The following is a 273,648-nucleotide window of genomic DNA, read 5'->3' as shown; positions in this document are numbered from 1 at the left end:
GCTTGTAATGTTGAAAATTTGTGCAAAATTTATGAGGAAATCGCGTAATATTACCCAAAGTCCACTGTAAATACTTGGGTATGTACATTGTGGGTTACATATACATAAGAAGACTTTTTGCATGTTTTTCCTGACGCTGCAAATATTCCGAGCACAACTGGTCAACGCCAGTAAATAGTGAACGACGCACAGTGGCCGTGTGGGCGCAATTCACGAATACACGATATCGAAGGGTGTCGCATGCCGTCAGCGATGCCAACTCAGCTATTTTCTAGCTAAGTTTGGCCATTTTCAGAGGTTGCTAGCCGGAAATTGCAGGCATTACAGGTACGTGATATTCTAGATATTTTTAAGCGAGTTGTATGCCAAAAAAAAAATATTTTTTACCCAATACATTGAATCTTGGAGGAATCTTAACAGAGAATTGTGTTTTTTAATGATAATTACAACTAACTATAAACAATTTACAGTTAAGCTAACCAGCTAATTCAAAGGAAACTAGACAAACAGAGACAGCTCTTTGCCATTTTGAACATAGAGAAAACAACTAATTTACTAATTGAATTTAGCTACAACAACATTAGATTTAGATATTTTTTGTAGTGCCGATTGGCAGCACTAATTCGAAGCCGAATGTCGGGCCGGAAAATTGTTAAATTGGCATTCATAAAAAAGCATATGAATGTACATATGTACAAATGTGTGTAACATCTCGGCGCATATTCGCGTTTAAGAACACATACATACATACATACATACATATGTTGAAAAATGCATATATATTGTTGTATGTATATACATGTGTACACACATAAATGTGCATACTATATGCAAAAATGTATAATTTCTGTCAAACAAAAATATTTAATGTCATGTATTTACGTACGCATTCGCATCTTTAAATATACAATGTATGTTTGTGCACACAAACATAATACATTGATTATTTTCAAAATATATTTACATCTATGCAAGCACACACATACCCAACAATACTTTAATATATATATTTATATTAATTCGACCACTACGAATTGTACGAGTGCCCTGAAGCAAACCACGACTGTGCAATACTCTGTTCACATTGTAATTACCGAGTGTCAGTAAAAAAGTGTCCTTCTTGATTAGTTCAACTGAATCTGTAATTGGCGGAAATATTCTGTTGTGATTGGCAGTCGAGGGGTAGTTTCGATTAGTACGTGTCGAATTGCCAAATTTTATGACAATTAAGAGTGTTGTGCATTCCAATAACAGCCGTAAAAAAGCGATTGTCGAAACAATAATGCTTTAAGCCATGTGCAGGATGCGAGACTTGAAATTTGGAAGGTATATCATTGCAGTGCATTTAATGATCAAGATTAGTAATTCGATCCGATTGCATTCAGTGTAAGTTCTTTACAGCTAGAGTTGCACAGCATCTTAGAGTTCCCAGAACCTTTTTTGGATTCATCTCCCTGTTACAGATAAACCATCTTCTTTGAAGCTGTAGCCGTGTGCTTTGGTAAACACACACTGACTTGTATGACATATCGTATCTTGTGCTTTGTGCAATGAAGATCTTTCAAAGACTTATAACAGAAGTTCGGCGCTGGCTGCAGGGTATTTGTTAGTCAGGCACTGCTGACCAGAGCACTCTCACTTGATTTTGGTTTCATGTTTGCGCACTCACACATGAAAATTATAAAAGGAAATGACACACGCCAGCTGCAAAAAAAAAGAAGATAAATAAATTAATAAATAAAAAACATCGCTTTCTTCAGCTTTAGAATCTTCATCAAGACTTATTTTAAATTATTTTAGACTTGAAATTTGTTTATGGCTTCGTTTTTAAAACTTGAATAAATTAAATGTTTTAAATGTTGCCATTTATTATGCCTTTCTAGAGAATATTACAATTTTGTCACGAAATGTGTGACAGCCGAGTTGATATGTCCGTCTCTGGTCTCTCATTAAGTTCTTATGTTCCTATGTATCTTACATATTCTCAAGATATTATCAAAATACTTTCGATATATGAGATAGCTGTCATTGGAACGATCGGTCAAAAATTAATTTCTTTCCTTCTCGCTGTGATATTTAAGTAGATATGTGTACAGATAGTTTTCACAATGTCTCAAATATTTCCCTGTCTAAGAGATATGACACTTACTTGAACGGCTGTCAAAATGGAATCCTTTAAGGACTTTAACTGGATAGAAAATACTTCTAGTCAAATGCCTCGCTCAAAAAGCCATTAGAGTGCAACATTTGGCGACACTCTTAAGTGAAAAGTGTTTTTATCGTTTTAAGTACGGGAAATGACTTGCAAAATAGTTAACAAAATGCAATTAAAATACTGCAATTATAATTATAATTGGGCGCAACAAAACGGAACATAGCAATCAGAAGGCAGTCAAAAAGTCCAGCGAGCCACCACGCTGGCGATGATTGTGACTGTCGGAAAGGTTACGAAAAAAAAAAAAAAACACCGTAGGCCAAGTTAATCTGAAAAGCGTTAATTGCTGCCAAGCTTGAATGAGCAACAGACAACAATACAATTATTCCAAGCGGTGCAACTGTAGCTTAGAGCGGCTAGAGGAAGCGAAGTTCTTAAAGCGCCAACAAATTATTTTCCAACAATTGTGCTCTAGTCCGGAGTGTCCGACTTGCAGATACTCTAAAATCTAAGATGTTACTGTTCAAAATGAAAGTTGCTGCGGTTTTAGAATCTGCTAGTCGGTCGATTTTGTTTCTTTAACATCAATAGGTGTGTCGATCTATGTCCTATGTCTGTCTTTCTGTGCAGGGAAAGAGACTTGCACTTTTAAATGTGGGTCCTGACGCAGAGAATATACCTAATCGAGGCAGAAATGTCTCCTAGATAAATAACTATACATTAGAAGCCTGATGACAACCTCGTCGGCTGGATCAAGCATATATTCAATTTATAGGGGGGAAGATGCATTCTTCAGCCTGCTAAGTCCACATGCAAAAAACTTGTGTAATCATTTAAATGGGTTCAGGGATTAAAAATACAGAATTTAGGTTTTTTTCCATTATTGTACCAGTTTGATTACTGATAAGCTAATATAATTGTCGAATTGCGTGGGTTGAAACTGTCAAGTTTCAATTCAAAAGATATATATTTGGGTATCAAAGCAGCCAACTTAAAGCTGATGTAACGCTGTGAATGAAATATTTTGCAGTTGATACGGTTGGACCCTATTGCAATTTTCTTACTAGTATTCTATCGCTTTCGTCTGGTTTGCACTCCCTCCGATACCAGCACAACACAGAGAGCCGTATTTCATAATCCTCTTGGGAGCTCAGATTGTTTTTGCTCGGCCACGAAAAGACCGCCGACATTCTAATCGCTAAGCAGTGCACACAGCGTGCAGCCGGTTTCTTCGCTTGCCTTTTTGCATACTGTTGGGATTGATTTTATACCCTGTACTTATTGAGAACGGGTAAGGAAGAGTATAATGTTACTTAGTATGTACCGCTCGCAAATAAACAATCCTTTAAGGTGTAATTTTGTTCAATCTGTAAACGATAAGTCACAACATCGTAAGTCACTATTAGAGTAAAAGTAATTTGAACATATCTTTTAAAAATAAATACAAAATATAAAAAATTATAAATAAATAATATTACTTTTACATACCATTACATTACAAATTGAAAATTTTCATCCTATGATTTTTGACCCCAAATTTATAAAGAAACAAAGTAAAAAATGTTATATTTGAATCGGAATCACTTTAAGCGTATATGTACTGTTTTCGACGAGACGGCAATGCTTAGCAGGGTATCTTCTACTCGGCTCACGAACTTCGCATCGTTGTTCCTTTTCTGTCTGCTTCCCATTTGTGGGTTTCTTTAATTCTTTTTCCAATTGGCTTGTTGATAACACATGGCGACAATTGGAAAGTGATGTGCCAACATTCGGCTCAGTAGGAATGAAAATTGTCAACTGGAGCAAACATTTAACAAAGCCATAAGTTTACTTTTTGCCTATTTCATTCATGTTTAAAATATTTTTGGTATAGTTTAAACATTAGAAGCTGCTTTTCTTGTTATACCCTGATCCCATTAAAAATATGGTAAAAAGGGTATAATGTATTTGTGGAAATGTATGTAACAGGCAGAAGGAAGCATTTCCGATCCCATAAAGTATATATATTCTTGATTAGCATCAATAGCCTAGTCAACCATGAGCCTATAAGAGCTAGAGACTTGAAATTTCAGCTGTAGGTCCTTCAAGATCGAGTTTGCTTCCATAGATAGATAGAATAGAAATATTTATGTTAAAAAAAGATTTGATAATAAGCAAGCTTTGCGAAATTCGAAAATTTGTAAATTTTAAAAATAAGGAGACATAAATTCATTTCTATTCCTTTGTGGAAGTTGTTCACGTCGCAAAACAAAAAAAAATTAGAAATAATCAAAATACGAGCAGGTGATTAAAAAAAAGGGAATCGCGACTTTTTATAATTATTTTTTACGGTAAGCATTTAGAGCACCTGCCTATAATTTCTTCAAGTGCATTCAATACGTAGATATTTCATGTTGAAGCGAACTGAAGATAAATCGAGTGAAAAACGGGCAGTTGTCGCCGTGCCGAAGCGCCTGGCTTTCGAAAGGGCAAAAGTGGACGCCACTTCACGTATTTCGTTGATAAATCGTGATTATAGATTCATGAAGACCATGGACCGATGATGGACCGTCTGCAAGGTGCCCAACGCGGTTCAGTTTCCTCGATTTCTGAATCGAAGATAACGAGTTCTGGTAACTCTTCATTCGAAATGACGTTTGAAATGAATCGAAAGTTGTTCGATGAGTAAAAAATTATACATATCGCGTTTTTTCAAGCTTAGAAATATATATACATTTTCCTGCTTGGCTTGATGTTCGTGGCACGACAGAACTCCTCCATCTCTTGCGAGGCAGCTTGCTGCAGCAACTTGCCTTGCAAGAGATGGAGGAGTTTTGTCGTGCCACGAACATCGAGATAAGCTTTAAAATGAATGAGTTGATCTGTGGTGGTTCAAACTTTTGAATTCAAAGGGACAGGATTTCGATATCGATATTAATCGATTGCCTGAGAACGGGAAAAGTGATCGATTATCGGATATCGTATTGCGCGGGCAATACTAAAGGGCAGCCAGATAGACGGACATGGCTAGATTGACTCGGCTATTGATCTTTAAAAATTATTGAAAATGAATTTAAAAAAATGATTAAGGCAAAGTCGAATATACATTTATATATTTATATTGTAATTTATTAACATAAGAACGATTTTAATGTCACATGTACTTGTTATACTTTTTAAATAGTATATATATGTTTATTGTCCTGTATTTCATTTCTGAGTATTTCACTTGTTAGTTATTAAATATGTGTATATTCAAATATTTTTACAAATGTTTATAATAATATATGTTTAAATGTACATTATTGTAGTATTATTAAATAAACGGGAACCTATAAGGTATATATTATTATTGAAATAAGTTTCATATATAACAATTATCCATTATCTATAAATTACATAAATAATATGCTTATTTATCTGTCAACTGGGGCAATCATGTTTGTTTTTATTTTTACATTTAATATGACTTTTATTTTGATAATTGAATTTTTTTTTATGAATTCCCACAGCGAGTAGGCCTAAGCGCAAACAGATAAGACTTTTACAAAATAAATTGCATTTGCGTTTCAAACAAAATGCTTCGAAATTTCGCTTATATGGCTTAAACAAACTAACTAGTTACAACGAGACAACAAAATGGTTCGACTAAATTTTCAGATAAATGTTCCCTGATTTTTATGTCATATGTATTTCTGTTGCAATGCATATATATTCTCATGTATATTTATTACCAATTGATTGGCTTACTGTTGTTTATTAATTTAAATAAATGTTAAGTAAAACGGGTAACCGATTGCGCAATACTCTCTTCTCAGATCGGCTTATATAACCAGCTTAAATTAAAATTGATTTTCTTATGTGAGACATATTGGTATATGAGACATATTGGTTATATTGGTATTTGCTCATATAAGTGTAAATTGTTCTTTTCATAATTGTAAAATTAAATATAAACAAAAGAAAACCTTCAAGCTGAAACTAGGAAATATCAATTTGCCGGCGGGCATCTTCAGAGATCATCAGCAGTTAAACTAGAGCCTTAAGTCGTAGTTTAATGAAATTATTAAGTTAAATTAAAATAAAAATAAATGAAAGTTTTGTTGAACAGACAAATCGTTCACATAGACCAAAACGAACGATGACTGATAATCTGAGCACTTGGATCGTTTCTTCGAATTCGAAACATCTTCAGGTTTTGATAAAGTATTTTAAAGTCAAAGATTTTGCGTCCTTTTCATTTTATTTTGGATTCGCAAAAGATTCGAAATGCACAGACATTATTTTCACCATATTAAGTCCTAATGTTTACAAAAAGAGTCAGGAATTTACTTGGCAGTTTGCGGCATGCGTTCCTGTTTATTTGTGGTAGAAGCTAGAACGCCAACTGAGTTCAGGGCATATAATATTTGGGCAGTCCCCATAACTTGGCTTTACTTTAGCTTATGATGCATTAACACAGATACAAACACTCTCATTTGAGGCCAAGTACAACAACTTACTAAAACATGTCTGCGTGATTCATGTATTGCAGATATATTGTTTTTGTGGCGTGCATACAATTTGACCAGGCAAATAAACTAAATTGCCCAGCTACAAATTTATTGCTACTGCAATGAATCCGGTATCTGCGTGGTCAATATTTTGAAGGCACGCTTTTTGGTCTGTTTTTGTATATTAAATATACAAACAAGGTAGTTAGGTAAATTGGTACCTGAGTACCTGTTTGTATATTAAATATACAAACAAGGTAGTTAGGTAAATTGGTACCTGAGTACGTGCACGTCACACAGTCACACAGTCACAGAAGGAAAATAAAATAAATAAATAAAGGAACTCAAAAAGAAAGCCGAATACTTTTCTGATTAAGTTTAACGAACTTTAACAAAATGAACATAAACATATTTAAAATTGCAGGGTTTATTACTTTTTAATTAAGAATTTAATATAACATTTTATTCTATTCGTCAAAAATAGTTTCTTAGAAGTGCCTGGTGAAAATGTTTGAATTAAAAACTTTCAACATGTTCTCGCAAACATTTCAAAGTTTTCTCAATTGAGTCAATCAAACAAATTAGAGTACAAATTATTATTGTTGTTTGTTATATTAATAACAAAATATTTAGTTTATTAGGTCTTAAGCTTGGATGGTAAGCTCAAGTATTTCAAGTAATAGGTTTCCGCCAATATTTCACTGTTGCGGGCGGAATTAATTTGAAAAGATCTCAGTGAATTCAGCCCTATGTGATTAACAAATCGGTATTACCTGGCCCTGTCTCGGTCAACTGTTTTTACAGATCACAATCGAGGTGATTTTCCAAATCAGGAAATCAAAACCAAAAGCATTCTTTAAATATGTTTTTGAATAGGACTCAAATAAACTTTAGCCCATGCAACCTTTGACTCAGGATGGATTTTACACAATCTCTGAAAAATCAAAATTCGTTGCTTTGTGATGACAAACCAAACAATTGAAGCTACACAAATGTATTTGCACGGTAGAAAACTTGAGATATTTGGTGTGATGCAGACTGGCAATGATACAATTACTCGCAAGCAGGCTGGGTGATGCGCTGGAGTGAGAGAGGGGGGGAGGGGGGGGATTCAGTATCTGTGGTCGACCACATGCACTTTAGGGTATGCAACGGCACGTAGCAGGATGCGAGTAAATTATGCATGCAGCTTCAAGTGCAATAAAACAGAATTTAATGGGAATTTAATGTTGAAAACATTATCAGGCTCTCTGCATTTGCTAAAGTGTAGATGCGACAAACAAACGCGCTCAGCCCAGCAAATAAGTATGCGCTCGCATGGGATGTGTGGGCGTGGGGTTATGGGAGCGTGTGAGCATTTGACAATTGTCGAATCAGGCCATTTTTTGTAGGCTTGTGAGTCGCGTCTGCTGGATGCGGCTAACTTAAGCTCTGCTCTTTGCCGTTTTACCAGCTAAATTAGTGACACGGTCCCGAAGAGCATCGGCAAATGCATGAAATTCGTTAATGTATGCATGTGTGCATGCGTGCATGCTTGCATGCGTGCATGTGTCCGAGAGTACTACTGTGTGTGTATGCCTGTCGGTGATGCGTGTTGGGTATTATTCCGTGAACCCTTTCTCATGGGCATCGTGCGGCCACCAAGCCCAGCACTTGAAGGTTTTGCTCTTATCGCCCACTGTCCACGCAGAGACTCGATAAACAACACCAGGCCAGAACATGGCGAGACGGGTGTGGCACCCGCCGTCATTTGCACAAATGCGCATCATCATTTAGATTGTTCCGCTGGAGTCGAAATGCAACAATAGCATGAACCACATTGCTCGGACACTACACTCAAGCCTGCACACCCTCACTTTTACCACACACACGCAAACACACTCACACACACACTCTCTTTCTCTCTTGCACCCACGCAGCATCCAGTCTAGAACGGACCGGACCGGACATGGCCGAGACTCACCACGATTGCAGCAATTGGAAGCTGTCGCGTTTTGTTCATCTCTCCTGGTGACTGCAGTTGGGATTGCAATGCAACAGCAGCCACTTTGGCATTTTCAATAGCATGCATTTATGCAAATTCAATGCCAACTGCATCCCCGAACGCAGACTACTATGTCTATGCTGTGTACTGTGTATGTATGCATATGCATGAGTATGCATGTGTATGTATATTTATCTATATATTGAATGTATAGTGACATAATCTGTTTGTGTTGACCATGACACTGATATTCGGAATCATATTCAAAAAGCAAATGCGCATTCTTAAAACAATATTCTTTAATTTTTCATAGTTATGAAAAACCTTGGAATCAAAATCTTTATCAATTTCTAGAACTATTTGCACTTCAAACAATAATCGGGGTCGATAGAAATCTCTTAGGCAATATGTGTATTAGTATTTCATATTCAGCGGAGCCTCTGTTTTACTGAATTGGTCAATTGGACTTCTGTTTGATTGGAAACTGCAGCTCAAATCTAATTCATATGAATTTGAATAAACAGGTGAATTGTTTATTGTTTCGGGAACGCAATTCGGAAAAATTGAATCTGTCACCGACGAATTTTCGGAGCAATTTTCAAGCTAATCCCAAATTTCTACACGATCTACCAGATCGGACAAACGATATGTTATTTGATCAACGAGGATCCTTAGTTAACAAAAAAATACCCGTCTTATCCATATCGCTAGTCTGACTGTTATGTCTGAACGAGCTCATTTATGTTACGTCTATATTAAATCTGGGTATTTTAAGTTTAGATGTATATTGGCGTCAGTCCAAGTATTTTTCACGCACATTAGTGGGAAAGCCGTGAAAGACTAGTGTTGCAGGTTAGATCCTCCAATGACTTAACAAAAATATTGCGAACACGCCAACTCCAGCCCTGCACAAAAGCCATACTTAATAGTTCCTACTGGGATGTTACAGTTTTCGAATCAAGAATCTTAATTTAATACTGCGAAAAGAGTATTGCGCAACGGTTTTACTTATTTCTTGTGTGATATATAGATTTAGCCCAATAAAGTCCGGTTAATGGGAAAGCCTGAAAACAATATAGAGGAAATATATCAAGTCAATTGTTCTAATAGTTTCTGAGCTCAGCTCGTTTAAGCAGACGTACAGACAGGGTTTATATGGGATGATATATACCTTATTATTTTTAAATCATTTTCAGTGTTTGCCGGTTACGAAATAATGAATTTTGAACTATTGAATTTACCCCATTTTTAAGAATCTTAAATGAACATGTATATATATAAGTTATATTGTTTGTGAGATGTCGGCTTCTGCTCGCTTCATTCATTTCATTATGGTCTACTCATTAGTATGTACAGAGTATACAATTTTGGTACATTTCTCATTAGTTGTGCGTAACACCTCATTACTTATGTTCAATTTACTGAATTAATGTTGATTTCATTCATTAATATTAATTTATATTTTTAATTTTTTGTTTTTATAGGAAGACATTTTTGTATTGCATAATTCATTTTATAACTTTTGATTACTTTAATTATCTAATGTGAGCAAATAAGCTCAGTATAATGCCTTATATATAAAATTGTTCGTTAACATTCATTTTCTTGTTGTGTAAAATTATTGTGTTGTTTTTATTGTAAGCATGGGGTTTTGTTTCATTGTTATTGATTTCAATGGACTTTGAACTATTCTTAAAGGGGTCACATTATGTTTATGCATATAATGATATATATATATATATATATAAATTTTCTTATATGTATGCATTCATCAATATAATTTAAATAGCAACCATTTTTAATTATTTCGCGTCCATTATTATTATACAATACGTTTTCGCAATTTACCCAAATATTTTCCGTACAAACTATATACTAAAATAATTAGACAGGGCGAATCTCCCACATTATTCCAGCTGTATGCAAAAATGCATTTCGAGCTTTCCGTTTTGCTGTTTTTTTTTTTCATGCAATTCGCAACAAGTTAAAGCTTCGATCAACTGGCAACTCTTAGAGTTAATAGCAACTTTTGCTTATGATAAGATTTTGAAATTGATATACGAATAATCGGCTCCTATTTATGTATTAGATAAGAGGGGACCAGCTTACAAACTTTAGTTTAACACTAAAAGAGTTTACCAAAATAATAGATATGTATAATCGAAAAGAACATGAAATAAATATATTCTGTTATTTACTTATAAACAATTTTGATGAAAAATTGTATTCCTAATGTGAACAGTTTTAGTTATTTCAATTCAATTTTGATTTATCATTATTCTGACTAGATTAGATATTGTCTGAATTTTTCACTTGATGAGCTTAAAAAGCAAACATACATTTCTCGCAAAATATTAGAAGTAGACTATGAGCCCATGTTTTTATTATTATTTCAAAGTCATATTAGAAACTTTAATGAACTTTACTTCATGAAAAAAAAAATAGTTTTGAGCTCTTTTGCGTCTGCTTTTATTTAATGCAGTCTGAAATATATATTTGTGTTTCAGTTGGTTTCATATTTTGAGGTTAAATCATAAATATTAAATTTAATTAATTAAAAAAAAAACTTCTCAAAAAACGATATACATACATGTTTTATTATTACATATATATAGTTTAATATGTCTTATATGCAAGAACAAGCTTAAGCAAAACAATGAAGTATGCATATCATTTGTGATCAGATTTTTTTTTTGTTTTTTTTTTGCGAATATATTGAACTATTTTTGGTTCGTTATGTGCTTTACTTAATTTTGGCAATATAGTACTTAGCACTATTAAAATCTTACATGTGTACGTAGATAGGTTCATAAATGTGCTAGTGCAAGTAAAGTTTACCATTGCCGGCTATGAAATGACTAGACAATTGAAAACCTTTTGAAATCATCCAGCTCGAACTCCTCCTGTTTATGCTGCAAAGCCAATATTCTGCAGTGTTCGTATTGCGGCACGGTCTCTTTGCGCGGCCGCGTTTTTGTCTGGATGCCGCTTGTTACAGTCTGGCGTGGATTTCGTTGGAAGCATAATTTTAAATGAGCTTAACTAAATACATGGACAATATGCAAAAAAGAGCCACCAGGGCATTAGTCGTTATCGTGGCTGTGCCAAGCAGCTGTGACCCCGCACTTGGAAACATCCAAGGCGGACTAGGTGACGGTACCGCACCCGGCGACTTATATGTTTTTTCGTATCCGTTGCGTGCTGGAAGTTGCGTATGTACTGCAAAAACATGTTTAAGCCAAAGTTTTAGTGTTTAAAAGTGTTTTAACAATATTTTAGGGATTTGCTTGTCCCATGATTTTATATCTATATTTTAAGATACTGATATTCAGATATCAATCGGCCTTATACATGTTCTTATCGTCCAATAATACATAGAATTTAATCGAAATAATCGTATATTATTTTTAGCTATAGCTATAGTTATAAGCTTAGTTTGCAAGTAACTTTTGCAGTAGCTTGGCCTAAAACTATATATCTACGCCTGTTCAGTTTCAGTTGCCGCTGGTCAATTCCGCTTGAACACCGATGGGGGCGAGAATGGTGGGGGTTTGAACAAGGACAGAAACGAAATTGAAACTGACTGCCGGAAAATTAACTTCAAAAGAGATTTGGAAAGTACCGAGAGTTTTACCAAAATACAGTTTCACTGATAAATCAGTGCACTCGACAGCTGCACGAGTGCTAAGTCCTGGTGACTACTACAGTCGTTGAGCTGGCTAGAGAAATGGGTGGCAGTAAGTCCGTAGTCGTTGAAGGGGGTCACGTACTCTTGAAAGGGCTGCTGGGACTGCTACTGCAACTGCATGGGAGAACGAGTATGTTGCGGTTTGTTGTCCGTTGTACTTTTGGTTGCTAGTTTCGAAGGAAGCAAAGATCGAAGAAGTAAAGGCACCAAGCCGCCAAGAGTTTCTTAAAAGGGCAGCCCTGGTGCAGCGACATTATATTTGTCCAAGTCATGGTCCCTTGGTGTAGAAGTGCCCCATGGCTGGTGGCATCGGCATCGGCATCGCATGCTCATGCAAGCCGAGTATCCTGGTCCGGTAGATGTGGATGTGGATGTGAACGTGAATGTGGATGTGAGTGTTTGTAACTGCCGCTTATGCCTGACTTCATTCTATGCTTGCTCTATGCAGCAGCATGTATTTGTGGAATTTTCTAAATCGTAACTTACCTTCCGCTCCGTTTATCATGCCGTTGACGTTTCCACTTGCCACAATACCACCGGCACCACCGCCGTTGGCGCTCTGGGGCACACCAATCCCGCTGCCGAATACATCGTTCTCTTGCTGCATTTGATTTGAGAAATGGGTTTCCTTAGCACGCACCACTTCGTTCAGTCCCTTGTTGTGGCTGGGCGGCTGCTGCTTCCGACGCGGCTTGGCCGTAGTATAAACGTGAGGTGTTGCTGTCGTTGTGGACTTGGGCGGTAATCGTAATTCTGCAAGAAATTGCACCAATTATGAAATGCCGAATGCCTCTATGCATGGCTAGAGCGGAAGAGGGTAAGGGCAAAGCAAAACAAATGGGGTGGCAGACAATCCTTAAAAATAAACACTGGCCCAACAACAATTGCAAATACAAACCACCTACTGCTGGGGCTTTAACATTGTTCTATCGCTTTTATACCCTGTACTCATGGAAAATGCCTTATTAACGGCATCATGTTTTAATGCAATTGTGTGTCTAGCAGGCTTAAAGAGCCTGTGACAACAAATTATTTAATGGGTATCCCATTTCCATCACAGTTCAAAGAAAAGCCCCGACTCTGAGTCTATTAAAATCTAGATATCTAAATTTTAAAAACCTTTAGTTTTCGGTTTCAAGATATTTTTCACTCTCTCCATCGAATCCCTGTGAACTAATTATAAGCTCGGAATACTACGAAATTAACTATATTAGAAACCATAAGCATATGTAAAACTTATTGACATTTAACCACAATTGTTTCTTTAGTGAATCCTTTAAGTGAAAATTAAAATTGCGCCCACCAGCTGAATGCAGCCCTGGTGGCAATGCGAACAGAGAAAGTTTTCCGCTGATTGTGCAATAATTCATGCTTAGTTTTAGTGCTCCAACTCCAGTTTAGGTTGGCGAACGGAGACTGAGAATGTGGGCGGGGCCGACTGCGCAGATGAAAGATAGAGAAATGCTTCAGTCGTCTTTAAATGAGATCGATAAAAATAATAGACCGACGAAAATCCTAGGTGATTTATTGCACGGAAACTGAACGAATTACACATGCGATGAAGACGCACACACACACACACACACACACACACACACACACACGCACACACACACACCCACAAATACACGCACCCGTTCATTCTCAACTAAATTGATGGTTTCGAATTGTTCGAACTACTTGGCTTAGCCTGGGACCACGGCCGAGTTGCTAAAGCAAAAACAAACTGCATGTGGACAGCATTCAACTTGATATTAGCTTCATTTTATCTTACCTTGCAGTCGAATTCGCGTCTCACTCTTCCCAAGGGCATTCACACTGGAACAGCTGTAAGCGCCAAAGTCAGCCTTTGTCAGGTGTCGTATCGTCAAATTGAGGTGCCACGTGTACAGGTTAATCATGGCCTCGGATATGTTGTACTTGTTGCTATTATGCAGCTTAACATTACCTACAAGTTAAGGATATCATATTAATTAGAAATCATGCAGGCGAAATTGTTTGTATACTTCGCGCTAGCTTCGGAAATGTACAGAGCCACAAACACGCCTCCACCCTTTACCACACACAGTATATATTCACTTAATATTACAAACAAAATGTAAGAGCTTAATGTCCACACAGATCATACCCCGTTTCTTACACACAGAGCATTTAAAACATAAAACATTTTATGCCTTCATTCCCCTTGTTGCGGTTCAATAAAAGAAAACAAGTAACGCTGGAAGCTAGCTATGAAAATCATTATTGCTCTTGCTGCTGATATTTTCATTCAAATAAATTGTTTCGCTTCGCTTTAGCAAGAGAAACAAGAGTGCTCCAGTCGGGAGTGCACGACTTGGCGATACCCTAAACTTGGATAAATTCCTAACACAGCTCTGTAAGCTCACATTTTGAATAGGAAAATGCACTTGTGAACTTTCTTATCTATTTAATGAGACTCGGAATTTATTTAGTCTTATTAAAAATAAATTGAAAAAAAAAAAGAATTCCCTCTGCCAACATTTACCAGAAGTTGGAGTTTTCCAATTGGCACGTGACTTTTAAAAACTTCTATGAAAAAAACCGCCGCAACCCCTATATATACATATATATATAGTACGTGTATTTATAATGAATTTAAATATTATAATTATTGTTACCTTCATTACGGTACCAGCCATTAAGCGGCTTCGGATAAACTTCCACTATGCATTCCAATATAACTTCTCGTTCAACCGGCGCTCCTACTAACTGATTAACAGCTTTAATAGTTGGCGGAACTGAAAATGAAAAATGAAAAATTTTTTGTGAATATATTGTTAAACAAGAGGGTTGAAGTTGACGTTGACCGACTAGAAAATATCCTTAACTAAACCAACTCAAGACGTCCTTGCTGACAGATAGACATACACATAATATTTATTTAGATTATATTTTGATTTATTTATATGTTTAGATTATAACTTCTATTTATACGCAGAATCCACAGTATGAACCTCTCCATCTCAGAACACATCAGAATTACTGACTTGAAATTTTAAACGTAGTTCTCAGGGTCCTTGTTTCAAATCATTAATAATTTGTTGCTAGCTAAAAAAATCTTCTGTACCCGCAGTCAATAATATATTTTGGATTTCAACACAATCATTTAAATTCTTCGAATCATAATCCCAGAAAGTTAATGCAGGTACTTATGATGCATTTATGCAAAACACACACAAATCGATGTGCGGCTAATTGCGTAACAAATGCCAATGCCACACAATTGAAAATTGAATGTTAATGGTAATAATAATGAATTCAATGATTTATGTTAAACATTCAAAAAATTAAAAGGGCATACTTATTAAGCGTATGTGTGTGTGTATGTAGCTAATCGCAAATGAGATTATTGAAAATTTTTGGGTAGATACGAGAGCCTAGCACCGAGTTTTCCACTGTATTTAAAAGTCAAGCATTCAAAATCGAATTTTATTGTTATTTCAGAAATGGGAGAAATGATTAGATATGTGGGAGAGCCAACTTGACGCCGAATTTTAATAGGCTTTCAGTGATACTTCAGGAAATATATTTTGGAAACGGGACAAGATAAATCTAAATTAATTCAATTGAGCATTTTATTGCATGAATGAATAATGAATAACTCTGCGTATGTATAGAAGAAAGAGTATCTGCTAGTCGAGCTCTCACAGTTCTTTAGGTTGTAATTAAAATGCTTAAAAATAAATGGATTTTATAAATCGAATAGCTAAAACGAAAGCAAAATTAGTTCGTATTAAAATTGATGCCTATATGCTTTAATTTGGATTAAACAATATTAGATGATTCAATCCAATTTCCATAAAACTAGCATCAAATGCATTTATATGTCGGTACATTAAAATGATACATTTTATATGTTTACTCTTTGTACTTTTCCCGGCAGAATACACTGGCATGGGGTAAGCCAAAGAAGAAGCGCGGGTGTGCTTTGGTCGGGTGCGTGAGTCGCAGGCTAAGTCTGCGGAAAATGGTTGGGTGGTGTTTTCATAGGATTACTCTCTGCTAGTTGTATGGGTGCCACCCGAGTGTGTGTGTGTGTGTGTGTGTGTGTTAGTGTGTGTGGGAAAGAGAATGACAACTGTAATGTTCTGTTTCAATGTAGCAAAAGCTCTTGCTATTTTTCCTTTCGCTGGATGGTGTTTTGCTATCGGGGCTTGTGTTGTTGTTGTTGCTGAAGGATAATTTTAAGCCATAAATAAAATGGATTAAAGCCCACTGATCCGCTCATCAAAAAAGATTTCACCCTTTGTAGCACTAAGACATTATTAAAGATTTTCTTCAAAATCGATAATAACAGCCCTTTCTACAGTGAATTTACGTTAGTTTAGTTTGCAATTTTTGTTTTAGCTTTTACTTTCACATAGTGAAAATACTAAGGGACTCAAAAAAAAGTCAGCTTTATCGCCACATACGAAATACGCAATATATACTTATAAGAAAAGTATGAACGCTTCAGTTTTTCACATATATTTTCTTTTTTATTGGTTTTCTCGCTACGATTCCAACTTCAATTCAGTTGGGTGCTCACTTGGCGCTAGTCCGCGCAACAACAAAAACACTGAAAAATTTCAGGCGCTAGACTTGGAAAAGGGTTGAAAACGACATTATTATTATTCGATTATCATTCGATATTTGGCTTTTTTTGATATATCTTGAAGTGCCAGAACTACAGCAATGCTTATTCTACAGATGATAAGACAGGAGAGCATTTACTGATTTATACAACGAATTCTAGACACCCTCTACAATTGAAAATTGGAGGTATGGTTTGACGCATTTAAATATTGTACATATCGAATATGTCAACCTGTACGAGTGTCTTTCGCTGTTTCTTTTGCAACTTGAAAATTATTAAATAAATGCTAAGTTTAATCAAAACAAAGCTTTATTTTTGATTGATCGTTTTTTATGGCAGCTATATGATACAGGGGTCCAATCCAGTTCTGACATATATACATATATCCGACATATATATAAAATTGTATGACGATAGCTTTAAAACTGGGAGACTAGTTCGCATAGAAACAGACAGACGAACAGACGGACTGGGCTCTTGCTACTGACTGAGAATATGTATACTTAATGGGTTCAGAGTTAACTTCTTCTGTGTGTTGCACATTTCAAGACAAAGTTATAATACCCTCTGCAAGGGTATAAAGAGGAATAAATGGGGAGCATAAGCTGTTCTCTGGCTGCTATATTTGCATATTTTTGAATATGATGCTTAAATTGAAATCCTTATTTGTTTAATATCAATACTAAAATGGTTCTAATTTAAACAACAATTCTTTACTGTGTGGTCATTAAAATGTATAAAGCAGACAATGCATCAGCAGTTGGGCCTCTGTATGCTAGTTGAAATTCGGAGCTGTATTTTCCTGTGCTTGACATAGACACATTGCCCAAAATTGTAGTTTTATTTCGCTGCACTGCCGGATTGCCCAGTCTCTCACAATTATGGAGTTGTTATTTTCAAATGTTTACTACTGGCTCATACTAGCACAAGGATCCGTTGTAGGGCACAGTGTGTGTGTACATACGTGAGCACTGTTATATGTAAATGTATGTACTTCAAATGGCTTGCATGCACATACATATATGCACGTATGCATATACATATAATTTCTATAACACATTCTCGCTTCTGCATACACATACGCACACATATGAAGTAAACAGAATAATAGCTCATGACAATAGTTCAATGTGTGCTGCCCGCAGTCTTGCCAATGCAGCTAAATTTGGCTAAATTTTCAGTTGCCGGAGGTTTTGGCTATTTTTAAAAAGATTTCTTAAGCAATTTTATAATATCTAAAAATCCACTCGTACAAAACAAAATCTAACTGGACACAAACAGGACAAGTTATGTTTTGTATGATTTGCCAAAATAAGCAAGTGAACCTTTCCGGCTGTTTCTAAGCATACTGCTGAAATGAAGGCAACGCCTTGCCTTGGATACTTCTTGCTAATTTATTTCAGCTTCTTGTATACATTAGGCCAGACATTTAGCCACATTTTTGAGCTGAGAGTTGGCAGCACTGGCTGCCAGCCTCATTGCTGCACTTCACGTTACGAGTAGTTATTACAATAGGACGCACATACTGTTTCTTGTAGTTATGTACATTTGATACGCCCTGCTTGAAACACGAAGTGCGACTATCGCAACTTTCAACAACTGGTACTCTCTCTGATTTTGACTTGACAATCTCATGGTGTTGATTTGTGTCTAGTGCCACACCAACAGCATGTTTAAGGATCTGGAACGGTCGCTATAAAAGAGAATTGCATAGCAAAACTTTCTTGTTTCAGCCAAAGTCACACACAAATCTTAAATATTTTAACACACATTTTTACGTAAGGCAAAGCAAAAGGTTTCAAAGCCAAAACAAAAGCCCTAAACCGAAGATATCTGTCAGATACATTCAGCCAAAGCCAAAACGAAGGCGTTGACAGTCGAAATTCCGCATGTATCCAAGCATTTGCATATGTGATCCTACACTTGATGCACCTTTCACCAGGTTCCATCCATCTTCCTATCAAATAATATACATTAAATACAACAAGAAAGTTGCATTCGGTTTTCCGAAGATAAAATACCCTCTGCACGATTTGTGATATATTTCTAAAGTTAAAGTTGAAACGTAGTTATTATACGAAAAGTACATCTGGCTTTTCTGCAAGCTTTATGACATTGAGATTTTTTGATCAAATAATATTTATTAATTTCTTTAAGAACATTTTTCTCTGTGAAGAAATCTTAATATTTGTCTATTAAGCCCCAGATAGTGGCGGGGGAAAGTCGGCAAGATCTATTCTTTCTATGGTTTTAGAGCTTCAGTGACTAAATAAAAAATCGGAAAAATTCGAAAATCGATAACTTATCGATTTGGCGAATACCCTAGGAGTATAAGGCAGTCGGACGCAACAAACATTCTTACATATTGTTTTGTATATTTTACCAAGATCTCTTTCATTTGTAACTTGAATCTTTGTTAAGCTATCTTTACGCAAAATAAAAAATATTTATTTTTAAATATATAAAGAATTGTTAGGAACTTACAATTTACGTGAACATCAAAACGTTTGCTTACTGAAGGTGGGACACCATTAGATGCTATGCAAAGGTAGCCGCCCATATCGGAACGGTGAACATTTGTGAGAGTCAGTCGCTCGCCTTCCACCGACTTGAATGCTGAAATAACAAGAGAGTTGTAAGGGTGTATTATTAAAGTACCTAAATTGATTTTTGTTACTTAATATATTACTAATAATATAATACTAATATTTACAGTATATGAGTACATACATACAGTTGTGCTTCTTAGCTATCTGTCTGTTCAGTAATATCGACTTATTTCTGATAGCAGATTATCTAAGAAGCCATATGATGTTAAGATATTAAGATATGCACCTTGCTTGTCTCTACTCTCCGATCTTATTATAATGTCCTTTCCGCCTTCGCGTCGCCACTGGACCATAGGTTCTGGTACACCTATTTGTTAATATAATAAGTGAGAAAGTGTCAATGGATAATTTTTAAAAAAAGGCTGCTTCAACGTAAATTTCGGCATTTATTCTGGTTGGTATATAATAATATATATGTACTTTATGGGTCTCGTCTTAAGGCTGAAAGTTTAGACGAAACAAAAGTTCTTGCATGTGTACGTATTGGTGTTTTTGTTGTTTTAATAAAATCTTTAATTTAAAAATTAAAAAAAAAATGTGAATACCTGTCGCACTGCACTGAAGCGCAATACTCCCACCTTCTGTGCTAACACCTTCATCAATATTTTCGTCGGGATGGTAGAGAATGTCCGGTGGAACAACGACATCTAAATAGCCAGACTGTAAAAAGACAATGCATATTATTCTGATTAGAAATATTTGATCATATATTGAATAAAACAAGAGACAGCCAACCAACTGAATTGGCCTACAATATCGATATTTCCGATTAATTAAGCGACCAAAAACTGTAAAACACGGTAACAATAAGTTTCTCTTTTGCTTACATTCCAAGTCTGAAGTCTATAAGTTCTGATATCGTCAAGTATATAAATACGGACAGACGGAGTCGGGAACGCTTCCTGTTACAAACATTTGCTCAAATTCATTTTATTCTTTTTTATTAATTTTCAATGGGTTCGAGTTTTTAATATATGTTGTTTGATTTTGAATTTGATCTAAGAGTGTTAAATAGCGGGAAATTGTTTTGTTGTATCAATATTTAATAACGAAAACCTTGAAACTAAAGGCAAGGCTGGCCCTCAACACTATTTTGCAACGTGGCCCGCACATTTTCGACCCAGTGCCTACCTGTGGCAAAGCCTTAGTTTAGGGCTCACACATAAGCTCGGACTGAGACGCATATGGCGATAAGATTACCGAGTCTGCCAAACACCTAACGTTTGGAAATTGAATGGATGACCGCTGCTGGGTCAGGGGCAGTGCTGTGGTTGACTTACCAGACTTTTCATGGGATCTGTATTCACTTGACACATGTAGCTGCCAGAATCATTTAGCTGCACGTGGGATATGTGAAGTTTCCAGGTGTTGTGTCCATTGTGTGTCACTGATAATCTTGGATTTAGGGATACCATATGTGTATGTATACCAAGTATTGCTTTTGAATCTGATTTAATCCATGCCACCTGAAATTGCCAAAGCAAAGGGAGACACACCATCGTTGGTCAGCCTTATAAGTTTATTTCTGCCAAGTTTGCCAACAACCTCCCCCCATAAACTTGCTTGCATTCACATGCACAGACATACATACAGACATACATAGCACAATACTCTGCCCCATGTGGGCCTTAACATATTTAATTGTATACTTACGCAGAAGTACATGCGAATTACATAAAATATATTTGTATAGATGGGCAACGCGACCAAGTTTGCGCAAATGCGGTTTAATGGCTTATGGAGTAAACCAGGCTGACTTGCAAGAAAGTTACCATTGCTATTTCATAAGCCGGGCTTTTGTAAATGGGCTGCTCTTTTTATACCCTATGACCATTAGGAATGAACACACAAAGTATCTTAGTACTTCTTGCTCTTTTAATCTAAGCCGCGATACGGCGCTGATATTGGTCTTACTCAAATAACTCTCTTTTATGGTATATAAAGTCGGAGTTTGCCAAATCGGATCACTATTTCGAAATTTTAGCCCAAAATGTTTTATGCTAAACAAATCCCTACGAGATATGCTGTTCTTCTAACAAATTAGTTAAATCTTGGAAATAATATTTTTGAATAGCATCCTTTTCGCAGGACCTCAGATAATCTTTCTTTTTCAATTTGCCTAGCGTAATTGGGAGCAGAGCTAAATGCGAGAAACACAACAATTCTTTAAGTTGGCAAACCTTCATCTCGATTATTTCAAATAAAATAATTTTGAAATTAGGTTTCGTTGAAACAAATTTTTTCGGTTTTTTGTGTATATCAATGCAAAAATTCTTTCTTTTGGCATTGCGATAAGTGCAGAGTATTTATGAACAGGCAAAATATCAATTCGGTAAAAAATTACAATTTTCGTTTGTAGTTAATATAATTTTTAATAAATTTAATTGTTCATTTGAATAAGTTGGGAAAATGTGGTGAAGCAATTGTGAAAAAGGCAGAATTTTATTTTCGATATATTGTTTTTTTTTTTTACAAGAATGGTAAAATTAAATCAAAACGCGTTTAATCAAAGTTATAATGTATTAGAAGAAGCTAACTCTAACTTAGGTTTGTCAGATTGTAAATACAATATTTTAAAGATGCCTCTCAGCTTGTTAAACAAAGTGCCTTCAACATTGAATCAATGGATCCCATGAAATTATGTAAGGTTCTGTGTCTGCATCAAACGTTTTAAATAAGTAGTAACATACCCGATATTGTCCCAGGTTGTCGACAACACAGGTGAATGATATGTCACGTCCTTGTGGTACGGTAATATTTGTTAGTTGTGCCAAAAAGTGCGGTCCCACTTCATCAGGTTCGCTCTGACCTTTTATTTCAGATGAAATACAATGAAAAATATATAAGTTTAAGTAAATGGTGCACAAATTAGTATGTGAGCACAGGTATACAGGTGTGACTTTTATAATTAAACATCCTTTTAATAGCATAGTAATAAAGAATATAAAGAAAGGAAAAGTGTAATAAGCAAATGTAAAAAGCACCACATGCTTATTTATACTCACTAACAAAGGGAGCACAAGATGTGAGAATTATACGAAAAAGAATTAAAAAGAGCTAAGTGTGCTTTAGTGGGGAGTGCCAAGCTTGGAGATTCCCTAGACCAAGCGAATAATTAGGGAAATGATTTATAGCTACGATAATTCAACTTATAAATATATACAATATACCAAAACATGGTATTAAGTGCAGGTATTAAAAGCAGGATTTAGGATGTCCATTCTAATTGATTTCATCGAAACGGGGAAACTTTGTCGATGGTATTTCCCACATAGGCAGGCACTAGAAGTTCTGAAGTTTTAAAGGTTTTGAGTTCACAAATGTTCAGACGGACAGGCAGACGGACATGGCCGAATCAACTCGGCTGGGCTTGGAGATGCCCAAGAGCATTTTATTTTCGAAATCCATTTTCCAAAAGAGTTCAAAAAAATATATATCTATGCTTACTAGTTTTTTAACCTATGTAAAAATAAGAATGCAACACGTATTATTATTACAAATTCTTGAGTAGGGCCTTAAAAATAGTTAGGATGCCAATCAGATGAAGCTTAAGACTTTTCCCAAAAAGAGCAGACTTCATTACAAAATGAAGAATAATATTTATGCCAATGGCCCGCACTTACCTTGTATATTTGATAACGAATGACTTCCTTCTGTGCACAATAATCCGGTGAGTAACAAAAGTATGACGGAGGCTAGGGTCCTCACGCAGAATTGTGTCTGAGTCATTGGGGCAGTCTTCATTTTATTCTCAGGCTTCTGATCGTCAAAGGATCTTCAGGTACTTCCAATAACTTACTATTTTATAAAATTTTAATAAAAATCTCGCTATTCGAGCTGATCCCTTGCTGGTGATATTCGTTTACTTATTCCATAGAAGCATTTCCATTGCCAAGTATTGTCTTTGTTAACAATTCATCACTTAAAGTACATTCCAAACAAATTATTCTGAAAAGCAACAAGATAAATAGTTGTATTTGATTAAATATGCATTTCCTGATGCTGTCCTAGTTTATATCTATTCTGACTGTCAACGAGAAAGTTTGATTACCTTCTGATCGTCGCAGATTCAATATTAACTCAGCTGTTTGTGCTGATCTAGAATATATTTACAAGAAACGCCTCCTTTTATGCGTCAAGACCAAATTATAATACCCTCTACAAGGGAATACAAATGTAGCTCTAATATAAGTATAAGGCCATCCGACAAAATGAATAGTGAAAGGAAGCGTTAAAGTGAAATATTCTGAAAGATTAAAATGCAATCTGACTCCACAGTTGCATTCTAACACAAACTAAAAACCTTAATGGCGATATATAAAGTGACTGTATCAGAATGGAAATGACTGGATTAGTGTAATATTTTTGTGCAGAGTAGATTGGAAGCTTAAACAACTAGGAGGATGAATGAGCTCTCCAACTTCACTGACCGTATAGTGCTTCTTAGAAGGGAGACTCCACGAAAAGTATTAATTTTTCGTCAGACAGTCAGACAGCTAATGAGGCTTCTTCATCCCGCATACTCAAATGCAGTGGCTTAGCTAGCGGCAGCCGCAAGCAAGTCTCAATTCACGAAATTACAATCGTTGGGTTGCTAGTCCATTAAGGAATAACAAAATCGCTTCCATTTGGCGGAGGAGTGCGTTAGGACTGGATCAGCAATGCCTTAGTCCCTTGTATTAACGGGTGTCAGATACTTAATAGCACTAGTCTCTCGACTAGCTTGCACAAGCGGAGCATTCGCCGAATGGAATGAAATGAATATATAAAATATGATCATTATTATGAACAGAGATGTTCGCATACCAAAGCTCATCAAAAGCCATTCCTATTGTATGGTAAAAGGATTCCATATACAATAAAATTTGTTTATATTATTCAACCATAATATACATTGCCTTAAGAGCTTCGGTCGGGCTTACATATTCTAGTATATTTATATGCTGCGCGCTGTTAATGCAATAATTATCTTTATTTGTAAAGCTATTTTCTCAACCGAAAGGCATAAAGCGAAAGGGCAAAAGGCAACCAAAGTTAAAACCAAATTCCTGTTGTGGAATGCGTCGCGCAATTCACTTTGCCAAGCGGAATTTCTTTACCAAAATTTCAAGTTGTGTACAAAAATGTGTAAAGTGGTGGAATAATACATCTAATTCAAGAAGGATGGGCTGTGCTCACAATTAAAGAAACAATATTCTTAAATATTTAAGAATAATACAACTTTAAACATGTTTCATATTTGTTATGCGCCGTCCATTCGCTGGTCTAGCCTAAGGACCCATAAATACTAAAGTTGGCATCAATTTTCTCGCTCTAAAGTTGTTGCGATTTTAAGCGGATAGTTGGCTGCATTATGATAAAAGTTGATGAAAACAACCTAAAAGTAAGCATATCTTTGGCACGCCAAAGATTTAAAACCGTTGTGAATAGTGCAGCTTTTCATCATTTCAAGAAAACAATGCAAAAATGCAAAAAAGTGTTGCCCGACTAGCAAATGCCCTACACTTTCTTCACACTAACACTTAACTAACATTCATAAAACTAATTTTAAGGAAAAGTTAGTTCCTTCAGCCAAGCAAACTAAACTCCAAGAAGGAAAACCTTATCGAAAAAAAAAGAAATTGATTTAAAAAAACAGAGTATATAAAAAACAGCACATCAGACAATACAATCACAATTAAAAAACTATGCTTCGTAACCAATTGGCGATCTTTTTGTGCTATCGAATCAAGGGAACAATTATTCAAGGGTACAATTATTTAAGGGTACAACTATTCATCTCTTTTTTATATATTTTATATTTTTTAAATCAAATAAGATTTTAGCGGTAACGTTTCAGGCCAACAGATCATTAAGCAGATGGGGCACGAGTTCGAACCCAGCAGAGGGCACTCATTTATTTTTATATGGTAGTCGTATCGCTATCGTTTATGATAATAGGATCTCAAAGAAGCATAAAGATGATGTAGTTTATCTGAAATGTGTTTCAAGTTCATAAGTATTTCCAGACAATTTGTGTCTGAAATGAATCTATGGTAATAAATAAGCCATATTGGGAATACGCATCAAAATTGTCGGCTCTAAGTTTTACAAACGATTCATTACATAAAAACATGGCCTTAAATATTTGTTAACACGTGAAAGACATAAGAGTACAAATAAAAAGAAAACATAAGTTATGCTCGAAAAATATAACTAATTTAAAAATAAAAGATTGAAAGATGATATGCCTATGCAAATATATAACAAGGCCTCTCAGATCTAATAATATAATATAATTTTGCATTAAGAATTGTGGTTAAGTACTACAATTTTTCTTTTTAATTTTTTCTTGTATATATTTTTAGCATGGAGCATATGTTATGTTTAATTGGTACCCGTATGTCATTCACATGTTAACAAATATTTAAAGACACGTTTGCATATAATGAATCGCTTGTAAAAATCAGAGCCATCAATTTTGGTGCGAATCCGGATGCTTGTGCGTAATGGTCATTCATTAATTCACAATTAATCGCTCAGATGGAGAGAGAGAGAGAGAGAGAGAGAGAGAGAGAGATAGAGAGAAAGAGAGAGAGGAAGAGAGTGTGTTAAAATAAGGAAAAATATTCAGTTGGAATTTTTAATTCTCAACGATTTCAATCAAAGGATTTTGCAAATGACCAACCCATCTGCTTGTCGGCTGCTTGTTGGTGAAGCAATGCGATTGCATAAAATGCTTTAACCACATTTTATGTTTGCTTTTGCACACTCCGAACATCAGGCCTCGACCACACTGCCACTGCCCCCCAACCCAGCTCCGTTTGTTACTTCTGTGACATCATTGCCATCACCATAAAGTGCCTGCTGATCCATTTATTCATATTCAGTTTCAGCTAAAATCACACGAGTCTGCTGCAAACCATGTGCAATTTAAAGGGGTATACCCGAAAAGTAGTCGTCTCTAGCCATGAGTATGGTTAGCAATGGCCCAATGCAGAGTCAATGCTTACACTTATGTATGTAAGTATGTACATACATGGTGCATTCAGTTGGACATTACGCATGTGGATTTGCATGAACGGATTGCTGGTTCGGCCACTAAGAGATACATTTACAGATACAGATACATATACAGATATGTATATATGTATAGGTTGTGCTGGTGTTGGTGCCGGATCCGGATGCGGAATTTCGAAATTGTGCACTGTCGGGTAATTCGAAATTCCATTCGCCACAATTTTTAATCAGAAGTAACTGGTGTGGTCGAGCATTTCCGACGGCCTAAAATAAAAATTCAAATAAAAAGATTTGCGTCTGAAATCTCATTAAAAACAATTCCGTTTGTGAAAACAAACAAATAAAAACAAGTGAACGAGCAAGCAAGCAAGCAAGCAAGTAAACGCACAGAAACATGGACATATCCATCCACACGCATGGACGACGAGCGCAATGCTTGCGCTCAAGCGTAATCCCTACAGTTGTAGCACCCGGACTACCAATACCATCTGATGGCCCAGATCCTCCGCTCCGCTCTCCTCCCTCCGTTGGCAGCCACTGCCAACTGGCAACTGCTACTGCCTTGAACTTGTCAGTTCGTTCATCCAACTGATGCTTTGGTGGGCAGGCGACCAGCTTGGCATCAGCGTGCTGCTCCTGTTTGTCCATTTGATGACGAAGAGCTACCATCAATTTGCAACACTGCCACTGCCACCGCTTAGCTCCCGCCCAGGCGGCACTCGTGCTTCGCTGTTCGCCTGGCCGCTGCCCACTTCCCGCCGCCCCCACTTTGAGTGTAAACACATAATCCATTTAAATTGTTTGTGGTTTTTCTTATTGTTTGTTTCCCTTCTTGTTTTCATTGTAGCTGCCGTTTTCGCTGCTGTCGCTGTCATTGCCGGGCAAGCTATGCGAAGGCAAATCAGGCTCATGTTCGAGGCCTACCCATTGCCTGCTTTGCCACTAGATAAAGAGAAAAGCGTTTTTTAAAAAAACCTATTATTATTTTTTTTTGTTTGAAGCTGTGACATTTGCTGTACTCAAAATAATGTGCATTACCATCAGTCTTTGGCTGGACCTTGTTTGATTCCAACCGTGGGAAAATTAACGTATATCCGTACTAGTTTGAACCCCATTTCCACATAGAGAAAATGTAGAAATTTCTATTTTAAATGCTAACAAATTATTTTAAATTTATGAATACAAGCAAACTACTGCAATCAACATATTTTTGCATATCTCCTTGCAGTTTTGTGGATCATTTCAAATGTATTCTACTTATAATTATTTATTCAACTTTCGACCATACTGTACTTCTAGTACTATTATTAATCATTTATACTATTTTGCAAACTAATATAATATCTTTTTAAAGCCTTGTTATAAATCTGTGATAAAATCTGTAGCGAATGGAACAAGACATGAAAAGTATATATATTCTGGACCAGCATCAACAGTCGAGTCTATATAGCAATGTCTGTCTGTTTCTGGGTAAACTATTCTCTCAGTCTTAAAACCAGAAGTAAATATTTCGGACCTGGCCGGATCGGACTACTATAATCAATCAATGTTTGAGCTTCACTATTCTTACTTATCTGCTTAAGCTTAAGGCAAAATGTCTACTAGAGTATCGAATCTTCGGCTTGCCCCAGACGTCCTTATTTTCTCTTCTTAGCACGCCGCATTGTTTTTTGCTTGTTTGCTAATTTGGCTTCAGATTAATATAAATGAAATGGACCCAGAACCCATTCAAAATAGGTTATGTGGATATTATGGGTTTGCACAAATGTATGAACCGACCAAAACCTCTCCAAATCCATAAACTATATATATTCTTGGCCAACATTAGTAGCCCAGTCGAGCAAGGTCGTATGTGTCAACACATCGATCTCAGAACCATTTTTAAGATCTAGAGACTAGAGAAATGTTGAACGTAGTTCCAAGCCCGACCCGCTTCTATGTAAATCGATATCGCAAGTCTCGCTGCTTTTTCATTTCAGTTAAGAGGAGCCAACATTTTCTGAACTGTATACTTAAAAGTCTGCCCTTGCAAAACCTTTCTATACAATTTTATACAATTTTGTTAGATTTTTCTTTACCTGTGACCTGTGTGGACCAGGGACTTAGACTCATTTGTTGTCTGATTAGCTTCTTAGTTTTATTCCAATCATCGGAATGAAATCACATTTATTAAAACTTCTTTTCAACTCATTTCCCGTTTCCTATTTTTGATGGAAACTTGTTTGTCATATGTCGTATGACAGTCATATATTTGTTGCCATTACTGAGTTGTGTACAGAGTATATTTTGGCGTGTAACATTAAATTTAAGCACGCATATATAGTTTAGCCAGTTGTGATGGAGTCACGTCCTAAGAGTACTCATAGTATTATATATATTATTGTTTTTGCGTTCTTTATTGAACTTTATTTGCCAACATGAGCTTTTGCGTGAAATTCACTTATCTACATGTGAAAACAGCAAGGGATGCACTGAGCTCCATTTGGTGACACGGCGAGTACTCTGCATAAATGGCGGTGTTTTAAAGTGTCAGTGCGAAAGTCAAAGCTCTTCACATTTGCATAGCAGCATTATCACATATGACGGTTCCTGTCGCTTGCAAGTCAATGATGAAAGTACGAATTATATTGAATGTTTTCGTTACTTTCAGTCAAACAACGGTGAGCTTTTCCAAGTTCTGTAGCAGATGTGTGTAAGACATTGTTTCCGGGATGCAAATTTGCAAATCGAAAAGAAGTAGCTGAACTTAAATACCCTCACTGAACGCTTGATGCAAAAATATGAATCCTATGGACGATGCACATCATACTTTTCTGAATAAACTGAAACAGCCGATTCGTATTTTGTGAGTCTCCACTCCACTTGATATTCTTATCGAAAGGGTACTCTTTTTCTACAGCCCCATACCTTTTGTGACTATATAATGATGAAACTAATAAATAAATTAACTGATCTTTCCTATGACAGCTCTTTGGTATAATGTTAATAATGTTAATAAAGTGCCCCAAGAAATATTAATAGACCAAAAAGTATTTCGTACAGACCGATCAATTCTATGGCAAAGATATGCATCATAAAGTGGTTCGATCCTGCCGTTTCCGACATATGCACTGCCTGTAACAGAAAGTCTGACCAAAGGGACAGATGGCCAGCCATTTTATGACAATAATGAAAAAATGTGATTTTTCCATGCGCAAGCATTTTCCGTATTTACGCACACTCATACATTCATATATACACACACATGCACACATATATACGCGTGTGTACTTTTCCGATTGCGATATCTGATTGTCGTTTTTGCTGCAGGGCCGGAAAGAAATGCTGTTATCGGAACGTCGAAGACTAAATACTCTTGCAAACATTTACCAAATTATAAAAAATATAAGTCACATAAGAATTGAATTTCAACTAAGCTACTATTTTAGCAGAAATAGTCATATGGAAATGTATATATATATCGGTTTGAGACTTGAAACCAATAAAGAATATATATACTAAATTGCTGCGTGATTCCCAATAGTCTGTTGTCTATATAAATCTGCAAATTTATGCATAGGTGCTCAAACATTACACGCACAACCAATTTATTGCTTTTTGTAGTCACCTTCCATTACTCCACTATCGATATCCGATCCCTTTTTCAAGAGTTGATCTCGAGAAACAGTTAAAACTCTCTTCAATATATAGGTTGTCATATATGTGTATTACTTTTCGGATATGAGTCCGTAACTTTACCAATTGAAATGTAGAACACAGATCTATGTTAACAATTGGATTCTAATTGATTGGGTTGAAAAAAATTGCCTAGCCATTATTCTTTCCATGCCGTTATATATAGGCGGAAGCTTGAATGATTGTAACGGCATTGCCTAGCACTTCCGACTAGGGTAAGCACACGTTCAGAGATACTAATTAACATTCGCAAGAAATGTCTTTAGGAAAGTAAACAGAAATAACTCTCGAATTATCAAAAACTGCTTCGTCTATCTTCAATCGGCAAACATAAAAACATTTGCCCTTTTACCTTGTGATAAAAGATGCAGGACAAACGAAAATTAACAAGTAAGAGTACTCTAGTCACGAGTGACGAACTGGCAGATACCCAGCAATTCATGCACAACAAACAATGTTGTCTAGCTATTGTAGTTTCTGAGACCGCCAGGGTCAAAGGGGTTAGTCGACTGACATGGATAGTTCGAATCAGCTATTCGTCCAGGCCAAGGAGGTCAGAGATGCTTCCACCTGCCTGTCATATAGTTTGTGCCAAACCAAACCATTTTCACCTATTTCCAATGGATTCAGAGATTTCTGTTGATAGAAGAAGGTTCAGGTTCTAGTCTAGAGTGCCCCTACTGTAACATTAATTCGTTATATTTAAGGAATCAAAAAATGATGCTTCAGATACTTAATATGACAAAATCGACCGTTACGCAGAAATAGTTTCCACAACTTGATTTCATGTATTACAGGGTCGTGCAATGTATATTTACATACATATATACTTCTCTATGTACTTAAAGGGCCGACACTTTAATGAGGCGTACCCAATCGTACAGAGAAAGAGGCAACTGAAATAGTTGTCCGGCAAAAGTTGCCATGCAACACAAAGAACAATGAGATGGTACGCTAAATTATCACTGTACGGAGACCGTTCGATGCACTGTCTCAGGAGAGTCACTATGTTGTAGTAATAGTAATAGAAAATAAAACCAAGTGGGAGCGATGAGAGACGGGACTGCCCGCTTAGCAGATACCCTAAAGGTAGGAGATACATGCTATAAAATAACTCCATGTTGCTGTTAGTTATTTATTTGTATATTGATTAGACTTTGCAGCTTAAATTTTTCTATTCTTAAGTCAACCATTAATAAATTAATAAAATATACCCTAGGGCATAAATATAGGATCGAACTGTGTGTCAATACGATATCCTTAGAATAATGTAACTAAAATGTGAATTATTCAACATACTCTGGCATATATATCGATATCGATATCGATTTTTATCGATTCCGTAGCTAGTTATCTATGATTTTAAATAAATCTTGCTCTCATAGTGCCTAAGATCACACGCACATTTATACGTAAAGAGTGGTGGAAGGACCGACAGGCAGAGAGATATTGCTGTGTGGTTGGAGAATCCGCCTGCTGCCTTTTACATGTGTTTGTACGCAACCACTTCCCGAATGTGCTCTCGAAGAAGTGAGAAGAACGCACGACTAACATGAACATTTGCATACTCTGTATTCATATTGTAATGATACTGCTCGGTTTCGCTTAAGAACTTAATTGCCAATATACATGTTGTATGTGTGTTTGTAAAAGTCCATACTCCTTTCATAGGCAGTCCTTAAGCCGCTGCGCTTTTCATAAACTGGGCCCGCACCCCTTCCACTTGCCCTTACCCCTTCACCATCACCGTCACCGTTCATCCCGTGCCTATGCCTGTGCCCAATTGAGTTGTGGAGCGTACCGTGTCTGTTGACTTTGTTCCCTATCAACAAGTCGCCACTTAATTCAATTACATTAGATACGACGAGCAAGGAAAAGGATGAGACGGGACCTTATAGTATATCTGAGTGGAGCCATCCAAGCAGCTCTGTATTCATTGGAATGGGAACTGCGATAGGCCATGCATAGAATCTGCGGTTAAATGACAGCTGAGCACTACTGTGCTATTCATTCCGTGAATATAACGCACAAGGCACTTAATAGCCGCCGGCACTTTAATTTAGATTTTTCGCCTCAAATTGAATTTTTAATGTGGTCTTGTTCTGAGAAATTGTTTGATGAAACAAAGGTTTAATACTTTCAACAGAAGCAATAAGCACCCCAAACAAATTAAAAGCTTTGCTAAAGGTCAATCGTTAAATGAGTTTCCTAAATGTTGAGAAACGGCCAAAGGCAATCAATCCCATCAGCAGCAATTGCGATATTCATGAATTTGTTCAGCTGACCGATTCCATAGTTCGCAAATCAATACATTTCAAATATATATGTACATAGATAAGTAGGCATAAAACATGTATGCGATTTTATATATTTCTACTAGCGGGTATTCATTAAATTTTAGATTTAATTTTTCGCTCAGTTCACGAGTGGAAAACATAAATCTACCTATCCCGAAACTATAATCCATAGTTACATATCACATAGATATTTGAAAAAAAAAAAAAACTAAATATTCGTCGAATAAAGAACAAACAGTTGGCATCAACAACGATTTCCGTCCTTGTTAGTCTTGAGCTGAGAATCTTGAAACCGAAATATATGCTTCTTAAGTCGTTGATCCGCAACACAACAATTTGTACAATCCGAAATAATAAATAATATAGTTGCTAGATTTCCGGAAAATTTCCACATCTCGCTTAAGCTCGTATATATTTAGTTCTTATAAATGGTTTTGAAAATAAGTAAATATATTACGTACTTTTATAGGGTTTTGAAAATAAGTTTGAAGCCGATCGGAAAAAAATTCAAACTTCACCTCTAAACTCTCTTATCTCATTTTTTCACGGAAGAGGCTTGGATTCTCCGAAATGTGTAAAATATGTTTCAAATAATTTTGCATAAAAATTAATGAAAACGAATAAATTTCCGAAATCTTACGCTTCAAATCGTTCAGTCAGGCAGTCAGGAAAAACAGTTTTATATATAGAAATGCGGGCTACAATATCAGAGTTGATGGAATGATGGATGATATACATTTCTCTATATGACCAAATGACTGCTAAACAGAGAACAGCTAAGAACTGCAATTAGGAAGCTATAGGACTTTAGCTTGGGTATTTCAATTTGTATGCTTATGGGATTCGGATAGATTTCCAAAGGGAGTTTCCTTAGTTTGTATTACTATGAAGCGAATCATATATTTATATATATATTTTTCCAAAGAAGAAATGAAATTATCAGCTCAAATTGCTGCCTTTGAATGTATGTAAATAGATACAGCCTGTCAACTTGTGTCATGTTTCTCTCTTGCTTCCAATATTAAAACAAGTAATACTGCCCTAGGCGGGCGTGCCCGGCTAGAAGATACCCAGACCATTCTATCAACACAAAAAGCTCTAGCTTAGACAAATCCATTTTATGGGCTCGTCTCCGCCGCGGATCTGCTCAAGAATATATATACTTTATGGAGTCCGATGTGTCTCCTTTCACGACAAAATTATAATACCCTCTGCAAGGGGTATAGAAAGATCGCCGTCTAATATACATTATATGTGTGAATACATGCATGATTGGCATGAATTAAGCTGTTATTAGACTACAAACACAATTTTTGATCCCTTATTTATTAAACAATAGTTTCCGCTGAGCTCAGCTAGCAGCCTTAGTCTTCATATCCTATAAGACTATAGTACCAAGACTCGACTATCACTTTTAGCCCTTATGATTTACGACTTATGTTTACCATTTCCCTAAATCTATATTTACGAACGATACTATGAAAATTCTAAAAGATATCCAAAGGATTAAATCGCTCCGCTGTACCTGAAACCAAAACCGCATTCCTCGTGTTCAGTGTCCTACTTGATTTAGTCACTTAGACAACTCATTTGCCAAGGAATGTAAACTCATAATATAAAAGTCCGATATTTTTTATACCAAAGTTCTGCTTTGCACTGTATGATAAATAGGTTTAGCTTCGATCATATGTTGCATGAATAAAACTGAGAGTGTAAATTGCAGGGAAAGACAGACAGATGTTCAAATGCACCTTATAGAGTCGAGGATGAATTTCGAAAATATGTATTATTATTTTGTCATACGACAAAATTTGATCAATATCAGCAAATTAGACATAAAGGATCGTCCGAGGCTTTGCAAAAGTCAATTTTTATTCGCGATCGAATTTTTAAACTGTTTTTTAAACAACTTTTTTTTTGGGTCTTCAAGATACTCCTTGCCATTATATCAGGCAGCTTTATAGAAATAATTGGTTGCTTGGAAAACCTTTTAACTTCTCAAGATATTTTCACCGAACTCATGCAATCAATCCTGCTCGGAAATCTGGGAGGCCGTAAGACCATGTCTACAAGGATATTACATCTTTGGCACATCAGAGATGCTTTTTCACAGACTTGTTTTGATGTGCGTTCAGTGAATGCAGCGTTTGCCTTAACGGCAGAATAAAAGTGGAAAAACAATGTATAATTATATGCTTACAGTAATAGAAATGAAGAGAAATGCATTCAGTTTCATTCAGTATTTGCCGTTTCCTTTTTGTTTGTATTGCATTTCTGTCCATGGTGTGAAAAACAGCAGCGATTGCTCTTCAAGTCCTGCACTAGTTAAACTCTTAACAAAACGAATATTTTATGCACAAATGATCGGGCGATTTTCAAACATAAATACATTCATAATAATTACTAACGTACTAAGCTGTCGATAGATATATTAGTATTAGAAAAACGCATTGCTGCATCGACGACAACTATTCGGTTTGATTGAGAATTGGCCAGCTCGCTCACTTTTATGAAATGAAAAATACATAGTCTGGGTGTATGATATCTTAATTATCACCAGCCTGATTTCTACATATATATGCACTCGTATGTATGCACGCTTTTAAGCCAATTATAAACGCAACGACGGGAATGCACGTCTTGGCCACGCGCCTCGAATGCGTTGCCGCCGACTATTTGTATTTAATTCAACTTGAACTCGACCGACCCGCGACAAGCTCTGATTGAAACTGAGCAAAGTCGGCTAGTGATAAGCTCTGCGTACCGTGTGATGCCAAAATCTTGTACATCGGGCCAGCTCGGTTTTGGCCCGAAGCAGACGCTTGCCCCTTCAATGGGCGGGGAGTGTGTATGCTGCGCTCCCATTGGCGTCCACATGGCAGGGGTTGGAGAGACAATACCGTAAGCATTCCTATTTACTCAGAGCGAAGTTAAGAGAGAGGAGGACAGAGTCCACCACGTGTCGATGTGGACCCTAAATCCTTTTCAGCTGATATTTCCCGGCCTTGTCCAGCTCAAATTTGTTACTGCTAATGTTACACGTTCAATTTTAAATCTACGCGCACTATTTTAAAATCAAAGTTCAAATATAATTTGCATACATATTTTACAACGCTTTTCGAATGCAAGTTTGATGTCCTTTTGTAAGTAAGAACTTGTTGAGTCCATTTTAGTCTTGTTGCGTAGAATTTTCCACCCATTTCTTAGCCAGGGGTGGAATTTTCGCACGTCTCAAATGAGCAAAGATCTTAAACTAGGACAATAAAAAGAAAATAATCATCCTAGCTTGTGTCGTTTTATATGTAATAGATATATTGTCTACAATTTTATAAAACATGACCTGTTATTTGCAGTATTTGTCGAGAATATCGAAAATTAAAATTTGAAATTTGTATTCTCCTATAGATACTCCAATAATAAATACAAAGACTATGAATATTTCATCATTTCTAGAACCATCCCCTTTTTCTTTTGAATAACTCGCTTTTAAAGCTAGACTACTTGGGCCCAAAATATTTTTTAGAAAAATCAAACAAAAAAAAAGCTCGAACTATTTCATTTGATAAGTAAATTCAGATAATCCATTCCAAAACTGCATAGCTATATCTATCTATCAGCCCACCTCCCTTACTACAATTAAAGGAAACCATTTCAGATAACATCCGCATGTTGGATGCTTGGAATGGGGCCAGCATCTGAGCTTAAATCCATATAATGACTCAGATAAGGTAAAGCAGCTAGCGAGCAACCTAGTGCAAGTAGTAACATTGAAATTCCACGAAGCTGTGAAACAAGGTGATGCTCTCATCAAAGACACCACATCGCTAACAAGATCAAAATGGACTTCCAACCAGCAGCTTGGATAGGCAGCCATATCAGAAATCTTCCAATGATGCTCCATCTGAAAAGCGTGCAGCACTTTAGCAATAATTAAATTGATCAAAATGATCTGTAAATTGATCTGTATGTGGGATCGCTGGATAATGGTATTTCATCCGCTTGACTTCCCAGTAAGATGGAAGTTGCAACTTTTCAGCGTTGCCCTCTGTCAATTGATACTCCTTTATTTGAATAATGCAACGCGATTTGATCCAGCATCGAATATTTTTTGAGCAATCCAAAAACCCTGATAATCATGTAGAGATAACTGAAAGCCCTCATTGTCCTTAAGCACATATCTGTAATTTTTTAGCAACTTTTCAACTGAGTTCTTAAGCTCTCTGCTATTTTTTTGTGTTTGTTTTCTTTTTCTTCCCAAGGTAGACTGTGCTATATTCCATTTTCCTTTCCTATCTTAAGTAACTTTGACTTTCATGATGGAAAAACAGTATGATCTCCCGATGTGCTCTAACATTTTGTTCATCATGGTGTTTATACAAAACGTGGTCCTCCATTCTTTCAGGTAAATAAAATCAGCTTTCGTAAGTCTTTCGATCACTTTTCCATTTCCTACCCAAAGCAATTTAAGCTCTTCTTTCTCTAACAACTTTCTAACTTTCTGCTCCTTTACTTCTATATCTCTAGTCTGTTTAAATAAAGCTATTTTTCTTTAAATTTAAATATTCTATCTTCCCTTAGTAGATCAAACATTGGTTTCGTAATTATAGAATAATCTTTAATAATCATCTAAAAATATTTTAGAAATGGGACGAGATATCAAGAAAACAGTTCGTTTAACGTATGATAGAGGGAATTATGTATTTAGTGCAAATATCAAGGCTCGACATTTTCTGTTGGACATGTCTGAATTGACTCTTCTCGTCATCCTAATGTAGAATAAATACATTGTATGGTATCGGTCAGGTTTGCTTTCTGTTTGTTACACACATTTCACACAAGCCAATATGCTCCTCTTAACCCATTTTCTAGGGGAACATTGTATAAAAACATAATTCCTGCAAATAATACAAAAATAAAAACCCGAATTTAAATAATGCATAAGCTCAAACACGTGTTCTCAAATAAGTTCTGTAAATATTTTACATTTTTCAAATAGTTCTCTGAACAAAGTCGCTGAAATTATTTTATTTAACGTTTTCAAGGTCCCTTTGGCTTATTTATTTCAGCGGCTATGAATTTGCCACAGATTTAAATTCGTACATGTGTAAATATGTATATATGAGTAAGTTATAGACACACGAGTTTATGGGGGCTGTGTGGTCAGTCAGTACCCAAGAGACGGCATGGATATGGTGTTATGACCTTTTTCGAGGGTGAAATTTGTACGCAAATACAAAGCATTTAGAGGCCCTCGAATAGGAATACCTGTGACCCGGGCTCGTCACAGACATTTGACTTTTGCTATATGTGAAACAGTTTGTTTTGCCTGATTGAACCGTGAGAAACGTGAAGCGAAACCGTAAACTTTTGAGCCAGAGTTTCAAAAATATTTGAACAGCCAGTGTGAGAAGATGTCTGTCAAAGTTTGTGTGAAAAACATCAAAAATGAAAGCAGCCAAAAAATTGAGTTTTACAAATGTGATTTCATGTAGTATGGCCTGCAGTATGGCTTTGGTATCTCAACTTCGAACTTCTATATAAATATCTGCTAGTAGTAGTAATATACAGTGTCGATGCCCTAGTCGATATAACCATGCCCCTCTCAGTTTTAATCTATCCGGATGCAACTTTGCCGGATCGTACAGTTGCTATTGGAGTGATAGCTAAAGAATTAATTAAATAATTTCATATAAGTCATTATATATACGACAAATTATATCAGCATCGAAGTGCTTAATCACAATTCTTTCCGTATATCTGCAAAGCCGTAAGCCATACGTCAACAGGGGTCATAATCTTGAGCTAGTGGAGGAAAGCGAATATTTTTTAAAAATGCATACTCCTTTTTCATGTATGCACGAGTATATTTGAAGGATGCGTTTATCTCTACACTACAATTGATGGAAGAACAGCAAGGCAGGCATTGCAGAAAACCAATATACACTTTGCATGTTGTATGTGTAGAGGGTATTTAGTCAAAAAGGAAAATATGCATGCAAAGTATCAGGAGCATCAATTGACTTCTCTTCTGGCCACTTGCTCAGTTGTCGCTTCAAGGGTGGCCGTATCTGTTTTACGGAACGCAGACACGAACATTAGCGATGTACGAATACGTGTGAGTTATGTGAGCATAATTTCAGTACTTGGCGAAGAAGGTTGTGTGTAGTACTCAGTAGTCCCCACTTCAAATACAATCGAAAAGCCGATTTACTTTGTGCAAGTCGAGTGTCTCAGGAAAAAATGTTTGCTTTTTGGTTTTCGACGAAAAATGTAAGAAGAAGAGCACGGCTTACCAAGTCGCTCCCGGTGCCGAAAAACAAACGGAAACTGGTGCAGGCAAACAGGCAAACAGGCCCAGACAGCCAGCCAGGCATCCATGCATAAGGAACGACGACAACAGCCACCGCTTTGTTTGGCAAAAAGAGTGCCAGGCAACAGGAACCAGGAGCTAACCAAGACGGGCTGAGGATGTGAGTGCGCCCTTCGCGAATTGCAAGCGCCACATCACAATACCCCCTCACACACACACCCACCCACACACACACACACACACACACACACTGTGTTTCAGGAGATTTCACATCATTTATTGTTCAAAGCCTTTTTGAAAAGCATCAGCTTCCCACTTGACTGGCTGACAATAATCTCTGTTGTTTCGTCGACATCGGCATTGCGAATGTAATTATTGTTGTTGTAATTGTTACTGTTCGTTTCGTTTGGCTTGGCTTGATTCGGTTCGGTCTGGCAGTCTAAGTCCAACTGTTCGAGTACCACTGTACTTCCCAAGAGGGTTGCTTTCTTGGGCGATTGACAGTGTTTTAATGGTGGCGATTACAATGCTTCTTGCTCTTTACTTGGCTCGTATAGAAAACAATTAGCCTATCTGAATGACTCACAAGGTTGGGCGATATGAACGTGGGCTTAAGATGTCACTCGGCTTAATGTCGCTTCGTCTCGAAATCATTGAGTACCTCTTAGCAGTCCAATTAGAGTAGACAATTTTTCAATTTAACAGCAATAATCTATCAATTTTTCACACAAATAAACCATTAAATAAAATAAAAAACAAATACATTGGAACCTTTTTAACCCATTTGCAATGAGTTCAAGGTAATTGCTGTGCTTCATTAAATAACTTTCAAAATCAACAATTTGCCGCTCGCTAATTATCTCAAATAAACCTATGTGATATATTGGTCCGATCGAGTCGAAACATAAACGTGTGAATAGTTTCATGAACTGGCAAAGAGACAAATCTCTGTCTGATACTTTGAGAATAACATCTGCATGCATATACAAATATCAGCATACGTACTCTTTTTCTTTTCAAATCATTTAATAATATGACTGTTAAAAGAAACTTTGTAATCAGCTTTATACATATATATATATGTATGTATATATGTTGCTTACATACATTATCCCTTCTAATCCGAATGTTCAGAATTCATTGTTGCATTCGCATAAGCCTTTTAATTAGAGTATACTGTAATCCAATTTTAATTCCTCATTAGTTGAGATTATCATCAATGTGAAAGAAAGGCATTTATCAAAGCATCTCGCAATAACAGTTTGCTGTGTTCACATTCGCGTTCGGCGCCAAAGACAGCAAAGTCGCAGTCGCTATATCTACACATTCGCCGCCGCCAGCGTTCATCTAAGTTTCAGTTGGGCTACGCCCGTCCGCAGGACTCCTTGAAGCAGCCTGTTTTGGGTATGAGAAATGTTGCAAAAATCCGCATTTGCGAGTATATACATACGATTGAATGGCAAGCGGTCCTAAGACTTGCGGAGCCATGATGTTCTAGTGCTGAAGGCATTTTACTAAGCCGTCGAGATTCACTGAGGTAATCCCCAACAAGAAACTCAGTAAATCCGAAAGTGTTTCTTGGATTTTATTATTTAAAGTGATTAAAAGTTATTGTTGCCGGCTGCCATTGACGTTGCCTTTGCCTTTGCCTTGCCTTTGCCTTTGCTTTTGCCTTTCGACTTTTCATTCTATGAGCACAGTTTAGGGGCTTTGGTAAAAAGTGATTATGTGAGCACAATAAAATCTTAGTTGTTCAGTTGTAGACTCATGCTTGCATTTTTCTCACTGATTCATTTATTACTTGGTTTTCTTAAATGTTTCTTATGAATCTAGTCAAAAATAAACTTATTCAAAAACCTAAGTCCCAAGTCCACAAATCGGCGTGTAAACAAACAAGCAACGTTCCAACGTTACTTGAACCCACATCAGATACACTATATTTAATAAAATGAATTTCAACAAAGATTTTTGACATTGTGTTTAAGGCCAATCGGGTGATAAACAAATAAGTTGTTAGTTGATCGCCAATCAGACAGTCAGTCAGTCCGGACAAACAGTTTTGTGTATAGAGATTTTTTAACTCACATATCTTCCATTTCCTTGAATGCCAATTGATAGTAGGGATCCGTACAAATTCCAAAAAATAAATGATAACATTCCAAAATCAGACTAATTTACCCGAGATAAAACGTGATGTAACCCATTGCTTTGTGTCGATTTGGGTCAAAATGTAGAATTTCATTTTTTAATGTCAATGATAGTACGGATCCTTACGAGACCAAAAATGATATAATATTTCAGAATCGAAAAAACCTTAAACAAGGTAGACTTCACAAACGAATCGTTTTCTTGGCAACTTTTTTTAACCCAACGATATTTAATATTCTTAAATGCCAATTCATAGTAGGAATTATGCTTTTGATAATTATTCTTTCTTTAATCCAATCCTTAAGAAAGCAGCTATTAAATAAATTAGCAGCTCCTAACAAAACATGTTCATGTTGAATACTGCGGTCCAACTAACAGAGTGTTAAATTGTGAGTGAGTCGAGCGGACGAAAAAACCGGCGCCCAGAAAATAAGCAAGCGATCGAAAGACGAGTGAGAACGATGCGCCACATTACTTAGCATGCACACACCCACACAAACACGTGTATGCGCAGAGATGAGCCAAGGCCAGAGATAAGCAGCCACCTGTTCGTGTGTGTGTTCGCTGTCATTTTGCTCACGCGCTCACGTTTCATTTTGGTGCTGATCGCTGATTGGTCCACACAATAGCTGCTGGCAGTGATGTTCTCGCCTGGTCGATCGGGTGCTCTTCTTTCTGAGCGCCGTTTTTGTGGATCAGCTCAACTTTATTCTATGTTAGTGTGACTCTATTAGTCGATATGGCATGTTGTTCTGCTGCGGGCGAAGGTCTTTTAGGCCTGTTATCTTTTTGTTATACCTTTTTTTGGAAGGGATGCATAAGTAAAGGGCAAATTATAAGTGCAAATTCTCAAGTAAGTGCCATCCTTATCTCTAATGGTATAACTAATAAGCATTAATAGCCATAAAAGAAATCGTACAAAAGTTGAATCAAAATTTAAAGAAGTCCATCGATTCCAAGAATGTTAAAGTGTTTGTTTTATTGTTATATTCTCGACACTTTGCCAAATATTAGTGTCAGCGCGATAAATAAGAAGACAATGCACAAGCAATCATAGACACATACACGTGTATGTATGTACATATTCGACGATTCTCTCTGCATGCATACACATGTTTGGGTGTCTGTTTTCGCAATTCATATTTACTTATGCTTGCTTGTGCCTTATCTACCTTTTCAGTTTTCTGTTTTCTGTGCGCCGACTTATATCGTTCGTTTTGGGGATAATCAACTGATTTGTAAAAAAAATCGACTTCTGCAGATCGAGCAGATAGGGCAAATTGGTTGCTAAATTCATGTCGGTTCTCAAATCAAAATTTCTTAGTGCTCTGTCGATTTTGAAGTCTTTCACGAAGCCCAAAAGGTATATCCAACCTAAGTCGGACTTCATTAACCGATATTAACAAATTAAAAATTAATTTTTTCTTTTCAATTTTGCAGCTGAATTTGCCATGGACAAGGAGACGTTCAATAACATTGGTAGCTACCATGGATAAATGTACCTTAAAGAAAATAGAATTGTAATTTTGAACAAAATGGCAAAGGTTAGATGAACCTTGTTGCCAATCTGCGTCGATTCTCAACTCAACATTTTAAAGGTCTTACGAAACCTCAAAGGTATGTATTTCCATAGTCGAACGTACTATTCTATATTTTTTAGCCCAACCTGCCAACGTTCATGGACTACATTTAATCAACAAATAATTAGATCGACGGAAATATATCTCTTTAAAATAATAAATAGAATACTTCATATAAGTATATAATATCAGACGCTATTTACCCGAGAGAAAATGTGATGCAACCCCTTGCCTTGTGTCGATTTAGGTCAAAATTTAGATTTTCATTTTTTAATGCCAATTGATAGTACGGATCCTTACGAGTCCGAAAACCTTCAACAATTTAGACTTCACAAACGAATCGTTTTTTTTGCCAACTTTTTTAAACCCAACGATATTTAATTTCCTCGAATGCAAATTCATAGTAAGAATTATGTGTTTGATAATTCGGAGTAAAACTCTTGTTTCCAATTTTGTTCATTAAATTTTATTTTAAATAAGCTAAATATGCATAATATCATTTCAGACTCCCCTTGGTCAGCACCTCCTAATAAAACATGTTCATGTTGAATACTGCGGTCCAACTAACAGAGTGTTAAATTGTGAGTGAGTCGAGCGGACGAAAAAACCGGCGCCCAGAAAATAAGCAAGCGATCGAAAGACGAGTGAGAACGATGCGCCACATTACTTAGCATGCACACACCCACACAAACACGTGTATGCGCAGAGATGAGCCAAGGCCAGAGATAAGCAGTCACCTGTTCGTGTGTGTGTTCGCTGTCATTTTGCTCAAGCGCTCACGATTCAATTTGGTGCTGATCGCTGATTGGTCCACACATTAGCTGCCGGCAGTGATGTTCTCGCCTGGTCGATCGGGTGCTCTTCTTTCTGAGCGCCGTTTTTATGGATCAGCTCAACTTTATTCTATGTTAGTGTGACTCTATAAGTCGATATGGCATGTTGTTCTGCTGCGGGCGAAGGTCTTTTAAGCCTGTTATCTTTTTGTTATACCTTTTTTTGGATGTGATGCATAAGTAAAGGGCAAATTATAAGTGCAAATTCTCAAGTAAGTGCCATCCTTATCTCTAATGGTATAACTTATAAGCATTAATAGCCATAAAAGAAATCGTACAAAAGCTTAATCAAAATTTGAAGAAGTCAATCGATTCCAAGAATGTTAAAGTGTTTATTTTAATGCTATTTTCTCTTCACTTCGCAAAAAAATTACTGAAAGCGCGATAAATAAGAAGATAATGCACAAGCAATCATAGACACATACATGTGTATGTATGTACATATTCGACGATTCTCTCTGCATGCATACACATGTTTGGGTGTGTGTTTTCGCAATTCATATCTACTTATGCTTGCTTGTGCGTTATCTGTTTTCTGTTTTCTGTGCGCCGACTAATATCATCCGTTATGGGGATAATCAACTGATATGTAAAAAAATCGCCCTCTGCAGATCGAGCAGATAGGGCAAATTGGTTGCTAAATTCATGTCGGTTCTGAAATCAAAATTTGTTAGTGCTCCGTTTATTTTAAAGTCTCTTACGAACCCCAAAAGGTATATCCAACCTAAGTCGGACTTCATTAACCGATATTAACAAATTAAAAATTAATTTTTTCTTTTTAATTTTGCAACTGAATTTGCCATGGACAAGAAGACGTTCAATAACATTGGTAGCTACCATGGATAAATGTACCTTAAATAAAATCGAATTTAAATTTTGACCAAAATGGCTAAGGTTCATGAACCTTGTTGCCAATCTACGTCGTTTTTCACCTGAACATTTTAAAGGACTTACGAATCCTTTAAGGTAAGTATTTTCATTATCGGACGTAACTAAACCGATGCATTTTTGTTACAAAAACGAATATATTTTATATTTTTCAGCTTAACCTGTCAACGTTTATGGACAACATATAATCAACAAATAAGATCGGCGGAAATATGTCTCTTTGGCATAATAAATATAGTATTTCATATAAATATATAATATCAGACGACATTTACCAGAGAAAAAACGTGCTTTGTGTCGATTTGGGTCAAAATGCCAATTGATAGTACGGATCCAAAAATGGTAAATTTATACAGATATTCTAAAAAAAATCTTAAACGCGGTAGACTTTCCAAACGAATCGATTTTTGGCCAACTTGAATGCCAATTCATAATAGGAATTATGCGTTTAATAATTCGGAGTAAAACTCTACTTTTTTGTTTAATTCCATTCTTTTAATATTTTATTTTAAATATGCTAAATAAAATATACGTAATATCCTTTCAGATTCCCCCGGGTCAGCAGCTCCTAATAAAATATATTCATATTGAATAATGCAGTCCAACTAACAGAGTGTTAAATTGCGAGTGAGTCAAGCGGACGAAAAAACCGGCGCCCAGAAAATAAGCAAGCGATCGAAAGACGAGTGAGAACGATGCGCCACATTACTTAGCATGCACACACCCACACAAACACGTGTATGCGCAGAGATGAGCCAAGGCCAGAGATAAGCAGCCACCTGTTCGTGTGTGTGTTCGCTGTCATTTTGCTCACGCGCTCACGATTCAATTTGGTGCTGATCGCTGATTGGTCCACACAATAGCTGCCGGCAGCGATGTTCTCGCCGAGTCGATTGAGTGCTCTTTTTTCTGAGCGCCGTTTTTATGGATCAGCTCAACTTAACATATGTTTGGGTGTGTGTTTTCGCAATTCATATCAATGCTTGCTTGTGCGTTATCTACCTTTGAACGGCGATTACTCCAGTTTGTGGATTACTTGCTCAGTTTTCTGTTCTCCGACTTACGAATCTTTAATGGTATGTACTGATGTATTTTCGTTTACAAAAACTGATATATTTTATATATTTCAGCCTAACCGGCCAACGTTCATGGACAACGTATAATCAACAAATAATAAGATCGGTGGAAATATATCTCTTTAAAATAATAAACGTAATATTTCCGCGCGGAAATATGTCGGATTTGGAACGTCGGAGCTGCGCGAGATATGAAATAATTAATTTTATATGCTATAGCCAACTTTGCCACGCTCATGGACAACATTTCATCAGAAAATGATCGCTTTTCATGGTACCTAGTTGACCTGTATATCCTTTTTAATTTCATATCATGGATATAGTCCTAGCGAACCTAAAGGACAACGTTCTTGCAAAATGCGTAGGAACTAGGTCCAAAATATGTATGCTTTTCTTTAACAGCCGTCCCCAGCAACAGTACCGCCCCCTTGATGGTTTCTAGTTGACTAGCATATCCTTGGTAATACCATACCATGGATATAGTCCTAGCGAACCTAAAGGATCAGATCCCTGCAAAATGTGCATTGAAATGGTCCAAAAACATGTATGCTTTTTCTTTCAGGAGCCCTTTTACATTAGCTGCAGCTGCAGCTGTTGCTTAACAGCCGGCTTACAGCACTCTCGCAGCTTAACAGAGCTCATTTAAATTGAGTTACATTTTTGCCCCTTAATGCTATGCAATGAAAATTTTTATTCAAAGAACTCGTCGACCTTCTGGGCATTTCTGTTCGCCTGGTATTTTGGCAGATTTTAAGAAAAGCGGTTGCCAACCAACGCCTCTTTCTCACGGGTGTGCAAGACCGTTAATTTTTGAATTTGTAAATAAAAAAACAGGAATTTCTCTCTGTATTTGAAGCAATCGATTTATTTACGCTTAAATTTACAAAATTGTTTATTTTATATGCTAATTTTCTTAATTATTTCACTTAAAATTATGTAAAACGAGTATAAATTAAATTTGATGCTTATATGAGCTAAAAATATCTATATTTGGCTTAATTAAAGTCCGATCCTGGAAATATTTGCTTTGTCAGTCGTGAAGGTCCTTAGAGCTCCGTGTAGTCCTTGATTTGGCAGTCTGAAATGAAAAAAACACATTTAAATTAAACATATACATAATTTAATATATGCGGAAAATAGGCCATAACTCGGGCATGTCCTTGCAGATTCTCAAAGGACATGGTGCGTTAGGATCGTATAGACCCCCTGCATCGATCTGCATCATAAAAATATGGGGTCATCTAAGAATCATATGACTCGAAATTGGACTTGTAAAATTTCCGTCCCGGAGCGCACGAAAATGGCCCGAAAACACAAAAACTTTAATATCTTCAAAAGTACAAGGACGATCTTAATGAAATTTGGCCAGGTGGTAGTCCTGGTCAATACAATTATTTTGACATATGACTCACCAGGATACGCAAGGATATGCTTGAGTTATGGCTTATTTACTTCAAACAAAATCGTCCTTAAAACTTTTTTGTCTGAAGGATTTTCGTCCTTTGGGCTGTAAATTCTTCAATGGGAAGGTGGGGGCTATCTACTGGCCAAAGGACATCCCGTTCGTCCTTCAAATGGCAAAGTTGGCCTGAAAATTTTCGATTTTGCGACTAACCCCCTAGGATAAATTTCGATAAATTTTTTTGTTGAATTCTGGAAATCCTTGAATGCCAATCGATAGTCCTGATCGCCACGATCTCAAAAAGGTATATCCTTCCGATATCCTTAAGGATTTGGCTGAGTTATGGCTAATTAAAAAATGTCCTTTTTAGAAAATAAGCCATATTTCGGAAACGACAAGGACGATTTTGTTGTCCTTTGGACAGTTTAAGATCCCTGATCATACGATTTGTTTGACACAGGACTTTTCAGGATCCGCAAGGATACGGCCGAGTTATGGCTTTGTTAAGTTTCGAACGAATTGTTATCATATCTTGGCCATTTAAAGGACTTTCGTCCTTTTCATTATATATACTGAATTGGGAGGATTAGGACTTACGTTTGGCAAATAGACATCATGACTGGCAAGGAAACGGCCGATCTACAGCATTTTATCTCTATAGACAAAAATCTATTTTCCTCAGCTCCTTCAAGGATTATCGTCCTTTTTGCCACGCATTCTAACGGCCAATGACAGGATAACGACTTCTGTGTTGCTTGTTCGATTTGTTATCCTAGGGAATATTTAAAAGAACGAAATATGTGTTAGTACCATGGCGCAACAAGTAAAATATCTAATTGAAATCAAATTTAGTGTCTCAGAAATTAACCTCATACAGCTACGTTCAAAAAGTTGAAGCTTCCAGCTATTAAAGTCTCTGCGAGTGGACAGAAGAGCAGACGGACGGACATCGCGAAATCTACTCGCTTGTTAATGCTGTGTAATAACATATAGATGGAAAGGGCCGGAGATTTCTGCCTCTGCCAGTTGCGTATATGCATATAAATTTGCCACAATACCATTTTCAATGGGTTCTGGGTATACAAATAATTAATAAGAATGTGAAAGCAGTGCAACCAAATATAAATGCCTGTGCGCAATACGCAATACTCTGTGCACAACGTAATTAAGGATTTATTCAGCCGTCTTGATTATTGGGTTGGGCACTCGACGACTGTAACCGGAATGCAGTGACCTCCTGGCTATATTATATAATAATTTTTTGGTTAAACTTTATGTTGTGAGTAGACTTACCAAAATTGAGGGGTCTGGCTCCTACCTGTTTGGCGTGACCGCAAAAGTTTTTGGCTTATCTCTTGAGGATGTCAAAGGTGTTCTCTTTGCAAAAATGATGATTTTCGTGTTTTGTGACGCAGACGTGCAGTATAGAATACTCTCCAAGATTCAAGTCTCTGTAAATGTAGAAACAGTAAAATTAACAAAATGTACAGTAAAAGAAACATATATATATCGAAAATAATTTGAATATTTGCCCAGGAGAGTAGTCCACCCGTTAAACTTGATTTTATACTACTTGCATCACCTTTCAGGACAAGGGTCACCACTGTAAGCTTATTGACAAAGTATGAATTCGCTTTGAAGGGCGAAATACAACAGTAAAATACACACATCCACGTTCAGTAACAATAGTGTCCATTAACACGCTGCCGGCCAAACAACTTCGCTATTGATGTCATAAATTAAAATTGCAATCGCAGACCATTGATGATAAATCATACGCTCGGATGAGTTTTCATCTCGCACATGAATTGTAGCTGCCGGCGACTCTGCACCCCGCCCGCAATCCCCTCATCGCCTTACACACCCACCCACCATATGGTGGCACGGTGGCACGGTGGCACGGTGGCCCGGCGATGATGTGACTGCTGCACGAGGAGCCACACAGAGCAGAGTCATCAGGAGCTGTGGGTGCTATATTGCGACGTGATGGGATTTTCAAAAATCCGAGCTAAATCGTTTTTGTTTGCAGCAAAGCTAACTTTGACTGCTAACTTTGTTAGAAGAGAAATTTATGTTTTATTTGGTGTCAATTTGTGGTAGAAATCATTCTCTTTATTCATAAATCGCACACAATTCGATTATATTCGATGATTTGATTGCTTTAAATTGAATTTGCAAGATACTGAAGATATTTCAATACACGCCTAGCACGTGCTGATCAAACACTGGATATGAATACACTTATGTAGTTTCCCAATACACTCCCCCATACACGCACACACACATATGCACACATGTACATAGCATATATGTATGTGTATGCTAAGCATGAAGTGGAGATATATTCTTGAAACATGTCGAATACGCGACTAACTCGCATTGTGAATAAAGGCAAGGTGCACATACTTTGAGTACTTTTGAAATAATCTTTGAGTATACATAAGGAATAAGTACGAAATATGAAATAAGAGCGCCTGACTAGCAGATAACCCGAACTTTCCCTAGAAATGATCTTTATGAAATTTTCACATATTAAATGTGGCGCTGTGGCATTGACAAATGTGCACGATGCGAGAGGCCATACCAACTATTTGTTTTTACCTATTCAATGCGTAAGAATATGCTAAAATTACTAGAAATAAATATAAAAACAATTACCTTTGCCGTCGTCAAACCTCCAGGCACAGCCAATCGCGCGAACTATTTGCCTTCGCGTCATACCTATGGAAATAATTGTAATTGTAATTCCATTTATATAATTGCAAAATTGATATTGAAATCCTATATTTTGGGCACGTCTCAACTTTTATAAAAGCTAGAAAAAACAAAACTTCGTACGTAGACTCGCTTTTTGTACAAATCCTTCCATTCCTTCCTGCTTATCCGTCGCATATGAGTACTTGATTAAGCCCGGTGCGTATGACCAATCCTTAAACATATTTTCAGAGTGGGAATGTAGAAGCTGACCAAAAAGTGAAACATCTTAAATTTTTGTATGACGTTTACGAGAATCTGCTTACCAAGTTTAGCGTTTCCAGCCTCTATGCTTTTCAAGTTAGGCCTGACTTTATTATAAAATCTTTTGCGAAAATGTAGAAAGTTAATAGATAGTTATTATAGGGGCTTATTTAATGTGAGAGAAAAATAAACTTTCCTTTATATGCTTACATCGTGCTGCTAAGCAAATCTTATCGAGAAGTAGAAATAATACATATACTTTTACACAAAAGAAGAAACTTTTGTTTTAAGCTAACGCAGTTCTTAAGGAAAACAAGTGAGAGACTCTAGTCGGGAGTTTCCGACTAGGGTATACGCTGAACTATCTTTTAAGTTTTATTAGTTTTACCTAAAATTACAAAATTTCCAGCTGCTTTTCTAACTACATATTTTTTCTCTCTCTCTCTCTCTCTAGCTCCTTTTTTAACTCTTTTACAAAACAGTCTAAAAACTCGAGCATTCTTAAATGAGGATACAGGAAACTGGAAAAGTGTTCGATATGGAAGTCTCAACACGGTTTCTACGAGATAGAAAAAGACTGGATTAGGCTCAAAACGGAATCCATCAAATCTTTAAGTATGGCCGAAGTTTGTATACTTTTTCTGGGCACGCTGGACATTTCTTCTATCTAAACCAGTTTATCTGACAAAATTATAATAAGCTCTGCCTGCTTACATCGTCATTCGCATGGGTCGCATATCATGTGTGACTGTCTGTATAAGTATGTATAAAAATATTATGGCGAGCTGCCATAGTGCAGTGTATGCGGGCGGGTGCGCTTGTTTGTATTTAATAATGTAGACACTTCCGACATTTGGCACTTAATAATTTAGCGCTAAAATGTTTGCAGAAAAATTGACAGCATTTTGACAGCAAAAAAAAAGGAAGATGTGCGTATTTTGCCATTTGCTTTGTCCCTGCATGCGCCAAACCCACATGCGAGTTTTCGACCGCCAGCTTCATTGTGGGCCCTATGTGTCAGATCCAGCGAATTTTTGTATGTCATTCCGGGTTAGCATGCTTCACGGTCTAACTTAATACAGGCTTGGCAGTCTCCGCCTGCCTGTGCTGGATATACTTATGTGTTATTCCATACACACATACATGTGTTGCTGTCTACATACATTTGTGGATATACAGCTTACCTCGCTCGCCTGTCAACATGAAATCATAAGGCGGTTGTCAGCATGTGCGAAAAAATGTTGAACTGTGGAAAACATCCTTCAACTCGATTCTAATGCATTTGTAGTGTTCGTGTTTCAGCGTTTGCCATTTTGTTGTAATTTTTTAATACCCCGCTTCTTTGGCTCACTAAAAGAATATTATACGCCTTTTACTAATACTTAAACTACATTTTTTTCATTCATTTCTTAACTTAACTCAATGTGGAAACAATATAACCAAGAAAAATATACATGTTTCAGAAACTGATTTAGAATCGAAGTAGATTTCGAGCAGCAAATCTAAATGACTTAGATTTCCCGAATCAGAATATGAGAAAACGGGTGAATAATTAAATTCAAAATTTTCAGCTTCTTGTATTTAATAGAAAATATTCGCGGCTGATATTGGAAATTGTGTTATTTCTTATGAGCCTGTACGAAATTATATTTCAGCATGAGTTAGGCAGTACATTCTGTAGAATTTCTATTCAAAGTTTCTATGCAAATTCTTCAATGAATATTGAAAATGAATAATAAAATGTATAATATGTTAATTTTCCTGCACTTTACTACCTGTACAAGATTACAGGGTATTATTCGAGTCGTGCACAAGGTATTTACATTATTTTTTTCCAATTTTAACCCTGGATTAAGGGGTTTGCTGTCAGTGTCAAACTCTAATGCTATGAAACAAATATAGCCGAAATACTTTTCGATTACATTTATAAATATGAACGAAATATTGTTTTATGGGATGCACTGTATGGTGCTTTAAAATGTTGTCTCTTAAAGGAACTAAAGCTTTCAATTAAAATAAACATAATGAATCACAGTACAAAGCACGAGAAGGCATTTGCTCACGAGGAGATGAAGTTCGACGCTTGAGCTAATAATAATCCTTTTCAGTTGTTAATTAAGCAATATATTACCAAGATATTAATTCTCATCAGTCAGTAGTTAATGCTTATTTTTATGCCTATTTTGCGGAAGGCTTGAGACAAGATATAAAAATGTTTTGGATTTCTGGATCACCAGCTTTACTGGAAAAACAATTTTCCCTTTACTAAATCCAAAATGTAACTAAATCATTTATGTATGTTATCTGTTTTTTTTTTTAAATAAAACTATATAGAAAATAAATCGGAATCTTCTCATGAAGCCGGACTAGACCAAGAGATATATGATAGAGCATTTGAATAAAGGCGTTCGGCTGACAGTCTCAGTCTCAGCAAAGTATTTATAGGGTAAAAAACTGTTGTTTTTTTTTGAATTGACAAATCTATTTTTTAAATGCTTAAATATTATGAAAGTATTTATAGGTTTTCACAAAAAGAGCTACGATTTGTCAATTTGTTGTTATCTCCATAACTTCGTGTATATGAACTTGAACTTGAGACATCCATATTATATATGCACTATATGAACTCGAAGATGTTTCTTTTAATGTGTTAGCAGTTGATGAAAAATTTGAATACCCTCGGCCAGGGCCAAATAAATAAGTGGCAACACTTGCGCAACCACCGTCTGGCTTTTAACCCTTCGAATCGCTGCCCCGACCAATATGCATTTGGTGCTGCTCAGGGTTTCGTATTTAATTATCGTCGTTACTTAAATACTTTGTGAATTTACGACACTTTTCAACATTTTAAAAGTTCATTTACTGTTATGAATTCGCATTCCGGACTTTATTCAATAGTAGCCAATGAGTGAATCTGGTCCAGGAACTCAAACTTATTCAAAGTGGCATAAAAATTAATGACGTTTGAGCCCAAAAAGTTGTGCAACTTAAGCAAAACATATATACGTCGTCGAAATTAAGAATATTGGCACAAGTATGTATTTAATGTATTTAATTATTAGCGCCGAGCACTCAAGTGTGACTTCTTAAAGGCGTTTTCACAAACACAGTTCAAGCCGGGCAAATGCCAACGGGCAACAAAAGAACATGTCCTCTCCTATCTATAGAAAAGAAAACTGACCTCGAAATACTCACATTCAAATTTCTATGTATACGGGCATTGCCTGTGGCAAAAAGCTTTGAATACAATTTTGAATCTGATCGGACGGTACATAAACAACTTTCATACAAACATTTTCCGCCAATTTAGTTCATTTAGTTCTTATGTAGAGCTCTGACAATAAGTTTGAGGTAAATCGAACAAAACTAGAAAATCCATTTGCAGAATCCAAGTTTCTTCTGCTCAAAATGCGATCAAATGATTTTTTGAGATACAATTTATGATATGTGCGATTTGCTGCAAACTTATTCTCATAGACAAAAACGTTTTTCACCTATTTCGGAAATTCTAGCGCCACTTAGGTTAATTGTCGGAAATATAATATATTATACATATTGTAAGGGCAAATTACGAAATAGTTAATTTTTAACACACAACGTCCTTTTAAATAACTTTTGATATCATTAATGGTATTTATAAAATTGCTAGATGGTAGAAAAAACATCACTGAAAATAAATATGTATAAGTATCTAGCATATGCGTGCCCACTGCAAGTGTCCGCGCGTAAACCGCACGTAAACTTTGTCTAGTAAGTTTCAAAGTCACGTTTGGGGTATACTTAAAGTTACTTATTGCGACCAAACTAAAGCGTGTAGCTTAAAACTAAAAAAGTATCTATGAAAATAGACACTGCTTTAGCAAGTTATAATGCTACCTGCAGCTATGAGCGCCAGACAAAGGTCTTCGCTTTGCTCCCAGATAATTGTCCTCTAAGCATTTTATTTGGTCATTTGCCTTACGGCAGCCTTTTTGCACTTACAGATTAATGAGTTTTTATAATTTTGATTTCATATAAATCAAATCAAGCGTTTGTTTTTCTATGTAAGCTGTATGCTATAGTAGTCCGATGTAATACAATTTGTTCATCCGTGAGGAGCATAGTTTAACTGATTAACTTTAGTCAAGATGTCTAAATAAAGAAAACTGAAAACTGCTTATTTTGCCATATAAAATACGACTACCTATCCCACGGAAAGGAAACGAGTGTCAACCTTCTTTGGAACCTTTTTGAGGCTGGATACAACCGCATTCTTATCGGATCGGTAGCTTGTCTAATCCGGCGTGTTAATGCAACAAAATCAATAAATTAATGAATCGAATATAAATACACATATTAGTTAATGACTCAATACGAATCTGATATCCACACTACCAAAGAGAATTGTTTTTCTTTTAATAATATTTGAATTAGGATAGATTTCTCCTATAGATACTGTCGGTCGAAAGTGTCTATACCTATAGGCTGAGGTATTCTATACCACACAACTTGGCTTCCTTTGTAATGTGAAATATGCAAACATTTTAACATGTATTGCAACAATCGAACAGCAAATCAAGGATTGGGTACAATTGCTTCGGTTCCTTTACAGCTTGTGGAACTTTGACGTACACTCAGCCGGGACATGGGTAATAATTGTGGTTTCTGTAACAGAGTGCTTGGAACTTTGGTAATTTAATTTTTACACGGTCGATTTATTGCAGACACGGTAACCATAAAGTCGATAGCTTCTACCAGCTAATATGAGACCTGCATATGTATATGTGTGTGTGAGTGTATTTAAAGTCGACGCATGTAACTATTTACATGCACACACGAACGCACACATGCACGTTTCTATATATGTATATATAAGGCAGGCCTTGTTGAGAAAATAGTTCTTGCAAAATAATCGAAAATAATGAATTACATATGTAAGTAATTCATTATTTATCGTATATTTGGCAAGAGCTGCTTTCGACGTTAAATAAGAAAATGCTGCGAAATGATTAATAATCGAATTATGACTGTTGTACATGTATAAACAATATTTTTATATGCATATAAAGCTGTGTCCAGATGACTGAAGGAAGCATTTCCGTTCAATTATATTGAATGGCAAATACATTTTCTTTAGAATATTTGCCGGTTTAACCGATGAACTGATTTTTGGTTTAAGCATACCAATCAGAAAGGATGGCCAGACATGTTTGAAGTGTTTGCTTGAAGCGAATCAAAAAATATATATTTGTATGGCAGAAGTGGTTTTCAGATTTTATTTGCTTAAAGTTTGACAAAGTGGCGTTTGCTTTCTGAGTTACACAAGGCCTAAACTTCGACAAAACTTTTGCTCGAGCAAATATTTGTAAGATTGGAATATGTACAAACAACTAAGGATATGCAACTTTTGTCTCTTACAGCTGCAGGGTTCACTTTTTAATAAGTGCAATAAATCAATCTTCGAAAAAATGCGCTTAAGACACAAAACCTCAAGCAATTAAATAGCAATAGCAATATTAATATGTATATTAATATTAATATTTTCTTAATTTAAAGTCTTCAGTACTTAATCCAGGAATCGTGCCGCAGCTGAGACTCTTCCCTAGCCTCACTCTATGGGTAATGCCTCATTGCTAATAATAATAATAACTTATAGAATATAACTTATTGTCAGATTTTAATGAAATCCGTAGCACGTTAAATATGGCAAATACGAGAGTATGCACATGAACGGCAGAGCAGGCAGGTATTTCACTACATCCTGATATCTTAAAATTATCCGCCTGGAATCAATTGCTTAACTCATACAGTTAAAAGAAAATCACAATATTCGAAATCGCACAAACATAGCTAAATATAGGCGAGAAAACAAAACATATTCAAATGATTTGAGTCCGTGTCCTTGTCAGTTCAGGTATGTTCGCGTTATCTATTATCAGTGCAATATTATTTTGAACTAACTTAAACAATTCGCAAGCAAAAAGGCATATGAATTATTTAAGGCTTCTTGTTGCTGAATTTCATATAAGTAAAGAATCGAACTTTTATATAAGTGCATGAACGTCTTAAAATAATGAGAAGGGTTAAAAACGGTGACGCTTATTTTCGTGTTGCATCTAAGTTATGTGTCCGCTGTTACGCAGCTTCAAGGAGCAAAATGCCGAGTAATGTAAAACAACAGTAATATAAAATATGTAGTCCCTTATACGAATTCCTTCGGTGGCATTTTCTGCTTCAAATATTTGTCGTGCACACATTGCAAAAGGCAGCCACACATTTACGGAGCTATGCTCCAGGTAAGGTAAGAATAACCGTGGGCACCTATGTTATGTATGTCATCATATTGAAAATATTCACAAAAAGCTTGTAAACTTTGTGTGCACCCTCATAGCATCAGAAGAGAGGGGTTTGAGTTTTCGCCGCTGGTCACGCTGACAGAGCTTATTATGGCTGGCCTGGCTGCTTTCGATGTTTTCAAAATTCACTTCACGCAAGAATTCCTTTTGTTCTTATAACATATTTTAAATTAGTTGCTAAAATATTATCTCTATATATGAGATTATATGCTATGCCATGCATATATTTCGTTGCCTGTTATGGATAAATAACGCAAATAAATTGTGTGACCTGCAAATAAAATCCGCTTAAAATCGTCACCGAAGGTCGCAAAATCTTAGAATACATTCTCCTTTTGCGGTTCACCCAACGCACATCGATGCTTAAATTTCCTCAATGACATCAGCGAGTGGTCCCATAAACATGATAAATGGTTTAGTTATATGTTATATGAACGTACTTAAGTCTTCGAGCATGTCAATCACAAGTGTTTGTCTACGTTCTGCTTTTCTCAGCAAACACATTAACTGGCAACTAAATATTCCGGAAGCTCTCTCATCTGCGACCATATACCCCATATAAATACACTTATAAGCAATAACAATCTTGTTGGCAAGGACATTTGCTGCTGCCTCCCCTCGGACTTAATTACGGACAATGGCAAGAATGCTCTAAGTGAGAAGTACAAAAAGTACTTTTTATATAGGTGACTAATATGACTTGTGGAGTAAGCAATATTTTTAATCATATTTTTTGAAAAGGTCAACGGTTATTTACTTGCCGAAATAAAACCTTGGTAGATCTATATATAGTATATGTTTTTGTGGCTTACCCACAGTTGGAGGTCGAGGTCAAGAATTGGTCTGTTTCATCCATGAAGGCACATATTAAAATGTTCCAACTGAAACGATAAGAATCGGCATTAAAATGACAATATCTCTGCATTTTTGAATTATATAAATTGAAATCGATAGATGTCGCATTTTTAAATTAACCAATGAATAAGTTAAGCAAGCCCTCCACATACGATCATGAGCTCGACGTTAGTGGAGATGTTCGCGAAAAGATATGTACTTTTATAGTTCTAACCTTTAGTTCATCCAGAATACGGAACATTAACAATGAACCTTAAGCATGCTTATCTCAGGTAAAGGTGACAACGAAACTCTATCACCTTCAGCCGGTAAATAACTAAATACCACAATTACTGCTGCATAATCTAGGTCTGCTCGCAATCGGAATATAGCGAAAGATATTTGCTTTCGATTCCTTATAGGTAAATTTGCAAGACCCGTGATATGAAAAAATACTCTTACGGACTAAAAAAGTGTTATATATACATATATGTTATAATCATAATTAAAAATGTATGAAAATACTTATCTAGAATTCGCAGCTACTCGCGGCTTTCCTAGGCAAGGTCCTAAAATTGTTTTATATATATTTTTGTGACGTGGCCAAACTAAACCGGGAAATAACTAATAATATTATATTATATATTTTTATACAACAATTTCGCTTTAATGGTCTATTTCAATTGACAATACAAATTGAGCTCGATTTCAAATATCGTTTTACGAATGACATTTTCCATATTAATGGATATGCGGTCTTGAGTTTAAGGCTTATAATATAAGTTTTCTAATTTACTCATTTCAATAGCTACAATATTTTAATAATTATTAGGATTATGATATAAGAATTTCTAAATTATTTATGTTCAATCGCCTACATTCAAAATTGAAGTATAAAACATTAGACATTCTGTTTACTTATGTGAGGATGACCTAGTTCATTAAAATTCGCGAATCGATTGCCATCTTAGTTTAAAAATACTTTTGATAGTGATCCACAGTAAATGTGGTTTTGCACCTATAACTTAATATTCAACTATTGATATTGTGTGGTTCTTATAACATATAAGACCTTAGATTAAAACGAAAAACGTTTTCAGTTGCCCTTTTACAATAATTGCTCCTAACAGGGATATTATAATTATAATAAAGTTCTCTTCCTGACCTTGGGTTCCATACGGTAATGAAGTCGACGTTTTTGGAATTGTCATTAGCAAGTGCCGAAAATTGCGTAGGTTGAAGCATTCATCATCATCATTTCATTTTGAAAACTCTTAATTGTTCAAGTATGAATGTGTTTCAACGATATGTTAAGTTTGCCGAAGGTTAAATTTAAAATGTTTTGGATTTTATTGGCGAAAATTCTCGAGTGTATTGATCATATCCCTTTTAGGAGTAACTTTGGTTTGCAGCGAAAAATCAGTGAAAACATTGTTTAATATGTACTCTTAATATTAAGTATGCAGAAATACCATGCTCGAGCGGGTATTATACGTTGTTTTTTCGCTTAGATTTTAACAAGTACACTCTTCGTTGTATCAAAAAAAAATGTGTGCATACTCAAAACTAATCACATCATAATACAATACAATACAGTACAAAAATGTATCCTACGATTATGGTTACAAATGTTTATAGCTTATTTCTAAGAAGTATTCATGGATTCAAAAATTATATGTTTATAGTACCTAATACCAACTAATTTTCTATTTTGTTATTGAAATATTTTCATTTTTATTTTATTTTCTTTTTAACTATTTAATTGCAATAATTGGAAGATTGTTTTTTTTTCATCCTAAATGTAGTACTTAGTACTAAATATCAGATATGGGCAAAATATACGCATATATAGATATGTATATATGTTTGCCAAATTGACTGGAATAATTTGACTGGCAGTGTATCAGAAACGATAGGTTTTTCTAAATAAGACATACATATTAATTTAAAACAACGAGTGGATGGGCTTTTGTTTTCAACAGTACGAAATACAATCAATGTTGCTTTGCTCTTCTTGCAAATTGGTTACAAAATGTTTACAGATAATATTTGAAGGGTGAGCTTTGAAACTCGAAGCTTCAAACAATATTTCAATTGCAAATATATTAAAATGCAACGCACGTTGCAAATTCGTATAGAAATTCTCTGATCGTACTTCATTACAAGATAAATACCTTACAACCGTATCCACTAAACTTATAATAGATTTACATTTGCAGAACAAAAAATTAGAAAATTATTTAAAAAAAGTCGCAAATAGTTATGTTACTGTGTCTGTCATCGTTTAACACTTAATATATGGTCAAAGAGAACAGCACAGTTCTTATAGCTCAAATATTCTGATGGTTATGTTTGGACTACACTATATGTACATATGCAATTGTTTTGTTATTCATTATTTACATTCATTAAATATAATTAGATTTGAGTAATAAATGCATGTTAAACCAATTTTGTGTCTAATAAAAGTGCATTTAAGATTAACCAACCCTGTCGACAAAGGCTGATGGAGGACTAACATGTTTCTCAGTTAAAATGTAATCGAATTGTTCGTTTTTCGAGTTCTTATTTATGTTGCTGCACTGCTTTTGAATATTTTCCGAGCTGCTTTCCGTTTGAAACTTGTGGTCACTCATGGTCGAGCCGATAGCTAACGTTTCAGTATTGCTTAGAGTGTCCATGCCCTGATATTCCAGAGACCTATTTGGTCCCTTTGATGCTCCCAATGAATCCAAAGGTTCAATATTGTAAATATTATGTTGATGACTTAAGAACTCCAGTTGATTGCCGTCAGTATTCTTGAATAGCTTTACACTCGCATCACCATAGTTTTTGTTATAGCATGTTATTGAGGGACAAGCGACTTGATCTGGCTCTTGTGTTTTTAATTTTTCAATATATGACCCCGATTGTGTGACTGGTCGGGAGATACTCTGGGCTTCCCCACAATCGCGATTAAGGGTGCCGTTGTTGGTATTACTATCGGCACCTTTGTATCGCTGACGACTGGGTATACTTCGGGACATATCTGCACATTGGATTGTAGCTTTGGCAGATTTAATTGTGAGAATTTTCCGCTGGGAATCACAAGAGTACGTTGATTTCCGCTGTTGCTTTGCTGACGGGTCAAAGAGCCTGCAGTCGATGGGTACGCTGTCCAGGATGCTGTAGAAGTAAATAAATCATTTTAAATGTAACTGTTTTTAAAATTTTTCTTATCAAATGGCATAATAAACTACCTCAATAACTGGGTATTTTTTGAATAACATAGTTTTCTCTACAACATTAAAACTCCAATACCTATGCATAAAAAAAAAGGACTGACAGCTAAGCTGTTGCAAGGGACTTCGGAGAAAAAATGCTGTAATGTGAAAAATGAGAACTATCGACTGGGATTGAGTCAAAAGCCTGACTTAAGAGTGCTTTAGGAACTCGTCTCAGATCAGAGACTCAAAGTAAGACAAGAAGGTAAGCAGGCTATCCCACAATGTGAAAACGGAATTTCCGAAGAATATTATATATATTACTATATAAGGAACCCTCGTTATAAGACAAAAGAAATATTGCCAAGACCCGGCCTACTTAATCTAAATTCAAAAAAGATTAGGTACTAACTTACTATGCAGTTGAGGTCTGCTAAATACAGAAGACCTATCTTTACCAATTCCTCCATTGTTTCTAGTTTTTCTTCCATGTGCTGAAAGAAAAATACGTTAATATTATGAAAATCAGTGAGTTTACATAAATACCTGTTAGTCCTTCCTCATCAATATAATTGGACGCTTCACGATTACTACGATTTTCTTCACGAATGCGCTCCCGCTCACTAAGCTCGCTATCACTATTTAAGCTATCGTACTCTTCTGATTCTGACTTTAAAATTTTCGAACGACGTTTCAGTCGCTTTTCAGTACTTATACTGTTGCTGTCATCAACTATCACATTGCTGGTCAGCTTAACATTTGGGTTAATTCCACCTATACTTGTTGAGACGGGACGTTTTCCTTTCGACCCAGAGCTACATAATGTATTATCATCTTCACAGCGAGAATCGTACTTTAATGAGCTTCCCGTGTAGCTTAAAGCAATATTTCCGGACTGGTTTTCATGTTCTGGTAAATGAAATGTAGCGTAAGGATATATGTCTTCTGAGTATTCAGGTATGCGCTCAAGTCCAGCAACCGCTTCAGGCGGGGTTTGCTGGCATGATTTGCGTACTGTACCATAAAAGTGTTCATGACTTTGAATATCCTTTCCATCTGCAGTACTACTTTGTGGCCTTAATGAGTCCACATTACGTGAAAACAAAGTTTGTGTATCTACAAATTTATAAAAGGGTTCAGTATTTGTAAGCATACATATATAAATATTTGATACAAACAGTTTTTGAAGCAGATAAAAGCGCCGATCAGAGCAAGAATTGTTCCAAATATTGAGGCTATAATAACAGCTATAAGGTGCGCATCGGTAAGTACAGTTTGCTCCTCGGGTAGCGCATCCGGATCCGAGCTGCCAGTTAACCCAATCAGATTCTGCGTTTTGAAATAAAATTCCTTTGCAGTTGAGCCAGCATTATTGTTTGCCGTGACACGCAATAGGTAGGCCGTTCCTGGCTCTAAATCACCAATACTAAAGCGGTTCTGTAAATAAATAGCGACAAATAAATATATATAAATAAATAATAAAAGAAAAGGTGCAACTTACATGGGTTTCAATTTTATTTGAAACTATGATCCATTCACCCGAAGATTGATAGTGCTTGAATTCAATACTAAAGTGAAGTATCGGGCATCCACCGTCCTGCCAAGAGGACAAGTCTAGGATAACTGATGTCGTATTCGAACGTATAAAGCTGTGCTTTTCCGGTGCCAGTGGTTTGTTTCCTATAAAATGCAGCTATATCAATTTGAAATCGTAACAATATTTTATTTCGTAAATACCTTTGGTCTGGGCTGATACAATTGCACTTGTGACACTGGTGCCAATTTTATTAAAAGTGCTCATCGTAAATTGATATTTGGTGCCACATTGCAGATTTTCAATCATGTATGAAGTAATGCGCCGATCAATTTGAAACTCGTTCCATTCGGCCGATTCCCGCCTGTAGGTTAAAGTAAACCCTCTAATCGGAGCACCGCCGATATCATCAACTCTCCATTGAATTGATACTGAATTTTTGTGAACCGAATTCACAGAAACAATAGGAGCAGAAGGTGGAACTAACAAAAAAAAAAGAGAATTGATTTTAATGTTAACGTTAAGAATAACTAGTTTGTCTTACCTTGAACGAACAGCTGATAAACAATATGATCCGAACCCACGGGATTTCGCACAATGCACGAATAATTGCCTTCATGCGAACGTTGAATATTGCGAAGACTTAATGTATTATCGTTGCTTACTTCCAGTTGGAACTGCTTTTTAGAGCGCGTATTAAGTATCTTCCACTCGGCGCTTGCTTTGGGATTTCCAACAAATATACAGGCTAGCTTAATATCTGATCTCCAAGTGACGGACAAAGTCTGGCTAAAAGATATGATAGCAGCTGGTATCGACGTGCTTGGCACCAGTTTGATGACTGGAGTACTTGGACCCTGTCCCACCCTTGTCGATGCTGTGACCCAAGCCTCATAGGTTTCTCGCAAATTGAGGTCTTTTGCTTCGAAGTGTCGATTATGTGCTGGCAAGACTTCCTTTAGTATTTTCAGCTCCTGACCCTTTTCGAGTACCCGTATATAAACATTGTACTTGGTAATCAATCCGTTTGGTCGTCGTGGTGGTAGCCAGCTAATAATCACTGAAGATTCGGTACTAACTGCAGATTTCACAAGCTCTGGTGCATCCGGTACCGCTTCTTCCGTAATACATGACACAGCCGGACTTAAGACGCCTTCACCAGCCCGGGTAAATGCCAACACCTGAACGCTATAATTTGTAAAAGGCTGCAATCCATGCAGAACTGTGCTAAGAGCCGAAGTAATTTTTGTTTCCCGCACGCTGTATTCACTTTCCAAAAATCCTGGTTCGTACAGTATCTTATAGCCTTGAATAATTCCGTGACATTGTTTCTTTGGTGGGGACTGCCAGGATATTTGAATATTTTGGGCAGTTAGCGCAACGCATGACACCGATCGAGGAGGTGCGGAAGGAACATCCTCCAAAGTGTGACCCAATGCTACATCACTCTGGGGTCCGTCGCCTTTTATATTAAATGCCGAGACTGTGATTCCATACTGAGTATACTTCTCCAATCCAGTTAAACGAAAGTCATTCAAACCTTCTGTTATCAGGCTACCAACCTTAGTCTGATTTTTACCATTATCTGGAGTACCTTGCTTTTGATACGAAATTGTATATCCCAATAGATCGCCATTCCAAGAATCACGTACGGGCGCTCGCCATGTTATCAGCAACTTTTTGATCAAATAATGGAACAGAATAAATATCAGCAAAAAGGTAAATATCATCAAAATAACAAAAAAAAAATGACAGTTTCTTTTTTGGTTTTCGGGCAAAGCGTGGAACGACTCAAGGCAGATGATATACTACGAATTGATGTCCCTAGGCACTTTAATCTCTGAAAAATGTCTTTACAAAATGAAAAGGATCAGAGCGTCAATAAGATCGCTACGCTCCGGCTGAGATGGTCAGAGATGCATTCATCTGCCTATTTTATTCATTATGAAGAAGGGTTGACAGCACTTGAAAGTTGCTTGCCCGTAACCCTTCGTCTGTCCAGAGGCTTATTTAATACTGCTATGGCACTTGGACTAATTAATGTAGGCTCCCTTTTTGAGACAATAGTGGGGGCTGTCTGACAAATATGCACTCAATTAGTACAGAAAGCTGTTCATGCAGTGCCTTTGTGGAGCTCCTATTGAACTTCTACTATATGACTACTATATGATAATACTACAAATTAGGAATGAAAGATGGAATGCTAGTATACACTTACCTGCTGTGGCCCAAGCGGCTCGACAGTAATGTCTTGTGGCGGCGCCGATGGTACTTCTGAATCTGTTTGCACAAATAAAATGTCGCTTGGGGCGCTGGTGCCTAGATGATTTTCGGCAAATAATCGTATATGGTAGACTTGTGCAGGACGAAGAGATCCTAGCTGTGCCGTAGTTCTGTCGCCAGGAAGTAGCTTCTGGTTGTTGTGTTCATGCCAGACATCTGCATTCAAAAAACAGTAAAAAGCTTACAATCAGAAGATCCCAACATAAAAATACTCTTTGTATATCAAGGCATTTTTACTGTAGTTGCCTTATGTGATGGGAGGTGTTTCACAATTTTCCGCGAAACCATATTCCTGTTTATTATCGATTCTTATCGATTGCTTGGCAACCGGAAAAGTTATCGATTATCGAAACCAAACTAGTGCTGCGCGGGCAAAATTTTCGTTAAAATTTTAAGACCTCCAGCACTTATAGTTGATTCTGAGATTTACGTACGCTCAGACGGACGGACGTACAGACATATGGCAAGATCGACTCGGATATGATTTAATTATAATTGCTTATATTTCTTGACTCTACATTTATTTGTATTAATTTGTTGTTTGTGAATATATAAAATATAAATATATATAATTCAATTAAGGATCAAATACTTTGACCCTGGATTGGTCAGGACAAACTTCTTTACACATAAAAATTCAATCATATTATGAATTGTACTTACCTCCAGCTTTTTTGTATTGCAATATATAATTTGATATCGGTTGAGCGTCCCGGTTATTGCTCCCACCTCCGCCCAATATTATTGAATCCTGATCGTTTGGAGACCAGGCCAATGTTACCGAGCGACTCCCAAGATCTCTGACATGCAAATTAACCGGAAAATTAGGAGGTTCTTGCACCTGTACATGTATAACACTTCGATCACGCCCATAGGCATTGCTGGCTATACAAGTATATTCGCCTCTATCTGTCAGAACCGTCTGCAAAATAGTTAGCTCCGATGATACTCCACGAGCTAGAGGCGAGTTTTTTATATGATAGCGTATATCGTAGGATGGGTCAATGCGACTTGCTTTCGACCGCCAAGATATTTCTAGAGGCTGATCCCCGTTCGCTTCGCAGTGCAAAGTAATACGTTCTCCACGCCGAATCGACAACTGTTTTTTGGCAACAGTGACCGAAGGCCCAACTGTTGAGAATATGCAATATCAAAACATTAATTAAGGATCATTAATCAAGAATTTTTGTTCTTACCATGAACTGTTAATTTAATTAGGGTGCTTAGGCCAGCTCCAATGCCATTGCTTGCCTGGCATAGGTAGCTGCCCTCGTGCTCTCGGGAGACCTTGGATATTATCAGGGAACCATTTGTATGGGCCACAATAGTGGACTGCGAGTTTCCATTGCTCATGGCATAACTAAGATCACGGTAATCGCCAGAGTCACCTTCACGCATACACATATAGTTGAAATTTAAACCTCACTACAATACTCTACTTCCATACCTATCGATTGCTTCCATTGAATAGTGGGTTGGGGAAATCCGTCAGCCTTGCACGATACCATTACTGAATTTCCTAGGATTGCGTCTTGGTCAGTGGGTTTTAAAATCCACCGGGGAGGTACTATTTTAAGATTTCAATAATTACTACGAATTCATTCAAAATATTGGACCATCATGCAATATATACAATTCTAATAAGAAATGCATGCAATTATCAGATTACATCAAGTCTACTGATAAACAATACGGCTGATATTTTTTTCATTAGGTGTAACATCTAGATGGAACTGAATAAATATAGTATATATTTGAATATGCATATTGAGTTTATTTATGTATAATAATGCTTTAGTTGTGAGTCTGAGTATTTAGGCCACGTTAGTGAACTGTGGTCCACACGCAATTGCCTTGTAAAAGAAGCATTATCGCATTGTCCTCTATCCAGACGATTTTACTTTAGTTTAATTGCCAAGACTGTAAAAGATTGTTAATATAACCCACTGAGTACCCGATATAATTTACTGCATCTGCAATTTAGGAATGTTCATCAAATTTCATATCGAAGTTGTCTACTTGACTTTGCAAAATAACCCAAGTAGTTGAGAACTAAGCCCGAGTCAGATATTTAAGCTGGAGCGATACCTTGCGACTTTCGCTCAGTGTACATGCACTAAATAAACGCTATTAATACATGCAACTTATATATGTATAATCTTGTGGAACACAAGTGAGTGCAAAAAAGCCGAGTGCATTGTGCTCAGTGCTCGATCTCCTACATTTTCTTTTAGTTTTGGTAATTTCGCCCACTATTATTTGAATACATATGTATGTATTAACTTTATGTCATTACTTTTCTCAATATTAATGAGAGAGACGGATATTGGATTAGCTAAAAAAGTTAACTTTGTGAACTGAGCAATAAATGCCAATTAATCTGGACATCGGTTTAGATTTGCCTTGATTTCTTGATTATATATTAAATAAAACATATCTGGGGGAAAACCATAAATAAGGCATTGAGAGCCACACGTAATTGTCTGATATCCTAGCGAAGCAAGGAGTGGCATCTTAAGAGGACATAGAATGGTGCAACTCTGGACATGGGCAAAGGAAGGAACTAAACAGATACCACACAGATAGGGAAAAGACAAACCAAAAGGTTCCTTATCTCTGGATAACTGACTTTCATAGATCCAAAATGACATACAATATCCGCATACAATATACTCTCATCATATTGAATAAATCCGTTAAGTGTGGTTTTTGAATCAACTATGCCTTACGATTTATACTCTTGTTTTATATTTTCGGCAGCCCGACAATAGTTATAATTTTTCTTACTCTCATATCTTTCCCATTAGAGTATAACTAATCTCTCAGTTTTAAGGCTGGCTTGTTTTGTCTAAAAAAATTGTATAACAAATATATAAGAATTTCAAACAGATATATAAATACATTGGTTATGATAAGTCAAAAAGTAGGGAAGTTTTTGACGGAAATGTCTTTTTATCAAAATAATTGTCAATAAAATTATAAATATTTCATTAATAATTATATTGGATAGTTACTGAAGTTTTTAATAATATGGCTTTTATTTATTTTACTGACGAATCTTTTTTGCAAGTATTGAACACTGACGCTGGCATTTAAAAAAAAAAATACTTTTATATCACCAAGCAAATTGATGAAAAACAGCTGTGATCGAGTAGGAATGAAAACAATTCCAAATAAGAATATAAAACGATCGTAGATTAACATTTAGGTTCAGTTTTTTTTGTTGTTCAAAAATTACAAATTGACGATGGTTTCAACATATTTCTGCTTGAAGATCAATTGAATACTACCCAAAATTCGAATTACCAGATCCTAGCCTTTATAGCTAGATAACTAAGCCTCCTGGTGCATTGTCTACAATATTTACTGTGAAAAGATCAATTTTTGCGTTGTTCAAAATTACAAATTGACGATTGTTTGAAGGGTCGTTAGAACATGATATAGATGACATATTTTAGTTTGAAGAGCTATTAAAAATTCGAATTACCAGATCCAAACCCTTATAGCTAGATAACTAATCCTCCTGGTGCATTGTCTACAATATTTACTGTGAAATTTGTTTTCTTGTGCAAAGTACATTTCAATATTATAGAATTGGTGGGTGTTGATTAATGCTTCTAGAAAACAATAGTTACACTTGATTTACCCGAAACCGAAAGAACAGCTGTGTACTCAACAGTGCCAGCGTGATTTGTCACACTACAAGTGTAGTTACCATTGTGCCATGAGGAGACGTTGTGTATGGACAATATGCTGGAAAATGGGGTATATTGATTGATTGTTAACGACGGATCCTGCGGTAAAAACTCATCGCCTTGTCTTGTCGTCATGGGCAATTGTTTGTTGACACTGGCACTGCTGCTCATTAGAATGTCTGAATTACTCTGAATTGGCACATTGTTTCTGTGCCACGTTATATTGAAAGGTTGATCTCCTTGGCTGCTGGAGCACATTATCTGTGTCCGCATGCCTTCGGTGATTTCGTCTTCAAACGCAAAAGGAGATATACGCGGTGGAACTAAACAAATATATATTACAAAAAAAAAAAATGTGGTTTAAAATTATTTGATCTTATTTGATTATTTTTATTAAAGTTGCTCGCATATCTTAAGGATACTTCTGTGTCTGTGTGTACCACATATACCTCCGATAGCGAAAGCTTTGCGTACAAATCGAATTACTCGACGTACATAGCTGAAAGCAGAGTATAATGGACTTGAATGCGATTTGATGTACATGCGTTTAAGTAAGCCTGAATAAAAATTCTTTTAATTGAAAATCAATTTAAGTGATCATGCAATCTAATAAAACATTAGGTTTCAAAAGCTCATATATGTTTGAATAATAAATTAATATATACAAAATAAAAAAAAAACGGGCTTAACAGACGGATCGTAATATCTGATCTTAGTATTATAATTAGCTAAAAAGAGGTTGACAGAGTCTTTTTGGCGTTAGAATGGCAAAAAGGCAAGGCCTTGCGTAGATATAGATTATATTCCAAATTTATTGTCTATAACTTTACTGCATGCGGACAGAACCAATCAGAGACAAATGTATTACTATATAAGACCTCCAAGCTCATAGCTAAAAGATCATGAGGAGATTGTACGGCTAAGAGAATTGTCATCCATATTTTGGATATCGGTACCCACACACGAAGCTGTTAAGATCGATTTGAGTAACATTTTTGGGGCTAATAAGCTACTCAGTTTAACTCTTGCTCCGTCCAAGTTTCTAACTTGCAGCAGATAATTCATTTTGGTCAAAAACAGGCAATAATCAATCATAAATGTATGGTTCTAATTATTAAAGAATTATTTCAAGAGCATAAATAACCATCAAAAGTGAAAAAGAATTAAACATATTTCGATAACTACTGACGAACTACTTCATGCATATATGTACATTATCTAAAAAACACACTTATCAATATGAGCTCAAACTAATGAACAATGCGCTTATTAGCGTAGAAAGTTATGTATTGTCTGTGTGCTTGAATAACTTAATTAGAAAATAGTTACAGCGCATTACGCTTGATGAATTTAAGAATTAACGTGCATATATGTATATAGACGGGCTATTTGTTGCGTATTTAATGAGCAACTCGTTTAACTACAGTGCAAAAAACAAAACAAAAAAAAAAAAACAAAAAAACGAAAAGAACAACAAGTACCATTAACTTTAAGCTGTGCAGAGTGCGTTACAGTAGCGGCATCATTTTGAACGCGACACGTGTACGTGCCGCTTTGGTCCCTCGTCACACTTGTGATGCTGAGGGCGCTGGTAAAATCATCATTTTGGCGAATTGTCACCTGGCCGCTACTTTCACCACTACTACGACCATTGTCATTCGGAGCAAGGTCGCTTGTGAAGGCAATCGCCGCCGATGCCGACGCCGAGGCCGAGGGTAAAATGGGAGATGAGGAGAACTGCGACAATGATCCGGAGCCGGTACCCAATACAGCAACGCCACCGGTACCCTTAAGCCCACCGCTGACACTATCGGCCGAGGCTGCCGATGGCAGAGCTTTTCCATCCTTTAGCCAGGTAAATGAAAGCGGCAGGTCCCCGGTGCCAATAACGCACTGAATGCTTGTGCGGTCACCGACGTTCAGATCGCGTGCGAATGAGAATGGCGTAATCTTGGGTGGAACTGGATGTTTAATTTCAGTAAAAATATTTTTAGTACAAAATTGAGCAAACGTTTCTTAAGAATTTAATTACGAAGAAAAAACACAAAAACAAAACAAACAACTTTTTTTTGTTGACACAATGAGCTGTATAAAAGCGAGTTTCCATTGTACTTGATAACTATCAAGTATTTGTTTTTTCAAATATTCACCAATGTTATTATTTTCTTTTTTTGTAAGTAATATTATATAGATCCTCCCAAAGAAACTATCGCCCTTTCGGTTCTTCTCTTTACTGCTACTGTCATTGCCGGGTTTCTTCGATCTGTACGCTTTTCCGGGCATTCGGTAAAAAACGTGGCTTCAGATTAAATATGTTTATATTATATATATCTCTAATGGTGTTCAAAGTATATTTTTGTGGCTATCATTTGATACTCAGTAATATCAAATCCATAAAGCCGAAAAATACTAGCGAAGCAAAGGCATATTTAATATTCGAAACATCGGCTGAACTGGGGCTGGACCTCATCCAAGAAGAGTGGACTATTTATATTAAGCTGAGTTTCTTGCAAGAAACGGTTTCGCTTAATTCAATACCGTTTTAGTTAAATATCAAGGTAAAAATATAAAACATGTATTTCGGTTAGGGAATTTAGTTTAAAGAGCATTAAAACTTAATTCAAAGCTTTTGCAATGGAAAGTAACGAAAAAAGAAATAGTTGAATTAAGTTTCTTCGTACTTCAATTAAGTAAGCCGGGACTTACTCTATTTTATAGAAATTAAAATGAATTCTATTAAAACTCAGACACAGGGATTAGAAGAAAGTATAAAAATAATAGTTTGTACACTTTCGACTGAAAGTAATGTTTTTTTTTCCCAAATTCGCACCAGCGGTAATGTAGACAGCGGTATATTTGTAAGAGAAAAGTTCAATAAGGTTTTTCATTTTTTGGTGTCTTTAAATAGTCTTTCTGAATATATATCATTTAAGTAAAACTTAAAGTGATTTTATATAATTATATTCTTTGAAATGCATTTTCGTCTCGATCATATTATTCAAAATGAATTTTTAGATTTTTTTCGATATGTTTCCAACTTCACCCGCAACTGTGGAAACTTTACGGAAAACTTGCAACTTAATGTTGTTAATAATTTTTTTTAATTTCTAACATACAGAAAGGCTATCAATTAAAACACCAGCAGAGAGTACTTAATCTCAGCTCAAAACACCAAATTGACGGTAAACCGCGGGAATAGCTCACTTCTTTTAAACTGGTCGTATCGAAATTGTAGACAGTAAAAGAGTGTATGAGCTCGAACAACACACAACTGTGGCGATATAAACCCTGAAAAAATACCGCGCATGCCAAAGCAAGTGCAAGTGCAAGTGTGGGGAATACCTTATGCGAATGCGAGTTTTATTAAAAGTGCAATGTAAAAGTTCGAGCGGTGCAGTTATTATGGAATATTAAAAATCGATATGGGTACAATACTATTTTCAGATATAAGTGCACTTGCGTCATACAATACGACAATTAAAATCCAGATCAATTATTATGTGCTTAAAATAATATCCTTATATCATTTATTCTATAATTATAATCTAAACGTTTCAATTATCAGAGACTGGCAATTTGCAGAGAATAATTAACATACCTATTTAAAAATATAATTACGTTGCTTATCGACTTAAACATATGTTTTTTCATTCATAAACAGTACACACAGCTCGGGAATCAAATATAGATAAGTGCGATTTGTTGCCTGCTTGTGCATACATGTATGCATGCTTATTTTACATAGATGCAAGCATGCGTACATGCGTACATGTATGAATACATGTCAGAATGCCTACATACACGCATATATACACATGTATGTATGTATTCATTTTTGCATATATAAATGTATGCATTAGAAAAAACATGCAGGCATACACATGTACATAAATGCATACATATGTACATGCATGCATGCACACACACATAAATCGGTCAAATCTCATCCGATTTTCTCGAGGTTTAGCCTTTGTTCATGGCCTCTTGATCTAAATCTGTCATCATTATATTTGTATCTATTTTAAATTAAATTTCCATGTAAATGTTTATTCTAAGCCTTACAATTGAACTTATACTGATTGCCAGCCGCTGATATGCATGTATTAGATATTTATTTGATAATCCTTATCTTAGCAGGTCATTTTCGACTATACAAAATAATATTTATGTTTTTTTGAAAACGCATTCGAAAAAATGTACAATTTTCAGCAAATGCCTTTACGATAGCATCCATATTAAAAAGAAAAAAGGACAAGAGAGAAACGTGCTGCGGACATTCAAATGCATAACTTATCTATGCACGTGCATATTCATGTTTTGTATTTTCCTGAAATAAATAAGCACATGTACATGCATCTGTAAGGAAATATGATTAAGAATAGTTCGCTCTTTTTCATATTTAAAAATAAAAGATATGAGAAAGAAAACGATTTGTAGCCAACCGACTTAATGTTGAAATACTTACATACTTAGATACATATTTTAAAATTATTGTTATTCTTAATATATTTTTACTTTTATTTTTAATTAATACCTTTTTAAAATAAATAGAAATTCATAGGAATAATTTGCATGTTTTTTCTGCCCTAAATTATGTCAATAGAGTGTGAATTATTGACGCGTCCAAAATAATAAAATAAACTCAAACAAATAAATGTAGTATATAAATACATACCCAGTACTTTGACTTCAACTGATCGCTGCGAAGTGTAGTTGTGTTTATTCCGTGCAATACAGGTATACGTGCCCTGATCGGCAGCTCGTTGCACGTTGTCGATCACAAGGGTTCCATTTTGGACCCGCTGTCACATGTTGATTGGCAATCGAATGCCGTCTAGATAAAACTAAAGCCATCTAAGGGATGCTAGGCTACAATTTTTTAAAAACGAATCATACCCTTTTCAATGAACACACTTTCAATAGGGTAACCAGCAATGGGGCACTTTAAAGCAAACATTTTTCCAGCGACAGCAGATATCTTTGGCATATGACGTATATAGGGCATGCCTAAAAAAGGATAAGCAATATTCTCAGATTAGTTAAAATTAACACATACAAAGATATAGATATATGTGCAGATATATATATATATATATTTTAGATATGGAATAAATATATATATATATATATATATATTAATATATTTTTAAATATACTTACCATATATATTAAGTCTTGCTGAGTGTGAGACCTCCCCAGCACGAGAAATAGCTTTACATTCGTAATCTCCTCCGTCCTCTGATTTGACAGCTGATATATTGACATGGCTTATAACATCACCAAATGTGGTCACGTATTGTCCAATCATAAGACGGTCATTCTGGGTGTGTAATTAATAATAATCACAATTATTTAGGGGTTAATCATAATTATTTAACTGTCCAGCATGTGTGTACATACATATATAATACATATATTTACGAGTACCAAAAAGTCTCACTTGCGTGAGTCAAACTGTCTGGATAGATATATGTTATATTTAGATGAGCTCTTTGTATTATCAAGCAATGTTGGTATCCACGATATCAATTTATTTTATCGACATATCGATGTTATAGATTCATTTCGATTGAGAGATAAAGCAATATGATATTAAACCACTTACATTGGGTAGGGCAAACCCATCCAGGTTCCACACAATTTTTGGTGTAGGGTTTCCACTTGCGCTGCATTTAAGTGAAACGGAAGGTCCAGGCTGCATAGTTTGCTCAATAAACTTGTAAAGCAATTGAGGTGCTACTTCTGCAAAAGACAAGAAAAAACAATTAGAATAGAAATCAACAACCTTTTCAGACATACAGATTATGTTTTCGCAAGTATATACATATATATATATAATCTAATATTATAAACAGGCCCTACTGCCGGACTTGAAGATATATATTTACGGGGTCGGACATTCTTCTTCTTCTTCTTCAATACATCCCCTTCCCAAACGGGACCTTACAGCTAAAAGAATAACTACGCAAAGATTGATATGTTTTGAATGCGTACCTCCCAATCTTAATTCGGCAGAACTTTGACTTGATTCCAAATCATTTTTTATCATACATTGATACATTCCCTTGTCTTCCTTAACGACGGACGTAATGCGTATGTGTTCCTTTGATAAAAGGCGTACACGAGCCCCGGACCGCAGAGGTTTTCCGTCCTTAAACCATAAGACTTGTTGTTTTGGAAATCCAGATGTGCTGCAAATCTATAAATTATTTTGTACAGGTTATTTATTTTGAACAAGGATATGGAAAGTAACTAGGTCACTTTACTCACTAAATCAGCAGTATGTCCAAGATTCACGGTCTGTATTCGGGGCTGTACACTTGCGCCCAAAGGCGACGAAACTGACAGCTTCACTTCCAAAGTCTCGCTACCCTCCGAGTTGGTAACGGTGCAATAGAATAACCCATCGTCAGTTTTTGTAACGGCGGATAAAATTAGTGTGCCATCTTTGATTTTTGCCCGTCCAGTTGCGAGCATATGTTGCATGGACTCCTCATTGCTGGAACGTGTTGTATGCCACCTATATGAAATAAGTACAAAATGTAGTTACTTTATGAATGAAAATGTATACTGAGACGGAGTGTTGCTAAATTCCAAGATGTGGTAAATAAAGTTTCATTAAAGCCGTGATTTACATTTTTCACAGAATCCAGGATTCCTCAGTGAAAAATGCGTTTAAATAATTTTTTAAACGAAGTTGTAAGTTTCTCCGATTTGCCTTAAACATATTTTCATTAATTGAAACGGAGAATCTCTAAAAAATGTGTTGTCTTACTTTAGGCATAACGGAAGCGTAAACCAAGCCAATGGTATTTCTTTTTTCTTGCAGAGATTACATAGAAGTATAGTACATACATGCAGATGTATGAATGAACAAATGTTAGATTATTCATTAATCATCCGCTCTAAGCTATTAGAGAAGAACCTAGCGAATGTTGCTTAAACTTTCTTTTTAATTTATGCTTCTTAAGGTAGTTAGCGATTAGATAACCAGCATATGCAGATACAAACATATATAAATACATATGTACATTGTAGATTCATGCATGCGAAGTGCATTTCTACATAAAAATATATGTATGTTTGACCGCTTGTCACTCTTATGCAACTGTATGTTGTACATACATACATATGTGTATGTAAAATAATAATTAAAGTACTATGTATGTATGTGTTCCATCAAATACATACGAACGGAAAATCTCACCACTCTGATGGGTGCGTATGCTTGTGTATGTGCACACGTATATACATAGATTTGGTCATGAACGCAAAGTATAGACTCGTTGTACACCAGTTTTTGGCATGTACATTCATACAAACATACACACACGATTTTTATGCTTGTCCCCTACATGGTTGCTACATATGTATACAGACATACATACGTGCAAACGTACTTTTACATGCATCTGAAAGTCTCTATGTTCTTGTATGTACATTCATATATATGTGTGTGTACATATATGCAAACTCAGTCACACACCACAAAGTCACAGGCCAAAGAAAAACATCATGCAGAAAAACTCAAGAGGAGAACATCGCAAATAAAACAAAGCAAACCCTTGCGTCGTTGACGACTCGTCGGCTAAACGCTTGGATTGTGTATGCATGCATGTATATGTACGTGCATGTGACCATACTAACGTATGTACAACATAACATGCATATGTGCATGCAGGCCCAAACAGACACATATACATGCATGCATGCAAATCCAGAGGCGAACTCCATCATTTAAGTGAAGTTGTCGGAACGGTAGACTCCCCCACCCCCTATCGGACTTTGAGAGGCTGCCTGAGCAACCCCTACCACAATAACTGTGGAAGGCAAGTATTGAAATAAATTTAGTTGATATTCTTAAGTGCATTGACATGAAGTATTTAATTGCAGGTCTAAGATAGGACATTAAAGCCGTGCAAAACACGTTTCATTAACTTATTTCCATTTTAAGGACTACCTCAGGACTACTACAATCAGGACAAGCTCGGTTTTTTCTATATAATATATATATTTTTGTCTTACCTGTAAGTTGGCTTTGGATTTGCATAAGCAACACATGCCAAAACTAATGGATCTCCAACTCTGGCCAATATCGACATAGTCTTATCATTCATTATTGGAGGCACAAGCTCACGCATTTCTAAAAAGTATGGAAACAAAAAATATTTCATGTTTTAATAAAGTCAAGTATGCGACATACTACATTATAAATTATATCAAAGGAGCAGAAGTTGGTTGTGCGATAAAAGCATTGATCGCATTTTATGAAATTTATAGGATATAAATAGAACAATATCTCTTCTGCCTGAAAATGTATTAAAAGGGTGTAACGGTTATGTGTAAATGCATGTAACAGGCAGAAATTCGCATCTCCGATCCCATTAAGTATATACATTCTTGATCAGCATCAATCGCCGAGTCGCTTTGGCCAGGTCCCTCTGCCTGTCCCTCCGGCATTTAAGCTAAATAAAAATTTATTATTATACCGTTTCAACTTATTTTCAGGGCTTTGAGTTAGTGATGCCATTATGCCATGAGATATTAACTTTTTATTTTCAGCAAGCTGATACTGAATTAAAAATGTTTCCCGCTTGCAAAAGGGCGATTGGTACTCATATTTTGACAGTCAGAAAATATGGAAAACAAAACTTATATCAGACACGAGTTTATTTTAGATGTGCCGGTGCTTACTTACCGGTCAATTGAATTTTGCCAGCATTACTACTGACTTTGGAGTCCTGTGTCAATTTGTGATGTGTTCGACAACGATAGATTTTTTGGGAATCATTTTTAGTGATGTTATATAACAAAAGTTCGCCTGTCGGTAACATATGATTTTTACCATCTGCGAATATTAAAATACGAATAATAAGATACAAATAAGATTTGCCGAAACAAGTATTCAATATGATCGTTTGTAAACTACTACACGTACCCCCTTCCAAAGATGGATATATATTAAAGTTTGGTTCCTGTAGCCAGGAGGTTACGGTTACATATTCCTTAACGAACGACGGAATGTTACACTTAATCAGAATGTTACTGCCAACAAATCCACCAGGATTTTGGACCTCCGGTTCGTAATGTTGATAGACCACTGAAAGTTAAGATTGGTAATTTAATTAAATGAGATCAAATTTAACATATATATGTTTTTTTTTTAATTTAAAATAAGTTTAACAAAAGAGAACATATAGAAATATTCGAAGATTAAATACACTTGTGGAATTGTGACTTTCGGTTCTTACAATGTGACAAAAATACAAAAAATTTAGAAAAAATTTTAACAACTTTACATAATCCATTAATTTTTCATGAAAGTCTGCATTGGTACCTCTTTCTGTTATACGACATACCACCTAACAAATAAAGTGAATTACACCTGTCCAATATTTATACCTAGAAAATGTACAGTGTATCCCCTAGTCGAGCACTCCATACTATAGCACCCTTTTCCTGAATATTTTTGCTCTTATCACCTACACTATAATTATTACTATGTATAATAATTATATATGTATAGGGTATGCGGAGATTATTGTCCTCAAACTTATTTAATGGGAAAAATTGCCTTTTAATGGCATCAAATATAATTGATATCACTTACCCGCTTTAACAATAACATCCCTAGATATAATAGTGCCCACGGTGTTAGATGCTGTACATCGATATATCGCCCAGTGCACGTCTTGTCGAAATTCTTCCGCGGCAAATGGCGGAAAGTGTAATGAACCATTTGTGAAAATATGTTGAACCTGCAATATTAAGATACAACTAAATAAATCAAGTACATAATTCAAATGATCACACTAAAGATGTCATAAAATAAAAAGAAAAATGACAATACCAATTTTAACTGATTCAGGGAATAAGAAAAAATGAGTATTTTAGTCGACTTTTGTGACTTAGAAGCAGTAGGTTGAACAATAAGCCAAATCTGATGGGATTTGACCGTGTTCCAACAATGGGAAATTTCGACCTATATCTATATAGGATATTGAGGGTACCATTTCGACATGAATTTTAACCAAAAATAATGTTGCCAGATTTGGATGCAGAATTGATAATGAGGCTAAATCATGATCAAAAAGCCTAACCTTATGAAAATCGGAGGATATTTGACCAAGTTATGGGTGTGGGAAGTTTTGACCCATGTCCATATAGGATATTGAGGGTACCATTTTGACATGAATTTTGACCAAAAATAATGTTGCCAGATTTGGATGCAGAATTGATAATGAGGTCAAATCATGATCAAAAAGCCTAACCTTATGGAAATCGGAGGATATTTGACCAAGTTATGGGTGTGGGAAGTTTTGACCTACGTCTATATAGGATATTTGAGGAACCATTTTGACATGAATTTTGACCAAAAATAATGTTGCCAGATTTGGATGCAGAATTGATAATGAGGTCAAATCATGATCAAAAAGCCTAACCTTATGAAAATCGGTGGATATTTGACCGAGTTATGGGTGTGGGAAGTTTTGACCCATGTCTATATAGGATATTTGAAGGTACCATTTTGACATGAATTTTGACCAAAAATAATGTTGCCAGATTTGGATGCAGAATTGATAATGAGGTCAAATCATGATCAAAAAGCCTAACCTTATGAAAATCGGAGGATATTTGACCAAGTTATGGGTGTGGGAAGTTTTGACCTATGTCTATATAGGATATTTGAGGAACCATTTTGACATGAATTTTGACCAAAAATAATGTTGCCAGATTTGGATGCAGAATTGATAATGAGGTCAAATCATGATCAAAAAGCCTAACCTTATGAAAATCGGAGGATATTTGACCGAGTTATGGGTGTGGGAAGTTTTGACCCATGTCTATATAGGATATTTGAAGGTACCATTTTGACATGAATTTTGACCAAAAATAATGTTGCCAGATTTGGATGCAGAATTGATAATGAGATCAAATCATGATCAAAAAGCCTAACCTTATGAAAATCGGAGGATATTTGACCGAGTTATGGGTGTGGGAAGTTTTGACCCATGTCCATATAGGATATTGAGGGTACCATTTTGACATGAATTTTGACCAAAAATAATGTTGCCAGATTTGGATGCAGAATTGATATTGAGGCCAAATCATGATCAAAAAGCCTAACCTTATGAAAATCGGAGGATATTTGACCAAGTTATGGGTGTGGGAAGTTTTGACCTATGTCTATATAGGATATTTGAGGGACCATTTTGACATGAATTTTGACCAAAAATAATGTTGCCAGATTTGGACGCAGAATTGATAATGAGGTCAAATCATGATCAAAAAGCCTAACCTTATGAAAATCGGAGGATATTTGACCGAGTTATGGGTGTGGGAAGTTTTGACCCATGTCTATATAGGATATTTGAAGGTACCATTTTGACATGAATTTTGACCAAAAATAATGTTGCCAGATTTGGATGCAGAATTGATAATGAGATCAAATCATGATCAAAAAGCCTAACCTTATGAAAATCGGAGGATATTTGACCGAGTTATGGGTGTGGGAAGTTTTGACCCATGTCCATATAGGATATTGAGGGTACCATTTTGACATGAATTTTGACCAAAAATAATGTTTCCAGATTTGGATGCAGAATAGATATTGAGGCCAAATCATGATCAAAAAGCCTAACCTTATGAAAATCGGAGGATATTTGACCAAGTTATGGGTGTGGGAAGTTTTGACCTATGTCTATATAGGATATTTGAAGGTACCATTTTGACATGAATTTTGACCAAAAATAATGTTGCCAGATTTGGATGCAGAATTGATAATGAGGTCAAATCATGATCAAAAAGCCTAACCTTATGAAAATCGGAGGATATTTGACCGAGTTATGGGTGTGGGAAGTTTTGACCCATGTCCATATAGGATATTGAGGGTACCATTTTGACATGAATTTTGACCAAAAATAATGTTGCCAGATTTGGATGCAGAATTGATAATGAGGTCAAATCATGATCAAAAAGCCTAACCTTATGAAAATCGGAGGATATTTGACCAAGCTATGGGTGCAGGAAGTTTTGACCTATGTCTATATAGGATATTTGAAGGTACCATTTTGACATAAATTTTGACCAAAAATAATGTTGCCAGATTTGGATGCAGAATTGATAATTAGGCTAAATCATGATCAAAAAGCCTAACCTTATGAAAATCGGAGGATATTTGACCAAGTTATGGGTGTGGGAAGTTTTGACCTATGTCTATATAGGATATTTGAAGGTACCATTTTGACATGAATTTTGACCAAAAATAATGTTGCCAGATTTGGATGCAGAATTGATATTGAGGTCAAATCATGATCAAAAAGCCTAACCTTATGAAAATCGGAGGATATTTGACCGAGTTATGGGTGTGGGAAGTTTTGACCCATGTCCATATAGGATATTGAGGGTACCATTATGACATGAATTTTGACCAAAAATAATGTTGCCAGATTTGGATGCAGAATTGATATTGAGGCCAAATCATGATCAAAAAGCCTAACCTTATGAAAATCGGAGGATATTTGACCGAGTTATGGGTGTGGGAAGTTTTGACCTATGTCTATATAGGATATTTGAAGGTACCATTTTGACATGAATTTTGACCAAAAATAATGTTGCCAAATTTGGATGCAGAATTGATATTGAGGCCAAATCATGATCAAAAAGCCTAACCTTATGAAAATCGGAGGATATTTGACCGAGTTATGGGTGTGGGAAGTTTTGACCCATGTCTATATAGGATATTTGAAGGTACCATTTTGACATGAATTTTGACCAAAAAAAATGTTGCCAGATTTGGATGCAGAATTGATAATGAGATCAAATCATGATCAAAAAGCCTAACCTTATGAAAATCGGAGGATATTTGACCGAGTTATGGGTGTGGGAAGTTTTGACCCATGTCCATATAGGATATTGAGGGTACCATTTTGACATGAATTTTGACCAAAAATAATGTTTCCAGATTTGGATGCAGAATAGATATTGAGGCCAAATCATGATCAAAAAGCCTAACCTTATGAAAATCGGAGGATATTTGACCAAGTTATGGGTGTGGGAAGTTTTGACCTATGTCTATATAGGATATTTGAAGGTACCATTTTGACATGAATTTTGACCAAAAATAATGTTGCCAGATTTGGATGCAGAATTGATAATGAGGTCAAATCATGATCAAAAAGCCTAACCTTATGAAAATCGGAGGATATTTGACCGAGTTATGGGTGTGGGAAGTTTTGACCCATGTCCATATAGGATATTGAGGGTACCATTTTGACATGAATTTTGACCAAAAATAATGTTGCCAGATTTGGATGCAGAATTGATAATGAGGTCAAATCATGATCAAAAAGCCTAACCTTATGAAAATCGGAGGATATTTGACCAAGCTATGGGTGCAGGAAGTTTTGACCTATGTCTATATAGGATATTTGAAGGTACCATTTTGACATAAATTTTGACCAAAAATAATGTTGCCAGATTTGGATGCAGAATTGATAATTAGGCTAAATCATGATCAAAAAGCCTAACCTTATGAAAATCGGAGGATATTTGACCAAGTTATGGGTGTGGGAAGTTTTGACCTATGTCTATATAGGATATTTGAAGGTACCATTTTGACATGAATTTTGACCAAAAATAATGTTGCCAGATTTGGATGCAGAATTGATATTGAGGTCAAATCATGATCAAAAAGCCTAACCTTATGAAAATCGGAGGATATTTGACCGAGTTATGGGTGTGGGAAGTTTTGACCCATGTCCATATAGGATATTGAGGGTACCATTATGACATGAATTTTGACCAAAAATAATGTTGCCAGATTTGGATGCAGAATTGATATTGAGGCTAAATCATGATCAAAAAGCCTAACCTTATGAAAATCGGAGGATATTTGACCGAGTTATGGGTGTGGGAAGTTTTGACCTATGTCTATATAGGATATTTGAAGGTACCATTTTGACATGAATTTTGACCAAAAATAATGTTGCCAAATTTGGATGCAGAATTGATATTGAGGCCAAATAATGATCAAAAAGCCTAACCTTATGAAAATCGGAAGATATTTGACCGAGTTATGGGTGTGGGAAGTTTTGACCCATGTCCATATAGGATATTGAGGGTACCATTTTGACATGAATTTTGACCAAAAATAATGTTTCCAGATTTGAATGCAGAATTGATAATTAGGCCAAATCATGATCAAAAAGCCTAACCTTATGAAAATCGGAGGATATTTGACCAAGTTATGGGTGTGGGAAGTTTTGACCTATGTCTATATAGGATATTTGAAGGTACCATTTTGACATGAATTTTGACCAAAAATAATGTTGCCAGATTTGGATGCAGAATTGATATTGAGGTCAAATCATGATCAAAAAGCCTAACCTTATGAAAATCGGAGGATATTTGACCGAGTTATGGGTGTGGGAAGTTTTGACCCATGTCCATATAGGATATTGAGGGTACCATTATGACATGAATTTTGACCAAAAATAATGTTGCCAGATTTGGATGCAGAATTGATATTGAGGCCAAATCATGATCAAAAAGCCTAACCTTATGAAAATCGGAGGATATTTGACCGAGTTATGGGTGTGGGAAGTTTTGACCTATGTCTATATAGGATATTTGAAGGTACCATTTTGACATGAATTTTGACCAAAAATAATGTTGCCAAATTTGGATGCAGAATTGATATTGAGGCCAAATCATGATCAAAAAGCCTAACCTTATGAAAATCGGAAGATATTTGACCGAGTTATGGGTGTGGGAAGTTTTGACCCATGTCCATATAGGATATTGAGGGTACCATTTTGACATGAATTTTGACCAAAAATAATGTTTCCAGATTTGAATGCAGAATTGATAATTAGGCCAAATCATGATCAAAAAGCCTAACCTTATGAAAATCGGAGGATATTTGGCCAAGTTATGGGTGTGGGAAGTTTTGACCCATGTCCATATAGGATATTTGAAGGTACCATTTTGACATGAATTTTGACCAAAAATAATGTTGCCAGATTTGGATGCAGAATTGATATTGAGGTCAAATCATGATCAAAAAGCCTAACCTTATGAAAATCGGAGGATATTTGACCGAGTTATGGGTGTGGGAAGTTTTGACCCATGTCCATATAGGATATTGAGGGTACCATTATGACATGAATTTTGACCAAAAATAATGTTGCCAGATTTGGATGCAGAATTGATATTGCGGCCAAAACATGATCAAAAAGCCTAACCTTATGAAAATCGGAGGATATTTGACCGAGTTATGGGTGTGGGAAGTTTTGACCTATGTCTATATAGGATATTTGAAGGTACCATTTTGACATGAATTTTGACCAAAAATAATGTTGCCAAATTTGGATGCAGAATTGATATTGAGGCCAAATCATGATCAAAAAGCCTAACCTTATGAAAATCGGAAGATATTTGACCGAGTTATGGGTGTGGGAAGTTTTGACCCATGTCCATATAGGATATTGAGGGTACCATTTTGACATGAATTTTGACCAAAAATAATGTTTCCAGATTTGAATGCAGAATTGATAATTAGGCCAAATCATGATCAAAAAGCCTAACCTTATGAAAATCGGAGGATATTTGACCAAGTTATGGGTGTGGGAAGTTTTGACCCATGTCCTAATAGGATATGGTACCAAATGAGGGTACCATTTTGACATGAATTTTGACCAAAAATAATGTTGCCAGATTTGGATGCAGAATTGATAATGAGGTCAAATCATTATCAAAAAGCCTAACCTTATGAAAATCTGAGGATATTTGACCAAGTTATGGGTGTGGAAAGTTTTGACCAATGTCTATATAGGATATTTGAAGGTACCATTTTGACATGAATTTTGGCCAAAAATAATGTTGCCAGATTTGGATGCAGAATTGATAATGAGGTCAAATCATGATCAAAAAGCCTAACCTTATGAAAATAGGAGGATATTTGACCGAGTTATGGGTGTGGGAAGTTTTGACCCATGTCCATATAGGATTGAGGGTACCATTTTGACATGAATTTTGACCAAAAATAATGTTGCCAGATTTGGATGCAGAATTGATAATGAGGTCAAATCATGATCAAAAAGCCTAACCTTTTGAAAATCAGAGGATATTTGACCAAGTTATGGGTGTGGGAAGTTTTGACCCATGTCCATATAGGATATTGAGCGTACCATTTTGACATGAATTTTGACCAAAAATAATGTTGCCAGATTTGGATGCAGAATTGATATTGAGGCCAAATCATGATCAAAAAGCCTAACCTTATGAAAATCGGAGGATATTTGAGCAAGTTATGGGTGTGGGAAGTTTTGACCCATGTCCATATAGGATATTGAGCGTACCATTTTGACATGAATTTTGACCAAAAATAATGTTTCCAGATTTGAATGCAGAATTGATAATTAGGCCAAATCATGATCAAAAAGCCTAACCTTATGAAAATAGGAAGATATTTGACCAAGTTATGGGTGTGGGAAGTTTTGACCTATGTCTATATAGGATATTTGAAGGTACCATTTTGACATGAATTTTGACCAAAAATAATGTTGCCAGATTTGGATGCAGAATTGATAATGAGGTCAAATCATGATCAAAAAGCCTAACCTTATGAAAATCGGAGGATATTTGACCAAGTTATGGGTGTGGGAAGTTTTGACCTATGTCTATATAGGATATTTGAAGGTACCATTTTGACATGAATTTTGACCAAAAATAATGTTGCCAGATTTGGATGCAGAATTGATATTGAGGTCAAATCATGATCAAAAAGCCTAACCTTATGAAAATCGGAGGATATTTGACCGAGTTATGGGTGTGGGAAGTTTTGACCCATGTCCATATAGGATATTGAGGGTACCATTATGACATGAATTTTGACCAAAAATAATGTTGCCAGATTTGGATGCAGAATTGATATTGAGGCCAAATCATGATCAAAAAGCCTAACCTTATGAAAATGGGAGGATATTTGACCGAGTTATGGGTGTGGGAAGTTTTGACCTATGTCTATATAGGATATTTCAAGGTACCATTTTGACATGAATTTTGACCAAAAATAATGTTGCCAGATTTGGATGCAGAATTGATAATGAGGTCAAATCATTATCAAAAAGCCTAACCTTATGAAAATCTGAGGATATTTGACCAAGTTATGGGTGTGGGAAGTTTTGACCTATGTCTATATAGGATATTTGAAGGTACCATTTTGACATGAATTTTGGCCAAAAATAATGTTGCCAGATTTGGATGCAGAATTGATAATGAGGTCAAATCATGATCAAAAAGCCTAACCTTATGAAAATCGGAGGATATTTGACCGAGTTATGGGTGTGGGAAGTTTTGACCCATGTCCATATAGGATATTGAGGGTACCATTATGACATGAATTTTGACCAAAAATAATGTTGCCAGATTTGGATGCAGAATTGATAATGAGGTCAAATCATTATCAAAAAGCCTAACCTTATGAAAATCTGAGGATATTTGACCAAGTTATGGGTGTGGGAAGTTTTGACCTATGTCTATATAGGATATTTGAAGGTACCATTTTGACATGAATTTTGACCAAAAATAATGTTGCCAGATTTGGATGCAGAATTGATATTGAGGTCAAATCATGATCAAAAAGCCTAACCTTATGAAAATCGGAGGATATTTGACCGAGTTATGGGTGTGGGAAGTGTTGACCCATGTCTATATAGGATATTTGGGGATAGAGATATGTGTTAATAATTATAATCATAAGCTTTATCTCCGTGTGATAGCAGGGAGCATGCAGACAAAGTGCATATTGTATAAATCATGTAATTTTTCATAATAACTATAAAAGTTGCATCTAACCTTTGATATGGATGTGATGGGATTATTTTCCTTATCTAGCCACTGAACTATCGGCACAGGATTTCCATGAGCAATACAGTGAGCTGTGTTTCCAACTGTATTCAAAAATTCAATTCTGCTTGGTGGCTCTAGTGAAAAACTCGGTCCTTGCATATCAAAGTAATTTGATGTCTCTGAAATTTGAAAGTAATACATTGGGAGATAAACAAATTTATGAGTCAATAAATATAACGTTTCTACCAAGTTTCTACCAAGTTTGTAATTAACTTTCAAAATATAATTGTTTAAATGATTTCTTGAAGCCTGAATATTTATGCTAGCATGCTAAACATTAGATATTACCACGCCCGTGGAAAATATGTAAATATTAAATATGAAAATATTAAAAATATGTTTTACAACAACAATCGAACAAACAGTGGCAGACGTTCATCATCAGTAAATTTTCGAGAATTTACGATTATAAATGTAATCTTCGCACTTCGTGAGAAAATCTTTATACTCGTTATACCCTTGATTACCCAGATAAGCCACTTATGATTTATGTTTGCAGATTAGCTGAAGAATTTTTAATAAAGAAATTAAATGACTGCTTTTAATCCAGATAAGAGTTCATAAATTGTTGTTATCGTGCTGCAATCTCTGCCCCTTGCTGAAAAGCCTTAATCAACCAGGCTGAGTTTTTTCATTCTGAAAGGGATGATCCCTGGCGTATGCAGCTGGCTTTAGAAATAACATTTATTTGCACGGCCAAGGCGACGGTTTGAGGTAATTGCCTGCAAATTAACAACAAGCCACGCCGGTCACCACAGACCTGTCCCTTGATTAAAGTGCCTATTAACGCAGCTTGTTTATAATCCTCGTTGAAACAGACAAGCATACGATGCTCTGACATGATTAGATCGACTCGGGTATTGATGTTGACCAAGAATAATGTCTCCTGATTGTTATTATATATCTGCACCATTTGATCAGAGTATAAAACATATTTGCCATATTTCTAAACAGAAACTAGTTTCTCATAGAAACGAACAGGCCTGGCAAATCAATCCAATTAACTAGCTTCCATCAATGCGTTTTAGATTTCAAGACAAAGTTATTTCAAAAATCGACAGAATACAATAAAACCGATATTTTTGCTGAAATTATTCGTATTACAAATATTCTGGGTTTCTGTATCATGTAAAATTCAAAAATTGACAAGAGTGTTTAGTCGTGATTACCTGACTAGAGAATACCCTAAGCCTTTTCTATCTGTCTACATGTCAAATTTGCTGACTACAGCGGGGTTTTCGATTTAGCTTATTATCGATTGCTAAAAAACGGGGAAAGTTATCGATTAACGAAAAGAAACTTATACTGCGCGGGCGTTAGAAGGACCTACGTGCAAGCTCTATAGGTTTAGATATTGACGTACATACGGACAAACGGATCTAGAGTATATAAAGCCTATATACAAATGAACAAACACACAACATTAAAAGCAATAAAAGCAAAACCCTAAAATGGCCCATGCAAGGCCGGATAATACCCGATAAATTAAAGATAATAAAGATAAAAGTTAATCAATTATCTTAATTGCTTCGCACTATTTTTGAGCTAACTTCTTACCTGTGGTATTTGCAGAAACATATAATGTCAATATAAAGATGAGCGAGTATAAAGATTTTCGCCCTGCTGCAGATATCCAAGTCATATTGTAATTCTCTTAGTTAAGCCAAAATATAAGTAACATTTATTTAAAAAATTGTTGAAGCTGATGTATTCTCCTGGAAAAAAGAAATATAAGTGGTATTTTAGGTAGTGTTAACAAATGTTTTTCAAGAGCTCGAACCAAGCAATTAACATAGTATCCAAAATAATAAGTTTCTGTGAGCACAGCTTAGTTACTCAGATTCAACACAGAGTATAAAGGGATGTCGGTTAAAGCCCGCTTGCGAAATGGACACCAGTAGAAGCAGTCGAGTGTTACGCGAGTTGTATCTGCATTTGGTTGCGGAAGTTTCAGGGTATCGCCTAGTCGAGTACATCCAACTAAAACCAACTTTCCATTAGGTGAAAACATGAATTCATGTATAATTTGAGAACATTCAAAATATCTTCAACTGTTTTTTGCTGATTGAGATTATTGATGTTGCCTGGAACGGAAAAAGCCAGAAGGTTCAAGAGTTACGGGCGTATGGAGAGACGGACGGACGGATAAACAGACAAACGGACATTACTGGATCGACTTGACTATTAATGCTGATCAAAAATATATAAAAAATTGTAAATTACAATAATAAATAAAAGAGCTTAAGGCTTTTATGTCAGCGCTCTTATAATCAATTTAAACTTTTGCTAAACGTATTTTTGTTATTTAGGTAAATAAATATATATAAAAGCCGTGTGTTGTTTTGCTTGTTAACAATTTTCATTTGGCTAATTTTCTCTTATGCGATTTACGAAAATTAAAGAGCTCTGCGTGGGATGCTTTACAAAATAGATATGTATTTTGATAAATAATAATTATGTTATCGTACATAGCTTTTGAACTCTTTCCTTCTCTTAAATGCTTTTAAGAGAGCGATTTTAGGCTAAAACCGTTATAATCATTAGTTATGCATCACATGTGGCAATTTGATAATCATAATAATAGTTCTTATCAAAATTGTACACAATGTGTATTTAGATGTCCGCGTAATACTCAATGCGTTTATTTATATTGTTTTTCACGTAGCTGATTATTAAATTAAGTTAATCTGAAATTAATGTAGCTGCCGGCATTTGTTTTGGATTTTTTTGTACACTTTCGTTTATAAGTTTTTGCCAAATTATCGCACAGCATAAGAAAAGAAACATGCACAAAAATCTCATGGTACATACGTATGTATGCATATGTTTGTATGCAGAAATGTAAATGTATATAGCTGATGGCAGCCTTTTCCATCTATAACCACACCATTTTTTTCCGACTCATTTTTTAGCCTTTTCGCGTTACGAATAGTATATGTGAACGACTGATTGCTCGGGCGCGCTAACGATGACTGGCACCTCCAGATGCAGCTTTCGACAGCGAATCCCCGGAGCGGATGGTACTGTCTTGCGCATCGTGTCCTCTGCGCAGATGCTGTAAGCTGATGTGCTTTGGTATAACAATAACAATTCGAAAGCTTTTATAACAAAGCGTGCATTTCCAGAAACGGACTTTGATAAGAAAACATCTGTTTAGCTGGTAAATAATAATAATAATATACATATGTATGTACAATATATAAATGGATGCTTGCATGTGTGAATACATGCCTGCTTTTGCATGTTTTTGCCGTACTTCGTTCAGCTCAATATATTTGTATAAGAAAACAAAGTCCCATGATTTTATGAGTAACAAGTAAATATTCCAATCCGTCATAAATACTACAAATAATAAGTAAGGACTTTGCATCAACAGCGGTATTCCAATTTGCCGCGCCTGCCGCAGCTGTAATTGTTATTTTGCCAAATACACCAAAATATACATTTATCCTATTTACAAAGTTAATCCTTTTTCAATTTCTCTCGCCAATTTGGCATTGATTGCACCAATGTTCGGACAACATTTGGTTCAATTTTTGACCACTCTTCCATTAGGGCTTCTTTAAATTCGGCCTTCGTTGAAAATTTACGGTTCCTTAGACTCTTGTCCAGTTCCCTCCATAGGTGCTCAATTGGATTGTCTGGTCTGCTTAACTTCCATATTTCCAAATAAACACGCTTGTCCCTTGATGAAAATTAATTTACCCACACCAGCTGCGGACATACAACCCCACACCTGCACCAGCTTTACTGTAATGTTGCATTAAGTTGTAACTTTTGAATGCCGTATTGGGTTTTCTCCACACCTTGATTCGGCCATCTGAGCGAAGAGTATTTAACTTGCTATCGTCGGAGAAAAGGACATCATTCCAGTAAATTGAAGGCTTTGGTCTTTGGCCAACTCCATTCGCTTCGATGGGTTCACACTCGAAATGAGTGGTTTGCATCTCGCAATTCTCGCACTGTGCCTTGTTGACTTTTCCCAGTCTCTTCTTTAACCTCTGATACTATTTGGAATGATGACATTATTGGGTTTTTCTTGATATTTTTGATTATTTGGATTCAACCAGGATCGGTTAACTTTCGTGGGCGGGTGCGGTCAATGTTTCCTGCCGAATAGTAAATTGACTTCTGTCCAATAACTCACCAATTTCTTTATAGGATTTGTATTGGTTTCTTTTAATAAAATTTAAAAAATAAACCATGCCGCCAACCTTTATAAAATTAATTGAATTGATTGCACAAATAGCTCATAACCGTTAAAACGGAAATACCAAAGGATATATCAATAAATATAAAGCCACATGAAACTCCCTTAAAATTTTAAAAAATAATTATCTACAAATTGCTGCGATATCATTCTGAATAGCAATCGTTACAGTTACACATATCGCAATCTTTATTTAACCACTTACCATACAACATATAGATGGGACAGATGGGATCCACAGCTAATGAATCTTTGAAATACATGTGGGCCAGTTTTGAAACGCATTTCATACATTACAAACTTGACACACAGCGAATGTCGACGTAATGCTCAATTTTTAAACGATCGTTTGATTAGTACTTGTGGGAAACAGACAGGATCTCCATGAGGTACAGAGATTATTGCTAGTCCACCACAAAAAGGCAATTCCAGATTCCTTGGACAATTCCCTCTCCTCCTGCGTTTCGGCTCTCTATAGATGATGTAGTGACCTGCTAGGCGTTATTTTCATTTGTAGCAAATTGATATGGAATCCTTTGGAAATTGTCATACTTATAGTCTAGTCCGATTAATTTATGCATGTTTTATTTTAGGTGATCACTGTTCACTTCATTCAATTCATTCAAAGTTACAAATTAAAGTATATCTACACAATTCGAAAGCAACCACTGTAACTATGAGCAAAAGATCTGATCACTGGTCTTCAATATTTTGAAGTGGATACTTATTTCTCACACGCATTGTGGTATCTTTCATGGAGAACTAAAATCTGTACACAAAATACATTTAATAAGTCAAGTTTTAACTAAAGAATCATGAATTTACCACAAGTAATGCAATCAACAGTGCTAAAAATAGAAAACCAATTATTATTATTGAGTTATTCTTAAAAATGCAATAATCCTTACCTAAATTCAGGATTTTTTAATTTATTTTAAAGTTTTGTTCGTTTACTGTTTAGATTTTCCCTTGGGGTTTCAGTTGATCTCTTTCTCACGAATGAGTGTGACTTTTCTCTAAAATAGAATTATGATTAAAAGGCAAAATGTAAAAAGTTCATTCGTATCGATTAAAAAGCAAAAAGTAAAGTTTATTCGTATCGACTCTTACCCCTGTAAGTTGCCATCTGTTCGCGTTGGCCCATCATTGGCGAGATATCCTTCGTCGTTAGAACTTAGTTTACTAGGATGAGTGCTTAATATATTTTGAGTAATGTTCGTTGGCTTCGCTTTAAGCGACGATTCGGGCAAAGTATTCTTATTCAGTATCTGTGACGACGTCAATGACGTAGAACTATTTGGTATTGTTTCAGCGCTATTCTTATTAGCTGATAAAAACTCAGAGCTTGTTAATTTATTAGAGCTTCCGGTCCTAGGTGAAGTTATTGAAACTTTTGATAAAGATGAAATATTGGGATGCAGGGAATTTTTTGATTTGAAAACATTTGTACTCTGCCTACTATCTGTACCTAAAATGGAAGTAGAACTTTTTTGCAAGGCCTGCCTTCTAGGTTTCGATTTTTCAGTTAATGTATTTACAGCAGTTAGGGAAATGCTGGGGGACATTTCATTAAGCTGCTTCGTAATGCTACTTGTACCCGGCGGACTAGTTGTTGGTATTATTTGCATTTCAGAATTATTTTTTAAGTAATCTTTTGAAACAGACGCGAAATTAACATTTCTTCCAATAGGATTTTTTGATGTTTTTTCGTCTTCCATTTGTAAGTTCATATTTACATGTCGCTGTAATTTCGAATTCTTTTTTGTAGCAGCAGACTCTGCACCTGGCGTCGGTTTCGTCTGATCCACTGAACGTGTGGGTTGCATTTGAAGTGTTTTCGAAGGCAGACCATTTTTTAAGAGCGTGGCACTAGCCGCTGGTTTAGCTGGCGTTACCGATGTCAAATCGATGGAGCTAACATTTTGAGCGACATTTTGATCAACGGATGATTTTAATTTCGTTGATGTATCCTTTAAATTCATACTGTCAGTTGCATCTGGCACTCTTTCTGAATAATGTGAACTGGGAAAGGCATTAAAGTTTCCTTTTAAAGTCGAATGTAAATTTTCCACTTGACCAGGCATAGGGTAACCCTGAGGCGAATAATTTAATAGACTTGACAACGGATTTTCAAGCAATTGTTTGTAAGGACCTAAGCTAGAAAGAACGTTGGTTGAGTTTGAATTACCCGATGCATTATCAAGCAATGATGGGTCTGATGCAAGTGTATGGTGAAGTTGTGAATGATTCATTGAGCTACTGCGGGCTTTTTGGGAATCAAATAAGCCAAAGTCTCTAGCCTGTAATTTTGTATTTGAAATGCTTGGCATGCTTGGCATAATCGATGAACTCGATTGTAAGCGATTTAGACTAGGCGTATTCATAACGTTAAAAGGAGATGAAGCAAAACTATTTTCATTCAAGCAAGAGTTAATATCAGGGTAACGCATAGATGTATACTTTTGATACAAATTTAAAGTATCTAGATAATTTGGATTTAATCCATAATTGTACTGTGGAATGAGTGACGCAGACTGAAGACTGTAGTTTAAAAGTGTTTGCATCTGAAAAGAATTAATTTAAGTTAAATTTAAATTTTCAGTTTGTATTACTTGCATTACTGGGCAGGTATTATAATTCTGTCTCGAAATGTGTAAGGCATAGAAGGACACATCTCCGACCCTATAAATTATATATATTCTTAATCAGAATCAACCAGAGGAGTCGATACAGTCATGTCTGTTTCTATACGAACTAGTGTCTCATTTTAGAGCTATCGTCATGAAACATTGCAAAAGTCCCTATTTCTGTTGCACGCAGTACATATGTCGGAATCGGCTGAATCAGACCACTATATCAAGGAGCTGCGATAAGAACGATCGGTCTAAAATAAAAATTAAGTAGATATCTTGACCAAACTCGGCACTCCTAAGTTTCATTATCTTCCCTTTATGTATGCAAATCTTGTTTACAGCGGATCACTATATAAATTTGCTCCCGTAAGAACGATCGGTCGAATATGAGGTTATTGTAAGAAAAACTTTTTGATTTTAAAGATATCTCAACCATATTAACGCCGATAACTATTTTTCCTATGTTTCTCAAATAAGGGCAAAGCATTATGAGTATGATGAACGATTGGGACAGCAAGGGCATAAAATATTCGGTGAGCCGAATATCTGTCTCTCGTTTATAAAATCAAACGCAGATATTTTATGTAATTTTGAATCATTAGCAGTACTTACATCAAGGCTTGGAACAGAACCCAAATATGAATTTAGTTTGGTTGGCAGACTAGAATTTTGAATCCTGAAACCAAATTTTGTATATTGCTTTTGAATTATAGCAAGAAATAGTAACTTACTTGTCGGTATTTAATCCTTCTTGTTGGGCTAGTTAATAAAACAAATGTAGAAAATTGTCATAAGTTCATAAGAAAGTAAAATAAATATTATACAAACATACCTAAATTCATTTGCAATTCTCTTTCGTATGTGTCCCAAGCATCTGCTTTTTCTTGCTCACTCAATTCCTGTTCCACTTTATTTTCTAATAGACTGTCATGCTCGTGATATTTATAAACCAACTCTGATTGACGTAAAAGGTGTGCTAATATGGTATCTTTTGGTAATAAGGGCATTGGCCTTTCACATTGTTGAGGAAGTGTTAATCTAAATATAGGAATACAAAGGGAAAATATCGGTATAAAGCAGCTAAAAGATAAATCCACTTTTTAAACAATTACGTGTAAAGCTCAGCTAATTCTGCCATATTATAATGTCTGTCAATTTGCTGTTCATCTACAACTCGAAAGCTCATTGCCTGCTTTGTGACGGATCGAGAGTAGACCTTTTCTTCCATTGTTCCCTGTAAAATGTTATTATCGTAGTTAATTAACAATATTTTTTATAAATTCTTTAAAACCTACCATAGCTATTAGACGGTATATATAACAATTTTTTTTCTGACCCAGACGAAAGATCCGAAATATATTCTGTTGATCATTAGAAGGATTCCACGAAGTATCTAATATTATTACTCTGTTAGCACCAATTAAATTTATTCCCTGGCCTCCAGCTTTAGCAGATATCAGAAAAACGCGAGCTCGTCGGTTGGCTTCACTGTTAAACCGTTTTATCATTTCGTGCCTGATATTTTTGGGTGTTTTGCCATCCAGTCTATAATAATCCTGGCCATTAATCCAAGTGTTTGAAACTTTATAGCTCGATGGTATATCTTCAAGTAATTGTAATAAAAATTATTGATGATAGCTACGTTTTATTCAAGTCGTAAGCGTAGGTTAATATTTATGTAGTAAATTAATTAAACGAGTAAAAGTAAAAGTAAATTAACTATTAATATTTGTTCACTTCATAAATACCCTATACCCTTATCTACGAACGTGGTCAATAATATCAATTTTATGCAGGCAGCTTCTTGTTATTATTTATTATTTCATTACTCAAATAAAATATATGTCAACTTACGAATGTGTTGTAATATTTCAGCATCAGATTCCGTTATCTTTTTGAAAAAGTATTCGACCACATTAAGTACTGCAACAAAAGCAGAGAAGATCAAACTGAAAAGACAATAAAGAAATTAATTAATATAACGGAGGGCCGAAGATAAGAAATGCTTGTCCTTAATCCTATCCCACTTACAAAGACTGCGAGCTCTTAAGCTTTTTTATTTGTGTATATCGCAGATTCATCAAACACTGAACGATTACTAATTACTTCTCGATTTACCTATCTTTATGGTATATAATATATTAAACCACTTACCACTTCTCGCCTTTTTCTTCACACATACGCAGAATAGCAAACATAGTGCGTAGTTTGTTACTTGGCATAATGGTCTCCAGGTCTTTTTTCGAAAGATATTTCCGCCACCAATCATTTGTCACCGAAATTAGACCTGTTTGACTATCGTAAATATCATCTGGTTGATCATCATCCGAATGCGGACATCCGATTTTTTTGTTATCCTTTTTGTTTTTTTGCTGTGAATTTCAACATTAGTTTAGTAATTGGACAGTAATTATTTACTTACCATGTTCGCATTCTTCCATGCATCTTCTAGAACTTTGGGATGTGTCCATATCTGTTATAAATAATAATAATAAATAAATTTATATTTCAAAAAAAGTTCCACAATAGTACAATTTACCTTTCTCAAAACGGTATAGTCGGTGATAAGGCTTTTCCCTCGGCTATCGCCACGGCTTGCAATAGCTTCCAAAATGTATTCATATAGAGTATTCTGTAAAGTATTGTACATAAAGTTTAGATTTGTAAGCAACATTCTATTTTTTGTATTAGCTTTTAAAAAAAATGTTTCAAATGTATTTAATTAGATACCTGTAAATATTGAATATTGAACCTGAACCTTCTCAAGATTTACCAAAAAAATACACAGAATATAGAAGGAATTAATAATTCCTAAAAACGTCTTCATAAACACGTTCCCATAAGCAGCGCAGTTTATGCAACGTTCTTTCTGCTTCCCTTTTTAAAATAATCGGTTACATACCTGAACTGCAGTCATAGGAATAAAGAGTACATATTCGAATTTTTGCGGCAAGAACGTCTTCAGTAACTCAGCTTCTTTTCTCTGTAATTAAAATGAACAACTACTTAATTAATCAGAATGTCACAGAAGATAATTTAATAACAAATAGAAATTATCTTGTATTAAAGGGAATTAATAAGCATGACTTAAATGTCTTTAAATTCATATATCTTATTTGTGCCTCCTGCGTAAAACTATCAAACTAATTCGAAATAAACTTTGGAATTATGTTTGTACCTGTACAAATTTGGACAGCTTTTTGTGTAAAACATACGACCTCTGCTTCATGACGGTAATATCCTTTTTACTTGAATCCTTATGTTGTCCATTCTTAATTGGATTTGCATATAAATTGGCGAATTCTTTTTCAGTTCCGAGGTATAAAGGTTTTATAAAGTTAACCATGCTGTAATCTGTAACAAGACAAATGTAAGTATTGCCTTAAATGCAAGTATTATCACAAGCTGTACCTACATTCTTTGAGATTATTTTGAATTGGAGTGCCAGTTAAAATAATTCGCTTTGGTGTGATTATTTTTGCAACAGCTAGACTTATGGCTGACTTGCTATTTTTTATGATATGGCCCTCATCACAAACGACAAGATCTGCACCTGAAATGATTGGTTTAAGTTTTTTCTAATGTTGCTTAACATGTTACTTACCTGGCTGCAGTAAATATTTATTAACTTTTTCTCGAATATTTTCTAATTTCGCAGAACTTAAATTGCCACGGTTTTTATAAGAGTGATAAAACACAAGAGTTCGGAAAGCCTCATAGCCAACCAACAAGCAGCCTGCTCTGTTGACGGACGACAGCGACCACTCTTCCAAGACTCGTAATTTATCTAAAATATCACTAAAGATATTAAGGTTATTAACAAATGTACCCTGATTGCATATATTTGTCAAGGCTTATAAAAATTTTTCTTCTTTTGTGCTTATACATTCACAAAAGTCATAGACTTATTATCATATATGTATTTATATACTGACTAATATATATTAAGCGTTTAACTTACGATGAATCGGGAAAAACGAATACTTTTATATGAGTGGTACTTCTTAAAGGTCCCAACCAGCGTTGCAGCTCATCAGCCCAATTCATGACAGTACTCTTGGGACAGAGTACCAAGACTTTCGTTGTATTTAGTTCTTTGTATGAAATAACGGTGTGCAATAGAGCTATTAACTAATATATGGAAAGATTAAAAATATGTTTGTTTTCAAAATAATTGACTGCTCACCTGTAGAGTTTTTCCGAGGCCCATGCAATGAGCCAAAATGCATCCCGAACCAGAGTTTTTCTTATTGTGATCAATTCCACCATAACATGAATCATACATAAACTTTACGCCATCAATTTGATGCGGCTTCAGTTGTTTAACTATTTCGTCATCAACCTTTACAAACGTTTTAGTACTTTCAATATAGTCGAGTATTAAGCCAGATTTTGTTGTATTTCCTGAATTACTTTTGATTGCCTTTGAAAGCAGCACATGTTTTTTTTCCAGCCTTCGTATTCGCTCAGTTTCTGATTTTTGGGCAGCTCTCGTCTCATTCGCCAACTGATCCATACGCAGCATTGGCTTAATTAATCTCGTTTTTTCTTCCACGGGTTCAGGCTCAACGTCAGAATAATCGCTTTCTGAACTAAGTACGATTTCTTCATTTTGATTACGCTTTTCTGCTTCAGCCATTAATTTCTCTAAAGATTTCTTAGATCTATTTTTGTTTGTAAAGTTATCATTCCATAGTTCATCGCTAACTTCAAAACTATCGGACTCTTTCTTTTCAGATTCAAGTTTGTTCTCTTTGGTCTCATTAATGCTATCATCCTTCACCATATCATCATGGTCGCATTTAAAAACTTGCAGAAACTTGTCTACGACATCTCCCTTATTATCATCTTCCGTAGAAGATTCCTTGGAAAGATTGTAGTCACTTTGATCTGAAAGTCCAGAATCACTGTTCGATTCATTTAGTAATTGCATTTTTATTTGCTCATTGAATCGTGAAAGATACTGATTCTCCGTTATAACCTCATCGTCACTCTAAAAAGAAATATAGTTAGTATTTGAAAATTATATGAATTAAACAATAATATTTGATTTATGTACTACTTCAACTACATACACACTCACTTCTTTGAAACTATTATCAGTGTCATACATTGCCAAATCATCATCAAAATCATTGGGCGTATTTGAACTCTTGATACTTAGCGATTTGAGATTGCTTTTATCAATGGATTTGACTCCTCGGGTGTGTCCATGACGTTTTTTGAGACCATTTAAATTGGTAAGCCTGTCGAATAAGACACATTTCAAGATTATTAACAAATAATATTAATTTTATATAAGGCTGTATTACTAGATAAGCCGAAGTCTATAAGGAATAGCCAAACAAATATAAAGTTTTAGCATGATAAACACAAAATAACCATCAGCAGTTGCTGATAATGAAATATTTAATTAAAACCTTACATACCTTTCTATTTCCTTATCCGTGTTACTTTCTGATGAGCCCGAAAACATCTTATCATTGTCAACTTCTTCGCTGGACATTTGTCGGAATTTACTATTGGTAAAATCTAAGTTGATATATTTACTAAGGTCAATGCCATCGCTATATTCAAATTCTCGAATTGAATTGCGAGCTTTTGAGCCTTGCAACCGATCCGATGCCAATAAATTACTTTCACTTAGATCTTTCTTTAGACCATCACAACTGCCGCACTCACTATCCATACTGGAGGAAGCAGATGTGTCTAAGAGATATCTTTTAGCATTATGATTAATTCTACGCCTTTTTCTTATGGAGCCTTTGGAAAATGTTGTTTGGACGCACTGATCAGTTGTCTTTATTATATTGGCAACTGTCTTAAGTTTTTGAATTTTTCCACATATAAAGTCTTTGAACTCTTCTTCTGTTTTTGATGTTAGTAATTGGCATTCATCATAGAAATCTTTTGCAAAATCAGTTGTATTGCTAAGAATAGTACTGAAAGCGATTTTATTTTCGCTCATATTCTCATAAAGGCTTTCGAAATATTCATCATTGGCCTCAACCTCCAGTGGCTCCGAGCAATTCTCTGACAAAGTTGTATTATTACTTCGAGTTGGACATTCAGTAGGAATCAATTCGTCAGTTTTTTTGCTTACATTTTCCAACTGAAACATCTTCATTTTCTTAATTGTACTATCAATAAAACTTGTTACTTGAGTAGAAACTGTTTCAGGCGGCGTTCCATTCGAAATAATGTAACTCAAAAGAATATCTTTAACACTATCTGGCTTGGGTTGGCCCACCACGACTTCTTGAGACGTATAGTTATGGTCATTCAATGCATCGGAAAATTTAGAATCATGATCAGCACATTGTTCAGCTTCTTTCTGAAGCTCAGACATTTCGCCTACATTGCTGAGGTTTGATAAATTCTCCTCGTTGGTTTCCAGAGCTGTGCCCACTTCCACTTGACAAATGTGTTCTATTGGCAAGTCTAGGAAAGTTGTCTCAGTTATTTGTTCCTCTTCAAACGTTATTTCACTTTTAATATAGTTTTCTGGAGAGGTGCACGTTATTTCTCGGTTCTCAAGCGGAACGTCTGTTCCAAAGAGGTCCATACCCAAATTGAAATCCATTTTTAGATCTAAAATTAATGACAATTATTAATATAATCCATGTATTATTATTTTTGGGGGCAATAATTAATAGGAATTGACTAAAACCTTTCAGACTCTTGGGCAAATAATACGCACGTATAAAAGCATAGGTAACTATACAAATTTTCTCAAAACTTTACTAATACAGGTATTTAATAATTAGGTAAACAACAATTGCCTTTGATATGCCGATAAATATTGACAATAGTTATGTGCCTTATATATTTATATCGATAGTCCAGCATTTAAGTAACTGTATTGGTGGGCTGCCAATCATCGATTACCATTAAATTTAATAGCTAACAGCACGCTTGCATTGAGAGTGCAATGGTCCAGATGCTACATATTACGGGATACATATCTTACTAGAGTTAGTCGTAAGAAATCGTACATTTTTTATATATTGAATTATCAATTTTGTTAAAATGTACTACAAAAAAAAAACAGTGCCCGCAGGAACCATACAAACAGTTATTCATTTAATGGCTGCCTCGATGTCTGGGGCTTAATTTATTAAAATCTAAAGTGAAAAGAATTATATAAATTTAAATTTAGATTTTTTATGGCACATGACCACGACCAACTGTAAATGCTTAATATGAATTGCATTCAGAATACAGTTTGCATTTATTTAAATTAATTATATTGGTAATAAGATACTGCCGATCAACAAGAAATAATCGTAGGCATTTTGTCGATAGTTTTGGACACCACCGTCCAATGCTGTATAGTGGAAACGGGCTATAAGAGTAGCCTGTGGTTATCGAAATGTCGGCAAGTCGAAAAGTTATCGTCAAATCTACAACATATGTACAATAAATAACAAACATTTTACTGTTGTTTCTAATATAGCAATGAAGACGTCTCGCGTGGGAAAATTATACGAAGATAAAGTTGAAAAGAAATTTAGTTCGTTGCGGTTTCCGCCAAAAGCGATACCAAAACACGTTCTTACCCGTACCCTAAAAATAGTTAATGATTCAAATGATGAGTTTTGGCTAAACAAAAACTCATCATGTGCGGCGCCAGTTACATACGAACAAAGCAATGCTAAAAAGCATTCGGACGCTTATAAAAAGTTGAATTTGGCACGCAAATGTATGTTGACACGAGACTGGCAAAACCTGGCTAAATTACTAACGTCCAACCTAGTCGGTGACAGTATTATTCAAAAAAGTTCATATCCAATTTTTTCAGAAGTAAGTACAATTTTCTATACCCTAAGACCTATTGCAAATGGGTAAAAATTTAACTTTTAATATATTTTCAGTACGTCTCAATCTTTTTAACCATGGAGGACCCCGAACTTTTGAAAAAACTTCAGCAGACAATATCACCAACTGGGTCGCAGCCTAACAATAAAAATACAAAACCCTAAATTCCATAACAATTGCTAATAACTTATGCCGTAAACACGGAATATTTTAAATTAAATATATATTGCATAGTATTTTGTCTAGAATTTATACAAAAAATTGTTTTACTAATTGGTTCATGGTCTGCTTCTGGATTATTTCATTATAAAGGCAATGTTATATTTCTTATATATATCTAATTTATGTCTAGTCTGAAGTTCCCGACAATGGGATACCCTGCACCCTCTTTTACTAACCATAACTCGGTGAAACCTATTCATGATTTGGCCATAAGTTCAATTTGGCATCTAAATCTGGCAATATTATTCGTCAAATTTGGGTTAAAATAGTACCATCCTATATTGACATATGTAAAAATTTCCCACCCCCTAACATGGTAAAATCTAATTCGATTTTCACGAGATTTGGGTCTTTTTTATGGTTTGGTCAATTAGACCATGCGGTCAAGTGGGGATTACTCATCGAAAAGCTACATCAATGTCTACACAATTGTAAAGTTAGGACAAGTAAGAGGTTCTAGTCGGAAGCTCCCGACTAGGGTATACCCTGAACCCTCTTCTTCCAACATCAAATGCATATATATATTCTACTTTAGAAGCTATATGTCAAGTTTGGTGACTCTAGCTCTTATTATTTACAAAAATTGCCCAAAAAACAGGATATCGATATCGATTTTTATCGATTGCTTGGAAACGGAGTAAGTTATCGATTATCGGAAACAAACTCGATCTGCGCGGGAACTAGGAGCATCTAAATCTATAATTTTAAGTCTCTAGCTCTTATAGGTTCTGAGATCCTTGCGTTCATACATACAGACGGACGGACGGACGGACAGACAGACGGACATGGCTAGATTGTCTCGGCTATTGATGCTGATCAAGAATATATATACTTTATGGGGTCGGAGATGCTTCCTTCTGCCGGTTACATACATTTGGATTTCGCACAAATACAATATACCCTTATACCCATTTTTAATGGGTTCAGGGTATAATAAGTCGACTTACAGATTTAAGATCGTTGAGGTTATAAGAATCATACTTACGGAAAACGTGGTTGAAGTTCCCTGGTTATGGTGCATTCATTAATTGAAGAAGGTTGTCTTTAAATGGATATGAAAGCAACTTCGAAAATATGGGTAACCTTGCAGATAATTGAATGGCGCAAAAGCTTTCCGTCACATAAGAAATGCTTCCGCTTTTTTTGTCCGTGCTCCATCTTGTATCGTGTGGATCGTGTGGGATATTTAGCTGTTCAGCAAGCGTGGCTAATGTCTCGTTAATCCTGCGGTTATTTGGTTGATATCCCTCTTTTTTAGGAAGTGGAGGTTAGTTCTTCTATTGTTGGCCATTAAACTTCACTTAGTATATATATAATGTTAAAACTAAATAGATAATTAGAATGTTTACATTTATTTCATTTTGTTGAAGCCTTCCGTTGTTGTATCCAACTCGAGCTGATAAATATATATAACAAGTCTTTTAAGAATTTGATACTTTAACGTTATCTTGGAGGTTGTTCATATTTAATAATTAAGTTCTATTAACTCACTACAGAGCTATCTCCGTATTACATTGTGCACAGAGTATTTCGTAGTTGCTTCAACCTCTTCTGTCTATCGTTAGAGAGAGAATACGAGTTAATAAACTAGATAATTATATAGAAACTTAGATTTATTTTTTAAGAACGCATATTAATATTGTTTTGAATAAAATACTTGATTAAATATTATGTTTCTCTTGTTTTAGTTAGTAAACATGTACGTGATGATTTTAAAGATTATTTATGTATAGAATTTGTATTCATACAATGAAGAGCACAGTACCTCGCGTTTCTTATCTGTTTTTGTGCCGATTGCTCGAAACAAAAAAAAAGTATAAGTATAAGAAATATAGTGAAAATAAAATCGAAGAACTATAACTCATTAATATATATCTTCTTCCATTGAAAAATCAGATGTTTCTCCAGCATAGAGGGAGCTAAAAATAAACAAAGACTGTAGTAAACATTTATGAAGTTCGGTTTTTATCATACTTAACAGCGCGACTGGTAAAGAAAACAATGCGTTTTAACTTTTTGTTGTAGAAAAAATAGTTGAATGACCATAAGCAACCAGGTTCTCCAAAAGGATCAGAGCTTAAGTCCGGATTATAGCTGTATATATCGCATTCCGATAATGTTACCTCGTCGTCCACGGCTGACCACAATGGCTGACGCAAAACTTGGTATTGATCCCCAGCTAAGGCTGACAGGTTAGAATGAACGGAGTTCATAACCCAAGGCAAAGAGGGCTCTTTGCTAAACTCATGCGACTATAAAAACAAAGGCTGTTAAGTCAAATGCTTTTTTTTTTATTCGTTTAAACCTACCTTGGCATCTGAAAAATCATAATCTGGTTCAAACGAGGCATTTAAAGTTGCGATCAAGTAAAATAAAGTTTTGCGAGAGATCGTGTCACATAAGATTACACCTTCATCGCCGGATTGACTGTTATTGCGATGAAAGTTTGGTGAAAGATCCGACAGAGTTTGAGGAGGTGATAACGCTTGCAAGTCATGACCGTGGGTCTCAGCTGTAAATCGTTTGTATAACACCTTCTCGGCTGCAACCATTTTGCTAAATAGAAAAAATATAGAAAGGTTTAGTTAAAAATATTATTAACAAGTACAACTTGCGTTATTTGATCATAGCCTTTACTTAAAATTACTAAACGGCTCAATTTTTCTTTTGCCAATGTCAACAAGCCCGATGAGTACCGGGATGACAAGGCAAAAATAATGTTATATTATCATGACGGACCCAGCTAAGTTTGGAGAAAGCGGAACACAGCTCTGGAACAGAAAAATATAAGACCCACACTTAAGTTTGGCAAGCTCTCTGTAATGGTGTGGAGCTACTTAGACATTCTAAAAAGAAAATTGTCAAGGAACTACAAGCTTAACCAGGACGACTACTTCAGGACTTGCTTGCAAGTTCTGCCAAGTGCTTGTGTATTTTAAATTTTGGGACTTTGCCTTTAAGGCATTTCATATTATTACTGTGATCCTGATATAATAAATCTTAATATCGGACTACTTTGTCGACTACGCAACAAATGCTGTTCTTCAATTGATCTTAGCCAACCTCAGCAATTGCCAACTTCCGGGTATTACATTTTCGAAGAGCAATGGATTAAGGTTATAAATTGCTAAGTTATAATTGGTAAATAAATAGAAAATTTCATACCAGGAGTAGCTTTCGATACGACCAAAAATCGTGATCCCGCCAGTTTGTATGGAGAGCGCGTTGTTGATCGCCTCGAAGCGAGAGCTCTCCAGCAGCTTCATGTTGAGTTTCCAGCCGTGAGCAAAACGTTCACCGTCAAAAAAATCTCAAGGGGTGATATCAGGCGAGGGGACTGCCGATTAGCGAACTTTAAAAACGCTAAACGTTTTAGAAAAACGATCAGTAAGTAATCCTAGTCAGCCAAATATAGGATGAATGTTCAGGTGAACTCTCTTTAGGCGCTGTGCGGTCTTATTGAGGCTTTCGGCGTCGTGATGTTTATCGTTTGATTTGCTCTTGATGCATGCATTGCCCAGAAAATAATCGTATGAAGTTTACAATTTCTGAACATGGTATCCGGATGGACTGCAATTCTTTTCTTTACGGCCACTTTTTTCTCGACTTTGTAAATATGGTGGAGTCTGCACTGTTTCATTAACATTACACAATTCAATTTCAGTTCAATAATATTTTATCTCTGGCACTATTCTGTGCCGTAGATTACGTTACGATGTATATATATATATATATAAATATATCCTTTGTTTTGTATTTTGAATTTTATTTAAACAAATTTTATTGTTGTGTAACCTTGTATCTTGATTTATTTACTCACACATACATATAAAGTATGTTTAATTGTGTTGGTTTATACGCTTTGTTTTTCATAAGAATATGTACATCTGCATGTACTGAAGCGTCTGTGTATACTACAAAGGTATTATATGTTTTTATATGTATGTTAAACGACCTTCGTATTGAGGATTACGCAGATATAAATATGGCGTCAATATTTTTTTCTGGTTTCTCAATTTCTATGTAACTTTAACACTTTAACTCATAAATGTTCAGAATCCATTAAGCGCAACATATTTGAATATTCCATTTGTGGTTTAAGGGTGGAGATCATTAATTCGCACACGATTATTTCTTAAAACTTTTTGTGAATTTCCGTATTAGCATCGCAACATGGACACAACATATTCATATATATGTGAATGGATTTGATACTTGGTATAAGTACTTAGAGATGACACTATAGAAACTATCGGATACTACATTTTCTTTAAATGTATATTATATTTAAGCCCGTTCACACTATTTACACACTCGGGGAACGAATGGAATTTATTGTAGATGTGAAACTTCTGTTCCAATTCGCAACTCTTAAAACCTTTAAGAGTGGCAGTCATGCCAGAAAAACTGTGAATTTTAAAGAGAAATCTGCAACTGTATTGTGTGCTTGAAAAGAAACAATAAAAAAAATAAAAATCCCACGGGCCATTCTGTTGACAACATAACTAAAAGCCTTTGCGTTTGCTGATGGTCCAGTAGAAATTTTTCCTGTGCAATTTCACGGGCTACGCTGACAACCTCAGCTTGATGGTCAACTCTAAGGCGTTTTGATTGAGAAAGATCGACAATGCTCGCTGCTGTCTGATATTTCTTGTCTGGCATTTATATAATGTTTGTTTTTTGCCCTTGCAGCCAGTCTGACTCGTCAATCTTGGAGAAGTTAACGATTGCATATTCAGCGCATAAAAGATTAAGACCGATTATTCCGTTAAATGTCGAAAGGCCGTCCGATCGGCTTCAAAATCATTGTAAGAGATATTTGAGAAAATTTACCCGATACGTTTAAGTTGAATCTATTAATTTTAGATGGTAAATGGGTATTGAATGAAAGTTTTTCAACAGGTGGAAATCATTTATTCCCACTTTCGGTTTATCAGTAAAGGGACTTTGTTGAGTTGAAGCTTGTTCGACAATATTTATATGTGAAGCAAACACTTATACCGAGCAAGACCGGGAAATACCTGCAGGTATTTAATTATTTTTGTTTCTTATTTTGGTAACTACATATTTTGGTATCTGTAAAATTTTTTGTATCTGTAAAATTGAAATAGTGAAACGACCGATAATGGAACTCAAAGAAGTAAGAACTAACTACAAAAGATTTGGAACTTTGTTCGTTCGTTCTTTTGAGTGAATTGTTCAATTGAACTTGTTCAGATTAATTCGATATTACTCCTAAAAATTTATTTGCTCATTAAATGTATCGCAATCGGATAGATGAATGAATAAAATAATTTAGTGACAAATTATAATCATATAACATTAAAAGTTGTTTGTGTGAATATTTGTTTAATATCGTGTAAATTTTATTTACGTGTCGAAATATAAGCTGGCATTTGTCGAAGTAGACAGTAAAAGCTTTGGGTGTTGCCCCAAATAATAGATACATTTTGCATTATATTAAGTTAATGTAAATTCAAGTAATTGTCATAATACATTTTAAATCAAGTATATGACGTTATAATACAATTTCACATGAAGTCTGATATATGTTTATGAATGCATTTGAATTTCAGATCAAAAAAATTTGTATATAAGATGGCGGAGGGAAATACTGGAACTAGTGCTGAGGGTGCTGCCGCCTTGGCTGCCCCACATCCTAACGCCGAAGTTATAAGGGGGCAAATATTTGAAGTCGGCCCAAGATATAGGAAATTGACATATATCGGTGAAGGCGCATATGGCATGGTGGTGTAAGTATATCAAATAGCCCTATACATCACTCGCACTATCTACACATATATATGTATGTAAATGCATACATACCGCATATTCACCCCGTTAAGAAGTTTAAGTTCTATATTGGGAGGCTTACATCAAATATAACTAAACACTTCGACTTAAATAATTATAACAGTATATATACATATTTATTTGAAATTTTCACCTTATGTGATGGATGCGCATGCTAAAACTTAGTTTTGGTAAATTTCCTACCGCAACTGTGGAAAAATCGTTGGTGTGAAACTTTTTGGTTACCAGCCGATCGACCTCAAACTCGGTTTAGAAGATCTCTAGTCAAATCAATCTGAGGGGTCCATTCTTCCCTGGTGGAAATGGAGGTCAAATTAATTGCTAAGAATATTTGAAAAAATTCACCATTTTTGCAAAATCCAATTCAACTCAAAGATTTTTGCGCGAAGCTTCAAATATTTTTCAAAATTAAGTGAGGTGCAAGATAGTACGGGTAATAAGAAAATTTGAACCACAAGTGGGTATAGCAATTGTATGCCTTAACATTAACAGCAAAAACAATTAGTTGCCTCTGTCCTACCTCGTAGTCATAACGCGAATTGAGCTTTGACGAGAAAAGAAAACGGAAGAACCGCAGAAAATATAATCAGTATTAAAATTGTGGCTAGTAAAACAGATTTTTTTTGATACGAGGAGCCGGGTGTGGCGGAAGCTGTGAAATTGTTCCATGAATTCATCTAAGTATATAGATATTCTTGAAGCTAAATGTATTATTTGGTGACTCCAGCTCTTAAAACACAAGAGATTTACACAAATACAGTAATTCAATAACGATGGTAATCGATTGCTTGGAAACGTGGAATGTTATCCATTATTGAAAACAACCTCGAGCAACAGGAGGACGACCCACGTTCAAGTCTCTAGACCTTATCGGCAAAGAGACACAGAAGCTTTTTAAGAAAACGTTTGTTATATGTTGTGCTCAGCCGTAACAAACTCTCTTTGCTTCGTTTTGCCCCTGATAACGGCGATAAGATACTTACAGTATCTTAATGAAAAGTTCGATCAGATAGATTCGCAGTGTATTGTATTAATATCTCCAACATTCGCTACGTCCTGTACTGTTTGTTAAAGTAGGTTGTGCTCTGAGACACGTTAAAAGGAGGAAATTTCGTACAGAGGGGAAACCAGCGTCTTTTATTTAAATCTGGTTTTTGAATCAATAAACTGGCTTGTTTACTCTCGGATTTAATACCCAATGTCCAACATTTTTGTTGAAATTAAAGGTATTGAGTACTTGTCGCTCACGGGTTTTTGGCTGAGTTTCCTAGAGTCTATAACAATTAAATTCTTATGGCAGAGCTCATTGACATGCTTTACTCATTAGTTGCAGACTCTTATAATGTCCGACTGCAGGCTTTAAGAAATAAATATATATTGTCATAAATTATGAAAGACTTAAATATACATAATTTGTGTAAATAAATATTACAAATATTATTAAGTGTTAATATTGGAACCGTTAAAAAATATGTATTAATTTGTTCATGAGTGTTTCTAGAAACGTTTATTTATTAAAACATTATGTTTTGTCCATTTTAGATCTGCTGATGACACGTTGACGAACCAAAGAGTTGCTATTAAAAAAATTTCTCCGTTTGAGCACCAGACGTATTGTCAACGAACTCTAAGGGAGATAACCATTTTAACCAGATTTAAACACGAAAATGTAATTAAACTGCAATGTTACTATACTTGAAACAGTGTTATATCCTTAACAAGACTGTTTTCATTTAGATTATTGATATACGCGACATCTTGCGAGTAGATAGCATAGAACAAATGAGGGATGTATATATTGTACAATGCTTAATGGAGACTGATCTGTATAAACTACTTAAAACGCAGGTAAATAATTATTAATTGAACTCTTTTCTAAATACTTTCTACCGACTAATTAATGACTAAAATGATTTTTTGCTAAAATTGTTGTGTGGCGACAGCTATAAACTGAAAAATATTTAATATATATATCAAGAAGCTTCAATTGCTTAAATAACTGGACTTTTTTTCTTAGTTGGACGGCCTCGGCAAGATTACTCGTGTTTCTAATCAGTTGTTGCTATTATACCTGTAAACTCTTTTATTTACAGAGGCTGAGTAACGATCACATCTGTTACTTTCTGTATCAAATATTGCGTGGTTTAAAGTATATCCATTCGGCAAACGTTTTACATCGAGACCTAAAGCCGAGCAATCTTTTGCTAAATAAGACATGCGATTTAAAAGTGCGTATCTTTATAATTATCTGCCGTGTTCAATATAGTAATTCGATGAATAATACTTTTTGATTTAGATTTGTGACTTTGGTTTAGCCCGTATTGCTGACCCAGAGCACGACCACACTGGTTTCCTTACAGAATATGTAGCAACTAGGTGGTACCGGGCACCGGAAATAATGCTTAATTCAAAAGGGTATACAAAATCAATTGATATCTGGTCAGTTGGGTGCATTTTGGCTGAAATGCTAAGCAACCGACCCATCTTTCCTGGAAAACATTATTTAGATCAACTCAACCATATTCTTGGCGTGCTAGGATCCCCATCACAGGAAGACTTAGAATGTATTATTAATGAAAAGGCAAGTCTTAAAAGCATATTATGTTTTCTTGCTAATGATTATTTTTTTTCCAGGCACGGAATTATTTAGAATCTTTGCCTTTTAAGCCAAATGTGCCATGGTCGAGGTTATTCCCCAATGCAGACGCTTTGGCGTTGGATTTACTTGGTAAGATGCTGACGTTCAACCCGCACAAACGAATTCCAGTAGAGGAAGCTCTTGCACATCCATATTTAGAGCAGTATTATGATCCTGGCGATGAGGTAACTTTCATATTTTTTTTTATAAATAAAATTGATTTTAATTGCAACTATAATTTATAACTTTTGTTTATAGCCTGTTGCAGAAGTACCATTTCGCATTAATATGGAAAATGATGATATATCTAGAGACGCTTTGAAATCGTTAATTTTTGAAGAAACGTTAAAATTTAAAGAACGACAACCAGAACAGGCTCTATAAAACAATTATCAAAAAATAAAAATTTACATTTTCAACTATTTGTTTTATTTTGATTTATTTTTATTGATGTGGTAATTTAATTAATACTCTTTCATACGTTAATTTTCCATTAATAAGTAGCTCATATCGCTGTAAATTTATATTAACTACATTTAAAAAACAACTTTACTAACATATTTGCATTTAATCTGTCTGTAAGCACCACCATTTATAATACACCACTACGGAGTGGGTAAATCACATTATATGTTGGTATTTACCTAAATATTTGCCTCATCGAAATAAGTATACGATCCTATAAAGTTATTTCCTTATTAATTATATCAACGAGTAAATAAGATGTTACTAACAAAATTTAGATAGATGAATATTTTAGCCGTACATCAAAACCAATTAACTTTTCAAGTTCACCCCAATTACAAGACAATGGTCTCAATACTGTTGATATTTTAATATCCTGAACCCATTAAAAATGGGTAAAAAGGGTATAATGTATTTGTGCAATGTATGCAACAGGCAGAAGAAAGAATCCCCGACCCGCAGTACGAGTTCGTTTCCGATAATCGATCACTTTCCACAGTTCGAAGCAATCGATAAGAATCGATATGGAAATTCTATTCTGAACAAATCTCAGGCTAAAGCCACAAAATTCGACATGTAGCTTATGGATTAGTATATGCAGATCACGTATCTTTCATTTGAAAGCTATCGCCAACCTCCGCCACCACCAAAGTAAAAGTAAATCAAATTAATGAACCAATTTGAACTTCCCACCTTTTAAGCGACAATTTTAATGCAATTGTCTTTTTGAGAAAATACGAATATTCTACCAGCACAAGAAGATCTACTGTTAACATTTTCATCAGGATATGTTAATTCGGTTTTTTATCTCATCGAGAATAAATTGTTGAAATGGCTCTCGAGTGAAGTTCTATTGGAGGAAGTATTTTTATAAATCTATTTTTATTACTGCTGAGGCAAACGAGTTCGTAGGTAAAGGGTGTAGGGTAACTCCTACGAAAAATTCATTTCGGAAAATCCAAAGTTTAATAAGTCAGTCTAAGATTTCCAAGCCAAATGACTAAAAATACTTTTTTCGACCATTCATAAGCTGAAGAACGGTGATTTGCGCGTAAACTTATTTCAATGAGGTATTTTTTTTTCTTTTTATGTGGTTTTCCTGATAACACATATATCAACATCACACACATATTTTCGAGCTAATATTATAAATTAGCATAATTGAGCTAAACCTATATTTTTGATCATTTACAATATTTGAACTCTAATGTATGTAACAGACTAACATGCCCGACAACAATTAATGTTTACATCTCTTATTAAATGTCGTGTGATTTGAAAACTTACAAATGAATGGTATATATATAATTATTTAATCTCAAAATATTTACGCATTCTTAATCGACATCGGCTTATATGTGTATGAGAGCAAAAACGATCAGTGTGTAGGTATTTACATACGGGCATATCTACTGTGAAGAAAGACATTTCAAAGCTTTTCTTTTAATTTAATCAAAATTGACAAAGTTGTTAAAAAATAAATATCCTCTGTGAAATGCTAAATTCTATTCAGTTTTTGGCAAAGCCCTAAATTCTTTTGTCTCTGATAATGAAGTAAAAGACAACTTCCGATACAAATTTAGGTTATATATAAAAATATATATGTGGGTATGCTCATATGTACATCTGAACTTTATAGGAAAAACCTCTTAGCACATGATGAGAGTTTAGGCAATTTAATTTGATTAAATGTGTGTTGCAAAATATTTTCGAAAAAAACAATAGAATGTTGCGAGAAATTATTAAAAAAAAAAAAAATAATAATAATAATAATAGTATAATAAAATTGTTTCACTTATAATCAAGTGGGATTTTATTCGGTATACATGTTTAAATAAGTATAAACAATTTCTTCCCATTTAACATTCTTATCTGAAAAAGATACCTTGCTCGCTCATAAAATAATTTAATATATTTACTTTCTTGAAAACTTATGTATCTTCAATTAGTAGGTGTATATTTATGTATTAACTAACTACATTGCATGTACGGAAGGAAGTACGAAACGCTTCTATATATGAATTTTAAATAAAAAATTTATCTCTATGGAAACGCACTATGAATACACATAATATGAATACATAAGTATTATTTTTTGTAAGTCTGCATTGTTAATAAACCTTCAAACTTTGTATGTTGAAATTTTGAATAATTAAAAATGTAATCATAATTTCTGATTTTAAAATTAAAATATTCAAAAATTTATGGATACTAGCGGGCATTATCACTAAGCATATATGGAGGCTGTAAGCCGAGAAATATGTGAATGGAGGACTTTTATTTTGTAAAAAAAGGTGGGCAACAAAAATGATTGTTGGCTTGCGGAAGTGGTTAAAAAATGTTTAAAAAGGCTACTTACAGTTCTTGGTGTCACAAATCTATAAATTGGGTATGGTTGGTGCAGTATTAAATAGACAACCTTCTTCCTAGCTCCAAAATGTGAGTTTCGCACCTCATAACTGGAGCGTTTCAGGGTTAGATTTAAACAGTAGCCAAACTTGGAATCTGGCCGACGAGAATATTTACCGGATAATATTGTTCACATAACACTTAACCAGAATTATGGCCTTTGAATCTGGCCGGCAAGTCCATAGACCACAATTTGTACAGGACAACAATGCTTCCTCCTGAAGGATGGGAAATTCTGTCCTTTCTTTCATTCGGCCAACGACTGGATCCGACACTGTTGGCTTTAACGGGCACAATATCGGTAGTTGTATTTTCCATAGATATCCTTATCCGTGTTCCAGACGTATTATATCCCATTTATATTTTATATGTTGATGGTTTTGATATTTGTACATTTAATAATATAACATTTGTAATTTTAAAACGACCAAATTATTGTATAATTTCTGCCGAAAACTTTTATTTATCCAATTTAACTACAATCGTGTTAAATGCATCAACTTTAAATTGTTTAAAATATATTTTCTCGTTTGATTCCACATTAAGCATTTCATTGCCACTATAAAACATTGATGTCAAATCTAAAACAACTTTAGTACTACCGAAATTTGTTATTGACACAAATGAATTTTTTCGTGGGTAATATCGGACTATTATTAGAACGTCAGCGTTGCTATGTGCTAGTATTTGGGTGTTTGATTTATTCTCCGTGAACTTGCACACAACATTTTTGTAGATTGATGGAGATTGCTCGCGTAAGGATATCATTCTCTGTACTAATATTAGTTTGTCCAATGATCTTATGTTGATCTCCTGATCAGTTATATTATATAAGCGTTCAGCCCAAAGTTCTATTGGTTGTACCGAATTGTTCTTAATTTTTATTTTTGTTATGGCTACTGCATTTTCATGCATAATATTTGGCGTCCCTGGCAAAATAAGCTGCATTATTGTTGCAGCGAAAATCTTTGAAACAATTGGTTGACTACTGTCGGGTGTATCCATGTAATTTCTTCCAATAGACCAATGAATCCAAGTTCTGTCGTCAGCAATTGGCATATCATTTAAAATAAGTTCAATTCGTTCTTTCATTTTTTGTGAATTGTTTTCAATACTTAAAATAAAGTCAACCAAATCGATATGCTCCAACAATACAGAAAGTTCCGATTTGGACTTGTCTTTTAAAAACGATTCCCCTACTATAAGCACTTTATCTTTGCCGATTACACCTTTCCAAGATGATAAACACATTAAAAGTGTTTCATTATTTTTAAGTGATTCCAGTCCCTTTAAATAAAATCCGTTCACCCCGAGGTCAATCCAATGATGTAAAGATTTTGAAATAACATCAAGAACTTCATTATCCTTTCTCCCAGCAATCACGTGCTGCAATGGCAAATCTAATAAAAGACTCATATTGTGTGCATGTAAGACATTGGCCAATTTATGCAGAGTACTCAGGTTTCCTAGTTCAGGTCTAATTGTATTTATCGATAAAACGTTAACATCTCCATCGTAATGAGGACCGGAGGGAAAAATAGTGTTGAGTCGTACTCCAGATATACCTAAATTTGCTAAATAATCTATTCCATATATTATTCCACTAATATCGCCAATACCATCATTATTAGAGTCGTTGAAAGATGCCGGATCAATTTCATAAAAAACGCTTCCTCGATACCAAGCAGTTCTGCAGAAAAGGGACATGATAGTTAATTTCCAAATAGCTTACATAGGTGTTACTTACTTGGGATTGCAAAATTTTGGCATGCTGACAATTTGAGCAACAACAATTGAGCATATTGCTAAGATTCCCGATAGGAAAACGAAAAATGTACATTTTCGAATAAGCGGCCAATTCCAAGATACAAAAGATGGCGTTTCTTTAGATTTTCTTCTAGTTCCTTTTAAACAGTGACTACTGGCATCCTAATGAAAGCAGCATAATTAGTAAAATGCAAATCGAATAAGAGTTTAGTCGAGTGCGTCCAACCAGAAATACCTCTTCAACACCTACAGAATGGCTTCTACGAGCCTCTTGCTAAACTTTTATTTTACATATTTGGTAGTTACACTGTTCCAGTCGAAGGTAACCGGCTGAGCTGAGTCGAAAGTATTCTTAATTATGTGCATGGCAGAAAGCTTGGAACTGCAGAATTAAAAGCCAACCCGAAATATTTTAAGTGTCGTTCACATTAGTGGTATATCTGTCAAATATGGGACTAGCTTCGAAATGTGGGAATGTCACGACAAATATATCGGGGTTTTCATTAGAGCTTTACGAACTAGTCAAAAATTGAAACTTATTTTGAATTTTCTCAAATTTCAATCGCATTTGTCTCTTTTTAAAGGGACACATTTGCATTTAGCTCGGCTATTTTTTTGTTTTTTATAAAAGCACCAGATATTACTAGCGTTAGTTGATACTATTATTATTATAATAATTATTTTTATTTACTTGACTCGTCACGTTGTTGTTTTGTAAATGATGATAGTTCACTTTGTTGAAAAGGCTGCTTGACGCAGTTTCCATGGCATCCATTGCGATGCCGGTGCTACTTCCAGAAGAACTCGTGTCCGCCTTGCAGTCTGTATTACTTATATTAGATGAGGTAATATCGCTTGCAACAATTGTCGGGCTTAATGGGTGTGATAATAAGACAGGCTCCAATCCACCGTTACTTGATAGCAACGGAAATATAGAGGCCTCTTCGTCTGGCAAAAATGTAGAAACTGATGGAGATTCAAGCAGGGTCTGTGGAAGTTCGACTTCAAGAAATGCTGGTTCCGTTGATATTTCCATGTTATCAATTTTAAAAAGATATCCTTTAAATAAATTATTGTTGAGTTAATTAAAACAGTTTGACCAATTATTGCCTTTCATCTGTACACATATACATATATATAAGCTCTGAATGCGCACTCAGTAATTTAATTCATAAAGTGCGACCTGTTGCATGATATATCCCATTTATATTATATATTGATGGTTAACAGAACTACAGCCTGTAATAAGCAGCAAGAGTGAGCACGCTGTCCGTACTTCTACTTAAAGAACCTCCCGGTATGCCACATAAGTAAGCACATGAGATAAGACTTTGGTTTTGTCTTTGCCTTTTCGTTGATTATAATTCTCAAGTGCTTAAAGCTTCGTTCTGAGGACAAGGGCTCGTTCGTTATGCTGCTTTAGAGGTTCTAAAAGTTGGTATACGAGCTACCTTCTCCGCCTACGCCTTGTTGTTGGTCGTTGTGACTAAAATTGACCACGCGTGCCCAATTTAAATTCATCTTAATCTTCATTTTTGGGCTTTTGCTCTGGTACTTTCTTCAACCTAATCAAACTTTCTTCATTTCACAAAATTGCTGTGGTATTTACACATGTGGATGGCATATTTCTGATATAAAAATTTCACAGAGATCGGATATAAAACCAATTAAGTTAATTAACGAATATATTTCCGGCATTGTGATGCTGAGAATAACGGCACGTGCGCTGCGCAGCATGCTGCGCGAGTCCATGTTTGTATCTTCTTGTATATATTTGGTCTAAATACCTGGTCGAGCACGTCCGACTAAGGTAATCTTATTGTTGATAATGTCAGAGCCTAACGAAGCATTTACCGTAAGAATATTTGTTGCAAAAAATTATTTTTACTGCTGATATATAATCAAGTTTGATAGCTTTCCACTGCTAATATACATGTCTATATATACGCATATATATGTTATATGTTCAACAATTTATATATTTAAAAATATAAATATACATTTACATATGCATATGTATTGTGCACCAGTTGTATGTTCCTAGGTTTGTGAATTTCACTTTTTCATATTTATATGTATATGTGTATTAATATTGTACATTGAAGACCTATTCTAATAGTTGACAACAAATGCATGCATACTTATATATATAATAAAAACTTTAATTATTCTACTAGCGTGTTATGAAAAACTTTTGTCAATGGTTTGATCCACTCGAATTAAGAAGCGTAACTGTAAAATGGCGCATGCGCGTTTTTCATATCGAGTAATTATGTTATCTTAATAAGTATGAAAAGTATCGATGAAAAACGCTTTTATCCAAGATCTATGCTTTTCAAATTCAATTTTCTTATAGATACATAAGTGCCTCAAAATAACAGACTGACTGATTTTCTGAAAAATTATATTGAATTTTGAATTAAGGCAGCCTTGGTAATTCTTAATATATGCATTGGATAAGGTCTTCACGGAGTGATGAAGAAACTATGCAGCGAATTATATAAAAATAAAAAATAATAATAGTATGCAAAGTATATATAATATTATCACTTAGCTTCAATCATATGAAAGTGTGTAAGTCTGCCTGTTTATCCGCTTGTCTAACGATTCGTATGTATGAATGCGGGTGATTTGAAATTTTGTATGTAGTCGATGCCCCAGCCCGTTCGAGTAACTCTGATTATCGATAACTTTCCATGTAATCGATAGGCATCGATACTAAAACGTTTTTATACCCTGAATCAAAGTATAAGGATTTTGTGCAGCTGCGTTGACATCTCATTTATAGAATAGAATATACGGAAAAGTATGTTTTAATGTGTAGCTATCACATTAAATTAAATAAATAAATCATTTAAATATGATTTATTAGTGATCAGTGCCTTCTGATCTCCACCAAGCGAATATACATATCCATAAGGGAAGAATGTATATGTATTTACAAGTTAGTGATATTTGCAATGATTATATGATTATATACAAAAATAAAAAAGAGAAGAGAACGTTTAATAAGATTTACCGCTGAAACACTGAAATTACTATTTGCTTGGGGCAGCTAGCGCAAATTGCAAGAACTTTTGTATACGTATGTTGTATACACGCACACACACACACACCCACTTTCATGCGCGCCCTTTTTTAATTTTATAAACAACATAGACTGATCGACTGATTGGTGATCAACGGAAAACCCAAACTTTAAGAGCTAGGAAGCTGAAATTTTCAATGTAGTTACCTTATGTGATGATGGTGCAAGACGGGGTTTCGGGAAATTCCACCCGCATGTGTGGAAAAACCGCGAAAAATATTTGAATGAAACTTTTCTGTGTACCATTCGATCAACCTCAAACTCACTTTCAAAGAACATTGTTGAAATCTTAGAATGCATCCGCAATAATCCGCCTCGATAATCAAATACATCCATTAATCAATTTCCGCGTTTTTTCCAGCGCATATCTATAATTTGATTATAATTCGGAATTAAAACGGAGATTAGTCAGCCAGAATTTTGCTCAATTTTTAAAGTAAGTTTATTCTTTTAAGAAATGAATAATTTTTGCAAAGAACGATTTTTTTTCAGGATAGTCACGCGATAAGGTCTGAACTATTTCCATCAGAGTGTCATTCATTTCAGTTTGGCCCTCAAATTGTGTTTGAATGCTACTCTCGGAGCGTACAATTTTATGTTGTCCCTTCAAGTTACTTAGCCTGCGGAATGCCTTAGCACGATTCTGTTTGCGAATAATTTGTTCCAAATTGGCATGTTTAGAGAGCAGAGCTTCCTCTATCTGGGCTCGAATGCCGGCATCTTTATTCGTAACTTCTTGCAGATCATTTTGAGTTTTTCTTAGAATGTAGACCATGCGCTCGATATTGTTTATGTCAGACATGAGCCGGTTTTCTGAAAGATATGTTATTTCATTTTGAATAACCTTTGTCTTGTTTCGCACTTCCTCAAGTTTCATTTGGGCCTGTGATGCGTTCTTGTATTTTTTCTTTTTCGCATCAACATGTTCTTTGACAGTTGCATTAACGAAAATTTGCTCGCGATGCATTACACAATGCTCCAAGTCCTGCACCAATTTCTCTTGTGCGCGTTTTAATTGATTGAAGCGAATTGTCATTCTATGAATTTCCACCTTCATTGCTCCAATTTCGCCATTCAACGAGCGCTCTGTCTTAGTCCAATCTATAGTTTCTTCAATCAGCTTATGCTTGGTTTCCCAAGATAAAGCTTCTCTATGGTAATCGAGCACCAGATCCTTGCTCAGTTCAATTTCATTAAGCAACTCATTTATATCTTTCTCTAACTTTAATGTGCTCATCTCGGTGTCCTGAAAATAAAGCGAGTTTTAAATAATAGCAAAAGAGACTTACATACTTACTTTAAGTTTTTGGCTCAGTTCAGCCTGTTCGTGCTCATATTCGCTCTCCTCGATATTATGATGTTTTCGCTTAGTGTATATTTTTTCGTTAAGCAATTCCAATTTCGATGTAAATTTCTGTATGTCAAGCTTTAGATCTCGTGTCTTATTTTCAGATATTTCCAGTTCTTGTTCCACCTTAAGCGATTTTTGCTTTATGATTGATAATTCTAAAAAGATATGTTGAAACAATTGTTAATAAACACTAGCATATTTCTCTAAAGGATCACATCAAATACTCTAGTCTGAGATAGGATTTCTAGTAAGATTCAATCCAATCTAAAGTACACTTACGTTTTCGAGTCACCTGAATTTCATGTAACTGTTCACTTCTTTTGTGAGTCAAATTTACAAAGTGATTTTGAAGCATTATCCAAAATTGTTGATGTTCTCTGATTTGGTGCTCACCGACTTGAATGGATTTTTCGATTTGTTTTATCTGTGGGTATATGTTTGAATTCATTAAATTAAACTTTTACACTATGAACATGTACAAAAGCAAAACAAATATGGAGTCTTACCTTGAGTTCTGTAGGACTTCCAGTATCTTCGCCAAAGACTGTTTGGACTTCTTCAATTTGGTTGTTTAACTTCTCAAATCGCTTCATTTTAATTTCAATTTTAGTTTGCATTTTCTTTAAGTCCTCATCCAGGCTATTTGATTTTTCTTCTGCCTTAGTCAGATTTTCTTGAATCTGATCATTTTCTTTTCTTGTATTAAATAGAACGCTTCGTAGTTTTTCTACATCGAGCATGGCTAATGCCAATTGATTTTGTACTTTCGACAATGACAAGTCCACGTTTCGACGGTGTTCTTGTGCCTTATTCAATAATTTTAACCGATACGCACTGGCTTTATCCGTTATCAGTTGGTCCTGAGCTAATTTTAGTATTGCTTCCTCAGTTCGAAATTTTTTTTGGTGATTTTTGTCCAATACATAATCAAGCCGCCGGATTTCGGATATTAATTTATTTCCTTCACGCGTGGCTTCTTGCAAATCAGCTTCAGTTCGAGCCAAAAAGTCGGGAAATTCATCAAGCCTTGTCTGCAGCACGACTAGTGTATCCACTTCCCGTTGACCTAGGTGAAAATTGATAATTAATAATTAAAGAAGGCTTGGTGGAATTCATTTACTTACAGTCTCGACTAAGGGTACTCATATCATCGGCCATTCGTTGCTTAAATGATTCCAGTTTTTTATTGAGCACCATCTCTCTTGCTATTTGTTTTTTCACTGCATCAATTCCATTTGAGTTCAATTTTATTGACTCTTTTTGTTTGCTAAATACATAGATTAATAAATTTGTATATAGGTATATCAATATGTTCTCAAATACATACCGAATATTGTCCTGAACTTGAAATAAGATTTTGTCTCTTAGCTGAATTGCTATGATGACTTCACTCCAGGCCTGTGTTAATCGCTTGTGTTCATTTTGTAGAGCCTCCAAGTCAGTGTTGGCGTCAGCTATGCTCATATTGAGTACATTGACCACCTCCTGTATTGCGGTTTCGTCTTCGGTAATAGATTGCAGCTCGGCTTCTTTTTTTTTTACCTCCATATCCAGTCGATAAAATAGTATGTCCGATTTCCTTTTCTCCTCAGACAGTTGCTTTTGCAATTGTGCATCTCGGCTTACAATTCGTTTGGCATTTTTAACTTCATCTTCTACTTCATATGCCCATTTCCTTATATTACTACCCAAGCTTTGCAGATCTTCTAGCTCCATCATTCGGTTATGATACAGCGATTTTTGGGCTCTTGTTAATTTGATTTTTTCCTCATATTCCTTCTTAATGATTTCCACAGCAGCTTCTTCCTGTTGGCGCTTTTCAATATGCTCATCAATTTGGGCAGATATTTCTTTAATTTGTTGTTCTTGGAAGGTAATTTTATTTTGCATATCATACAAGGCCAGTCCCTGTTCTTCACGTCGATCCTCCTTGGCCTTAACTTCATATTTGATGTCCACAATCTCGTTTTCTAACTTGTTTTTTGTACGCATCAGATGCTCTTTCAAAGATTGTTGGAATTTCCGCAATAGCGGATGGTTTGGCGGAAGAATGCCCATTTCTTCCGGCTCCAGTACTGGCTGCTGGACTTTTTCCGTAATATTTGCAAAGTCGCATGACTCTGAGTCCTCGTTTTCCGACATTGTATTAGCAATCGTTTTTCCAAACAGAATGTCTTACAAAATATGCTTTGTTTATCATCAATATTTATTATGTATGACAAAAATACCTAACGTACATTAGGTTTCTACGCGTTACAAACATCCCAACCCTGTTTATAAATATTCACTTAGTTTTGGTGGTTGACGTGTTTCTATGCCAACAGAATTATTTGTAGTGGGCTTAATTTAGTTTGAATTGCACACAGTAAGCTTATAAGAATAATACACTTAAGAATGCCTGACTGTGGATACCCTGTACCCAACACGCGTAGCTTGCAAACCTGGTCTATGTATACATTCATAAGAATACACTTTCTCATAGCGAGATTTCAAAATTAAGGGAATCATTGTCGGAATAATGCGAGAGTTCCCTAGAATCCGGTCTGTTAGCATTAAACGCAAGACATTTGCAATGTATGGGCTATGCTAAGGAGCCTCAGGAAGACTTACCCATCGATCGATGCCTTTAGTATGCAGATCCTCAGCTTAATGCTAGATTTAAATTGACTAAAAGCTCATGGTCAAGTTCATCCGTCTGGCTTAAACCAAAAGACCTTTGTTACTTACAGACTATGAGATTGGTTTACGCGAAAACGGGGAGGCAGCGAGAAGAGCACTGATATAGAGACTGGACTATTGATACTGATTAACAATCTTTAACTCGTAATGCTTAATGACAAAATAAATATGCCTTCTGTCAGATGACACAAATAGAACGCATCTGCGAAGTGCATGTAACGAGTGAGAACTACCCTTCCGGGTAGAACCATATAACATTGGGTAATTTATTTGCTTTTCGCATTATTTACTTAATGTTTGCTTTAAAAGGTAAAGTTCCGATTATTACTAAATAAAATATACTTTATTCATTTTTGATTTCTAAATAAAAAAAGTTAAACAAAGTTAAATAGCAATACATACACATGTACAATCTAGATGTAAAATATCTAATCACCATATTGATCTTAAAATGTAAATAAGCTAAGATAACACCTTCGGATATCCGAAGTTCATATAATTTTGAGTCGCTTGTAAATTTGAAAAACACTCAACTTATGCTCAATTATAATGCAATAACATATATATATAAATCATATTTTGAGCGCTCTATATTATTCTATACAATTTTAGATTCATCTAAGTGTCTTTTTAAAACAAAACAAAAACATCTTTTTCAATAATCAGTTGATTTTTGTTACCAAAACGTAATAAAGCCCAATAAAGTTAAATCCATACATAGTATGTATATTAAACTCGTTAGTTTTTCTATGTCAATATTATGTAGCACATAAGCCATTAGCCTTTTTAAGTGCATTTGATTTTATTTAAGCGATTTACTTAGGGTATATACATGTGGGGCGGTGAGGGTTTGTTTCAAGTCGTCGCAAATATCAGTCAACTCATATATCCAATCCGCATTTACAGGGAAAAAACAGAGTACGGCTAGTGTCATTTGTTGTTATGGCATTGTGTGAACAATGTATGGACTTTGACTTGAGAACTCAATCGACTGATGAAAGCTACCCCCCTGGGCTATGAGTTGATCTTTTAGCAGGTGCATTTCGTAGGGCGATAGGACCCCAATTTACCAATTTTCAATTCCCTTCGTTAGCACTTAGCTACTCTTAGGCTTATGAGCTTGTTATGACAAATTCGAAGAGTTTATCGAAAGAAGTGGATAATTTGACCTTCCATTCTCGTGTACCAAGCGAGCACACTAAAATGCATTCAAATTGGTTATAAGAAGTGGAGAAACATAAAGTAGCTGAACGCGGAAAAAGGATAAATTACAAGTTAACAAGAACTAAAATCGACAAAGTGCCACATTTATAGATTGTAGCATGCGATCGAAAACTTAATAAATGTATTAGAGCAGCTTACCAGCTAAAATTGAAACTGTAGTAAAATTGTTTAATAATTATTCCCGACAGGGCCAAAATAAAAATTGTTTTTTATCATACAAATTAGTGGCTCATAGCCAAACAAAAAATAAGTATGTATGTTCGCTTCAACAAACGCATACATAAAAGAAATTTAATTGCTGATTGTCGAAAATTAGTTGGGAAAAAATGCTTTTAGCTTAGATGAGGATGAGAGCATGTGATTTTTATCCAGACAAAAACCTTTTTGTTGCAGACAACATAAAAATGTTGATTGATATTTGGAACCTCTCATTGCGAGATATCCAGCTGATAAAATGAAAGAACAACAGTTGTTTGCAAAGGGATGACTGGTAAAATAATAATTAATTAATAATTTCAATTGTTTTCGCAAGCGACTTAGGCTATGTCTTTTTAATTCCTTTTTAGATAATACGTTTTTTTTTCGTTCCGGTTATCAGCGATCTAAAAGATCAAATATGTATGATTTTAAGAGCTTACTGAAAGCAGTATAAAATGTTAAAACCACTGCCATATTCTTTAAATATTGTACAAACTGGTGATGATAGACAAATAAAGCTGTATATACTTATTACATTATTTAACTATATATTAAGGAAGGTCTGGAAAAGGAAGCATGTAATTTGCTCCAAAGCGAATGGGGCTCTTTGGAAGGAATATATACTAAAGATTTTACAAAAAAAAAAATTATATATATATATATATATATGTATAAAAATGTACATTCTGCACAATATAATCATCGATTAAGAGATAATTTGCACAACTCGAAATCATGTGATTTATGTATTTTATATTTTTAAGTACGAAGCATTACGTGAGCCATATTACGAGTTTTAAATGTCCTTCGTTGGAAAACAACCAGTGTATCTAATCGTATTGGTATAACAGTTCAAGTTCTGTGTAATATTATAATAATTAGCCTATTCTATATACATTTCGAAGATTTTTAAGCCCGCTATTCAGCAGGTACCATATTTTGTTCCAAATCAGGCTTTGTATCATCGGGATCCAAGCTTAGGCACTCGGCAAAGTAGTGCTCCATAGAGGAATACACATGCTCTAACACTCCATTTAGATCGTGGCCTTCATCAGCATAAGTCTGCAAGTAAATTTAGTTGATTCTTACAACAGTTTGGTATAGCAATTGACAGAAGATGCCAAGCTCGTGCTGCGTATGGTACAGACAAATGTAGTTGGACAAGAACAGATGAGGTCGGAGATGGCTCGTTCTGCCAGTGCACATTATACGCTTTTTAAATATCTTCACAAGATCACATCACTAAACTTAAAATACCCAAGTGATTGTGAACCCGGCAAGGGTGAGGAGCAGTTAATCCGGAAGGAATTAACCGTAAACGAAACAAGATGCGTCCATTAAAACGGACTCCCAATGTGAGCTCCAGCTGCTGCCAGATCACCAGTTTTACAGATTATCGAACAATCCTTAATCTACCTCTCTTTCACACTCTTGCCCCAACTGAGCGGGAGTACATTAACCAGAAAAGTCTTAAATTATTCTTGGTCAATATTCATGTGAAAATACATACATATATACACACAAATATATAAATACACACATACGTGCATACATATATGTGCATACAAACAAACATACATACATACATACATACATACATACATACATACATACCTACATACCTACATACCTACATACCTACATGCATACCTACATGCATACCTACATACATACATACCTGCATACGTACATACCTACTTACATACATACCTACATACTTACAAACATACGCCTTCTGCTACGCCCCCTTGGTGCTCCTCCTTCTCCGCCTCCTCAGCTTCTAGCGATGAGGGCGCTTGCGCCTAATTCATACGCGAAGCCTGCAAGCCTTATTTGCACTTTTGAGAATCGAGGAGGAGGGCAGCTTTAATAAATACGTTTTCTTATTAAAATTTTCCGCGCAACAAGACTTATTGGCCTGATATTTGTATGGAAGACAATTTATATGCATACATACAGACATATATACACACACGCATACGCATACATACATGCAGACATACATAAATAGATATAGGTCAAAATTTCCCAAACCCACAACTTGGTCAAATATCAACAGATTTTCACGAGGCTTGGCTCTTTGTCCATGGATCGGCCTCTTGATCAAGATGGCAACATTATTCTTGCAATATACTTATATATATTGCTTTGAGTGAAAATCTTATTCAATTACCGTGCCTAAGCACGTGATTTACCTGATAACGATATAAGATATTTGCTTCAGTTAATGATTTAGCTAGTTGTACACCATGCACATACGGTGCAGTAGAGTCCGCTAAGCCGTGAATCAAAAAGAAAGAGTTCGATTTAATTAGTCGAGCACGTTGCGTTGCATCAGCTTCTACATATCCTTTATAGTTTTCAGCAGGTAGACCTAATATGCGTTCAGTAAAGGCAGAATCTAAAAGAAATGAAAATTCTTTATATTATAAAAAAACAATTGAATGAAACCATATATCTTACTATAATAAAGCCAATCTGCGATAGGGGAGATCGATATGCCACACTTGAAGACGTCTTGTTGCGTTCCTAAAACCATTGAAGTAACATATCCCCCATATCCCCAGCCCCAAATACCAACTCTCGTTTCATCTAAAAAACTGATGGTATCCAATAGATATCTAACGATTAAGGCAACAAAATATTTAATTGTTATATAATACCTTATATTACTTGATAGTTTTAACTTACCTCAAAACAGATATTTGATCCTGAACTTCCACTCCCCCCAAATGGCGATATAAAGATTTTTTGCTTTGACCTTTTGCTCCTCTAACATCCAAACGCACATAAATAACATCATTTCTGGAGGACATGTATGTACCCCAATCTATTCTAAACTTCTCGGAAACAGACTCAGAGCCCGGACGGCCGTTTCTGTAAATATAATAAAAACGGATTAAATAAAAATAAAGGAAAATAACAAGTCGAACAATAGTCAATTTTCTTTGGCTTGGAGTGGAAAAAGTAGTTGATAAATACATACACTTCAACAACAACAGGAAATGCTGCGTCCCGGAGTTCTTCTCTCCAGCTGGGTGGCAAAAGTAACTGCACTTGTGCCCGGCTACCGTGCGGCAATGGAATCTCAAATGATCTCTGAATTGGTAAGGCGAGTTTTTGTAACCTTTCCGTGTAGAATGGTCGTGTATCATACAAAATTTTCACAAGGCTGTGAGTCTTTTGTGTGTGCACCCCTGAGACCGGTAATCCTGGACCTTGACACTCGAGGATGTAGAAATCAATTCCATAGTTCGTTGCTAAACCAGTTGCTGGTGTAATAAAGGCGTCAAAATGAGAACAATTTGTATAATAATATCTACTACTCCATAGAGCTTCGCCCAAGTCGCAAGTAATACATTGAGGTTCGCTTCTGTTAAAAGACAAAATACTATTTTATATAATCTAAATCTGAAAATACTCCACTTACTTTCTGGTATCATCATGAACAGGATCTTTTACGGAATACAAATGTCTTTGACCAGGCTTTTTATCTTGAGTAGCCAGATAATACACCACATGATTCGTTGTATCCCAGCACAAGATTTTTAGAACCTTAATTTACAATAAATCATTACGGTAATTCTATTCATTATCGAAAGGCATTAAGGGCATTACCTCATATCGGCCATGGGATATAACCGAAATTCTCTGCTGTGATATAGTGATGTGTTTAATGTGGGTGAAATGGTCATTTCCTGATTCCTGAACACCAGCGAGCAGTAAGAAACTGTTTCCGTCGGGAGCAAAAACGGGATGTGGAAAAATATCTAGCCACTCATCTTCAGGCGCGCGCTCGGAATGAATCTGAATAACATTTTTTTTTAAGAATTATTCTTTTATTTTAGTTTTATAAGTAAATCTATACTTACTTCTGCACATATCCAATTTAAATCTTTTGCGCATGTCGCGATTATAGTATAATTTTGAGAACGTATCATAAAAACGACAGATACTTGATTATTGCTACCGGCTACCCAACCAGCTGATGTTATGTAATAATCTCTTTATAAAAAAAATGTGATTATTATATTTTTACTATTAATTTATTATTATATATATATATATGCTTACTGTTCATTTAAGGAAGGTGGAGGTCTTAATTTCATTTTCACTATTGACATAAAATTTGTTATGTCGACTATCCATAGCTGAACTTCAGGATTGGCAGTGCCGGGCGTAGGGTACCGAACATTTTTAGTCTCAGGAAATGAGCTCCCCGATGACATACCGCTACCAGCAATAATGGCACCAGATGATAACCATGGATATGTCATCATCCCGACGTGAGTATCATTAAATGAGGCGAAAATAAAGTGACTTCCATCAGTTGACGACCAAATTGCTTCCGGAATATCAAAAATTTCCTCTATTCACAAAAAAAAGAAGAGTTTATGTTAATTTTGTATTCCCTGACCCCATTTGAGAACTCAAATTATGTACGGAAATATCATTACCCTGGTAAAGCCAATCAGGAACTCCATTATAAATATTGTTATCTTGCCCTGTCATTGTTATCCTTATATCCTCTTCCATCGAAGGAGATTGTCTTACAAATATATCATTGTCAGCAACAATAATGATTGAAGTTGTATTTCCCAGCCAGGCAGCATATTGAAGTCGGGTTCTTTGCACCTTTGATGAGTCTTTTAACTTCACTGGCATATGGTGGTCATTATCTACATCATAGATTGTGTAAAACGCAGTGAAAGATTTCTGAAATATCTTTAATAAAACCATCATTAATGCCTGCTTACAAGCACTGTTCACTTAAGTTGGCTTACTTTTTTTACATTATGCCTGAACAGGACATATTTAAGATCGTGCGAGCATTGATATCCCCGCACATTTAGTTGACGAATGGTATGGTTTGTAACTAAAATGTTTATTGAATTAACTGTTGTATCCAATAGGGAAAGCCCTCCGTCGTCGGATTGAAATACATATTTTTTCGTTGTCACCCAAGATGGGGGCAATCTTGTTGGCGTCAGCTCTCCTTGTAGATATTCATCAAGAATCATTCTTCGACCCGACCAATATAAAAGCTCGTCCACATATCTTTTAAAAAATACGGTAACAGGATTAAATCATATGCATGTGGAAGTATGAAAAAGATGAGCAACTAACTAATGCATATGGGTATAAGAATCTCGTAATTTTATAAATTTTGGTAAAAACAAGAAGGGTTTTCAAACAAAGTAGCCATTTTCGAACAACAAAGTTATGACAACTAATCACAAATATATAATGTTAACGAGGTCGATAGAGTGTTCATCTAAGATGAAGACTTCATCTAAAGCTAAGCAACGTGAAGGATATTTAAGCATACATACCCCAGTAAATATATAGCAGTTATTATACCAGCTATTACGAAACTAATAACTAATAGAGAGAAGATAATACTGCGCCAGTTGTGTCCTTCATCCAAATCAAAGTCTTGATCTTTCTGCTTTGAATCTTGAACCTGTAATGTCTCATCCGGTGGAAGTCTCCATGATCCTCCTGCTCCTCCACGGTCAGAAGCAGCATTGGCGTGCATTTTCGTAAAATCTCAGCAGGAGGTTTTATGATAACTAAATTGTTGGAGAATTAAAGTTGTGGCAGGTCGAATTGTGATTCGGACGGTGTCGGAAGTAAAAAGCTAAAAGAAAATAAGGGACAACTTAATAAATTTATGCAACAGAGTAAACTATATTCTATTAGATATGATATATATTGGAGCAATTTTTAGTCGTTTGCTATTGGTGCTGATTAAGTAAACCATATTCAGCTAAGTAAATAGTGATGCAAGGGAAAGATCACCAACACCAACATTTACTTACTTTGTGAGAATCATCATGCAGCAATTTTAATTGTCATCGCTTTATCTTGATTAGTGTAAAAGAAGCGAACCGATTTCCTGAAAAAATAGAGCCACTTTAATTTGTTTTATATTATTTAGTCTTAGCTTTTCCACTTAACTTAGCCCACTTAGCTCAAATTAAAAGCAAGTACGCAATGCATGCTGCTTTTGACCAGGTCAAAGTGCGAGCATGTTTAGGGCAAATCACATAGAATAAGAGTAGAATACGCATTTGGCAGAATCAGGGGAGTTCATATCAGTGTAGAGAAGACATTTTATTTCCGAGATTTTCATGAGCTAAAGACTAATAAAGTGCTATCTTTAGGAGTGAACGAAAAGATTTTCTGAACCCTGCGTTAGTCGAGAACTACGGCTGATGTCAAGCGAAAATTTGAAAAACAGCAGCCAATAAACCGTAAAGAGGAACTTCTTATACAACTCAACTACTCGGGAGTTGGTGGACGAGATCACGACTAGGGAGGAAATATCCGAAGACGCCCGCAACGGAGCTCGCCTCGGAAAAGCGGAAAACTTTAATGTCTGAGCCGTTGAATGGGGAAGTAAGGAAACCAACACGACTAGGATGCGATCGATAAATATTTCTTTAGCCGCACATTGTTGTAACGAAAATAAATAATGATAATTTTTTCTTACCAACACACATTGATGATCTGACAATAGGAAATACTTCTGGGGCCATTCACAAGATTCGTACTAAGAATAAAACGTCGATATATGTGGTAAATTATTCATTTTGTGTCCTCCATAAAACTATAAATACGATCACAGAACCAAGGAATGTGACATTTTCGACCTGAAAATAGAAAAAGTTTATATTGTTAACAAAAAAACGGATTTACACAAATATTGAAATTAAGGAACACGTATTTGTAAGATGCCCAATAATAAGATCTTAAGCGTAACACCACATATTCAAGGATTACACTGATTCGGAAGGAAGTAAGGTCATTGAACTTAAATGTCTATTTAAATCGGTTAGCCTATTGATTAACTCTCTCGATTCAACCTCATTCTTTATGGAGTTGGAGATGCAACCTTCTGCGTATTACTGTCCATGTCTGGCTGTCCGCCCGTCTGATGCAATTTTAAAGCGTTTCAGTTTCATGCGAAATAAGTCAAATATTAATACGAATTAGTGCGAAATATTGTAATTCTGCACAAGCCAATTATCAATTTGCCATTCGATGAGTGTACAATGGCCCTTTGGGGTGCGACACCGGCCTCAAACTGCTTTATAAGCAGTAAAAATCAATGGGACTTAAGAAATGACTACATTGCATTTCTCTTTTGTTTCTCAAGATGATTTATCTCGTGCGCTCTTCTTTTATCTATATCTACATAAGTATATCCATATTAAGGTCACAACCTTGAATAGTGAAGGTTGTCGATGTGCAACATGAACAAAATGTGCGTTTTTATGCCCTAAACCAAAAAAGTGTAAAAACAATTTGTGCAAATGTATGCCACCAGCAGAAAGAAGCTTCCCCGACCTCTTCTTGATCAGCATCAATAGCCGAGTCGATCTAGCCTCATTCGTCTGTCTGTCAGTCCGTCTGTATGAACGCAAAGATCTCAGAATTTATTGGAGCTAGAGCCTTGCAATTTGCATGTACATGTAGATCCTCCTAGGTCCCGCGCAGTACGAGTTTGTTTCCGATTATCGATAACTTGTCCCATGTCCAAGTAATCGATAAATATCGATATCGAAATACTGTTTAAGTGAGCTTGCAGCACGAGGAGAAGAAGTTTCAGGGTATCCCCTAGTCGGAAGCATCCGACAAGAGCCTCTTTCTTGATTTCAGCAGTTTCCTAGCGAACCAGAAAGGGACTTCGCCTTCTATTTTTTTTAAAGCCGGTAGTCCTGTAGAAACTATCACAACAGCGGATGACTCGGATAGTACGATTCATTTCCTTGTACCGACGTCACACTATTGGGGAACCGAACTTGTGTCCTTAGCAGACCACACAGCTACCCGAGTATCAAATCAGATGAATGTGATCGGAGCCTGTCATGAGGAATCGCCTTTTTGGGTCTTCGATACTCACAATTGATTTGTAATCAACGCACAGCTCAAATGTAAGAGGTCAGATTATACACTCGTTTTCAAAGGTCTACTTAAAATATAATGTTCACGAGGAATTTAAGATTGAACGGACACTCTTTAATTTACAACGCAAACGAAATGGGTGAAAGGTAATGCAAAAACATTGGACCGGTTAACGCCGGGTAATATTAGCTTGTTCATTATATAGGATCTTAGTATGCTGATCAGAAAAGCATAAAAATCAAAATCAACGCGGTCAAAATAGCAGTCGGACTTGAGAAAACGCCGCAGCCACAAGAAAGTCCTATGAGGTAACAACCATTTGTGGTCAACAGACAAATTAATAAACAGGCGAAAAGTTACATACATATGTATATTGAGACATGTGTATGTATGTGTACATATGCCTTTTGGCTTGTAAATGTATATGTTTAACATTCTGTTATTTTCTAAAAGTCATTGTATTTGCAAACGCAAGCATATCTATATATGTATGTAATTACAATTTGCCACTAAACGCACATTGTATTTGTATAGTGTTAATAATAACATGTTTGATATATGTACATACATATGCGTGTCCTTAGGTATGTCCTTATTTATTCACCTTGTTTTTGCGCTTCTTATTTATTCGTGTTCGTTGTTAGTCTAATTATATAAAACGTTCCATCATTATGCTACCTTCACATACATATGTACCTACATACATATGCACGCATATTCGCATGTATGTGTGTATGTATGTGAGCGTAGCTATACAAGGACGTAAATTCGCATTTAAATTTCCCCGGTTATTGTATTTTATAAATAAATAATGACTTTGATATAACGTTTAAATATATACATTAAATATTATATTTTTAAAATATTAATATATATTTATTTAGATTTTTTTTCTGCATATGTATATGTATAGGTATTTGCAAAAATTGTCATTTTAATTATATCAACATTAATATATGTATGTATATACATATGTATGTACATATTTATATTTCCTTATATATTGTCAACATTATAATTTTACGCGTTTACACTGTATATGTTGCATATACATAAATGTGTATGTATTTATGTTTATTGGAGAGCTGAATTGATATTATTGCACTTCTTTTATTTTTTGCACATATGTATATTCACAACCTTCAGAATGTTACATGCATTTACATATGTATGTATATAAATATGTCTTTATATAAACATACATACTTTGGTGATAGCCAAATCACAAACACTTGTTTTCAGTTATATTTAGTGGAAGACCATAACCCAGCGACAGACAACCCGGGACTAAAACCTATTTTCGTTTGTTGTTTTAGGAATTGTAACAAATTTTGTGCCCATGAAATATACTGAGAGGATTTTCAGGCAGCGACATTCAAATAATGTTCTAAATACACAGAAAAAAATAATAGATATATACTATATATATCTATATATATATATATATATATATATAGGTTTATACACATATATTTTTTTTTTAAATTAACTTTAAGATATTAATTTTTTAATATAAGTGTATAAGCGATTATTTAGAAATATGAAGCTGTGAAATAAAAGCTTGAATATTCTCGATTTTTCGTTTAGTGTAGGAATGTATACTAATAAACCGTTGGGGTGGCTTAAACAAGTAATTGTCCCTTTGTAAAAATTTGTATTGATAGCTTATGGTTTTTTTTTTTTGAATATATTGGCAGTTATATTAGTCAATATAAAGATGCCTATATGTATTTATTTAATATAAAAATGTTACAAAAGTGGAATTCAAATAAAAGGTAACTCTTTGGGATATTTTCTCTTAAGGGAGAGAGCGGCCCGCTCTTAAACTTAAGGGGTTGTTTCAACCTACGATTGTACTAGTACATTCTGCTTTGTACTGACGTATTGATTGTGTTTGACTTTTTGACGCTTGGAAAGCATATTTAATCTTAACGTCAAGAATGAAAAAAAGTAAAATGTATTTGAAAACTAAATCATTAAATGAAAGACTTGGCCAGGAATTTTTAATGCTATTTATGTAATGTTTGTTTCTGGGGTGTCCTGAAAGATTTTTTATCGGATATCGGAGCCGTCAGGATCTATTAAGTGAAACCATCTGACTACTTTTCCTAAATATTTTTAAGCTTATGTCGATTTTTTTTTTAATTTTAAAATTGCATACTGTTTGTTTTGTGCCCTAAGAATTGTGTTATGAAATGTATAACGAGATAGATTATATACTATATCAAATGATTGACAATATATGATTGATATCAAAAAATTAAAGTTGTACTGTAACCTGCTCTGTCCCTGGGGTCGAGTGCACTCACTGAACACCCTGGAGCTACCTTGTTGTACAATGCGGAACGAACTCTGATGGCCTCCGTTAAAGTGCGCTATCATGTTTTTTTATTTTGTTCTCTCGCGGTACGCCTCGGTACGAATCAGCACCGAGTAGTGTCATATCCTCAGCCACCTATTTCGGCAACATACGACTGGTCAGCTTTAGTCGTTCTTGAACGTGTGGCAGAGCTCGCAGCACTTCGCGTACTTTCCTCATAACTAGTTTCATGACATTCCCGTAGAACCCTCTGACATTGACCACTGAGTACGCAAAGTTTCCAGGGAATATGGTCTTTGGCAAATTCTCCGACGATCCAGACACGTATGCTCGAGGATGATAGTGGAGCAGCAACGACATTGACTTGCCTGTTGGTGGGCATCAAACTGGATTTGCTGGAGTTCTAGTGCAGTATACGGCAACTCTTTTTGTAGCAACGCAACTTCCTGATCATGCATACGTACCCAAAGTAGGCGTACCTTTGCTGAAAAATCTGCTCCTCTATCCGTTCAACCTAAGGTTGGCTGCGGTCAACCGGCGGAACACCTTCCTAATGTTCTCGACAATTTGCTCTTGCATCACCCCTATCACCACAATGTTATCATAATAAGCAAACAAATAATCGGGTCCAGCTCCAGATCTATTACTGTGTCTAACGTCCGCTGGAAGGTAGCATGTGCCAAGTGCATGACAAAGGCATAACCCGCTATTGGAACAAGCCTCGGTGCAGTACTGTAAGCGCGATATATTGCTGCGATAAACGTCCGTATCCGCATTTCAAATCAAGTGTAGAACTAAATCTTGCATGACGCAATCGCTCCAGTATGTAGTTAATCCTAAGGACAGCCTCCTGTACGGGAAATTTATCCTCCGTTTAATCTCCGGCGAACACCACTCTATCGTAGACTGAGTTCTATAACTTTGCTTTGAGTGCTTTACTCTAGCAGTTTCTTCCGATCTATTGTCCGTTTTTCGCATCCGAGTATTGGCTACTTGTCGCGATTTCCGCATACCCAACATAACACAACGCGTGTGACATTCCCTGACTGGGTGTCCCTCCTGCGCACACTTGAATGTCCTGCCTGTAACGGAATCCAGCCCCAGTATCTTGGCTCATCACTCGATAAGTAACCTCCGCGGGAGCAGTCGCTGGTGGAGCTGAAACGCTTCCGCAGGGATCTGTCGTTTGGGTCACACTGGGCGGTCCCCGGAACGTGATGGGTAACAGGGTAGCATCATGGCTGTACAAAACTCATAACTTTTACACTGGACGGATTTTCAGCGGCCTGACTGTATAATTTTTCTGTTTTTTTTTTTAGCAATGGTTTATGGGTCTAAAATACTTCCGAATACCAAACATCTCATATAAGCAGTTTTATAATTGTGATTGTATTATATTATATACAGTGCCAACTGCTCGTAGCTGCATTTGGTGTTGGTAGAAGAAAATTCAAAGAGCAATCTTATTTGTCATATATAATTTTCCTTAAACAATTTAATAATTCATGAACATTTGTTCACTTGTTCGTCGTTTACGTTTTAATTGTCACTTAATAGCGGCTTTTTGGTGCTGCAGATATATCGATAAATTGCTGCTTATGATGATGCCAGTAACGGTGACAACACGTTATAAGTCTTACATTTGTTTTGTACGCATAAACGTTGGTGTTGAACAAATCCAAACCGTGACTTAAATAGTTATCGATAACTTTACGTATATCTACTTTATTCAACTTTGATTAAACTTATTTGTTATTAGTAATCTTTATTTTGAATTTAGATTATTTATATATGCTAGTAGATTTTGATGGAAACTAAACCAAAATATTCCAAATATGCGCTCGTAAATCGTCAGATTGAGCTTACCAAATCTGGATGTATTTCTTCTTCAGACGTTGACTGCAATGTTAACGTTAACAATACCAATACACGCACTGACAAGCTAATGGTGTTGCCTGGGTCATCAATAAAGATTATTGGGACACCAGACGGTAAAGAAAGTGAGAAATGTATTGTTCAGATCTTAGATTTCAATACTTATACAAATACGCAATTTTACGAAATCAAGTCAAGCTATTTGGTAAGAGTAGCAGACGACATTTGGCCATTTGTCATCAGCATTGCAAATCTGGAAAGTCGATTGCGTCTGGTGTGCAATAAGGAGCAATGCCTCTGGTTGACTACTTTGAAGCTGAACGATCTGGTCAGTGTGCAAGGCGAATTGTTTAAAAAGGGCAATTTGTGTTTTGATTGTATTGTGCGTTACATTGGTCCAGTGGAGGAACTGAATCCCGTAGGATACTTTTTTGGATTGGAAATTTTGGTGCGTATAAGTCGTTTGTCATAAGTAAACCGTTATTTATATATATATATATATATATATATATTTTAGCATCTGAATAGTGGACACTCGCCGCAGGCCAAGGACATTCCATTCGCAACAAAATATTTGAATTGCGAACCCCATTTATCAATATTTGCCACTGCGGATTGGATAGCTCCCGTCTCAAGTGAACTTAAACATAAATTATCTGCAAAAAAGTTCATGAATGATACTATTGAACGAGTGTACACTGCCATATTGCCGGCAAACTTGAATCTTCATGCTCAGCGAAGCGATAACAAGTACAAGAAACGACAGCCCACGGCTCAGTTTTATGATAGTTTGCCAGGCAATAGCACAGATAAACCGGAAGGCGAAATTATGACCGAGTCTATCAAAACTGATGAAAGGATGCCCATAAACGAAGTAAATAAATGTAATAATAAGGAACTTAAAACATATTTAAGCAATTTTCCGGCATCTTCGGAGCGAAAGAGCACAAATCAAGCAAAAAGTGCGACAAGCCTTCGTAAAAATATTGCTAGCGAAAAAGATCTATTTGGTATAAAAAATAGAACGGAATCAAGCATTAATGAAAGGGATATTATAATCATAAATAAAAGTGACATTGAAGAGTCCACTAAGAATGAGCATAATGTATTCATTGTTAATAATCCTCAGGAAAAAGAAAACGTGGACCTAGCCGATTTGCTAGGCACGAATTGGCCAACAAATGCTGGAGGAGCTGGTATGATGTTAAACCGAACACAATCAGTAGCGAAAACTTCTGACAATAAATTGGAAGCATGTCCATCATCTAGCTTGACGTGTGAAAGTTTTTCCAAAAATAATGAAAAATGTACGGACCTATCTACTTCACCTTTAGATGTCAAATCAAATCTTGGTAAGAACTAGAATAGTCTGCGCCCTAAGCCCAATTAAGTTAATCACTCTACGCAATAAGTATGTATCTAATTTTAATTGTCTCCAAGACTTGCTCAAGGAAAAGTTTCGGATACAAGGGAAGTGGATTTTGCAAAAAGTGTTAAACACGAATCAAATGAATTTTTTTTTAGAACACATCAAAAAGTTAATGCCTAACGGAGCGGAAATAAGAAAGTTGTGACTAGGTGATAAATTGGTCGAAAAATGTCCTCTTGTATAATAGTACTAACTAACTACCACTCACTGTTACTACTCAGTGAGCACAGCACAGTCAGTTGCCTCCACATGGAACAATACTTTCAAGCGAATTTCCTCAAGATTATTTAAGAGACACGTTTGCTATTAAGAAGAGTAATTTTATTCTCTCGACATCAATTGCAGGGCTCTCAATTTTTTGTATCCATTTGCAAACACATTCATGCGAGTGCTTTATTTTGTTAGTATTCGATTAAAATTTGTGTTTCAAACATTATTCTCAATAGAAGTCTGTGTATTTGATGTTTGTTTTGTTATAGTTTTCATTTATATAAATCAAATTTTAAATAACACTAAAGCGAGAAAAATGCAACGGGCCGAAAGCACTAGAAATATATGTATTTATAGACTTTCATTTTGTACACGTATAGAAAGCACGTGAATCATTAATAGAATATTGGCCAAAAAAATACTACATATTTTTCGTGATCAAGTGAATTTTTTCATAAAAACAAAATATTAATATTAGACCCGTTTTACTCATGTGTATCTTCAGTTATTTCTAACGAATGAAACATTTCTCAAAATTCGTTTTAATTTTGAATTATTCGTAGCAACAAAATTAAAAAACAGGGTATATTATAGGCAACTATTCCTAATAACTTTACTATTTTTATATTTGTAAATACAAACACATGGTATACATAACTTTAAACGCGCAACATGTCGAAAAAGTGTGTGTCTTTCATTATTCATATACATAAATAGGAGCACACAGTCGATCATTAGAAGTTTTTGTTGCAATCATTGTTTAAAACAATCATCACAAACATAAATATATATTGGCTGGGAAAATCACATATAAATATTCGTTAAATATGTACAATATTCCGTTGACTGTTTTGGAGTTCAATGCACCGAGAAGAGAAATCTGCTTTGAAGGTATTTATTTATAGATTTTTTTAATTTTACTTCACAGAGTGAAGTCTCCGGGTCTGTCCGTGATAGTCTTATTTGCCATGTAGACTGCTCGTAAAAGACTGCCTTCATATGAGATCGACCCAAAAATATAGTAGAAATCCAACAATTGCGATAATTGTAGTTTGTTTGTAGATTTGCAATTTGGAAGATCAAAGTTGCACAAATCAACTACCTAGAGATGAATGAAGAAAGACGACAAGTATACGATGGATTTTAATCGATGTTCGGCTATAAAGCTACGGCAGCGGCTGTTTTATGATGATGTTCAGAACATGAAAATATAAAACTGACCTGCATTCTAGCTCTTAGAGTTTTCAAGATGCTTGCGTTCATACACACGGACAATTAGTCGGACAGATAGACTGACGGACATGGCTAGATCGATTCTTCTATTGATGTTGATCAAGAATATATATATAGTTTATGGGGTCAGAGATGTTTCATTCTGCCTGTAACATACATTTATACAAATACATGATACACTTTATATCCATTTTTAATATGTTCAGGGTATATAAATGGGGATTTAAAATCCGGTTATATTATAAAATTAAATAAAGTGAGGAATGCACAAAACTCACAAAGTCGGTTCGCTTAAGATTCTATTTCTGAATCTGGACCGAGAACTGCAAACAAGATTAAATAGTACCATGTAATTTAAAAATAAATGTAGCAAATGTAATTTCAATGATAGTAACCCTGTGATATCATCTTAAAACTACATTTTTGCAAGAGAAATATATAGCTTTAATAAGCTTTGAGGGTTCTTGTTTCCAAAATATAACTGAACTAATGCTTATTCATTTTTATATATACATTTTAGAGATAAACAATTCAAATTACCAGCAGTTATCGGAAATACCTGGCACAAAGCTAACAATCGGATCTCTCGTTGAGGTTTCGGATTCTGGACCTAGTGATTTTTATGGTGTAATTCGTTGGATCGGCATTCCTCCAAATTCAACAAACATAATGGTTGGCATTGAAGTTGAAGATGATCCAAACTTAAGGAATCTGAGCACATCTGATGGAACTTATAATGGTGTTCGGTAAGTTAATGTAAACAACTTAAAGCCGTTTTTATATTGTTGAAAAAGTTGATGGCAGTTGTCAAGAGAACATTTCGCCTTTTTCGCGATTAAAATTTAAATTGGAATTTATTTTAAAAACATAATATTGAGCTAGCTTTAATGTTTTTCAGATTGTTTAAATGTCGTGAAGGTGGAGCTATTTTTGTACCGTCTAATAAATGTGCAAGTGACCATAGGTTCGTCGATACAGAGGGCAGCTGTTTAGTTGGCACGATATCACCTGACGTTAACGGAATAAAATTTGGCCACGTTGATTGTCCATCAGTGTTAGGGGCCGTTCCACCATTGGGTAAGTATATAAACCATCCTTGCATAGGAATGCACATTTTCCACGCATTGAATCATAGAACGCAATATATATTATTTTATTATATATATTATTATTATGTATTAAATGCGCGTTCCACAATCGATATTTATTGACTGATGTGACCTCTCATTATAAAACTGATTTGTTTAATCAATCTTTTTTTTCAGGTGTGCAAAATGTAGATGAATTAGAAGAGATATGCGGAAAATTTAAAGGCATTCAGGGACACCACAATTCTTGCTATTTAGACGCAACATTGTTCTCAATGTTTACTTTTACCAGTGTCTTTGATTCCATTTTATATAGAAGGCCAGACCCTCAGGTAATTGTAAACCTCAAAATAACAAATTTCTTTTATAATTTGTTTTGTTTTAGGATATTTCACATTATAGGGCTGTTCAAAACGTTTTACGTGATGAGATAGTTAATCCATTGCGAAAGAATGTTTTCGTTCGTGCTGATCGTGTCATGAAACTGCGTAAATTTTTGGATCAACTTAGTTCCGTAAGTGGTTTGACCAGCGAGGAAAAAGATCCAGAAGAGTTTTTAAACAGTTTGTTATCCCAAATAATGAAAGTGGAACCATTTTTAAAAGTACGTTTTACTTTTTATAATATATTTTTTTATATAATAATATATATACAAATTTGTTTCTTTTAGCTAAGCTCTGGACAAGATTCTTATTTTTATCAACTGTTTGTAGAGAAAGATGAGCGATTGACATTTCCGACGGTGCAGCAACTTTTCGAACAAAGCTTTCATTCGTCCGATATAAAATTAAAAGAAGTTCCGTCATGTCTCATAATTCAAATGCCTCGTTTTGGAAAGAGCTACAAAATGTATCCTCGAATTTTACCATCCCAATTTCTGGATATTACAGATATAATTGAAGATTGTAAGTTAACAGAAATAGTTCAAATGTTTTTTATTTCGATTCTCAAAGAAAATAATTGTGAATATTGTAGTCCATCAACAAAAAGTAAACCCCAAGACAGGCTTGCAGTTTTTGCTTCAAATCTTAGACATTTATTTGCCATTCATTAAATTCAGAACCAAAAGTCGAAACAACCATTTCTATCTACTTTAAGCTGAAAAACAATTATTCGTTCATACAACCTTTTCCATCTAAGAAGAAGGAATTTGCGAGAAGTGTAATACGCGTATCAAATTAATTTTTACAGAGATGGATAAAAATGATAAAAAAATTTTTTTTTGAGATATTCAGGATTTAACAAATAAACTTTAAGTTGATGTTATTTTAATTTCCTTTTTATATTTAATTAGCACCCCGTCAGTGTACCGTTTGTGGAAAACTTGCAGAATACGAATGCCGCGAATGTTTTGGTTGTTTGCAGGCCGGCTCTGGCCTTGATTACACAGCCTTTTGTCAGAAATGCCTTAACACAGTTCACATGCATGCAAAAAGGTTAGTTTTTCATTAGTAATTACGCTTTGACAAACATGCTTTACATATTTTCAGAGCCAACCACAAATCTAAAAAACTTTCTGTGCCAAGAGACTTTAAAGTAATGGCCGATCACATGATTTTACCAAGACTTTACATGGATCTCTTTGCCGTTGTATGTATAGAAACTTCGCATTATGTAGCATTCGTGAAAGCAGGCTCGGGACCAGATGCTCCATGGTGCTTTTTTGATTCAATGGCTGATAGAAAAGGTATATATAACCAAATAGTACATTTTTATTTATTGTTGTAGCTTATAGCAAGTCAAATAGCTAAAAAAAAAAGCTTTGCAGCTCGTACCGTTTGGACTGTATTTGGATTTTATTATACTTAAGACAAACAGACAAACTTGTGTAGAAAAAGCTGACAATCGCTCAGACGGACATGACTATATCGACTAGCTACAACGACGACTTCTATGCTCTATTTTATATAGAAGTATATTTTGATAAATTCATGAAGGAATTTTCTGTGCACATTCTAACTTATTTTTTGTTTTTAAAATAAAATAATAATTCTTATATTTAAAAATTCTATAGGTGAAAAAAACGGATATAATATACCAGAAATGATATCCGTTCGAGAATTGCCTAAGTGGTTATCTGACGAGGGCGCCCGACACATTAATGAAAGGTCCGTGAAGGACAAAGACTTACCTGAACACGCGAAGCGTCTGTTTTGCGACGCGTATATGTGTATGTACCAAAGCACTGATGTTATGATGTACCATTAATGATTTTTTTTTAATGTTAAAATATATTTTGAGCCAATAAACAATTTAAAATAATGCAATATTACCTATTTCATTGATTAGGGTATTGACTTCATTCAATTTGATTTAAAATTTAATATATTAAGTTTAAGTGCAAATGTGTAGCTTAAAGGCTTAAACAAAAATTGAATACCTGTCGATCTGAGGACGAGCTGGTAAGCAGCATAAAGTGGCTGCTAGTCAATTTGTTTGGTTCTTAGACGGTAGTTTTACCGCAATCAGACGGACAGACAGACGGACATGGTTTTGCCTGTAACAAACCTTTGCACAAATACATTATCCCCTTTTCAGCCATGATTTTTGGCTCTAAATCGCACGGAGTTATCGATTATCCGGGCACTAGAAGAACCTACGTTGATCTGCATTCATACATACGGACGGACAGACAGACGGACATGGTTAGATAGACTCGGCTTTAAATGCTTATTTGGTCGGAAATGCTTCCTTTTGCCTGTAACAAACAAATACATTATACCCTTTTCAGCCATGTCCGGCTTGAGTTCACACTTCACATACTTGGCGGAGTCGCAAAACATAATTGGCCAATAGTAACTCTGAGCTAATATTAAAACTGTTTTACTCACGCCTTGATGTCCAGCCGTGGGAGCTTCATGACATTCCCGCAGCATCCTCTGTCGTTGATCATTGGCTATCCAGTTGCCAGGAAATGTAGTATTTTTCATCCGACCGATGGCCCAACTGACTATACAGTTGCCCAATTTCCCCTATATAGCCAGAAAACTTGGCCGGCTCTTAGGCGATCCTAGAACGCATACTCGCGAAACATTTGTAGGAACAGTCAGGGCAACCCAAAACAGTGCGTTTGTCAAGTTGTCCTTCAACTGACGCAATGCTTGCTTCTGTTCCTCATCGTATGATCATTAAATAGCAATTTAAAGTAAAAATTAGTCGGCGCCCTAAGGCTTTGCATCGCTTCCACCTTCTCCGGATCGGTTCGTATCACATTCTTTCGATTTCCGCTAATCACATGTCCAAGATAACCTCACCGTGAGATAATTGATCCGAGGGATAAGGTTAGCGTCCGGAATGAAGTTCGCGTTGAGTTACCGGTAATCGATGCACATGCGCCACACTCCTGTCTTTTTCTTGACGATTGAGTCGCGGACTACGTGACGGCTCGATGGCTCCTGCCTCTGCTCTTTTGTTTGTCCTATTAGTTTAGCCTTCCTCAGAATCCAATTTAACATCAAGGCAATTTATTAAAATAAGTAATTATCCGACTATTTTTTTTTAGTTGAATTTATAACTAAGCAATTATTGTTTTACAATGTTTCGGACATTAATTGCAATTGTTATTTACCAGAACGTTTAGTATTTACATATTTTTAGATTTTTTAAAATATCTAAACCGGTTCAAATTTTAATTAACAATGTAAATAAACACACTTTTTTAATTTAAGTGAAAACCTTTCTCCTTAGTTGCTGTTAATAATCGATCCTTCATTATTTCCTCAGACGGGTAGTCGGGAAGTTTCAAGTAATGAACACAAGTGTTCACTGATGGATAACTTCCTTGTCCAGCGTCAACCTTGCGTACTACTGTAAGTCTCGGATGTAAATTGGCCAATCCTCCCGGAGGCAGGCTACTACAGCCAGTGGTAAATTGCAAAAAAGCTTTACGTTCAGTTCCCGACAAGCTTAACAGAACGTTAACAAAACGTAAAAATCCAGGACTGAACAAAAAGAATTGAATTAGCAAAAACTTTAATTTGAAGTAATGGGAGCCTCACCTATCTTTGGAGTAACCCAGTTTCGGCTCGGTGTACGCCATTAGATCTTCGCGGTTCCATTGGGGATATTGCTCGCCACATATCATCATTCTAGCCTCGGATGGGTTAAATGCGGCTAGTTTAGTCAAAGGAAAAACTTCGCAAAACCCGTCATGAAATGCCTGCATTTGCTTGGCAATACCATCGTGTAACATAAAGTTGAGAAGCAATTCGCAGTATGCTTCTAGATTATTTATATTGACTTCAGTTGCATAACCATTTGGAATAAGCTCTGCATATGTGTATCCATACACAGACGAGCTAGGTAAATATGTAAAGGAAAGGGCCAAATCGTCCAGTGATACTTCTATATTATTTTTAGTGCGCAATTTAAGATTCTTGACCAATTCAGATTTTTCTTCCATGCTTAGACTTTCATCTAAATCAATTGCTTGTTTACGCATTAACAAGTCTTGTAGTTCAATTAAAAATTGATAGCGCGTTGGATCGATTTCTCTTAGGTTTTCAATGTTTAGAATTCCACTAAACCAGTTGAACTGTGTAAAATCCTCGTTTAAAACTTGAGAATATGTATTTGCAAACTCGGAATCTTTTGAAGCAACTGAGCTCGCCATCAGATCTTGGAAATGTGTATTGGCTTTGAGCTTTAAATCATTTCGTGATAATACTTTGTTGTGACAAAGTAATTGTAGAAAGGATTTTGACAAAGGCATATCAACAAGTCGCATATCCTGCAAAACTTTAGCTATGAAAACTCCAAAGAACCAGAAATACTTCGATACCTGCTCACATAGTTCGGAATTTTGTGGCAGAGGTGCTGGGAATAATCCATGCTCACGCCTGTTAACATAATAGCCTATTGGTTTTGAAGTGTCTTCAATATTGTGAAATTGTGGTGTGTCTTGAGCTTCGGTTAAATCATCATCACAAAGCCACATACACAAATCCGCTCGTTGAATTTCTGCAGCTACTAAAGCATAGAATTCAAGTGTTGGTCCCAATCCTGTGCCTTCTTCATCTAAAAATTCGACTTCAAGTACAGACTTTCGATTACAATGAGCTTTCATGACTTGAATAGCCCATTTTAGTAAATCCTTATTTCGTGGAACTTTGACCCGCTCGTGCTTTAATCGTCCAACTCGGAAGTCGTGCTGATCGTCTCGACGCGGACTCATAATAGGAATCCTTTGCCGCTCCGTTGTAATATCACGTTGAGATTGTAAACAAACAATGCTTCTAGATGCTCCGAATGCAGTACAGTTAAAATATAATTGTCTAGTTTCAAATGGGAATAAAAATGGGCAAGACTGATTTAAATCTTCGCACCAATTGGGAAGTGCGTTGCTTGAAAGAACGAGAGGATCGTGAATTTGTTGTTGTAATTTATTGGTAATTTTTTTGCTCATGAATAGCTCAGCTGGTAAAAAGGAACGTTTCGGTGAATTAGTACACTGAACTCCGCTTTCTATTTCACATTGGTTGAGTGCGTTGATCTGGGTTAGCAATTCAAGAACGTCCTCAACGGAGCATAATGTATTATCTGTAATGCTCAATCCTCCATGCACTGGGGAATTTGGAGATAATGTAGAAGCTCCGCTTCGAGATGAAACTCCTGGCGTTTTTTGACCTTCTTCTGATTCCATATATGAAGATTCTTTAACAGTTGGAAATGTTTCTCTATAAACAATTGTGTATGTTGGTTCCCATAATTTGCGAAATTTATCATTTTTATTCATTTGACTATTTTGAAGCAGTTCCTGTACGGCTCGAAATATAGTCCACTCACTATTATCCAAGTCAATTTCAACATCTGGAACTCCTCCCACACCTGGGCCACGTAATTTCAAGCCGAGCATTGTCTGATCAGCAGTTATTTGCCCGGTTTGCTGAAAGTTTTCCATGTTTGTATCTGGCGCACAAATTTCCAAATCCGAAGTTTGATTCACATTTGTACGACCCGGCCTGGGATCAAAAGCAGGTATTAAGGCAGAAAACTGCCTTTTTAAAACAAATTCGTCATCCCATGATTTGCGCTTGCTTACACCTGCCAATCTATTTTCCAAGGATTCATCATCCATAAATGTTAATAGATTTCGCGAAACCATAACTTGTAAAAGTGTATTTCCCACTTCTTCATACTCGTCCTCGTTTTCTTCTTCGTCATTTTCTTCCTCCATATCATCTTCATCTTCCATGTCGCCTAGCAATGTGGGGGCTCTGCAGCTTTCTAAAAAGTCTTCTAGAGACACTTGTTCACTATCACTCGAAGTAGAAGTTAAGCTCATTGTTAACGTTGGATTAACTGATGATGTTGCCTGTTGACTAACTTTTTTATTAGTTGGATTCGATGATGAAGTGTTGTCTCCATTATTGGATGAAAGACTAGGATAGCTTTGCGCTGTGCTTAATAAACCGGAATGAAAATTACTCGATAAAGCCAACTTTACTAAGCTTGTTACCGAGTTGGGTCCTCTGGCAAAAAATGAGCTTGCTCCTACGTTCTGATTACTATGCTCGTTTTTATTAACATTCGTGTTGTTTGACTGATTTCCAATATCATTGTTGGTATCTTGTGAAGTCCGACGACGCGCAATCGCTGTGAATGTTTCCAATAAACCAGTATGTACTGCCACTTCTGACGTTGACGATACTTCCGAAGATGTCGTTAAGTTGGGCACGCTGATGCTCATTTGGTTAGAAACGGAAACAACATCATTTGAAATTTGCGGATTAATAATATTGTCGATTTGACCTGGGAAATTTGAAATCTGTGTCGTGCTATCTGAACTATCCAAATTTTGGCGAGGTGTAGAGGAATTCACCGCTTCGTTACTCGCACCATCCAAGGTGTCACTTTTTTGAAGACTGTCATGTTGTATGAGTACCGAGACCTTTGCATTCCCTTTCGGCTCCGATGACACATTTGAACGAGGTATGTGTAGTTCATCTGATGATAGTATGTTATTAGTATTGTTACGTAACATGTCTACACCATCACGCATTTTATCTATTATTTCGCGAGTTTCGGTTGGAAGCTGTGAAACACAATGAGAATTCGATGAGTTTATTTGCCTTAAATTTATCAACAGCCCTTTTGCCAAATTGTTGACGGAATTATTAGCATTCATTTTATTGTTTTCTTCAATATAAGGTCTTCGTTTAATATCCTTTGATACGACCGAAGTACCCTCGCTGGGCTTTGCGCTACTGGCTTCCTTTGAAACTTCAACAATTGACAAGCTCTCTGAAATGGGGGCCAAGTCTGACACATTATTTAAGTTAATTGCTTGCATTGAATTATTAATTGTAGAAAGATCTGCAATGTGTTGTAATTCACGAATTAAGGGTGACGGAATATTCGTTGTAGCTAAGGATGTTTGCTCGGAACTAGATTCATCGTATTGAGCTTGGGTTTCCTTTTTTAAAGCCGCATTCGCTTGGTTGGTTGTAATATGAGTCTTTGCTGATATGAATACGTTTTCGGCAATGGTCTCTACAGTTTGTTTCCAAGCAAGGTTGTCAGCTGAAACAGTTTGATTGGATGCATCTTCTGGGTTTTTATTTATCTCGGTAGCTTCGGGAAGAGATGGAGTGGAGCTAGATTTTCGAGATGTTAGCACGTTTGTCTTATCCGTTTTTTTTGGTCCAGGACCTGAAGCAACTGGTAGAGTTGAATTAACTCCTTCGAAGATAGAAACACTTTCTAAGTTTGCTAATTTTAAATCGTATTTGCCTTCAGCACCCATTCGATAGGAGTTTCTTACACCATGGTCCCACTTTACATCAATCCAACCATTGTGTATTTCTCCAGTTATAGTACCTTGACACGAACCATCCTGATCATCCCAACGCCAATCTACTCCACGAACTACTCGTGCTCCACTAGTAATATGTTTCAATTGAGCTCGAATTTGGCGTCGCTCACGCCGTGTTTTAGCTTCTGCTTCTTTTATGGTTTTGCCAATATCATCACAAACACCTACGACGCGTCCATAAATTTCCAAACCACTTAGACTCAAATAATGTGTTTGACCAGATGCATTTCGACCATTTTGCTGGATCCTAATATGACGATATCCTTTTGTATCATCAGAAGTACAAACAATTGGCCAAGTAGCTGTGCTTCCCGGTTCTGCTAAGCTTTTATCATCAACATGACTAATAAGAGTAGTCCAGTTAATACCGTCCTTTGATGCTTGTAAAAGCCAATTTCGTAGTGCAGAACGTCCATATCCACGAGCATGCCGCAAGGTGTATGCAGTAGGCACAATACATACTCCAAGGTCGATTGAAAACCACGCCTTTTTATTATCTTTAGTGTGACAGTTCAGAGAAACGGCATCACGTGACAATATATCTTCTAGTTTTCCATACGGCAACGTTTTACCCTCCGAACTGGTGACTTGCACAAGACCGTATTGTGCAGGATTGACCCATTCACATGTTCTTCCGTTCGATCCGATGTAATAGATTAAACCTTCTTCATCGAAATCAAAATTGTATGTAAACGAAATATCTTGTTTCTGTTCACGCAACTTTTTTAAGTATAAAAATGTAGAGCGATCAAGGTCATACCATTGCTTAGCGACCATTTTTAGTAAGTATTTTGCAAGCTGGCCAACTGTTGCTAGAGGTTCGACCTTTAAAGTGCGACCCGTTCTATCAAAAAGTGTGCTTTCAGAAGAAGCGCGCTCCAGTCGAAATCGTAGTCGTTTCTGAAGTATTTGTAGGCCATAACCAGTTCCCGGAGCGTCATACAGAAACAATGGAAGTTTCTCAGTGCTTTCCAATACAGCAACAAGTTTTTGTATTAAGATACTAGCCGTATTTTTCGTATTATATATTTTTGATTCATCGCACTCTCCAAAAATACACTTTTTAAATATATCAATGCGTTCCTTTAGCATTTTATTTGTTTTGCAACGGGACGAATTAAATTCCCAATAGTTATTGGACAAAACAGCAACCAAGGCTTGCACAAGGCCCGACGAGTGCATTTCATATGCACTCACAACGCCATCCTCATGAATTAATTGGGAAAGGTTTGTTAGTGCCGACACTAGGATTTTCGACCAATTGCTGTTGCAACACGAACGTTGCTCCTCAATAGCAAAATTGATTTGCTTTACGATAGCAGCTAATTTTGCAACAGCGCCACGCGGTGTTACTTGAGCGGTCTTAAAGTATTTATTATAAATTTCCCGAGAAACGTTTGACACTTGAACCTTTTGAATGTCTGTCTTTGACTTTGTTCTTTTCTTTTTTTCCGTAGCCCATCCCGAGGCAAAATCTGCACCTAAAGACGTTTCCGCTGTGAACGTATGCTTTGTGCCTCTGTTACTTTCAAAGATAAATCCTTGCACATCATCTTGCAATATCGTCACTTGGTGACCTTCGGTGTTGTGAATTTGCAATTGATTAGGTTTATGTGATTGCAGCACCCAATTTCCCACCACGAGTCTTAATACAGAAACAGTGGGCAATATGGGCTGTGATGGCGTGCCTGGGCTGACGCTGGATCGTGCTCGAACCAGTTTTTCTAGAAACTCACCACGATTTTCTGCAACAAAAATATTATAATTTATAACTAAACTTCACTCTCGTCTTAATATTATTTTGGATTTTGCTAATACAAATATGCGCTCAAACTTTTAAGTATCCTGAATGGCGAAAACCCTTTTTAAATCTACTGCCTTTCCGATTCTTGCGTTTAACTAATGAGTCTAGTCACCATATTATTTAATTTGTTAAGACAGAATTGCAGAAATATTTTTTTGATTAACTTGATGGAACTGTTTTCGGGATGCGTGTATGTGTGTTGCACGAAAATTAGTAAAGTTTTTTTTAAATAGTTAACCATGCCAGCAACGTAAAGACGGCAGTTCTCTCTCTTATCTTTTTCGTAGTTTGAGTCGGTATCGGAGATAAAGAGTTCAACCATCTCCTATTTAAGCCGGATCATCGCTTGGCTGTCAGCATATATACAGATACATTTGCTAGCTTAGAAAGCATTGCCTATTATGTGGGTTATTATCCTACTCTCTGTCCAGAACGTAGTTGCCCTCTTGCTTATCTATCATGTACCATCTAACTGCTGTATGGCCATTTTTGGTTTCTGACATACATATTATATAATATAATAATAATTATTTAGAATAGCATAGGTGCTAGCTCTGTTTATAGCTAATCCAGCACAGCGCACAGATAAGGTACTGTTATTTATATTTACCAGAGCTATCGTTTCCATTTTCTGGACTTCCACTTGAGTACATCGTGGCTAATTTCCCATCAAGTATAAATCTGAACCAGCCATTAGAACCATTGGAAAGCTCTAACGCAGCAGAATCTGACCAAACGTATAAACAATCACGGCCTCGGCATATGCTCCAATCCCGCCAATGATAAGGTTTGCCTTGAAAAATCTCTTTAGCATCCTCAACCAAATCATCTACAATCAAATATTTCACATATTAGTTTTCGTATTAAAGAAATAGTAATAAACTTACCGGGTGCTGATCTATGGGCCATACAAAAGGCTTGTCCTTTTTGTGTTGAGCACAGATCTGACGAGCTTGACGGGAATTGAGGTGAGCTATTGTTGTCACCCTGATCCATTAATGCTTGTACTTTGGAAAATACTCCCAATCTCGCGAAATGCTCAAGAAATTCCTCTTGCGTCTTACACATAAGTTCCTCAATAATGTTTAGAATTATTACATGCCCATCTTCATCATCCTGCAAAAAAAACAAAAACAGAGCATTTTATAAATAAAGGTATGTTTTATGTGTGTCTAACGCCTTTAAAACGTTTGTTTTTTAAAATAATTTTCAACTGGTGTTATAATTTGAACAATGCGTTGCGGTAAGTGAGACTGGCGAATTTTTGCTTTGGGTAAGAGCTTAAGTGTTATCAATTTATCTTAAAGAATTGATTTATAATTTTCAATTGTTTACCTCACTATCCAAAACGCTGGCGATAACTTCAGTTAACAAGTTCCCAACACTTTGAGTGGCTCTTGAAGTTGTCGGTTCATCACACTTTTTGCAGATGCTTTTAAGAACCGAGGGATGCGCATATTGTACAATTTTTTTAATAAGTCCCAAACTGGCTCGCCGTACACTAGGCAGCATAGAACTCTGAAATGTCTGACAAAATATGGGCAAAAGTAGCTTTAAATAGATAGGTGCCATTTCAGGGTCACCGCGTGGTTCAATCGATGTTTGCAGTTGTCCGTCCTTGCTTGCAAGTATATGTCCAGAAGACATCCATTCTCCAGGGGATTGTAAAATAGCGGCAACTTCACGGTGACCATCGTCTGATCTTTCACGTGCTTTATCTAGCGGTGTTTTTCCATCTTCATCACGTAAATCTGGATAAGCTCCAAATTTGAGCAAAATCTTTGCGATACCGGGGCGCCCAAAGCAGGCAGCATAGTGAAGGGATGAACTCCTTTGACCTTTGTTAACATCTGCTCCCTTTTCACATAAATATTCAACCATCTCTAAGGTTCCAAAAGCAGATGCCCAATTTAATAGAGTCTGCCCGACGTCGTCCATACAATTAACATCAACGCCGCATGTTTCGATTGCCTCCTGCAAAGCTTCAGTATCTTTAGACCGTATGCAGTCTATTAATTGGCGATGAGTTCGATCAGTACTGGAGTCGTTTCGTTTTGGTCGCGGAGCCAATTGACTTTGACTGGAGTTTCCGCTTCCCCTGTTTAAGGCCTGACGCCCTTCAAACAGAAGAAGAAGCAATAAATCTGCAAAGCGCATGCAGTCAAGAACGCATCGTTCATCGCCCTTTAAGGCTCTTTCAATTGCATCAGGCAGCTGAGACCTTAAAATATCGCGCGTTATTGAGGGTGAGCCACGACACAAAGTTGACAAGAGCGAAATTGTTGTTGAAATGGATTGAGGCGACCGAAGTTCACTTGCTTGAATTTTGCCAGCTGCACTTACGGACGATCCAGAAACATTCTCATTTAGTCTGTCTGAGTTCTGGTTTGTATGAAGAGGTCCACTTAACTTTGATGAAGATAGGGGGTGACTGTTGCCGCTGCCACCTGCGCTTTCGAGACGTTTAAGCAATTCCGTAACCAGCCCATATTCAGCAAGGGGAGCGGGATCAATCCATTTCCTTGTAAAGCGGTCAGCCACAGAGGCAAAGCATTTTAGGGCACCATCCGATACAAGTGCATCTTCATGTTGTAATAAAGTGCTCAAACTTTCAACGCAATTTTCTATACAAGGTGAATTGGGTTCCACTTTAGTACAGAGACGTGAAACAACAGCCATGGCAGAATGTAATGTGTCCTTATGAACTTGGGATCCACAGTCTCGAATAAATGATAAAACACAATTCAAGCCACTGCCTTCAAAAACTGCTCCTGCTTCTCTACTGCAAATAAGTTCAAGAACTTTAATGCATTGCTCTGCAAGATCGCGCGATGTTCGTGAAGAAAGATCTGCAACAACTAAACGGTTGCAGATGGCTTTAATAGCGCCATCAATTGAAACAATTCTTCGTGTACACTCCGCAGACACATCCAGATAGTATGTTATGGCGCGTGCAGTAACTTCAAGTACATTTTCTGGTGCAAGCTCATCTAAAAATATCTTGCATAGGGCTGGCAAAAATGTTCGAGGCGGACAGCTGAAAAAATAAAACGAACAAAATGAGTAGGTCAAAAAAAAAGTTTATAACATGTATAAATAATATGCGATTTATGTTTTCTCTGGAATTTTCTTTTCTACTTTGACTATATAGTTATGCGATTTATAATAATCATATCATAATAATTTCATCTAGTTGATTATTACCTAGCTCCGCTGCTAAATTAAAAAAAAAAACATTTTCGTAAAAGTACATCCTAATTTTGAATCCACTGATATAAAGTCCAATACGATAGGACTATAAACAAAAAAGGTCTTTGGAAATAAATGAATGTTTCGGCAAATGAGGAATGGATACAAAGTGTCTCTTATTATTTACTAAAATTGCCCAAAAAACAGGATATCGATATCGATTTTTATCGATTACTTGGAAACGGAGTAAGTTATCGATTATCGGAAACAAACTCGATCTGCGCAGGCACTAGATGCACCTACATCAAAAATGTAAAGTCTATAGCTCTTATATGTTCTGACGGACGGACGGACGGACAGACAGAAGGATATGGCTAGATCGACTCGGCTATTGATGCTGATCAAGAATATATATATACTTTATGGGGTCGGAGTTGCTTCCTTCTGCCTGTTACATACACTTGGATTTTGCACAAACACAAATTACCCTTATACCCATTTTTGATGGGTTCAGGGTATAAAAACAAACCAATTTACCTTTCGAAACATCGATCCACATTATCAGACATCAGAAGGAGCATACATAGCTGCTCTAATGCAATCAATTGCATATCTCTTTCATCTCCTTGGCCCATGGACAACCACTCCAGTAACGTTTCTGGATCAACATCGCCCATCTGTAATTATTATGTTATTAATAATTTTAATTTACATCCTATAAATGATAAATTATCTGTATACATATACTAGAAAGAACATGTCAATTTTGATTCTACCTCTTAAAACCTATAAGATTTGTCAAAAACCCGGATTTCGATATCGATTTTTATTGCTTAATGATTGCTTAGAAATGGGGAAAAAAAGCGAGCACTAGGAGGATCTACGTTGAAACTTTGAAGCTTCTTATTCTAATAGATTATGAGAACGGCACGTTCATACACGTGCAAGCCTCAGGCAGGCAACGTATATAATTTGCGCCTAACGAGTTGAAACCTGAAACACACACCTTATGCAAGGAGTTAAAGGACGTCTTCACAAATTTTATTGATTTCACCCTGAGCCCTATGAAAATATATAAAAGGTGTATAATGGCAACGATAACGTTTCTCAACAATCGATATAAATCGATTTCGAAATCCTCCCTTTAAGCGCATTGATTAGGTTTTAGCTAAAGTCACTAACTTTAGCCTCATTTTTAATGCTTTTGTCTGTTTAGCTTATTCTCTAATATACTTACATTGACTTTTTAATTTCCAATAAAGTACACAATTTGGGGATAGCTATATCTGAAAATACGAGGAACAGAAATTTAGTAACTTTTATAAAGTAAAAAAAAAATATTTACCAATATCTTTAGGTTTATAATAAAAAAGCAAGTTAAAGTGCACAAGTCGACAGCATTCGAAACATTCAAGATTTTCTTATCACATGTGCAAAAATGTATTCATAATTAACTTTGGTTAGTCATTCAGGACAAACAGTTGTATATACAGATAAATAGCAATTCCTAAGACAATAGCTCTATAAATAACTTTTTCTTTTTTACAAGCAATCTGGGTAGGAATTCACTAAATGGAAACAAGTGTTGCCCGATTTGGATATACATTAGCCTAACCTACATATTTTAATTTGATGCCTATAGCTTTTAAAAGGTCCAATCAGAAAATGATTTGGTTAACTGTGGGTGCGTTTATCGTTATACACCAGAGTGTAGCTATAAAGTTAAAGATTCTATTCAAGAAGCTGGTGACTGGTCATTTCAATATCGATTTATCGTTATCGATCATCGGACTTATGGTACTGCGCGGGAGCTAGGAGGATCTACGATAAAAATTCCCCTTGCGTTCATACATTAGGACGGATAAACAGACGGATATAGCTATATCGACTCGATTTTTGATGCTTAAATATATATACTTTATGAGGTCTTGGCATTTATAAGTTTCACTATGCTTCCGACTTATTAACAAAATCAAACCAACTACGGGTCACTAAATCATATAGCTGACATTGAAACGATCGGTTCCAGAGTAGGCTCTGACATAAGAATCTTTTTTGTTTATAAAGACATCTTACCCAAACTAGCACCCCCCCCCCCCCAAAAAAAAAAAAAAATTGAACTACTATATCATATAGCTGACATAGGAACCATCGGACGAAAACTAAGAACTTTTATGGAAAACTTTTTTGTGTTAAGATAACTTGGGCAAAATCGATAATAATCGATTTTGTACATGTCCCGGAATTTATAATAGCTAAAGAACCGCGATTTGGTATATAGCTTGAATATAAATTCAGAATATATCACTTTTAGAATAATACCCCTCCCCTCTCCGCGCACACCCAACAACACCAACACTTCGACATCGACTAATATTCGCATTTTTGTAGCAATGTACATGCAATATTATTTTCTAAAATCAAAACATTGTAATTATTTAATATTTCTGGAATCTTCCGAGAGTATATGATGCGTAGCTTCGCTTGTGTCGTGAATTAATAGAAAGCTACATATGTACATACATATATATTTAAACAAAAGATTATTATACACATATTTGTAAGGCTAATTTCCGATATTTTGCAAGGAAATAATTGATTTTTCACTTTGAAAACTATTAATTTAATGGATTGTAATCGCTTTACGATTGTGTTTTTCGAAATCTTTAGGCATTGCAAGTTTTTTTTACGCTTTTCATTTGCTCTGTCAATATGTGCATAAGTGAATTTACATACATTCATACAACTCATATACATACACACCCAGTAATTGCGTTCTTATTTTACATTAATTTTAAGCAAAAGTATATGCACATTTTAGTATGTTTTAGTGTTAATTAGTCAGTGACAAGAACTTATTTTATAAAATGTGTTTATCTTTTTAATACGTTTGCTTCTGTGAGCTCACACAAAGTAAGCCAATTGAGTATTTACCTGAAGCAGCATAACTTGGCACTGCATATCTCCGGCCTATGAAAGTTTTTAGCTTTACTTAAATGCACATTTGCAAATTTTTCACAAGTTATTTCAGCATTAAATTTTATAATTTAATATTGCCTAAAATTAAATGTCTATTGAAAACACATAAATATGTTACATACATTCACTTAGAGCTGGGAACAATTCGATTTAGTTCAAGTTGTATCGATTATTTATTCAATGGTAAGAAAAACATGTAACGAATATGAGTATCGCCAAATTACAATTGTGATATTATTTCGTTATTAAGCATGTGCTACACCACTCACTATCATTCCGGTTCGCAAAAATGTTAAAACTCTTAGAAGATTTTACAAACTTTTTAAACAATCTTATTCACTATGTGACTTCACACGAGATATTCAGCTGTCTCAATAAAAACATACACTTACATGTAACTAATGTGTTACATTTGCCACTATCGGCAGCGTTGATATTTATTTATAAGGTTATCTAAGTATCGGTAGGTTGGCACACAAACGCTGGTGCACCAAAAGCGAGAGGATTGCAACGCCACTCACACGATCCACTGCGCTTCAAATATGTACTCGCCCGAGGAAAAATATAAGCCTTGAATATTTATTGTACCTGGCACACACTTAACACTTTTTAAAAATGGTTTGTGCCGAACAAAAAATTAAAAATATAATATATATATATATATATACATTACTTGTGTCAACATAGAAGTGTTTTTAGAATGAATTTAAATTTCATTGTAATTTCCCTAAGGAAAATCTAAAATGCATGTAAAAATTTACAAAATGCATGTGATGCCCCCAAATATCCCATATGGACATAGCTCAAAATTTCTTATCAGTCAAAACCCAACCGTTCCATAAGGTTTGCCCTTTCTTCATAGTAAAAACTGCGCGATCTTTACCTCCGAGGAGATCAGTTCTATTCTATTAGCTTTGTTTAAAATTCACGTTTTTTCCCAACACCTCGAATGGCTGCTATTTATAAAAATGTTAGATGTTAGTTGCCAATGTGAGCGCAGTTTCACATCTTCCACAAATTTCATCCGCTTCTCAAACATGTAGTCAGTGTGAATTGACTATCGATTACATTTTTTGATAGTTCTGGTTAATGTATCGGCAAGCTATCGGGAGTCGGTAAAACATGGTAGATACATCGATTTCAATGTACCTTACATCACTACTTTATATCAATTATTGTAGAAGGTTTTATTTTTCGGTTGGAGAGACAATATAATAAATAATGGTAAGATTAAACCATAAAATCCAAATTAACAGCGATATTTTTTTAAGACTTAGTCACATACGTAACATGCATAAATAATATGCGATTGCTTGAATTTCGGTAATTAAAACAAATAACATTCATTTGACCTTATTTATTCTAAATAACAAATACAGGCAAAGTCTTCATATTTAAAAACGGAGCTTTTTGACAAATCTCACACATTGAATGTCATACATATATAGATATATATTATATACATGCATTTGTATTATATATGAGACCTAAAACCATTATACCCACTTAGGGTAGATAATATTTATGTAAGAATTCAAATATTAATAATAAACCTTTGAACCTAATAAGCGATTTGTGATCCAAGAAGAAGAAAATCATAGATTTAATTGTAGGTTCTATCAACGTCCGGCTAAATAATCGCACTTTACTCGCTAAATACTTAATATTGAGATAACACTAGAATGATAAATTCATGTACATCCGTGTCCTCTAGGCTAATCTAGATAGAATACGACAATAAATTGCTAAAGCAGCCTCATTTATTAGTTGGAAAAATGACTTACAAATAGACCAGACATTTATTTTCAAGTCGGCTTTATGACATAGAATCGCTATATTCAACAGCCTATTGCAAGGCAGCATAATTGGTCTGTAAGATTACAATGCATGTCAACAAGTTACGAGCTATGTTTGCGTTTGACCTCTAAAGATTGAGGAACTGATTTGGGGTCATGCGAACCTTCATCTTCTATTATCTATTTGTGCTTATCACCACCATATTTAACCAAGGCTCATCTGCCTTACTCTCATTTATTTGAGATATGATTATTATCTACTAGTTGTAGTAGTTGTAGGTAGGACTCTGTTTAGGAGTATTTAATAGATTCAGGTTGAGCATATGACTGATGCCAAGAAGGCGGCTCAATGATTAAGTATTTCACTGTATCTTAAACCTAAATAGATTGTGCAATTAGCAAAGAGTTGAGTAATTTGTATAATAATTTTAATTCCGTCTCTTAATTTTGACAGGCTGAACCGATTCGTGTTGTTGTTACCGGTGCTGCTGGTCAAATAGCTTATTCCTTGCTGTACATGATTGCAAGAGGAGAAGTTTTTGGAAAGGATCAACCGCTTATTTTGCATCTCCTCGATATTCCGCCAATGGTGGGTGTCCTGGAAGGTGTTGTAATGGAACTTTCCGATTGCGCATTGCCACTATTGCGCAAAGTTGTGCCTACAACGGACCCACTAGTAGGATTCAAAGATGTTTCGGCAGCTTTTCTTGTGGGTGCCATGCCCCGCAAGGAGGGAATGGAACGCAAAGATTTGCTATCCGCTAACGTAAAAATATTCAAAGTACAAGGCGAAGCTCTTGACAAGGTGGCGAAAAAAGATGTTAAAGTGCTTGTAGTCGGAAATCCGGCGAATACCAATGCGTTAGTTTGTGCCAACTACGCACCATCGATTCCACGTGAAAACTTCTCAGCCATGACTCGCCTTGACCAAAATCGTGCATCATCACAGATCGCAAATAAGCTCGGTGTTCCAATTACTCATGTTAGTAATATAATAATCTGGGGTAATCATTCCTCTACGCAATACCCAGATGCTAGCCAAGGAAAAGTCCTGATAAACAATGAATGGAAATCTGTCGCTGATGCACTTGGCGACAATGCCTATCTCGAAGGCCAATTTATTGACACCGTTCAGAAACGTGGCGCAGCTGTTATTGCAGCCCGCAAAATGTCGTCTGCCATGTCAGCAGCAAAGGCTGCCTGCGACCATATGCATGACTGGTGGAATGGCACAGCACCAGGCAAATTTGTATCCATGGGTGTGTTTTCAGATGGCAGCTATAACTCGCCGAAGGACGTGGTGTTCTCATTTCCAGTGGAGATTAAAAACAAGCAATGGAAAATAGTTGAGAACTTATCGGTTAGTAGTTTTGGACAGACAAAGCTGGACTTGACTGCTAAGGAATTGCAGGAGGAAAAAAATGAAGCATTGTCCGTATTGGATTCGAATTGACTAGCCGGCGTAGGGGACTCAAAATTGTAAGGAGCTTCTGTGCCAATTGCATATTTTGTGTTTGTTTGACAGCTATTTTACGTGTTATGCATTTATAAAATGTTTATACAATGTTTGTAAATAATATAAAAAATAAAAATATTCCATGCTACGTAATTATTAGATTCTTTACATTCTTATTGTCAAGGATTAAGCGAGTTGAACAAGTTTCAAATGATTTTTCATATAGATCTTTGGAAATAAATTTGAACACGAAACGTGACCCGCCAAGTCATTGATCCCCATTTCTACAAAGAAGGAATGCATTTTTCGAAAAGTGTCAAACATCCCTCAATAGAATTTGAGGAGATCTGCGATCGGATGGTAAGCAAAAAAATTGCATACAAATGTTTTTCGCGACTTTTCCATAAATTCAGGTAGAATTTCCCGAAACACCGTCTCAACTTGCGACCTCCTCAGGTCCAGCTCTTTCGGATTTAGCTGTGCGTTGATCACCAAACAGTCAGTCAGTCCGAACAAACAGTTTTATACATAGAGATATTAAATTAGTTCCGTAGTACATCTTTTGAAATTAAACATTTGAATTTGTTTAATGTATATTGGTAATCGATAAGAATCGATACAAATCCTGTTTTTAGGCAATTTTCTAGGCCTTTACGAGTTACAGTCTCCAAACTTAACATGCAGCTTGTAGAATACGTATATTTTGCACAAGCTGCTACCCTTAAATAAAATAAAATGTCAATGTCAACCACCAATTCAAGACAAAACTTAAAAGCAATGAAATATATTTTGAATTTTTAAGAGAAGCTGTGTTATCGAATTTTGTATCATGAGCTCATAAAACATGATGTGACGTTAACGCGTAAATTGAACAGCGACCAAGTGAGAACGACTTGAAAATTATAATTATAATACTAATATATAAACGTTTACCAGCACTATTAAAAAAATTGTAAATAATAGAGTAAGAAAAAGTTTTATGCTAAAGTAAAGTGTCATTGTATCAAATATTCTCGCAAATATCCATCTAAATCAGCCTTGGAAGTGAATTTATTATATTATTTTGTTCAATAAAATAGGCAAAGACAACAAAGAAAAATGTCAACAGAGGAGCTGCCAGCTGATTTGGATAAGCTGAAAATAACTCCAAAAAATGAACATAAAAAATTATGTGATAGAAATCCATTTTATACTCCAATTGCAATTTCGAATAATCAGACAAACGAGTCACCTATTCAATGTACAAAACAAATAATTCATCGTAAAATGCGTCGAATTCGACGCAGATCCGAAAGCAACATGGACGACTTTCAAATTAAGAAATCAGATGCTCCAGCTGCTGCAGATAGTTTTGAAATTGTGAATCATCTACGCTGCCTGCCCGGAGTGAATAAACTGCAATTGAAAAGAAGCAATATTGCACCATCGAAAAGAAATCTGCTGCGCGAGCCAGTATTACGGATAGCACACGATAATCTGCATACGAAATGCGGGCTTGGTACCCGTGTCCGTCGAACGATTCCCTTGAGTTTCGATGAAAGGAATCACACAAATTTTCATAAGCCTCGAACAAATATTTGCATTAAATCCAGTACAAACGGCATTTGCAGCTTTCGGGATCTGATAAGTGAATGCAATATCTTGCTAGATGAGTCCAAGTCCAAAAAGGAAACCTTGGACAACAGCCAGCACCAATCCAAGAACTTCATGCTATGCCAAACAAGAGGAGCATCCGCACAAAAAGGAATTGGTCACAAACCCAACTCACGTGACCCAACTAGCGTTACCTCAGGCTCCAGACTCTCATGCTCCCAGGAGGCAAGCAACAATGCACACAACGCCAGCCCGAGCAATTGCGACGATGTCACAATTGTTGAGCTGGCCAGCTACTTCGACACCATGGTGCACATTCCTAAAAAGATGTCGTCGATGGCAGAGATGATGTATATTTAAGAATTGGCACTGCCAAAATTTTGTTGGATTTACATTTGTGAATATTTTAACTTGTATATAAGCGAAATATATTTGAATGAGTGTCATTAGGTTAAAACTAAGCGTTATAAACTGTATATGCATATTCTGATTAAATTATAGATATAGAAATTATTTAGTAAAAGAATTTTAAATGAATCTTTAATTTGAAGCAAATCTCATTTTTTCGGCGTTCAATCTTTGTTCTAACATATTCATCTATAGTTTCTAAGGGAGCTATACGTAATAAAGTATTTATTTTTAGCAATAAGCTTTTATTTTTTTTTTTAATTTCAATGCCTTGTGCGGAGCTATGTATGAGAATTTTAAAGTATGCATATGCACTTTCTGCATCGTTCTCGGCCCAAAGAGGAGCTCGATCTGAGTTGCGGAGAGATTTTTTGATCGAACTTTACCAGTGCTGACTAATGGCAACGGGTGAACGGAGCGGGCAGAACATACAAAGCGACGCGAGAAACCCCAGCCCCCAAAATTTCAAGTCTCATATCAGTTTTGAGATCGAGGATATATACGGACGTGGCTAGATCGACTAACTATTAATGCTACCAATGCTGACCAAGAATATATACACTTTATAGGTTCGGAGATCTTGCCTTCTGCCTGTTACACACTTTTATGCTACGCAATTTTACCCATTTTTAATGGGTTCAGGGTATACAAATATACATTTTCAACTTTACACGCCTTCATTCACTGCTAAAATTTATGATATATATTAAGTATTGAAATATTACGTTTAAAAGAAGGTTCAAAGGTTACCGCAAAAGGTATACAATATATACATATATGAAGTTGGCAAGTGCATAAATTTGATTATATGAGAAAAAACCTTACCTTTAATTTCTCCTTTACAATTTAGTAATTGGTACCAATGCAATATCCTTTCAATTTTGGGTGCGTATGTTTCCAAAATCAGAACACAGATCCACGGCGATCGGCATTCCTGAAGGCAGGTGGGTGGCTTGCTTTTTTGCTCGTATTATAAACAACAAGGCGACTTCGGTAATCGCGTGGGGCACCTTATCAAGCGTTCCAGTCTGCTTGTAGAAAACTGCACTCATCGTTGACACGATTGTCAAAACCACGAGTAAGAATGCTTCACGGGAAGTAAGGTAATATTATATTTCTTAATTGACTAAAGTCTAAAGCAGTATTATGTACTATATATGTATGCTGACAGTCGTACACATGTTTTTGCATTGTCAACTTCAGTTTGGATACAATATATCATAATGCCCTGGTCTATAGATAAGATAAACTTTTGGCTCTGATCCTTCAGGGAAATCATGCGCTTTCACTTGATCACCTTCACCCCTGTCCAGGTACTCAACACGCACGCCTACTCCCAGCGCTGTGCAGAGTGCGATGATATGTATGTGGTCGGATTCCTTGTACATGGGTTCGACTTCTTGATGACGAAACTCTTCAATGGAAAAGTCACCCTCTATGAAGTGTTGATAAAAGTCTGCGTCTTCCTGCAGTTTGCCTGATGTTATGAGACGCAAATAGACGACAACATAATCGGAATATCCCTGATCGTTAAATACAGTATGCAGTTCGGTTTTAACTTTTCCAGTAGTTTCCGCATCCTTTGGACAAACGCGCCTAATCACATCCATGAACTGGTAAGGAAAAAACAGCATGCAACAAATGACCAAAAATAACTTTGTATAGCACACAATTCACTTACAGTTTCATGAAAATCTTCCAATGTGAAACTGGGAAAGCCAAGTTGTACAAGCTTGTCCTTAGAAGCCTCGGCAAGTTTTTGAAATTCTTGGTAAGCACTGTTGTTGGTGATTAAATACTCTAAATATGAATAAGCAAATGCTCGAAAGAAACAATTTCCATCGGGACGAGTGCGTCGAATAAATTTGTATTTTTTAGAAAGCTCTTGAATCTTATCGGTAAAGATCTCGTCCCCATTATATTCTTCCTGTAAACAAGTCAGCGGCAGTTGCTCACTCACGAGAGGAGTTGTATCGCTGATCTAAAACCATTTGAGTTGTACATTAAACGTTGTTAGACATTGCTGTCCTTACTTCTTTTTCTATTTCTCGCTGCTGTTGTATGATTAATTCGTCGCGGTTGGCGTCATACTGCTCAATAGATTCCATGATTTCCGACCGTAATATTTTCCCAAATATCACAATTGTATTCGTTGTGTGGACATAAAAAAAAACACCATAATGGATTAGTGGGGCCGTTAGAAAGAACCCAAAAAATACTACATAAAAAATACTAAACTATATATTCTAATAGGGAGATTCCATTGGTTGGTAACGCATCTTAGACAGATGTGTGCTAAATTTCACAATTCCATTCCATTCCAGCATTCCGTTTAACAGATGAGCTCTTATTATTCAAGGTATATATATACAATATATATAGCTCTATCAAATATAAGTAGGACGTAGGCGACAAAGTTTTAAAATTTTTGTAGGATACAATAACAAATATTTGTAACATTTGTAACAGCACAAACAGACGCCCACGCAAAAAATGTACTTTCCTAGATAAATAAAACTCTAGATTATAAAGTGGGCAACATTGCCAAAACGAAAATCACACACGATCCTCATTCCGAAAAAAGTTGATAGACTACAGTAACGGCATATCAGATAATAATCAAAGAATTTTAATTATATTTACTGAAAATGTACATGCGTTGCCGCAATTTTTATTTATTCCTACCAAAACAAAATGCATTTATGTGCTTGGTACCGTATCACTTAGTAGGACTTAACATATAATATAATAATTCGAATGGATATGCTATTTTAAATACTGTGCGTATAAAATTGGTTATTATGTTAATGCCGTTTTAGATATACAGCGGAATCATTATTATTATTTATTTTTGTAAATTACCTTTGAATGAAGGTTGTTGGTTGGATGACTCTAGTGTTAAATGATTTTGAAAAGGCATTGGTTGCACCTGAATAAACTCAATTGGAAACGAAATTGGCAATTCATGTAATTTATTGCCAAAAGCTTGTGGGTTGAAATTAAATGATGTGTCGTTATTAGCGACAATTATATTGAATGGAGACTTGGTCTCAAGGAATTTAAAAGGAATAAATGTACTTTCTGCTGTTGATTGCTCCATGGAAGCAAATGTCTTTGAGTCTTCTCTACTTGTATGCTGATTAATTGGTTCCTTAAAAGTTTGATATTGTGATAAATCCGTTTGTTTTGAGGGAATTGGATCTATATTCGTGGGCTGATTTAATGGTTCCCTAAAAGTTTGATATTGCGATAAATCTGTTTGTTTTGAGGGAATTGGCTCTATATTCGTATGCTGATTTATTGGTTCCTTAAAAGTTTGATATTGTGATCTCATTGATAAATCTGCGTGTTTTGAGGCGATTTGTTTATTATGATAGTAATTTTCAGATGAATAAACAGGACGATCGAATGTTTCCTCAGTGTCAGAACTAATTTTCGGCATACCGTGCTCTTCATGGTTTTTATAATATGCGTGCTCATACCTGTATGGCTCTTGGGATTTAATGTAAACTGGCACTTTTCTTTCGACCTCAACGGTAAAGGGGACTGGAATTTTTTTTTCAACGGTTATTGGCACTTTGATTTCAACAGGATATGGAACAGTTTTTAGAACAGGATACGGTTTGGGTACGTGTACAATTTTTTCCATGATTTTTTCAACTACATAAGGCTTAGAAATATGAACTGGCCTTGGAACTCGAACAATCCTTTCAATTACTTTTTCTACAGGCACATGTACAATTTTCTCGACTGTTACGTTGACAATTTTTGGGACTTGAACAACTTTTTCAATAATTTTCTCAATTGGAATATGTACAATTTTTTCAACGGGATACGGTTTTGGTACGGATCTTATAACTTCTTTAATATGGTTATGATGATGATGGTGATGATGATGCTTGATTTTAATTTTAACAGGATCATCGTGTTTTTCTTCCTCAATGTTTTCTGGTCCACCAACTGCTTCTTCACGACTTTCGTAACGCTTAGCAGCTTGATACTGTCCATCTTGGTTGTCCGGCTCGTTTATGTGTTCGTGTATTTCTTCAAAAGTTTCGTAAATCTTTACTTCTTTATCTTCGCTTGTGTGTAGATTGTTCTTAAGCTTTGTTGGTATATTTAAAGATTTATTAAAGTGTGAACGCTTTGCATGCTTGGAAGCTTTTGCTTGACGTTTTTTTTTAGTACGGCTTCTTCTGACTTCATTGTAAGTGCGATTTAAGGGCAAATTCGAATCAAATTTACCGTACTCCTGAAACCCAGCATTAGTATTTAATGTTTTTAGGTTGTTATTCGTCAAATTCCGATGATTTATAATATGTTTTTCCATTAGAAAGGAATTAGCTTTCGTTTCTTCCGCAAGAAAAATTGATAAAATTAAAAATATCGAAGTTACGTAGGAAATCTGAAATATATAAATACTTTTATACACATAAGATTAAATGCTTGTATTAACTCTTACGCATGTTGTCATCTTTTAAAAAAATATTAATTTCAGTTAAAATATTTTTAAACTTTTGATGTTGATGTTTGACGATCTCCAGCAGCAATGAATATCTGAAAGCTTCAATGGAGCATTTATAGTCGAGCCAAACTCACATTTAATAAAAATGTGCACCAACATTTATGCAAGCAATTTTGTTTTTATGTTTTTTATATGTTTTTAAGAGTAAGTCGAAAACACTAGTCAACAATTTTTTCAAGCCTTGGTTTATGTGTATATGAAATAAAACTCTTGTAACTATAGTTAAAAAAAAAACATTTCTACAATGAAATTAATGCAGATATTTTCATTGAAGGTTCATTGAACGCAGGTCTGTAGCCGTTTTGCTTCTATTCAATTTGATAGGTTAAGAACAATAAGCAGATTTACAGCTTCAGTTTATCTTTTTAACTGGATGTCAAGGTATCTGAGTAACAGAAACATAAACGGTGCTCTATTCCGGAACAAACTGCATTTCTAATGCAGTCATCTTGACCCGCTTCTCTTTGTTTTTTTATTATTTACCGTTCTTCGGTAGAGTCCTGTAGTCCTATGTCCTATGATAGTTTTAAACTTTTTATAATAAATTTGTTGAACATGTATTATTTATGATAATATACCACGCTGGGATACCTCATATGTACATAAATACATATTTGATTTTGTAATGCAGTGTAAATTATAAGAAAACACACAATGTAGATCAGCTCAACTCTCTTGAATTCAGGTAAAAAACCAGAAAACATACAGAAATATTTTATACGACTGAAGGCGCCTGATCGCGTGACTTCTGTCTATTTCGATGAGCTGGTAAAAGCATACACATATACGGTATTTATGCATGCACATATGCAGAAGGTATACACCCAGACAAAACAGTTTTAAAAACTAAACTTCCGAGTATACATGTATACATACATATGTATGTATGTATGTACGTACATATGTATATACAAACATAAAATTGTCTACTTACATACATAACTAAATCGAGGGTAGCCTTGAATATTGGTAAGACTGGTGGTGAATCCGTTGAAAATGGATAATAAATATAACAAGAACCCGATCCTTGTTTATTTCTGATCAGACCGAGCTGAGCCGGTCTAGACTAGTTTCCATAGCGTTTCTTATCGATTAAAATGGGACAAGATATCGGTTATCGGAAACAAACTCGTACTGCAAGAGCACAAGCAGAACCTAAGTTAAAAACTATAAATCGCAAAGATTTTAATATTGACGCGTTCATACATATGGACGGTCAAACGCACTTGGCTAGATCAACTCCGCTATTATTCCTGATCAAGAATATATATACCTTTTGGAGTCGGGGAAACCTCGTTCTCCTTGCCACATACAACCATTTATAGGTAAAATTTAAGCAATTATATACAATATACATAGACAGATCATACAAATATTATATGGTACTATAAGATTTAACACGGACAACGTCATCAGGACAAGCCACTTAATAGTCTCATAACAAAAAGTGTAACCCTCGTATACTACACCATATACTCAAATAAAGGTAGTACGCTTGGCTAAATTTGCACTTTCCGGAAGGGCAGTGAAATGAGATTTGAGCTATAATGTCTGTTGAATGCGAGTGCTATAAACTCTCGGCGAGATCATCATTCGGGATATATATCCGACAGTCTACCGACAGTCTATATTCTCTTAAGTATAATTCCCCAAGAGAATAGTTCATGGTCTTCTTACCACATTCCTTTTTTTGTTCAAACTTTTATAAAAGTTTTGTGCACAAGTACGCAAAGGGCAGAATAGGGCATTCATGATCTTATATATGTAAATGCTAATTATAAACAGCATCAAACGGAGATCAAGTTTGTTTAAAAGATAGCGAACAACTTTCATACATCCGTTTTTCGCCAATTTAACACAGTTACGACTGAAATGCCAAAACATACAACTTCTTTGAAGCGCTATTCCCTCCGAGCTTACATTTTTATAAGAGTGTGATACGCCAGCCTTTAAATCTTTGATGCGGAAGGAGTTTCCGAAAAGTGTAAAAACCCTCTCAAATGGAATTGGACTAATTAGCTCTTACGGCTGGGGCTGCGCGTTGATCACCAATCATTCAGTCAGTCAAGATTATACGTTGAACCCATTAAGAATGCGTCATAAGGAAAGCATCTCCAACCCCATAATCAATATATTTTTGATCCGCACCAATAGCCGAGTCGATTTATCCATGTCCGTCTATCGGTCAATCCATCCGTCCGCATGTATGAACATGAACGCAAGAATCTCAGAATCTGTAGGAGCCAAGGATTTGAAGAAGCTGAAATTAGAATTCAGGTCCTCGTAATTCCTGCGCGGTTATACAAGTTTAGCAAATCTGTTGGTTTTCAACAGCATTGCAGCAGCTGTATTTGGTGTTGGTGGGAAAGAGTTCAACGTATCACCTAGTCGGGAACTGCCGACTAGAGCCTCTTACTAAATTAATTAATTTATTAACTAATATATTGAGTTTAGATTCGTATCTGAAAAGAAATTTTTTTTATTTAATTTTTTGTTGCTTATTTTGTCATCGCACAATTTGAAAAACATTTTTAAGTTTGTTATATAAATGTTTCGTATATCGCTTAAGGTGTAAAATATTTCGAGCTTATCTGTCGGCTAGCCAGTTTTTCGTCGATCCATGGTCTTAAAAAGGCAACACTTGCATAAACACCGGGTATATTTTCTTCACCACAACCTATACCCCAAGCAACTATACCAGCGGACTTAAAGCGATTGGGCTGACCTTTAATCGGACACACTAATGGAGACCCACCATCGCCCTTACACGTATCCTTATCCTTTTCTCCTCCTGCACATATAAAACTCTCATGCAATATAAAATGCCTGCCAAGTCGTGTTTCCCGCAAATTAGTTTGGCACTTTGCTCTTCCAACAACAGGTAAATCTATTTTTTTGAGTATTACTTGATATTCCCCATCTTTGCCAAATTTATTTTTCCCCCAACCTGTGGCATAACACCGTTCATATTCGAAATCTTCGCCTAGTGTTGGTAGACAAATCGGTTGAATATTCATTTGAAAATTAAATGGGCTTTCTAAAAATAGCAATGCAACATTATTAAAAAGGGATCCCTTATTGAATTTCTCATGATAAATAATGTCCTTTACATAACGATCTTCATGTGGAATTATTTCGTCTTTGGTTTGCGTATCCCATTCACCTGCTCGAACTAAAATAAATATGGAATTAATAATTATCTATTATGTATTATAATTAAAACCCCATACCAATAAGAGACTTAGCGTCTTTGTTATGAACGCAGTGGGCTGCTGTCAATATCACATCGGGCGCTATTAAAGCGCCGCCACATTCGTATAAGTTGAGTTGAGACTCTTCTCTTAAAATTGCGACCATCCATGGAAATTCGCCAAATTCTGCTTCTTGATTTAATGCTCCAGTTATTTTAAAGCCAACACCATTAGGGTTCTGATATCCGCAACCTCGATTTTGATCAATAGGTCCAACCGGTATTTCTGGCGTATCTCTCTGGATAATTAGTTTGCTTTATAATTTACTCCAACAATAAAAATTCCAAAAATTACCTTGTTGGGAAGGTCACAACAGCGTTCCAAATACTTTGTACAAGGTGATCCAGTATCTATGCGAATGTCAATTATATTTTCTCCACTAGTATTAATGGTGTCGTTGGAGCATAACCATCGAGGAACACATTCCTTTTGTTCCCCACAGGACTCATATTGGGTTCGTTCCTTTATAGTCTCAGTAGATTGTGAAGGTGTTGGAGTCGATTGGGTGGTAGAACCGTCTGTTTTGAAAATATCAGCAATAAGGTCATCCAGTGAGCTATCTTGTCCCAGGCATGTGTATGCCATAAGGCCCAATATAAAAATTTTAATTATCATCTTTCGGTTTCCTAAAATTCAAATATATTTAGGACTTAAGAATGGTTTTATCTCATATATAAAAAAAAGCAAGCATCCAGAAACAATGAGTTTGGAGTCCCTCTCAATATTGCACCTCACGCGAAAATTGTATATACAGAAGATCAAGCCTTACGCTTTTTCTATGAGGAACATTCTCTCTTCCGCTTTGGAGAATCCACGCTTTATAGGTCTCTGGACCCTTCGTAGTCCGTGAAATCGATGTATCGTCATTAAGGAGCTACTAACAAAAAACCGCTTCTCATTAACCTGTAGCAGTCTTCCAATAACAACAGCACGATCGGTCGGGGGAAGTAATGCAACGGATCCACAAAGTTGCTTAATGCGATCTCAAGAAAAACTGTGCGTGCCAGCTGTGGACACCTCTCTCTCTCTGAAGCTGTGCGTAATAGCCTCCTCAGAATCTTTTATGTTATCAATGTCCTTGACATTTTTTAATGACCAGAAAGATCATTAAAATAGGTCTTTTAGCTCGCTGAGTTCATCCGGAATCTGATTTCCACCGATCAGACGATCCATACGGTTGAACACTTGGTTTGGGCTTTATTACGGCGCTAACGAGCTCTGCGGCACCTTGCTTAATATCGCCAAGTGAAGCGACACTCTCAGCGACACTCTCAGCGACACTATCAGTTGTGGAGGAGCCATACTTCGTTCGACACGATGTACTCAATTCTGCCTGCTTTACAAGCACATCATATTTGGCTGTCCAGGGCGACGAACAATCATCGCTGCCGCATATCTCCCCCGGGAAATAATTTAAGGAATGCATCATTCGACTGTTCTTAAGCCTTGGTCCTCATCATCTATGACGGGGTTAGCCAAGCGAAGGGTCCTCTGATCATCTACCATTGATGATTATGACTAAATTTTACATCTGCACGAAATAAGCTTCGAGGAACTGTGTGCATACTGACATATTTTTTCGGCTACACACATGCGTACATGTATGTACATATGTACACACATACAATTAAGTATGTCAAAGCTTGGTGATAGTAAAAGTCGATTACCTATTAACATCCTAGCACAACAAGAGTGATAAGCGGCATATTTATGTATGTATATAGATGTGTATTCAAGCGTGTTAATGTTTACAAATGTATTTTTTTATGAGTGTGCATGTGTACATATGTATGTATGCAAGTATGAGTATGAACCATACATTCTTGAAAAGTACTCTGAATGATTAAACAATCATATTAATATACATATATATGTGTTAATTGTTAATTTACATACATACATATGTACACAATAATTTCGTGTACCGAAACTGCCGCCTCTTCGAAACTTGTGTGTGTATTTATATTTAACAAATCCGGTTTTATTCTCCAAGCACATCTGTATATATGTACATAAGCACGTAGGAATCAGTATATATGTATGTATATACATACGTATATTATTGAAACGAATACACGAATTTGTATATGAACTTTGCTTGTTTATAAACAACGAAACAAGACACATACGTAAATAATATGTATATATGTATTTTGTACATATGCATGTAGGATATGTATGTATGTATATCCAACTAAGTGTGTGTGTGTGTCATTTGTTTTCACGTGCACATACATATAAAAGTTAACGCAAAGATATTATAACGGCTTAATATAAAACAAACTTATATAATTTGTTAATACATACGTTCTAATACCAAATTAGGTTTGTATAAGATTCACAGCTCGATCTGCTTCGCTTAGTGCTAAAAATTGAACTAAACTTTTTTTAGGCTGAGATTAAACTTGAAAGGTGAGCTTTGGTGCTTGAAGTCTCTATGAACCTCATTGAAATTTTGAATCAATACGAGTATTAAGCCTATAGAGATGATATTTCGCTCACGAGCTTTCTCTCTGTACATGTAGTTCAGATTACCGGGAAAGAGCGTGAATTCAAATCAAAATTTCTAATTGCTTTACTAAGCTTTAGAGTCCTGCGTTTTTGCCCAAAAAATGTACAATTAGATTACAGATAGATATTAAATATAAGATGACTGTTAGGTATTTATATTATTGATTTGAGTATCAATATAAGAATAGGGTTTATTGCGTATACAAATTAATAATTCACTTTGGTTTTGCAGGAATATTACCTACTGTTGATCTGCGATAGCGAATAATACTACGTAGGACCGGTTACGGAACGAGATATTTACTGCCTCAGTCACCAGTGTGGACTTGCGCCTTAAGTGAGGTTGACTTCTCCTCTTATAAATAATAATTATGGTATTTTTGTTAAAAATTGATGTAAAATTGAACCCTCAAATATTCTATAAATGCTCGCCGCGACTATAATGGCACAATTCATTCTGTTAATGATCGAAGACCAATCGATATAATGTTCACTCTGGAACCAGGCTGGTAGGAACAATTTAGAGTGAGAATTTAAATTTAATATGTTTATCAAAAATGTATGCTGAATTTTTAATTTTTTATCGTCTTGCGCCAAATTTAAGAACTTAATAAATATTGCTTAAGATTTTAAAAAATATATGTCATATTTTGCGATTGACGGAAAAAATTTAGTTAGACGTGTTTCACATTTTTCGTAAAAACCCCCTAGTGCGGGGAAAAGTTTTAGGTTTCGTTCGATCAGCTTCAAATTTATTTTCAAAGCACCGCATAAAAACTAAAAGAACAAGTGTTACAGCGATTTTGTAAATTCCACCCGCAACAGTGGGAAATTAGTGGAAAACTTGCATGGAAATTTTTTTGTAAACCATCCTTTTCATAGATCGTTGGTAAAAATTATTTAAATGCTTTTTACGATATTCACCGCTCTTAGATGGAAATATGGGTCCAAGTTTTTGTACTTTATTCGATAGGCTTGAAAAATATTTTAAAATAGAAGGTGGAGGTTAAGAACGTACGGGCAGAATTCAATTTTTCACGGTCGAAAACAAGAAAAAAGTGATATCTTAAATGTTTAGTAGAAACCCGCAAGTACTATATAATATGATTTTTAGTAACGATATTTTCAAAATTAACACATTCAAGATATCTATGTTTCCTTATGTCTTATTGAATGTGTCTTTTTTAACATACAATACTATATTATAATGTAACTTTTATGAAGTTCGTAATACTTTTCAGCAGCGAAATTAATGCTAGAATCATTTTGCATCTATAACTGAATTCTATTTAAGGGTCAAATGATAAATTCACCATAGCTGAGTATTGGTTGAGGCGCTAAACGTTTGTGATTGGTTCAAATTGGAGGGTGTGTTCAGTGTGTTGGTCTGGTTAATATTCATGTAGTATGCAACAGTCTCTGTTCGGGAAATATTCTTCAAATATATTTAGTTATTTCTGTGCCGGTAATGAGCTAATTTCTCAAGTATGCAAAGTTCCTTAACTTAAGTAAATAATAGCAGTTTTTTTATTGATAAATAAATAAATGCAACACCTATGAGGTTTCTGTTCTTGAAAGAGTGAAATGTCGAAATACGTAAGTCCGGTATGTCGGGATTCTCCTTCGTTTTTTTACAACGGTGATTATAATAACTCGCCCATTTCGGACTTAAATGTTTTTGATTGTGAGTATTTCATTTAAAAATTCAATAGTAAACGATTTACTCAACATATAATACTGCTTGTAATCAACGTTTGGCCAAAACCTTAAAAGCTGTATTCATAAACCCTTTAAAAGTGAATGAAATATATTTATTCTTGATCAGTGCGAAGTTCTGAGTCTGGCCATATCAGTCCGTCTGTTCTCGTAGGAAGAGCTTTTGTACATATCTCCCTTAATTTCGATGAAAATAGTTTTTTAGACTTAATTTCGATAAAAATAGATTTTTAGACATATTTTCTAAGGCACAACTTAAAAATTGTAAGAGCTAGATTTCCATAATGTATAACAAAGTATGTATATGCATATATAAAGTGGGAAGACACAATTTTTTGAAAGGTTGCTGGGCGAAGGGTTTAGAATACTTCCTAGTTAGGCAATCCCGACTAGAGCCCAGTTCCTATTACCTTATGTCCATCCGTTGAAAAACGGTTCATTCTTGTTTATCATTCGGGCGTAAAAAAAAAATAAATATTCAACAAATCTCCTTGAGTTTCTTTTATGTACCTTCACTCATCCATTCTTGCGGCGCTGTATAAAAAACCCGCACACTTTTTTTGTTTATAAGAAAGAGATACTTAGTCGAGTGTTGCCGACTGTATCCCATTCGTAAGTACTATATATTTTTATACATGTACACAAAAGAAATCATACACGTGCATGCTTGGACAGCTGCCACAAACTGCGCGCAAGTTTTCTGATTATCAATTTCAAAACCAAAATCAATTATCAAATTGAACTGTTCTGGGCTTCAACGAAGTACTATTTATATTTCTGAAATAGCTATTTATAGCCTGTACCAATTGAATAGTTGTAAAATAGTTTTCTTCAAAACTAAAGGTTAAATTATCCAACCTCATAAAATATATATATTCTTGGTCAGCAGACTAAAGCCGAACGCGTTGAGCTCAGAGATTCCACCCGATTCTATGAAATCGAAAACTATTGTCAGATTCGATTTCAAAGTATAGTGACATTGAAACCGCAAATTTGGTATATATCTAAAATGTGTTGTATATAACATATATAGTTATTATAAATATATTTGTTTTGTTTTTTATAATTTTAGATTCTAACATAAACAGTGCCGGCGAAATATATTCTTCCACCAATCAGATAAGTTTCAATCCACATCCAACGGTTCGAACTATTAAAAAGAGAAACACAGCTAACAAAAAGGAAAGAAGGAGAACACAAAGTATAAATAATGCATTTTCATGCCTGCGCGAAAGAATACCAAATGTTCCTTCAGACACAAAGTTATCCAAGGTAAATATTTTATCAAATCAATCAATAAAATTCCATGATCGTTTAACGCTTACGAACAAGGATAGAAATCATATTTAAGAGCTACTTGAAATTTTCACATTCAGGCCGTGAATTTTCTTCAAGATTATAAATTCCAACCATTAGAGGGCTAACATAAATATTGTTTATAAAATTAAACTATTTATATTTAAACACACATTTGCAGATAAAAACTTTAAAGTTGGCAATATTGTATATAAACTACTTAGTGGGCGTCTTGGACGGTGAGCAAGATCCTAAAAGCGGATTTCAGGCTGAACTTAAGCTTCCGAACCGTAAGGGCTATCTTGACAGAAAACAAGCGATTGAGGTATGTATATTAGTAATTGTTAAGTTGCCAATGTTTTTTTTTTAATCTATAGCCAAGAATCAAAGTCAAATTTGGCTTTTCACAACAACACGATACAAGGCGTTATAAAATTATTTTTGTTATAAGGTGCTTGGCTGTGGCTCAGAACTATTTCTTTGCCCCGCTTAGATCAATAACGAATGAACAATTGGGTTAGATAAAGAACAATATGCGACAAGTGCAAGAGAGGATTGCCAACCTTGATTACAACAAACAACTGTTTCACTAAACAAGGTGTACGACATCTTTTTATGTTTGCATGAATGTTTGCTCTTGCTTAACACATGGCGACTTCTGCAGAATCCAACCTACTCCCCCCTTAAGGGGCGTTGCCAAACCGCAACACGTCAGCTTTAAAAATTCATTTTTTAAATTTTGTGAACAATTATGACGGACAATTAATTTTTATCAATTTTTCTAAAATGGTATTGGATATCGGAAAAAAAGAATAAGAGAGTTAATGATATATATGTATATAGACAGATAAATTTTATCGTCCTATTATTCAAGAATATAGATACTTTCTTAGATCAAAGATGCTTCCTTCTGCTTGTTCTCACAAATTTTCATTGGGTTGAGTATACAAAAAAAAAGAAAGAACAGCTTTCTACGCCATGTGGAAGATTAAATACTCTTTAATACATATGAGTCACGATTTGACAGACATGGGCAGAGGTTTGTGAAACTAGTAATTGCGGAGTTTGGGGAAAATTTCTCTGGCTCAACTCATTTTTTAACCTACTTTCCCGAGAGCTCTTCGATAAAAAATTCCAGTTTTTCGTATTAAAGAGTTTAGTGAAGTTTCTAGGTACCAGTTTTTTTTTTTTTTTTAAATATAATATATTTTGAAAAATAAAATAATTATAACAAAAGTACTAATTTTCAACCGATTAGAAATTTATATGTACTCCTTTTACAAGATGTATCATAATACCTTCTGCAAGGGTATACAAATTCATTCGGTCCAGAGTTCCGTATTTCCGCCCCTTTTTTGTTTGGAGTTTGTACAGACGTCTGTTCGTAAACATAACCACATGGCCCAATTACAAGTATACACAGCATAAATAAATGTTCTTGACTGGGGTGGGTTGGTGTTACATGATTCCTCGATTAAATTGTCAAGTGCTTGCGATACTTGTAATTACATTAGTGAATAAATAGATACATATATTGAATACAAAATTGTAGATATTAAACGTCATGGTTTTATTATGCTATAATATTTATTGCTGTAATGTGGGGTTACCACTTAAATACTTGAATTTCGAAATATCTTAATGATATAATGCAATCGTGCGCATATAAGACTTCATTTATGCATGTATACATTTCAAACCAAACAAATGTGTGCTTTCGATTTAAGATCAGTTTCAATTTAAATATGTATTGTAGTTGATTTGCACTGCTTTTACATGTTCTGAGTTCTTAGCTTAATTATTCCCTGAACCCATTAAAAATGGGTAAAAGGGGTATGATATATATTTGGGCAAATATATTTAATAGGCAGGAGAAAGCATATCTGACCCGTTTTGGCAGGTAGGTCCACCTAGTGCCCGCGCAGTACGACCTATGCTTCCGATAATCGATAACCTGCTTCGTTTCAAAGTAATCAATAAAAATCGATATTAAGAATCCTATTTTTGAGAAAATCTCTAAGGGTTTTAGAGCTAGAGTCATCAAAATTGACATATAGCTTCTAGAATAGTATCTTTCGTTTATATAATATTTATGATTGAAAATTAGCGTACCTATTTATTATATTCAAACTAGAACCCTTTTGAGCGTTTAAACTTTGATTGAAAATGTCAATAACCTCTTAAATCAAAGAAAGGACACTTTAAAGTTATGAAACATTATTTTTAATTTTACAGAATAATTACATATCAACAAAGGGTCGTACAGGATGGCCGCAAGACGTATGGGCATCAGAGCTGGTTCCTGAACATACATAATTAAAAAGTATCTATGTTATATAAAGTAGAAATAACCCATCTCTTAAATTAAAATATTTATAATAAATATTCAAAAATCTATAAACATCGTATTTTTATTTCGCGATTTCCATTTCTAAGTTATGATTGCATTTTGTGTATATACTACTTGACACAGTTCGACGGAACGCTTGACGTTACTGGATTTAGATTTGCGAAAATATGATTAAGTATTTTATTATATATTCCTAGATGTTCACGAGTGGATGACCTGATTAATCGATACTTTTTAAAATATACCTATCTTGTCGCACATTACCACCACATAAGCATGGCTTATCGCCTCGACTCGCGCACACCATTTTAGGCGTCGCCCAAGTATAGTTAGGTACTCCAACACCCACCGCTGCCACACACGGTTTTGAAATAGCTATGTGTCACTACTTTCTTGTAGCGCATCTATTAGAGAAAGTTTATGATTACATTTCTGTAGAATTTTTGATGCGAGTTAGCCTCATGAGTGCTTGCAAAAATGGTTGCAAGCCCAGAGAGAAGACAGCTTCCTTACAGCCCAGAGATATATGTAGCATATTTGCAGAGTGTTCCTGGTTCTCAATTATTGCTCATTGTGCACTTGTGTGCATCTTATTCTCACTGCAAAGCTTTTTTGAGAGAGACATTTGGGAACCACGGTGCCATCAAACGCAAGGTGCGCATGGGACAGTTTGTCGCGGATATATAAGTAAGAAACTGACGCAATCTCAATCGAAGAATTTCTGGAAAAGCATAGAACTACGGCATTTCAGACCCGACTGTTGAGTACAACTACAACATGCGCTTTTAGACCAGTTCAGAGGCTATCGGACGGAGCACAATATCAATCAACAGTTATTGAAACAGGCGCAACAATAAAGACAATATAGATGCACTTAAATTTCCCTCAGGCCTTACTATGACCAGGCTTAAAACGCAGCCTGCCCGCTGCCGCTTTCCTCCTGGTCCAACATCCTCCATCCTGTCACCCACGAGATTGGCTAAGTTTCGGACCAATGTACTGCTCTGTCCAGGATAATATTGCTGTTGTCCTCAAATGCATATGCTAGTTTTATACAAATTTTCTGAATTATTTGCACCTTTTTTTAACCAAATTATAGAAAATTATATGATTTTTTGCTCTCGTCGCATTGCAGCAGCTTCTGGAAATGGCTTTTTATAATGTTCCGAATCCATGATTCGTTTTGACATTTGCATAATATCAAAATTTGTCGAGAAATATCAGAATATAATTTTTATCGTCATATGTTGCTAGTGGACAACAATAACCCTTTTCTACAAAAAGCTTTAATGTGACTATTTATTACGAGTGCCGAACACGGCGTTCTTTATTCTCTTGTCCATTTTGAAAACCCTGAGAGATGTTCCTATCCCATACTGTTTCAAACAATAATTAGCCCATAATTTTTAGTACATTCATTCACCCAAATATAAACATACTTTTATAAAAACTGAAAGCCATGCTAATAGGAATGATGACAATATAGGTTTCTCCTTTTATTCAATAAATGTCTTTTTTTAGAAGGAAAATAAAATATTTCAACTGGCTGTCTTAGAGTTTCGACTGCGAAAGCTGGTACGAAAATATCGTCGACTTTCAAGGTGTGCGGAAAATATCCCAGATGGCAGAGTAGATGATGCAATATGTGGATGGACCGATAGAATGATACAAATTTGAATTACAAGTGATCCTTATTGTTAATGTGAAAAATGAATATATTTTATTTTTTGAGGCAAAAAAAGTGAAAATAAAAAATTGAACCGAGTGGAAGCTTTTGAAATTCCTAGCAATATTTGATTGAGTTAAATCAATTTTAATATTTTTAAATAAGTCAGTTGTCTTTGTGAACATCAGTTTCATTTCATTTGTTCCCCGAAAATGTACTCTGTGTAAATTGATATATAACTTGCGATATATCGATATTTAATAAACAGTTTCAGTGACAACGCTAATCTACCATCTCCATTCCACCTTCACTTGCATGACTTTGAAATTCTAAAATTTTTTGTTTGTAGTTTCAAAATGCCGTCTTTTAAAGGTACGTCATTAAAATATTAATATCTTTTGTTGTTGCACAGATTCTTATTGTCTATACAGTGAAAGTCAAATGGGGCCGTGAGCTGTATCCAGATATTGATGTCAATACTGATGAAGAGCCCATACTATTTAAAGCTCAACTTTTTGCGCTGACGGGGGTTCAACCGGAACGTCAAAAAATAATGTGCAAAGGTGGAATACTTAAGGATGATGAATGGAATTTGCAATTAAAAGATGTAAGCTGTTGCGCCTATTTAAGCATTGTGGATGACAGTTCTTATTTTAAAGGGAGCTGTAGTCCTGTTATTGGGTTCGAAGGACAAAGTTCCAGAAGTTCCCCAAACACCAATTAAATTTATTGAAGATATGAACGACGCTGAAGCGGCGACTGCGGTAACATCATTTGCCAATGCCAATTTGAGTAAGAGTTTTTAATTATCGACATGCAATTTTTAGATGCGTCTTCCGGCCGGTTTGACCAACCTCGGAAATACATGTTATATGAATGCGACTGTTCAATGTTTAAGAGCGGTGCCTGAACTACGCAAGGCCTTGGAAAAATTTCAACCCGATGGCTCTGACGCCAGTTCATATGCTTTTACTATTTCATCGGCTATGAAAATAGTGTTTGCCCAAATGGAGAAGGGCACAACAATTACGCCAATTGTTCTATTGCAAGCCTTACACCGAGCGTCGCCGCAATTTGCCCAGACTGGTGAAAATGGAACCTATAGGCAGCAAGATGCTAATGAATGTTGGTCGGAGATACTGAAAATGTTGCAGCAAAAACTTAAACCCATAAACCAAGAGTCTGTTGAAGTTAATGAAAAAAAGAAACATAAGTAAGTTACCGCTGAAAAGATTTAAAATCCAAATTTCTTGGTCATTACAGACCACTCTTTTTATGCTCTTATAGAGTGTGTTCTAAATTTATCATAAAAAATTGAACCCATTGAAAGAACTTTCCGACCCCACAAAGTCTATATATATTCTATATTAACATCAACGGGCCTGAAGACGGGCCTATGCAAAGTCTCCAGACTGCGAGACTAGTTGAAACAGACAGACGGACATGGCTAGATCAACTCGGCTATTGATGCTGATCAAGAATATATATGTAGTCTATGGGATGGGGAATGCTTCCTTTTGACTGTTACATTTGCAAAAAGCATTATGCCCTTTAAGTAGCAAATATTGATGTTTTAGTTTTTATGTTATTGGTTGCCGATTGAATATTATTTTGTTTCTAGAGGAAAACCATTTTCTTTCATATAGCTTAATTACTTTTTGTAATCGTCAATTTTTTTTTAAATATTTGTTTTTTACGAAGCTCATTTATTGAGCAATTTTTTGGAGGAACTTTTGAAGTCCAAATGACTGCAGATGAGGCCCCTGATGAGCCTGCGACAGTTTCCACAGAAAATTTTTTGCAGCTCAGTTGCTTTATTTCTATGGAAGTGAAGTATATGCAAAGCGGCCTAAAATCGGTAACTATTTTATAATATACAAATAGCTTTAAGATCTATATTTTTTGTTTATCTAATAGAAAATGAAAGAGCAATTGGTTAAGAATTCGGCCACGCTAGGTCGGGACGCACATTACACAAGAACTGTAAGGCCATAAATGTCAAAATTGACAATAATTAAATAATCTTTAACATTTTATAGTATTTGGTGAGTCGGCTTCCAGCATATCTTACTGTTCAGTTTGTCAGATTTCAATATAAAGGAAAGGAAGGCATAAATGCTAAGGTCTTGAAAGACATTAAATTTCCAATTGACTTTGATGCCTTTGAGTTGTGCACACCTGATTTGCAAAATAAGTTGTGCCCGATGCGATCCAAATTTAAAGACCATGAAGACAAAAAAGTGAATGTCGTGTCGCAGATAAATAAAACCGCAAAATCGCCGGATGTCGACGAAGAAAACGATGAAAACAAATATGAACAATTCTGGTTTGACGACGATTTGGGCAGCAACAACTCTGGCTATTATACACTAAAAGCAGTCTTAACTCATAAAGGTCGCTCAAGTTCATCTGGCCATTATGTGGCCTGGGTACGTTCAAATGCCGATGTTTGGTATAAGTTCGACGATGACGATGTAACATCTGTTACCACCGATGAAATTTTACGACTTTCCGGCGGTGGTGACTGGCATTGCGCTTATGTTTTGTTGTACGGACCTAAACGTTTAGAGAAGTGCTAGTATGCTGTATATTTTTTCTATTCAGGTTTGCAAACTGATTGTTAATCCATTTTATAAATCTATATGATTAAAGAAAAAGTATATGGTAGCATAAAAATATATGCAACGTTTTGGAACATGCAAGTTTTTGGGTATTACTGCAAAGGAACCTGCAACATAAATAATATTTAAGAAAGAAAGGCTTGAATCAATCGTTCCTATGAAAACTATATGATATAGTTGTCCGAAGATCATAAGTGCTGAGTATGATTGAAATATGTCCCATAAGCAACATTTTTCAAACAATAACATGATTTTCGAGCGAGTCGAGTGCATAATTCTTAGACTACGCCTCTTCAGTGGGCTGAAAAGACGCTTAGTTCATCTATTTGAGCAACCAGCGTGCCCTGGGAGCAAGTGGCAAAGATGGAGTAAGCCAAGCAGACTGGGAAAAATGATATAGTTTCATAATGAAATTTCGACTGGGTAAGAGACGGCGTAAACGTAACGAGCGACCGGTATCACGGCAGATGTGCTGCCCGCTTGAAGACGTCTCTCGTAGTCTTCACGACCTAAAAGTGGTTCACATCCGTCAATGCAATAACTGAGAGTCCCCGACTATAATCGGCGGTCAGGAATTCGATGCTGACCATGTTTCTCCAGACTTGCTGAAAACTCTTGCAGCTGAATATCAGGAACTGTTATCGCAATACCGAATACCATCTTTGATAAGCCAAACAATATGGCTCTGCAGTGAGGCAAAACTAATTTGATTGTTTTGGAGGCAAAACAGACATGAGATAAGGAAAAAAAACCAATTAATCGAGAAAGTCACAGACCATCGCTAACCAATTTTTCTAAATTATATTTATATTTGATTTCAACTAATCTTTTTATCATGCGAAAATGCACAGTCACGCTTTGGAACTTGTGACGCCGATAGATGCGCATCTCTTAAATCTATCGATGCCTTTCTACTGCACTGCCTATCTTCAGTTGGCAATTTTTGAATAATTATTTTTTTTTTAAATTATTTATTGCAGTTTGTTATACATTTTACAAAAATATTGTAAATTTAAATAGTAATCCGAAAAATTTGCTTGAAGTAATAAAATCGATAAGCTTCTGAAATTGTAATCAGGAATAGCCTTACTATTATTTAAGAACGTGATTATTTATAATCGATAGAAATGCTAAATAAACATTGAGAAATCGATGCATCTTTATTAATTCATTTAAAGTACAGACCAAAACAAAAGAAAAACGTTTTAAAATTGTTAATATATTGTTAATATAATGGATTGTGATAGTATTCAAATGGCTATGACGGAAGAACATCAACTTACAGTATGTATTTAACTCCTCAAAGATGTAAAAACCTATTGCGCAGTATATTTTTGTTTACCCTTAATTACATACATACACACACATACATATCTATGCATGTTTGTGTATGCCATACATATCTATGCATGTTTGTGTATGCCGTAAACTAGGAAGCTGACATTTTTACTGTGTTGTATGAAAATATGTTGTTTACCATTTGATGAATTCATCCCTCCTTGGTAAAATGGTTGTTAAAGATTTCTTAGGTGAAGTTGACGGTTCAAATTAATATTCAAGGGTATTCAAAAAAAAGCAACAAAGACGCGTTTCACACATATCGCAGAGTCTAAGAATCAAAGTTCTTTGTGAAAATTAATTTGAGACTAAAGTTGATGAAGATAATTTCTTATAATATAAGCCAGCCATGAATATACTTAAATATACGTTCTTGTTTCATGATGAAGCGAAAATATGTGTGTCAAAATGACTGTTTATATAATTTAATTATTATTTATTTTAGGAACGCAAGGAGTGTGGACGCAGGGGACGAAAGCCTGGCCGAAAAACATCGTCTGAAAAAATTGACATAAAAGCTAAATTGGGTAAAATTTTAGTTTAAAAAGTATTTCGAATGTGTTTTCTTATATTCAAAAACTTTTTTCCTTTGTTTAGAGCGAAGCAGACAAAGTGCAAGGGAATGCCGCGCCCGCAAAAAGCTTCGTTATCAATACCTTGAAGAGCTAGTTGCAGATCGTGAAAAGGCAGTTATTGCATTGCGCGCTGAACTGGAGCGAGTTGGTTAATATAATCTTATTTGCTTTAGAGCGTGATATTAATCGTTACCTTTTTGATTACAGTACATGCAATGGGGTAGACAATTGGACGAAAAGACAAGCCCCAGTGAAGTGAATCAGTTGCTTAAAGATATTGGTATTCTTAAACAGGAAATATTTGCTTAAATTAAGGAAAGTGGCTGCAAATGTTCATGCTATAATTTTAATTACTCTTTTTTATAAATATATATTATAATAAATTAATATTTATTTTATTGGGCGAGTGAGTGTGGAGAATATGAGTGAAGGATTAGGAGGCATATATGGAAATGAACCAATTTGTGGCAATTTCTATCAAAGGAGCAATTATTTCTTTTTTTCCACATAAACAACCCAGGCATATCTTGTGACTAAGCATTTGCCGCGCCAAAATCTTTTCATTTATTTCAACATCTCTGAGAGATGTTCCTATTCCTAAATGTTCCACACATTATTTAGCTGATATTCAATAAATCGTGACTCAGGAATGGTTGCTGTTGCTTTCGATATGTACATCACTATCGACTATCGACGGTCATACATTTTCTCATCTTCAGTGAACAAAATCGTTTAAGAGAGCTCTCAAATATTTTGGCGTAATTGAATTAAACTTAAATGGACTCAGCAGTGGGACAGGCTCCAGAATCAACAGCGGAAGACTTGCGACGCGAAGCCCGTCGTAAGAAAATATTGCAAACTGCCAAGGCCCGGCTAGATAAATTAAATGGTCTAGCCAGAGCAGCTGAAGTTAATTATGTTGGTAAGCACTGGCAACATAACAACTGCTCGAAATGTTCATATATTAGGTGTATTACATTATAAGACCAATTATCCCCCATACCCAATAACACACTGACATATTTATTTGAGTTTACAAAAAATCTATACATTCTGAGTGGTACCCTTTGAAAAATGTACTTTGTACAACAAGTTCAGATTCCTAATTCAGCAACATAATATCCGTATGTTTCTTTGTATATGATGCATAACATACTAGTCACATGTTTATGTTATGTTAAATGGAAATATAATCCTTAAGGTACAAATTTGACGTGACAATTAGTGCATGTTTTTTACGACAATAATTTCTCAATCTTTGAACTAATTAAACGTGTTCGAGGTTCGTTAAGAATATTGCCTGATGGGTAATTTATTTTTGGGTATGTAATAGAGAGAAGTATGCATTCCGGCTCCATAAAGTGTGTATAATCTTGGTCAGCATTAATAGTCATGTCGATATATGTAGGTAGGGCAAACCAGGTTAAGGTCAAGTTATCGATAACCACCAGGAGAAGTTATCGATAATATCCAGTAAGACCTACGCTCAAAATTTTAAGTCTAACTCTTATATATATTGAGCTGTTGTTACTGAGTTAAATTATATATAACTTATAAGGTCTGAAATGCTCCGTTCTACCTACATATACCTATTACATATGCCATTTTTATCGATTTGCAATGGATACAGGGTGTACAAAGTTGTGGTCCACTATTAAGTGGAATTGGAAAGGTTTATAATGGTTTTTTGTGCGCATAACAGGCGGAAGGAGCAATGGCCTAGCTATGTCTGCATATCCGTATGTAACAACGCTTCCATCTCAGAGACTATAAGAACTAGGGCATGTTCTATTTTGGACAAAAACAATTGGACAACGAAGCTGGAATATATACTGGAGCTGCTCCTCTCCTAGTCGGGTGGTTAAACGACTCTGAATGGGCCGCGAAAATGGACGAGGGACTATGAGAGGGTTGCTACTAATTTATGCTGTTTAATTGCACGTTGAACCGTTCTGAAGTTTCTATTAGTTAACGAAAATCTTTCCACTAAGACCGAAACTCTTCCGACCAAAGCACTTTACCAAAAATAAGTTATTTGCTATTCAGATGTTAAAGCGCTAAGAACAACCTTAACATATATTAAAATGTAATAATAATAAAATATTCCTCGTTAATTGTATTACAGATTCTCCAGCAACCGAAGAATTGGATTACTCAGATCCTGAAGTAGAGCCAAGCGTTCCTTTCATAAATACATTTGCCCAACAAGATAGAATTTTCTATTCAACAACGAACTTTTCTACGTGTAACGCGGATGTCCCAAATAAATTTGTAACAGGCAGGGTCCATATTTTTATAGCTTCAATTTTAGGATATATTTTGTCACATTATGTTAAAAATTCTCTATTTGTTCCAGTTTTCTTATGTATATTAATTGAAATATTTTATCTGAAAGGGCATCAGAGCCCACAAAATAACATTCTTGCCTTAATATTACCTGTTGCACTTTTGTTCACAGGTGCTTTTGTAGGTAATAAAATCAAGCAAATTAACCGTCTTCTCTCCATATTACAATCTCTGATTATTAATCTAGCAGTAAATATATTCTGTATATGCTTAAGTAGTTTCTTATTCAAATTAAATAGTGTAAGTCATGTTGCTGATATAAAATAAAAAATGTTCAATTGTTATATAATTTATTTGCAGCCTATTATTATGGGTTCTGCTATATTTTAAAAGCAAATATTCCTACTTTATCCCATAACCAGCAAACGGCGCGTAAAATCTGTGCATCGCACATTTTACAGTCTACAGCCCTAGCTCTATACTCTGGTTAATACTGAAAGGCATTCGCCAGCACGTGCAAAGCTAGGAAAAAGATTGGGAAGTCGGGTAAAACGGATGTAAAAGTAGCTATTAAACCCACAGACTTGATATATACTGTGATTTTGCTGACAAATTGCAGATGTGATATGATACAAAATTATTAAAAAATTATATTTCGCAAGGTCACTATTTTGAAATCATTGCTTTGAAGTTATAATCTAAGTCTCCATTTTATTAATGATGATGACTTCGACTGATTCAAACGGTATTTACATTGTCAAACAGGGTCGCGAACCAACAAAGTTAGTCGCCGGTTCGAATCACGAATCAAACCAATGCTTTATTTGACGGTACGGTTTGGTTGCCCAGCTTTCCAGCTCTGTAGACCTAATTTTGGTTCAAGCATTCGTTCTTGTCTTTTTCACAAAAGAAAGGCTCAATCATTTTAACAGATTGGTGGTCAATTCATTTTTATGAGAAGACGGAAGAGACATTTTTTTACTTATTTATTTTTTATTTACAATTATTTAGCAAAGAAATGTGAGATCTGAAATATTTGTTTTTCAAAATTCGAAATATGTCGCAAATAGTCGCAATACTACTTCCTAACGTACTGACTTGACGAAATCTCCCAACATGTCTATAAGAGCTGTAGGACTGCAGTCTCCTACCCTCTCAATTGAAGATGTTGGTTCCGCAGAAGAGGGCCCCACAAAGGCAACGACCACTGGATCATTGCTCAATTTCCGCAGAACTGGTCGAGGTGTTTGCCAAGGACAGTAAACCCGAGTCAGGCATACAGGTTTTCCCAGAATTCATGACTCACAAAAGTCAGCTTCGTAGCTGCACCTGAATTTCCAAAGCGTCTTTGTAAAGCTGATGTACATAGAGAAGATATTGTAAGCTTTCTCTGACATATTACTTCGTCAGATCAGAGAGCTGAAAGTTGCCAAAGCACCCCCACCGAAGCCTAGGACACGCTTGAACAATAAGTCCCAGGCGCGTCAAAATAACGGAAGAGCACTTATTCAGAGTAAACTGTTCCATTATACAGTCGGATGGCCAGTTGTGTGGAGTTCCGCTCATTAATATTGCAACTGAATGGGTCGGACGCAATTTTCTTTGCTTTAAGTTCGCTTAGAATGAAGCTGTTCCCCCGGGGAGACTCTTCTAGCATGAGGGAACCAGACTCGAAACTGCTTTGGCAGAACTACAAATTTTTCTAAATAGGTCCCTTCTGATATCGGGTAATGATATAGCCCCCTATTTGAGGTGCAAGCAAATCCCCACACCACTCGTGGAAGTCGGGATCCTGTTCAGGGCTCGTCAAAAATAACTGACTCATTAAGAACCAGCGAGAACTATTGCGTTCGAACTGCTTTTTGCAGCAAGTCAATCGCTATGCTGCGCAAGAGTGGCGAAACTGCCGCCGTTTGCAGTGAAAAAACAAATAATACTGACTGGAAAAGCACCAATATAATGAAAAGGGGTGAGTGCCTTTCTTAACATCTTCTGTGTAGTCAAATATATGTGAACCTTCATGTCAATATATGAGATTGGAATGGACTAGTCATATTTATTAATTGAGAAATTGTATTCATGCTAAACGCTTGTCCTGGAAGATTGCTCCTTTTTTGAGCCACTCAGATGTTGGCTTCAAGAAGGCTTGTGACAATACTTTGCCTCGACTGAAAATCTCGGTGGTGAAGAAAGAGGCTTAGTATTTACATATATGTATATATAAGTAAGGGTTTTTTGTTCTCGTTTGTACTCGAACATTTTTATTGCTAACTTGGGCTTCCCATCCGGCTCTTTGAGGGCGGTTCTCTGACTAACCTAAGGATCTATGGAGTCATTGATAAATATTGAATCCATCTTCTCTGCCGATAATATTCAAATACTCAACAAATATATTATTGTACTAAAAAAATACCCGATGCAACGAGTGATATAGCAACAATTGATATAATGATATCATGTCTTGCGCAGAATTTTGATTAATTAATTTAGGATGAACTACAAGAGTCAAGCTAGTCGAGATAAACGGGCTTCAAGTTTATCCCTTAAGTTCATTCGCTGAACATAAATGTGCACAAATCAAAATAAATAATGTCAATACTAAGATTGTGTCCTGCCACAATAATAGATATGAGAGAAAATTTGTTCATTCCACCGTTCCAAAAGGAGGGTAGCCTGACAGAAAAGTTGTTGAAGAAATGTTATTGAAATACTCGAATTAATTTGGTTGCACTAGTTTATACGGTAAAAATAGCTAATAAGATATGGTCACCCTGAATGAGAATTCTTGATGTACATACAAAAAGCGATCTAAAGTGTAGTACAGAAAATATTGATTTATAATTATCTGTACAAAGAAAGATATCATTGTTTATACAAAATGACTGATCAACGGGGGACTAGAGTTTATGTCGGTAATTTAACTGATAAAGTTAAGAAGGACGATTTGGAAGGCGAATTTACAAAGTATGGAAAACTGAATTCAGTATGGATTGCATTCAATCCGCCCGGATTTGCCTTTGTTGAATTCGAGCATCGTGATGATGCCGAAAAGGCATGCGACATTTTAAATGGTTCAGAACTGTTGGGCTCTCAATTGCGCGTGGAAATTTCGAAGGGTCGACCTCGGCAAGGCAGGCGAGGTGGACCTGGCGACAGAGGACGCCGCAGCGATGTCGGCAGACATAGCATAACAAACAGCAGTAGCAGCGGCGGATTCAGACAACAGCGAGGCTCCAGTAGCTCCAGTAGTCGCAATTTCGATCGCAGTTACAGTTCCGGTCGCTCAAGCGCCAGCTATGGCGGTGCCAGGGACGGAAGTACTAACGGATTCAGTCGTCGCGATGTCTATAATGGCGCAAGGGAAAGCAGCCGTTACGGTGGTGGATCTAGTGGATCCAGCTATGGCCGGAATGGAGGAGGACAAGGTGGTGGACGCTTCAGATCTCGGTCACCAGTGGGCAATCATCGATTCTAAAACCCAACCATTCAATTTGCAGCTGTTAATAGAACAATATTAAACGTCTGATACGACCCAGCTACCAAATGAAATCATTGCTAATATGTACATACATATTTTAAAAACAATTTTTAAGATTTGGTTTATAATCAATAAGGAATGCATTCTATTAAAACTTACTTCTATGCTAGGAGATCAGCTTTTGGAAAAATATTCGAATACTATTTATTTAACATACAAATTGCATCAAAGTAAATTTTTATATATTCAAATTTAAGAATTAAATTAGCCAACTATAAAAAAATAATTAAGTTACATATACTTAAAAAGAAAAATCAATATGGAATAAGTTTTTGAACGCCTAGAATACGAAAATCTAATAAAGTCAAATCCATATTTCATACTTACGTACGCAGAGTATAGTATATAGAACTTATATATTTTTTTTATATTATCATTCGTGCACATAAATTTAAAATGAGAACTTAGATTATCTAAAGGATTTAATACCCTTGCAAACATTTGCCTTGCGGTTCTGCAGTTATGTGAGAATAGTCTAGCTATTATAATATATATATATATATATATATATATATATATGCAGCCTAGTAGAATAGTTTGTCAGGTCAAGATATATTGGTAAAAAAAAACGTTTTTGATATAAGCAATTAGCAGCAATACTGTGTTCCGATGTTAGAATTTTTCACTTATGCATATATATATATAGGGGCATAATAAAGCTAATAAACTCCGAGTTTATTCAAGATATCCTGAAAAGCAAAATAGTTTTTCTTACATGTATCTACTTTTCGACCGATCGTTCACATTGACAGCGGTTCGATGTTGACAAGGCTTTGCATAAACATGAGTCATCACCGGACTGTGGGCGAGTTTATTTGCCAAATATTAGCAACTTTATTATATTTGACTGCACTGACGGCGTCAACAAATATTGGACTATCAGAAGCTAGCCCTAGTCGGATGTCCGCCAGTTTAATAATGAGCTTGCGCCTCGTGCATCTCCCATATGCTTCAGCAAATTACAATTACATTGTTTCATAGGGATCAGTGTCCAATTTAAACTCTTATTTTTGTCTTATGTTAACCTATATGCGAGGAGCATAGCAAAACTAATAAGATCTTCGTTTGGTCAAGGTATCTTGATAAAAAAATTTAATTTGCATATAAACAGACCGACGGACATGGCTATATCGATTCGGCGGTTGATTCGGACACAACAATGCTACCGGGTCAAACAATCGAGATGCTATTGCTATTAACGAACTAAATGAGTCAACCAGAGAATAATCGTATGCATTGTACTGAGGATTCTACCTCATTCCAATAGTTTCTATTATAGGATTAATTTAAGCATCAGCCAGCGTCAATCACCCGTGGAACATCAATTCCGCAGGCGCCAATTAAAAACACGACTTTTTGTTTGTGTCCTCTAACTTGGATTTGCACGAGGTCCCTTTCAAACCTCTTCTGTTCCGTGGATGGCGGCTCCCGGTTGTATAACTCCCGGTTGTATAACAAAAAGGTTAAGGGCTGGTTACCCCAAAAGGTAAAACACTGACGAAATGTCTATGTTCATAAACATGGTTTTTTCACTTTAAAGAGCAAGGTCTATTCCTTCCTCTTCCGTACGACGGCATTTACTAGTTGATCATATATTAAACCGCTAGACGGCCAGCTAGTGCCCCCAACAAGTCCCACCAGACTATGGCAGAGGGAACAGAGGGCCGAGATCGCGTCTGAGTTCGCTAACGCCTGTGGTACCAGATCAGTCCTCTGCTCAGAACTCGTAGCCTAAAATGATACTTTCAGATTTACTCCCATGAAGCTGAGGACTGGTAGTCCCGCACAAACATAATGTTCAATGAAGTGCTCATTCCTCCCTATGTTGGTACCCCTCATTCGCATTTGTTTCTCTACTATCCATCATCATACACACAATACCTTCCTCTAATTGCCAACGTCGCCTAGAAATTGAAGTTATAGCAAACTCATTAATTCTTCTAATCCTATCGCTAGACACTAACCTCCACATCCGACCATATCCCAAAGATCTCGAAGATTGGCTTACCTTGAACACTGACAGAGTACATGCTCCCATGTCGCTGCAGCCATATGACATGAGGAGTGAAACACATCCTCTCGCCGAAGGTTATGCTAAGGTATTTCAACTCATTTGCATACCACACATTCACTACATTCAGTCTGACAATGGGTGGTCGATCTCCCCTTTATTAGCATTGACACCGTCTTGTTTATTGCCGGACTGATCCCAACACTTTCCCATACCCATATTCCTCTCAATCTCAAGACGGGATCGGCCCGAGCACTTCGTTTGCTAGAGCTGCCCCAGCAAGGTCCCACGTGAAAGGGTCACAGATAAAACCCAGCGGGCAGTCATAAATCACATCTCCACCCACATTCACACCTCCCTATAGTACACGCACGTTTGCCAGAGAAATAGCTTTTCCAGAGAGCCAATTCCCGGCACCCACATTCACCCAACCTTCTTAATACAAACTCAAGATGCCTAGCACATGGGTGGGTTGTTCGGATGAGACCCCCTTTTACTACTGCTAATAATACTATCCATATAATTCTAAAGAGAGTATTTACAATAGAAATTCTCTGTCCCTGTTAATTTAATAACAAAACCATCTAAACTGCAATTAGGTCTATTTACGCGACTTAAGCCGTGCTGACGAAAATGTGATAGACAATTATATTTAGCGTTTACTCCTGCATCTAGCACCAAAATTCAATTACTTGCAGTTCGTTTGATCAAAATTCCCATAGATATTATTTTGCGTTGAAAACGTGTGCTAATAAGCAAGCTTTCATAAATAATACTCTCAATTTTGAGTTTAAGAAGCGTCGTTGTCCACTAAAGGGGTGACAACATTATTTTAGTTCGTGGTAGAGCCCAAATTCTCCAGTCGCCGAAACGTGGACATATTTTTGGTTCGGAACATGCGAATGTTCCACATTCCGCTTAACCGAGTCAAATTCGATAACATGATCGAACGTGAAATTATTGAGAGGTAATAACCAGTTCCCAAATATACGAAGTATAAAAATTCGCGAAAGAATTTAGTTGAAAAACTAAGTATTTTTAAATAAAATTTCTAAAAATTAAAGACGCGTAAAGTTCTTTTATCGGTTATGAGATGCTCGAGTAATGATCAAAAATGAAGGTTCACTTCCGAAAAAAATAATAATAAATATTACATTTAAATACTACATCATTAAAACGATTTTACGGCTCAAACGATCAAAACGAATGAGAATGGTTTAGCGAATAATGTTGCGACTCGAAGGTACAAGACGAATGATAACAGGACTCACGAACGATTAACGATAGACTGGACCTTCATTCGTTCAGATTAATAAGTAGTTCATTTGAACTTATTCAGAACGATTCGATACAACTCAGTACCATTAAAAGTTGACTGAATCACCCTGTGCAGTTCATGTTAGACATTATTATTGACAGACAACTCGAGAATTTACTTAAAAGTGCATGGGCTATTCTTTAGGTTTTTTATTATATTTTATGATCGTAAGCTAATAATGTCAAATTCGTTATTTGTGATTATCTGGTGATATATGTATATATGAGCGATAAAAAACAAAGTTTAAATTCCATAACAAAAATGTTGACATCTTTAACTCAAATATTAATAGCAATGAAAACAGCCCAAAATTGAATAAAATCAGTGTTAAATCTTCTGAAGGCGATAAAAAGGAGTTGTAGTGTGTTACATGTATGTACATACATCAATTCAAATTAAACATATGAAGTTTATATGCAAGAAAGAGTTGAACTTATTGTCTATATTTGCTTTGACATTCTAACTATTTGTTGGTGACGACTTTTGTAGTTTGTTTTTCTCTTACATACTTGCTATTCCCTTAGAATTGTCATAATTTTGAGACTGCTGGTATATGTACTTGCATGTATTTCTAAAAGTGTGTGAGTGTTGCGTATTTACATATATATACATATAAATATATATGTACATATATATATCTATACATATGTATTTATGCTACACATACAAGTGTCTTATGTACATTATGAGGCTATGTATATGGATTGTTTTGTAGTGCACATCAAAGAACCATAATTTGTTATATGTAAGTATTTTACAAGTTTCGCAGAATCTCCTTAATCTCTTGTTTAAAATGAACAATGTATACATAGGCACACACATAAGTGTGTACATACATATGTGTTCTGATAGCTAAATGCAAATGAACATGCAAGTTAATATATGTATGTTACCAAATGCATATATAGTTCGTTCAAAAAACCTTCAAGAATTGTTCAAAATCGTATACCTAGGCTTAAATCCAGTGGCGCTACTTTGAATAGCAAATAATTTCACTTTCCGAACGATTAATTTTGTTTATAGAGCTGAGCTCAAAAAATTGTTTAATGTGCAATTAAATCTTAGTAGCTACTAAAAAGTGTTAACAATTTGACTAGTTTATATGAACCCTTTTGGTATCCTTTTAATCGATAATTTAAGATCGGTGATACGCTTCGATTTCGCATACCCACAATATGCATCCTACCAATAATGTCTTCGTACAGACACTAAAATATTCTTTGGCTTCTTCTTCTTCCTATTATCCTAGCTGCATGCGAAATGCCAAAAAGTGCAACGGTGGTTTTCGAATGTATACATTGGCATTTTTGGCGTAGGTTTGTAGAATGGAGCATTTTTGATAAGTTCGACAGCATATATTGGTCCAAACTGCGTGGAGGAACGGCGGCCTATTTTTATTATGCAGTTCAAACAACGGAAAACTTATTCAGAAATTGCGAAAAATGTATGTCGCAGTCGCTCCACCGTACAATCTGTCAGTGGATCGTTTAAATATTAAATATGACTTCAGAAACAAGTGCACCCCGAGATTAGCAGAAATGCCGCGTAGGGGATGACTTCTGCAAATCTCGCGCACCTTGACGAAAATCTTTTGTGTATGCTGGAACGTTAGTGACATCCGCTAATATACATGCAGGCACAATAAAGAATTCCGACAACATAAAGTCCGTATATTCTTAGTCAGCATCAACAGCTTAGTTGATCCAGTAATATTCGTACTAACGCGCCCATCTCAGAACCTTTAAGAGCTATGGACTTGATGTTCAACGTAGGTCCTCCTAAGATCCACCCGCGCAGTACGAAATTGTTTCTAATAATGGTTAACTTGAATTGCCGGGCACAACAGACTAAGTAAGACGCATTCTCAGTCACAAAGACAGCTTAAACCTCCAAAACGTGTTCCTGCGATTTTGCAGATGCCCCGCGAATAATTCGTTAGGCAAGAAACAATAACAGAGCAATGACGGGGAACACCAGTCCATATACTTATTAAGGCTGGAGTAAGAGAAATCCATTTTCAAACTTGCTCGGCGAACTCATCACTAGAAGAAAGAGAACGCGCGGACATTTGGTTGCAAAAATTCTAGCTTGGTTTTTCGCTCTTTAGGTAAACGAATGGGGAAGTTGCAACGTGTTGATGTTGACACGAGCAACAAAATCAGACGCCAGACTTCAGCAAAGCTGGTCGATGGTGCTCAAAGTTTTTTTTTTTTTTTCGACTACATTGAGCGGAAAATTGTGTTACTTATGATCGACGCTTAATACTTTTCCTTAATCCATGCTCTATGACAATACAATTTTACCTTAAATACTTTTTATTGTAAGGGCAGATGAAGAAATAATACATGTGTATCCCCTAGCGCACCTTATCTAATAACTTTTATTTTTGCAGACTGCCACTGCGGTTTACTTGGATGAGAATCAATGCTAATACAAAATTTACTTAAATTGAATTATTAGTTATTATTTTTATTAATTCTCATTATTTTTATACCCTGAACCCATTAAAAATGGGTATACGGGTATTATGTATTTGTGCAAAATCCAAATGTATGTAACAGGCAGAAGGAAGCATCTCCGTCCCCATAAACTATATATATTCTTGATCAGCACCAATAGCCGAGTCGATCTAGCCATGTCCGTCTGTCTGTCGGTCCTTCCCTCCGTCAGTCCGTCTGTCCATCTGTCCGTATGTATGAACGCAAGGATCTCAGAACCTATAAGAGCTGGATACTTGAAATTGTAAATGTAGGTGCTCCTAGTGCCTGTGCAGATCGAGTTTGTTTTCCGATAATCGATAACGCACTCCGTTTCCAAGCAATCGATAAAGTACGATATCGATATCCTGTTTTTTTTGGCAATTTTGGTAAATAATAAGAGCTAGAGTCACCAAACTTGACTTGGTTCAGGGTATCCCCTAGTCTGGAGCTCCCGACTAGGACCTCTTACTTGTTTGGATTATAATTGATATATGGTTAGTGGTTAGTGATTAAAGTTATATTTATATTGATCATGTATATATATATTATTATTATATATATATATATATATAGTTTAAATCAGTGTAGATTTGCGGTAGTGCATGTACGAACGTTTAAAAAAAGGGTCTAAAAAAGAGAGATTTCATAAAGATAATAATAAGTTGTAACTGAGAAATTTATCATCCATACAGTGAGCAGTTGGAAGAAGGAGCACGGCTGCGTGCAACGTGTGTGCTTGAGTGGGTGTATTTTTACAAGGCTGTTTTAGTGTATGCCCATCCATAGCCCTATTGACTTGAGAAAACTTTAGCTTCGTATTGTAGTTGATTGTGCATTAGTAACTTCCATATTTATAGAAAATGTAAATTAGTTTATGTTGGTAATACTCTAACAATTTTTATAATCTTTGCAGGTGTTGCATGTTCTCAACAAAAATGGTTTATTCAGGAACGCTTGTAATAAATATATTGATATGACGGGACATATTAATAATGAAACAGAAATTGAAGCATATAGTTATAATAAAAAACAAATTATAATTAATAAAAGACAACAATCATCATATTTGGAGACCAATATGGCAAACACAATATCTATAATGTCCAATGCGTTACGAAATGTTGTGAGCAAAAAACGCAGACGCTACAAGGAAAAAGGATTTAATTTGGATCTTTCGTGTAAGAACTACTTTCGCAATATTATTTATATATTATTAATGGTTAACAATATGCAAACCATATTAAACAGCATCATTTTAAGAGATTCCATAAAAATACCTAAAACTATTTAATATAAACGTTTTCCATATATTACCCTATATATTAATAATAATGCCTGGTGGGTCTATCGGATATTCTATTTTATCTTGTAATTAATCGATCACATAGGTTTTTTTTTTTGAGAATTCACTTACATCTACCAAAAGGAATGTGCTGCTTGGCTTTCTGAATGGATATTAATACAAGCTTCTGAAAATTCGTTTTGAATCAGAGAAGTACACTCTGATCTCTAAGAAAATATTCCTTGGATATGGTCGTTGACCTAAAGGATCTCCCTATGGAATTAGCTTTTTAGGACGTAAAACGGAGCTCCTGCCATTCTGTGCAAAGTCGTACTTTGAATAGATCACCCGCTATAGCGATATAGCAGCCAAGCCTCCCAACCGCCGACAGGAGGCTAATAAACCGTTATATCGGTACAACGGAGCTAACGGTGCAGTTGGTTCAAAAGTTCTGCTTATCTGGAGCTCATGATGCGATGGTGTTTGCTTTGCTGGAGACTCAACTTCAAGGGAAGTCAGATTTCTCTGTTGTCTCAGCTCGTAATGCTTGACTGACATCTCAGGCGCTCCCAATGACATCTTATCTGCTGATCCGTCATTGGATTAACAGGCTGGCCAACACAAACTTCTTGGCTAAATTAGCTGAAAGTCAGCGTACCAATACAATATATCCCGACGTCGTTATCAGCGATGTCTAATGAGCTTCATTTGTAATACCCCGAAGTTGGAAAATCAACTACCTAAGTGCCCGTCTCCGCGATGGTGCTGCTGTTATCATCCGGTCGGTGTATCTACCGTCTCGCCACCGTTCTTGTTGCCTACATCATGTTGATGACTGCCTCGGAAAAGCGTGAGCTTTAATAAGCTTATATCGGTGTTCCCCGAAAAGCTCTGGAGGGGGCTAGCACTGTTCCTGGCAGTCCAAGCGTAGTGGTCAGACAATCCCTATCGGAATTTCGCTGCAGTCAGTCTGGTGTGCCACAGAGCTGTTACTTTGGGCCACTCCTGAACACTGTGGAACACAGTGGATCTTTCCATTGTTAGCACTGTACTGTTAGCACTGTACTGAAGACGGATCATCACAATGAAAATGACATATACCTTTGTGTAACTTATTTTCCGAGAACTACATAAAGACTAAATGAATGCGTGTCACAGTGGTTTCTGCGATTTCACCCGCAACTGTGGACATATGGCGACAAAGGTGTAACTTTCTTTATAATGGGATCGAGCTAGACAGAATTTTGAATGAAGATTAAATCGAGCTTTTTTTTTTTTAAATAGCTCAAAATATATTTTTTAATGGCATGACTAAAGAAAAACAATGTTTTTATATCCTGAACCCATTGAAATATATCTTATATAGATAAAGGTAAAAATATCACTTCCCATAACTTGGTCAAAACTCAACCGACTTCCACAAGGTTTGAATTTTTGGTATGACCACTTAACCAGCTTGGAATCTATATCTGGCAACGTTATTCTTGGTCAAAATTCATATGAAAATGGTACCCTAAAAAATACTAATACACATGGGCAAAATTTAGGATATGATTACCAATGTGTTTTATTCCTCTTATTTTAGATATATGCCCTAATATTATTGCGATGGGGTATCCTGCGCCAGACATATTCGAAGGCATTTACCGAAATCGCCTAGATGATGTTTATAAATTTCTGGAGGAAAATCACGGAGATCATTACAGAATATATAATTTATGTCAAGAACGGAGCTACGACATTAATAAATTTCACAGGGTTAGATATAAAAAATATAATATTGTCAAAGTTTGCATACAAATTTACATTTCTAGAGAGTTGCAACATACCCATTTGAGGATCATAACCCTCCTACCATTGAGCTGATACAACGTTTCTGTCATGACGTTGACTCCTGGCTTAACAGAGACCCGTTAAATGTCGTAGCCGTGCATTGCAAAGCTGGAAAAGGAAGAACCGGTAAGCAAAACTGTATTTTTATATTACAGTATTACTTTTGAATTTTTTATAAACTCGGTTCACAAAAGAACTAACGAATGTTAGTTTGAATACTGTACTTTTTGAGGTCTAGTTTTTTTTAAAGCTGTCTTAGAGCGCAGTTTGACCAAAGGTGCAACTTCTGTTTACCTCCTTGCCGTTTAAACTGTGCAATGTTCATCACTCACTCCTATTATCACGTGTGCAAAGGCTGTAGTTGCCATTGCCATATGTTACACGTGAATTGGCTAGTTTATGTTTGTATTTACAATGTCCAACAACATAATTGTATATGCATATACCTTTAGTCGGAATATGCAAGATAAATGAAGTAGTAGGGTATATTCTAATCGAGTATTTTCGACTCTTGCAACCCCTGTCAATAAACGTTTTAAGCGTTTTCAGCTGACTTTAAATGTATTACATGTTGGTTATATGTTTCTTAATCTTAACGATATTATCCAAATCAAAGCCATCGATTCGAAGTCTAATTTGAGTATTGAAGAAGACCTAAAAAGTTAGCACCATCTTTAATGTGGATTTCCATATTTCTTAGGTACTTAACAAAAATAAAGTTCTTTATTTTTGAAAATTTATATTCAACAGGTACAATGATATGTGCATATTTGGTCCATAGTAAATTGAAGAAAACAGCGGATGATGCGTTGGCCTATTATGACGAAAAACGTACAAAAGACCGGAAAGGAGTTACAATTCCATCTCAACGTAGATATGTTCAGTATTATTCAAATTTAATCCCAGGTGTACGATATGAAGTAATAAGTCTTTATGTAAGTATGCATTTCAATTTGTCTGTAAGATTCCCTCATATAATTTTTTTCTTTCATTTTTTAAAGATTTGTGAAATCCGTTTTACCGAGACAAATTACTTGCATAATCTTGGTACAGTGCAATGTTCAATTTCTGACAGGCAAGACTCTTCAACAGACAAACTTAAGGCGCATGTAAGTATACACATTTGTCAAAACAATCTAACATGTTTGGGTTTTGAATGTGAAATTATATTAAAAAAAACACAATTAATACTATCAAGCAAATACTTTCTTTGGGTTCGTGGCTACGTAAACGAGTCCATGTATACGTTTGTTTCTATGCTTTTGTTTGGAATAAACTACCTTTTTACTCTGGACTTGAATAAGTAAAGAAGCAAATTGCCCAGTTTTAGAGACCTTTTCGTTTATCCGTTTATCAAACTAGTCATGTCCGTCTCTCCTCCTCTTTGTTGCAAATATCGAATTTCCGATTAGGTTGTTTGACTATATATCGGGAGATAGATGGAACTATGAAGTTAATCAAGATCGCAATTTACTCGAATAATCTGGGGCCAATAGAAGAATAAGCACAACAACTCAGAGACCCGACATTGCAATTAATATGTTGTCTGAATTTTAGTTTATTGGCCGGGCAATGATGTTCCTTTAAGAGAACTCGCAAGAAACAGTAGCTGACTTATTGTCCCACCTGTCAAAAATGCAAGAATACGGCAAGATACTGTTGCAATACCAAAATAAGCATAAATACTTCCAACAGGCAGCCCAAATAGGTATGACGACTATACCTGGAAACTATCTACACGCAACGACCTCGGCAATTCTCTGGAGCAGCCTCTAGAACAGCTACTAAAAGTAAACCATATCGGCCTATTGGGAGGAAGGCTCACCTTCACAGACACATTGTACAGCTTATGTAAAATCCAATTTCGCTCGCAGAGTAGTCGTACTATACCAAGAGAACACTTTCCTTATATGGCGTTATGGTTTGGGGTACAGCTTTCTTGCAATTGGTTGTTTACCGCGGAGACGCAGCTCTGTATACTTAACGAGAATGCAAGTATATTCGATACTTTGTGTTCCAGTGTGAAAAATTTATACTTGAAAATTTCTGATTCCTTTTTTGAAGTGACTAATCTCTGGAAGGCTCACGTCTATCAGTTGTTAACTGTTATCTATGGTATACAACATATTCGGATCCTTAATCGATTGTTGCAAGTGCCCTAACGTGCTTTTCAACTTATTTCACAAACATAAGGAGCGATTATAAATAAATTTAAGAGTTTCAGCTTTGTTAAGAAAATTTCAGAAATTTCTATAGGTAGGTTAATAAATAGAAGCGCATTTATCTACCCAGGACATCTATTTAAACATTATGAGTACCAGTTTCTGCACGTTTTGTTTTCGTTTTATGTAGTAAGTACATGTATTATGATTCATTGAATATTATTTCTTCTTTTACCTAGGAACTGAAAACTTGGACAATTGATTTTCAAAAAACTTTTATATTGGATATAAGTAATTCACCCCTAACAGTTTCTGGTGATATTAAAGTCGAACTTACTCAAAAATCATCAAGGAAGATGATTTGCCACTTCTGGGTTAATACATTCTTTTTGCAAAATAATGCGGGTATGTATGAATTTATATTTATATTTTTTTTTAGCACATAAGTTTTAAACATAAGTGGGATGGATTTTTCAATTCTGTGGTGACAAGCTTTAAATGTTTTCTTGATATTGTATTTTTTAGCTAGCAGCACCGATGAAAACACCGATAAATTTACGCATACCTTAATTAAATCTGAAATTGATGGTGCACATAAAGACAAAGATCATAAATCGTTTTCGGAGGATTTTAAGGTAAACACTAAACACTATTTACTCGTAACAAAAAAAAGATCCATAAGAAAATTTCGCAATGTTTAGACCTGCTCAGTGGAAATTGCGGTTCAACGATTTTTAAGTGGAACCTTTAAGTGTCGTCTGATCCGTTTTATATATAATTTCAAGTCCTAAATAGTCTTTTTTTTGTTTATCATCGGATCTGTTTCAATCTCATTTGCCAATAGCATGGCCGGATAATACCCGCTGGTATAAACATATATAACAAAATATAAACTTGACTTTCTTTTTGGTACTTGCAGATCTCTCTTGTATTTATAAAAGAAAAAAAATGCTTCGACAGTATAAACGCTGAACCGTCTGCAGAAAATAATTGGAGCCATAATCGAAGCTCGGATTTTTTTCCTGGTGATAATGATAAGAATCTGAACAGTGAGGGTTCTGATATAAACTCTCCGTCCTCAAGTCGTTTGTTCGAAGGTCCATTTCATACCAGTGATGAAATAGGTGAAACAAAATCGCACCTAATAGAACATAACAGAAAACTTGTAAGTGTAATGTGTTAGAAAAAAAATATCTAAAGATATAAACGTATTTTTGTTAGACTAAAAATCAACACAAAAAATCAACTATCTCAAAACTTCCTGCGTTGACATCTAAACGAAAACAGTCTTCATCAAAATGCCCATTAAGCGTTAGTAATACTTCGTCAGGCAAGGACAACAAAAAGCTGCATATTTTTAATCAACCGTCCGCTATACCATTCGATAAAGTGCCAATAAGGAGGCATCACAATAAAATGTATGAAAAAACCTCTGATAGTCGACGTATATTTGATCGATGTAATATTTCCAACCTTTCTGGCGGGGATAAGATCTTCGAGCAGAAGTCATACAATAATTGCAAACGATCATCTTCTGACTTGAATCAAACTGGTGAAGAAGGAGATGAAGATTGGGAATCCGGTGAGTCAACTGTTCACCTACTAACACCAAAATTACAATCATTACTTTTAGTTTACCTTGTACCCAATTTATCAATATCGGAAACAACAAAAAAAGGCAAACATTTTGCTTTAAACCAATAGCAATTACAAATAATTTTATCTAGCTCCTACTCAAAGAGTAATGTATATAAAATAATTATATTTTTATTAAGATAGATTTCCTTACTGCTTATTAAATTTTTTTAACGGGTGACCGACCTCCAATCAGTCAGTCAGTGTTTGTACAGCCAACGTTCGACTGGCTTTTATTCAAAATTGGGTGTAACTAGTTCTTATAAGCTCCACGATATGCTCAAAAAAAAAAATCGTTATCTATTTTAATCGATTTCATCTATATGTGCCAATCCATTGGCGATTAAAAACTTGGACCTAAGTTAAAAATATCAAATCTCGAGCTCTTATGCAAAAATCACTGCGTTTGGGGAGTTCATAGTAAGTAAGTTACAGTACTATCCGCAACCTCCCGTCACGTATTCTGCCCAGCTCCTAGTGCGAGGCTTGCCTGGATTTTCCCAATCAAGATTTTTATATTTGAAATAAAGGGCTTGTGCAAATTTAGGTAACAAGCAGAATGAAGCATCCCTGACCTTATTAAGTATATTTATTCTTGTTTAGCATCAAAAGCCCAGTCGATCTATCCATGTACGTCTGTCCGTATGCATGCAACGCGGTGATCTTAGAATCTAGAACACTAGAGACTTGAAATTTTGGCGACTTGTGGTTGAAAAGGGCATGTCTTGTATGGAGGTAATCCAGTTTTAATGAAAAACAAAAACGCTTCCCGATTGAATATACTTTTTTTGAATGAATAATTGGATGATCTAGATCCAGATTTAAGATAAACTTCATTGTTGGCAGTTCACTGATGATTTGGTCAGCTTTTGGATATGTTGGATATAGAATTCTTGGATACTGAGCTGATTGAGTTTGCGGGTAACTTGTTCAGGGATGATGGAATCTTTCAGCAAAACAGCGTGCCAAATCACACTGCCAGAAAAATTAATATGCTACTTTCCAACAGTGTTGTTTGAAAGAGAGGGATCAAATAGACCCCTAAAACGCTTGTCAGCACCGAGCCTACAAGACCAAATAAGGTCATATTCGCCAAGGGCGAATATATGAACTAATAAAACAGATGAGAGGCTCTAGTCTTGAGTTCCTGACTAGGGGATACCCTGAGCCCTTTTCTACCAACTCCAACAATTCATTTTCAACGAAAAATAAACGAATCAAAATAGCAGCACGTACAAACAGCAGAGAGTACAATACAATCACATTTGCAATGCTGTTTGGAGAATTTAATAAACACGCGCATCAATGTATATCTTTACACATATACAGAAATTTTTGGAATTTGATGCCGTTATTTAAAATAACTTTTGCCGATTTTTTGATCGTTTCTTTTTTCTATCTTAATGCACTTTTCAGAAGTTTATCTTATTGTGCATAAATAAAGCTTTGGCTTTAATAGGTGGGCCTCATCTGTGGGGCAACAGCGAATAAACGAGATCAATAGATCGACTCGGCTATTGATGCTGATCAAGAATATATATATTTAACGAGGTCGGGCATGTTTCCCTTTGCCAGTTACCCACATTTGGCACAAATACATTATCCCCTTTTACCCAATGATTGTTATCTTTAAAATACATTGATAATCTGTACTATGTACATATACTTATTTTCTAAGTCTTATTATTTATTATTTTTTGTATGAACATATTATAATTAGTTTCTTTTAATTTTGTTACTAATGAGTAGTACAACAGATTTTTTAATAAATTGTATGCATATACTTATTTCCCTGAGGTACAATACTTTTGTTCCTTTATTTGCACATTCTTCTATCCATCATTCAAAGAACGTCTTCACTTTGTTTTGAATGATAATTGTCAATTAAAACCAGCCTGCAAATTATTCTGCAAGTCTGCACACTTATTGGCAACTTTGTTTGTTGTTGGAATTATATTGAAATAGTCCACAAATTGCGAACAGTCAGTCGTGAGGGCTTCACACGTGCCGCACAGTGTGTGGGTTAACCAGTTGTGTAACCAGTTGGCGTGGCTAAAACTAGGTGTGATTGTTTCGACGTCTATTTCTGGGTAATGTAGGTGGTACTGCGTCCACGATCCATTCATTCTTATCCTCCACATTGGTATCAGCTGATCGATTAAACTTCCACTGAGTTGTTGTGCGAACGATGCTTCACTTCACGTGTTTGGTTTTTGTGAATAAGGTTGTCAACTTTCCTTTAAATCTGTTTTCTCTCTCCTGGAGCACTGAAGAATTTGTGCGCTGAGCGCGATATGCCTTAGTCGTTCGGCTGACGCTCTACCCAATGTTACTCTCGCAGGGAGCAAACGTTAATGGGGCGCTAGACTCACGAAATAAACTCGTAACACCTTATTTCTTATTAGATTCCTTTGTATTTCCACGTTTATACTTTTTGCACAGTACGTTGATCACGGAGATTGTGTTTCAGAACAATCAGTTTTATATTTGTAGATAACATATACTATATGTATAGAGCATTAGGTTTTTGAAAATATTTTTAAGCTATGACCAGAAAGTGTTTTTAATTTTGTTTAAGTTAAGATGGAATTTGGGACGTTTTAAACAAATTTCTGGTGTTTGTTGTGAGATTCAAAAGTATCTGTGCCAGATTGGTATATAATAGTTAATTTGTTATCCCACCTCTGCAGAGGTATACATATTTTCTGTATTTGCATTTACAAATAATATAATAGCCTTGTGCAATTGTATGTAACAGGCAAAAATAACCTTTTCCTTTTCCATAAGCTATATATATATTTATTGGCTTTAACAGTGTTCAAAGTGTCCGCACCTTTGTTCGTCCGTATTAACGTACCGATGTCAGAGACAATATGAGCTTAGGAATCTAAAATTTAGAGACTTGCCTTGTTTCCATAAAATCAGTAAAAATCGATAATATTAGCCTTTTCGGAGATATACAAATATATGCAATGATTGCACTCTTATTTAATATTTACGTATTTGCGTGTTTAATACCTTACGGATTTTATATGATTGTGCAAATGTACTTATATAAACATATAAGGTATTTGTGTACGATTTCATAATATAATAATATTTAAGTTCGTTAGGTTGACCAGAGCAATCTTCCTATTTATAATTAATGTTGTGGTCTTCAGACAAATTTGTACTTGCTGTTAAATTATTCTCCCCGCGAAGCTGGCAATCGCTAGCTTCAAAAATGTATTAAGTCTACAAGTGAAGTCCCTGAGTTCAGAAAACGCTTCGAATGTTATAAAAATATTTAGCAAAACAACCCATTACAACTCGTCCAACACTCTTACAATAAAAAAAAATGTTCATCATGGTAATCCAAGCCAGAACTAATAGGTTTGGTAACAGCCAAGTTTGTCTACTAAATACCAATATTGTAAGTTGTTTTATGATTTATTCTGCGATCTATAGTCAGAGTAAGTTGTTATGTATTAAAAAAAAATGAATTTCCAAGATCTTAATTTACAGAACTATGGAGCTAGCACAACCGGCCTACATAAGGAGACAGATTTCAACAATGTTCCGCCGAGTTCTGAGAATTGTTACTAAGGCCTGCTGTATCTACCTTAAGCAGCAGAGTCATCAAAAAATGTGGTGAGTGTCTTTTGCGTAGTCACCAAAAACCCTTTTCCACATTGTTGGAAGATTGACTAAGAAATATTTGTAGATTTGTGGCCTTATTATATACATTATATTTAGAAAAGATAGGCAGGAACGTGGGGATAATATATACGTACATGTCTTACCTGTAGCTTTTATCGGACTTACCTGCTGGAGTTTCCGATTAACTGGGGTAGTAATGAAACCAAACATAACAACTCCAAGCTTCCTTGTTGGTAATTACGGTTCAAAAATATTTTGCGCTTTAGTCTTTCGTATGCATACTTATGTTGGCCTGTTTATTCATACATGTTTGTACATGTGCACAAAAAAAAACACTAAAAAAAAAACATTAAAAAAAAACACACTAAAAAAAAACACTAAAAAAAACACTAAAAAAAAAACACCAAAAAAAAGCACACAAAAAAAAACAAAAAAAAAAGCACAACACTACTAGCTGAGGGTGCAAATCTGCAGAGCCTACTTGACTTCTTGAGAATCGAGGAGTAGAGCACTTAATAGAAATTCGTTATATTTAAATATGTAAAACAGCGACAAAAAGGCTCTGCGTTTCGTATTAGACATAGGTCAATCGATTTTCGTAAAGTTTCGCTTTTGGCTAATTTTGGCATCTATTTTGTCATCCTTATCTGGAAACATTAATCTTAGTTAAAATTCACGTGAAAATGGCAACTATTAAATATCCTATATAGACACATAGGTCGTAATTCCCACTCCCTTAACTAGGTTAAATTAAACTAGCCGATTTTCATAACGCTTGGGTCTTGGTTAATGGTTTGATCTCTAGATCAATTTCGAAACCTGCGACAGCACATTTATTCAAGAGCTCTATCATATATGGCTACGTCTAGTGTGCCATAATGAGAACAATCTGACTTGACAATTTAAATAAATATATTTGATATTACAGTTTTATTGTTTGATGTGGGAAGTAAAAATTTAAAAGATTCGGCTAAAATGCTTAGATGTATGCGTTTGGAAGTTTTACTAAAGAAGAATCAACAAATAAGTGAGGATTTTACTTCATCCAATCAGACTTATTGAGAAAAATCTTATTTATTGTTTTATAAGAATCCATTTTAAGATGAAAGTCCCACAAGAGGACTTATTGTTTGTGTAATGGTAATTGTAAGGTAGGTTTATTTTCTCTTATTTTATTAGTTTTATATTTCCACTATATTGGTAAATAACTTTCGATTATTGGTGTTTCATTCTTTGAAAAATAAGCATTTTTTACCAACCATTAACATTTAAAATGCACTTTGCTCCTCGCATGAAGAAAATGAGACCGAAAATTAAATATTTTCAACTCGTTCAAATTGCTCCACTCAAACTTGGAGTAAACCAGTTTTTCTACTGTCGCTGGTTATGCGAAATTGGAGGCAGCATTAGCTTTTAGCCATTTTATCATATTTTTTATGCAATGTATGTGTTAATTTTTGTAACAGACAGATGAAAGTGTCCGTCGTGTCATGGATGTCAGTCTATCTCTCCGTCTATCCATGTGTATGAACATGTATGAACACGTCGATTTATTAGAGCTAAATAGTTTGAAGATATTCAATATAAACCAATGAATTTCTACAGTGTATAGTTCCATTGTTAACACCCTTATTAGTTAACGATAAATTATAGATTAGTAACTTTTCTCTATGCTATTATGCAAACAAAAGACCATACTTTCTTCTTTTTATTGAGCGCTTTTCATTTTTAATTTCAGATTTATATCCGGGGTGATATCAACATCAACCATGACAAGAGGTGATAGCACACCACTCCACACTTTTTGGCTGCCATTATGTTATTTATTTATTTTTAAAATGTAAAAACAACAAGCTTGTACAGTGTATGTTGTTAAAGATAAGTTCGAGAAAGCGGTTATTGTTTTAGACTAAATTAAAAATAAGAGTATAATTTTAGCTCAAAGAAAAGCCCTGTCACTGTATATTTTTGTAGCCTTACCTAAAAATAAAAGCTAAATTAAATAGTACTGTTTGCAAAGATGTACAAGTAAGCTGCATAGTGTTGTTCCACTTCAAATTCGATTACCTGTTTTAGTTGCTGTGGCCTGTGACTGAAAAATTCATCAATATAGAGAACTCTCTCACACCCAACGATTTAAATTCGTTAAGGTGTAAAATCACTGAGTTTTATGAATTTTATAAACAGATTACAACAGGCGTGGGTTAACATATCTATTATTATTGTTATTATTTTTATTAATATTTTATAATTATTCTCAAACTAAATTAATCGAGATTGCACGAGAAATGATTGGAAAACTGTTGATTTCTTATAATTACTTTTACAAGGCACTCGTTTACAAGGTGAAACTGAAAAGCTCACTTTTAAAGTTTGTTAATTTTGATAATTGGCTCAAAAACAATTATGTTAATTTGAGGTTAAGATCAGAATATCAAGAAAAAATCGTAGGAACCTATCGGTTGATAATTGACTTCTTTTTGTAAAATATTTTTTTGTTTTAAAAACGTCTTGACTTTTATATGAAAAAATGTTTGGTTTTTATACCCTGATCTCTGGGAAATTGGGTAATAAATTCTGCGTCAGCGTCATCAGCTGAGTCTCGCGCCTTACGAGTTTCCAACAATCGACAAGTTGTCCCGTTTTCAGGCAAGTCTGGGAAATACTGTATTATATAGCTCCAATAGGAACAGTGCGTTCGATATTAATATATGTACGGAACACAGTTGGCTAAGTATTGATTTCTCGCATAATTCCTCTATATTCGTAATTGGTATTTGTCCATGTTACCATATTCGTGTATGTTTTTAGTAAATATTTTTATGTCATTTTTGTGTCTGTTGCTCTTATAATTCAATATCTATGCTCAAAAAATCGAGGCTGATAATCGAATTACATCGGTTTGTGCAACGATTTAAAACAATTATAAGTCCCCGTAAAGGAAATAGGTTGCTAAGAAAGTGGATTATAGTTTTCCACGATCTGAATTTTTTTCATATTTGTGTTTTTGCAATTTCATCACTTATATAAAACGGTTTGTCCTGACTGACTGACCGACTGACTGAGTGATTGGTGTTCAATGTACAGCCCAAATCGTAAGAGCCATGAAGCTGCAATTTTTACTCTCGTTACCGCATGTGGTGAAGGTGCACGCTGAAACTGGGTTTTTGGAAATTGTACTCGCCAGTTTGGAAAAATCAAGAAAAATGTTTTTATGAAACTTTTGTTTTAACATTCCGCCTCAAACTCATTTTCAAAGATATTTGTTCGAATTCAGGTTTAATCCGATTTGCTTTAAACTTATTTTCTAATGCTTAATAAGAACTTAATGAAGACAGTTGGTTCTTTATTCTAGTGGCGATTAATATGCTACTGTTGGTTTTTAATATTCCACCGCAGTGTACTTGATGGAAACGTAAAATCTAAAGTGTATAGCACCAAACTTTCCTCGGGCAAGACCGGACAATATTCGCTTGTAAGAAATATATGCATATAATAAATGTGTGCAAATGCGTATGCTCATTCCAACAAGTTATTTGATTTCTTCCTTTAAAGCATGAAAACGAAAGTCTTATAAGTAAAATTTGTTTAATGCAGAAACGCCTCTTTGCTCTTATTTCATAGAGCAAAATGCATTTTCTGCGAAATATTTGAGAAGTGGATCTGCCCATTGGCAAATTGAAACTATTGTTAATATTACAGTATTAATCACTTTATCGATATTATATCATTGAATCATTATTCTCGAACAAATGTCTAAGTAATGCATACGTTTATTATTATATTGCAGGTGAATCAACATACCTTTAAATAAATTGTATTTTGGACCTTCTTTTCTCGGAGATCTACAGATATTTTAATAATAGCTGCTAACATTTGTTTTTATAAATGTATCTGAATTTGTAAATATATATTTAGATTTAAAATAGAATTATTATTATAAATTAAATTTCTTTTTGGATTTGTACTTTACGACATTAAGTAAGGAAAAAATAAAATAAAATTCGTCTTAGTTTGTTATACAAATGAGCAAATTGATACAAGTACATTTTACGACATTACGTTTTATTCATATTTCAATTTAGAACGCAAATCGATGTCTGCTGATCCCGCCGAAAGAACGAACGCCGACGCTACAAAGTATCTACATTGCCCAATGTCCAAAGATATTTTACAACAATTTAAAGCTGTTTTGTCTTTAGATACACCTCAAACTAAGTTGCCTACCATTACCCAAAAATCAAACAGATCTACCTTTCAGAAGCTAATTTCAAAGTTTGCAAAAAGTTCACAATCTTTCCGGTTGCCCACAACGGCTTCACCCTGCACCTCCCCGACAAAATTTGTCGGAATTCGAGGACCAAGTAATGGATCTGACGATTTGTACGCAACAACTTTATGGTCGCAGCGACAGCAGCCCTCTGCAGTTTTTACTTTATTGTATTTTTAGTCCCGGTAGTAAGCAATCAAAATAAAAACTCACCTGATTTAATGATGCACTGATCAATCATCCAACACTTTACCTCAATAGTCAATTTATTCCATGTATACAGAAATTCGCGCAGTTTTGCGTTAGCTACGAGTTGAAATAAGCCACAGCGCATTCAAAAATGAGGTGCATTGACTGGAGCTCTATTTGGTATGTCTGGCTTGTAGAAAAACGGTTCACAATAGTCAACGACCGAGACTTCAAAAGCTCGTCAAGCACCAAAATTTTCTTTAGGCAGATCAGCCAATTTATACTCTTCGAATCGAGGCTTGGACGGAAAACATCCCACATATGTTGCTACAGCTTTAGATACGCTCGATCTTTCATCAATACTGCAACCGAATATGACTCAGAAGGATCCATGGACCAGCGAGTAAGTGAGTTCTGGGCCTCCCTACCGAGCAAGAGGTCGGCCAAACCAATGTGTTACCACAAAGAACTTTTGGGTCATTGAATCAGAGTAACCATTGCCATATTTCACTTGTTGTCGATCCTCTAGAAGGTACAACTGCCGGATTGAGTGAAGTGGGTACGTAGCACCATTTTCGAACTACTGTTACTCGATTAGCTATAAGTTGCAGGGCTCCATCTTAATCCATGAAAGACATACAGAGAAATCCGACAAGCAGTATAATCGAGCTATAGTCGAAGGAATCATTCTTTAAACGGCAAATGATCCGAAGCTGAATCCCAAAGCGTTTCAACGCGTTTTCGTGATGTCGCAATTCGTAATTCAACTTTAGATAATATTCTCTGTCCTTTTTGGGCTACCTTTCGGAACAGCATTACTTAAGCACCACTTTCACACGTTTAAAGAGTCCAGTCACCAGAATTCCGGCCGTCAGATTGAGAACTTCCTTTACTTTTTAAATCGAATTACTCTCTGATATGAGGTCGTCCACGTAAAAGTCACGCCGCGGAATCAGAGACCCAATTGAGCAGTCAATTTTCGTCAATTTTCTGCAACAAACAGCTCTAAATAACAGGACCATCAATAGTTCGTTTAATGAATATCCTGACGAGGTAGCTGCCAAGCCGTCGAAAAAGAATTACAATTTTGAACCGTACTCTTTAAAGACGCATTGTTAGCTAGAAACTATTTTCTAAGTCATAGGGATTCTGGAGCATCAGCCAACGAATGACATAGATCCAAATATTCCTGTAAAGTAAGGTGGAATATTGAGTCATTAGGTCAAGCCGATTTCAATGTGTCATACACCGACGAAAGGCTTGTTAGTATGACTTCCCAAGAAATACCCAGCTTACCTTGAAAACTGACGCACCCAATATTGGCCCAAAATCGTCGCATCATTTCACCTGCACAGTCTTCAGAGCTTTACTCAGTGATGTATCAATGTGTATCCACCCGAAAGCAGTCCGCCTCCTGAAACTACCCAACCAATCCTTGACTTCTGAGCAAATGGTGGCCTTTGAGGAAGCTTTATCTGGACGCCACAGAGAATCTTAAAAAAAGACTAGCGCCAAGCAGCAAGTCCACGCGTTATGGCTTGAAGAAAGTAGAATCTGCAAGTCATGCGTTATCGGGAACTTGTGCTTCTTTAACTGAAGCTGGCGATTAAGCTGAGAACCGGAATCCAAGAAGGCACGAAAAAGCGTTAATGTTCCGGAGAAGTTTATGATGAAGACCAGTGCCAACAGGACAACATCACTGCTGGGCAACGAGCGATGACTTAAAAATAGATGATAGGATGAATAAGCAGGCGCAGTCAAGTCGCTCGAAGACAGAATTATTAAAATGCAGCAGGAAATGATGTTTCTCTCCGCAAGTCCGACATCATCCAGAGCTGCATGATCACAAATGACGTCCCTTTTTCAGCTTCCCTAAGCCGTAATTAAGGGGTAAAGCTCCAAAACCGGAACAATTATACATATATATCTTATAGAGACCTACATTAATTTAATTTCTTTTCGGTGTAAAAAACGTACAATATAATAAAATATTTTTAATATTATGTTAATTAAGTTAATTAATGGGTTTGTTCAAGTCCTTGCGTTCTGTACAGTGTAAAAGAGTCATACACATGCTCGAGCTCTGACAAACGGTATTCCTCTAAACAGACAATACCTTGCAGCGATGGTGATAGCTTCAGTACACAAGGTAGACAATGGACCACATGCCTTTTCTCTTGCTCTCTTATGAACAACACATTAAAAACTTCGACCTGCAAATACAAATAAAAAGCAATGGATTAATTTTGTAAAACTATATTAAATAAATAAGTGTATAATTATTTTAAAATAAATAGCTTTGCATCATAATTATAGTACTAAAACGTGTTCATTACTTTAAGAAAATAACCAAAACTGATTCTAAAAACTTTACTAAGAAATTAACATATCTGCAATTTTTGGGGATTGACGTGGGCGTTGCTCGAAGGGGTGGGTTCCGATTTAAGCCTTTTAAGAACTTTCGATCCACTACACAATGCGCGTATATTGTGGATGTCTGTTTGTGTGTATTCTACACACTTATATAAAATATAATAAAAATCTAAACTATAGTCCCTGGTTCTAAAAATAGGCCAAAGAAAATAACATGGTTACTACCCAAAGTCAGTCTGTTCTTCTAAACTGTTTCTTATATTCCCAAATAGCCTTCTATTGGCCATACGAGTCTTTTTATTTGATAATATTCTATTATATATAAAAGCAATTAAGCAAACTTACTTCACATTGTCCACAATAGTGGGAAGCCTCGTTCTTACCACGACCATTAAACCGAATTTCGACTCCTTTGGACTTTACATATTCTTGTATATGAAAAACAGTTTTTAAAGATTGACACAAGCACATTCTAAAACGAAATAAGTACATATTTATAAATGTATGTGTAAATATATAAATCTGAATGTATATGTAGATTAAATCAAACTTTATATAAGCGATTGTGTATTCATTTCAATTTTAATCTACTTACTTTATTAATTCAAAAAGTTTCGTATCAGAAACTTTTATATTTCTCGCTAGGTTCCAACTTAAATGGACCATTGGAACAATACTTTTAAAACTTTGAAGCTTGTTCCATTCGTAACGTTCTATGGCAAGAGAATACTGTCGTGCAGTAAGTGGTCCAACATTCCACGCTATATTATTGCACCATCCTACCGACTGTACCCAATGAACACATCTGAAATAATAAGTTAATGCAAATTTCAATTAGTGCCCGACTTGAAGATACCAGATCGCAGGGAGATTATAATAATGAACAGGTAAACGAGCTGAGTCGACCTATTCGTGTCCGTTTGTTTATCTGTCTGATTGAGGACAATATTCAGATTATATTCGCGTATGCAGTAAATATTCGTATCCAAACGAAATGTTTCAAAACAAGTCCATAGCTAATAACCCCGAAGTACATCACATTTTAATAGCCTTCACAATTACAACGAAAAATACACCAAAAGGTGTTTTTTAAAGTGTAGCCCTGCTGTTGTGGTAGACATATTTATGCCCTAAAATTTCATAGAGAGTGGTCTAAAATCAGACCGATAATATAGCTAGAAAAAAACAGAAGCACGGAGACTGTTTTAATTGAGAAACTTGCGAGTTCACGCTTTTTTGTATATGTCTTATCGCACATCCGTATCCTTGACAGACACTCCCACATAAAATATTATTTATCTACCTGTAAGATATCGGAAACTGATGTGAAAAAAGGGGTTATCAATAGTAGAATTGACTTTAGATATGTGTTCCATTTGATAAGTTAGGGGTTTTCTCTAGATAATATGCTCAGAGTCTTTAAATCGATATTTATCGATTTCGGGTGAGGAAGGTGAAGAAATAAAATGTATGGGGACTTCTCACTCGTGTTACAAGAATTTGCATAAAAAACGTTAAGAACCTTTTTAGCCGTTTTCAATAGTTAAAGAATTTAAATTAATGTGACGTAACTTACCCAGCATTTACCCAAACTAAGTCTCCAGGTTTCTGTATGAACCGATATACTGGTATATTTTCTTTATATAAGTCTTCTAAAACAGGCCACCACGATCCATGTAAGTAGCTGATATTGTTTTTCTCACACAGATTATGAATTCCACCCCAATAAGCATCTGGGACAGCGAACCATTCACAATCTCCTGGTCCTATGTTTATATTAATTGAGCAAAAGTTGTTATTTTCTTGATGCCCGGGCGTTCTACTCCCAGGAACTTTCATATATAATTGCACAGTATTCATTCCCAAAATGACGTGGCCTACATGGGACAACATGTTTGCAGCGGAAATTACTCTCGCAAAGGCAGGCAATTTTTGTAATTCACTTAATTGAGGCTTCCATTTTCGCTCATCCGATAAATCAACATTGGTTCCAAACCTATAAAAAAGAAAGAAAAGAAAGAAAAAAAAAAGAAAATATAGAATAAGAAAAGTATGATTAATTTAATTAATTTGAATACAACAATATTTATATACCTTAGCATTTTGCTTCCGTTTTTAGCCTTTTTACGTTTTAAATTAATATTCGAATTAGATACTGAATCTTTAGAATCGGAATCCGACATCACTTGGGAGCCTGCTGAACCTTTATCGCCTTCATCCTTAATTCAAATATGTTATAATTTTAAATTGATTTTAATTTAAATTAATTGCTTTATTTATTACCTTTAAACTGTCTTGAAAGCTTGATGCTTGATATTGAGCATATTTGGCAATAGTTGTATGAGATCGATGTGATATACAGGCCCAAACTCTCTTCGCTTGAGATACGTCCCAATTTTCATCAGGAGACTGATTTACTTGAGTTCTTACTTCTACGCTGTGATCTGGATTGGCCTCAACAAGAGTTTTGGTTGAAAAGAGTCCCAAATCTAGCTTTAGAGCACCAGCCAGGCCCCGTACAACGGCAATTGGATGCTTTAAGCAAAATTCTTGCAATTGTGGGCTAAAAGCATTCTTTTTATTCTCCAAGTGAACCGATGGAGTGGGTGGTAACAGCTGCTCCCTTGTAAGCTTCTGTGGTGGGCAATCTGGTGGCGCGGGCGGAGGTGCATTCCTCAAGAGTACTGTAAAATTTGTTGGTGGCTCATGAAACGATAAATTCTGTACAGCAGACCACAATTGTTTCGACTCCATTTGTATATTGAATGTAGGTGATGAATCAGCATCAATATCAAATTCAACTTTTGTCTTTTGTTTAAATATATTGTGACTGTCATCATTGCTTTGCGTTGAGCCCTCATATTTAACGGGCTTTTTATCATCATCAGCCGTACTTTGGTAAATGTCTTCGACGAATTCCGTCGAAATATACTGAGGTCGTTCATTTATCGACTGGCCATTTACGTCTGCGGTATATAAGATCGAAAATATATATTTAAAAAAGCTGCATAATAAATCAATGCTCTTAGTTATTGTTGCAGATAATGTTATTTAACTAATGAAAATAAATGTACTTTTGCTTGACGTTTGTCTTCACAGCATAGTTAAGAACGTCGATTATGAATTTTAGTGATCAATACAGGTTTAAGGAGAAAAACATACCTAATGAAACCTTATCATTCGAAGAAAAAATGCCTTCTAAATCAACAGATTCCTCTTTTATGGTTTTAGATGATATTGCTTCAGAACAATATGTATTTGTTCCTTCTGGTATAACTGATGTTACATATGGAGATGTGTTGTTCCTTAAGGGTTGGCGATTTGGCGCGGGTAACTGACGTTCTTGCTGTACACTGAAACTCTTTTGATTCTGTTGTACATTGTGTAGTGTACTAATTTCATTTTGACATAGATTGTGCATTTGCTGCTCCGATCGATTCATTGCGGACAGGTCGGAATCGTCCTTTGCTCGTTTTGCTGGTGTTGGGTTGCTTTGAGTTCCGTGGTTGTGTGGGTACGGTGGCGGCGGTCCCTGAATATAAAAAAGATTTGTAAGAGAGTTAAATGTATTTATTATCAAATAACTAAATACGCTGGTTAAATTTTCATATAGAAAAACTTTGAGGTATGTAATATCGTAAATTGTGAAGGTTACCTGTAAAGATGAGTTTTTTCCATACTGTCTTTGCTGCATTTGAAGATTTTGCTGTTGTTGACGGGAGTTAATTTCTAATGATATTGGAAGGTTCCAAGCCTCTTCAATTGAACACAGCTGGCGGCGTTTTGATGTTATACTTGGCAGTGGTGCGTGGCTCAGTTGCGTTTCAAGAAATTTCACTCGTTGGATAATGCCCTTAGTTAATCCATTTGTACTGCTTGTAAATAATAAAGCTTTATTTCCTTCTTGGGTAGTGGTTATTTTCTATAAAAATATAATTGACATCCATTCGGTTTTTTTTTTTCTTAATATTTTAATAAATAAATTTCTCTAGTCGAAGGTGTCCGACTTAAAATAAACGAACAAAGCAGTAGTTGTTCTACTTCTTTGCCTTAATTTAGGGTAAATTAATTGGTATTTATATTATAAAAGTAAGGCGTTAAGATATGTCATTACAATGATAAAAGGCCTAGAGTTGGCAATAAATTTTGAATACTTTTTTCTAGCAAATGTAGCTTTAAATGGCAAGCAACCATGGGCAACTCACAGGTTGGAGTTTTTCTTTCTAACATGATCACATGCGGTTATTTTTTGCGTGGTTGCTGTTTGATAAATCACTATGAAATGAAATCATTAAGACCCACAATAATATCATGAGAACAGTACCAATTTCGACTGAGGTCATAAATCTAATATTTATCCTAGATCAGAGTCTAAAGATAAAGGTGCATGCAGACCATGGCAACACAAGCACTGAAGAGCTGGAGAGAGGAAGCACAAAAGCGAATACAAACTAAGACTGTAGATTAGTGCTTTTTACTTGCTAAACAAATTAGAATAGAAAATTTTATACGAGGAGGACTACGAGCAAATAAAAAAAAGTTCAATAAGCCGAGGACTGTTCAGAGCTTCATAAATCTAGTTTTACGATCCGCGCACGACAAATGCCCTAAGCCGTCCTCTTCTTTGGCCAATGTGTTTGGTGCCTATACAGAAATTTTTTTATTCGCCTGGAATTCAGATTAAATGGAATTCATATTCCAAAATACTACTGACGTTGTCCTTAACACCCCTCTTTTAAGGATAGTAGAATTATGTTTGGTGAAACATTTACTAATAAGTAAGTCAGAAATAAACTCCACAGAATTGTATTGAAGGTGTTAAAAATTAAGATTAAGGTAGTATTTCGTTAATTATATACCTGTTTTGAAATCTGTTTAACTGCATTTAAATAGCATGCGTATGCATCTCGCAATTGCCCACAACTTTCATAAAGAATACCTAAATTCGTCCATGCCGATCTATGTTCTTTATCTAGTTGAACTGCGCATATGTATGCTTGGAGCGCATCTGTTGGTTGATTTTGCTGCTGATATAAGACACTATACAAAATAATAATTAGTTTTATTTGGAGACTAAAAAAAATTAAAAGCTGAAATTACCCGATTGAGCACCAGGTATCCGCATTCCCTTCACTTTTTTCGACCGAGTTCCGGTAGGCTAAGAACGCATCATGAACCTTATTAACCCCAGCGTAACATCTTCCCAGTAAGTATAATGATTGTCCACACTTTGGATCCGCTTCAATTGATTTTTGTAAAAAACGTAACGCGTTAGATTCACGTTCTTTTTTTTCGCCTAGGCATTCGACACAATGATACATCCATCCTGAAAATCATCAAGCAAATATTTATAAAACATACATATCTTTAACAAAATTTTGGCGAGTATATAAAATTATATATTTTAGGTAATGGCAATGATGCTGCTTGATGATTGGTGAAATGGAAAATATTCTTGATTACTTCTGTTCACTGTCGAAGCATTTGCTTGGTATTTGCAACTATACCCAAAAGCTATCTGCTTAGCTACCTGGATTTTTGTTGTTTTCTATAACTTCTCTCGTCTCTCGTCTTTCGAGATAAATCTAAGGATGCTAAACCATTGAATACTCGATTTTCGCTATCTTGCAGTTATTATTTTTGGAAATATATATATTTGAAATACTTCTCATTCTGACTAAAATTCAGTAATAAATAAATATTCTCCAATGCAATGTGCTGCATTCCATCTCCCGATCTAGCGGCGGAGACGTGGTACGTACAACACGAGTCGATAAGTACAAAATAGAACACTAACTAAGACTTAAGATTAAGACTTTCTACTTGCTAAATAGTTTAGAATAGATGACATTATACGAGGAAGAGATGACTCCGAGCAGAATACTCTGTAATACTTCTTGTTGCAATCACCACAGGGAATCCGGAACGCTTCATGTAAGGCACAGTAAGTTAGACAAAAGTGTAAATAATTGTTAGTAGTATGGACAGAGAGGTTAAATTAGCTATTCAACTGAGGAGTCGACTTCCTCATTTGCAGCAAGCATAATTCTACGATTCATTAAAGAGGGATGATTAATTGGCACTGGTCCCAATATTAGAGATACTTTCATTTGTGCGCTTCTTAACGAAATATTGGCATTCAAAAGATGCACACACTGCTAAAATGTACCTTATTGCTTTATTACAGGCAAGTTTTTAAATATGCCTTTTGATAGACATTACAATTTAATTGTCTAAAAACTTTCCAATACTTTTTAGAATAAATGTTATTTATATGTTATTTAATATTCTTAATGTTATTTATTATATTCTTACCTAATTGTCTGTATATGTCCGCTTTCAGATCCAATGATACATTTCTGTCATTTAATATAAATTCATATGATTCTTTTGCAGCTTTGTGCTTATTTTGTACTTCATACAGATGAGCTATTTGAAATTTCACTGAAATAATTTTTAAATGATTAAAATTTGTATAAACAATAAAATTGTTGGTAATTACTACGTAAGTAGTAATTAAATGTAAACGTAAGGTAGTATTAAATGTATATATTCCATACCCAAGAAATGAAATCAAGTAAAGCACCAACCCATATATATTACCCGGCCCTGCCCGTGAAATGTTTTGCAATACAAATTTCAGATATAACTTTCTCAGTTCCCATAATTGGGATTAATTGTTTCCTCCTATGTCAACCATGTAAGGCAAATCTTGAAGACGAAAAAAACGTTGTTCACTAAACCTTATTTGAAAATAAGTTTGAAGCAAATCGGGTAATTTGACCAAAAGCATCACCCACCAAATCATTGAACCCCATTTCCACCAAGAAGGGATGGTAACCTTTATCACGAGTTTTCCAAAACCCAGTTTTAAAATGCTTCGATCAGGTATCACTCGGTCAGTCAGGACAATCAGTTTTATACAGAGAGTTAAATACTACCTTCCGAACGAGCGTCTCAAGAGTAGACAACAGGTGTAGTTAAAAAGTTTATTTCTTTGCATTAACAATCTTCGAAACGAACGTCTCTAGTTTTAAATAAAAAATAAACTAAAAGCTCTCTACTATTGTACTTTATTTATAGAAATTATAATACAGAACTAGGAATCTATAAGTCGGAAATAATAATTTAAAGCATTAATAAAGCAACATACCTTGAAGATCCGTAAACGTAGAGGGCGATGAGTCCGCCAATGCCAGTTGCAAGTGTTTAAGTGCACTCCGAAAATCACCATTAACCTTGAGCATCAGTCCTAGACGTAGATGGACTTCATTTGCACAGGTGAAATGTGGGTTCAAGTATAAAAGTTCTTGAAACAGTTTAATTGACCTAAAATAAAAATGCAAGATTTATAAAATGCGTATATTTGAGTAAGATGATTTGTGAATATTTATGGAACAGGCAGAAAGATTTGAAACTTGGAATAGGTTCGTATTTCTTTTGCAGGCAGGAACCAATCTGATCGGGAAACTAAAATATATTCCTGCCAGAGGAACAATTGCTCGAAAGTTCTTGTATAAGAAGATATTTTGATCAACTTGGCCATTGAATATTTTTAATATGATCCTTTTATATATATGAAAATTGTTATCCATATCACAGGACTAATTTAATAAAACTTATTGTATGAAAAACAATTGTCTTGATGATGGTATCTTGACCAGACTTGACCTTTCATTAGTTTCTATATGCTCCTTACATATATGTTAAATCCTTGCACATTATTATATAGCTGTCATAGGAACGATTGGCACCAAATAAAATTATGGTAAGATTAACTTTGTTTTTTTTTTTTTTCATGGAGCCCGACGTTAACTTGACTATGCTTTCTACAAATAAGTCCTTTCAAGAATCGGTTGAAAAATAAGTTAACTGTATAGCAAAACATTGCTATTTCCAGGATATTTTTAACAAACGTAGCATTTTTGAGACTCACAATTTTTACATACCTATAAAAACGTTAGCCCTATGCATACAATTATTCGGTGTTCCTTTGTTTTATTTTGTTTTAATATAACAAACACAATATAATGTGGTATATGATAAGGCTCTTACTTATAGATTATATATGTTCGCACTTTGTTTTTTTACAAGCAATAATTATGATTCAAAACATAATTTGTACACTTAAGTCTAGCTATGTATGCACAAAAACACACAGTATTTGTGTATGGCTAGTGTTACGCACATACTTTAAAAGAATTTCCAAAAACTATTTTAGTTGACTCATTGTTAGATGTGTGGTTTTTAATTTGTACTAGTTCGTCGCAGTGTTGAGAATTTATTTGGCAGTGTTTTTATTTATTTAAATTAAAAATAACACGGATAATACACATTCAAAATTCCATGGTTTTTAATTTACTGACTAGTGGTGGCATGAAAATGTAAAACATATCGATAGCTCCGTTCAGCAGCCGTCGATATTTCTAATGGTCTAATAGCCTGTTTCCACTGGCACTACGTTTGCATACACAGATGCCTAGATGCGCGTATAAAACCTGTACTTATAACATGGTTAGGTATGGCATATATCGATTTCTGTTTTACATTCGATAATATGTCATTTTAACGTCATTGTAAACAACATTTTAAATGTGTTTTTTAAATATATGTGTTCCAGAAACTCATGAAATATTTTATTTTTAAAATATATTATAGGTTTTGTTTTTACAGGGAAAAAAATCTACCGGTCGGTCGAAAGTTAAGTTCTTGTAGGGAAAACTATTTTGGGTTTCAAGGTATCTTTACCAACCTCCACATTTATAAAATAAACTAAACTTCCTACATAAATGCCAAATCTTATCTACATCGTGAACTATATTATATAACTGCTATAGGAACGAAAAGTAGTTCTAATATGACAAAATATTCAGTTTCCCAGTTTTACGAGCTTTACGATTCTTATATATCTACAAAACCGTAAGGCAAATGTCTACAAAGGAATTATATAATAAAAGTAGATTGTAGAAACGAATCTTTAGATTCATAGATAGTTGTAAAAGAAACCGCCAAACGCGGACAAGTAAATATATAATAATTTGGTGGAAGAGCGACCAGATAGCCGATCACAGTGAGTAAGCGTGGACATTAGTGAAGCGGATAAACGAAAACGTTAAAAAAACAGCAATGTGTGCATCGATGCGATGTACAAAGGTTGGTCAACGGTGCACGACTTCCAGTGAAACCGTATCGAGTTGCTGTACCACTTTTTGGTTTGGACTAAACCATGAGCATTTTGGACTGTCAATGCTAACTGAGTGGTTTGCAACACAGCGGCCATATGCCGCAACCACCGCACTTGGACGGGGTGTCTTTGGGTTGGTAAAAGGTCATGCCTCCAAGCAGCGTCACAGGATGATACCGTTATATTCTGGGCACTAAAAGAAGTTACACAGACCACCAAACCATAACTTCGCTAATCGCACCATCACTTTACAGTTCTTAGGCTTTAGGCTTGGAAAGGAGGATCGGCGACTTTTTAGAACTAATAATACATGCTACCGTAGAGTCAAACCGACTTCGTGAAGGGTAAGACACTTATTGGATATTCGATGTAGGAGAAAAGATATTTGCCAAGACCAACAGAAGATTAGGAAGAAAACTAAGCCCCTTGTGCACGGAGTAAACTTTTCAAGCAGACTTAGGAATGTCCGTTCCCATTACGGGGAGGGTGGTCGAGAAGGACAACCTTAAATAACGGTTGATTCGTCATAACAAAAAAATATAAATAAATTAGTTATAAAATAGACTGAATAGATTTAGGTGCCCTCCCTCTTGCCGGCTTGTTGGGCTTTATCATAATAGCGATAGCAAATTATCGGACTATTCGGATTCCAAACGTAATGGTATGAACCGCAGGATAACATCAGACACTACAGTAATATAACGGAGTTTTTAAAATATAGCGGAGGAAACAGAAAAATGGTCTAAGTTAATTTCCCAGTCCCTCATACGAAAGCTGTTGATCAGATTAGAATGTTATTGTGAAGGTATTCTATAGAATTGACGGAGACCTCAATTTTAACAAAGCCCTTATACCACGACTTTCTACATTCCAACACGCCAGCGGCACGGCACTCTATTAAACTGAACCCAACCACTTGTAACCCATCACGTAGGTGGATGATAGTCAATAACGATCTTTAATGAAAGCCCAGCTCGAGTCAGCACTACCATTGGTCCCAATTTCGGGATTTTTTTCCGAATTTAGTACAAAAAGGAAAGGGAAAATTAAACAAAACCGTACACCGTACGATATTCACTCCAACCACTCAATTCGAAGTTTACGTTGAATTTTTTAGCCTTTGGGTTATTCAAACAGACGGTCTTAGGTGGGATTCAACAATTGATTTAACAAATTTCACAAGCCTAAATGCAGCATGTACGGGTTTTCTATTCTTTCTGTACTATTTATAATTAAAAAAAATATTTAAAGACACTAACGATATTTTTCTTATATGTAATGCATCTAATATTAAATGTAGAATAGAAAAGTTTAATTAGTTACCATTTGAAACAGCGAAATTCAAAATAAACGATTCCTAGTCCATATATAAAAGCATGGTTATTCCAATATTTTTCACACAATCTCATATACTTTTGATATGCGGATAGAGCTGTAAAGAAAACGACAAATATTCGAAAAGTATGGAATATTAATGAATTAATATTTATAACAAGAACATCATACACCAGCATGGACAACTCCGATGCGACCATTTCCTTCCACGGTTAGTTTTTTCGAATGTCATTTAATTGGGAAGAGTCTACATGAACATTACCCGCAACCAGCTATCCAACTCCTTCTCGCGTGCCCGTAACCAACTGCACAATTAGTCGCAATTTCTACTCTACAGTCATAACAAAAATTCGATATTTAAGAAACAAACTAATTAACCTGCCGCAAACACTTGGCCTGCCAATATACATATATAACAACACGATTTCAATAAAAACTTGTGTTTCTTAACGGGTTCTAATGAAATTTGCAATATTTCAATATTTTTCTACAGAATATTTGTACATTTTCATTTTTGGCTCATAGTAATGTTGCGGTGCTGGGGCTGCTGAAAGCTATAATATGCTATATGCTTGATTTATATACTCCTGATGTCAAGTTTGGTCGAGCATAGCGTGCACTAGGAACTTACGTTATCGTTCATAGGGTCTAAGATCGACACGTTTAGGCATACGAGCTTGGTTAAAAAAATTCACATTTGATAACCTACAGGAAAATTAAATCTACCCGTTACACAATAGAAAATCAAAGGATCCCCACTCTTTCATTGATTTTTTCGTCGTCTGCAGTGATAGACTTATTAAAAAAAAAAAAGAGCAAATTCTACGCAGACGACTTCAATATAATTATTAACCTTAACAGGCGTTAAGGCGACATATTCAAAGATGTAAGCAACTAGTGAAACTTCTCGGGAGCAATTATGTCAATAAATATTTCCACATTCGACTTTCAGCTTAATTCATCTTAATGAATAACTTTGGCTAATCGTTATAAATCAGGTTTGAATAAGGAAATATCTGACGATATAGGCAAAGCAACACAGTTTCATTACAATGAAGTGTCTGCCTCAATGAAATCCGGCTCAGCTGCTGCTCGACGTCAGCAATTTATCAGCTTGGGCTGTTACAGACGCTAGGAGGTTGTCAGCAAGGCGAATCTTTATCTGAAATGCTTCCTTCTACCTGTTGCAGACACTCGAACCGTTTTATCAATTTTTAATTGGTTCGTGGTATAAAATTACGTTTCGGTAACGAATTAAATATGTATATTTGAGTACTAATTTGCCAGGGCGACTGCTGCTAGCTGCTAGCAAAAAGGGTTTATTCCCGGCTGAGTCCTGGCAAATTAGAGCTCCCAAAACGTAACAGCATGTCAATATTTTGCCACTCTATATATACATGTATATTATTAGCGTTTTACAATATTTAATCGATTTGTTGTCTTGCATATAAATATATATGTGACCAACAAATTATCAAAGATTGTTTTCTATTTGGATTCATGTAATCCAAAATATGAATTTAAAACTAAATTTACTAATTACCATAACTGGGTTGCACAACAAGCAAGCCGAAAGGCAAGGCCATGATTTGCGTAGCATTTGCTAGGTAGCCAACATATCAAATATGCGATAGATATATTGCAAAGTGTGTTTAAAACTATGTTTACCTTCGTAGTATTCCGATCTGAGAAGATGCAGGTGGCCGAGTTTGCAATACGTGTTTATGTCCACTTCTTCAATTCCTTGGTGGTTTCCTTTTGGCGCTATTTCGTTTGCCAAGCCAAATTTGATGTCTTTGTTGTCAGATTCCATTTGTCCGGAATTTTCCTTTATATGTTCATCTTTAACCAGAATATTACTTTTCGAATTTCCATGTTTCCCATCGCGTTGTTTGACTATATTCGATGAATGGGAGCTGGCTATTTCATCTTGCAAGGCTGTAATGGTTTGTTGAATAAGGTCGTTAATTTCAGCATTCCTGGGATCCGACAAATCAAGAAAACCATAATACCGGCTAAAATATAAAAAAGTTAGAAAATAAACTTAAAAATTGTTATAAATATGCTTTACCTATCTAATTCCATAGCCGTAAGGAGTTCGTCATTGGATATTTGAAACATTGTACATTGTTTGTTGATCGAAGTAATTTTTTTACTATATTCAATCGTTTGTAAACGAATTCATTCACTTATTGCAAGTTTTATTATGTTTATTCCAATTATTCAGTTCAATCGTTCATGAACTAGAAATTCAGTTCACTTGTTCAGCTGTTCATGAACGTAAAAGATTAGCGGTATTCCCATTCAATTAATTATTATTTTTTTATTATACTAGTGTGGAATTTCGTTTGCATTCATTTTAATTTAATTAATTTTACTCTGTATAAAACGTTGATGATCTGGATAATAAAATCTTTAGGCTTTAAATTAATTTGTGACTTTTTCTATTTTTTATAATTTTTCTTCGTGTGAGTTAGACAATTTTTTTTTATTCTGTGTAAACTTGCCCTATTTATACCCTGAACGCATTGAAAATGGTCAAATGGGGTCAAATAAAATTCTGCAAATGTCTGTCACGCGCAGAAGGAAGCATCTCCGCCCCATAAATATTGTCTTGATCAGCATGAAAAGTCAAGACTATCTAGCCGAGTCCGCGCAGTAGATGTATGTTTTCGATTATCGATAACTTGTCCCGTTTCCAGGAAATCCTGTTTTTTGAGCAAATCTCGTAAGTTATAAGAGGTAGAGCCACCTAATGTTGCAAGTAGCTTCTTAAATGGCACAAATATGTTAAATATCTTTTAGTTTACAACTATTGCCTACACAATTTGAACGACCCATCCATGCGTCCGGCCAGCTTGAGTTGTTCGCTTTTGAACTTCTGACAGACTTCGCAGCACTTCACATGCCCGGCCAGAGTGGGTTAACCTTGACACTGTTTTTCTCACACCTTGGTATTCGGCCGTGAAACCATCATTACATTTTTGCAAAACCCTCTGCCACTGACCACTAGCCACACACAGCTTCCAGGAAATGTAGCCCACATGTATAAACAATTACCCTATTTCCTCTACATTTCACTACTCGCAACAACCATTTGAGAGCCAGGTTATCCGTGATAATGCGTATCCTATCACCCGCTCCTGACACTCTATCGGGTGGTCAGCATAGCGCCGAGGCCATATTCACTCACGCCAGTCTGCAAGACAAATTTGGCGGAAGGGTCTGGCCAATTCAACACGGCTGTACTTCAGTAGACGCTATGCTTCCTCCTGTTCCTTACCATGTAGCCATCCCGAACTATGTTATCCCTCCCTGCTAATCACGTGTCCAAGGTAGACCAACCTCCCCATGAAAAAGCTGAATTTCTTTTTATTCAGCCTAAAGTTGGCTGCTCTTAACCGACTGAATACCTCCCAAAAATGATCGTTGTTGTTTTCGTGTCGCCTTTATCAATATCGCCTAGGTAGGCGGGGTATGATTTCTGGCCCTATTACCGTGCCCACTTAAAGGTCGTACACGCCGTATGTAGTCCAAATAGCGTCACCCGCCATTGGAATAAACCTCTCCCCGATACTATGAATGCCGTGCATTTCTAATATCAGCTGCCATTAGTATCTACTAATACGCGTGCTTCAAATCCATGGCAGAGATTAATCGGACTGGATGCAACCGCTTAATGATGTGATTGATCTCAGGGTAAGCGTCCCGAATGGAGTGCCCATTAATTTGCCGGTCTATGCATATGCGCCACTCCCCAGTCTTTTTCGCGATTAAGACGATTAAGACGCTGTGTGGACTCCAGGAACTCCCACACTTCTGGATGTAGATCCGCTGGCCACCGTGCCTTCTCTATTGAGAAATCACTCTGGAGGTCTAGAGCTTTCCTAGTTGCCTAGCAGTGGAGTCTGCATCCGATTTCCTGCGTCTGGTAGGATTCTAGCCCCTACTTCCTCCGTTTTCCGGCATCCGCGATGCCACCAACATTATCAGCGCAGAGCTGTTGCTGCCGATGCCACCAACATTATCAGCGCAGAGCTGTTGCTGCAGCTCTTCCCGTCGCCTTTTGGGATACTCGTAAGTTCGGTCAGATTCCTTCACTTCCTTCTCGCTGTTCTCTCCGTTCCCCGAAGTGTTAAGCTTTCTTTCTTTCTTCGCTTATCTGAGGCCCCAAGGCTGATGCTATCAGCCTCTCTAGGACCAAATCGACATTACCGCAACGCATTGTGGTGTCCATTGCGTACAGGAAATCCATTCCTAGGGTGACGTGATCTAGCATGGAGGGTATGATTATTATCGGCATGGTGTTGACTATCCCCGCTAGGCCAACATCTGACCACAAGGTTTTCCCTTCTTCCATCTGGATACATCCGCCAATCCTACCGCGACGATCCTACCCGCCTTCGCGAGCTGGCAACAATTCTGGCAATCTTGGCAGAAATAGATGCAGATGCAAACGGAGTTCCAAAACTAAGAAGCTTTTTTAAATTTAGTTTTAATTCAGCACGACAAATAAATAGTGTTTTTTTTTGTTTTTTAAAAATTAAAGGATTGCTTATTTAAATAGTTCTTTTACTTTGTAAGCGAGTTTAACACAAAAATAACATAACTTTTATCACTTCAGCGGAAATATTTATCTCTTAGTCTTATTACAAAATATGCAAGCAATAGAGATTACACACATTCAACGGCTAATTTTAAATAATTTGATACAACGATTACAAGGATTCAATGTTGAACATTATATTGCAGAATTTAACTTTTTTTATCTTCATAAATATTTATTTATAAACATTGTAGCAACTTTAAGGATCATTTATATCCTTTATTGTCAGATCACTATTAATTCTTTTTGGTTTTGGCACAGGATTCCAATCTAAGTTTGATGAGGTTGGTGACGACTCTCGACATTGAAAGACTATCTTATTGATTTTATTTTTATGAAAATCACTTTGTTGTAAATGTGAATGGTTATCAATGTAAGAATTATCTATCGTAACATTATTTTTGTTGTGATCATCAGTTGGTGTTATATTGCTTTTAGTATACAAAGAAGTTGAATATACCTTTGTACCTTTAGCTGCACTTTCTTTAAGTAATTGTTGGCTACGATTTATAGAGTCAATTATTTCTTTCACCGATTTAACCTTTTCAGGTTTTGAATTTTTGTCTGAACGGTGAACATCGCTCTCTGCCTTTTCAAAAATAGTTAGTGGTTTGTTAAAATGTTCAGAACTTCTAACGATGTTATTATATTTATAACTTTTATTTTCCAAACAACTGAAATTATTTTCATTACTATGACTTGTCGCTTGCATTGAGCTACTGTTCTCGTCCCGGGTTTTAGGATTTGGTTCAGCAATTTCTTCAGAATTGCCTTCTTTCGCATGACATATATTGTTTTCATTAGATATATTATTATTGGTATTTTCATAGATACTTAATACGCTTATATCCGCTGCGTCACAGGTTTTAGGATTTTCTATATTTGGTACAGCTATTTCTTCAGAATTGTCTTCTTTCGCATGACAAATGTTGCTTTCATTAGATATATTATTATGATTGGTATTTTCATCGATACTTAATACGCTTATATCCGCTGCGTCACAGGTTTTAGTATTTTCTATTTTTGGTACAGCAATTTCTTCAGATATATTATTATTGGCATTTTCAGTGATGCTTAATACGCTAATATTAGCTGCGTCACAGGTTTTAAGATTTTCTTTATATGGTGCAGTAATTGTTTCCTTCGCAGGAAAAGCTGCTTTCTCATTAGGTGTATTATTATTGCCATTTTCTGTGATACTTAATACGCTAATATCCGCTGCGTCACTTAGTGCCGTTTCGGAGTCCAAATAAGATTTCGATGTAAGTGATTTATTTATCGAAGTCTCATCTCTGTGTACAAATCTCTCTATTTCACTTGTAAGTGACTTTATATCCATAGCTTCCATATTGGGACTGTGAGCGGAGTCCATCGAGTTTTTTTCAGGATCGCTCAAAGGATCGATGACCTAAAGAATGTATTGAATTAACAGTATTCTTTCAAAATATCATTTATATTGTACCATGTTTTTAGTCGGAACTGGCGGGGCTTTCCTCTTTTTTTTTCGATAAGATTTTGGGCGAAGACCAACTGTAGAGCATCCACTATGATTAACATCAGACTCAACTTCACTTTCAAATGGATTGGTGCTCGATAGACTAGAGTACGAAGATCTTAAAAGAAAAACAGATAGTAAGATATAAAATTATAAGCATTTAAAATTTTATAGTTAAAGTTGGTCCGACCAACATCAACTCTGAATAAGCCCCAATAGTTGTTTGCATAATTATTTTGTGTACCTCTCCGTTTTATCAACTGACTTAGCTACCGACTCTATGTTTTGATATTTGATAAGTTTCAACTGTTAAGTCGATAAAGCCATTTCGATCAGTCCAGTCATAAAAAGCTTATAGCTTAGCGGAAAAAAAATGTTTATATGCAAAACAATTTTCTTATCAAAATATCTACAGCAAATTCGGAATTTATAAGACATGCAGCCTTGCGTATTGATAAATATTCACATTTAGTTATCGTATTTAATGCATGCATTTATTTTACGATTGGATAATAAAATAATATATGTATGTGTTGATTAATTTTAATTATTACCTGATTCTCTGGTAATGATGAGGCTGTGGCGTTGAGCATCTATCAAAATTAGTGCTACGTTGATAAGGGTTGCCGTTTACTTTACTCGATGCCGTCTGATAATAATCAAAACAAAAAAATTAAATAAGTATTCTTCATATGCACTTCTACGATTAATTAAAAAATTGTATGCTATATACATGTGCCCAACATGTTTACACAGGGTATAGTTACTCACACTGAAAGGGACGTTCAAATTCTGCAAAGAATGTCTCCCTGCGATCTGTTCAGCTGGATGAAAATACGGCGTATTTGGTCCAAAACTTCTCCGCAGAACAGGGGGACTTTCAGATGTTTTCTGAATACCCAAAGTCGATGATTTCTTTTTTAAGTTGAATGATCTAAAATTCCTACAGAAGCAAAATCATATCATTAAAATTTTTTTATAAATTCTTATATACAATTTTTTTTTTTTAAGTTTTTGCTACTAAACTAAAAATTTGTAGAAAATGGTCTTTTACAACACTACGATCCGCTTGGAATAAGTGCTGTATCAAAGCTAGCTTTGCATAAACAACATTTCTGTACTTAGTTTTAGTTTAACTTCGACATAGTGACGGACTATTAACTATACGAAGTGAGAGAGAGAGAGAGCCTAGCACCTGTAACTTCCATACTGTGTCTTTTTAATCATCTTCTAAGCGTATGCGCTAAAAACAGAGATCCTTCAAATCTGATAAGTTGTCTTGATTCTGCCGTACCTGTTGGACCGACGCTTGATATTCATCTGACGCGAACCTAGCAGACTTACGTCGCCAAACGCTTCTTCCGGTTAGAAGTGATGCCCTCTCCGCGGAAGAACGCGGCGGTGGCAGTGCTGACGCTCCATCAGCGTCTAAAACTCAATCGGACTATTTTTCCTCAGAAAGGATACCTATTTAACTTTTACTAGGGCCTAAAATTACGAATACAATCAACGACAGACCTTAATGTTAGTAATGTATAAATTAATGTCGACTGCTAAATATCCACGACTGTCTTGTTGTGTTCTTTTCTAACTTACCAAATGTCTCGCAAGTTTCCAATAGAGAAACTTCTTTGTTTCGAATTTTCATTGGATTTTGATAATCTCCAAAACCGTAAGCGCTTATGATTGTCATCGTCGTTAAATGGATTCAAATGCTCAGGATAGTTGTATACTGATGTTCTACTGGAAAACCTGTCAGAGCTTGTATCAATACCACGGTTTGAATACATCATCTGGAATAAAAATTAAAAAGTTATTATATTTTGACTTTCAAATTGTAATAATAAATAATAATAATAAATATTAAATTACTTTACTACTACTACTTTTAATTGTTTAATAATGAGGGACTAAGGACATCTTCCCGACTAGGGGATACCCTAAACCCTCTTCTGGTACCTCGTGACACCAGCTGATTTGCTTTAGCAGCAATAAAAATAAATAAAAAGTGGTTCCTCAATAGGACTCAGCTTTCCTGTAGGACCAACCCGCATCGCTTCTCTTTCGAACGGAGAAATATGAATTAATGAAAATGTTTGAAACTTCTTGTCTTTCTTTTTATACCGTTGAAGATGGTATTAAAATTTGGTCTCAAAATTTGTAATTTATTTCAATGCAAACTAGTCTCTAAGTTTTAAAGCTATCGTCATGAAACTTTACATACGACCCTCTTCCAGTTGCACACAGTACATATGTCGGAGCAGGCTGGATAGGACCACACGAACGATACTTTCAAATAAAAGTGACAGGCATGTTAAAATACTAACATTATGCTAAAAATGTTAATCCATATGGGAAATGTATTGAGCCTGTTATGTAAAAAAATACATGTTATTATTGGAAGTGCACTTTATTCATGTTAATTATAAGTATATTATAACAAAACTGTTAATGACTTGGAGCTCGTAATGGAAAATATTCATGTATTAAAATCAAGAAAAAAATAAAATAAAAAGAAAGGGCGGGGAATGTTACAACAAAAAAAATGGAATACACTAATTTTCCACCTGACCTCCAATATCTTCGCAAACAGATAGTAAAATGAATAACAGATACATACATATGTTTGTATGTATGTGTACGCCAGGCTAGACACATTCTGATCGTCATATTTATGCATGCTCATGTGTACTTACATATATATGTACATATGTATGTGTTCACAAACGGTAAGAAATGTTCCGGTAGTATATATATTCGATCTGTTACACATGTATTTATACACATTAGCTCATTGTTTTATCCCTTTTGATCCAGATCGTGAATGCAAGGCAATAATCACTGGGCATGGTTAGAATTGTATAAAAATATTTATTTGTAGAGATACGTACAGATGTATGTACGTATCTATCTACATACAAAAATACAACAAATGACAAATTTATATTTATATTGTGCAATGACGTAAAAACATTTATATATATGTATATACATATGCTATGTGCATTTCTCTTTACATATGCATTATGACGGAACAATTAAGTTATTTTAAAAACAGTTTTGTCTAAGTGTTGCAAGTTTTATTTTGTATAATTAAAATTACCAAGATAATCACTTAAGATTTCTTAAATAACCGACAAAGATGATCTCAACACGTTGAATTAAAGCTCTATAGTTAAAGCACCAAGCTAAAGTGGAACACTAAATAAACTTTTTTTGCAGAGCTCATACAAGCAAGAAAGCTTTTTGTTATAAAGAATCAACGAGGGCATATCGTAAAGTAGTTTAAGAATACTTTCTAAATTGAATAATATTTCCCTCGTGTATAAATGGGGTATTTTCTGTTTTTTTTTTTTTTTTTTTTAGCAAATTTTAATAAATACATTAATATGCAGATGTGCTGTAGTGTATGTATGTATGTATGTACATAAAGTATGTTAGTTTCTATGTGCAATTTGTAAGGTACTATTACTTTCATAAGCCAATATGCTGCACCTATTAAAAATCATTTAAAATCGGATGTATTAAATTGTGCAGTAGTATAAAACAGCAGAAAGCGTCTTCAATCCCATAAAACACAAATGTATGTATGTACATATATATGTATACACTTACATATATATTATATACATTACCGTTTAACTGCATATGTGGCTCGATACTTAATCACATTGCAATATCTTGAACCGGCTTATCGATTTTAACGAAATACAAGTATGCACATATAAATATTTTACAAAACTATTAATGAAACCCGCGAGTAATTTATCTCACAGAAACGCATTATGTATGTATGCACTTATGTTTGTTTTGAATTCCTTGCAGCCCAGAGACTCATGTATGTATGTGTGTTGTAGATGTATGTATGATGCTTGCACAAGTCGATCAATGCGTTTGTCGAGAGCCAGAGAAATTTTCTTCGAGTTTTATATTTCATTGAAAATGGGTAAAATGATATGTTTTTGTGCAAATATATGTAACTGGTTGAAGGGAATATGCTCCGAACCCATTGAGTATAAATATTATTGATCAGCATTAATAGCCGAGTCTATGTAGCCTTGCCGTTTGTCTGTCCGTATTTATGAGCTTATGTTCGATAACCGATAGCTGGCCACGTCTTAAAGCATTCGATACTAATCGATATCGAAATTTTGCTTTTGGGAAATGTCTTAAGTTTTAAGAACCAGAGTCAGTTTGAAGCTTCTTGAATTTTATAAATATATAATATATTTAATTTTATAGCTATCGCACCCATTTGTTTATACTAATAAATAAATTGGTTGAAACCAAAATTTTTTTTTTATGCTGCCTGCAGCAAGAGCTGGAATAGTTGGCGTCTGAGATATTTTAAATTACGGTCTAAACCTTCAAGCACCTCGCAGTCGCGTGGCAGATCACTGTTTAATAAAGTTATCGAGTTATCATTATTTTTTGAATGAAATTAAAAAAATTTAAAAATCTTAGTGGGCGAAATAGTTTCTAGAATATTTTCAAGTATGTCATGCATGTGTGTCAAGCAAACACAAAAAATGTCTTCTTGTTTACGGCAATAGAATAGAAGAGAGTCATACAAACGCTTACCTTTTTCCTTCAAACTGATCAACAAAGGCCTAAAAGGTCAGTTGACTGGGATTAGGCATCAAGGGTGACACCCAGGGTTTTTGAAGTCTTTCCTGCTTTGGGATTTACTCGTTAGGCGTCACTCTTCGTTTAATGGTGGATCATACTTTGGTTCTTATGCTTCATTTGATGTTACAGTCTACCCTGACCCTGACGGTGACTAAGTTACATAGTCCAAGGTCGTCTGAAATAGGCTAGTCTCTTATTCTGAGAATATAACTACTCCGATGAGATTCCTTGAGGTTACCGGCTCTGCGTCAAATTTTCGGTAGGAGCCTGCCACAAAGTTTAGCGCTTAGCACTTCCTGTTGTTATTCGCAAGAGCTTTGGGACTATTAGGCGCAGGCCACTGACAGTCCTTAAAAATCTGAGCCGGAGTCCTGGAGAAAGTACAGTACAGCCCATGAGTGGACACATTGATCCGTTCTCAGCTCAGACCAGCGGATTTTAATCGGCGGGAAGGAATGGCTCATGCAGGCGTCGCCTATCGAATGCGAATGTGCAGAAGAGGGGCGCTTTGCCAGGGAATGACCCGTGCTTGTTGCGGGAACCGGGACAGGAGAAGCGAAGATTGTTGCCGGCGCGCGCGGGAACGGTGTTGCCCACCGGCGTCCGCCAGGCCAGGATCGGGCATACCGGCACATTCGACATAGGGGCCACCCGCAGTTTCGTGAGCGAAGATTGTATGCGCTAGTGTGCCCTTCGGAGGAGAGCGCAATATGTGCAGTCACGCATTCATCTGGCAGATGATTTCACCCTGGAAGTAGGGAGGGCCTTGTAGTCAGATGTTGGCCTAGCGGACTAAGTGATCAGCATACCGATGCTTGTTATGCTCTCCATGATAGATCTCGTCATCCTAGGAATGGGTTACCTGTATGCAGTGGATATCACAATGTATTGCGGTGACGCCGATCTGGTCCTGGAGACGTCGATGACATCAGCCTTTGGGCCTGGGATAAGCGAAGAGCCGAAAGAAAACTTCCCACGTCAGGTAAAGGGAGCGCTTGCTCGGCACCCGAACAGAAAGAAAAGGGAGAAGGAAGTGAAGGGTCATACTTGGAATCAGGTCGAACCCACGAGTATACCAGAAGGCGACGGTAGGAGTTGCAGCAACAGCACTGCGTTGATCATGGAGTAGGCATGGTGGACATATGCCTGAATACGGAGGAAGCAGGGCCGATGGCCAGAGTCCAACCAGCCGCAGGAATAGCCTAGGCCACTTGGAAAATCCTAGAGCTTTATCTGAGATCGGAGTGGTGTCCAGACGAGATCCCACTGCTAGTCTACTTCCTACGTTCCTCAATATAAAAGTACTGGATGGATTTGGACTTCCATTAAATGCTTGGTCTGTTGAGGTGCCCCGCCAATCACTTACCTCGCAACTATGCCAGGTTCTTTTTCCATGCGGTCCTTGATCTTGACTACTTTTGAGTAGACAAGCTGTGATAAGCCATTCTTTGCGGGAAGGTAGCTCACGCCGTTTTTCCAGACAGGCTCTGGCATGAGGGCCCATACGGCCTGAATTCCGTCAGGGTGGTGTCCTTGGACCAGTTACATACAATACCAGGACAATGCTAGCTACATATCCAGACGATAGTAATACTTCTGACATCAAGCAGCAGCCACTAACCAACGTGGCTCCTCGCTTTGGTGAGAGGTGCCCCGAATAACTGTCGAGAGCGCAATGGATGTGTGGAACAAGACCTTGCCACTTGGGCTGGGTATACTCCTTGGTCTGATTAGCCAGTCCATCTATGCCCACAATGACTTGGTTGGGACCTGTAACTGTGCCCTTGTCTATCCGATCGATCCTCTCTCCGATCCGTTGTAGTCAATCCGTAGCGTGCTTTCTTGGCCGACATTTTTCCGCAGAAACGGGTAGCATCTTCCCCTGCCGTCAGGAACAACCTGGGTATATATTGATACAGTAGCTTGGCATTGTTTGACTTTATTTACCAAAAAGATTAATAATACGTTATGGTGTTGAAGATGCCCGCCCTTTTTGTTAGGAATAAACAAAAGCAAAAAAAAATTAAGGATTATTACATTAAAAAGTTTACAAGTCCGTGGCAATGGATATAGAATTTTCTTGAAACATAATTTAAAATATTGTATACATTTTTAGTGAAATTAAGTCTTTATTAAGTGTCATAAAATTTAAATTAAGTTTATATCATCTAAAATATAAAATAAGTACATATGTTGATTGGAATAAACTATAGTAGTGTCCATGAAAATTATAGAAATGTATATTGTTGACTGAGAGAGTAAATAATATGAATCGTGTTGCGTAATTATGCTCCCTGTCAAATACAATGACAAAACTATTAACGAAAATGCTTAAAAGTAATTAAATAGTTACGTTTTGTTGTTGTTGTTTTTTTTTTTTTTTTTTTTTTGTTATATTATTAATAGGGTTTCCAGCTTAATTCAAAATGGTTGAACGTAATGGTACAATTTTGGGATATTTTTATTAGAAGAATGGATGTCAGCACTTTAATAATACTTAGTAAACAATCTTTCAATTGAGAAAACTTTAACTGCAATGAATATGTTCACACATATGGCTATGTATTATTCAATTCTCTAATCGGTATAATGAATATTATTTGTAATACAGTGCGTTCTTTGAGATTCCTTCAAATCAGTTCAGTAAGCAATATAAAAAATTGTTTTTCTTTTAAATTATTGCACCTTTTTGTGTTAAAAGACTTCTATCCATTTATTCTAAGGTCCGTGGAATTACGCCCTATTGAGTACATATGTACATGCGTATTTAACACATCCTATAAATATTTAATGCGACCAAGATTCAAAATAAAATCTCAATTGAGGAATACATAATTATTTTTTTTACACAAAGAATGTCTTAAAAATGTTTTTCCCCATATATGTATGTACATTGTTATTTTATAATTAATTAAATTATAAATCTGAACACGGTGTCATTAAAAATGAAATGCTAAACTAAGAACATATTTAAAATGGATGTTATAGCTAATATTATGGTACAGTTTTATGTTTTTGAATATACCACGAGGTTTGCGACGTTTTTTTTTTTTTTTTTTTTAATTTTTATATTTATTTATATTTATATATAATATGTCAATTAAAGAGAAATACATTTCTTCCATGATTTAGATTTAGCAAATGATTTGTTTGTGATTATATTAAATATTGTGTTAATCATACCGACGACTTAATTTACAACACAAATAGGAAAACGAATATCAAGTATAGTTAAAAAATTATATACTTTTATATTATTCCTTGACGACAAAAACTAACATTGATTTAAAGACTATTACGAACTAAAACTATTTACCTTAACTTCCCCCATCACATGCAGCAGAGATGCAAAATGATAACTTACATAATCCCGATTTAAAAATATTATCTACGGTTCTTATACAATAAATACGTTTTCATAGACTGTGGAAGCTGAAGTTGTTGTATGCGATCTTCCAAATTAACTCGACCAATTTTCTGTCGAATTGACCTTCGACAAAGATCCATTAATGGCAAAGGTTCGGCTGTAAAAATGAATACAAAGCGATCAATTTATATATGTGTATATCAATATAAGCGAAAACAAGTGCTTATATAGATATGAACAGAAATCAAATAAATAAACGTTGATCTCTGCGACCAGCCAATATAAAAAATTAATGTAACAGGCTCTTAAGCTAACTGAAAATTGACTGTTACTCGAAATACGATTATAATGGTTTTATGCAAATTAATGAAACAGGCAGAAGGAAGCATCTCCGGTTCCCTAAAGTACATTTTCTTGGTCATTATCAATAGCCGAGTCGATCTAGCAATAATTGTCTGTCTATCCATCCGTCTGTAGGCATGAACTATATGCGCATAGCTAAGGAAAACTCTAAAAAAAACAAGAAAACTCCCAATTGACTTCTTTTAAATCAATTGTAGTAAGAGGTTTTGGGGGTTTCACCATCCGTCTATCATCTCCCCTAAGATGTAAATATTTAAGAGAAAAAAAGCTATGAACACATTTTAACCAAAAAATGCAGTTATGTAAATTTTAAGTCGGTTTTCACAGCAGGCTTTATAAAATCAGTTGGAAAATGTTTTTATTGAAAATATTGATATTTTTGTATGTATAAGTACGGCCGTATATAATTTTCATACATAAGTTAGATAGGCAACGAGATCTTTAAGATAATTGTGCAGAATTAATCGATAAAAATGTTATTTTCATCGCTTGTATACTCTTCACATGAAGATATAATTATTTCTTCTTGAAACAATGTCTTTCTGGCTGAGCGTCTCGATCGAACCAGAAACTATAAATAGCTCTAAATTTGAATTTTGAAATATTTTGTGACGGATAAGTAAATAAGAGCAACCAGTTATTCATTGTTTAAAATTGTGTGATCAATGTATAATTAACTCCTAGCCTTTTCAGGCTGTTTTGAAAAACTCAAGATTTAGTAACAACATTGTTAATATGTTAGTCATTTAAATAAAGAAAGGGATTGCAATCTTTTTGATGCACACAATGTTAAAATTAACAAAAAAAAATATAAACAATTGTTTTTGATATAAAAAGGGTAAAACAAAGATTTGAGCGTCTTGGGATCGCGTTAAATGGGATTTTTTTCACTTTCTCAACGACTTTCCAACCGAAAGATATATAAAATAATGAAATAAATAGTAGCTGCAGATCTGTTGATCGGTATTTTAAAGATCCGAAAGCATATGGAAATCAGCAAAAATAATTAAGTTCTAGAGAAGCGCGTAAGGTTCTCAAAATTGCCTTCAGTTGAGATTTCAATTGCAAACAATTCAAATGAAAAAATTCCGACATGGATTGCCCAGGCTGACACTAATGAAAAACGTTTGATTTGAATGGCCAAATATTCGTTTCTTTATAACGAACTGCAAAAGGACGAAATTGATTTAATCATAGCCATGAATCGATTGATTTGCGTTATTTTAAATTGAGCAACCATTTTCGTGGATTTTACAACAGGATAATGCCGAGTGTCATGGCTAGGCCACCAACCCACTCTCTGATCGAATATGTACTGGAAAGCAGCTTCTTTCCTATCCCGCAAAATATAAAACGCACGAAGGCAATGCGAAGGTAAGGAATCGTTAAGAAGCAGCAAAAACAATATCGATTATTTCATATGAATAGTGGTTAAAATAAAAATACACATAGCTAGGCATTTAGTGAAATTGTACTTACGATCTAATCCACCGATATAACGCATCGTTATCTCGCAGTGACCCCATACAGCAGAAACTACGGGATACAGCTTCTTTCCTTTGAGGCCTTTAAACGCAATACCAAGATATTGCTGGTCAACAATAAAGCTTAAAGTGCCCTCGTCCATATCTAAAGCAACCAAGAACTTGTCTGGAACCAAAAAAGCTTCATCATTCTTTAAAATTGCCGGATATGTGATACCAGCTGAATTTTTTGAGTCATGATACAATTTGTTTCTGCCCAAGTCCCAGCCCCAGCTTTGCTCGGTAGATCCCACCAAACTCTGGTAACCTACAGAGTGCAGCGGAGCATCGGCTGATGCTACACCAACTACGGCATGGGTACCCCTTTGCCTTGTTGGCCAATAAATTTCCCATACATGTAATCCTTTTGTAAGACCAACTTTTCCGCGAATGCAGTCAGTACTTTGCGCAACAGGATGTCGGTGAAATGTCAATTTATCGTCTTCTTTAACAAATATGTTTAAAGATCTGTCTTCAGAGTTCCACGAATGCTTTAGTTGAACCTCTCGGTTTGCGGGTGGCATATCCAGCAAAATATCGATCCGAGCAGGTTTAAGGAAATCGGCTTGCAATTCTCTTGGTATAATTGGTTTAAACGTTGCCTGAGAATCATTACGGTTAACTGTTTTAACGCCGCCACTAATTTTTTGACCCATGTTCATGCCACGGCAGCTTCGAGATCTCCTTTGGTCAATAGCAACTTTGTACGATAATCGTAGGCGTTCAAAATCTCTGGGTTCCAAACGAGATAACACAACCCGCGGGGAGAGTGTAGATGATGTTGAAAAACTTTGAGGACGTCGCCTATCACTTGACCTAACTGAAGGTGTCCGACCACCCTTATACCTGAAATGAGTCGAAAATACATGTTAACAATCACATACAACAAAAACAAAATTTACATACTAAAACGGCAGCATACACAATATTTTACATACATACATATGTACATAAATGTATGTATGTATGTGCACAACTAAATTACTGCACTTAATCCATATGTATGTACATACGAAGTTGTATGAAAATATACACGAACATAGATATACAAAAGTGCATAATAAACATATTTGTATATATATATATACATATTTAAATTTAGTAATCATAAGTGCAAGACGCAGCCATATGTACGTAATTAATTGAACATGATTTTTATACATATGTATGTATGTACATCCCCTAGTGCTAAAAGGTGAAGCTACTGGCATAATTTAATTAATCTGTATTTATAAAGCCTAATATATATACATTTTTTTTAAACGTGTGTTACCTTTTTTTCCCAAGTTCCATTTACAATAATTTTACTTTGTATTCCAAATATGTAAATACAAAATGGCGTCAGCTACGGGACTTCACTTATTTACGTTAGTTGTGTCACATACGATCCAGTGTTTTGTATGTGTATATTTAAATCATTAATTATAAACTTTTGTGTGAATGATGATTTAAATATCAATTTTTATTGGTTTCTTAACTTCACCTTCTGTACTCAACCCCGCTTACCAAACTACCATACTAGTTGTCAAGGTTGCATATACACACATACACATGTACATAATTTTGTATATGGTTATCACAGGGTGGTCCAAGTTACACGCCAAGTTCAAACCATTTAAAAAAATACTCTGTTAAAAAGGGCATATGTGCACGATATAAATACTCATGTGTACTTATGATTGATTTTACACACAAAAATATTGTACAACAAAAATATAAAAAGCAACATGGAACTTTTTTAATGCAGATAAAACTTTAAATTTATATTAGGCTTAAACTATTAAAGAGAACCGCAAAATATTATTTTTCACAAATCGCAGTTATTTTTAAGAACTTGTATATAATTATTATATTAAAAATAATGTTAAACCACAAAAATGTTCACGATTGGACGGCGTGAACTAGTTCATACACATTTACGGAATGGCAAAACATTTCAGCGAAATATTAAATAAATAGCCTAATAATAGCCCAATATTGTATATTATATAATATTTTGTATGAGAAAATCGGGGAATATGTATATGAGGTAAAACGCACCTATCAAAATTGTTACAGACTCTGATGACAGACTTACTCTCTGATTTTTTGGCTATGATATTATTAGGTAAATGGCTGTAAGGTGTAAGGCGATGGCAAGAAGTTCGCTTTACTGAAAGTGGTTACGCGTTCGACACGGATGAAAACAAAATTTGTTTTTAAACCAATTTTTTAAAACGCTACTTACTATCTCTTTGCTCATTAATACGTAAGCCGTGCGCAGCACGTTAGCTGCGTCTTGCATTCGCAGAAGAAGGTTAGGGGTATTCCCTAGCGCACAACCTTGACTAGCGCAACTTGATATTTGGTAACTTTATAAGTTTAATTTTCTCTTATGCTTGCTTATATACATTTATTTTAGAGAAGAGAATCAAATGAAGAGAGTTACGCCAGACGCGTTCTAAAAATATTGGGGTATTTGTAATCAAATGAAATATGCTTGCATCGAAATAGATGTTATTTTCTTGGCTCAGAAAAATTAGGACACAAGTTTATTTGCAACACGTAAGTTCGTTGCAGTCGGCTTTTTGAATAGATTGAAATTGTGACTTTACACTATAAAAGAGAGATATATATGCGGGAGCGGATAATTGGTGTTAGAGAAAATATTTTTCCTTAATCATTCTTGACTCATCTGCTCTCATCCATATTTAGTTTATTCCCCTTGTTATACCTGTAGTTCAAACGACACAAGGTTCATCAAATGGATGTCAGATTCGAGACTTGGGGCCGATGAAACCAGAACCAGCAAAATTTTTTCGAACTCGATATAGTATTATGCTTAACATATGTGGATCTTAACAGCAGCGACACCGTCTTCTCATACAACAAAGCGGTAGTAATGTACGCGTCCCCCATGTTCATAGCTATAGCCGAGGCGTTAACGCAATATATCGCCTAAGAGCTCTGCGGGCCAGCTACGCCTTCCGAACGATATCAGAAGAAGTGGCACTTGTGATCTAAGGGATGGTCCCGCTAAACGAAGTGGCGAAGAGCAAGAACAGAGGAAGATAAGGTAGCAAAAACATGCCTGTGAAACAATGGTTTGCGGCGTTTCGAGGTAATCCACGCTACCTATTCCCTATGCATTGCCCAACTACAATAGACATAATACAAATAAACGTATTATACTACTGTATTTAATTTAATTGTAATTAAACAGAATACAAAACAAAAAAAAACACACGCACACAATTTACATTCAGCGACCATCAAGCGGTACAATTCGAGATCCACGGGCGAGAACGCAAACAAAGCAGTCTAAAACAAGAGGACCAGGAAACCTATACTAATTTTCTCTGCAATGCTCAATATACAATGGACATTGACCATGGAGTCGCCGCAGCAGCTTTTAAGAAATATCTCGGATGTGTGCAATTTTCTCAAGAGGAAGCCAAGCAGAAGAGCGCCTTCTATTCGGCACTTTTCGCGGTGTGGACGCGCCTTCTTTACAGATACCCGTCACAAGATGCTGCTGGTTTACAGCATACAGAAAAATAGTGGATTTTACAACAGGGCCTAAGGGTACACAAGGCCGCGGACTGTCTAATATATCCCTATCGCTCCGGCGGCATACCCAAAAACGGGGCTCTGGCGGCCGAGACGGAGCGGCATAACTAACACCGGTAAAACTTGTAAATCAAATCCTCAATGTGCAAAAAAAAAACGAATTAAAATAGTAGCACAGAAAACAATGCAATCGCAATTGCAATGCTGTTGCTGAATTCGAAGCAGACGCGCATGAATGTGTGTATATACATGTATACAGAAATTCTTGCAATTTGCGCTGGTGCCGCAAAATCGTGTTTCGTAACCGATTTTCATGAAATTTTCGACAGTATCTTATTGTACCATTGAAAATTCGTGTATTATCAAGAAGTCAATTGCATTAAACTTGTGGCTTAAGTTGGTGGGCAATATAAGTTGGGTTATTAACTTGATTTGTAGCTTTTCGGTGGTAGCGGGCAGGTGGTGAAAGGTATACTTTGAAAGATACTTGATACATATTTTTCGATATCGATTGCTTGGAAACGGAGTAAATTATTGATTATCGGAAACAGATCGAGTCTGCGACTGGACTAGGAAACCTACAGCTAAAATTTCAAGTCTCTAGCTCTTAAAGTTTCTAAGATCCTTGCGTTCATACATGCTGATAGACGCACATGGCTAGATCGACTCGGTTTGATGCAAGATTATATATACATTCTACCTGTTACAATTTGTATTTTGATTTGTTCAAATACATTATGCACTTTTTAAACATTTTCAATGGGTTCAGGGTATGGAAACTACCGCTGAACAATGCTCGAATGAAGCAGTGATAATTAACTTTCTCTACCACCAATAAAATCGTTGCCTTCAGGATACCTACGGGAACTCTCTAATCATACCTAGCTATGAGTATTAAAAGGGGCTATAGCTTGCCCCTTGATCGCCCATCACAATCTCTTAAACCTGTCTACACACTCTATATATTTAGTATTTCATTATTTTATTTGTAACTCCTTTCTTTCTTCTAATAAAATAAATTTTTCTGCCATAGGACAAATTGTCACGGATTCATATTGTCAACACATGCGCCCAGGAACAATAGTTGTCTGCCAGGCACACTGCAGCTCCCAATTAAATCACCCACCTCGTGTCATAAACGGCACCAAGTACGCAAAGCAAGCCGCGGACCAGCTGCATCGCCGTCACTCGACATCATATAGTATATATATCAGACACTTTTGAGCCTGCCAATCGGAAAAAACCCAAGTCCCATCGAGAAGTGGAGGTCAAAATTAAACAATAAACCTGCATTGGCGTCGACTGTGTGTCTGGCAATATGCGCTGTGGTCGCCAGCATCATATTCCTGATAAGTTATTAACAAGCGGAGCGGAACCAAGCAGAAATCCGTAGGATATAGGCATGAACAAGGACGTCGCTGTTTGGAAAGTGGAAGTATTTAATATAAGTAAATGATAAGCAACAAAAATGGGCACTGGTCACCAGATAATACGATGCAATAGTACTGACCAGGCAGCCTTTGGCCAGTGAACCCGGGCCCGCTACCGTCGAGGAGCCGCACGTCGTTAATATTTGGCAAGTCGCATCGACTGCCAAGAGTCTGGGGATAGCTTATCTACATACACATGTGTTTTTGAGGCAGCTCAGAGCCAGTTTCAGAATGCCCCAAAGCTGGGCACGTCTGGCTGAAATACTCTCCCTTGTTCTTTGTTTAAACGAAGTTGTTCGCAACTTTTTATATTCATGCCATATTTTTTTTTTTTCATGGGAGGAGACAAGGCCTAAACATATTTTGCTTAATTGGATTATTAAAATATTTTCTTTAGGCAATACACTTGTGACTCCTCAATATGGTATACGAATAAAGACACACGTTTAATTGAATTTCATCGAGTTTATGTACTTACAAACACAAAATTATAAATGTTTGTATATGCATAAAATCTTAATGCACATTTTCACACAAATAAAATGAAATGCACTGATGCTATATACCACAAATGACATGCAAAATTCCTAAGATCGAATTATCTCAGTTAAGTTTGTGTGCATGTTAAAACATTACAATTATTACATACATACATATGCATATAATATATATATATATATATATATATATATATATATATATATATCTATATATGTATTCGTATGTACATATATATTGTGGTATATATATATTGCAAATTCATTTTTGCTAACGGCGTACAACTTTCTCACATTATCGTAATGTAATTCTTTATTTGTATTTACACCTTCACATATGTGTAAACACACAAAATATTATACACTTACATTACTTCCGTAAATTTAACTTTCTCCTTTAAAAAAATCAAAACAACGGTAGCTCACAATGAAAGAATATAAAACTATGATTTCACATAGAAACATATGGAATTAATACAAAAAAACGAGTCGACCTGTAGTGGTATTTTTTCGTTATCGATACTTGTCCATGCTTACGATTTCTTACACTTTGTATTTCAATAAGTATGACATACATTTGTAAAACCTTAATTAAAGAGTTCTTTATTATTTTTAGATTTTAACACATTTATTGTTAGCTATAATTTTCTGACGTTTAAATTTAAGTTTACCATATATATATAACTCCACGTTTTATCTATATATATATTCAATCAATTACCCATCAACGCTGCGGTCAAATTATTAATATAATCGGTTCATAGGGATATTTTACATGCTGATATGTATAATTATTTTTTTAAGTCGCGGTAGGGCGCCGAATAGTGCGCAAAATTAAATTTGAAACCACACTAATAATAGAATTAGTCTTTGTAAAATATTTTCTTAGAGATTCTCATGTTTACTCATTGACTGAGGACATATGACCTGCAAATTGGAGAAAGGAAGTTAAAGTTTGCATTAAATATTCAACTTAGATATCTAATCAACAATTTGGGAAACGGAGGATCAAAATTTCACAGCGTTTCAACTTAAACATCGAAACCAATATCGCATCACCATCATACATCTGATCAGGCTGTCCTCAAATATCCTATATAGATATAGGCCATAGTTGGATGCTATGCAATCGAACAACAGTCGTGTTCGCATGTGGGCATTAACAGAAGAAGAGGAGTTAAGGAATGTTGCAGATGGACAGTTTTGATATGGAGTGTAAGCCATTCTCAATTGGTAAGCTTTTCCAAAGAATGACATTTTATTACCTCTTATTCCATATTATTAAATCTTAATGTGATTCGATAAGTATTGCAAGTTATCGCTTGTAGTGGAGTCCTACCGGCTAGGCCATAGGCTTAAAATACGGATAAGTGTAGAAAAACCATAAACAGCTATGTTATTTAAGATCATTACTTTAATTGCAATATAAAATGACATATTTTAATCAAGCTAATGTTATTTCATAACAATAAATTTAAAAATTGGAGAGCGAGATTTTTCAAAGGGCATCGAAACATGGACATTAACGTATAGGTACGTTTTGACGCACGGAACACGCGTATAGGTTAAAATTGCAGACAACTTACAGATTAGCTGCCACCAATGATGCTGCCATTGATGCTGCTGGCAATCGATATTTTAATGTTATCGATATTTAAACATTTGCCATTTTGCCATTGAAATTTAATTTCCTAATAAGTTTTAAATATATTAGTCCCTATACATACCATTCGCTGTCGAAAATTGATTTTTTATATCCTAATCGAGAATTCAAGAAACATTACTGCATTAGTTCCTTAGCGGTGGTAACTGAACTCAACTGTAAGCGATAATGTTAGAATATATCGATTTTCAATATCGACGAATATCTTAACAATGTTCTAATGTTTATGTTCATCACTAACCGAATCTCTGAGTGAACAACTATTTGTTAAGTACATTACGATGGAAGGAGCATCAAAGTTTTTAAAAGGAATATTAGGCGACATTAGTAGCCGTTCAGCTTACTCACAGATAATAATTGGAGTATCTTCGGGATGGTATGTACAGGAATTTTCAACAATTACTTTTTTACCTATATACATTTTGTCTAGTATATAAACTTATGTCAGCATACATACATATGTATGTGGGTGTGTATGTGTGTACAGGGTATGCGTTTTGAATTCCTTTTTGCAAATTATTGTAAACGAAAACAAAATCGACTCAATGTTATCAATTGAGTCACACCTCAGAAATAAGAAGAAATCTTATACATACAAAACGAACGCCGCATGAAACAACTGCTATACTTTTAGCTGTGATGTCATTGTTTGGGAAATACATTTCGACTAGAAAATATCCCGGACTATTTTTACAAACATTGGCTTCCTTCCATACATGCATGCACCAGTTTTCGCTACAGTATAAAAATGTCTATAAATGCCAAAACCAGGCTCTATTTAACTAAATATCAGATTTTTCCCAACCTTGGCGGTATCTAGCTTTAATCTCCGATTAATGCCTAAATCCATGGACACAAAGTGCTCATCCAAAAGCTCCTATCATGGCCAATCATCGTCAGACATCGACCGAACTAGAAGCAGCATTGCAGAGACACAAGGACGACCACCAGTTAGCTGAGGGGGGACGTAGTTTGGGCCTATAGTTTGACTCGCCCAACTGTGACTCTGTAATTCTTATGTTCTGTTAGTCGCTCGCATCGGTTGTGCCGACAATCACCTTTAAGAAGTCTAAGCTGTTTACCATTCTTGATAGCGGTCATGTGAGATTGCGGAATCATGACCGTTAAATTTATACTTGTACAAGTATAAGCGTATTCGTTTCAAAAAATAGCGCAAAGCTGCGTTTATGCCGCCAAAAGCATCTTATTTCTTCAAAGTCTGCATGACACTCGGTTTCTTGACCTTAGCCTACTCAGGAGTAAGGACGCCAACGAAGGCGAGGTCGTCACCCACTGACATCCTCAAATTGGTGTCTTCTTACAAGCACCACCATCAAGGGAACTCCACGTTTGGCCTGCTTTCCAGCATGCAGTCAATGTCGACGTAGAAGCTGTCGCTGCCTTTCTGTCGCTTGTTTATCGTTGTCGTTAACGTTCATATTTCAATAGAAAATTATATTATCCTAGGCAATGGTGAAAAAACCTCACTGTTCATTTAATTTCTATGCTTATGTATTTTCATAGGGTAACCGGGTACACAACAATCAAATTTGGAAAGTTTGCTGCGTTTGCTATTGGCGGAAGTATTATTTTAATGGAAATTGCTCACCAAGAAGGATTTATTAAAATCGACTGGCCGAAATTATCGAGAAGTGTGGACAAAATAGCTGAAAAGGTAGAATCTTCAATATCACCCCACGATACAAATTGGTTGGATAAGGTAAACCTTACTATCTTCAAAATATTATTTCAATTATAAATTTGTCGATATAGCGTTTCCATACATGCGTGTCTGTTTTTTGTCAGCCATGAACAAAGGGCGAAACCTCAGTAAAATAGGTTGAGCTCTGACCGATGGGATGGGAAATATTGACCCATTTCTATATAGGATATTTCACATGAATTTTGATCAAGAATAATGTTGTCAGATTAATTAATAGTTTTTATTTATCTTCTTCTTTTCAGACGGAAAGGTATTTGGATCGCAAACTTGACAAAGCAGAAGATAAAATTAAAGGAAAAACAATAAAAGTGAGGAAGTGGTACGCAAAATATATTGGAGATGAAGAAGGACCGAAAATAAATGACCTCCATATTTTTATAACCTCATTCATTGGAGGAATCGCATTAGGTATAGCCACTGGCTAATAATCTTATATAAAATGTATTAACTTAGACTAATAGAGTAAATAAAAAAATGATGTGTTTGCTCTATGGATAGGGTTTTTTTAATTCTCTAGCAATTATTTCGGTTGAGCGAATGGCGACACGAATATTTTCTTGTTTGAGCTATTCAAGTTTCAGGTAAACATATTTTCTGTTCACCTAACCGCAAACTCGAAGCCACCGACTTTTTGCGGAAATACAGCGCCTGCAGGTGGCATCTACGACAGAAATTTGAAGTAGCAACTAGTCAATCGCTGGATCCCTTACAAGGTCAAGGCCCTTACTGATATCATTTCCATCATCAAACTTCAAAAATTGTTGTCTATCTTCATACTCCATCGAGGACTTCCTGTACTCATCCGCTCGTAAACTTGGGGGTTTTTTGAGGGGTTTAAATCTTGGGCGTGCAAAGATTTTTTATCTGCTCGTTAAATTATATAATAGTTTTTGAAATTTATTATGTAGCTACAAAGCATTGGGAATGAAAACTTTAACTTCTTTTTTTGTTTCAAACATTTTTAATGTCCAAGAGCTTCCGCCAAATCGAAAATTCGATATTTATTATGGTTCGCTATCGATAATTAACAGCTCTCGTTCGCTATTGTCGCAGCGTTGACAATAGCTGAAATTAACGGATATATATAATAAAATTCGCAAATAAAGTTAAGTTCCGCCGCCTTTTTGCAAATGTATGAAACAGTCAGAAGGAGACACCTCTGAGCTCCTCTAAAGCTATGCTTTATTGTTTCTCCATTTATCTGTATCTGGAATATCTGCACTTCTTGGGATTCTTTACCGAAAGCACTGCAAGGGTTTCTGAGTGCATTAAGTTGAATTCAAAAGGTGTTCTGCTGCTCAGCTTAATATAATGAAAATGACCTCAGTGATAAAAATTGTATTCAGCCTTAATTTGCTAGCTTACGTTGTTTCCTCAACTTCCGTGATTAAAGTGGGTAGGTAACAATTTAAAATACATATGAACTTATACATTGAAATACATATGAACATATATAATTGAAAGGCGCACTATTTCCAAAACTATCCAAGCAACAAAGTGATCCAGAAGTAGCCTTTCAATATGCTGTACATAGACTCAATCATGACAAGAGTGTGCTGCCTGATACCGACCTAGTACATCATATTCAATACATTGCTAAGGACTCTTTTGAGGCTGTTCAAAAAGGTATGACACCATTAATAGAAATAAATTATCTCATATTTATCATATTTTTACCCTAAATAGTATGTAATCTTATCGAAGGCGGAGTACAGGCTATATTTAGTCCAACAGATTCTTTTTTGGCCACCCATATTAATTCCATATGCGATGATCTTGATATACCAGATATTGGAATTAGTCGATCCGCCCAAAAATTCTCCATAAATGTTCATCCCTCGCAGCAACATATCAATCGAGCTTTCATCGATGTTATACGATATCTAAATTGGACAAGGTTTGGAATTTTATATGAAAAGGACCACGGTAAGTGCAAGCCGACGTATGGAATTGGACCCAGTCTACCCTAAAAACAACTTTCTTCTGCAGGTATATTAGTATTAAATCAATTTTCGCGGTCAATTGAAGCAGAGGTGCATATAAGACAGGTATCGCCTGGTTCGTACCTGTCAGTTCTTCACGAGTTCAAAAACAATGAAATTCACAATATCTTAATCGACACTAACTCGGCTGGAATTTCAATTTTATTAAAAAATGTGAGCTCTAAGTCATAACACTATCATCTTATTTTGCACTTAAAAAAATTGAGATAAGTTTCAGTGAACATCATAACTATTGCAATTTGGGCTACCCTCCAATTTAAGCCACAATTTTAAAGCAATTGTCTTTTTAAGAATATACGAATATTCTACAGCATAATAAGATCTACTGTTGAAAATTTCATCAAGATCGGTTATGAAACGCAAAAGTTATTAAAGAAAATGTGTTTTGGCAAACCACGTATTAGCGGCAGCTAGCGCAAATTCCAAGAATTTCTGTATACATGTACACACACATTGCACCAGAAATATGTAGGCAAAATGTCGAACGTCAGCAACAAAGTAAAATGTAGTCAGTTCAGCTCGGTCCTCAACCACCATTTTTGTAAGCTTGATATAGATGTGATGTAAACCTCTAGACTTACCATATTTTTAAGTCAGGAATTCCTGTTGCTTTAGCTGATATAACTAAAATTAAATATGTTTTAACTAATATTATTTTAATATATTTTTTTTTAATATAGATTCTTCAGCAACAAATGAATGAGTATAAATTCCACTACTTTTTTACAAGTTTCGACTTGGAAAATTTTGATTTGGAGGATTTTAAATACAACTTTGTGAATATAACATCATTTCGACTGGTTGATATGGGCGATGTAGCGGTAAAAGAAATTCTTAAGGGAATGGAATTATTCGATATTGGAAATTTAAACCGAAACGAATCAACTTATAAATACAAGAAAACCGTTAGTATTCAGGTAAGATTCAATCTTGTAAATAGTTTTTAACCATAATGATTATTAAACATATTTCAGACAGAAGCAGCTCTGATGTTTGACTCAGTTTATGTATTTGCCATCGGGTTGCAGTCTATGCACCCCTTAATTCACCTATCAAATTTGACTTGTGACGATGAAGTCCCGTGGAACGGAGGCCTGAGCTTGATCAATTATATTAATGCGGTATAACTTTGTGCTCCAGTTGCACTTGCAATATAGCTTTGTAAAGGCATTAATTTATTAGAGTTAAAAATTTTATATTACCAAGTGCTAAATCTATAAAATTATGTATATATAGTAGAAAGCTAGTAGGACGTAATACACGACGTTGAGGTTGTATCCTAGTCGAGCACTCCCGACTAGAGCTTTAATTTGTTGGGCTAGCCTCTTATGTTTAAGCGCAAAGTTTTCGATTTATAAAGGTCCACTAGCCAATGCATATATGCAAAAATTGCTAAAGTTTATTTATTTTTTAACCAGGTTGAATGGAAAGGTCTAACGGGGCCTATACAATTTAAAGATGGTCAACGAATTCAATTTAAGCTCGATTTAATCAAATTAAAGCAACACTCCATCGTAAAAGTAGGCGAATGGACGCCTCAAGATCATCTTAATATAACGGAGCCCTCATTATTTTTTGATGCTGGTTCTATGAATGTGACTTTAGTTGTAATTACAATATTGGTCTGTCTATAACATTTATTATCTTTTTTTTTTATTATATTATTACCTATTAGTTTATTCAATTTTAGGAAACGCCGTACGTAATGATGCGTTACGGTAAAAACTACACCGGCAATGAACGCTTTTATGGCTTTTGTGTCGATATATTGGAAACAATATCGCACGAGGTCGGGTTTGACTACATACTAGATTTAGTTCCTGATAGAAAGTATGGAGCCAAAGATCCCGAAACAGGCCAATGGAATGGAATGGTCGCTCAGCTAATGAAATATGTAAGTATACAAGGGGTAGGCAATTTTGACCAATGTCTATAAAGGATATTGATTATTAATTGTTTTGTGCTAGTCGATAAATTATAAACAATTCTATTATTCTCAGAAGGCGGACTTGGCTGTTGGGTCTATGACAATCACCTATGCAAGGGAAAGTGTTATAGATTTCACAAAACCATTTATGAATCTAGGCATCAGCATTTTGTTGAAGGTATGTATTAAATATTATAGGGAGTTTTTATTTTTTTTTAAATTACAAATCTTTATTGAACTCATATCCTGTCAGATATGTACACCATTTCTCCTAGACATTATTTAACTCAGGCGACCTACAAAAAATTATCCCAGAACGGTTCATGAAAAGCAAGGTTATCCTATAATAACCTGGATCCATTGCGAATAGGTTAAAAGGGAATAATGTATATGTATAAATTTAAGTAACAAACAGAAGAAAGCATCTCCGACCGCATAATGAATATGTATTCTTGATCAGCATCAATAGTCAAGTCCGTTTGCCTATCCATTCATCAATCCGTATGCATGGATCTCAGAACCTAAAAGAACTGGAGAAATTTGTAACAGGTCTTCCTAAAGGCCGTGCAGTATGAGTTGGTTTCCGATAATTGATAGCTCTTCCCATTTCTAAACAGTCGATACAAATCGAAATCAGGGTCCCGGAAAGCCCAACAACAACAGGTACCCCATGTTCGTTAGATCGGACCGCGACAATGGACGCGGACAAAACGTCTAGTTGACTTTCGTATCTTATGGACTTCTTCATTTATATTATTGTATATAATAAATAACGAATTATTAAATATTTTCAGGTGCCCACCACAGAACCAACTCGACTGTTTTCTTTCATGAATCCATTAGCTATTGAAATATGGATTTACGTTTTAGCGGCATATTTACTTGTCTCGTTGACCATATATTTGTTGGCAAAATTATCTCCGATCGAATGGCGTAGTGTACACCCGTGCGATGTGGATCACGTAACAATAATCAACCAATTTTCGATATCTGATAGCTTTTGGTTCACTATTGGAACGCTTATGCAGCAGGGATCCGATATATATCCAAGAGCCGCATCTACCCGAATTATTAGCAGTGTTTGGGGTTTTTTTTCCCTTATTATAGTTGCCTCATATACCGCCAACTTGGCGGCATTTTTAACTGTCGAGCGTATGATTAACCCGATTGAAAATGCTGAAGATTTGGCTAGCCAGACGGAAATCTCATACGGGACCTTGGAAAGTGGATCAACAATGACATTTTTTCGGGTAAGTGAAGTAAATATTGGTTTATGCAAATGGTAAACCAAAATTTATAATTTATGTCCCAGTTGTACAAGTATTGACATATATATTATATATGTGAGGGTGCGCTTTGGCGATTTTTGCATTGGTAGCTTGAGAGCTTGCAACTGCGAAAGGGGTAGTCTTGTGTGGTGGGGCTTGGTGATAGATTTCTGTGCCTATCAAGGATTTATTTCAACAATATTAGTGGGGAAACATGAGAAAACAAGGGTAATATACCGTAATCCGTTTTTAATTTCTGGAGGCAAATTACCCTATCGCGCTGAACGGACAGCTTCTGTGGAGACACGGCGACATTCGCGTCATACAAGAGAATGGCCGATAAAGCGGATCCTACCCAAGAATGAAGGAAGGGGTTAAGTCATCAACCTGCGAATAACCAACATAGGAACTATAACGTTAAAAACAATTAATTAACCAACGAAAGAATCGACAGCTATCAAAAAACGTGCAATTTTTCCAGAAATGCTTTCAAGTCGGAGCGAGAGCTGGTTCCGGACATACAACGTGCGGTAAGAATCGTAGCACGGATTCGATTAGGATTTTCTCGATTTTTCTTGCCGCTTCGACCCTTCTGCAATTGTAGGATACAACTCGCATTAGGAAAGACTTCAGATTGTGACTAAGGTCGTTTTTAAATGGCATAAATGCGACACACTGACTACGCTAACCCAGTCGATTATCCCGCCCGACATGTTGACACCTATCATGCCTGCGTATCAAAGAATCTACGGAATTATGGAGCTACCACAGAATACGGGTTTTTCACCTAGGATGTCAGAGGTCGTCAACGGGATTGTAAACCAGGACACGGAGGTAGAGTGTGGATGTTGAAACTGTGAAGGAAAAGGACTTTTCTCGAAGGAATGCTGCAGCGCACAAAGGTTGGTCGGCTGGGAATTGTGGACTTCAAGGCACTACTGGTAGCTGTCGCCAAATGGGGCCGGAAACGGTCAACTTCTCCGTCTGCTCGGTGACCGGTGACCAAGATTCTAGTGACTATTGAACATACAAGGAGTGGCGCTAAGTGGCTAAGTGGCTAAGTGGTCGGTCATTAGCGAGCGAATAGCGCGTATCTTTGGGACGGAATGACAAAACATGGCTCACACTGACGGACGGACCGTATATGCAACCGCCGTTTGATTTTACTTAACGACAAGGATACCGCTAAACATAGAAGAGCCCGCCGACCTCGTAGGAACAGTGCAGGCCAGTATCAATTGAACGAAATTGACCCCACTGGAAAACTACCCGATTAAGCCTTCCGAGTTAGTTAAAGCCGCCAGAAACCGCCTTCGCCAACGAATAGGATGGGGACAAATTACTCGGGCAATACCTTGGAGCTACCCTCTGCAGCAGCCGCTACATTCCTTTCGATTCCTTTCGGAAACCAAGTCGCATAACCCAACCAGGGGGAAACTGCTTCCGAGCTGCAATGTCAGCCGCCGCTTGTTTGGGAAGTTTGAAGCTTGAAATGGCCCAGATCGCAGGGCACTTAGGAGTACCGCATATCGCAGCTCCAAAAGTAATAATGAAGGACGATAAACCAGCGACCAGGTTGTTATTGCCTTATCCAATCGATTATAATAATAGAACCCTTGCGGAAATTTCTCCGGTAAGCGAAAGATTCAGCATAGTCAGTTTTCGGAAGCAGAGGAAGAAGTTCTGGTCGCAGTCTAGCCCAAATTTGTTTATTTGATTTGATTATTTCACCATAAATTATTTTTTGATTTAAACATAATAATTATAGGTAAATTCATTTAGGATTCTATGATTGAAACTTATAAAAAGATGTGGAGAATTATGGACAATAAGAAGCCCATGGCATTCACATCAACTTATGAGGACGGCATAAGGCGTGTTAACCAGGGTAACTACGCATTCCTGATGGAATCCACAATGCTTGACTATATCGTTCAGCGAGACTGCAACTTAACTCAAATAGGCGGCTTATTGGACACTAAAGGTATAATTGCTTTTAATTTTTAACAAATCAAATAAATAAGTCGATAGTAACTCCATTTGGATAAGGGGAAGACCTTACAAAGAATCAGGAAAATAAGTGTAGAATGGGAAATCCTCGGCGGGAATTAGAAGAAGTAATAATTTAGTGTTAAGATAAAACACGTTGAATGATCTTCATTAAATTCAAAAGAGCTTATTGTGCTAAAGGTTAGAGTCAGGCTAGTCAATGAAAACTTGTGCACAAAAATGTTATGGTGCTTCCTTAAGCTAAGTTTACATAGATAATTGTTCATCCTTGTCGCGGAAGCAAACACTATATCTACAATATTCGTATAACTAAGTCGAGCGTCATTAAGTATCTTTTATAGGACTTATAGCATATACCTAACCACTACCAGTTGGGGCTTACTGAGTTATTGTGGATCAAATTAGGTAGGTCAGTCATTCTCCGACTGGTACCCGTAGGACATACAAATTGAAAGACGTTGCCGATCCTACCTGTCCGATTATCTCTTGGAAATAACAAATTTGTATGCTTGCACGGCATTCAAATCTTCGGCGTGCCAAAGATAACCATTCTTTTCTATATTAAACCTTTGATTTTTCGCAATGTACTAGGATATGGTATTGCCACACCTAAGGGATCTCCGTGGCGGGACAAGATATCGTTGGCTATTTTGGAGCTTCAAGAAAAGGGCGATATTCAAATGCTTTATGACAAGTGGTGGAAGAACACGGACGAGACCTGTAAGCGGATAAGCAACAATAAACAGTCCAAGGCAAATGCCTTGGGGCTCGAAAGTATAGGTAAACCTAGCTAAATAGATATTATTTGAATATTTAATGTTATGCCGTAATTCATCAGGTGGCGTATTCGTGGTGCTACTAACAGGAACATTGGTTGGATTTATTGTTTCATTCCTTGAATTCATGATTCATTTTCAACAAAAGGCGAAAGCATTACGGATTAGTCACAGCAGCTGTAAGAATCAAGGATCCACCGTTAAGGATTCATCAACAAGGCAAGATTCGACTTATTTATCTACGTCACGTTCTCCCTGGGTTGAAATGTTTGAAGAGCTACGTTTTGCTTTATGGTGTACCAATAAGCGTCAACGACCAGAATTTAAAAGATGCTGCGCCGAGTGCCAAGTCAATTAAGATATTTTCCCTTGCGTTGGGGGCGGAACTCGCGTTTCATAAATATAACTTGAGACGTGGCGTGCAACATAGTAAGGATGGATTTACATTTTGCACGGGCGAGAAGTTGATGTCGTTTTATGTCTAAAATTAAAAAAAAAAAGCTGCGACCTGGTAAGGCCGGGAATCGCCAGCTTTTACGATATTAAGCTTATGCAATATAGTTATTTATATGATGATGGCAGATTGTACTATATGAAACTTATGACTCTTCTGTGTTGCACCTGGTAAAGGATAGTCGAACATAGCTACAAATTATGCTTTCAGATATATCTCCTTTTATGCGTTGCAAATTTCGTTGAAGGATTTTGAAACATTTTGCTATCAATTTTATATACATAATATATTATTATTATTTAAAAGATTGGAACTATTTCTTTAAAATATATTCAATTTTAATTAAGTGCCTATTCGCGTTTGTCTTAAAAAAAAAACCAGAGATTTTATAAATATTTTACGTATTCATATAGTATTTTGATAATTAATTAAGACTCTCTCTCTGCCCGACATGGTGTTTTGTTGAGTATCTTAGAATAGCATTCTTTTATGCTCGTTCTTAAAAGGTGAAAGATGAAATTTCGTTGCTTGCTATACAAATAACAAGAATGCAAACATTTTTCGAAAATCTCTTTACAATAGGTTATGCGTGCACTAAAAATATATTTTTTTCTACATATATATATATATATATTTATTCTAATATATATATATATATATATATATATACGAAATTTATATATATATATGTAAATCGTTTTTATATATATATATATATGTATATATATATATATATATAAACGTAATTTATTTTTAGATAATGTTTAGATGCACTTATAAAATAAATCGAATGTTGCAAAGGAAATGCTCCCGTCAATAACAACTTTAGTTAGTTTGAATTAAGCGAATCTTAAGGTAGTAATTAAATAAATTGCCACAAAGATCTGAACTAAAAACAATATTATTGTTAATAAAGGACAAATCTGTTATTACTATTTCGCTTAGGGCATTTTATGAATAATAAAGGAACTGTGTTATAATGGCTTATTCTTGGGATAGTCGAGTTGACTTTGTTGTGCGATATATGTATGGTAAGTATTAGAAAAAAAAAAAAAAAAAAAAAAAAAAAACATTGGTTAAACATATATAAAATAATTATTGAACGATATGCTGTTTACAATTTTTACAATATCCACGCAATATAAGAAAAGTACAGAAAAGATTTAGTGTTGCACAAAAGACTATAAAAATAATTAACCAAAATTAATTGGCTGCAAATGCTTTGTGTTTGAGGGTCACACATTTCTTCTTTTTTAATAATTGGCTACGGTTATAAATTTGGATACTAAGCTTTTTGTGAAAGTTGTTATGAATTTTGGCAAAATGGACAGGCTCCTTAGTCCTGGGAGACCTGTGCTTGCCCCAAGAGCCAAGGTCAGGCCCTTCAAGGCCATTGATCTTCCAACCCTCAGTCGGTGTATTTCATGTAGGACACCAGTCATGACAAACGTGCGTTGGTTCCTCTATATGAGGAAGCAGACATTGCAGACAAATTTCTACCACCTTCGACGGGAACAGGTGCCGCTCAATTACGCATCCTTACCCGGGCTAGGCTACGTTCTAGACTCTCTCTCTCTCCGCTGAATCGATCGCGAAATAGGCCACTTTTATAATCCTACCTTAACTCTACAAAGCATAATATGCTTTGGTACCAATGCTCATTAGTCATGCTTGATAGACTGTAGAGTCAAGCGCGGTGAACTTCCGCGAGTAGGTACTGCATACGCTTTGACTATGTGGAGCCTAACCTTGCTTTTGGGTTGGGGACCCGCAACCTGGTTTGTTTATTTCTAACTGCCTGTCCTTAAATATAAACGCAAGGATTTAAGAACATGTAAGAGCTACACACACAGTTTCCAAGTAATCGACATAAATCGATATCGAAATCCTATTATTTGAGCAAATCTTTCAGGTTTCACCCAAATCTTTTTATAGCTATAGCTAAACGCCGCCCCCAGCCCGTAGCTATATAAATAACGTTGTGCCAGCTAGCGTGAATTTGAAGAATTTCTGTATACATGCGCGCACACACACACGCTCTTGATCTTCTTTATTAAATTATATCAACTGCATTGTAATTGCGATTGTACTGTGTGTATGTGCAGCTATTTTAATACTTTTTTCGTCGAACATGCATTTTTGGCATGGCTGTCGAATCGAGTCGGTAACAATTTGTGCGGTCTGTTTCGGATTGGATTCCTATTGTGGAACATATATTTTTTTAAACTTTGTTTACTACTCCTAAAGCAAACAGGCACTTAGCGCGAATTGCAGTTGCTATAGGAGAAGAGGGTTTAAGGTAAGGATGAGCAGGTGAGGGTGTATAGACTCCACAAGAGATTAGGTAAAATGAATACCTTAAAGGTGCAAAAATAGGAAACGAAACCGTGGTCACTTGCAGTGACAGTGCTGGGGAAAAATAAAGAACGAAAAAAAATATAATCAAATTTAAAATAAAATGACGTTCCATTGTGACCCATTCCCGGACCAAGAAATTGCAAGTATACCCAGAAGCTGAAGAGCCTTCCAAATAAAACCTACTGCAGATGAACTAAAGGAAATATCGCCAACCCTATTCCTTCCACTGGTGACCCCAAACAGGTTGATGCCAAAAACTAGCTCCAAGCCATACGAGGCTCCTGCTCCATCTTAACGGATATTCACAATACCGACATTGCCCAAAGTTCGATACTGTCTTGTTTCTCTTAAGTGCCAACCCCTGCGTTACTTGCCAATCCAAACTACGACTGGATAATAATCAGACGAGGAGCATGCAGAAACTTTGGCGCAGCACCTAGAGATGGAATTTCCGATAAGATCTATACGAGTCGAAGGGGTGATCGACGTGGTCAAACCCCTAGGTCACGGCAAGATATGCCACGCCACCTTGAATGTTCTGCGGAGCGAGCGATTCTTTTATAGTATAGATCCATATGCAAATGATCGATTAAGTTGGCAGCTGGCGAGGATTCTGATGATCCATATTAACCAATCAGACTTCTCCATTCGCTTTGTATGGTTTTTGAGAACCTAGCTTCTAACCCCTTACATCTCGAGTTTGGTTTATGCCGAAATACGATAGTTCCAGGTGAAGAAGGCAGAACTGCCAACCTGCTTCATCTACTCGACGTCAGGCGAGTATGAGGCAGCCGTCGGGTTGCCTTTACTGGATTATCTCCCTAAATGTAAGAGGGCCGTATACAATGCTGTCATCGAGCCAACCTATGTGGCAACGGAAGCAGGTCTAGACAGATGTAGCGATTAGCTGAGACCAGAAGCGAACAGACTTGCCAGACCTCTCTCTGAAGCTCGTAACCTCTGTGCAGCTTGGATTAATAATTTCCATATTTAGGTTCAACAAATGTTGGGGTATCACTGAACGACCAGCATTATGATATTAAGCGCCCATTTTTCGCTTAACAATCTAATCTAATCAGGTCAAACGGGCAGTTTTGGGGTTTTTTTTTTAAGTATTTAGAGTCGGTTTAGAAAATGAGAACATGAAGAAAATGTTCCAACCGATCATTAAGAACTGGACGTTTCTTTCGTATGGCGAGATATACTATATTGTATACATTTCATTTAATTTATTGTTTTGCTAAAATTGTTCTGACTTGATCGATTTAATTGTTTTCATTTTAGATATCGACAACAACGGATTTTTGGATCAAAATGACTTCTTATGCATGGCAGTCCGAGCATGTGTCGTGGAAGGAAAGGGAGACTGCAGTACCGCTCGGTTGGATGAGTATAAGAAATTAATGAAGAATTTGTGGGAAGAGATTTCTGCAATTGCAGATGATGACAAGGTAAAGTAAATTAAAATATACAAAAATGTTAAAAATCAATTATTTCATTGCCCAAATATTGGAGAGACTAAGCCAGAATGACTGTATGCACATACATATATGTACATGCATATAAAAAAGCTTGTACAAAACGCACAACAAAAAAATAAAAAAAAAAACCAAAAAAAAACACTACACTACTAGCTAAGCAAGAAAAACTGCAGAGCCTACTTGAATTCTTGAGAATCGAGGAGAAGAGCACTTAGTAGAAATTCGTTTCAATAAAATTTATTGAAATAGGATGAATATGTTTTGTTTTTCCAGACGTTTTATATCATTGATACTTATACTTTTATATATTTTAGGATGGAAAAATTTCAAACCAGGAGTTCAAGGATGCTGTCAAAAAAACCTGTGTTGGAAAAAAATATGAAGAATTTCCGCAGGTAAGATATAGTGGTAATTTCTTTCTTTCACAAAGTATTGTTTATGGAGCTCCCAAAAGCGTTCGTGATCTGGGGCAATTAAATGCCGATCTAAAGATTTCCTGAAGCCCGCGCCGACTTTCCGCCACAAACACATTTCTTTGCCCCTACACCCATTGGGAACATTTCGGAAACATTTCGGAAAATAAACTTTCGAACAATAACATTTAATGTTTAGCGACCTTTCTGATGCCTATTTGATAATTTAGCCAACCCAACCTTTTCGGTAGAATATATTCCATTCTCTATAATAGTCGAAAATCATGGAAAATGTTTCATTATTAATCACTTATTGTTTTGTTATTTTCAGGCAATGCGAGCATTCATTGAGTCTAACTTCAAACTGCTTGATATCGATAATGACGGAATAGTTGGAGTAAACGAATATCGGTACAACTGTATTACAAGGGTAGCTGTTGATGATATTGCACCCATTGACAAGGCGTTTGATACTTTATTGAGTGTAAATGATTTTTCACTATGAACTGTGCTGGTGCTATTTTCATGTTTACTTTTATTTATTAGGATGATGATAAGAAACGTGGTGGACTGACACTTGATCGGTACAAAGAGCTTTACGGCCAGTTTCTGGGAAATACAGCTGATAACCACCCAGCGGTGAATCTTTTTGGACCTTTATAACTATTTTTTTTTTAATTATTGTCTTCGCTGTTGTTCAACTACTATTTTTTTAAGTTTAATTTGTAATTACTATGACTATACTTAACTAGGTTAAATGCATTCATATCATTTGTGTAGAATCGTCAGATGATCAATTCGTTATCTTTAAATGTTTTTATAGTTAGAATAGATATTTGCTCTCCGAAGTTAACCTCACCATAAAATGTTGATTTTCTCTCAGATGAAAGCTCCTCCAAAATGTTTCTCTCTCATAATCTTGTAACATTTAATCAAATTGTTCTTATGTTTGTTTATTTAAAGAAAGTTTTCATGTAAAAACGAATAAACTAAGCGAAATGCGTAAATACGCCTTCAGTCTGAAAATACCAACAATCTATTGGCAATGAGCAGGAAAGCCTGCAATTCTACATTTATTTTTGTTGCGTGAAACGCTATCAAAAATAGCCCAGTTAAAGGTAAGCATCAGAGTAAGCGTACCTGCAAGAAGGAGGTGCTTCCTTTTAGGTATGTATCCGGTTCTTGGGCAAAGGTTAAGCCGATATAGCAACATCCGTATCTTCAGTTGACCATCAAGTCGACTGATAGTCCGTGTGCAAGCTACGATCTTAGAGACTACAATATCTAAGGAAAAAAAATAAAAAATATTAATTAATCTAGTACTGTGACAAATGATCAAAGCTTGAGATCATGGCTCAGTGCGAAGCTACAGTGTTCGATGATGACTTGTCCGATGTAGACTCATGCGGCTCCTCCCACCCCCCCAATCTTTTCAATACCAAATCCCATTATGATCTTGGTCGCCGACAGATAAGATTTAAAATTGAATGATCAAACGGACCCAAACTAGTCCCAACACTTATAATATTAACACTTTCGGATGGAGAACCACTTTATTCATTATTGTATCCTTATGCAATAAGCGTCGCAGGATTTGGCAATGCAATACAACTTGCTCAACAATACACTATAACTGAGCTTGAAGATGATTTATTCAATCGTGTTTCTTATACGCTTGAAAGAGCAAAACTATTTAAAGTTGGACTTAATATCTGTTTCAAAGATATCTTTTTATTTCGCGTCGCCATCCTATATACTCAAAGTCCTTGCTGTTGGTAAACATATTTTAAAATTGTAGAATTGTGTTATATGTGTATGTTAAAACAACAATTCGTACATAAGTACATTAAACATTATGATTTTTATTTGTAGTTGTGATTACTATAAATATTAATAAAATTGTTGTATTGTTGATAGATGTAAGGCTAAATAACTGTCTTATCAACAAATTAATTTTGCTCTATCGGTTAATATTACTTGTATTGTGCGCCTCGTAGTCCATTACTTCTTCATAAATAAGCTCCTTCCACTGTTCAACAGTATGCTCCCTCTCATCGACGCTATGGTCATATGGCTCTGGAGCAGGCTTTAAAAAACATACAAGTATTATATTACATAAGTTACTTACTAATAACAAAATACATTCTTAAAAAAAAGATTAAATCAAAATTAAACTTTTATCTTCAGAGCTTCCAAGATGCCCTGGCAGACGTATAGGTCCTCTCCTTGAGCCCTTCCACTTTGTGTTTGTTGCCGATAAGCGATAACTTTACCCGTTTCCAAGCAATCGATAAATGTTGCTATCGATATCATATTTTTCGAGTAAATTTTTTAGCGTTAAAAGATATAGGCACTAAAATCCGATTGCGATTGTATAGTATGATGGGCTATATGAATGTGCTGTCCTTTTATTCCCTTTTTTACTCTTGCTATCTTCTATAGACAACAGAACTTTAAAAGACGGATCTAAGCTAGACAGCTACGTAGGTGACGCGGGACCTCTAAGCGATAAAGTCAAACACGAAATCTGTGAGAATCCTTATCAAATTTCGGCTAAACCGGACTGAAATGGAACTACTTGAATCCTATAACGACTGCTGCAGATGTGAATAAAAACTCTCTCCATGCAAAGATGCGGGATGCATTTTACACTTCATGCGTGCCTCAGGAGATTGGTTAACGTTGCGCCTTAAGAGTCTATTCATAAACCCGATTTTTCATTTTCGCGAAACTAGGTTTTGGATAGGACCTTGGTTCGCCGATTCATTAAATTATTAAAATAAAGATTTCCAAAATGCCCAAATAGCATAGGCAAAAAATAAAAGCTTATACTTACAGCGTCAACTTCTTCAGCGTCGTACCATACATTAATGTATTCATGCTGTAAAGCTCTGTCTACTGATATTCTCTGCTCAGGGTCAATTACCAGCATCTTACTGAGAAGGTCCCTTGCCTCAGAAGCCTTCCTTCGACTATTTTGACTACTGTCATTAGGAAACAGACCATCAGGAAAAAGCCTATCAAACGAATATCCTGTATATCTTGGACGATTCTCCACGTAATTACGAACAGTTGGTTGCAGACGCTGCATAAATGATGGGGACGGTGTACCCAATTGCTCTATAATAATTATTTAAGAACAATTATACAATGTTTCGATTTACAGTTCCATAGATAACTACCAATTATTTTGTTCCACTGATCAATATGATCAGTTCCAGGAAATAGAACTCCACCCCTTATCATCTCACCCATGATACAGCCCACTGACCAAATGTCAACGTTTTCGGTATATCCCATACCCAAAATGACTTCCGGAGCTCTATAGTATCTAGTTACGACATAAGGTGTCATCATAAATGTAGTTCCAGCTGTACGCGCAAGTCCAAAGTCCAAAATTTTTAGAGTGCAGTCGGCCTTAACAACTATATTGGAAGGTTTTAAATCCTGTGAAGAGAAGATGGGGTTGCTGTAGTACTCCACGAAGACCTTTAATTCTCTGTTCTCAATAAAAACGCTTACGCCGCAATCTGGGTAAAATTACCAGCGGCTGTAGCTCTTACATTGCTTTCGAATGTAATCCAAAAAAAAAAGCAGAAAAGCAGCAGCGATTAAAGCAAACAATACTTAACTCTATGTATTATTCCAGCGGAATGTAAATGCTTTATTCCACATAGCATTTGGTAAAGCAAGTAAGACATTCGATCATGATCTAAATCCATTTGAATAACTTGACATAAATTAGCATCCATTAGCTCCATCACAAGGTAAACATCCTGAAATTCTTCCAAATTGTGTTGGGGAGTGAAGGCATTAAGCAAACCGATAATCTAAAGAGAAACAATACTTGGTTTTCGGGGTTTTTGAAAAAATTACCAATCACTTACATTCTTATGGTTCACCAGTTTCATTAGTTTAAATTCTCTATAAGCTCTCTTGGCATGCGTCACATTTTGGAATGGACGAGATAGCTTTTTTATAGCGACGTTTTGCTCGGTAATCGTGTCATATGCAGCACTGTAACGAAAATATTTATGAACCGGTATTCTCTTGAGGCAGAGGCTATTTAATTTAAATATAGTTGACGCAGCTACTGCCGGGGAAAATTTAAAACATATATCTTGAACTTCAAGCCTATTTCAAAGGCATGCATAAAGTCCATCAAACAATGAACCAAAAATTCCAATCAACGGTTTCTTGCCATGTTAATCTTGTGGTAAAAAGCTTATTGAATTCTTTTCGTTCATAATTGATTTACTCCTTTTAAAGTGTTTTTGTTAAAAGCCAAATTATTCTTCAATTCATGGCTATAGTTTTAGGATTTTCTAACAAACATTGGCAGCTCAACAATGGTGGAATCCGAAAAGTAAACTATCCTTCATCTTGGTAAAGCATATCATACAAATTTTCACAAATATCTTTCAGTATGTGTTTGAAGCCGATTCGATTGTACAAATTTTAGCAAATTTTCGCGTCAATTTACCACGGCAGCAGTTGGAAATTCCAAAATCGATGAAACATGTATTCAGTTAGTTCTCATGTAGGGCTTTAAAAGGCGGTTGAAGGCTGAATTTGTTTACATGAATTTAAACTTGATCTAGAGGCCACGCCATGAGCAAACTTGATGAAAATCGGTTGAGTTTTGACCCTGTTATGGGGCTGGGAAATTTTGACCCAAGTCTATATAGGATATTTGAGGGTACCATTTTTATTTATTTTTATTTATAGTTACAAGCGAAGGTGGGTTGGTGAAAGCTTTAACATGACAGACAATTGATCTATATATACTATTCTAGACGCTATGTACAGTTTTGGCAGGTTTGGTGACAAAAAAAATGATTTCTTTATTTCGAATTTTATCGATTGTTTGAAAGCGGGGCACGATATCGATTATCGGAGGGTCTTAGGAAATAAATATTTCAATTTTCTAGGTCTTATAAGTTCTGAGGTCTTTGCGTTCATACATACAGACGGACGGACAGACAGAAGGTCATGGCTAGACCGACTGCACCCATTTTCATTGGGTTCCGTGTATGAAAATGGGGCTGTGATTGCTCCAAGGCCGAAAAGTCTGCGACGACCAACTGTCATAACTTTCAGTCTAGTTTATAGGTTCTGAGATCGAAGCTCCTTAAGCGCACAGAAGGCTGGACAGACAAAATGGACAAGACCAAATCGACTAGGCCAGCCTTAAAGTGCAAATAACTACATAGTAAAGTTATTATATATTTGTGAGATTACTAATCGTTACTTACCAAACAATGCCTTGAGCACCAGATCCTATAGGCCTTAATTTAATGTACCGACTCAAAATTGTGAAATTAGTATCGCCAACCTCGACGGTATAGTGATGCGCAGCCATAATCAACACGCTATTTTAATATTTATATTAAACACCGATACAGTTCATTTCAACCTAAAATAAAAATAAACAAGGTGAAAATGTAGTATTGTAGCATTTTGAAGACAATAATAATATGTTTGTAAAGAAGTTTAACAAGTTAAGTATTTGTTATAATACAAAGTTTTATTTTTTATTTTACATTTTATAATTTTACACCTAAACTGGGTTTTGGGAAATTCTACAATAAAGTGGGGTAAAACGATGGTTATTGAATTTTAATTTCAATCCGCAGTTTTGGAAAAACAATGGCTAAAAGTCTGTACGAAAACCATTAAAAACAAGCCAGCTGTATAGTTGCGTGGTAAAGGATTTAAGAGGAGCTAAGAATAATAAATAAAGATAATTTTTCACACACTTCAGACGTATGCAGTCCAGCTCTAACACTATGTTAGAATTGAAGCTTTTTTCTGCGTGACGGCTGAGCCAGTGGTCGATTATCGTACTGCGCGGCCACTAGGTGGACCTACATACCAAATTTAGAGTCTCTTATAGGTTCTGAGATCCCGGCCTTCATGCATACGGACAGACAGACGGGCATGGCTAGATCGACTCGGCTATTGATGCTGATAAACAATATATATAGCATATGGGGTCGGAGATGCGTCCTTCTCCCTGTTAGATAGATTTGTACAAATTGTTACCCATTTTCAATGGGATCAGAGTATAACAATAGTTTAAGTCGGTAAAATATTGGTACCGCTGTTGAGGAAGGGGGTCTGTTAAGGGTTTGAGTCGTATAGAAGCAAACTTGGTAGAAGAGGGTTTATGATATCCCCTAGCCCGGCTAAGTAAGAGACTAGAAGATCCCTGAGGTGCTGGCAAAAATAATCTAAATTTCAACTTCAAATGGGTTAATGAGGCTGGAGTATAAAAGTCGGACGGGCTTAATTTTCAAGCGAGATTAGAACGAAGAAGAAGTTCATAATATTTTTCATATGAAGTTTAAAGCTGTATTGTCTTTTGGAAACCAGATAAGCCTATGTACCTATTTTTCATGTTTTTTTTTTTTTTTTTTTGGCATGGGCATGGTATGTGCGCATTTTATCGATGTTTTTTAACTCGCAGCTGTACACTTTTCGTTTTTCGCAGCGTACATATCAAATGCTTCGGAAATAAAGAAGGGAATTAACGCTTTTCTTCTTTATTTACATGGCCCACCAGGAAGTGGGCAATCGTAAAAGTTTACAACCCCTGAAATGTAGCCGAAAATGTAGCCAAAATTAGTACAATCATGTCCATAACCATTATACTTGTCGGACAGTGTTAGGATAAGTGTGCCTTATCTTTTGTTTCACTGTTAACAGAAGTTTCACATTCATTTTGCAATATTCAGAACGTCTTCAACACACACTTATAAACGTCATCCGTATGTATGTACATATGTTTGTATGTGTTTTCGTTTACAGTTGCAAAATCGATATTATATATGTGTACATGCACAGAACGTTTGGGAATTGATACAAAAAGAATTTCGCTTTTAAAATTGATTAGTAGAAGCATATTATTAATGTCTACTTGTATGTATATGTCATTTGTTAATATTTGAATAGTTAGTTTTTGTACAATATTAACTATTCCTATATACTTATATGCATAATTACCTGCATGTACATGTATGTCAGTAAAAAGTTATGCACCCAATAATGTGTCCCTAATTAATCACTTTTCTATTTGTACATCTGTATTATGTGTTTTTGTGTAATAAAATTTCCATTTGTACACTTTAATTGTCAGTAAAACAACACTTGTTATTTATACAAACGCCAAGTAAAATGTACTGCATATAAAAGCAAAAATATATTTACCATTAATATTTGTGTAGTCAAAGAGAAAATTCGTTAACACTGCACTTGCAAGTCGCGTAACAAATTGAAAATTGTTTTACACTTTATATTTTATTGACTTAAATCGCAAATAGACAATAAGTATATCATATGAAATAAATGGTTTCGATTTGTTTCATTCTATTTTAGAGTAGGACCGCATTCTGATATCAGAAAATACCTTATTTATTTTAAATACCAAATAATTTAATATATCGATATCTAATAGATAGGTAAACTATCGCCGCAAGCGGCAAACTCTAGTAAAATAATGTACCAATGATTTATGTGAACTTTAGGCTGCATTGATTTAAAACATTATGGAAAATAAAAATATTTGTGTAAACATGTACTAATATCCAGTATATCGATGTGCAATTTTGTCACGGACGTGTGTTGCATTTGCTCTTATCGGCAGCGTCGATATCTTCGTTTTGTGGTCAGGCTATCGGAAGCTAAATCGAGCGCAAATGAACGCAACATTATTCTTGGTGAAAATTCACTTAAGAATGATACCCTCTAATATCCTACATAGACATAGGTGAACATTTTCCACATCTATAACTCGGTCAGATTTTCACGAGGTTTGGCTCTTTTTCTGGGTTGGGCTCTAGATTACTTTTGGCATATATTTAAGTCTGGCAATATAATTTTAGGTAAAAATGATACCCTCTAATATCTTATGTAGACATAGGCATTTTTTTGAATTGAAATTTCCCACCCCCATAACTAGGTCAAATGTCATCCGAGTTTCACGGGGCTTAGCTCCTTGTCCTCTACATTTTGCCCACATAAGAAAACGGACTCGATTTTTTCGATTGCGGGGAAAGTTATCGATTATCGGAAACAAACTCGAACTGCGCGGCAATAGTGGGACCTACGTTTTAAGTTTCAAGTCTAGCTCTAGTTCTGAGATCCTTGCATCTTTATTTTAGCACATATTGTTTTTCTGTTCTTTTCTGAGTAAATTTAATATTTGTTGTGACCTGTTTTTTTTTAAGTTTAGTTTTACATTAAATATTTATTTATATTCTTATTAAAAATTATGTAAATGCAAGTTATAATAAAAAAAAAAGATAATTGATCACAAGTAAACGTCTAATAGTAACACAGAAGTGCCATTTTTTTAAACTAAAGAAGAAGAAAAAAACAAAATTGTTGTGCATATATCGTAAAACATTTAGGCAGCAAGTCCATTGACTTATGTTAAGATGTAATTTTACCTAAATAATTACTAAACCAAGCTCCTAAATTATTATTATTCATTTATTCCTTTAACCGAATCCAAATGAAGCTGCAACAGAAAGAACTACTTCCCATCACCTCAAACCGTTCTTATTTTTATAGGGATAACAATTGATATAAAAAGAATGAGCTCGTTATCGACACAAAATTTTATAACTATAGTTTAGGTTCTGAGATCGACATAAAGAGTAAGAATATGTAATCGGAGATGATTCCATCTACTTATCCTAAACATTTACCCGAAAAAAAATGTTGTACCAAAAAAAAAGGTTGCGGCCTTGACACAGAAAAAAAAATAGCTAGATTTGTGATTTTTAATATTAACCATAAGATCAATTAGAAATTGCTTATTTGGATTTGTCTTAAAAATTTATTTTTTATCGGCGCGGCAAATACTTAAACTAACATAATATAGTTAGTACCTCTATGTACGGCTTATAAGAATAGGTAGAACGATTATAACCAATTTAAATCAGATTTGGGTTAAAGACTAACTGACAGATTTAAAATTTTTGGAAATATTATTTTTTTATTGCATGTTAAATTATATCACAGTTTATATACTGAGACCTTAACTTAAATTCAATAGACGATATTTTAGAATAGAAATCAATGAATAACTTTTGACTTAAAAAATACTACCTTATAAGTGGCTAGCAATGAAATACTTTCTACACGGAGACATCAGTTGCTAATTCTTGTAGCTTATAGGCCAGTCCTTTTACAATTGAAACTATATATCTTAATATTAATATCATAATGGTATGCATGAGTTTATATTTATATACAATTCTTAAAAATACAATTGCCAAAGTCAACTGACTAAAATTACTATTTACGAACAGTTTCAGCTATTAACATTTTGTAAGTGGAACACAGATAGCAAATTTCCTAATACACATAGAATAAATAAAAAAAGTGACGGCACAGTAATGACAAGACTGTTTGTACCATTAAATCCTTTTATACTGTTTAGGCCAACAGTGTTATTAGAATTATTTTCGCCATCGAGAATACTTCGGTTTGCATGTTGCATAGCGGCTGGTTTCTCTCCTGAATATTGAACTTAAGTTAAGTTAACTTATCTTTATAGATTCAGTACAGTTTTACTTACCTCTTAGGACATGGACCGTAATGCTTGCCGGCCGCGCATTTGAGGGCGCACAGGTGTAGTTGCCAGCATGATGAAATGTGACAGTTTTTATGGTAAGCACGCTCATTGACGAATTTGGAAGATACGGGGATTTGTGTTGCTGTACTTGTAATGTCGACAATGGGGTCGTAGGTGAAGTATAAATAGAAGGGCCCGCATCACTAGTGGCAATAGCACTGCTGGCATTGAAATCCGTTGTTCCTCGAAATACTTTAGTTTTTCCACCAATTGCTTTAGACGGAAAGCCCTGTCCATTTTCTTGACTATGAAGTGAATTTTCTGTAACGGATGTCACAACAAAGCCGCCCTGGGCGTCATAGTTAACCATTTTGTTTTCGTGATACCTTAAAAGCATAAAAAAAAACAAATGGTTTTATTTATTTGTGTGTTATTAAATAAATGAGCATTTGTTGTAAACACGTATCTCCAGGTGCGAAGCCTTGGATGAATTCTGAGAACTGTGATCATATCAAAGTCTTGATTGAACTGGATGATATGCTATTTTAGCTAATTATGGATTGTTAATCCGAAAAGGTCAGGTTCTTGGAGAGGCACCTTTCTTTATGGTACAAATGATACAAACATGTAAGAAATGGGGTTCAACAAGGCGTTGCCTGAAGCATTGAAGCAGTTCATGTTATGAACATATATTAAACATCAAGAGTTTGGAATGCAGTCTTAGTTATTTGTTTAATTAAGGCTTACCAAAATACAAAAGAAGGATTCTCCGTGGCACCCTTCAGTTTACATTGTAGTTGAAGGGTTGAAGTTTCGTCAATAAGAATATCGGAAGCATTCGATATTTCAGCAACCGCTTCTAAAATTAGAAAGGGAAAGTTTTAATTTATTTATACATTTTCTTATGTAATTAAAGTTTTAAACTTACCAACTATTTTTAATTCTATAAAAATTGATTGCGTAGGGTAAATTGACAATTGACACTCATAAAACCCTTTGTCCTCCTCTCTGACAGCCTTTATTCTTAGCGACCAATGGCCCATATGACGTGTATGCTCAACCAAAAAACGTTTGTCACTGCTATGCGTTGATAAACCGACTGTGAGCAATTGAAAATCTCTTCTTCGTATCCAAGAAACCTAAAATAAAATAATTTTTTATGCAGCTTAACAATTTTATGTTTATTTTAAAAATCCCTGATATGCGTATTTGAAGCCGCTCGGACGAAGTATAAAGCTTCGCCCTTACAAACTCCGTTTTTCGCAAAAACGATCTTTGCATATAGGCCCACATCAAAAACTTCGCACAGCACAGCTTACAATGCAATTGCAATTGCAATTGAGATTTCAAGAAATACGAGCGTAAAATTGTAAATTTAATGGCCTTTCAATCCTCTAGTTTTCTTGAATAGCTTGTTTTTTTTTTTCTTTTTCAAGTACCTCGCTTTTATAGCTCCTATAGATACTGATGTCGAAGCGTTCGTAGATATGCATAGACGTAATATCTTACATCGTAGTTTTTATACCTTGTCAAGTTTTCACTTTAATTAATTTATGTTCTTTCAAAACCCTGCGCTTTTATAAAACCAAAGACACACAAATAGCACACAAAAAGCAACAGCGAATATACAAGTTATTGTAAATTAAAAGAAAAACCCGTTCATCAACATTTAAAAATAACTAATCGGAATATTTCTTACCGTTGCCGGCGAGTTTACTTTAACAACACATGGCAAAATAGCGAGACCTCCTTTCTGAGCGATGACACGGGTATTATTTTTGGTATTGAATTGACTCTGCACGGTACTCCCAAAGTGATTTTGAGATGAAGTCATCTTTCCCAGATCTGAAATTTTTAACAAATTACACATAAATAACATAATTTATAAAATTCGATATATATACAAGTTTGTCCCGTTGGCTATATCCTACATCCAGAATTAGTAAAGATACACAATTACAAATAAATAAAATCGTTTAAGACTGTCGTCACTCTTCTTGGGGCCATTTAAGGCATCTTAAATTGGGTGACTCTAGGGGCAAGTTATCGATTATCGCAACGAAATTCATACTGCGCGGGCACTGGGAGCTACGTTGTAAATTTCAAATCTCTAGCTCTTATAGATCATGAGATCGACGCTTTCATACATACGGACGGACTGCCGGGCGGACGGACATGGCTAGATCGACTCGGCTATTGATGCTGATCATGAATATATACACTTCATGGGGTCGGAGATGCTTCCTTCTGCGTGTTACATACATAAGACGAACTTATAATTAATTAATACTATGACTTACTTGAATATGACAAAGTGACAAATAGTAAACACAAATATATTCGTATTTGCCATTTTTCGGGTTCCATCATTTTAACACTTATTTAGTTTACTAAAGTACTAGTTAGATTTTTTGCACATAAAACATGTTCACTGCCTTCAAAGCATATTTATATCTCTAATAAACAATAAATTAATGGGAAAGGCATTTGTACGCTTCTTAATTGTGACGTTGTCACAGCTGTGTCCTTTATATTAAAACAGTCTTAGCTGCATTCAATTGACTTTTTTAGTAGTATACACAGTCGATGCCGAAATTTAACGTTAGGTTGAAAGCCGATATTATCCTGCAGCGCACAGCAGCAGAAATCCTGGCATTCATGTCGTACGCGGCCTAAAATTAAGTTTTTATAAGAACAGTTTTTTTCCAGAAGATTTTTAAAAACTCACCAGTGACGATCTGCGTTACACGACGTTACATACGCACAAAATTTCATCTGCATCGGACTATTCGACATTAGGAAGATCAGCTGAAAATTAAATATTTAATTGGCAAGATGTCCATAAAGTATATGCAAATGGTGTCGCTAGCTCTTATAATTTACAAGATTTGCTCAAAAACAGCATTTCGATATTAATCGAGTTCTTGGAAACGGGGCACGTCATCGATTATCTAAAACCAACTGGTACCATTTCCATTTCAAGACTCTAGCTCTTATAGGTTCTGAGCTCCTTGCATTCATACATACGGACAGACAGAAGTGCATGCCTAGATCGACTCGACTTTTGTTGCAATAGAAAGAGCGACTTTAAAACTCATCGAAGGCGTGCGTAGGCCAATGTCAACGATTGTAGAAAGTCGGTTTTAGTAATAGCTTACATTATAAGACCATATATTTTTTAGAGTTAGTTGAATCTTGGAAAATAAATATAATAAAATAAAATAAACTATAAATTTCTTAGCTCAGGATCGAGACTAAAACACTTCTAGTCACAATGACAACGGCAAAATAGACAGATTACTCGACCGCGGACTACAATGACAGGCGAAACTTTTAAAGAACGCGATATACGAAAAATTGCCCTCCAGAAATAGGATATTAATCCGGCTATATTAGACTCCAATGATTTTCAAAACATAATCAATGGGCGTTCTACGAACATGAGCATTACGGATATGAGGATATATTTTTAAGAACTGCGGTAATGAAATATTACCAATTGGAACTCACAACTTTCTGCAGAAGATTACGACGTATACGGCGTGCGACCAGCTATTTGTACCATTCTACCTCATTCGCACAGATCATTGTACTATTGTACCTAATTTGCACAGCTCGTTGTACCATTGTACCATCCCGCCCAACTAACTGAAGTCACCCACGGTCAACGATGACGGCGCCATCATCGTTAATGAGCAATCCGCCGTGATTACGATTGGTGATAACGAAGAAAAAATGAGTGGAGTTATTTATATTACTAAATAATATCGAAGACGCTGTACGAAGACATTATGAGCACACTGTATAGATGCATATGTTAATATTAATACTCAAAAAACGTTCATACACAGAAAAAAAAAACATACATATGTATGTATGTATACATGGTTGCACATATTTGATGCATTTAAAAGGCGCTTCTTCTATATGTACACATGTATGTGTATGTGTATGTACGTACATTTGGCATCAAGTGAACAGGACTAAAGTGAGTTGAATCACGTGCACATTCATGCGTTGCCAATTAAGTATTTTTTCGCACAAATCTTCGCTTTTTTTTAACTTACTAAGCCGGAAAAAATGTCGGATAATTTGTCCTTTTTTATTCAACTTAAAAAAATGTTTTATTCCGTTTTTTTATGTGTGTGATGGTAGTTGGCAATACTGAATTATGTACCTACATACATACATGTGTACATAAGAAGTGGAGTTTATACATAACATATATTTATATATAAATGTGCATGCATATGTATAAATGTAGGTAGATATGTATGTACATATCAGGCATTTTTTCAATTTTAAAAATGCACTTGAACAGTATATACATACATACATACCCGTTAGATATACATGTACAAGCATAAGCATATATGTATATGTAAATGTAAGCTGCTGGTATGACTATAAATATGTATGCATATGTACATACAAATAAGTGAACATCTATTAAAATAAATGCACATTCAATATACGATTGTATCGTTTGACCTTACACAATTATTTTTAAGTTGTATTCCATTCTTGCGCGAAGATTAAAGTAATTTAAGGATGTGCCGTGAACAGTTCTTTTTTTTTTTTTGAAGGTCCTCTTTTTCGTAGCACCATACGGAGACTAAAATAGAGTTGACAAGTATACTGAGCGTAACTCACGCAGTCGCATTTCGTTTCTCAAATTTAACAGTGCTACAATGGAATCCGTTGGTATGTATACATTTCTTTACCTAACAAGTGTATGCATGCACATGTATGCAATGTGTTAAATGTATTTAACATTGAGTATTTTTAACGGCATAAAAAATAGAAACATAAACATTTGGCATACTCTACTATTTTTTGCTGGTATTTTTTTTTTTTTTTGGCGATAACGGCAACAATTACTTAGCCAAGATCGTCTAAGGAAATTGTAAGTTACAAAAACAAATGTAAATCGAACAGGGTTGATTCTGCAAAGAGAGTGTTTGGCAATGCAGATGTAAAGAAGGCTTTCGATATTTTTCCCTTTGGACTCTTTATTCTTTTCCCTTGCTGTTAAGGCAGGCTTAGTCTCAACAGCTTTTTGTACATATTTATTTCTGGGACTAGGTTATGGGGTTTTAATCTTTGGTAAAAAGCTGTATATAATCCACGCAAAGTAGGCTGGCTCAACGGATCTCTACGGGTAGTTCCATTCCTGGTCCACACAATCGCACACATGTCGGCCCTTAAATATAAGTTTTGGTGAGCGACAGCTGGATGGAATGACGCTAGCCACCCGACTTGTGGTAAAGGCTCGAGTGCGTTTCCGCAGACGCAGGATTACGAGGCGCTAGGCCATAGAAACTGTGTGACGGGAGGGGGGCATTGACCCAAGATGACGAAAACGGCGTAACGGACCAGGAAATTTGGGACCTGGTCGACGAACAAAGGAGCCAGCTGGAGGAAGCGAAGCACGCACGTGAAGGGTTGTCACTGTCAATGGCGTGACACGTTTTGGTAGATCGAGATGAAGGAGAAGAGCAGGGCGTTTATAGTTACCCCACATGCCATTCGGACTCTGCAATGCTGCTCAACAATTGTGCAGGTTGATGGAGAAGGTGATCCCAACTCTCAATTCTCTGAGATCAACCGTGTTCGTGTGCCCGGGAAGATTGGAGGCGATCCGGAACATTCCACACACGAGGATTGTTAAGGAACTGGGGGTATTCTTTTCGGAGTTCTTTCTTCCTCGTATTAAATAGTCTATAGTCTTAGTTTGCATTCGTTTAAATTTCGCGGCTTGTTTCGTCTGAAGGGGATGCAGCTCGTTGCATCGGAATCCCAATGAGTTGGGTAAAAACGCGATGCGATCCGAAAAATTATGCAATAATAAATGTCTGATGGCAACAATTTAAACAAATCATCAATAACAAGAGAAAATATTTCATTTGATCATATGGATATGTTATTAAATTACTTTTATTAAACATTTATTTAGCTACATACATAAATCAATAAATATTTGTTATATTATTAAATTAAAGAAAATATATTTTTGTACAATATGTGTGACTTGAAATAATATAAGAGCTTTTAGTTT

At 35.6% G+C, this 273,648-nt stretch overlaps 30 protein-coding genes, 3 long non-coding RNA genes and 1 other non-coding gene across 79 annotated transcripts; 17 read left to right on the top strand and 17 right to left on the bottom strand.

The window, feature by feature from the left end:
* Positions 1-11,216: 11,216 nt before the first annotated feature.
* On the bottom strand, positions 11,217-35,187 carry DIP-lambda (Dpr-interacting protein lambda). 2 transcript variants are annotated; one of them, XM_032438448.2, is made up of 12 exons: positions 34,677-35,187; positions 23,372-23,453; positions 23,129-23,303; positions 22,196-22,314; positions 20,786-20,971; positions 20,051-20,165; positions 19,732-19,812; positions 19,381-19,512; positions 14,939-15,058; positions 14,074-14,247; positions 12,786-13,052; positions 11,217-11,830 (listed from the first exon to the last, which is right to left on the bottom strand). In XM_032438448.2, the coding sequence occupies exons 3-12, from the start codon at positions 23,247-23,249 to the stop codon at positions 11,640-11,642; spliced, it is 1,506 nt and encodes a 501-aa protein (XP_032294339.1). In that variant the 5' UTR covers positions 23,250-23,303; positions 23,372-23,453; positions 34,677-35,187; the 3' UTR covers positions 11,217-11,639. The 2 variants fall into 2 exon arrangements, with proteins under 2 accessions (XP_032294339.1, XP_032294338.1); XM_032438447.2 differs by lacking the exon at positions 34,677-35,187 and adding an exon at positions 23,557-23,609 and having other exon boundaries at positions 23,129-23,453.
* A 6,485-nt stretch (positions 35,188-41,672) lies between these two features.
* LOC26530668 (uncharacterized) lies at positions 41,673-46,160 on the top strand. 3 transcript variants are annotated; one of them, XR_001450174.3, is made up of 8 exons: positions 41,673-41,787; positions 42,115-42,297; positions 42,375-42,551; positions 43,020-43,559; positions 44,161-44,313; positions 44,391-44,577; positions 44,783-45,311; positions 45,366-46,160. It is a non-coding gene; the product is annotated as an uncharacterized lncRNA (long non-coding RNA). The 3 variants fall into 3 exon arrangements; XR_004304663.2 differs by having other exon boundaries at positions 44,158-44,313; XR_011416587.1 differs by lacking the exon at positions 42,115-42,297 and having other exon boundaries at positions 44,158-44,313.
* An 11,323-nt stretch (positions 46,161-57,483) lies between these two features.
* LOC138910855 (cell adhesion molecule Dscam1-like) lies at positions 57,484-72,358 on the bottom strand. The gene is made up of 14 exons (XM_070208915.1): positions 72,231-72,358; positions 67,507-67,878; positions 65,308-65,427; positions 65,057-65,248; positions 64,524-64,991; positions 63,796-64,016; positions 62,122-63,253; positions 61,781-62,059; positions 61,545-61,723; positions 61,222-61,480; positions 61,064-61,159; positions 60,590-60,952; positions 60,456-60,537; positions 57,484-60,005 (listed from the first exon to the last, which is right to left on the bottom strand). The coding sequence occupies exons 2-14, from the start codon at positions 67,826-67,828 to the stop codon at positions 59,321-59,323; spliced, it is 4,398 nt and encodes a 1,465-aa protein (XP_070065016.1). The 5' UTR covers positions 67,829-67,878; positions 72,231-72,358; the 3' UTR covers positions 57,484-59,320.
* Positions 72,254-88,503, bottom strand: LOC6629076 (cell adhesion molecule Dscam2-like). Of its 2 annotated transcripts, none has more exons than XM_070208918.1 (13): positions 88,280-88,496; positions 87,026-87,183; positions 85,415-85,587; positions 77,166-77,313; positions 76,494-76,655; positions 76,254-76,403; positions 75,581-75,698; positions 73,826-74,075; positions 73,550-73,754; positions 73,161-73,297; positions 72,716-72,875; positions 72,452-72,562; positions 72,254-72,389 (listed from the first exon to the last, which is right to left on the bottom strand). In XM_070208918.1, the coding sequence occupies exons 2-13, from the start codon at positions 87,108-87,110 to the stop codon at positions 72,361-72,363; spliced, it is 1,728 nt and encodes a 575-aa protein (XP_070065019.1). In that variant the 5' UTR covers positions 87,111-87,183; positions 88,280-88,496; the 3' UTR covers positions 72,254-72,360. The 2 variants fall into 2 exon arrangements, with proteins under 2 accessions (XP_070065019.1, XP_070065018.1); XM_070208917.1 differs by having other exon boundaries at positions 72,258-72,399; positions 88,280-88,503.
* A 1,380-nt stretch (positions 88,504-89,883) lies between these two features.
* On the bottom strand, positions 89,884-101,590 carry LOC6629077 (transcriptional regulator ATRX homolog). 5 transcript variants are annotated; one of them, XR_011416583.1, is made up of 23 exons: positions 101,337-101,590; positions 97,741-98,902; positions 97,395-97,557; positions 96,498-97,304; positions 96,273-96,442; positions 95,916-96,109; positions 95,727-95,864; positions 95,490-95,665; positions 95,214-95,294; positions 94,851-94,943; positions 94,734-94,784; positions 94,466-94,683; positions 94,166-94,260; positions 93,607-93,914; positions 93,424-93,545; positions 93,144-93,349; positions 93,043-93,070; positions 92,924-92,987; positions 90,789-92,242; positions 90,587-90,694; positions 90,504-90,526; positions 90,231-90,447; positions 89,884-90,169 (listed from the first exon to the last, which is right to left on the bottom strand). XR_011416583.1 is itself a non-coding variant. In XM_032438443.2 (22 exons), exons 2-20 carry the CDS (start codon positions 98,892-98,894, stop codon positions 90,613-90,615), a joined length of 5,604 nt encoding a protein of 1,867 aa, XP_032294334.1. In that variant the 5' UTR covers positions 98,895-98,902; positions 98,982-99,117; the 3' UTR covers positions 89,884-90,447; positions 90,504-90,526; positions 90,587-90,612. The 5 variants fall into 5 exon arrangements, 1 of the variants encoding a protein (XP_032294334.1); XR_011416582.1 differs by lacking the exon at positions 101,337-101,590 and adding an exon at positions 99,012-99,120; XR_011416581.1 differs by lacking the exon at positions 101,337-101,590 and adding an exon at positions 98,982-99,117.
* udd (under-developed) lies at positions 99,693-102,022 on the top strand. Its single transcript, XM_002052344.4, has 2 exons — positions 99,693-100,114; positions 100,186-102,022. Exons 1-2 carry the CDS (start codon positions 99,770-99,772, stop codon positions 100,291-100,293), a joined length of 453 nt encoding a protein of 150 aa, XP_002052380.2. The 5' UTR covers positions 99,693-99,769; the 3' UTR covers positions 100,294-102,022.
* On the bottom strand, positions 101,685-104,554 carry Maf1 (repressor of RNA polymerase III transcription Maf1). The gene is made up of 4 exons (XM_002052345.4): positions 103,517-104,554; positions 102,661-102,907; positions 102,326-102,603; positions 101,685-102,270 (listed from the first exon to the last, which is right to left on the bottom strand). The coding sequence occupies exons 1-4, from the start codon at positions 103,615-103,617 to the stop codon at positions 102,216-102,218; spliced, it is 681 nt and encodes a 226-aa protein (XP_002052381.1). The 5' UTR covers positions 103,618-104,554; the 3' UTR covers positions 101,685-102,215.
* Positions 104,555-105,614: 1,060 nt separating this feature from the next.
* rl (Mitogen-activated protein kinase rl) lies at positions 105,615-109,225 on the top strand. 2 transcript variants are annotated; one of them, XM_015172948.3, is made up of 8 exons: positions 105,615-105,821; positions 105,928-106,104; positions 107,708-107,834; positions 107,903-108,013; positions 108,259-108,393; positions 108,462-108,746; positions 108,800-108,988; positions 109,062-109,225. In XM_015172948.3, exons 2-8 carry the CDS (start codon positions 105,950-105,952, stop codon positions 109,185-109,187), a joined length of 1,128 nt encoding a protein of 375 aa, XP_015028434.1. In that variant the 5' UTR covers positions 105,615-105,821; positions 105,928-105,949; the 3' UTR covers positions 109,188-109,225. The 2 variants fall into 2 exon arrangements, with proteins under 2 accessions (XP_015028434.1, XP_015028433.1); XM_015172947.3 differs by having other exon boundaries at positions 105,616-105,831.
* A 2,876-nt stretch (positions 109,226-112,101) lies between these two features.
* LOC26530750 (uncharacterized) lies at positions 112,102-115,465 on the bottom strand. 2 transcript variants are annotated; one of them, XR_011416585.1, is made up of 4 exons: positions 115,451-115,465; positions 114,136-114,503; positions 113,425-113,606; positions 112,102-113,367 (listed from the first exon to the last, which is right to left on the bottom strand). It is a non-coding gene; the product is annotated as an uncharacterized protein (transcript). The 2 variants fall into 2 exon arrangements; XR_011416586.1 differs by lacking the exons at positions 114,136-114,503; positions 115,451-115,465 and adding an exon at positions 113,680-114,011 and having other exon boundaries at positions 112,104-113,367.
* A 1,470-nt stretch (positions 115,466-116,935) lies between these two features.
* l(2)41Ab (lethal (2) 41Ab) lies at positions 116,936-120,833 on the bottom strand. The gene is made up of 6 exons (XM_015173218.3): positions 119,211-120,833; positions 119,008-119,150; positions 118,390-118,949; positions 118,163-118,307; positions 117,830-118,038; positions 116,936-117,778 (listed from the first exon to the last, which is right to left on the bottom strand). The coding sequence occupies exons 1-6, from the start codon at positions 120,023-120,025 to the stop codon at positions 116,975-116,977; spliced, it is 2,676 nt and encodes an 891-aa protein (XP_015028704.1). The 5' UTR covers positions 120,026-120,833; the 3' UTR covers positions 116,936-116,974.
* Positions 120,834-122,722: 1,889 nt separating this feature from the next.
* On the bottom strand, positions 122,723-131,218 carry LOC6629056 (dipeptidyl peptidase 4). 4 transcript variants are annotated; one of them, XM_015173215.3, is made up of 15 exons: positions 131,102-131,218; positions 128,481-128,640; positions 127,807-127,883; positions 127,318-127,625; positions 126,769-127,042; positions 126,442-126,709; positions 126,059-126,353; positions 125,857-125,989; positions 125,603-125,791; positions 125,415-125,539; positions 124,971-125,357; positions 124,676-124,861; positions 124,448-124,605; positions 124,180-124,385; positions 122,723-123,046 (listed from the first exon to the last, which is right to left on the bottom strand). In XM_015173215.3, exons 4-15 carry the CDS (start codon positions 127,521-127,523, stop codon positions 122,903-122,905), a joined length of 2,571 nt encoding a protein of 856 aa, XP_015028701.1. In that variant the 5' UTR covers positions 127,524-127,625; positions 127,807-127,883; positions 128,481-128,640; positions 131,102-131,218; the 3' UTR covers positions 122,723-122,902. The 4 variants fall into 4 exon arrangements, with proteins under 4 accessions (XP_015028701.1, XP_015028702.1, XP_015028703.1 ...); XM_015173216.3 differs by having other exon boundaries at positions 131,098-131,192; XM_015173217.3 differs by lacking the exon at positions 131,102-131,218 and adding an exon at positions 130,464-130,660.
* A 2,726-nt stretch (positions 131,219-133,944) lies between these two features.
* Positions 133,945-140,317, top strand: CYLD (ubiquitin carboxyl-terminal hydrolase CYLD). Of its 3 annotated transcripts, XM_015172950.3 has the most exons (11): positions 133,946-134,538; positions 134,608-134,964; positions 135,220-135,442; positions 137,483-137,708; positions 137,861-138,039; positions 138,228-138,382; positions 138,436-138,654; positions 138,721-138,955; positions 139,345-139,486; positions 139,541-139,737; positions 140,065-140,317. In XM_015172950.3, exons 1-11 carry the CDS (start codon positions 134,023-134,025, stop codon positions 140,256-140,258), a joined length of 2,643 nt encoding a protein of 880 aa, XP_015028436.1. In that variant the 5' UTR covers positions 133,946-134,022; the 3' UTR covers positions 140,259-140,317. The 3 variants fall into 3 exon arrangements, with proteins under 3 accessions (XP_002052385.2, XP_015028436.1, XP_015028435.1); XM_002052349.4 differs by having other exon boundaries at positions 133,945-134,538; positions 134,608-135,442; XM_015172949.3 differs by lacking the exons at positions 133,946-134,538; positions 134,608-134,964; positions 135,220-135,442 and adding an exon at positions 136,404-136,620.
* Positions 140,318-141,492: 1,175 nt separating this feature from the next.
* On the bottom strand, positions 141,493-153,967 carry Ufd4 (ubiquitin fusion-degradation 4-like). The gene is made up of 8 exons (XM_002052350.4): positions 153,791-153,967; positions 152,094-152,142; positions 151,394-151,533; positions 149,003-150,704; positions 148,555-148,783; positions 148,278-148,496; positions 142,049-147,608; positions 141,493-141,991 (listed from the first exon to the last, which is right to left on the bottom strand). Exons 3-8 carry the CDS (start codon positions 151,531-151,533, stop codon positions 141,709-141,711), a joined length of 8,133 nt encoding a protein of 2,710 aa, XP_002052386.1. The 5' UTR covers positions 152,094-152,142; positions 153,791-153,967; the 3' UTR covers positions 141,493-141,708.
* Positions 153,968-154,916: 949 nt separating this feature from the next.
* Positions 154,917-157,240, top strand: Mdh1 (malate dehydrogenase 1). The gene is made up of 2 exons (XM_002052351.4): positions 154,917-155,059; positions 156,086-157,240. Exons 1-2 carry the CDS (start codon positions 155,057-155,059, stop codon positions 157,082-157,084), a joined length of 1,002 nt encoding a protein of 333 aa, XP_002052387.1. The 5' UTR covers positions 154,917-155,056; the 3' UTR covers positions 157,085-157,240.
* A 1,113-nt stretch (positions 157,241-158,353) lies between these two features.
* LOC6629060 (uncharacterized) lies at positions 158,354-159,040 on the top strand. Its single transcript, XM_002052352.4, has one exon. The coding sequence runs from the start codon at positions 158,354-158,356 to the stop codon at positions 159,038-159,040; it is 687 nt and encodes a 228-aa protein (XP_002052388.2).
* Positions 159,041-160,176: 1,136 nt separating this feature from the next.
* LOC6629123 (ubiquitin thioesterase otubain-like) lies at positions 160,177-164,723 on the bottom strand. 7 transcript variants are annotated; one of them, XM_015173213.3, is made up of 4 exons: positions 164,548-164,669; positions 161,122-161,178; positions 160,770-161,069; positions 160,177-160,701 (listed from the first exon to the last, which is right to left on the bottom strand). In XM_015173213.3, the coding sequence occupies exons 1-4, from the start codon at positions 164,551-164,553 to the stop codon at positions 160,288-160,290; spliced, it is 777 nt and encodes a 258-aa protein (XP_015028699.1). In that variant the 5' UTR covers positions 164,554-164,669; the 3' UTR covers positions 160,177-160,287. The 7 variants fall into 7 exon arrangements, with proteins under 7 accessions (XP_015028699.1, XP_002052389.1, XP_070065612.1 ...); XM_002052353.4 differs by lacking the exon at positions 164,548-164,669 and having other exon boundaries at positions 161,122-161,280; XM_070209511.1 differs by lacking the exons at positions 160,177-160,701; positions 160,770-161,069; positions 161,122-161,178 and adding exons at positions 161,717-163,493; positions 163,551-163,652 and having other exon boundaries at positions 164,548-164,723.
* Positions 164,724-166,057: 1,334 nt separating this feature from the next.
* LOC6629125 (phenoloxidase-activating factor 2) lies at positions 166,058-169,326 on the bottom strand. The gene is made up of 4 exons (XM_002052355.4): positions 169,172-169,326; positions 167,159-167,490; positions 166,844-167,102; positions 166,058-166,785 (listed from the first exon to the last, which is right to left on the bottom strand). The coding sequence occupies exons 2-4, from the start codon at positions 167,477-167,479 to the stop codon at positions 166,178-166,180; spliced, it is 1,188 nt and encodes a 395-aa protein (XP_002052391.1). The 5' UTR covers positions 167,480-167,490; positions 169,172-169,326; the 3' UTR covers positions 166,058-166,177.
* Positions 169,327-170,776: 1,450 nt separating this feature from the next.
* Hand (heart- and neural crest derivatives-expressed protein) lies at positions 170,777-174,781 on the top strand. The gene is made up of 4 exons (XM_002052356.4): positions 170,777-171,059; positions 172,164-172,363; positions 172,569-172,712; positions 174,623-174,781. Exons 1-4 carry the CDS (start codon positions 170,960-170,962, stop codon positions 174,701-174,703), a joined length of 525 nt encoding a protein of 174 aa, XP_002052392.2. The 5' UTR covers positions 170,777-170,959; the 3' UTR covers positions 174,704-174,781.
* Positions 174,782-176,628: 1,847 nt separating this feature from the next.
* On the top strand, positions 176,629-179,105 carry Usp14 (ubiquitin specific protease 14). The gene is made up of 7 exons (XM_002052357.4): positions 176,629-176,775; positions 176,835-177,010; positions 177,063-177,167; positions 177,231-177,616; positions 178,105-178,261; positions 178,321-178,386; positions 178,443-179,105. The coding sequence occupies exons 1-7, from the start codon at positions 176,760-176,762 to the stop codon at positions 178,980-178,982; spliced, it is 1,446 nt and encodes a 481-aa protein (XP_002052393.1). The 5' UTR covers positions 176,629-176,759; the 3' UTR covers positions 178,983-179,105.
* A 1,043-nt stretch (positions 179,106-180,148) lies between these two features.
* On the top strand, positions 180,149-181,324 carry REPTOR-BP (REPTOR-binding partner). Of its 2 annotated transcripts, none has more exons than XM_002052358.4 (4): positions 180,149-180,308; positions 180,808-180,889; positions 180,960-181,081; positions 181,145-181,324. In XM_002052358.4, exons 1-4 carry the CDS (start codon positions 180,258-180,260, stop codon positions 181,244-181,246), a joined length of 357 nt encoding a protein of 118 aa, XP_002052394.1. In that variant the 5' UTR covers positions 180,149-180,257; the 3' UTR covers positions 181,247-181,324. The 2 variants fall into 2 exon arrangements, with proteins under 2 accessions (XP_002052394.1, XP_032294046.1); XM_032438155.2 differs by having other exon boundaries at positions 180,960-181,085.
* Positions 181,325-181,637: 313 nt separating this feature from the next.
* Positions 181,638-183,576, top strand: l(2)SH0834 (lethal (2) SH0834). Its single transcript, XM_002052359.4, has 2 exons — positions 181,638-181,859; positions 183,063-183,576. Exons 1-2 carry the CDS (start codon positions 181,715-181,717, stop codon positions 183,548-183,550), a joined length of 633 nt encoding a protein of 210 aa, XP_002052395.1. The 5' UTR covers positions 181,638-181,714; the 3' UTR covers positions 183,551-183,576.
* A 2,409-nt stretch (positions 183,577-185,985) lies between these two features.
* Rsf1 (Repressor splicing factor 1) lies at positions 185,986-187,112 on the top strand. The gene has a single exon (XM_002052360.4). The coding sequence runs from the start codon at positions 186,102-186,104 to the stop codon at positions 186,696-186,698; it is 597 nt and encodes a 198-aa protein (XP_002052396.1). The 5' UTR covers positions 185,986-186,101; the 3' UTR covers positions 186,699-187,112.
* A 3,052-nt stretch (positions 187,113-190,164) lies between these two features.
* Positions 190,165-207,174, top strand: Pten (phosphatase and tensin-like protein). 8 transcript variants are annotated; one of them, XR_011416540.1, is made up of 13 exons: positions 190,165-190,462; positions 193,484-193,748; positions 195,438-195,610; positions 195,667-195,811; positions 196,436-196,620; positions 196,687-196,794; positions 198,087-198,252; positions 198,373-198,482; positions 198,767-199,012; positions 199,069-199,429; positions 202,973-203,112; positions 204,860-205,770; positions 206,912-207,174. XR_011416540.1 is itself a non-coding variant. In XM_070208751.1 (11 exons), exons 1-10 carry the CDS (start codon positions 193,544-193,546, stop codon positions 203,065-203,067), a joined length of 1,794 nt encoding a protein of 597 aa, XP_070064852.1. In that variant the 5' UTR covers positions 193,484-193,543; the 3' UTR covers positions 203,068-203,112; positions 206,912-207,174. The 8 variants fall into 8 exon arrangements, 4 of the variants coding, with proteins under 4 accessions (XP_070064852.1, XP_070064853.1, XP_032294632.1 ...); XR_011416539.1 differs by lacking the exon at positions 190,165-190,462 and having other exon boundaries at positions 202,987-203,112; XR_011416537.1 differs by lacking the exon at positions 190,165-190,462 and having other exon boundaries at positions 204,860-205,834.
* A 2,330-nt stretch (positions 207,175-209,504) lies between these two features.
* Positions 209,505-222,693, bottom strand: Utx (Utx histone demethylase). 5 transcript variants are annotated; one of them, XM_002052362.4, is made up of 15 exons: positions 222,544-222,693; positions 222,141-222,487; positions 220,461-220,569; positions 217,107-217,282; positions 216,269-216,397; positions 215,054-215,279; positions 214,813-214,993; positions 213,609-213,875; positions 213,116-213,485; positions 212,237-212,919; positions 212,048-212,172; positions 211,530-211,949; positions 210,549-210,758; positions 210,299-210,425; positions 209,505-209,793 (listed from the first exon to the last, which is right to left on the bottom strand). In XM_002052362.4, the coding sequence occupies exons 1-15, from the start codon at positions 222,591-222,593 to the stop codon at positions 209,599-209,601; spliced, it is 3,615 nt and encodes a 1,204-aa protein (XP_002052398.2). In that variant the 5' UTR covers positions 222,594-222,693; the 3' UTR covers positions 209,505-209,598. The 5 variants fall into 5 exon arrangements, with proteins under 5 accessions (XP_002052398.2, XP_015028693.1, XP_015028697.1 ...); XM_015173207.3 differs by lacking the exons at positions 220,461-220,569; positions 222,141-222,487; positions 222,544-222,693 and adding an exon at positions 217,903-218,312; XM_015173211.3 differs by lacking the exons at positions 220,461-220,569; positions 222,141-222,487; positions 222,544-222,693 and adding an exon at positions 218,009-218,312.
* On the top strand, positions 215,626-217,119 carry LOC116651740 (uncharacterized). Its single transcript, XR_004304772.2, has 3 exons — positions 215,626-215,707; positions 215,788-215,897; positions 217,037-217,119. It is a non-coding gene; the product is annotated as an uncharacterized lncRNA (long non-coding RNA).
* Positions 222,694-224,992: 2,299 nt separating the features above from the next.
* On the bottom strand, positions 224,993-230,666 carry LOC6627379 (homeobox protein 6). Of its 4 annotated transcripts, none has more exons than XM_070208744.1 (6): positions 230,189-230,666; positions 228,170-228,366; positions 227,345-227,516; positions 227,128-227,222; positions 226,541-226,691; positions 224,993-226,486 (listed from the first exon to the last, which is right to left on the bottom strand). In XM_070208744.1, exons 1-6 carry the CDS (start codon positions 230,219-230,221, stop codon positions 225,278-225,280), a joined length of 1,857 nt encoding a protein of 618 aa, XP_070064845.1. In that variant the 5' UTR covers positions 230,222-230,666; the 3' UTR covers positions 224,993-225,277. The 4 variants fall into 4 exon arrangements, with proteins under 4 accessions (XP_070064845.1, XP_015028688.1, XP_015028689.1 ...); XM_015173202.3 differs by having other exon boundaries at positions 224,994-226,486; positions 230,209-230,666; XM_015173203.3 differs by lacking the exon at positions 230,189-230,666 and adding an exon at positions 229,677-229,829 and having other exon boundaries at positions 224,994-226,486.
* On the top strand, positions 228,829-229,932 carry LOC138911165 (uncharacterized). The gene is made up of 2 exons (XR_011416536.1): positions 228,829-229,302; positions 229,391-229,932. It is a non-coding gene; the product is annotated as an uncharacterized lncRNA (long non-coding RNA).
* A 1,464-nt stretch (positions 230,667-232,130) lies between the features above and the next one.
* LOC26531422 (uncharacterized) lies at positions 232,131-232,697 on the bottom strand. The gene is made up of 2 exons (XM_015173446.3): positions 232,569-232,697; positions 232,131-232,506 (listed from the first exon to the last, which is right to left on the bottom strand). Exons 1-2 carry the CDS (start codon positions 232,694-232,696, stop codon positions 232,131-232,133), a joined length of 504 nt encoding a protein of 167 aa, XP_015028932.1. The 5' UTR covers position 232,697.
* A 1,546-nt stretch (positions 232,698-234,243) lies between these two features.
* On the bottom strand, positions 234,244-242,414 carry gus (splA/ryanodine receptor domain and SOCS box containing gustavus). 2 transcript variants are annotated; one of them, XM_015173201.3, is made up of 3 exons: positions 242,301-242,414; positions 236,412-237,301; positions 234,244-234,726 (listed from the first exon to the last, which is right to left on the bottom strand). In XM_015173201.3, coding segments are annotated over exons 1-3 (1,032 nt in total). In that variant the 5' UTR covers positions 242,303-242,414; the 3' UTR covers positions 234,244-234,586. The 2 variants fall into 2 exon arrangements, with proteins under 2 accessions (XP_015028687.1, XP_002052400.1); XM_002052364.4 differs by lacking the exon at positions 242,301-242,414 and adding an exon at positions 237,729-237,995.
* Positions 242,415-243,809: 1,395 nt separating this feature from the next.
* LOC6627381 (FUN14 domain-containing protein 1B) lies at positions 243,810-245,810 on the top strand. Its single transcript, XM_002052365.4, has 3 exons — positions 243,810-243,970; positions 245,119-245,314; positions 245,560-245,810. Exons 1-3 carry the CDS (start codon positions 243,876-243,878, stop codon positions 245,740-245,742), a joined length of 474 nt encoding a protein of 157 aa, XP_002052401.1. The 5' UTR covers positions 243,810-243,875; the 3' UTR covers positions 245,743-245,810.
* A 124-nt stretch (positions 245,811-245,934) lies between these two features.
* Positions 245,935-254,355, top strand: Ekar (Eye-enriched kainate receptor). 6 transcript variants are annotated; one of them, XM_032438214.2, is made up of 13 exons: positions 246,258-246,713; positions 246,782-246,943; positions 247,004-247,243; positions 247,307-247,473; positions 248,001-248,237; positions 248,295-248,441; positions 248,739-248,942; positions 249,011-249,214; positions 249,324-249,425; positions 250,042-250,497; positions 252,298-252,499; positions 253,117-253,305; positions 253,364-254,355. In XM_032438214.2, exons 1-13 carry the CDS (start codon positions 246,629-246,631, stop codon positions 253,657-253,659), a joined length of 2,691 nt encoding a protein of 896 aa, XP_032294105.1. In that variant the 5' UTR covers positions 246,258-246,628; the 3' UTR covers positions 253,660-254,355. The 6 variants fall into 6 exon arrangements, with proteins under 6 accessions (XP_032294106.1, XP_015028444.1, XP_032294107.1 ...); XM_002052366.4 differs by having other exon boundaries at positions 246,260-246,713; positions 249,321-249,425; XM_032438215.2 differs by lacking the exons at positions 252,298-252,499; positions 253,117-253,305; positions 253,364-254,355 and adding an exon at positions 250,997-252,254 and having other exon boundaries at positions 245,935-246,713; positions 249,321-249,425.
* Positions 254,356-254,592: 237 nt separating this feature from the next.
* Positions 254,593-259,033, top strand: Scp1 (Sarcoplasmic calcium-binding protein 1). Of its 3 annotated transcripts, XM_015173367.3 has the most exons (6): positions 254,593-254,610; positions 254,701-254,786; positions 257,398-257,564; positions 257,909-257,989; positions 258,339-258,491; positions 258,554-259,033. In XM_015173367.3, exons 2-6 carry the CDS (start codon positions 254,735-254,737, stop codon positions 258,668-258,670), a joined length of 570 nt encoding a protein of 189 aa, XP_015028853.1. In that variant the 5' UTR covers positions 254,593-254,610; positions 254,701-254,734; the 3' UTR covers positions 258,671-259,033. The 3 variants fall into 3 exon arrangements, with proteins under 3 accessions (XP_015028853.1, XP_015028852.1, XP_015028850.1); XM_015173366.3 differs by lacking the exon at positions 254,593-254,610 and having other exon boundaries at positions 254,667-254,786; XM_015173364.3 differs by lacking the exons at positions 254,593-254,610; positions 254,701-254,786 and adding an exon at positions 256,037-256,054.
* Positions 259,034-259,849: 816 nt separating this feature from the next.
* bsk (mitogen-activated protein kinase dJNK) lies at positions 259,850-265,387 on the bottom strand. 2 transcript variants are annotated; one of them, XM_015173200.3, is made up of 7 exons: positions 265,217-265,387; positions 263,263-263,423; positions 261,895-262,024; positions 261,640-261,837; positions 261,190-261,454; positions 260,844-261,127; positions 259,850-260,093 (listed from the first exon to the last, which is right to left on the bottom strand). In XM_015173200.3, the coding sequence occupies exons 2-7, from the start codon at positions 263,367-263,369 to the stop codon at positions 259,968-259,970; spliced, it is 1,110 nt and encodes a 369-aa protein (XP_015028686.2). In that variant the 5' UTR covers positions 263,370-263,423; positions 265,217-265,387; the 3' UTR covers positions 259,850-259,967. The 2 variants fall into 2 exon arrangements, with proteins under 2 accessions (XP_015028686.2, XP_070065054.1); XM_070208953.1 differs by lacking the exon at positions 265,217-265,387 and adding an exon at positions 265,013-265,138.
* Positions 265,388-266,849: 1,462 nt separating this feature from the next.
* Positions 266,850-272,229, bottom strand: dpr19 (defective proboscis extension response 19). The gene is made up of 8 exons (XM_002052368.4): positions 272,087-272,229; positions 270,319-270,398; positions 269,891-270,262; positions 269,290-269,435; positions 268,519-268,729; positions 268,338-268,449; positions 267,594-267,976; positions 266,850-267,532 (listed from the first exon to the last, which is right to left on the bottom strand). Exons 3-8 carry the CDS (start codon positions 269,958-269,960, stop codon positions 267,327-267,329), a joined length of 1,128 nt encoding a protein of 375 aa, XP_002052404.2. The 5' UTR covers positions 269,961-270,262; positions 270,319-270,398; positions 272,087-272,229; the 3' UTR covers positions 266,850-267,326.
* Positions 272,230-273,648: the final 1,419 nt, after the last annotated feature.

The sequence above is a fragment of the Drosophila virilis genome, chromosome 4 (genome assembly GCF_030788295.1).
Source record: "Drosophila virilis strain 15010-1051.87 chromosome 4, Dvir_AGI_RSII-ME, whole genome shotgun sequence".
NCBI lineage: Eukaryota > Metazoa > Arthropoda > Insecta > Diptera > Drosophilidae > Drosophila > Drosophila virilis.
Note: the sequence above shows the minus strand (reverse complement) of the source record. Positions and strands in the feature narration are given on the sequence as shown.

Coding starts and splice junctions, on each gene's coding strand:
- Hand (XM_002052356.4), top strand. CDS start 170,960: ATGTCGAAATACGTAAGTCCGGTATGTCGGGATTCTCCTTCGTTTTTT. Junction 172,364..172,568: donor CAGACACAAAGTTATCCAAG/GTAAATATTTTA, acceptor ACACATTTGCAG/ATAAAAACTTTAAAGTTGGC. Junction 172,713..174,622: donor ACAGAAAACAAGCGATTGAG/GTATGTATATTA, acceptor TTAATTTTACAG/AATAATTACATATCAACAAA.
- REPTOR-BP (XM_002052358.4), top strand. CDS start 180,258: ATGGATTGTGATAGTATTCAAATGGCTATGACGGAAGAACATCAACTT. Junction 180,890..180,959: donor TGACATAAAAGCTAAATTGG/GTAAAATTTTAG, acceptor TCCTTTGTTTAG/AGCGAAGCAGACAAAGTGCA. Junction 181,082..181,144: donor TGCGCGCTGAACTGGAGCGA/GTTGGTTAATAT, acceptor TTTTGATTACAG/TACATGCAATGGGGTAGACA.
- rl (XM_015172948.3), top strand. CDS start 105,950: ATGGCGGAGGGAAATACTGGAACTAGTGCTGAGGGTGCTGCCGCCTTG. Junction 108,014..108,258: donor ATAAACTACTTAAAACGCAG/GTAAATAATTAT, acceptor TTTTATTTACAG/AGGCTGAGTAACGATCACAT. Junction 108,989..109,061: donor ATTATGATCCTGGCGATGAG/GTAACTTTCATA, acceptor TTTTGTTTATAG/CCTGTTGCAGAAGTACCATT.
- Utx (XM_002052362.4), bottom strand. CDS start 222,593: ATGTTTCAAATATCCAATGACGAACTCCTTACGGCTATGGAATTAGAT. Junction 220,570..222,140: donor CAGATCGGAATACTACGAAG/GTAAACATAGTT, acceptor TTTTCTTTACAG/CTCTATCCGCATATCAAAAG. Junction 212,920..213,115: donor GAATGATAAGGTTTCATTAG/GTATGTTTTTCT, acceptor TATATACCGCAG/ACGTAAATGGCCAGTCGATA.
- udd (XM_002052344.4), top strand. CDS start 99,770: ATGAAGACGTCTCGCGTGGGAAAATTATACGAAGATAAAGTTGAAAAG. Junction 100,115..100,185: donor CATATCCAATTTTTTCAGAA/GTAAGTACAATT, acceptor ATATATTTTCAG/TACGTCTCAATCTTTTTAAC.
- Ufd4 (XM_002052350.4), bottom strand. CDS start 151,533: ATGGGCGATGTTGATCCAGAAACGTTACTGGAGTGGTTGTCCATGGGC. Junction 148,784..149,002: donor CCAGCGTTTTGGATAGTGAG/GTAAACAATTGA, acceptor TTTTTTTTGCAG/GATGATGAAGATGGGCATGT. Junction 147,609..148,277: donor AAATGGAAACGATAGCTCTG/GTAAATATAAAT, acceptor TTTTTGTTGCAG/AAAATCGTGGTGAGTTTCTA.
- LOC6629060 (XM_002052352.4), top strand. CDS start 158,354: ATGCGTCGAATTCGACGCAGATCCGAAAGCAACATGGACGACTTTCAA.
- dpr19 (XM_002052368.4), bottom strand. CDS start 269,960: ATGATGGAACCCGAAAAATGGCAAATACGAATATATTTGTGTTTACTA. Junction 268,730..269,289: donor AAGTAAACTCGCCGGCAACG/GTAAGAAATATT, acceptor ATTTTATTTTAG/GTTTCTTGGATACGAAGAAG. Junction 268,450..268,518: donor TATAGAATTAAAAATAGTTG/GTAAGTTTAAAA, acceptor TTCTAATTTTAG/AAGCGGTTGCTGAAATATCG.
- LOC138910855 (XM_070208915.1), bottom strand. CDS start 67,828: ATGCGGACACAGATAATGTGCTCCAGCAGCCAAGGAGATCAACCTTTC. Junction 64,017..64,523: donor GCAATACAAAAAAGCTGGAG/GTAAGTACAATT, acceptor TTTTGAATGCAG/ATGTCTGGCATGAACACAAC. Junction 62,060..62,121: donor TTATCAGCTGTTCGTTCAAG/GTAAGACAAACT, acceptor TTTTTTTGTTAG/TTCCACCTTCTGCTCCTATT.
- Rsf1 (XM_002052360.4), top strand. CDS start 186,102: ATGACTGATCAACGGGGGACTAGAGTTTATGTCGGTAATTTAACTGAT.
- LOC6629077 (XM_032438443.2), bottom strand. CDS start 98,894: ATGGATTTCAATTTGGGTATGGACCTCTTTGGAACAGACGTTCCGCTT. Junction 95,865..95,915: donor TAAATATTTACTGCAGCCAG/GTAAGTAACATG, acceptor CAATCATTTCAG/GTGCAGATCTTGTCGTTTGT. Junction 93,071..93,143: donor AGAATTGCAAATGAATTTAG/GTATGTTTGTAT, acceptor TTTATTAACTAG/CCCAACAAGAAGGATTAAAT.
- Ekar (XM_002052366.4), top strand. CDS start 246,629: ATGAAAATGACCTCAGTGATAAAAATTGTATTCAGCCTTAATTTGCTA. Junction 246,714..246,781: donor AACTTCCGTGATTAAAGTGG/GTAGGTAACAAT, acceptor TATAATTGAAAG/GCGCACTATTTCCAAAACTA. Junction 248,943..249,010: donor TAGTTGTAATTACAATATTG/GTCTGTCTATAA, acceptor ATTCAATTTTAG/GAAACGCCGTACGTAATGAT.
- LOC6629056 (XM_015173215.3), bottom strand. CDS start 127,523: ATGCACGCCAATGCTGCTTCTGACCGTGGAGGAGCAGGAGGATCATGG. Junction 126,354..126,441: donor TCCTGATTGGCTTTACCAGG/GTAATGATATTT, acceptor TTTTGTGAATAG/AGGAAATTTTTGATATTCCG. Junction 125,358..125,414: donor GTTCATGATGATACCAGAAA/GTAAGTGGAGTA, acceptor GTCTTTTAACAG/AAGCGAACCTCAATGTATTA.
- LOC6629125 (XM_002052355.4), bottom strand. CDS start 167,479: ATGATAATTAAAATTTTTATATTGGGCCTTATGGCATACACATGCCTG. Junction 167,103..167,158: donor GTTGTGACCTTCCCAACAAG/GTAATTTTTGGA, acceptor CTAATTATCCAG/AGAGATACGCCAGAAATACC. Junction 166,786..166,843: donor AGACGCTAAGTCTCTTATTG/GTATGGGGTTTT, acceptor TATTTATTTTAG/TTCGAGCAGGTGAATGGGAT.
- CYLD (XM_002052349.4), top strand. CDS start 134,023: ATGGAAACTAAACCAAAATATTCCAAATATGCGCTCGTAAATCGTCAG. Junction 138,040..138,227: donor AGGGGCCGTTCCACCATTGG/GTAAGTATATAA, acceptor CTTTTTTTTCAG/GTGTGCAAAATGTAGATGAA. Junction 138,655..138,720: donor AAGTGGAACCATTTTTAAAA/GTACGTTTTACT, acceptor TGTTTCTTTTAG/CTAAGCTCTGGACAAGATTC.
- LOC6629076 (XM_070208917.1), bottom strand. CDS start 87,110: ATGACTTGGATATCTGCAGCAGGGCGAAAATCTTTATACTCGCTCATC. Junction 76,656..77,165: donor GGATGTTATTGTTAAAGCGG/GTAAGTGATATC, acceptor CTTAACTTTCAG/TGGTCTATCAACATTACGAA. Junction 72,563..72,715: donor AGCAAGACTTAATATATATG/GTAAGTATATTT, acceptor ATCCTTTTTTAG/GCATGCCCTATATACGTCAT.
- DIP-lambda (XM_032438448.2), bottom strand. CDS start 23,249: ATGAAGACTGCCCCAATGACTCAGACACAATTCTGCGTGAGGACCCTA. Junction 19,513..19,731: donor GGAGAGTAGAGACAAGCAAG/GTGCATATCTTA, acceptor TTGTTATTTCAG/CATTCAAGTCGGTGGAAGGC. Junction 11,831..12,785: donor CATGATAAACGGAGCGGAAG/GTAAGTTACGAT, acceptor ATGTTTTTGCAG/TACATACGCAACTTCCAGCA.
- Scp1 (XM_015173367.3), top strand. CDS start 254,735: ATGGCTTATTCTTGGGATAGTCGAGTTGACTTTGTTGTGCGATATATG. Junction 254,787..257,397: donor TGTTGTGCGATATATGTATG/GTAAGTATTAGA, acceptor TTTTCATTTTAG/ATATCGACAACAACGGATTT. Junction 257,565..257,908: donor CAATTGCAGATGATGACAAG/GTAAAGTAAATT, acceptor TATATATTTTAG/GATGGAAAAATTTCAAACCA.
- Pten (XM_070208751.1), top strand. CDS start 193,544: ATGACGGGACATATTAATAATGAAACAGAAATTGAAGCATATAGTTAT. Junction 193,749..195,437: donor ATTTAATTTGGATCTTTCGT/GTAAGAACTACT, acceptor CTCTTATTTTAG/ATATATGCCCTAATATTATT. Junction 195,611..195,666: donor ACATTAATAAATTTCACAGG/GTTAGATATAAA, acceptor TTACATTTCTAG/AGAGTTGCAACATACCCATT.
- LOC6627379 (XM_070208744.1), bottom strand. CDS start 230,221: ATGCAGTTAAACGGTAATGTATATAATATATAT. Junction 228,367..230,188: donor GTAATGTATATAATATATAT/GTAAGTGTATAC, acceptor TTTTTATTCCAG/ATGATGTATTCAAACCGTGG. Junction 226,692..227,127: donor CATCATTACCAGAGAATCAG/GTAATAATTAAA, acceptor TTTTCTTTTAAG/ATCTTCGTACTCTAGTCTAT.
- LOC6627381 (XM_002052365.4), top strand. CDS start 243,876: ATGGAAGGAGCATCAAAGTTTTTAAAAGGAATATTAGGCGACATTAGT. Junction 243,971..245,118: donor ATTGGAGTATCTTCGGGATG/GTATGTACAGGA, acceptor GTATTTTCATAG/GGTAACCGGGTACACAACAA. Junction 245,315..245,559: donor ATACAAATTGGTTGGATAAG/GTAAACCTTACT, acceptor TCTTCTTTTCAG/ACGGAAAGGTATTTGGATCG.
- gus (XM_002052364.4), bottom strand. CDS start 237,748: ATGGAACTTGGGAAAAAAAG. Junction 237,302..237,728: donor ATGGAACTTGGGAAAAAAAG/GTAACACACGTT, acceptor GACTCATTTCAG/GTATAAGGGTGGTCGGACAC. Junction 234,727..236,411: donor TTATATCGGTGGATTAGATC/GTAAGTACAATT, acceptor TCATTTTTACAG/CCGAACCTTTGCCATTAATG.
- Maf1 (XM_002052345.4), bottom strand. CDS start 103,617: ATGAAGCTGCTGGAGAGCTCTCGCTTCGAGGCGATCAACAACGCGCTC. Junction 102,908..103,516: donor CGTATCGAAAGCTACTCCTG/GTATGAAATTTT, acceptor TTTTCTATTTAG/CAAAATGGTTGCAGCCGAGA. Junction 102,604..102,660: donor ATGATTTTTCAGATGCCAAG/GTAGGTTTAAAC, acceptor TTGTTTTTATAG/TCGCATGAGTTTAGCAAAGA.
- LOC26531422 (XM_015173446.3), bottom strand. CDS start 232,696: ATGCCAGAGCCTGTCTGGAAAAACGGCGTGAGCTACCTTCCCGCAAAG. Junction 232,507..232,568: donor GAACCTGGCATAGTTGCGAG/GTAAGTGATTGG, acceptor AAATCCATCCAG/TACTTTTATATTGAGGAACG.
- bsk (XM_015173200.3), bottom strand. CDS start 263,369: ATGGCTGCGCATCACTATACCGTCGAGGTTGGCGATACTAATTTCACA. Junction 262,025..263,262: donor GGTGCTCAAGGCATTGTTTG/GTAAGTAACGAT, acceptor TTTTCGTTACAG/TGCTGCATATGACACGATTA. Junction 260,094..260,843: donor ACGCTGAAGAAGTTGACGCT/GTAAGTATAAGC, acceptor TGTTTTTTAAAG/CCTGCTCCAGAGCCATATGA.
- Usp14 (XM_002052357.4), top strand. Junction 177,011..177,062: donor GGAATTTGCAATTAAAAGAT/GTAAGCTGTTGC, acceptor CTTATTTTAAAG/GGAGCTGTAGTCCTGTTATT. Junction 178,262..178,320: donor TGCAAAGCGGCCTAAAATCG/GTAACTATTTTA, acceptor TTTATCTAATAG/AAAATGAAAGAGCAATTGGT.